This window comes from Neodiprion lecontei, chromosome 3, assembly GCF_021901455.1.
Source record: "Neodiprion lecontei isolate iyNeoLeco1 chromosome 3, iyNeoLeco1.1, whole genome shotgun sequence".
Classification (NCBI taxonomy): Eukaryota; Metazoa; Arthropoda; class Insecta; order Hymenoptera; family Diprionidae; genus Neodiprion; species Neodiprion lecontei.
In genome coordinates this window covers 35,280,896-35,568,182 of record NC_060262.1, presented here as the reverse complement: position 1 = coordinate 35,568,182, position 287,287 = coordinate 35,280,896, and the positions used below count along the sequence as shown (strand labels likewise).

The window sequence follows — 287,287 nt, the reverse complement described above, 5'->3', positions numbered from 1 at the left end:
GTGATAAAGAATTAGGTTCAATTTCGGCGCTGCGAGTCACATTTTCCGAACGCGAGTACGTTGAGTGTACCAGTTGTTGTATTCTATCTTTTTGGTTGTATCTGTTCGATCCTTGGTTCTAAAATTACCAAACAATAAATTTGTTCAGTGGTTATCGAGAAGTTTAATTTTGTAAAATAAAAGGGTCAATAATTGGATCTAAGAGTATCAATAAACGGTAGACTTGCCTCACCTGTAGGTATGACGAAGCTGCACAGCCGTTTACAAACAACCTTTGCCGCGTCTACTCGTTTCGGTGTTTATTCACTTTTCATTCGTATACAGCAGTTCCCGGTTGATCGGCTTTTGCGGTACTCTCGGTGAGCTGAGCGCAAAACCGATTCAAACGGCCATTCAGGTCAGAAGGCGGGTCGTTTTCCTCAACGAGCCAGACTGCAGAGAGCAGGTATAGGTGCCCGAAGTGCCGGGAGACTCATGATACGTTATCGAAGTTCGTTATCGCGGTAAAGCATCGCGTAAACGGACAGCGCAGGGGGAGGATGAGTGGCGACATCGAGTCGGAAATAATGATGTACTGCAGGAGCTTTGGCCGGTGTATATGTATACGTGTATGTATGTATATATGTATGTACGTACTCTGCAAGCGCTCGTAAAACGTGTCCGGGTGTGTACGTGTACAGTCCCACGTGGATGCTTCCACGAGCCAGTGATTTTCCGCTACTTTATAACGAGCCGGAGCCTCTTCAAATTTGAGTAATTAATGAATTGATGAATACTGTAGTTGAGCCGGGGGGCAATCATCAATTATACATCAGAAAAAACAAAACACAAAAAAGACTCCTCCTCGTCCTCGACCCTGAGCGTGATGATAAAATTTACCTTCAAGCATCGTGACCTGTGAACGTGCGGGGGAGTGCCTGTGCATGTGCTTGCGACGGTAGAAAATAAGCCGACTGACTGAACTGACGGAGAAAAGTGTTTCCCCGTTAAACCTGTGTGTGCAGGGGAATAAAAAATTGAAGGGAGTCGGGAGTGGATACGAAGAAGGCTGGGGACAGCTATCGCGTTATAAGTCTCTTTTCGAAGCGAGCGGTATCCGAGTGTGAAAGTATGAAAGGAAGTGTCTACTTCGTCACGTGACGTTCAACCTTGCGTTGACCTCGCCCCTCAACCCCTCTCAAGATGCTTTTAACTTCCGTTGAGTCTTCCGCCGGATAAATAATACACTGAAACCTAAGGTGGAATCAGTTTTCGCGACGGTGCCGAGCCGATGAGAATCCAAGAAGTTACGTCGACAATACCGCGGCCGTGCCGGTGACTGAGTTCTCATTTTTCATTCAACGATTTTTCTAGTTTCTCGGAAAAAAAAAATTGAACATCGCGGCTTCACGCGCGCCATGAAAATGATTTGCCTCGAAACTCTACCGTCATTCGTGTCGATAACCCGCGCAACAAATTTTTTCTTTATTACATGCATTGGACGGGGTAGTTTATTTGTTATTTTCCGGTTGACCAGATATTTCATATTTCCCCGTCTACCTTATACCGCAGTGCAACGTATTGTACCGGTTTCAAGTCAGAGAGTTGAGATACATACTCGAAGCGGGGGCGAACTCCGGTCGGTTTCATAACTGAAAGTCGTACGATTTACATCAATATTTTCCACTCGATAATCCCGCGGCGGTGGAGTCTTGAAGTCAAAGAAATGCGACGTATACGAATGAAGTTCAGCTCCTTGCGTGAAGGAGCTTTGTCGGTTGGTCGGTCGGTCAGGTAGCCCCCCTCGATACCGGCAGATATCGCGGGGTATCGGTACAAGGATTTTTCGATCGTTCTCCACGTATCCGGGATTCGACGTCGGCTTCGTATTCAGAGTGCGCGTGTCGCCGGGTCCCGAGTCTCCTTGGATGACAAGTCGGACGACAGCCAGAAATAACATCCAGAGATACTTACGCGCTTCTTCCTCTTTCTCTTCCATCCTCCGTCCTCCTCCTCCTCTTCCTCGGTAACGTGATTTATCATAACCCATCGAGCCACGAAGAACTGTCACGGATATCCACGACGTTTGACGTAGATGCCTTTCTCCCTTCGTATAGCTAATGCACCCAGTCTTCCTTTATTTTTCGCTTCTCGTCAGAACGTGTGCGGGAGCTGGCCGAGGGAGGAAAAGGAAGGACGCGTTCCTCATCCATCGTTACGCGAACTTTTCTCGTTGAATATACATACCGTCGCACCGTTACAAAACACAACAGCCAGTCAGTCGGGTGCCAGTTTCGCCCTGGGTTTATACCGGCCTTATCAGCCGATATTACGGGAAATTAATTCCCAAGTGTTTCTTACCGCCGTTTCTCCGTCGACTAGCGCGATCGTTACAAACTTTATGCCGTTTAACGCTACGATTCACCCCTCGGAACCGCGATCAGTCACCTCTCTATTATACAGCGTTATATCACACATACAAGTATAACCGCGCTGCATCGCGGGCGTCAATTTCCGCAACGATTCCAAGCTATAGGTACCGCGGCCACTTCGCTTCCTGCACCCTCTTTCGCCGTTTCATGCGGATAGGGGTTGAAGCCGCGGGGCTGGATTATTAGTCCGGCGATATTCCGCCCGCGGTACCGGATTTCTTCCCCCCTCCGGATCGCGCATCGTACACACAGACGTATCGGAAGCCCTCCTCCACCCTCTCGCAGGTCAAAATGCGAAACGGACGAGGATGGTCGCGCGATCATGCCGGCGCCCTGCAGCCCTGGCTTTGAAGTCGAGTGCAGCGATATCCGAAACGCACCGAGGCGTGAGCCTTTCGAACGTCGCGTCGCCCAGACCGTGTGTGAGTTGGTACGCGATACGACGTGTGAGGGTGAATCTGCGGGGCGAATACTCCTATCGAACGCGTCTTGTACAGGTTCAATCGCAACCTTCAGACTTTTTTGTTGCTACGTGTACACGCGCACCGTAAAAAATGAAAACAAAAAATAAAAACGGGAAAGAGAATGAAAAAACGGACGGGAAAAAAGTGAAGAATATCATGTACCACGTACCTACGTACGGAGGAATGATTGGCGGGATAGATTTTTCAAACTGCATCTCATTCGCGAATGATTGATCGCTGGTGGGGGGCTTTTCTTTTTCAAACTTTTCTTTTTCGACGTTGTATACATATATTTATACGATACATGTGGGTATGTTACACGTACACTGTACGGGGGTGTGGGTTTCTGCACCAAAAATGTAAAGTAGATCGAGCTGAATCCAGTGTTACATGATAAAGTATCCTTCCGATCAGCTAACCGTGAGTTATTCCCATCCACCGAGTACAAGAACGCGGACGCTACTCACTAGGTGCTAAGAAGCTCATTCGTTCACGCGGTTTCCTCTTGACCGAACTCTCCCGCTTACCCGACTCCCGATTCCTTACGGTTCGCTGCTCGAACAACACTTCAATTGGCAGTCGTTGAATATATAATAGGGGCGAAAAACCTCACATTTCACCAAGTTTTATTATAATAATTGATGGCGATGTGCACGTAGAAGTAAAGAAGCCAAAGAAAGCTGCGACTCTTCGACATATTTTTTGCTGTGAGCTGGAAAGGTAACTCGTTCTGTTACCCCGCTCCTAGGCTGCCGTGTATCCGAGAGGGAGGAGCGAACAGACGAGTGAAAAAGAAAATAATAGCAACGATAATACGAGAATGTAAGGATGCGTCGTGGAAAATTGCACTGTGTTTGGCGTGCGTCTGTCTCTGATTGCGAGTTTGTAGGCTGCTGCAAGCTCTGTACTTTGCGAGAAACATTTTTCCGTATCTCGGAGATATGTTGTACGTATAGAGTAAAAGGTAAAAATTCCTACTTCCGTGCAGCTGTGAAAAAGTCACGTCGTCGTACAGCGGGTATTCGCAAGCTCTCTTACACGCCAATTAACGGATCTCTGTATTATCGTCCTAGTCGCCATGCTTCTCGGTTAGTTTGCTCAGGATGATCGCCGCCCTGGAGCCTCCCCGGGGCCTGACTTGCGGGTTGTAGCCATGTCAGGGAATTGCGGCGGCCCCGGAGGACACGGTTCAGGAAGGACATCTGCTGATTTTACCATAGTTAATAGGTGTGTGCATTTAGACACTATCTAAACGTCGTCTTGGTTTATGGAGAAAGTTTTTGGATCATCGATGCAGCTATATCAGTTTTCGCGCATCGAAATATGAATAGAATAATCAATTTTTCTGTTCAAAACCATTTAGATAGACATACTCGACGAGTCTTAACAGCTAACAGTATCAAATTATAAAACACCGTGGATGTAGTTAGATTTAAATTAAGAATGAAAAAGCGTATATTTTTTAATACGAAACTGCTGAGTAACTGGGAATTGTTTTTCTCTCTCTCTCTCTCTCTCTCTCTCTTTTTCTCGCTCTCTCTCTACACACACAGTGATGTAAATTTTTTCCTACCTCGTACAAGCTAGTCTGAAATATGCATTCGAGTGGAACAAATTCGCTGTTTACTCAACAACGCCTGCCACGGTTAGTTGCAGAGCGATATCTGGATCATTACTCAAGTCTGGCCACGGTCAAAGAACCAGCCGTAAATGCAGTTTTTGGCTTTCACGGATCGCATGAGCCTGTCAGGTTCGTTCAACCGTTATTTTTGAGTTCTCGGTCTCGGGATACGCCGCGTTCGCAGTTTATCGTGAATTCATAAAAACAAATGATGTTTTTCAAGCACGTTTTCTCTCTCTATAATTATAATTCATGAAAAAGTAACAAAAAATACGATAATAACGTGAGCCGTTATTGAACGTGTTCGAGTTACAAGTGAACCGTCAAAAGTGAATCGTCATCACCGGTTTGCTCCGAGAAAAAGCTCTCTACAGCCGCGAAAAAGATATTACGAATCCAAGCAGACCTTAAATCTCGGCTTGAAAATCTTAGCACACGAATTGGGACGCCGATACGGAAAAAAAAATGGCCGCTTTTGGTACGCCTGAGACTTTATTTCCGCCATTGGATCATTTCGTTTGTACGCCAATTATCGAGCTTAACTTGAGGGTAAACAAGAAGACGGCAAGAACATTTTATCCGTGATTCCACCTTTGGGAAAATCTCGAAAAGTCGACAAGTCATAATTAAGCTGAGCAAATTGTCTTCGCGCCACGTTACTGGTAATTTACTCGTAATTGGCGAGGGTGATGATTCTTGGAACTCGCTGTATACACACCAGGCGAGGTCTCGATACCCCCTCTCAGCGAGGCGAACTCGCCTCGGCGAAGCTCTGTTTGTCCGGAGGTACTTCTCCGTTGGGTTATTGCCATATCGCCCGGTGAGGCAACGTCAACCTGGTTGCAGCGGTTCCTACCCACCTCCGTTTCGGCCGGATGATGCTTCGCCCGCTGCTCGACGCTTCGTAATAAAATCAAATCCACGCACATCCCGGACGAGCTGTGGTCAGCCCGGTTTCGTTTACAGAACGAATATTATGCCCTGGCTCTGTGATTATTAGTAGCAAACACGGAAACGGAAGTTAACGATGAGTTTGCCTGGTCAGGTACGCGTAACGCAGCCCGAGGCGGAAGTTACGAACGACCGTGGAGATATTTGGGGTTTTAACACGCGTTTATATCACTGCCTTAGAAGTGGTGATTTTCCTGCAATTATGATCAATCCCTGACACTACACACAGTCGAATCCGGGAAAAATAACCACCAACCGAATAAGCTACGGCCCAAATCGTACACTTGATTAATTTCTAAATTGCCGATACATAACGTACGTAGCGTATAATCAAACTCACATCAGACGCGAAGACCCCTTTGTTGAAACCGATGGTAAATATGATACACGATTACTATCAATCGTTGTATATTTAACGCAGCCCATCTTTTTCTCGTACAGGATCGATTAGAAGTATTGTGTTTTAGAAAATGTATCGCTTGCGATTACAGAGTGTATCAGTTTCAATAAAATTACACCGATCCGATGGATTGATGAAACGTGTTCAGAGATGTGCCATTATCCTAGAATAATTTTGACAAATATCGTCTGATCGTCAGTTCGGCTTACAATCCCTAATCCCCGAACTGATATTCGAGTTTCGAACTCGTATATAATAAAGAGGCGAAAACCGATCGAACATTGCCGTGTAACAAAGAAGAAAGCTCTGAAACTCGAGGGGGCGCAGTTTCTACCACCTCGGCAATCTTCACTTGTTTAACGAGTACGGCGATCCGAGATTCGTAGAAGGGTGCGGGGCGAGGTTTGCAGGGCGCTCTCTGCAAACCCTTCGGCGAGCCGAACCCCCGACGAAACATTCGCAGCATCAGCCCTCGGTAAACAGCTCAACGCTTCATCTCGCCGAAGGCTTGTACAAGTATACGCGAGACTAGGCAGGCCTGCGCTGTCTAAACCGGTTAGCGGAGAATACGCCGGCGATTTACCATGGAAATATAAAAGCGGGACAAAATTGCATAATATTAGAGGCGTGTTTGCGGGGCGAGAGACGACGCCGTCGATAAACAAGTTGATATTAATCGTCGTACGGTGCCGCAATCGAGGCGAACTTGCAGGCGTGTATGTGTGACCGGGTAATTAATCAAGTAACGTGCCGGGCAGAGCGAGAGCTCATTTTATTATATATATTGTGACCGACCCTTAACTCTTTCGTTTATCTTCAAACCTCTACCATACTCGGTGTGTTATAATTATCGTTTTTACGTAGGCTTTGCGGGCAGCCGGTACACAGGCCTGTGAATACCATACACTGTAATACCCCAACTACTCACACATACCCTTGTTTTAACACCGCAGACGTTAAGCTATTTTACTACCGTTATTCCCATAAAACGAAACTCTCACTCTGATACGAATCTCAACGTTCTTTTTTTCACGCTATTTTTACAACTTGTCTCTTTCTCTCTCTCTCTCTCTCTCTATTTATCTCTCTCGCATAGGTATAACAGTTATGTTCCCTAATCTTTGTCGGCGTGTTTTTACATTTTACAATTCTTTACCGCGACGGTACCGGCTGTACGTCATACGCATTATTACACGCAACAGCGCCGTCTGCACCCGATCGATAGATGGATAAATACTTTACTTGTCTGATTTATTAAAATTTTACAAAGGAGTAAGGCAGCTTACAGTTGATCGATGTTTGAAATGCGTAAGCGTAAACGTACCAATCAACGATGTAATTAGGCGCATTGTGTCATATGATATCTCGCCCTTTCTGCAGCTAATTGCTTCGACGAATTGAAATATTTCTGTAACCATCGCTCGCATAAGCGTTCAATTAACAACTCAATTACCAGACTCGAACAATATATATTGGACCAGTAATCACTGTCGTTTACACCCCCGAGGATGATCCATGTATTTTCCTGTTTACCAACCCGACTCCATGGGTATATGAGTTATAATTTCTCGGCTATTTTCGTAAAGCTCGACGCAACTGGATTATATTACACTCGTTTCAGCATCGTCGTCACGTGTCACTGCAGGTACACGGCAACGTACTCCAAACTCGGGCTTACCTTATACCCGTAACATCCTACCCAAAGTTTCCTAATTATTTATACGAACAGGAGATGCGAAGCCAGGTTATCAAAGGTATACGTAACATTTGTGTTACGTGCAGATTTTGGCTTACAAATTAACGTTGCAAAGACAGCTACAATGGACCTTTTGATCCTTATCCGAATTACCTAGACTTTAATTTTTTTAATAATTTTGATATCCTATTAAAAGTTTCTTCGTCACTTTTACCTCATCATCCTTGTATCATATTTAAATAATAAAAATCAGGAACATTTCACTTCACCAGGATCATAGAACATCTTTACTGTCGTGTTTGGGTAAAAGGCAGTAAAGTGTAAAAAGCAATGACAGAGAAAACTGGAATCCAAGTTTATGATATTTCTAAACTGAATTAATAATGTTAGTTTGTCACAGTAACGATTGAGCGAATAATAATATGTCACACGACTCCGTTAAAAGTCATTTAGGTGGGACCTTAGATTACAATGAATCAGAATGCCTGAAATAAGTGTCGTACTCTCTTTTAGTTTTGTAAATCTAAAAGCAGCAACATTTGATTTACTACCTTTCTACTCTGTAAAACGGAATTACTGCTTTTTCCAGGCTCGAAATAATCAATTTCAATTACTTGGGCAAACATACACTTACCTCGGATATAATTTTCTGGACAAACGTGAACAAAATAGACCCATGGTCACAACGACCGTTTAATTGTGAAATATCAACGATCCAAAATGAGAAAGAGGTTAAATTACCGCTACTGTATTTTCCCGCGGTCAATACAGATAAAAATATAATCTTAACGGACAATAAAGAGTAAAAAATCAGTACAGTTTGAAAAACTCCTGTTTTATTGTTTTGGAAAATAAATTTATGTAATCAATTTGAAATATTTGATAGATTAAAAAAATGGTTATCGATTCGTAGAAAATCATTGAAAAAATGCATTGGCGTCAAAATTAATAAAAGAAGTTTACCGCCATTCACCTAAGAACGGTATACGAGCGGCATACGTCACGTGACTTAAATCCACATTTGTGTATAATGAGGATATCCTCCCGATATCGAGCGTATCTTCGCATGGCGTGGCGGGACGAAGATACCTATGTACCTACCTACCTATATTATATGGTGCAGCATCAGCAGCGTTCCGGCTATCTCCGGGTTTATGCTGTTTTATGGATGTCTGGTGGTTGCACGAGACTGCAGCAGGGCCTGCCTGACGCGATCCTTACAGATGTTTACACCCCAGCCCCGTGTTACGAGCTTCACGAACAAGCACATGCACGGTGTACACACGGATAGTTTCCGGCCGCACGGACGATGCAAACGTAACCGTGGCGTTCATCCATCCGTGCACGCATCCGTCATCGCGTATTGCGCTCAGACTCGCAAAAGACAAAGAAGGGAATTCCGCGTTTAGGCGGAATTTGAAGCGAGCTTCTTTAGCGATCGAGACGCAGCTGGGTATAGCTGCCGTTACGGCTCTTGGGACTTAAGTTTGAAGTTTGCACGGAGGTGGAAATTCGCCGGCGGATAGCTGTTAATCCGCGTAAGTGCAGACCGAGCAAATGAACTATGGGCTCGAGATGCTGCGGGGCGTCCTTGATCTGTGAACTGCGCATCAACGGTGTCGGGAACACGCGTTTGCCCCAACTTTACCTTGATTAAATTGCATCTGCAATGGGTGCAGACGTGTATGCGCTCCTTTGCCGAGGCACATACATCGCGCCAACCGGTACAGTCGAGGGTGATCGCCCTCTACGTCAACGGGGTTTCACGATCAATCGGACCACCTACGCGGAGCTCCCATCTCGTCATTAGCGTCGGGTATACGTACCTTCAAAACTCGTAAACGTTAGGGTAGTTCTTGAAAACGTCAGTATCTCCAAATCGGCTCCGGATCGTTCGAGAATAACCACCTAATTATGTCAGATTTTTATGTCAACTTTTTCAGGGATACATAAAATCTACAGAAGAGATTTAGATGAAATTTGGCACAGCGAAGTTTCTTGGGTCACTGATTACGAAGCTGAAGTCAAAATTTAAAGTGGCGGATGCAATATGATGGAATAAAATGCCAAAAGTCACTTGATATTGCTATACGGGATCCACTATTTCGAATTTTGTAACATTGAGTTCACATTCGTAATCAGCGACACAAGAAATCCCCATATACCAAATTTCAAGTAAATCCAAAAGGTTGAATGGAATCCACCCTCTTTGGGGCACGCGTTAGAGGTGAGGTAAAAATCTGAAAGAAGTAGGGCGTTATTTTTTAATTATCCGGAGCCGGTTAGGGGGGAGAGCCGGTCAAATGTCAAAAATGACCTTTTTTAAGAAGCACCCTAAAGTATACACATACGGATTCTTCTTATTTTCTTCTAATTGGCAGCAGTGAGCCAGTTGTTGTAATAAAGCTCTATTTTTCTCGCTACCGGTTTTGAATGCACGCAAGACTAAAGATGGATGAATTACTAGTCTGCTGCAGTAAGTTATATATTATACAGGTAGGCACGTGTAATGTATATTATTTGTCGATGTTTCTTATCCACCGTCTATAATTCTTCCGTGGATATTTATTTTACTAAATAATGACCTTTGTTTGGAATTGAAACGATAGAACGAAGTAATTTTCATGTCAATCCAACGACAAAAACTTTGTTTATTATCTACGCTTGCATGGCTTACAAAAGCGGTCCGTGAATTACAACCGCTGTCATTTTTCCACGTCGCGTCGGGACGAGCGGCGCCGCTCTAAAGCTTCACGTTCTATATTGTATCTGTATAGATGTGTATACATAGGTATATTATACATCTATTTGCGTAGATTACATGTGTGTTTGTGTGTGTATACGTGTTTGCAAACGCGTATATATGTGCAACGGAAAAAGCTTCGCTGCACAGTGAAAACTGCGGTGAAAAATATTTACGTTTTAAAAATTAAACGGAAGAGGAAACAAAGCGGGCGCTTTAGCGTACCGACCCCTTCATCTCCTAACTCTCTCTCTCTCTCTTTCTCTCTGTCAATTTCGGCGAGGCAAGGGATGTAAAAATGCTATTTGGCCAAGTGAGTTGCAGAGGAAAGAGACACGCATACGTGACCTGCTTTGACGTTGTCCTTTGCCAATTTTTGACATTCGTGTATATTACGCACACATACGTGCGACTCCGCGCACGCACGGATGTACGTATAACATATATAGAGATGTATCGAAGTGCGCTGTATTCGCGAAGAAGAAACGCGCTCGCCGTTTCGCCGCCGTCAGTCTTGCCAGGCTATGTCTTAGGATTTGAATATCGCGTCTTCGTTGCAGCGGAAGGATCCTCCGCCGGCGCCAGACAGACACTCGTAATCGCGATCCTAGTAAAACCGAGTTTCAGACGTCATCGCGCTCGTCTAAGAACGAGGCTTTGCACGCTGCCGTGCCGCGGCTGCCGGTATCAAAAACGTCAACTGTCGTACGAACGGTGAATCCGAAACGCGGATCAAGCCGAGCGTGGATTTAATATAGAAGACGTCGATTGCGAAGCGTATTCCGTCTGAAAATATAAAAGCTGAAAATCCGATCGTATCGCCAAGGAAGAAACTGGAAGGCGAAACGCCTTCCCTTGATTTTTTAAAAACCAATCAATTCCTGACTCACAGACGCAGTCTGAGAGCGTGCGATTATTACCGGTATAAATACTTGAAATTCAGATATACGTATAACGACGCGATGCCCGTTCCGTCGTAATTGATTATGACTAATTATGACGTGAGAATGCAGCCGGTATAATAATAGGAAGTGAAATGGCGCAGAGAATCTACATCGAGACGTTTCGTATAGCTGATCGTGAGTCGAGGTGCGAGTAAAAGATGTCTGGGAGTCCCGCGATGCTGTCACGGTCTCAGGTATTAAATTAAAATTGATGCCGCGGTTATAACGATGAAGAATTATCATTTAGAATTTACTTCTGCATCTCGTCGCCTCGACACCGTCGTTCCTCTGCGCTCGTATACACGTATGGGTATAGGTATACCTGTTCGTCGGGTCGCGGCGACAAACTGTAATAATAATTTCTGAAAGAAGTCTCATCCTTCGCGGGTCTGCAAGAACGGTGAGAATAGGAGGACGGCGTCTATGAGGATCAACCCAGAAAGCTTAGTCTGGCGTTGAAGGAAATTGTAGGATGAAAGACTGCCTTACCTAAGCTGGTCCAGATGAATTGAGACAAAAAGATGTGGGATCGGATAAGCCACCTGGTGATTCTCGCCCCGCTTCCAACCTTTCGCAAAATCAGTCGTGATCCTGTTATACCGTGCCATGTACATATAACACACGGTATTTCCTCCCTTCGCAAAACTTCACACTTCTGTATACGTATACATGTGCTCTATATATGTATATATATATACACACGTGTATCTATATACGCATATCGATACGCTTACCGTTCGTACACCGTGCAATTTTTCTATTCTTGGTAAAGATACGAGGAATTTTTCATCTCGGAAAGACTGTACGCGTATTCAAGTATTTTATTCAGAGAATTGAAATTCGTATCGACCCCCTGATACGGTCCTACAGCGTATAACACTCGGGTGTCGTAGAGAAACGAAAAATATTTACCTCCTGCGTACGGTGTGTACATATGTACGTAATACATTGTTGAACGGACAGAATTTCATCATCTTCGATATCGGAATCTCATACAGCTCGATACGTTTTTCGAGATTTATCCAAGTTTTCTTAGCGGATACGCGATCGTTGCGAATGAAATAGGTATGCGAAAAGTGCGCTGAGAGGGACGGGAAATTTGCAATAACACAATTCGTACAATCGCAAGAGAAAAGTTGCTTTTCGCTAAACTCGTTGAGAAAATGAGGGTGAATGGTTATCGAAGAAGTTGCAAATACCGCTGGCAAGTACGTTCGCATACGTATACAACAGGTATATTCACCTATATTGCAAATTACAGGTACCTGTATTTCCGCAAGGATTAGACGAAATTAATGGGATAAGCAAATTTCCTGCGGTGAGCTCGCAATCAGTGGTGGTTAAGTAGGCAGGGCACCACCGCATCAAGTTATATAGATGCAGCAGCGTCTAATAATTTGCCGCTTGTAGTTGGTTATGCAGAATAACCTAATCTATTCTTAGTAGTGCGGCTGGGTGGATAGTGAAGAGAGGTGGTTAGTCTCGGTGATGAAGGGAGAGGGGGAGGGGGGGGGGGGGAGAGGGAGGTGGAAGATAGAGCTTATATACAGCTATATAATGGTAACGGCGTCAGCATTAGGTAGCAACTGATAAGGGTAGCAAACGACCCCCCTCAGCCGACTTCCACTTCACACTTCACCCTCCGCCCTTCGTTCGTCTCTCGTCTACGTACACCAAACAATGTATGCGTACGTGCACAGTCCTCCTTCAGCTTTCTATGCAGATGCACACACACACACACACACACACACACTCACATATCGTTACATAATTCAGAGACCATAGACCTCCGCAAGGTACGGAGTCAAGTTTGCACAAGGTGCACGCTTTATTTCGGCCAACTCCGCGGGTCTCTGATGTCTCGTGTCTCTGATGGATTCGCACCCCGGGGTGTCTCGTCGATGAAAGAAACTGTTGCGCTGCTTAACGAATGTATACGGTTCCGTCGTAGACTGCAAGGAAGAAATTGAGCAATTTTCAAATTCCAATTCCGATTCCGATTCCGTTTCCGTCTCCCGGATGTCTGTATACGTATAGTTTATAAAGGCATCCCGCATGCTTGTAGTGTAACCGCTGTCCCCCACTCTACACGAACCTCTGCATTAAACGCGGGGTGGAAAAATCGTTTAATAGTAAGACTGGTCGGGATCGCGTGCTTGCACATACCTGCGCATAGTCGGAGGAGTTTCTCTGTACGATATGTGTGCGTGAAAATGAAGCAAAACCAAGAAGCTTGTGGGCGGTAGGTACTAGCGGTGTGGGTAGCGAACCTGCACGCATACACGTACAGTAAAAACTGCAAACGAACCGTTCCTCTTCCTGATGCATAGCTAAATAGCACCTGTACACATTTCAACGTATACATTTTGTACATGCAGAAAAAATAAACGAACAGCAATATAATCACGCAAGCTACGAGTGACAATTTATTCCCGACTAAATATATATATTGGGGTTGGTTTTTTTTTAAATTTTTATTTATTTTTTTTTTCTTACGTATACTTCGAAAAGTTAGTTTTTAGCTTCAAACGTAGCTTCGTGAAACCGGAACTCGGTAGCAAAATTCTAAAAGGTGACTCATCCGGTTTGAATTTTTCAAACACTCCAACCGATATATCTCGAAAATTATACAAGTTGAGAAGCTGTTTTTGATTTAATTTTGTAGATAATCAAATTTTCTATAAACAAAGTCAAGGCTACACCTACACCTAAACGTTTCAAGCAACACGAACGTGCATAAGCATCTTCATTCACTTATTCAATTCACTCAACTGTAAATGTTGGTATCGAATAAGAGATCGAGAATACGAGAGTAGTCTTTAAACTTTTTCATAGAAAACTTGACTTTCTACAAAATGAAACCAAAAACAGCTTCCCAACTTGGGTAGTTTTCGAGATATTTCGGTTAGAGTGTTTGAAAAATTCGAACCGGATGAGTCACCTTTTAGAATTGTGCTACCGAGTTCCGGTTTCAGGAGGCTTTGTTTCAGGCTAAACACCAACTCTTCGAAGGGTACGTAAAGAGAAAAAGGAATCTGTTTAAAAAACCATCCTAATACTTCGTCATTCCACAAACGAATTCGTTGCGTTGCAGCGTTGGTCATGGTACACCTTATACGTATACCTAGCCAGTTTGTAGGAAATGTTTGCTAATTATAACCAAAAGCCAACCATGAATCATAATTTCGGCATCAACATGCAACTCTCATTCCTTCAGCTCGTCCACCGGTGGGCGGAGTTTAAGGTGCAGTTCCTCACAGTCAGGGATCATATTTATTTCAGGGATTACGGCGTGACGTCTGTGTGCTTTGAACCGCGGGTTGCGGACCTACAAATGCACTTACCGTGCAAAGTTATAGGTATAGGCAGGGTGGGTATGTACGTACATACATACCGATACGTACGAGGGTTGCACGAAACCGGATATTCTCATTTTTACGGGGTTGTTTTGTAGCGCAGCCAGCGACCGTATACGTTTAAATACGCTCCACCCTCGTGTACACATGTATGGATTCTATACATATTCCGTCCTACACCCAGCCAACTTTTACAGTTTGCACGCGGTAATCGCGATGAATTCCTAACGCTTTGTTACAATCCAATGTTCCGACGTCGGTTAATAACGCCAACTGCGGCACAACCGCGACGCGGTTGGTAATTAGAAAGTAATTCGATTATCAAAGCTACGTAGAAGAGGCGAGCACGAAGTATAGGAAACGGCGTCGAGGCGGGTGTCTGCGACTCGAGCGAGAAGAGCTTTCATCCTAATAAGCTGAATTAATCCCATGCATTTCGCATCGGTTTTTCCGCCGAACTATAAATATGTTACGACAATGCAGCGTTGCGCCTGCAGCGAGTCACGCGGCTTGTCTATCACCTCAATCTCTCCTTCCTCCCAGCCGCTGGAGTTTCAAGACACGCTATCGCGTAAAGAATTCACGTCGGAGATGAAAAATGAATGGAGTCATTAGACGGCTGGCTGAATTCACTCCGACAAACAGCCATGCGCGCTTCGCGCTGCGCGTTCCAACCCTGCACGAATGTCCTGTAGGATCCAAGGAAGCTTCCCGGTAACGCTCAGCGTAATCTCAAAGCAGCTTTTGCCCCCAGGTATAACCCGGAGCCCGACCACCTCCGTAGCAGCGGCTTCTCTTCCGTTCAACCAAGCCTGGCTGGCCTCAGATGCAGCAGCGCAGCAGAAGCAGCAGAAGCAGCAGAAGCAGCAGCCGACTTGAAAGACCCCCTTTGATTCCTCCAGCGGGTAGGGGCGAATATCCCGGTCCGGTGCAACGCCGAGGAAGACGGTGGTGGTTTACGATATAGATTGGTCAAGTTTACGGGTGGGTATCGCGGCTGGCGGACAGACATCGACGCTTCTCTCCTCAGCCTCCTCCGCTGGGCAAGGGACGCTTTTACGAGGACCCCGAGTGGTCGCCGCACCTGCCGACACTGCAGGGCTGTATAAATATTCCCCCGGTGTTGGTGAGCACACCGACGCTCCTCTTCCTCCGTCCTCCTCCACCGGGAGACGCGAATCGCCGCCGCCGTCGCCGCCGTCGCGCAACCAGTGCCAACCGAAGCAAATTGGACGGAATCGTTTCTTTCCGATGTTCCGGGTCCGGCTATTCCACGGTACGGGTTTTGCACCAGGGAGAGTGCGAGTTTGCTGGTAAATTTGCTTCGACGCATCCGAAGGAAGGGAGGAAGCTTTCGGAATTTGTTTTACCGTTCTACTTATGTACACGTGTTCACGTCTGTACCTGCATCGCCGTTTCTCCGTCCTTCTGTGGTATATGTATACGCTCGCTACGTACCTGCACAGCTAACACGATTTCCGGCCGAACGAAGCCGGAAATTCCATGGCGATGTTATAGGTCAGCGAATTTCATCAAATATATATATCCGACAGCTTTGGAAATCCTAACAATGTTTTTCAAAGATTCGCGTATACGTATTATCGTTGGATCCAAAATTGGACGGACTGACGTGGCGTCGGAACATGATCGACTTTTCGTTATTGGATGAGTGTAATAACAGTTTTTTCTCTCATTCGACAAGAGAGAGAGAAGTGAGAAGAGAAAAACTTACTTTACTTAAAAATATGACGATTTCTCACACGCTTTGACGATTTATGTGTCCGATACATTCGTCGCACCAACGCAACTACGCTTACAATTCTTTACTTCATAGGTGAAGCACACCGCGAGTCCAATTCAACTCAACTCGTTGCAAGAACAGGCAACTAAAATTCCGTTAAGCTTTAATTGAAACTGCGTTCCTCGCAGACGTAATGAAGATTCGAATGAATCTAATTTACCAATGTTACACTTCGTTACACCGTGTACAACACGGTACGCAATTCGGAAGTTGTAAAACGGTTCGAACAAGTTTGAGAAAGTTTATCAAGCTTAGTCGACAACCCAGTTGATAAGCCAGCGGTATGTGATCGGTAAAACGACTATCGTTTTAGCTGGAATTGAATCTTAGGATCTTCGCGTCTGACCACTAAGCGACCCTTTTCACTTTGCGCGATGCGTGAATATCGCCGATACGGTAAAGAACAAAGAGTTTGGAAAAATACAGAGTTTAATACGGCCGAGTCGGCGAGCCGGTGATGAAATTCTTTAGTTGGAAATAATTTTATCTTTGATATTTTATATCGCCACTGCAGCGGATATGCATAACATATTATACGTGGAGTTGAGCGAAAAGTTTTAACTCGGTCGAGCGTACCAGTCGGAAGATAATATTATTTTACGTTCCTTAGTAGCTGCAAAGTGAAAATAACCGTAATATACTTACGCGAGTGGATTTTGGCAGTAAGCCGACGATATGGGGAGCTCCGAGCGCTTCATGCACCGTCGATAAAGATATGGGGACCATTCAAATTCTAAATAAAAAGACTCGCCCTCCGATTTCCGCTGGTCTCATGGCTCCGTGGATTTACAGCCTCAAAAATAATCCCCGCTGCAGCTCCGCCGTCCTCTCGTTCAAATCATACGTCAGTCGCGGCCGAGTATGTAAGGTTTGAAGAAAATCTTGGATCTAATCGCGAACCAAAGAAGAATTCCAAACTAATTTAGAGAAATTAAAATTTTCGCTTCTACTCTGGAACGACCATCTTCGTGGAAGTGGGTCAAACCTGCAGGGCCAAGAATCTGTCCGTGTACCCTCGATTAGTTCCGGAGAATCGTGCAGGTATACCGCAGGTGCCGTAGGTTCGGAGCATTCCCGGGTTTCTACCGGGGATAAAAAGGAGCTAGGTATGCACGTTGTAATTTATCGTTGTTGGAGAGAAGCACGCCGAAGCTCGTCATTCCCGGTTCTAAGTTATAGGAGGGCGTGCAGCGAGCATGCAGGCATTCCTCTGGCAAGTCGCGTGCGTAGCGACAGGTTTAGAGTCTTTGGAGGAACGAGTTTAACGCATCGGAAGAGGCAATTTAATCAGAAAGTTTAGCTGTTAGCCGTAGTACTAAAGCAGTCAGTCCGTGCTAGTCACTCGACTGTCTGGTGGTGCCATACCTACGTATGTCACCGGAGTAGCCGTCGGGGGAATAAACACGGGAGGAGCTGCGGAATGGCCGCAGTGAACGCCACGCCGCTAAATTCATAGCCTTCGAAGCCCCCGTGTCTCTCTGTTTTACGGCCTCGGGGTGTAATTGTTCAATTAGAATGTGCGCTATTTATGCCCGGCCGTTAAATTAATGCATATACCCACCCACTCTCTCCGCCCATCCGCGAACCATCGCCCCATCTCGTCTCCTCGGCAGACGTCGTATCCCCGGACCAGCGACGCTCCGCATCCACCACGTAAGGTCACAGTCCTACACCCGGATATTTAGCGGGGCCATTTCGCCCTCTGATTCGCATATTGCGAGCCGTTGCGAAACGGCTCTTCATTACCGCTGCACCTGCGGCTCGCCTATCGATTTATACTCAAGGACAGTTAAATTAAAGGAGTTGGCTAATTTCTCTTCCGAGTTTATATATTTTTATATTTCCACTTGGGATACTATGAGGTTTCACGAGGTTCTAGGAGCGGATAAACTTTGATGTCGCTTCTTTTTGTTACAGGTAGGAATAGGGAAAACAGTGCGAGTAACACTCGGAAGCTTTTGAATTAACACGTGCCTTTGATTACAGAAAATCGGTATTGTTTATTTGGTGGTTTTAAATTTTGCTAAATTGAAGCAAGGAACTTTATATATAATACATCGTGAATCTCCGAACCGTTTTTGCAACGAATTTAGCCCAAAATTTTCGTTCGTCGCATTATGTTATAAATTATAGAAAACCCGTCTTGCTAACGTCGTACCATTGAAAAAACTATAATCATTCTGCAGTTGTAACTGAATATATCAATACTAAAGATAATCAGAAGTTTGAATTCTTAAATAAACACAATAATTTTATAGTCAAACACTCTATGAAGGTAATCTAACAAGTTCTGATATCGGCCGAATGAAATCTGGTTTTCCCTTTACGAGTGAACAGAATGTTGGTAGGCAAAAAGATTCGATACCTTTCATAATTTTATTACGAGATCGTAAAAGTTGTACATCGGGTAATCATGAGATTATTGTATTCGTACCGAAGCTACGAAGATCCGTTTAAATAATAACGTACCTCACGAATATAACACTTATCTTGTAATATTGATAACAATAAGCTAACAAAATAACGACCACTCGATTACGACGTTATACCAATTAATGAACCATCACATGTCAATAAATACCTACGATCATTAAAATGGGTGAAAAAGCGCAAAAATAACAAAAGTAAAAAAATAAAAAATGTAAAACATTAAATAAATAAAACTAAAAAATTGAATAAAAGGAAGGAAGAGAAAAGACAAACTCCACCATATCCCCATCCCGTTACATTACCTCGTTTAGTCTTTCTTGCGCAAGATAGATGACCCGGTGTGCAAGGGCGTAAGGCGTCAGGGCGAAGGGATGCGGGGGGGCGAGAAGCTTAGCCGTAACACCCGGCAATAACCCAGTAATAACCAGACTGCCGGTAAAACGGGGATACTCGAGGAGCGAGGAGGGAGAGACTGGACGGAACAAGGTGTATCGATCACGTATCACGTAACGGGGACAAATATCAGATGCGTACGTACGTAATCTGTATTTTATGCGCATACACAGGGTGGCACGAATTTTAATTGTTTCTGAACGGTTTCACCCTCTGATATAACGGCGGATCACGTCAGGGTGGGTAAAATGTTTCTAACAAAAGTTTAGCCTATGTTATTGTCAGGTATTATGTATACCTCGCGCGCAGAGCGTTTCGAGAAGGGTAACAAGCGACGAGCTATACCCTGTGTATAAACAATTTGCTAAATTGGCTTTGCTTTCAAATAAATTAAGGCAAAAAGCTGCTTTCAACACTTTTGGTAATACACATCGAACGAAGGATTTTTACTCGCCCGTTGCCCGTTTCATTCTATGTTACCGCGTGCAACGCGTGATCGATGTTTTTTTTATTCCACCTCTTTATCGCAATATGTACGTTATTGGACGGTTTTTAGGGTTACCGGTATACTTACTACTACTTTATAAACTGTGTAGCACTTTAATCATAATTTTCTCGATGTCACTCCCCTCAGCGAAACAATGTACAGCAGTCCATTTATTTGTACAGCTACTTCAAATGCTAAGTGCTTTAACTTATTGCAGTTTCCGCGTGTCTCCGTGCTTTGTACTCGGTGCAGACTCCTCCTAGAGCGCATAATAAATACTTATTCCATTATTCTATTACTCCGTTCTCTCTCTCTCTCTCTCACGCTCCGTCTTTCCCCGTTTGCATATTTGCCCAAGTTGTTCGTCGAGAGGAAGGTTGGTAGATGCGCTGGTGGATACGTACGAATCTACGTAGTTATAGAAGAGTTACCAGCCGGCAGTGAAAGAGGAAACGGTCTGAGTCGCGACTCGCAGACTGCTACCGGTGTACCCTTCTACCCGCGAGAAGAGAGAGAGAGAGAGAAAAAGGAAGAGCAGACGATAATTTCGTCGAAACGAAAGAAAAATCGTCGCTAGGAGATTTACAGGAAACTAGCACTTTGCTCGACCGATTTCCACCGTCTTCCCCGACGACGTTACAAATCACCTCAGCGTCAAACCTTATACCGAAAGCTTCGGCTCTTCTCGCAGCCCTGGAAGAACTCACTACGCGAAAGCTCGTAAGTCCAGCGTCCATTCCGCAAGCATCATCCGAGCATACGGGTATTAAGGTAACGGTCAGTATTATGGGTGCCCACGAGTGTTGGTTAGTCGATGCGAGGGAAGTCTGGCGTTGTCAAGCACCACCGTGCAGTCTACTTCTCTGCGCCATATAGCTCGGATTATACCCATAAGACTCTGACCGAAGTTGCCGGCTGGGTTTGGCGTAACGGTGCTCGGTCAGGCAAAGTTTCCTTCTTCCTTGCGGCTTCCGGCCCACCCTCGACTACCAGAGTGAACGGCATCCCTTCGGTGGCGAGAACTTGCTCAACGAGGCACGTAACAATCCAATCAATGAGTCGACATTAATTGTATCGAGTAGCGTGCAGCCGACACTGACACCGCAGACCTCCGTTCGCGCTGTCTGGCCCGAGGGTTATGCGAGCTGTCAATCTCACAGCCCCTCGCCTACGGATTACCATGGCCTCGCGTAATAATATTGTTATGCTAATAACAATCGCTGCAACAATAACGGACGGACAATAGTGATGGTTTTAATGATAATGGCGTATAACCGTTGCATTCACCGGGATATAATGACCGAGACACAACGGAGATATGCTGCCCGACTCGAATTCCGCGGCTTCGCACTCTGACGATCCTAACGTCTCGGCTGGAATTCATTTTACAGGAAGTGGCCGTTCGGGGGGCGGGGGGGATCCAGGCTTTCCAACCTGCTCGGGTGAAAACGGACCCCCATCCACCCGTAAATGCGGAGAGAATTGGTATTGGTTTTGGGAAGGAGCTACAGACTCCACCGGATATTGTAGGCGTGATTGCCTATCAGCGACTACACGCCTGATATACGCTAACGTCAGCCTATAACTCTGCGACACCCTGTATGTATATGATCCACACCGCCAGCGGTGCGGGATTCACATTTGGACTGCAGAAAATTTAACTTTAAACTATATCGCCCGAATCAAAACTGAATTCAGACAACAAAGACTGCAAGAAATGACGGTGCTAAAAGAGACCAGAACTTGAACGTTGGATGGTGTTAGATTGACATCGGTGTTGGATTGACACCGAACAATATTCTACAGAAGTTCACACAGCTTCTTTTTTTTTTTGTTTTTTTTTACAGTGCACCTACTTCGCAGCGGTCCAACCAGTCGCAAAACTTTAACAATTAATCCGAATTTACGTCCGAGACAAGAGAATGAATTAATCACGGTAACGAGCGTGCGGTTTAATAGAAAATACACAGATGTTGCACACCTCTCGTGAGAGATGAACGTGAGCTGAGAAGTTGAACTGGCGGTAGAAACAGAGTCGGGGAGATAGCTAGAGCAAATAGGTAACCGTGACGTTGAAGGAGATCCTGCAGCGTTTTTGAAAGCTCAACGGAATTGCTGTATATCAAGGATGTGGCTCTTGGAAGAAAAGTTAACTTTTCATTCGTTCACTTTCAAACGAGCATATTCCCCCTGCCTCGCGAAATTCCGCAAGCTTAACGTTAGACTTCCGCAGCCGTCGGAGTAACAAATTGAAACAGTAGCGACTTACGTTGCATGTATATACCTACAACGCAACACGGTTTTCTGAAAGCCCAAAAACCGTTGGAGCAAATATTTTTAAGTGATGGTGAAAAAGCCGGGCAGACAGCTGGAAGAAAGCTCGTCGTAGCTATTATACGTCGTACACGCTTACTCCTCGAATTTCCACCTCCTATTCATCTTCTTCAATCTCCACAGGAGACCAGATTACGGCATAGAACGAGTTCGGGGAATCCGCCGAGGAGACGGCGAAACTTCTTTGACGATGTCCGAATAGACAACTAGACGCAATTTGTAGACATTTCCACGGTTCTTGATCCGTAAAAACTTCCAAGCCATTCACTCGGCTTCGTCCGTCCTTCTCCACTCACACCACGCGACTGAATTCCCGATGATTCGACAGCCGTGTGTTTTACCGTCTCGTTTCGATCTCTCGTGCAACTTGTCACTTCTTGTGTTTAACAATCGTTTGGCAAAAGCGTAGCGAGCGATCGTTTGTGCTCCCCTTGTTCATCCGACGTCGCCTCTCTTCTCTTTCTGTAATTACATTCATCGAAACCGCAGGAGCGAATCGGTATGCAGGCGAGCCGCCGTGTAGCTACCATATTCGCGTTTAATGATTCCCCCATAAGTCACGCAAGGTGTTCATATTTGGCGCTCCAGGTCGGCCACCTCATCGCCGATACGATAACCACGTACAGGTGCGCACATTGTGAAACCGGCATTATAATTACACGCGACCAAACAAAGGGATTGCGCGAATCGGACTCGACCCCGAGGAGAGTTTTTCCTCGAACTGATTAACCGCTGTATTAATGCGCCAAAGGTGAGCGCTAATTATCATGTATACGACGGCACATGTCCACGTCCTCTTCGCTCCTCTCCGAGCAGTCTCTTCTCTTCTTCCTTCCTTCCCTCCGGATGGTTCTTCCGAGGATTCTCCGCGAATCGATGAAATTGAGTCAACCATCGTCGACGGCACCCTGACGTTCCTTACGCGGGCATCAGGTGTCTCCGTTGTGCGACTGCGACGTACGCCCCATGGAAACGTAAATAAGTTCCCGGGGAGGAGAACCAGGCTCGCCCCATTCAGCATCCCTCGTCCCACCCAAAGGTCCATAGAAAAGGCGGCCCCGAACGCCTCGACAATAACGACCATAAATTTTCCGAGTTTCTTCCATTCCTGGCTCCACTGCACACGCCTCGGCGCAATTACGCAACTCCTCCTTTGATCATGCCTGGCATTCGTATACAGTTGTATTATCACTCTTGTTGCTGTTGTTGTTGTTGCTGTTGCCGCTGGTGGTGCAGGTGGCGTTATTACTTCTATTGCTGCTGTTATCGTTGTTATTTTTATTATTATGGAGATCATTTGGCTCTCGCGTGGTCTGCCGTCGAACTGTAGACGACCCATGGCGAATCCTCTGCACCAGCCACCGTTCCACGCCGTGCTCGTACCGCACACGGTGCTAATAACAAGATGACTTGCTGCTGCACTTTATTACGCCAGATGGATTCGCCGGGAGGTCTGCAAAGGGGTTCAATTCTCCCCGCCGCGCCGGGTCACCGGTTAGGTATTCCTGAAACGTGCTTCGCCAAATGTCTCTTAAAACACGCCCGGCTATTACATCCTCGCACCGGTTATTATACTTCCTCGGTACACCCGAACTGCATTATACACCGCCCTGGGTTACGGCCGGTTTGCGAATTACCAGCCAAACTGCAAGCCCACGTTATCGTCATTTCTGTGTCATCAAGTCTGCACTCGTCGGTTGGATATGCGGGATGTTAGAAACTTGACGGCACAAACTCCGGCAGATTTCCGCGCTTCGTCTTCTTCCGCGATCCGTCTGCGGTATATTGCGAATGTCAACACATTAAAGACAACCTATTTCTGCGAGAATTGAAATCCCGCGCCGCGATGGAAGTTGAGCTACATTTATAGCTGATTAAAAATACTGGTTTTCTAGGTAACACACTCATGCTATTGCGTGTATCCTTTAATCGTCGTGGAAAGAATCGATATGGAATGTAATGTAACGAGTCGATGATTAAATTGTCGGAAAAACTGAACTACTCCTGATTTCCGGTAAACCTATGGTATACACCTTTATTCGGCTCGCTTAACATATGTATGTACATATTACATAAGTGCGGTTATAAAGCGAGGCGCTGAGGCAATGAAACACTAAAAATTCATAATTACAGGACCAAGGTCGTAACTCTACCGGATTTACGGCCGTCTGTAATAACATACATTACTATACTATGCCAAAAGACGTCATCAGTGTAATTCAATCCATCAGTAATTCCCCTATTTTCTCAGGTAAAGATCATTCGCAGAATCGAAGGAAAGCGCGGAGCGATGTTATACCAACGAAGAAAATATTTTTCGCAAAATTGAAATTATACGTACCTTATATACCCTAAGTGGGAATAGAAATCTCGCGTGCATAGTTATCCCGCTATTATGTATGCATAACGCTATGACACACATGCGACATTATGCATTGTTTCTTCACTCGGCATGCACATAGTGTCGCACGAAAGCGCCAGATGTTTGGCAATACTCGCCGTTTTACTTGACAGTCGCAAATTCAGTTCGCCATTAAATTCCGTATATAGATACGGTATATATATATAATATGTGTATATGCACATGTACATGTACGTGTATATGTATATATATACGTAGCCGCACCCTCTGATATAGGTATGTATACCTGATGTTACGACCGTTTCGAACAGCTTCCGGGATATGGGTGACCGTATTCACACGTATCGTCACCTGGCACAACTGCACTGTGAATCCAATATTATTCTTAGTGAGCCGCATGCAGATAATCGTAAATGGCCAAACTAAACAGACTTGTCTAATATGGTCTAGACTAGCAGAGGCCCGATTGCAAATCGCCACGTTACACACCGCTGCGAGGTATAACGGACAATCGTTCGAGTTCATTACGGAGGTTTCCCAGGTAAGAGCAATAGAAAATGATCATTTATTTAATGATTTATTGTGACTAGACCAATAGATGGAAAAGAGTGAACCAAAACGAATTTGAAAGCAGCGGATATTTGCTTTAAAACACAAAAAAGTTTTTCACATTATTTAAAAAATTGACTCATGCGCGTCCGTTTAAGCGGAGCTCTGCAGAAAACGATTGGCAAGACAGTAATTACGTTTGTAGGCGAACGGAATATCTGATATACAAAATCCAAAGCATTTTAGAATCGTCGATATATCCTCTAAGCTTCTAGGGAACGGATTTTTGTTCAATTAAAATTTGGTTTGGTTGCAATTTTTTTCATCAGACTTCGTGTTCTTTTTTCTGAGACTTTCGGGAACGTTTTTATTAACTTCTCAAAAACAATAGGTTGAATGAAAAATCCGTTCCATTCAAGCTTGGAGGATGTATTGACGAATATAAAAAGTGTTGGTTTTTGTATTTCGGATATTTCGTTTGCCTGCGAACGTAATTACCGTTTTGCCAATTGTTTGCTGCGGAGTTCCAATTGAACCGACGCCGCGACGCCACGTAAAGGAGTCAATTTTTAAGACAATTGTAAAAATTTCTTATGGTTTCAAAACGGAAATACGTAGCTTTCGAATGCATTTCATTCTATAATATTCCTTCCATTAATCTAGCCACAATGAAACAATAAAATTATCATTTTCTGCTGCTCTTACCTGGCAGACACCGTCGATTACACAAATGCATTAATCATATCCGATTTAAGGCAAAGCTCGATAAATATGCTGCGAGAAATCCAGCGAGAGAGGTAAAGCGCGGAGCTTTTCGCGGCCGGATAACAAATCAAACAAGAAGAATGTTGGGACAGCATGGCTCTAGATACCACCACTGGTTACGTCGCATCCCCTCTGTGATCTACGTACCTTGCCAAACGAAATGCAAACAAAAATGCTACTCAGCTGTATCGGCAATTCTGTTTGAATTCTTCGATTTATTCAACAGACGTGTATACGATTTTTGCTGACAAATACCAGACGAATCTCCTTGCGGTTTGCTTTGAGATAGCAGTCGTTGCTTTTGCATTCCCCCTCGAAGTTGGAACCTAAAGTTAAAATAAATACAACGCATCAAATTTTCATCAATATTAGGGTATAAATTACTGTATAATTGTACGTGTCTGTTTTCTGTAATAACATGACTCATCACTGTATGGAAATTCATTGCAGTAACGGATAACTCGTAACTGTAGACAAACTTGAAGTGAAAACAAAAGTTAGAGAAACCTCAATTGAAGACTGCGGATATTCGAGACTTCCACGTTACGACTTTGCTCGTTTTGCAATTTTTTTGCCGAATTAACATCCCGGATATCGCGTGTTCGCAGACAGGTCATACCCTACGCGGAATTGCAATTGTGTCACAAGTTGAAGGGTGGATACTTCACTCCCTTTCCGCAGCAATGCTGCCGCCAGTGAACTTTTGATGATCATAATTGAACGAGTATCTTTTTGAAAAAGTAGTTAAAATGTACTTTTTTGCTGTCATTACGCGGTAAGTTAGTTACCTGCGGTGTTTCCGCCGTGTAATGCATGCGTTCATGCACTTTATGGTATGAAATTTATGTAATGGCGAGTTGGCATGTCGATTCAACGTCAGTTTTCTAATATCGGTCCCTTAGATTCCCTCGGCATAGTCCCGGGTCTGATATTAAAGGTCGGACATTTTGTCCACCTCCCTTTTTTCCACTGCGAATTCCAAGACCTCGGCGAGTGGGTAGCAGAATATTTCAAATAAATATTCGAAAAGCTATCCGCCGGTTATTATAATATCATAACTCCGTCCAGGGAATGGAATAAGTTGCCATAAATCCACGGGAACCAGAAATTCCTACTATCTAGAAAATAAAAATAAAAAAAAAAAATTCATTCAAACAATCCGTCATTTCCATGCATACAGTTTCCGAACTAAACAAACATCGGCCACATGCGCTCGGCGAACAAGCTAAAAAAATCCACCAGTCACCGGGGTATTGCACATTTTGCGATGATGCAGTGGCGGTGTGGGTAGAAAATAACCGAAGGGCGAAGAGGGGGCGAGCAAACAGCCGAGTAATATATTTCGAGCGTGGATCGTTAGCGGGTTATAGCTGCGTGCAAATTAGTGTGAAAACACGCGTAGGTACCCAGGTGGCTATATTCACGTGGCACTGAACACACATTGATGCAAACGCACGCGCTGACTGCAGCAGCACCACACGATGCACACACTCGCAGACACGGGGAGGTCCGAATAATGGGTGCGTGTCGTCGTAGTCGAGCTTGGAAACACTGCAGGCACTCCAAGTCGGTGAGAGCGCGTCGACGAGTCGAATACTCTACTGGAATACCTACTTCCAGGTCTCGCCCCATGCTCGATACGCGGACACGCCGAGGAGGAACAGTCCAGGGTTGAGATTCTGTAATTTCACTTTTCACGTTCCAAAGTTCAGTCAGCCAATCGGAATGCTTGAAAGGTGGGAAATGTGAAAAGTGAGATTACGAAGTCGACCCCCGGGACAGCAGGGTGACAGTCAATGCTTTAGTATGGAACTCTTGTTCGGCAACACATTGCAAAACACTACCATCAGGGGGTCGATTATGTAATTCTACTCCTCACGTTTCAGCATCGATGCGTTGGTTTGCGAAGCTTAGGCAACCAATCAAAATCCTTGGATGGTGGCAGACGTGAAAATTGAATTGATATAAACCGAACCCTTGAATCGAGCTGGGTGATGAAGTATAACCAAGGGTTAGTAGAACTTTTCAGTTTTCTCCCAAATTTTTTGGTAACGCAATTATATCACAGCCTTCTCAAGATAGAAGAGCAACCGAATTTCCATTGTTCGTTATTATTACAATCAACGCAACCACCACTGCAAGTCAATTTTTTTTCAGCATTTATTTTTCTGGCTGAGGTAGTAGATTGTCACAAGTTCTCAAATAAGAAAATGGAAGGGGAAACTTGTGTGACCCCGCTGGTCCAGGACTTGTCCGGTCTGCGTGGTCGGCACTACGTCGGCCACCGTCATCCTCCCCAATCACATCCACGCAACGATTGGTCGGTAGGACACCCTGTCTATTATTCATCCTCCACCGACCTTTTTGCGCCCGTGCATTCGCTCGCTGCATTATACAGTACAGGTGCAGGATGATCACGGGCGCAATTTAGCAGATTTTCACCATATTCCACTACGGGGGGATTCGACTTTTGTTGGTATACTTTGGTACCATGTATCAGCTAAACCGTTTGTACATTCAAATGCGCGTTGCATGTCGCGAAGGAAAAATCTTGGCCGCATACACCTTTGAAAGAATATAGCAACGATAAGCTGTGCACGTTTTGAGTAAAGAGTCTAGGTATATGTATGAATTTGAAATTCATGAACGTGGGTGAGATTTTTGTCTATTTTTATTCTTATTATTCGCATTGTTATTATGATTATTCTTGCAGGGATATTCACGTTTGATGGCGAAAATTCGCTCGCTGGAGTCTCTTGCCGGTCGGTATAGGTGGGGAGATACGTGAAAACGCAATGGTAACCGGATCGCGTACCCAGAAGCCTGAACTGGCAGGTGACTGGTCAAGATTTTTCTAGCAGATAACTCAAATAACTTGAAACGCTTCAGTCTTGAGAACTGTATCAATTCTTCGTTGTCTCTTCCGTTCTGCTTTTTATTTCTCTTCTTCTTCTTCTTCTTCTTCTTCTTCGTTCGCGAAAAAGAGAGTACTTCTTCGTTTCAATTCCTCGCCGGTGGAAATACACAGTGACGGGTTTGTTTTAAGGTTTTCCTACACGTACATGGGAGGATACTTCTGCGCCGGGACTGGGAGTAACTAACTTTAGAACGAGTAACAGCAACGCCTTGGGACACGTCAACGACGAGGCCGAGAGTCGCCCGAAGCTCGATCAAGATACATCACGTCTACTCCGACGGTATTATTAAATTTGGAGTCGACCGACGAGTAGCACCTGGGCAATACTCGTCTTTCCTCAAGTCCTTCGGAAGATTATGAGCGGTGCCGTGTAGCCGGACTGAAGAGGCCGACGAAAGAAGAATTAGAAGAAGAAGAAGAAGAAGAAGAAGAAGAAGAAGAAGAAGAAGAAGAAGAAGAAGAAGAAGAAGAAGATCTCGACGGTGACGAAAAATGGAGAAACAATGAGATCGATATCGGCAACGCGGATCCACGTGACTTGAACAGTATCGAATTCTACAAAGTGCTACGGTGCGAATGACAAAAGGAAGGGAAGACGATACCTTGTATATACCTTATACTTGCGATGAGAAAAAGTGATGAAAAAATAAAAGAAAGGAGAAGAAAAGACGGCGGTGAAGATAGCGATGTTGAAACAGGGCGAAGATGGGGGCGGCGGGCAACGAACTACGTTCAGCAGAGACGAAGTAATCTTCGCACTGTCTCCAGGATCTGCTTTGTTAACAATCCCGCTGCAAATACACATTTCGCGACGCTGGACATTGTCAGGGCGTCGCGACGCCGCAGACTTGGAACAGTACGTTGGTATACGTTCCCAATTACGTCATTATGAAGAATAGAAGCGGAACAGCCAGCTACGTAGATCTTGCTTACGTACTCGGCTAGGTCGTCCGGAAAATAGGACCGTTTGTTTCACTCGAGTAACCGAGAAATGCATTGTACACACACTGCCGTGCATTCCGGCGTCGCGAGTGCGGCATACGTATGCGAAATCGCAATTTATACACGAGTCGAGTGTATATATGCAGTATCTTATTCATACATGCAGCGCGGTAAGTATAGAGGGCTGCACGCTGTAGGGTAAAAAATTGCCAACATTTTTTTTTTACATTGATCGTTTCAAGTTCCTCTTGCATTGTAACCTTCGACTAATTTTGATGGATGTAGACTGTTGGAAAGATATCGAACGGGGGTGGGTTAATTATGAAATATCTGCAGAACACCGTTTAACTTGCAGAAGATTTTATTGGTCTTTAGTAAGACGGAACAGAGTCAAATGTAGAAATTGCGATGCTAACAAGACGTTTCCGCACCGTGTAGGTGAGAAGGAACCAACTTTCATTGATTTAAGACAGCGTCTCTTTATTGAACCGGTGCTGGAGGATATATTATACGAAAAACTGTATCGTAAGTAGAAATATCAACATTTTGGATAAAGTCTCTGGTCTGGTACTAGAAGCACACGTTAATTTCAAGTATCATTGAAATAATCAATAACATCTAATTTTGAAAGTTACGATAGGCATAAAAACACTTTCCATCCATCATACAATTTGAAGACAAAAGTAAAAACGGGGAAAAAAATTGTGAAATAAAAGCAAGTCTTCGATAAGAGGTTTTCTATTTTTACTATCGGAAATGAAAACTATATCGCTCATTAGTGATGTATTGCTTGTTTTGGAACCTGAATATCGGCATGGTTTGATACATATGAATTCCTACCTTCTCAGGATGTAAACACACGATGATCGTTGTTGGTGACAGACCTCGCAGCCGGGTACTACAAGTACCCAAATTTCCTTTCGTACTAACCAGCCCGCGCGGCTACACCAATTTTTTATTTATTTGCAAGTGTTCATGATCCGCGTTGGTTTCTCAACGTGTCAACCACCCCGGGCCCAAACCTCAATCATGAGACCCCGGGAAGGCCAGCGCGAGGATCCCCAACCGGCTGTACCCAGTTCTGCTTACGCATCTAATTACTCGATCACAAGTACATTAGAAACACTATCCAACGTCATTTAATAATCAAATTGATCGTTATGAGCCTCGATTCGTCGAGTTGATAGTCCCACGTTCACACGGTTCACTGTATCACTCTCGCACACATAACGAGCTACTGTAAACAAGACTCGCGTGTTGTCTTTTCCGAGTTTCGACCAATACTGATCTGGTTTTGGATTCTTCTCTATATTCTCGTCTCGCTTGCTCTCACGGGGATTTTGAGAACTTTGGACTGTATCGTCTTGTTGACCACTCGCTGTAGTGTGCGTGAGATTAGCGTACTTGGATTCATTCACACACACATCGTAGTATTACGATACATTCTGTCCCTTTACTAATAATCTCTGGCTGATCTATAGTGGTTGTTTACCCCCTCGCCTTACCATACCTCTCTGTTATTACGTATGGTTTCAAATAATGCTGGTCCAAACTGTAGTGCTATTGAGTACAATTCTTAATTTTTTACATATTCTCAGGTTGAGATCGCGTTAAACATCGAATTATAACTTAATAATCACACGGGGCAATAATGGTCTGTGGTAACGGCCGATTACGAAATTATAGGTCATAAAGTAACTAGTTTCAGCTGTTATTTTCTGTCTATGTATTGGCATACGTCGCCAACAATCGTAACAGAAACGTAATGGCATGGACGGAGATTCAAATTTTTACGCGAGATGCTGCGGGTTATAAATTCCTTTCTACACTGATTGAAACTTGCAGAAGTTAAAAACAACAATTCGAATACTACAAGGTTAACTGTTGAGAAAATGAGAAACGATTTCTACGCTTTTCAGCTCCGACTTTTCCATGCGTGGTACGATAAAATGATTGTTTACCTCCGACTGTATGTGATTTAAAATCAGCGTGGATTTTAGAACCACGAAAAGTAATGTTAGACATTGGATTTTTTGCCAACTACTCACCAATTGCAATTTGTTGATCCTGGTCGTTCGGTTTTTTTTCCGATTCAAAATGTTATCTAACGCATGCATATTAGTTTGATAGTACAAAACATGACGTTTTCAATAATCAAACTTGAAAACTTGAAAATTAGCCCGAAAGGTCAAAAGTCATCGGGTCAAGGACCTGGACAGCCAGAACTACGGAGCGCTTGTTCTGGAAGTCGAGTTTCATCAGGTAGCGGACCTGGAGCGCAGTATCCAGGAGATAAAGAACCCGGTACTCGAAATCTGCGGATCGCGATTCTCACCATCCGCTCTACCGCGCGGTTGTTTCCAGACTGAGGAATTCGGCTAGCTAATTTTGGTCGTTACGATTACTGTAGATCAATGACGTCAAGAGAGAAAAAATTTTGGGTGATGTCACTTTCGGACTCTCAAGCAAGCAGACATGCATTTTGGCACACAGAATAAACGGCTCAATGACTCGATCGATCAATCCCTATTTTCAAGCGACCTCTTCGGCTCAGATGTGCTCCTGGTACTAGGATTAATTTTATCCTAAAGTTTCTCCGATTTCTTTCATTTTAAGTAGAAGCGGTATGTAGGCCAGGGATCGCATGCTCCGTCAAGCAAGCAGGCATGCATCCAGGTGTACAGCATCGACGTCACAAGCAATCCATCATTCAGTCTCTGTTTTCGAACGACTTCCTGGATTTAAATGTTCTCCTGATACCAGGGATAATCGTACGCTAAGATTTCATCGATTCACTCAATTTCAACTGAGAGTCATACGTAACCAGCATTATGGAAAGTCGATCAAATTTCCACCGGAAATCCAAAGGGGTTAGCTTTACTTGTTTACTGAGCAATAAATCGTTCGTCTGGGAATAAATTTGTATGCCCCTTTCTTGACTAATTGGATTCCCAGGAACGCGTAGGACTATGTGCTAAGGCAATACGGAGAAATTTCTACGATTTTGGCTGTGACTAATGTTTGACAAAGTGTAAAGTTGTAAGATTGCATAGTCAGGTAAAAGAAGTAAGAGTCTAGAACACTGCAGAACGTAACATCGTTATTCAATTTGAACATCTTCAAATTCCGTATGGGTCCCTGCAAAAACAAAAATAAACCCTTGCTTTTGCTTGTTTCAGGCGTATAACAAATTCCATGTCTCTGCTTTTCCGTATTACACAGACAAGCTTCAAAAGTAGAAGGTTACAGTGCTTGTGTACGGTTTTTCTTGTTACAGGTAAAAAGAATTTCATTATTAGAAGCGTTTATTTTCAGATTCCGGTACTGGTAATGAAGAATGCACTGCCTCTCTAATTGTGCTCTGATTGGTTAAAATCACTCCTGATACCCTTCTCATTAAAGTTGTAATAAAAAATAAAAGAATTCAGTCAATTTCAGGAACCATCCTGATAATACATCAAGTCCCCGACTGGGATTATAATAATATCGTAAATTTACAAGGCTTTATTTTCTTCAGAATCCTAATAAGTAAGTGTGATAAGGTGATATTTTAATTTTTAAATTTATAACCGATTCGCAAAAAATACATTTGATTTGTTTTAAGCTATCCTGTAATTCCCCTCCATTATAGCATTCCCTATTCCACAACATGAATGTCTTCTTCTGGCAACTTCGTTATTATACGTTCTACCCAGTCACCAACGAAATCATGTACAGGGAAGTTCTCGAAAACTTTGACTTGCACAAAAGCTACAAACCAAGATCATAAAAACAAGATCAACCCACCACCCAAATTTTCACCTCCGAAATTTGATATTCCAACGAATCACTTACCTTGATTTCTGTTCTATTCATTCATCGCTCTTAATCGTATCATGTGCCTACTTGTTCATCTCTGTCTTTTGAAATAATGTTAGAATTATTCATTTGATAATTTTGCAACCATCGCAGTTACCTTTCTATAAATACATAAAAATATATTCTACCTGTGACATGCGTGTAAATAATCCTCGAGTTCATCGCGCTTTATACACATACCGCATGTACGTGTAGCATGCGTAAGTGGAAACAGTAGGTGTGATACATATCTTAAATGAAAGAAAATAGGTCGTTTTACTATAGGAGGCTGCAAGATACGGTACGTGTGTGAGCATCGTTGATAAACATTGCAGTTTGTAAAGCATTGTATCCACCGTTGCGATAATGCCGCCTCTGCATAGCGCGCCGTTATCTCTGGACATCTTTCTATCTCGATCCTCAGCCGAGTGTATAAAATTGAATACAAACATGACCAAGGCGGAGAAGAGAGCTTTGCCCTGCGGGAGTTGTTCAATCTTCCGGACGGAGTTGCACCTCGGTTGATTTCAAGCAAAACGAGCAAGAAGCGTGGTGTAGACTCTCCGAGTGATTGAAACGTGGGATTTCATGCCAAAGATAGGATGCCCTGCGCTCGCCCCGCGCGTAATGGATGCTCGTATAAATAGCAGAGGTAAATGATACAGAGATTATGCTAGGAGGCGTAAGCCAGCCGAGGTTCGATACCCGATCTCATTTATAGTCTTCTTCGTAGCCTTCTTCGTTTCGAACCGAATTGCAATTAGAGATTATACGCTTCTTGCAGCTCTTTTATACAGCGAGTCGTTTGCGCCGCGAATGAAATTACTTAATTTCTGAGAGTATAACGAGTACTAAATCTGCAGCGGCTGATCGTAAGAAGTCGTTAAAAAGTATCGGTACGGTGAACCGCTATATTCTACTAATGGATATAAACCGATTTAACAGTTCTGGGAAATGGTTTGCGAACCGAGTAAACAACAAGTTTTTGGGCCGAAGTGCGAAAAGAAGGGAAAGATTTTTCGCAAAGCATACAGCTTGACGGTGGAAACAAGGGTTGAAAAAAGGAGAACAAAAGAGGGAAAGAAACAAAAACAAAGAAAAAAAAAATAAGAAAAACCGTTTCCGCTCTCCGTTACCGTCGTATCTCGTTCGCCGGAAACATGTTTGCCATACCCTTCGACTTACGTTGGACTCTTGAACACGCTTCGTTTCTTTCTCTATATCCACAAGCTTGTACTCGCAGCGACGAAGTATCGGTGATAGGTACGCCTTACACGCGATTCGGTATTCGAAAACTCGTATCGATGCAGAAATATGCCCCGATACCACACAACCTGCGACTCGTTCGACCCTCGGGAGGCTTCGCAGGTTTTTACAACCGACCCGAAATGGCAAGTAGGTGGGTATTACGTATATACCGATTGGCGATCGGCGAACACTCGTTCCCCGGATGCCCGAGGTGGAGGCGAAATGGCAGGATGATGGCAATAACACTCGATCAAAGTCACTAACAATCGAGTTATAAATTAAAGGTAGTCTGCTTTTTCTGTACCGCACTGCCGGCCCTCCCCTGCCACTCGCTGTTTCTGCACTTTTCCTCTGTGCATACAACATCACACTGACTCGCCGCTCATCCATCGCCTGCACGTATTCACACGCACACCGACTTACCGCCGTTTTTACAACCCTGGTGCTCGAACAGTTTCGAATACCGCGAATCACGCGGATCTATATATCCAGGTCCGTGCCGAGTGCTTTCGAAGGGTCAATATCGCGCTACGCTCGTCCCGAGGGTCTGAATTTTCGATCATCGAGCAATTTCACACAAGTAGGTACGATTGTTTCGGATCTTCTATTTCCAGCAATGCTGGCGGACTCGACGGTGCTCCGGAAAGTGACGATTTCAAATTTCCACGTAATTCAGTGACAAATCGCTGTCAATTTTTACCAGAAAAACTACACCCGCCCGCACAGTTGTCATTTTCATCCTCTTATTTGGCCCGGCAAAATCTGACGTCGCGTCGCCGGATCCACTTAGTCGAACCGGGTGGCCTCAGTCTGTGAACTGAGGGTAACTGTTATACCCGAAGGTTGATGGAAGAAGATTCAGCGAATCGGAACGAGAAAGATAGCCATGGGTTCTCCTTCCTCGTACTGGCTTTTACGAGCTTGTTTGTTTCGAAGCTCAAAACAGTCAACATTCGTTGATTTACTAATACAAAGCCGTCACTCCGGGCTGATGATAAATTCACAGAGCTATCCGCGAAACTTTGTCAATATACATATTATGTATGTAGGTATACCTGTACATGCGTGAGATTGCGGGCCACAAGTCTGACTAATAATTGAGCGCTACTACTTCGCCCTTTGAGTCTGGCTTTCTCGACGGTGAAATAAATCTCCGAAAAATTGGAAATATCCATTCAGGCTTTCTTTGTACATCACAATATTTCGTACATGAATTCACAGAGTTCGAATCACCGATCAGTCAGTCCGGAGACGACGTGGAATTAGGAACAGCTTGCGGGGAGAGGAGGCAAAATCAGGGATGGTAGCAAGTGGCGACTCTCGCTTTTTGGCATGTTCGTTAGCTCAGCATGGAAAAGATCGCGTGGTGAAACAGCTTGCGAACAAGTTGGCTAGAGGTGGAGGATAATGATTTTTCGTCACTTTACCGATTGCGAGAGAAACTGCCTGCTACCAAACCGGCGAAATAATTAATAGCGAGTCCATCACATGTTTTATATTCCAGAAAACAAGGACTCATCGATGTCAGATTCGATCAGTATGTAACGTTTATTCTTTATGTCAGTACTACAACAGAGTGATGGCATCAATGTTAATTGTTATTATGTACATTCACTGGCGGACTGAATAGACTGGCGACAGGATCGGTACACAGGATAATGCGACATATATAATTATACAGGTCGTCGGAAGTATGGGGTGTCAGCGTGACGTGATCAGGATGAATGAAATTATTGTTACATTAGATTGGGGTTTCGGTTTCGTGTTAATTTTTTTATTTTTTTTTTAATTTCCGTTCGGTAATTTTAAACGAACCGTTAAAGTTGCGTCGTTAAATCGGGGTCGGTATATCGTTTAAAACTATTGCCTTACCTATTGCTATGCGTGTATACAATTATAATGACTCGTCGCTCAAAAATCAGTGGTGAGAATTACACAGTAGGTATGTGAAGTAATGTTATTTTAATTTTAGGTAAATAGAGTAGTTAGTATAGTAGTGTTGTAGCTGTAATAGTAATTAGTTAATAGTAGTAAAATAGTACGGGGGTGTCTGCAGCTTGCACAATATATCCAGTGATGCACTCATACCCTTAGTAAGTACGTATTGTAAGTATATAAGAATGCAGGTATGTATATTTCGTGTACAGTGGTCCATATTTTTAATTTTTTTTTTTTTAATCTTTTTGTATATTTTTATATTTATTCTCTCCTTTTATTTTCACTAGTTCTTTTTCTTTTCATTCGTTAATTTCTTCGGTTCTTCTTCATCGTTTCATAAAATTCAACGGATAAGTGGGGCGAGTTGAATTTTTCGTCGAGAGTTACGACGAGAGCTTGGAGACGATATAAACCGCTGCAGACTATCGAGACTGAATTCGGAAATTATTGCGGGTTATTCAATCAAACGGATTCGGATTGATAGACGTATGATTAGACCGCGTAATCATACTCTATCGGCGATCATACTGTATGATAATAATTGCACAGGTATATTGTCCCATATTGGCTTTGTACAAAAGCGCGTGATGAACCCGGGATAATTGTGAAAATTGAAAACTATTCACGTGCGCATAAATATTCTCTCTTATTTCTTCACTTTGAACGAAAAATTAATTACATTCGAATAGAATCTGCAGCGCTCCTCAGTTCTTATTATCAAATTTGTTTTCTTTCTCATATCTAATTATACATGAGGCAGTTTTTCTCGCGGAGGACAGTGGCGAATATTTCTTTTCACTATTCGTATATTTATAGAAGAAGGGTCAACACATATTATCACCCGTAACAAAGACAACAGATAGGTAGATAGTTGAGTAGATATTATAGAGTTTTGCAAACATCGGTACAGCTAGCTTCAAAATATACTCGTACAATATACTTCTTGCCTAGGATTATTATTTGCGAAATTTCGAAGAGAAAGAAAGGAAGTCACCAACTTTTGCGCCGTCATTTTATTTCTTTGTCTTTTTGGTTAAATTTGATTTCGTTGTCGTTTTCTTGGTTTTTTTTTTTCCAATCTTATTTAAATATAATTTGCTTTGTTATTTATTATTACTTAAATATTATTATTTATAACTTTACTCGAGTACTTTGCTGCCAGCTGTACTCATCTCGGCTTCAAATTAAATATAAATTACAGTATTTATGGATAACGGCAGTTATACCAAACTATTGATATTTCATTCGACTACGCAAGTTATACAATTAATAATATAATATTATAGACTTTATGAAAAATTACAATATTGTATATTACACACAAGAAATCCCATTTTTCTTTGTTCCTTTGTTCTCAAACGATCACACATACTAAATTAAGCAAAGGTATTACAGTAATAATAATTTACAGATATTCACAAGGGAGAAAGTTGAAGAGAGACTGACAACAAACAGAACGAGAGTGAAGGAAACGGGAGGCGGTGGCAAAAAGGAAAAAAAAAAACGAAAACCTTCCGTGTTTATAACTGAGTGAGTGTATGCGTGAGTGTGTGTGTATACCTTTTTTCAATTTTCTTTTTCTTTCGTTACTTATTCACTTTGTAAAAACTCGTAGAAGCGTTCGAGTGGGCATCATCGGAGTAAAGATATTATAAAATTCGCGTTATACAACGTACGTGACCTCACAACATTTTTTCATTTAAAAATCTCGCCGCAGTTTGTCTAATTGTTAATGACAAATTTTATCATCATCACGATCATCATTGCCATCGCCATCGTCGTCGTTACCATCATCAGCACCATTCAGCATCATCGACTGTTTATCCTTATTCACGTGATTATATTTATCCCTATTACTCATTATTATTCAATGTTTTGTGTATCGTTTATCATTATTACAATTAATATTCATTTATTCATTATCAATCGATAATAATATTATCATTGTTATCCACGATAAATATTACTCATTACAACGTTGCAGATTTACTGTATATATAATATAATTATACATATGCATATACATATATATATATATGTATATATTATACGTGTATATACCGGTGTGAAGTGAAGTGTGTACGCAAACGAATCGAGGAACAGGATCAATACGGGGACGTGATGTTGCCTCGCGGTTAAAAATGCTTTTTTCCCCTCCTCTATTTCCTTCTCGTGGCTATTAGAATTATCATGATTATTCGTTGAAGGGGATTGAAATTTATTGAAAATGAAAGAAAAAGGAAGTATTCGACACGTTATACACGTGAAATCGAAACGGTCGTGATGAAAACTAAACAGTATTACACCAGTAAATCAGACTTTGGTTCAAACCGATATTCAGAATTCCGCATTATCATTGATTCGTTGCTGTTATAGATATCATAAACACGACTCGCTCACTTCGTGCGTATTTGCTAACGCTTCTATGCTTCGTTCGCTTCGTTAATCCGCGCATATTATACACGCCGGCGTTTGATATTTCGCACAGAATCAACGCAATTAGAATCAAGTACCGGAGTAGCCGTACACTTATAAATAATTGATCTCCGTGTGTAAAATTTTTTTCAATACCGCTTCGTTGCCAACATATACCCTGTGTTGCGATAATGCACGCGTTACGCGACGAATCGTACGAATAAACGATGACTCGGTATGTGCTTAGGTAAACATGCATAAATACGTATTGGTGTAAGGACACGTAGACGATTTAGACATCACATAAAAGGGAATATCGAGGGTGTAATTTATATCTATGTTATAAGGGGCGGGGGTTGGGTCACAGAGGCTGGGTCTGGGGTATATATTTTGTCCCCGAATATTCCTTCCTTAGTTTTCACCTTAATTATTAATTACACCGCTTATTAAACCGTATATAAGTAGAGTATAATCTATTATCGGTACAACGACGATTTATCACTTTAGTTATTAATACCTACGGAATCTTTTATACATGCATATCGTTAGGGGTAAATGTATGTTATATGTATAGTATAAACGGACAAGTATCAGTAGTTGCATCGGTATCAGCAGCATCGGTGGTCACGTAGAGCCGCAAGCAACGCGCGACGCGCGAGTCAGTCTATATAGTAGAAACGGGGTCGGGTCGTCGTTTACAAATTTCATTGATTTACACACCTTTGGAATATCCTTACGGGGGTGGGGGGACCGATCGTGCAGGGTCACAGTCAATGAAACTGGCCGAGCAGCCAGCCGGCCGGCCGTCCGGCTATTAGGTATTCAGAATATTAATTAGAAAAATCTAAAAATTATTAGCCTTATCACAGTGGGTGATGAGACTGGTTGTGCCCTAGAGTCCATGTCTAGTCACAGTCAGTAAAGACTCGATATTACAAGGAATAGTAAATTTTTTTTTTTTTTTTTTTATTCTTCTCTCTTTTCTTTTATATCCATTACACGGTTGGAAAATTAGGACAAAAATATTGTAAATCCATATCTACGGTACAAAACATATTTATTCTTTTTTATCTTTCTCCTAAGATCTCTCTCACCTTCGCTACGTACCTTAATTAATTTCCTCGCCATTTTCAATCTTTTCCTTCGTTTAATACATCAAGTATGCCTTTTATTCACTCGCAATTTCTACACGCTACGATCTATATCGTTACTCCGGGGACAGGATTCGGTTATATATGGTATATATATGCGTTATATATATGTACATTTTTAAATTGGATGCATGCTGTGCAAAAATTCGCGAATAAAAATGAAAACGAAAGTACACTAGGCAAGAAGGAAAATTAAAAGGGAAAAGATAAATATTTCACCCGGTATAGCGGTGTATTTTCACAAATTGAGAATTTCATCACGTTTACTACAGCTTATAGACACAGATGTATTTACATATAGGTACATGATCGTAATACTATAGGATTAACTCGCGGTTACCGAAGGGCGGGGTCAACCCTTGAGGAAATTATTCAGCCAAGTTTAAATGCATTTAATGGTATGTAATTTCAAGTACGTCCCTGCAAAGTACTAAATCTCTGGCGAACGGGCAACTCTGTTGAATTATTTATTTAACCAGCGCTCCTATTAGGAAGCGGAATACGTAAAAACCGCAACGGAAGAATGCTGAGGCTAATAATGGCAACAAAAAAAAAAAAAACGCATACTTTTTACCGCGTACGTAAAATCGTCACTTACGATGAAACCGATTACTCTATCTGAAAAAAAAAATTTCTCTGTTGTCTGGTTGGCCTGGACAATTATATCTTACTGATTTGTTATAAATTCCTCATCTATCTCTTGTGAGGGTGAATTTTCTCACTTTCCGATCAATCCGGCATGAGACTTTGTTTGTAGAATGAATCCATGCACAGAAATAAGTTTTCTAAACTGCGTTGTTACGCTGTTCTTCAAGTTGTTGCTTCGAATATTTGGAGTAAATCAAATGTTGTCGAATCAGGTTCGACTAATTCGTGTTGTAAGATCATTAACCGGCAAAAAATTTACTTTAACAAACCTCGTATTTGAAAAGAAGTTTCAGCAGTTTCTGTGCATTTATTCATTGTACATACTAATATAATATGCAAAATCATATCCAAATACAAACGCTGCTTCTCTTTCTCGATATTTAGATCTGACGCGAACAAAAATAAAATGTTACAAATATGCGTGGAATTAATTTTAGTCAAGTGAGCTTTGATTCAGTTGCATTCATTGCTAAATTTATAGTTCCAAAAAACATGACAGTGCATAAGAATTAGATAAAGTGTCTTATTGCAAGATTTTTTTCAAATTATTTCTGGTTATGGAAATAATGTTTAAAACGAAAACTGACACTGATTGCGTCTGTTCGGTTACAATCAGTTCTTTGTCTGTGTTTAAAGCGTGTTTTAAAAAATTATTGAACAATTCGCAATGATCGTGTAAAGATGTACGACAATATTACTGCGAAAATTACAGTAAACATCAAAGTTCGGCGGATTTTAATTGATACAAGACTTCTTTTTTCTCGGAATAAGAGATTCTATACGAAAGCACGTTAATATTGTAAAAGAATATCCGTGAGAAAATAATACTCTGATTTAAAAATTTTTCACTTTAAGAATAAGATAGAAATGTACCATGTTTGGGAGCGAACTCTTTCAGGATCGAATCTCACCGTTAGAGGCAAATAAACGATTCAAACGACACGGGCATCGTATCTCCTTCCTGTTTCACGATAGTTGTTACATCCTCTCATTGAAGCAAGTGCCAATAAACGTTCAGCCCCGTTATCGCAGGTTGTTGCGAAGTTCTTGAAAGCAACCGCGAGAATTTATCTTACAAATTGAAAAACGTTCTGTGCAGATTCATTGGAGATGAGCAATCTTCCATCAACTTTCGATCTTGATGTTTGAAGCGATCGAGGTTCGCGTCACGCGATAACGCAGAAAAATAAAAATAAATAAAAAAATAAGTATACCTAACTATACAAGGATCGATCGCGCGAACACCATGTAACCTTAAGCTTTACTCATAGGTACGTACCTACAACCCTAGTCCTACCGGTACGTATAATATAATATCGACATCAAAAGCGTAGTTGAAGTGTTTCGTTCTGTTGCGATTGATTAAACGGAATCTCGTCTGACGACGAAGCACTATTACTATTATCATCGCTACAATTACTATTATCAGTATTATTGTTATTGTTGTTAATAATATTATCATTACAACGAGGTTATCTATCTATAATAATTATTATCATTATTATCGTCGTTATCATACGTATTGTATAATAAAATATATATGCAAATGTACGCACTCATGTGCCCCGCACGCTGCTGACGATTATAATGTGAGAATGACTCGCGGGCTTGAATACTCATGAGCGGACATGAAACTTTATACGCTCGAAAATTTCGTGTTACAATTAATTTCCAATACAATTAATTTTTTATGATTCGCCCGTTTGTTACGTGTATTACCAGTACGCATGTAATATAAAGGTGCATACATATAGACGACGAATTTATAATACAGACGAGAAGAAGAACAACGACGACGACGACGACGACGACGAGTGTATAGCGCTATGTTATTACCTCTTACTGTTAACACTCTTACGATAGTTTGTTAACCTTTTAATTGGCGTTACGTGCACAAGCCTGGCCATCGAAAATATTTTTACGGACTGCGAGTGTACAGCGGACAGAATCTTTCTATTTTCTTCCTCGTGGTAAATGGTAACAGATTCGCAGTTGTCGAGTAAGATGTTTCCCCTCTCTCCATCCTTTTATCGCTCCCTCCTCCTCGTTCCCTCTTTCTCTTTTTTGACCTTTCATTCCGGCGAAGGAAGCATAGAAGATCGTTTTCAATACATTCGATTACAATAATTTCGACTTGTCTCTTCGCAATTCTTTAATCATGCAAATAAAGAAACAAAGGATGAAAAATCCTGCTCGATTGAGCATAAGGCAAGTAAATATTCACGGTTTAATTTTAATGTCGAATAATGTGTAACGGGTGATAGAATAATTATAAATAACGCGCGTCGATTCGGAAGGAAAAGAAAAAAAAAAAAATAAATAAATAAAAAAACAAGCAAAAAGACATTGTTTAGCAAAAAATATACCAAGCGAATTTTTCAGATTTTTCCTCGTGCGATTTGAGGCCCGAAAATAAAACTGTCCGGCTTTCGAATAGGCGATATACCGACTGAGCTAATTCAAGTATGTCTCTTACGTTCCTCGGTTTCTGCAGTATAAATGCGAAAGATTGCCATTAATATGCTGAGAGGATAAAACGTAAAAATAAAAAATAGAATCGTACATTTCAAAGTTCGAAATAACTAAGAATTTTTTGCTTGCGCAGGGCAGCAATCTTTGTCGACGCGTTTGCCAAGGGGACGAAGTCTTTTTACAGAATTTAATATCAAGCATAATGATATATTCTATCACGTGTTCATTTAGTTTTCAGCGGAAAAAAAAAAACAGTGCAGGAGTGATTTTTTCTTTTTTGTACCTATTATGGTTGAAAGAAAGAAAAAGAAATACGCATGTATTTTTAAAACGAACAATCACGTAGATAAGTATTACAATTTCGGTATTATGCGAATAATAATATATCAACGACCATTTCACTTTCATCGCAATATTCTTTTGGTTTAGTTGCATCTGCAATACACATATTAAGATATCTATCAGCTTGTTCGTTTGTTTGTTTCATTTTGTTGTATTTTATGTTTCTGTACCGATGTGCTAATGCGATAGATTTTCTTTTTCTTTTTTCTTCTTTTTTTGCTAATGCTTCTCTCAGTTTCTTTTCTCTGTTTTCGAGTTATATAATATAGGATTTAAGATTTTCATACATAATACTTTCTACGACGCATGCTTTTCATTATGCATTATGGAAACCGACGATGGTAGTTATTAAAATTTTCTTACATATGTTTAGCGTTTCATTCTTTATTAAATTGTGTCGCCGTATTTTGTAAGCGCAGATACGCGCACGCGTGTGTAAATATATATATATATATATATACATATATATATATAAATGTATGCACCGTATAATATATAATATGATACATACATGTATATAGATATACGTACATACATAGCAATCGTACGATTAATATGTTTCATGTATTCCAATTATATATAATAATTCAATTTGTTCTTGTCCATGTATTACATATATATATATATGTGTGTGTGTGTGTGTGTGTCTGTGGGTATGTATGTATGTATGTATGTATGTAGTTTTATATACGCATGTGTGCCTGCGAGTGTGTATATTTATATATATATATATATATATATATATATATATATATATATATATATATATATATATATATATATATATATATATATATATATATATTGTACATATATCTATATCTATATATATATACACACATATACATATATTTATAATATTTATTCTTTATAGTTCATTACTTAATGACATATACGCTATTCACTTAACTCATATTACTCATATATATAATATATATGTCGCTATTCATTATCGTTAATATTATTGTTATTATTTATTATTTATTATTATTATTGAATTTAAAAAATGTTTGCCGTACGAATCGACGACCCACATCAATTCACGTCGACTGACTAACACATCTCGCCATACGTGCATTTCCGCTTCCGCCATTTTATATAATACGCTACTTTCGTTCCCAGGTAAAAAATTACAAAAAAGAAAAGTCTATCTTTTCCCCCACATTCAACAGTATTCCCAGTTTCGTTTTCTTCCCCAACGTTTCGGTGCTTTGAGAAATATATCTTACATATCAAACGTATATAATATGTTTCTTCATTTTTCGTGTGTTTGTATTTTCGCAGTATTTCTTTTTCCCCATCTTCTCTTCATCCTCTTCGTCCGTTCCATCGTGCCTCTTGAGATTTAGCAGATTCAGTAATTCAGTAATTCAGTAATTCAGTAATTCAGTAATTCTCTCATTCTCCCACTCGTTGCACGTCTCTTCGCGCAACTTCGCTTCCTTCTCTCCTTCTATCCCCTTCCTCCTCCGCGGCTTTGTCGCCCGTTTCCTTCACCTTCTCCTTCTTATTCTTATTCTCCTCCTCTTCCTCCTCGACCTTATCGTATCATCCCCTCCGGTTTATCCCGCATCGCAACGACGTTCACCCTCGTTCTCGCGGCATTCTTCGCTGTGCGGCAGACGGAGTTTGCGAGGATGTGATCGGCGTGAGCTCGGAAGATAGAGGCTCCCGTTCAGCAAAAGAGCTAGAACACCGACTGCCACTGGCATGTGGCGTTAGATTAAGCGAGGGAGTCCTGAAACCGTGAAACCTTGAAAACCTTCAGAGCGACAGGATCAAGGCTCAGGGATCGCGGAAAATCTGACGGCCATCGGGGCACGTGGACAAAGGCGACCGATTGGTGCCCCGTTGCGCATCCCCAGCCAAGTTTCATCAGCACGGTACCGACGTCTCGTTTTTAGTTTCATCGGCGGATGTCTCCTCGTTCATCGCCTTCGCCTTCGACTGTAACACAAAAATACCATCGATTTATTATCAGTCCGACGGCCGCACTGCCGACGAGATTCGACACTGTAACATAATATATATATGTGCATATATATGTATATATATATAATAAATAATAATACGACGACCCATCGGGTTTCCCGATTGTTTGCTCAATCCCCTTCAACCTTATATCCCCTCCAATTGCGCACGTATCTCGTGTTACGCACCTATCGATTATGCATAAATGCGCGTGCGGGTTTTCGTTTGCCACGAGTAAACTAAACATCCGTCAACGTATGTAAACGTAACGCGATAACTGCGTTGTGAGTCTGTCGCGAACAAGGGTGGTTTTTAAAAACGTTGGTGAATTTTCTCCTGCGGGAGGCAGTGAAAAGAACCTGCAGGGATAAGGAAGGAAGGAAGGAAGGAAGGAAGGAAGGAAGGAAGGAAGGTGTCGTGACCAAGGGACGAAGAGTTTGCACTTGGAAGGGATGCAAAGGACGAGGGCGAGTGAAAGGGAAAAAATATGTAAGACGAGCCAATGCTGCTTGCTGCTTGCTGCTGCTGTTGAAAGCCATTGGGGTACAAAGCCGCAGGAAACACGATCCTGCTAAAAGCCCAGCGCGTCGTTCAACCCCACGTGCTTTACTCGGCCCCGTTAGCATATTGCAGCTCAACATTATATAGAGTTGAATATATATATATATATATATGTATGTATGTATGTATGTATGTATGTATGTATGTATGTATATACATAGAGAGCCCTACCTGTATAGGATTAAGAATTGTATGCAATCGTCTACAAACAAGTAACTATATCGTATGCTCATATATGTATACGTATGTGTAAAGTATCCAACATGGATAACTGTCCAGACTTGTTCGAGAATAAACAAACTCATGCAGTTTTCTTCTCGTATTATACGTAGACTATAGAGAGACTGAGGCTTTTCGATGAAGGTCACGTTTCCAGAGATGTGAGACAAGATTTTTTAAATATTTCTATTCTATTTTTAGAATGCGAGAGACGGAGAAAAGGAATTTATGTCTGGTATTTCAGGTAAAAAGAAAAGAAGAAAAAGACAATCTTTGTCCGTAATTTCCCGGGAAACAATTAGATCTGCAAACACGGCGGAAGTCGGGATATCTAAGAACGATGAAGGTAGAAGAGACGGCGAGCTAGCCGGAGATGAAGAAAATTGCACTTGTATGACATATTGTAGAGAGGAAGGTATATATAATAAAGGTGGTCGTAGAAGTGGATGGCCGCAGCAATTTAGTAATAATACGAATAATTAATTTAGACGCCCTAGGATACTTAGCGGGACTTGGTAGAGAAATTTCCCTCTGTACAGGCGCATAGTTAGGTGGAACTGAGCGAATATGTATTGCCTTAGACGACTTTGGTGCACCAGGAAGCGCCGCCTGCTTGCCGCCTTCGGGCAGTCGGCAACTTGGTTGGCCAACAATAATAGGAGAACTTGAAATTAATGTAATTGCGAGTTAATTGGATTTGTTCTTTAAACAAACCATTCTGACGCGGCTACGTCACAGCGGGTTTATACTCGCGTTTATACCCTCACAACTAGTTTTATGCACATTGCGCACGTATTTCGTTATGAAAGGAATCGCGGCGGAAGAAATACCCGCAGCGCTATACTACCCGCATACATACGTAATATTATACCTGTACGTGCATTACACATACACGTGACCGCCTTTGTAAAATCCATTGTTTCTATCAAGACTCCGTTCTTTCCTTTTATTAATTAACCCAATAGACTCGCGCACAGCGACCATTCAGCTCCGCGTGTATTATAAGGTTAATTTCGATTGTCTTTATTCCCGCATTTCATTCAACTTTAGTTCTTGAATTGATTAAAACACCGCGCCTCTATCGGTCGTCAACGAGCCAGACCGATAATTGGTGATAGAGTCTTATGACTCGAGTATCCCCCTCCACCACCACCACCCCCGTTCATTAGCGTTTAATTAATACACCATTCCGGGAATCCCGTCGAGGGTAAAACGGCGGCAGCCACCCTTCGCTTCTTTCCTTGTTCGTGTTTGCGGCGCGGGGATGTTTTTCGTCTTCTTGCATCGCGACTTCGCCGAGCCTTCGTTGTCACAAGCAAGGGTGGGAAAAAAAAGTTGGAGTTGAAAAAAATTTTTACGACTTCTTTAATTTCAGAAGAGAGAAACTGAAAAAGTCCAGACGATTTTTTGTACGACCTTTCATCGAATAATACGCGAGGCCGACGTCAACTACGCGTCTCACGATGACTTACCAATGACCGATTATACGCTTATAGTTTATATTTTCTCCAATCTCTGAACGCGTATACTCCGTGAGAAAAATATTTTCCATCAACACCCGCGCTTCCATGCCGCGATGGAATTCGTACGGAAATTATCAGCCCGATAACGCGAAGCGATAGCCCGTGAATTAATAACCAACAATAATCAGCGTATCACTGGCAACGCGTGCGGTGCAGTGATCAATAATCACTCCGCAAGCTCAAACGTGTATCCAGGTTACCTCTGCATGCAGACGTTACTATTATTTTTCTGGATGCACACGATTCTTCGGTGTTACGCAAGAGTTTCGATAACGCCGGAGAGCTTTTTTTCGTCCGAGTAGCCGAGCTTTCGTTTCGATTGACACAAATCCATCCAGTCAAATTTCGAACACGTTTTTTTATTTTTTTTTTTTATTCAAACTAGCCGATTGCAATATTTTTGATTCGTCATTCCGAAAGAAGTGAAAAATGGTGAAAATCAATTAATTACGGCGGATGAATAGGGCGCGTTCACTCCCTCTATGAAACGGATAAAACCATTCATGTGTATGTAACATATACACAAAGCTTACGCGGAATCGAACAGAGCTTGCACGTGCCGTTCGAATTGACGTTGATCCGTATGTACTTCATTTGACGTACTGACGTTTGATGTATAATTGATAATCGCACCGGTCAGGCAAAGCCAGTCGTAACAAATGACGATCATTAGCCTTTGACGTGCTGCATGCCACGGAAATAATACCACAGTTAGTCAATCGCCACTGACACGCGATATAAATACATACATATACGTACATCGCACGAAGTATAATTCGCTCGTGTGTAACAATTTCGAAATTGAACGTTAAAAATCTTTTCCGACTTCCAAACTTTTTCTTCGTAACTTTTTTCAGTATCAGGATTTTGCACGCATCTTGCGTGGGATTGATCGATCGAATTCCACTCGTGCCTCAGTCACACGGCAATTTATACGTAATGACAAATGAAATCGGCAGCACGCCTGCTCTTACCTGGATGAAAATTTACCTTGTTAAAAGAAGGGTGAAACGGAGAAAAAAAAAATACGTCGAACGTCATCCTGTGAAAGCACAGCATCGTTTCGGCTGGTCCAGTTGGATATACACGTATGTATATATATATATATACATACACACGTATATGGACTATGCATGATGCAGGTCGCTTGCAAGCCCAAGCTATTCAACCTTTTGGGATGCTCGTTAGCGAGCGTGAAAAAAGTCGAGAGGACGATGAAAGGTGGAAAGCGTCTGCGACTGTACGCACGGAGTATGTCAATTGAAAACGATTCAACCGAAGCTGAATCGGGGGTTAAAATTCGGCGATTTGATCCGCGCTACAGACCTTGGGGAATTCAAAAGCTTCGGTCATTTTATGAATGTAGTAATTATTCGCGCAATGTGTACGACCAGGAACGAAGTTTCTTGAACTCCCGGTGTATAGAGGGTGTCGGTTTAAGATAAGAGAATTTCTAAACTACCTGCAGTGAAGGAACAATTTCTGGTCCGCGCGGTTCTTCTCTGCAACATGCATGCATTAGAACGTACATGGTAAAACTTTTTCTCCAGCATGACGGAGTTTTATGAAGCGCAACGCGATGAGGAAAGGCACATAACGTTGGGTTGCAGGAAAGAAGGGAGAGGATGAAGGACGGAAGGACCGCAGCGGCCTAATTAAGTCGGCAAACACGGCCGAGGTCGAGCATTTCGTCAAGAGAGTCGACCCCTGCAACGGTGCGGGGGCAAAGGAAATGGCGAAAGATTTAATCACCTTTCGAAAATTTAACTTCACTCCACGCACAAAAGACCGGGACGTGTTACCGACATTGCCGGAGCTAGACCGCGGTAAGATTTTGCCAAAGGACACCAGACGCAAATTGCTTGATAAGCAAACCATGGATACGACTGAAAGCCTGAGCCCTGTGTCTCGAACATAAGATGACGTCTAGCTTAAACCGTGGGTCTAACCACTTACGCACCAAGTTACAAACGATTTCGAACAGTTTCAAACGATGTCTAAATAATTTCAACTGGTTTCAAACGATTTAAAATGGTTTCAGATCGATTTAAAAAAGTTTCAAAATGAATATAAAGTAATTTCGAACGGTTTCAAATTAATTCAAAGTGCTTTCGACCTATTCCAAAACGTACGAGACCGTTTCTTTTTTTTTTATCGATTTCTAAATGATTTCAAACGAATTCGACGACTTGAATTGCGGGGGAAGAAATTGATTGAAAAAGACGGCGAACGCGTATGGATAATGCGATCTGACACACAGGGTGAATGATATATTTATATTGCTGCAAAGCGACAGAGTCAGTCGCGACGATAACCGATTACCATGGGTGAGGTAGCCAGACGTAACAATCCATACGCCATCCTCGAATCCCCCATTCTTACTTTGGGGCTAATACGCACCCTCCTGTTTTGGAGGCTGAGACGAGAACCCGAGGACCCGAGGCGCGTGTGTTTTCATCTTCGACACGCGTTGAAACTCGACGAACGTGAAAGCAGAAAAAGGTAGACGGCGGCACCAAGTATATAAGAAAAGAAGAAGCGGAAGGTTTCGGAGCGTTTCCAACAATTGCAGATCGTCGGTTAGGCACAGGAGTTTCGTTTTGTTCGCAATTTCGATACGTTATCGAGTGTACTGAGATATGAATATTACAACAAACTTCTTTCTTAGTGAAAAAATATATATCTCTGGCTGTTGCTGAAAATATACCTATGTGCAAATGAACCTCGCGTTTAGAAAGGCCAGTCTTTTTTTACACCAAGAATACTTACTACATAAATCACATTTTCCGCATGAAAGTAAGTGGCAGAAATTTGAAGACAAAAATTAGCTTGAAAAAAAAAAATTGTTCAGTGTATTTCACGTAAGCAGTTTATAAACCTAAAAGTTTTAATTTTGGGGTACATTTGTATACCTCGAGTACATCTGACAAAGTATCAAAATTGCAGCTAAATCCAAATTTTTGTACCTGATCGCTTACGTACAATTGTTGGAGTTGCAGCCATTGTTCTTCGTGTACTCCGAGTAAAATGAAAGCTCGTGATGATCGCGACAAAAATTGTCATATTTCGGATAGCGTTGAATGGTGTCCACCAGAAAAAAAACAACACATGGCGAACCGTTCGCACGCAGTTTCAGAAGCCGGTACAGATTGCATCGCGTATTCCGGGTAATTCTCATTTCTGTCGAGGACGACGTTTGTGAAAAGTCGGAACGGGCGTCCTTTGATTAGTCAAGCAGACGGCCAATCGGTAAAATCCACACGCCGCACAATCAGCGAGTTTTCGGTACGCGTACTTTTAGCGCGAAAAGCAATTCGAGAAGCGAGTAGAGTCAGTGTCTGTGCGTGTGTGTTTGCGAGTGTATGTGCGATGTGCGTAGGCTGTGTGCAGGGCACACATATATGCCGAAATCCTGCGGGATGCAAAGGCGATGATATTCCCCGGCGAATAGGAAGGGGATAGGTACGAAGTACAATGGAATACGTGAAAGACGATTTGAGGATGCGAAAAAAAAAGAAGAAGACGAAGAAGGAGAAAAAGGAAAAGAAGGTACAGGAAAGTTGGACAACCAATGTACGTCGCCAGTTTCATTCTTGACTTTATATGAAAGCGCGACAAGGGCTTCTGGGGTTCCGGATTTTCCAGGAGAGATTCAGGGTCCCCGGGATCGGGGATCGGGGATGTCGCCCTGGCATCCTTGGGCGGAGAAACTTTACGGTCGTCCGCTCCACTAAAGTATTAATTCGATCAAAGTTGACGCCGAGGCGCCTGGCGGGGGCGTCGGCGTCGGTGGCTGTGGCGTCTTGGCAACTCCGGTTATACCCATCGGCCCGGGAGTAAATCGGATTATGGTAAAATATGCGTGGCATCCGAACCCGCACAATTAAGTAGGTACAGGAGGTGACGCCTATCTCATACCGTCGACGGTTCAGCCTGCGGTGCATAACGGATCACCGAGTCGTAACCCGGATACCTGCACCAATGACGTCGCGACGTCTCTCTGCAACACGTGGTGCATATTCCACCCCGACGCAATATCACCCAGCCAGATATCACGCTTTGTTCAAATATACGCGGACCATTTCATACGTTGCATCGAATTTCCATCATTCATTCGAATTTTCACTCTTCGGATTTCGACGTGCTTTTCATACGTCTAAGAAAGTTTTTTAATCACAGATTAAAATTATTCAACATTTTCTATGTAAAAAGATAATCTCGCAACATTGGGATTGTTATATTCGTCAAATATCACCGTGCGCCCGTCATTTGTACCGTGAGTTTTTCTAACAGCAATATGATCCGTGCGCCTGATTCGGGCAACCGGAGTTACAACTCGTGTTCAGGATGATTCACCGTATCCCGCCACAGCCGTTCCGAACGTCAAAGATTATCGGTCGAAATAACCCGAATATTAAGAATTCTGGCAAATGATGAAAAATCGAATTCGGACAATCAACTAAGGCGATAATAACGAGGTAAACCATATTAGGACTGTCGTGAAATTCAATTTGACGTTCGGAACGGCCGTGGCGCGATACGGTGCTCAACCTGAACTTGAGACGTAACTCCGGTTGCCCGCTTCAGGCGGACGCATCGTTTCACCGTTAGAAAAACTCACGGTACACACACAGCTGCGATACTTGTGCAAGTTCATTCACCGAATGACATTGGCCTTATACCAGAGTGTATCAAGGCGCAGCGAAGCGAGCGATTCGCTATGAAGAAAAATCTCTCAGGGAGAGAAGACCGCGGTATACATACCTACAATACGTAACAGAGCATTATCCGCAAGGAAATTGAGAGTACAAAAACTTGACGATATAATACATGCAGAGAGGATGATCGGATCTGGGAAAAGAACTATAAGGGGGATGCGGGATGCTGTTGCACAACGGAGGAGAATGGGGAAAAGGATGAAGAGCCTGCGGTGGTGGGGTCCGGTAAAGATGCGGGAGATAGAAAAGACGGGGGGAAAACGTTCTTCGGTTTCAAAGCCCCGGTGCAGGGTACAAGGATCGTTCGACAGGTGGATGCCGAAGTTCGAACACAGTCGGAGCTCCGAGTCACTCAAGTTGACAAGTTGGCCTAGAACCCGCAAGCGAATACGTTCAAGTCGGTAAGGTTAGTTGATATTATCTCTATCCAAGTCAGTCATCAAAACGGATGACATCCGAAGTGTTCAGGTTCACGTTGAGCTAACTCAATCAAACTGTCGGTCCTGTCGTATCTCGGGAGACGATATTAACAATGCACGGTTAAATTGTCAGTTTTCAAATTGATACGTGACCTTCAGAAAGTGAAATAGAGCACAACTGCAGATATCGAGAACCTAATTGCAATCGGAGATCAACGGGGGAGCTTAAAAATTGACACCTGACCAATCAGCGGACGAATAAAATTGACGATTCATGCGAGCTTCTTCGACTTAATACAGACCTGCCAAGATTGGATTCCCGTGGACCTTTAGAACCAAATTACTTATGAAACGAGCCAAACGAGGAAAAGCAAGAAAAATTTTCCTCTTAGCGCACGCGTATAGAATCGTAGGTTACAATGACGTGGAAATAAATTCAAAATGAACAAATTATTACAGAGCTCGTAGCTACAGCTTTGTCTTTCACGCACGGGTAAAATATCCGGATACCTTTCAAGAAGCGATGAAATTCAAGCACAATATTACCGGGACTTTCGGAACACGCTATTATCGTATTAGGAATAACCGAATGCATGGAATCTCCGCAGAGCCGAATTCGCGGAGTTGTTTACGACTGTGGTACGGTAACGAACCTCGTCTGGCGTATGAATGAAAAGCTCGGGGGGTTAATCCGGCAGTGATTTTGGTAATTTTCGTGTAATTTTCATCCGGGCTCCTTTCGTTCGAATTTAATTGCCTGCAGCAGGTCGCTCACGCGTTGGGGGGATAATCGTAAGCCGGCTGATTTAAGGGGCTAGACTCGACAGAGCTTTCGCGTCTTGCCGGCGGCGTCGAGATGAGACGGACGCGTGCGTTGCACGGACTGACGTATTGATTTGCATAGGCGGTATTCGCCGATCCGAAAGCGACAAAATTTCTGGATGCACGGTCACGCGGTTCCGAGCTAATATTAGCACCCTGGGACGATCAATGGCCGGCGAATCCCGGCTTCTCTCCTCGTCCTTTCCCGAGAGGAAAAAAAGGCGACGAGACCGTAACGAGGTGTAATCACGTTCCGGCGAGGCGGCGACCGTTCGACCGTCAAACGGGCCTTTCTCTACCCCTGCAGGGCGAAAAATCCCTCGGAAGGAAGAAGTAGGTGGGCATAAAATTCGCGCGTGGCTACCTCTACGCGCCGCGTTCTTATTGATTTTCACTCTCTTCGGTATTACAATTCCACCGCGGAACTACGGGGAGCTTTTTACCGCCATTCACGAATCCCCTGCACCGAACAGGCTTCGGGGGCGAGGCGAAGATAGAGGAGACTGATGTTAATTTTCTTCACGACGGAAGCGTTCCTTCGTGTCATTCCGTACAACATGTACGTACGTACGTCTCTATACGGGATAAATTCCGTCGCGGGAATTGCAACGAATAAAAGCATGTGAGTACTTAATCGATATTACGTAGAAAAGAAGACCGTTTCAGCGATGACGCAAACTCTATATCTGATGACTATAATTCCGCTATGTTAAGGGATCATCTTGGTGTAACGGGTCTGACTTTCGCGATTTGTTATTTTAATGGTTAAAATACGCTAATCGATCTGTTTTTTTTTTCATGTCAAACCAAAGCACTTACGAAGAACAGAAAATAAACTTTTAAACGTTTACTTTTATTTTTTATATACATTTTTCAAACGGTTTTCTCGAAACGTGGTTTTTCAACAAGGTGGACACTCTCGAAGGAAGAGTTTCGAAGCTATCTGTCTCAAATTTAGACGCAACATTTTTCACCCCATTCTTTATCTTGCTATGGAAGCTTTATTTTCTTGGAAATTTTCATGTTTTTCTCAACGCAAAACTGTCGAAAAACTATGATAAATTCGATACTTTATTCCCAAACCACCGCCATTAGGTCAATTTTGAATTTGAAGAAAAGAAAAAACTGTATACCAAGATAGCGGCTTTCGCACTGATTAACAATCATTTTACAAACTTTGTTTCAGATAATATTTACGACCACCATCGTGTCCATCGTGAGGAGTCCTTTTTTTCGAAGTCATTTTCAACCTCATAAAATAATATGAGAAGACAAGAAAAAAAAAAAAATGTTTAAAAACCCATTTTCTATTCTTCGTGAGTGCTTTGATTTGAAATAAAAAAAAAGTCAGATTGATTGCGTATTTCAACCATCAAAATAAAAAAATCGCGTCAGCTATTTTTCAACCCCTTAACTTATACTCTGCCTCCTTTTTCTTATACTCGTGGAACCTCGTTATCCGTACACAGAAATTGCTCAACGGATGCAGATTGTCGGTAATAATTTCAATCTCTAAAATTGTTCGCCGCAAATCGGATGTTTGAACACTAAATTTGCTCATCCGTTGATACTTAACTTTTCCCTTATTTCCCGACGTCCAGTCGTCTTTTTCGTCCTTGAATTTACAAATTGAACATTTTTTCCACTCTCAATGCATTATACTTACATGCGTGTAGAAAAAGCATGAATCAAATGTAAGAAAAGACAAAAACAGAGATAGAGAGAGAGAGAGAGAGAGAGAGGCTCGATCAATGCATGGGCATAATCAAAGTTCGCGCATTGTTTCGCGTACAGGTATACGGTATGCCTTATAGAACAGGAGTAACTGTGCGAGAGGCGGCTTAGTAATTGATGCCGAAGACAGTAGGAGGGTGGAGGGACGAGGGGTTCGTTTTTCCGGGTTCCTTTTATCCACCCGGCTCGAGATTATACCTGGTTGGTTAACCGAAGTGTCTGGACCAATCCGAAAATAATTATCGACTTTTCCTTTATTCGAGTCCCTTCGCCGGCTCATCCCTTAAAGCTAAGGGCCGAGACCCAGCCCGGCCGAAACCTGCCGAGCTCAACCCCTCCGCCACGCAATCCCACCCTCTGTCTTCCCTTCTATTGGAAAACTGATCCTTCCTCTCTTCCCTTTTTCCACCCTCTCCCTTTTCTCTCCGTGTTTCAGCGCCTGTCCCCGTCCCCGTTCCCGATATCGATATTTCTTCTCGTCTGGCCCCTCCAGCCTGCGAAGTGTCTCGACTAAAAGTCAGCGGCCAACGGCGACGGCAGCGGGGGCGTCGGCAGTTTTAATTAACGCACGCAAATTATATACAGAATGTTCAAAGATAATTGCAGCCCGTGATTATCTCCCCCTCCTCAACGGCAGTAATTTTCTACACACAGATATACGCGAGGAGTACAACGATGCGGATAAATTTTTCACCTATACACACACGTTAGGTACGTGTACATGTAACATATATACACACCAGCAACGCCATAAAATCTTTCAAAAAGTGTAGATACACCCGTGTATTGGAGCCGCAAAACGGGGCGCAGTTTTTTCTTAAATTCAATTCCGGAACTAAGGTATAGTATTGCTGCGGTCCGATTTCAATTCCGTTAATTTATGTATTCGGATATTCCTTTGTAACGCAACTATGCGCGTAGGTACGAGGATTTGTGTAGAAGCGGGAAAGTAGAGTTTAAATCCAACGTTATACCGCAAGTATACATCATTTTAATGTCCTAATCGTGAGTTATGAAGGTTCCGGGGTTTACGAGAACGAATTCTTCGCCATCCCGGTTCAAACAACAAACGTTTTACCGTCGCGTATAACGCTCTTCCAAGATTGAAAAAAAGTAGGTATTAGTCGAGAGATCTCGTTCCTCGCCGCGTTTCCGGTTTAAACAAAAAAATATCGTTCTCAAAGTCGCGTAGAAAGCAGTGAACTCGTAGGAGAAGAAAAACCAAGGAAAAACGGAATCGCGCAATGCGGCAACAAAATTTACTGCACAAACTCGTGTGCAAGGACTGACATTTCTCACTTACGTACAAATTTTCGTAATATCGTTATTTCTGGACAAAGTTTCGGGTGAAAATTTCACCTCCTTTAAACTAATATAATATTACACGCGAGGAGTACGCTTTCTGATTTGTTTCGTTAATACGGTATTATTCGGTTCGAAATCACTTGTCGCCAAGATTCTGTGTAGTTTGATTTTATTCCCGGAGGAAGTGACAGGTATATTACACGACATCACGTAGAGGTACGAAACGTTGAGCATCCCTCAAATCGGTGTATAATATCCCCGGGTATGGGGAGGGCGTCCATAATGTATACATTAATCGTGAAAGTGCACCCCTAAAAGATAAGACAGGTATGGAAAGGTGGAATATCACATCATCGAGCTGCGGAGGGTGCACAGCGTACAGTCGAGTATATGTATATAAATACGTGCACACATGCGTGTAGGTAATATGAGCCGAGAATAGTCAGTCGTTTCGCGGGAGTCGAGAATCGCAGAACCATTACGCGGGTGAACCGCGGATAGGAATGGGAATTGGGGATGGGAATGGGGATGGCTGGGACATCGTAACGAGGGTTAAAACGATCAAGCTTCTTAAGAGGTTAAAAGCGTGCCTTCGTTAAGACCGATACAACGATACCTGTATTACGGGCGTATCGCCGTAGAAAATGGCACTTTCCTCTCTGATATCTAACCGATCGTCCGCTACGTTCTTTCTATGATCCCCGACATCATAGCTCGTGCAAAATCACCTCCTCTCAGACTCATTCTTAACCATAATTGGTGAAATTCATCCGAGAAGTGATATTTCGCTTCAAAAATGAGTTCTAAGAATCTTCGAAATATATCCAGATATTGTTCAAGGATTGCAGAAAAAGCTCTCTCAGTTTTCCTGTCCAAAATTGATTGTTTAAATATTGTGGAAAAAAAAAAAAACAGCAAAGTTGGAGAAAACGCCAAAAATGTCGAAAGGAAACCGTTTCGCACGAAGAATGACGCCAAGTGGTTCATTTTCACAACTCGAGGACTCTACGAGGGGTTTGAAAATTTCTTTCGAGTGAAATACAGCCAGAGTGACCAATTCGGGTTAATTCTGCATTTTCGGGGATTACGTGTGTTTCACGCCTACAGCATTGCCTAGCCTAACCGTTCCAAGATGCTATGCTGCATAGTGTTATAGGTGAGAAGAAGCAGCCGAGTTACAGTCGGAGTGACGAGGGGGAGGGGGTTAATAAAGAGTAATTAATTGATGAAACGAAGCGCAGGCTAATTAATTAGGAGCCCAGGACCGAGCAACTCTGCTTCCTTACGAATAAATATATATATATGTATATATATATATATATATAACGCAGGTATATACGTATACACGTTAACTTTAACAGCACTAGAATACTCCGCGTCAACTTAGCTTCACATTGATGAAATTCATTATGCAGAAATACCGTCAAAAGTTTGCTGGCTCAGTCGGTTAATATCGGAAAGACGACGGCGGCGGCGGCGGCGGCGGCTGCGGGAGGGTTGGAGAAAATGGAAGTGGGAGGAACACTTTGTAACACCGGCTTTCGGCGAATGCTAAATATATCCACGAGATCTATACCGTGTGCGTGTGTTCGTGCCTACGTAGTCTGTATAAATAAGTACCATACGCATGAGGGTGCAGATCCTCGCTTCCTCGAGAATAACGAGTATAATACCCTTAAACAAGTTGATACCGTACACCTTTGCAAGTACGGCTTTTCGAAATCGGCTGCTCTCGGGTAATTTACAGAGTGAAAGTCGTTGCTTTTTTTTTATCCTTGTCCTTTTTTTTTTCTCTCTCCAATATCAAGATTTTATTCTTCTTGTACTCCTCAGTTTTTCCAAATAATATTAAGAATTCAAAATCTTAATCTTACCTTCTACCTATTGTTACAAAATACATGTGACAAACGGAAGCGGGATTAGTAACAGGAAGAAAATGTAAAAACGTTACAGACTCTTGTAATAATCCCTATTCAAAGGCGAGTTAGAACCGTATTTATGAATTATACACGAATTCGTTTTTGTATAACCCGCTTCGCCTCGAACTTCCGTGCGGTACGGGTAAGGTATGTAATACAACGCGATTCCAAATGTAAACCAATTCAAGATGAATCGCTTAAAATGAAATATCTTTGATTGTAATATGCATGAAATTTTTTTTTCAACGAGTTGCCGCGCTGCTTTCTCGATCAATTTTTAGCACAGGTGACTGATCTGTTAGCCGAAAATACGAAAGAGTATACAGAATAACAGGAAGATAATACCTGGCTCCGCCAGCTGACCTGTCCCTAATCCTCTTCCTGTTTCCTAACTCTATTCCGGTCCTCCCTTTGCCCGTAACTAATCTTTCTTCAACAGGCATCGAAGACACTGAGATCGACGCAGTGACTGGACCATCTGAAGAAGGATAAAGGCCTGAAATTCGAAGCAACGAAGAGCTTTGGCAATCTCAGTCTCTTCGACACGGTGCAAAACACTGGTAGAAAAGGGCTCCCAATACGAATTTCTCTTTTTGCGTTCTACCTGTTGGACGGAACACTTAGAGAACCCTGCGTGCAGTTAAAGCGCAGACAACAATCTTGTCGTAAAGGTAAAAGAGTAAATAGGTTTCTGTGCTAAGCTAGTTACAAAGTGCCAAAGCTGCAGGTATAAAATGGGAGAAAGCTGTATGGTCCGAGCCCGCGATACAAAGACGCAGTAAAAAGACTACCATTCGAATTGAACAGGCGCTAGGCGTGTAGTTGACGTGATGCTCGGCGTCGTAATTTCTGGGCCACGTAATTATGGAAAAACATAAGACAAGTCGAAAATTATAACAGATAAAAATTCAGCCAATTCGGACGATTGTTTAAACGATTTAGACGACTCTAGTTTCAAAATTATTTCCACAAATTTTAAGTCTATGGTAGCAAAGGTGTTTCTTGTCAAAGAATGTCAGTATTTTACACGATGAAGCCTAATGCGCAACGAATGTTTATAGTAGAAATTTGCTTATAGAAAATTACTCACAGCGTTCAAATTGCTTGACCTTTATGGGTTCTAAACAAACAATACATATTTCAGAAATATTGATCCTGCAGCAAAAAGATCGCAGGTTAAAATGATCGGAGAGGTATACGCAATCGAGACAGAGAGCTAAAATAAAGGAAACAATGTCAAAGGCTTTGCATCGAGAAAATCACTCCTTCAGGTGTATGTATGTATGTATGTATGTATGTATGTATGTATAAACACACACACACACATGTATACACCTTTTGAAAGAGTGGCAGGAGAAAATTCCTCTGCGTCAGACGTCAGTCACCCTCAATTTTCTCGATGCCTTTGACATTGTTTCTCTTATTTTTCCTAAACATACATACACAGTGTATACATGTGTTATTGGATTTACACCAAGAAAAAAAAGTTTATTTACTGTTAACAAACGTATATTTGTATATGACGAAATAAATGTTTCGTTATTATTATCAAATTTTCATTGAGCTGGATACGATTTGTCAACTACCGACACATTTTTATCGATCATTATTCGGCTCAACTAAAATTTCACAATAACAACGAAACATTTCTTTCGCCATATCCAAATATACTTTCGTTAGCTATTAACCAACCTCTTTCCTCGGTGTACTGTGTATGTATATCGGTGTTCACAGGTGTATATATATCTAGAAATACGCATTATAGGTACAGGCGTGTAACATCCAGAATCCGCGAACGGACAAACGTTGCTAGTTCGAAAAGTCGAGGATCGCATAAATACCTGCTGCAACGACGCCGTTACATAATGCAGGGCGACGACTTCCCGTATAATGTATATTATATATACACATATATATTTAAGAGTGTGTGTGCCCGTGTGTGTATGTCTTTATATATATATATCAAGTCTTCTCCGTGCACACGCGGTGGGTGTGAGGCAGTTATCTCGGGAACGAATCGCTTTCCAGAAAGCGTATACGTCTACACACACATACGCAAACACGGCCAGGCGCATATCTACAGAGTGTTAACAAGGCCGTTAGAATTCCTAGCGCGAATTCCAGAGTCCTGTGGAATTGAAAGGTTTAATCGGCGCACATTTTTACACTGCGCGTACAATAAGTGTATAAGACGACAGTGCAGAGCATCGTATATCTCGCAGGAGAAAGGATGCGTCGTATGAATTGCATGTACGTATATGTATACGTATTTTAGGTATACACATATAATATGTACGGCTCTGGAAAATATAAATAAATAATAAATTCGTTGCGGATCAGAGGGGATTGCGTATAGTGCAATACATATTGTATGTACGTGTACTTTGTGCACGTAAGGCCTTAAATTTTCCACGCGTCGTTGGTTAAAAGGATGAGCCTTTTATTTGATTTTTCGCTTTTCCCCTATGCTGAAAAAAGGAGGAGAGGAAAAGCCTCCGCGGTACGGAAACGGAGATGACCGTTGGTATACGTGCGGAAAATTCTACCGTTGACCGGAAGTACAGAGATATCGTTCTAGCCACCCGGAAGTTGGCTCTGATTTACGAACCGAGTAGTTCGTAGCTTTCCACTCTCCTTCTCTTCCCCATCCCCTTTCATCATTCTCCGCGGAGGTATAAGATGAAATCAGATTCGTCCATCCCGACACTCGATGTACAAATCCAGCAACCTTCGCTCGGTTTTTTGGAATACAAATACAATTTGGATGTGTTATTAATGCGCGCTATATGATACGGAAATCCTCCAATTTTCACTTCGAGCTATTTTATCACATTTTCGTATCGAACTTCCGCCTTCGAACTTTCAGCGTTTCCTGTTGGACAGCAAAAAATATATAATTAAAAAAAAAGTTTGATGTTTCCGAATATGAAATCCATTATTAGAAATATTCAAAGAACCAAAGGATAAATAGGGTTTGATTCAGTTTATTGATTTATTTTATTTACTAATTTTTTTTTTTTTGTTTTGGGGGGGGGGAGCAGACTTTCCGGAGTATATCTGGATATTTTTAGCGTTGCAGATATGAAAATTGGATCATAATTTAATCTGTAAAAATAGTCCAGCGATCTCGGATTCTCTGACAATGAATATATTTTACACTCCTGGATTATTGATACGAATTTGATTATGATCCCGTTTTCACCGCACTCTAAAAATTTAACGATACGGGCAAAAATGTTTGCTTCACGAGGCAAAAAATATTAAAAGAATTTATCATCATCCCTTTCGTATGTGCTGAATTATAAATGTTGACGAAATGTGTTTTTAAGAGTTCCCGCAGAGGATGAATCATAATTATTTTTTTTTGTTTTTTTACTCAAACAAATACGTTGGGTCGATTTTACTTCCGCCGTCAAAAAGTGCCAGAGCTTCATATTGATATAATAATCAGATTGCAACTGGATCGAATTATTCACTGTAAAAAGTTGACCGAAAGAACTTGTAATTTTTCTACATAAGTACAAATTTTACATTTTCGACGAATAAGAACTCCTTACAGATCTTGCAACGAAATTCCAACTGAGAATTAAGAGTACGTTACAACATGCGCAACCCCCACGGCTATTGAGCCCGCATGAATAAGCTCTGGTTTAGTGCTCAGACAGCGCGGCGTAAACGTGGGCAAATTCCTTACATGCATTATTGAGGAAGATGAAAGAAACTTCCTGCCCGAGGAGTCTATGCAGCCGGGGTAACGGCAGAAGGAAGATCAAGTGATGCTACAGCGTTCTAAACTGCGCGCAATATAAACTAGCCAAGCTGCAGACTCCAAAAGTTTAAGTGCGCCTTATTGCAGCGGAGAAAATTCTTTTTTATTTAATTTTTTTTTTTTTTGTTTCTCATTTTTTACACGTTTTATACATTACGAGCTGTAGGTACTTCCGGTGTAATTTTGATAAACTTTCGGCGCCTTTATATCGTAGGTATATAATTTTCACAAATTTTTTGGACGGTTATTTATTCATTGCATACTGTATGTTATAATACTAATATGATATTGTGTAATTATGAATGGTATATTTTACATATCCAATTAAAAACCCTGTGGAAAGATTTCAGATCTCTAATTCAAATGCAGTATAAATTTCTAATCCACATAGGATTTTTTACTCGATCGTAAGCGAAACTGCGTGGACGAGTCTATACAATGATTATTGCGAATATTTTACAGGCATAGATCGTGCACCCTGATCCCGTAGAATTTCCGCTTCGTGGAATTACATGTGAAATTATTTTACCAAGAATGATTGGTGGTGGGCGGGTTTGAATCAGATTGTCAAAATCAGTGCGATTCAAGAGGAACCGATTTACAATTTACCCAACTCCTCGGGTTGTTCGTGTCTTTTTTTTTCCTTCCTTCTTTTCGGCACGGCAAAATCAATCTCGATCATTTGCAAAGGAAATCGTCTTCTCCAACGTCGAAGTCTGTATAATCTCTCCCCGTACAGAAATATACTCTTCGCGCGATTGATTTGTTTCTTTTCGGTCTTTTTCTCCATCTCCATGGAAAAGTGAGTATAATCGATATTTCTTAACGAATGCTGGGTAAAAGAAAAGAAAAAAAAGCCGAAATCAGATCAGATCTATCTTACCATGCTATGAATATACATGGCAGGTTCTAATTTCATCAATGCATGTTCTATGACATTGTACCGATCTTTGTGGCGATTATAACATTTACACCTCATATTACGAGCAATTACGTATCATTGACTTGTTGTTAATCTAGAAATAGACTGTAGTAAACGCGATTCAAGTATAAATATAATTATAAGTATAGCAACCGATAACCCCATGGCTAGTGGTACTGGATTACCTCGACATATTCCCGTAGATATGTTGGAATGAAAAATAAAGACAAGTGGTGCCTATCACGCCTCGCCATCGAACCGCAGCACCTTTCATCTCCTCAAATTCTCAATTCGAGATCCTTTTCAACGCAATGAAAGCCGCACGATTAATAACGTCATTGACGGAAGCAGTCGGTCAGACAGGTAAGTCGATCATTTGTCAATACTTTTCGTATTCGTATTGCCGATTCCTCGGTCTGCCTGTTCCTACAATGCTTTATACGCTTTGTAATACGTGCCACGAATTGCAGCCAATTACTCGGATCGGTGCCACCGCCGTGTGAAAGAGGCCGATGAAAATAAAGATGAACGGTAATTCTATGCAGGTTTAAGAAAAAGGGATAGAAATATAAATGATGGCAAATAAAATGAAAGAAAGAAAATCCCGTGCGGCGGGGAAGAAATCACCGGGATGATAGCTGCCGACAGGCGACAGCTGAATGGAATTTTATAAATTGGTTTTACTGCCTATACATATATACAGATTTCCCGTTTGACGCGTATACCTAGGAATGAGGGGAAAAGTAGAATAAAATAAAAAGAGAAAAAAAAGAAATTCGAACGATTGGAAGTATTGTTGACGATAACGCAGGGTGTTATCTTCATCCCCTGTGTTAGAAGGGATGAGAGGCGTCCCGCAGCGTTTAACAATAAGTCAACAATTCGAGCGACAGTAGAATGAAAAAGAGAAAGAAAGAAAGAAAGAAAGAAAGAGGAAAAAAAAAGAACTCTTTCAAATTACTTTCATCATCGTTTGTATAAAAATCGCGAAGCAGGACGAGAGCGAGCTTTCATTTCCTTGGAAAATAAAAACAAAAGCAAATACAAAATAACTGTAAAGATGAAGAGGAAAAAAGGCGTCGTCTGTACTTGGTACTCGGCACTAATTAGACGGACCGCAACTTTTGTCGTTTGTTTTACGGGTATTCCTGGGTTTCTATGTATATACGTTAGACATAGTATACATATATACAAGTATACATATTATTATACTTGCGCTCGGGGAATGATGTGCAAACGGTATAGCCGAATAAGGCTGACTGAAGAAAAGTAACGAGGCTAGTTACAGCCCTGAGATAAGTCGCTTATCGTTAGCTTTATTGCGTCGGCTTCCTCCCGCAGGTTCAGTTTCTTATATTCGTTGCCCGAAGCGTTCCGCTGCCACCCCGGAACTTATAGACGAGCAAACCGCGTCGTTGTGAAATTGGAAGAAATAGTATTCGACGCAGGTAGATCAGAGAGATAGGGCAGAGTAAATTATAACGGTTGGTTAATTTTCTCCCCTGTAGCAGGAATTAGTATTCGGTAAGTGTGAAATAATCGACCATAGCGCAGTTTTCGTATAATAGGATGAAAATTAACAGCAATGCTTTTACCCTCGTATAATTGAACCTGGAACAGGTAATTGAATTCTTCGCGTGGAAAAATATCGTTAGCAATTAGGTGAACGATGCAATCGTTTGCAAAAAAATAAATAAAAATAAATACATAAAAACTAAATAAATAAGAAAACAAAGGTAGGATGAAGAGAGAGAGAGAGAGAGAGAGAGAGAGAGAGAGAGAGAGAGAGAGAGAGACAGAGAAGGGAAACGAAGATATAAGCATAAGCACGAAGAGATTTTAAAAACTAATGAAACACGTTTTTCGTGTATATACAAACACGCGGCCTTCGAGTCATTTAGTTCCTTTTAATACCGCACAAGCCATTGTTCGTTGCTACCTTAATTACTTCGTTGAACAATATTAAAGACAGTAGATGTATAGCTTTCAAGTATTATGCAAGTGAAAAGATTAAAATATAGCAACATTGTATAACGTACAGGTGTAGAGAAGTCTTTTTTGTTTCCTTTTTTTTTTTGCTCCCCCCACCCCCCTTTCCCTCCTCCTTTTCTTTTCAATTTCCGTTATCTCTCGCCCGGCGACCAATATCCTTCAGCATTAACTTCCGTCATACCAAACCAAACACGCGTCGCCTTCGATATATCAAATTCGTTCTTTCCGCACCGGCTATGACAGATCAGCACTCGAACTCCATGTTTTTGCTCTTTCAAACCGATGGGAATTTAGCTGCGACGCGCGAGTCGAGCTGTGGGATAAAGTACCGTATACCGGAGTATTGTAAAATGAATACCAGAAGAACAAGTTCGCATTCCAAACACTTCGACTGCAGGTCAGGTGTCATCAAGCTCAACTTGACTTACAATGACCAGTAAAGTCATCGAGGAGGATAGAAATGAATATTTTTAATTCGTTTAGAATCTCTGAAAAGCATGTCAAGTCGGGTATTAAAAATCTTTACAATCCGCACCACACTTGAAGTGCACGTAGGAGATGAAATCAACTGTAAAACCATTAACCATACGTATAATGGGATTCTTCGTGAGCAGTCTGCAAAAATGCAGCTCGTTACCCGTGGAAATTGTTTATCTACAGAGTGCAAGTACTTTGGGGAGAATGAAAGGGCGCGATTCATCCCCAGGCATAGCTACTAGAATACTCAGCACCCCGTGAGATCGGATGCATGAACCTGCACCGACCATGGGGGAGGTAGAAAAATCCGTTATTTGAACTCCAGTGTCTTTCTTGGCTGCGGGAACAAACGATGAAGCAATCGCGTTGCGAGTTCATTCCAAAGGTTAAAAATTGTTAACTCGCCCTTTGGCTGAGGCTGGACGGGTACGTGTATAATGCAATAACAACTCGACAACGTTCACATGTCCAACGGCACGAAATCTCCTCCTCTCCATTGTACATGTAGGAACACGGCGCACGATAAAACGCGTTTATTTTCACCAGGTTTTTCAAACGAACTTGAGGGCTCGATAGATGTAGAGAGGTTGGTAGGTGCTCGTAGTTCAATAACGAACGAACGAACGAACGAACGAACGAACGAACGAACGAACGAACGAACGAACCCACCAACCATCCAACCCACGCTCCATTCTCTATGTGTAGACTATGTACTGGGTGTCCAACTTTGGGAGAAATTGGATTCAAGTTACACGAGTTGCAAAAAATGAGAACAGCGTAGTGTCACATTTGGAAAATTTTCGTGGTGACCGTTTGGTACGGTGGGCCAAATGATCGACCTGACGTAAGTCGTTCCATACGTAAAACGATTGTTCAGAACATCAGGGTACAACACCAGAGTATCCGATACACATTGTTATACGACCGTTCAATTAAAAAAAGCAGCACACCCGGTACGACCGGCGCTGCATGTGTACCCTGGACTGGTACAGCTATAAGGTGTGTACAACACACGTGTTCGTTATAGCAGTGAGTGCAGATCATGCGAACAACAATCAATAAGAGTGAAGAGCTTGTGCAATAACGTGAGAGGCGGGCTTTGGGAGGCGGTAAAAGGGAAGAGGAAAGAGGAAAGAGGAAAGAGGAAAGTGGAAAGAGGAGGTGCGGAAAGCCGGTGCTAGCCGCAGGAGAATTGGAGGGAATTGGAGGAGGAGTTGGAGGAGGAGGAGGAGGAGGAGGAGGAGGACGAGGAGGAGAGAAATGGTGAACCGAGAAAATAATAATGGCTCGTTATCTTGGGCAAGGGTAGGACCGACGTATGTACCTGCTACTCACATGCGCCAGCATTCACGAGGGAGAGAGAGAGAACCGTTTCCTTTAACAACAACCCGCGCTCTTCTGGACGACGGGCAAAATGGGCTCAGCTATACGCGCAAGTATCCATCTTCTACTCTGTCTATTTATCTCTCTCTCCAGCGCCATCAAAATCATGACAATCACTACTAATGTCATCATTCATTTTCTGTCATTTATCTTTTCTTAAGTTGGTCTTTTCATTCCTTTCTACTTCTTGTAATTTTGTATCTCTGGGACTCCAAGTGCTTATTTTTCTATTCGTTGTCCTTAGAGGAGGCCATCAATAAAATCTATTCCCTCCTTTTCTCTTTATTCGATGGCTAGTTACAGTTTCGAGAAGACGACAATTCAAAAGATGACAAAAGATGATTTTACGCTGATCATCGAGCTTGCCATCGTGCTTATAATGTAACAGGGTACATATTTCTCGCCAAGTTTCAGTATCTTCACGCACACGTGTGGCGTGTGGGTGAATTCACATGTCGCGTGTTTGGCCTCAGCACACGCCACCGAGATACAAGGACAGAATAGAAGTGGGAAGTGCGAAACTTTAGGAGGGTGTACAACGTTTCGATTCCCCAGAAACTCCGGGTCGGTGTTGAAACAGGTTCGCAGTTATACTTGTTACAGAACGCGCGTCCTGACCTTGGTTAAAGTTGGGCACAACTTTTGAGGAATATATCTATCTACACGTGCGCGTACGTTACAACCGGTGCGCATATGCATGCCCAAGCACCGTTAAAGACTCCGAAGGGGATTCGATCGCCGGAGGGTCTGTTTGGACGTATCGTCGCGTACCCCAACATGACGGAAGAGTGTCGAGACGGGAATTGCAATGGGGTTGATTACATCACAGCCCTGCAGAGTTGTCCTCCTCGTGTACGCGGACGAGGATGATGCGAGGAAAGAGGAAAGAGGAAAGAGGAAAGAGGAGAGAGGAGAGTGCGTGTGCTGCGCAATAGTGAGCGTTGATTCGTGCGGAAGAAACGACCCTGGTGTAGTATGGTGGTTGGGGTATGAGGGAGTAGAAGGAGTGAGAGAGAGAGAGAGAGAGAGAGAGAGAGAGAGAGAGAGAGAGAGAGAGCGAGAGAGAAAGGACGGAAACTCAGCTTGGTCCGGCAGAGAAAATTGAAGCGAATGTTTTTTACGACCAATCACAAAAGTTCGCCAAAGCCAGGCCCAGTCGCGCAGCGTTTCGCGTGCCAGCGCGTTTACGAGCGGAATTATCACGAAAACAAAGCATAAATAATCTCGCGACACTCCTACGTCTGTGGTGCCTATACTTTCTACTCTACGCCGTTATACATATCCACCCCAAGTTGATTCGCTCTTCCCTGCAGCATACACGCTGTTGGCAAACACTTTTTACCCGTGATAGAATTTAATATCACAAGTTTCAAGCTCTATCGGTTTCATTGTTTCAAAGGGTACGCGAACACCTTTAGTTTACCAATTTTTTTCCACATTGATTAAACACAAGCCCGTCAAACAAATTTTCGCCTGCTAGTTTTACGCAACTCCTGATCGTAAAGTCGTCCATTTATAAAAAAAAAAAAAAAAAGTGGAATCGTTCGCCGATGACTTTGAGCATTTAGGGAATACTTTTCCAGTAACGGGTATATAAAAACGTATGAGAATGGAACGTCCATACTTTATCTCGAAGAGGCCGCACAGTCTACTTCTAAATACGGATCGTTTCGCGTCGATTGATTCTCAATTGAGTTCTTGTTTCCCAACTTTCTGCTGAGAAGCTGGCAAGCAATGCCAAAAGCGTATAGATTTGCAGCAAGCGTGACAGGTATTCGTATGTGTGCAAGGTCGATCTCGGCAGAGAATATCGCGTGGCAAAGAAGTGCGTGAAGAGTAAAATAAAGCAAAATGAGAGGATGGTTGTGGGAGAATGCAACGATCAGCGCAGGTAAACACTCGAGCGAGAAGTGCGGGCGACGTATGCGGCTGGACATACGGTCGTAGGTGGTCCCACTTATGCCTCGATAGGTAGATTTATCGGTGCGATCGTAGATTTACGATGCCTTTATGGAGGAGGCATGGATCGTAAAGCCAGGGGCTCTAGCCGGTTCCCCGTTCGTTGCTTTCTGATCTATTCAAACGGAAGCCCTTGGGAACGAGGCGTATATCGACGGCGTGACGCCATCTTGAATCGGGTCGTTTGTCTTCGTTCCTTCTCGCCCGCGTGAGTATACGTACGTATACCGTGCCCACCTATGGCCGTGGCCATGGACGAGCCACGTCCAGAGAGTGATTCCACCGAAAATAAATTGAATCTTTGAGGTAGCCATCTGACAATAGCATTCGCCGGTATAGTATATGCGGAACAAAAGTGTTACATTGGAAACGAAGATTGAATTTTTACACTTATTGTAAGTGCCTGCCGAGTGAGAAAAAGAAAATTTACATTTTTACATCCATGTGCGTTCGGTTTTTCATTTTTATCTTCAGTGTGGTCCAAAGACACGGAAGAAGTTATTCCAGTCCGAAGATCTCGGAGGTCGTAAGACAGCGTGTAGACCGGTTGAAGATCACGGATACGATGAAGGGTTTGGCATAAATCTTTGCGGGTAGGCAAAACCATCGATCATCGTTTAAATGCTCATTTTCAAGTGCGCGTGTAAGGCGATGATCGGAGGAATACATGGTGCATTAAATATCGTACTCTGGAGATAGTTTATATATATTACCCTGGGGTTTAATGGCTTGTATCGAGCCGCGATGCGGCAGAGTGAAATGTGTGAAAAAGCGAAACGATTTCACGGGCAATTAGACATCCGGCCCATATACCGAGGCCGCTTCGCCCCGTCGTATTTAGCTTTAATTAATGGCCTGGCTAAGTTTCATAAGGTGCGTAAAGCGTAGCACGCAGCGGTAGCCACAGCCGCAAAAGCATGGCAGCAGCAGGACGCAGAAGTAGTAGAAGAGAAACGGAGGAAGAGGATGAGAAGGAGGAGGAGACGGAGAAGCGGCGGCCGAGTACTTCATCGACCCCAGAGATCCCCGGGCGCGAAACTCTCCCATGAACTTGTAATCTACGAGTCAAACTTTCCAAGTCTGTTTGTGATTTTTAAAACAGCCCTCGAGCCTCCGACAGAGCAAACTCTCCGTAATAACAAATCTAGATAGAGCCGCTGGCGCCGCCGCCGCCGCCGACCGGCATACATGTATATACGATATACATACGCATCTTTATGCTCATTAATTACCTTTAGAAATGACAATCGTTGCTGCCTCACACGTTCTCACATGCCTGCATACCAACGTTAAATGTTTCGTTTTCGCTCCTCCGAAAGTTCGCGACGGTAAAATTAAACGCCTTTTATCGTACGCTTCGAGTTACAGTTACTGTGCAGCTGCTGCTCGGTAGAATTGAAAGACCTACAGTGGTGGCGTGTCTCAAAAGTTCAGCAAGAACGGTGATTTCATTCGCTTCGAAAATCAGCCGGACGCTGAAAGCGTCGTGCACATTTCAGTAGCGTCTGACAAGAGGCCTGTTTAGAAGTCTAAATAATTTCGTCCCAAAATTACGGCATTCTGACCCGAAAACTCACGCAGCATTAAGAATTAAACTTTTCATCAACGGAACATGAAAGGCCGAGTTTCAAATTCAAACAGCGTCTTCAGCGTTGGCAAGACTCCCTTTGGGGTAATTTGCGTTGAAACTTTAGTTATTCAGATTTTGTAAGATAAACACCCTCGTGAATTTTCAACAATCAATAACCTGTGCCCTCCGCGATGCGATTCAACTTCACGAACAAAGCAAAGCCCTTGTTCATCTCGCCGGTTGTATATGCTGAAACATCGAACTCGAAAGTCTTTTGCAACCCAACTTGCAATTGGTCGGATTGTAATCATAAAAGAAAGGACAAAGAGCAATTGTAGATAGAGAGTGAACATATCTCCGGCCAAATGGATGCAAAAAAGTAGTCAGACGTCAAATGCAAAATCAAACGTCAATAAAATTCGACGTCTGGTTAATTAAGCAGTTGAGATGAGAAAAAATAAAAAATAAAGAAATAAAACAAAGGATATCACTTGAAAAGATAAAGGCTCGTCGTCGGATGTTGCGCGAGAAAATCCTCACCATAAGAACATACCGAAACGCGTAAGGGCCAAATACTCATCCAAATAGGGACAAGAACACACGTGCGTGTGAATGGTTGTCGATATAGTACATGGAGTAGTAGAATCCTCGTGTCCCTTCCCCCGCTCCCACCCCCACCCTACGCCCCCTTTACTGTCCGACCGCAGTTCACTATATACCGTAGCATAGTGGCACTTTCCACCGTTACGCGAGTTACGTTCTCCGTCTATAGTATTGTAGTAGTAGTAGTAGTAGTAGTAGTAATAGTAGTGTAGTAGTGTGCTGAGTAATGTGGGATATAGTATAGTAAAATAGTATAGTAGTAGCAATGGTGATGGTGGTGGTGGTGGTGGTGGTGGTGGCAGCCGGCGGCCGGTCTACGGTATAAGCTCGCTGCGTCATACTATCTCCCCCCCCTCCCCCCCCCCCCCCACATTACGTCCCTTACCCTTCTCTGCTCCTCTCCTCCGCGCTTTTTCGGCTACTCGTTCGATAGCACTCGCACTCTCTAGCCGGCTCGCCGACGCGGCGTACTACAGGCGAGGTAGTAACAGCAGTAGTAGTAGTAGTAGTAGTAGTAGTAGTAGTAGTAGTAGAGGCGAAGCATGACCTATACTACAGAGGAAGCGCAGTTTACATAATCCAAGATGGCCGACGGCGAGTGGGCGTTGCCAAGCTTTCGGTATGTCGGGGAAAAAGGTAGGGGAACCGAGAGGGAGATCGACGAGCTCGGGAGCTTTCGAAGGGGAAATCTCTACCGCCGCGGGAGGGAAAGAGGCGCCATTCAGCGAGCAGGGAACTGGGAGCGGAAGAGGGGGAGACGAGGAGGAGGGGGGGGGGGGGGGGGGGGGGATACTACGGATACTACAGATACTACGAGAGCGTACTATGAGTTGTACGCGAGCACCAACACCACGCGGCCAGCCGGCAGGCAGGCGGCACCATAGCGTCACTCCACGCCGTAGAAGAGAGAGATGGAGAGAAGGTATCGGAGGAAGGGAGTAAGCGGGAGAGAAGAGGAGGGAAGGGGACGAGGGGGGCATTGAAGGAACGTGCAGGAGAGAAGTAAAGTTTCCGCGTGCGTGCGGAGAGAGCCGGGGATATAGCTGCGAGAGTTGGCGCTCGACGTTCGACTAATGTACCCATTTATGCTTCCGACTGTCGAGTGCCGAGTGCCGATTAGTCGACTTTCCGGAAGAAAGCTTTCGCCCCAAGTTGGAATTCCTTCTTCTCGGTACGCCTTCTCTCCAGACCCCTTAGGCCCCTCTAGTTTTAAACACCGTCGAAACGCTTAGAAGCATCGGTACAGTTACGGACTCTGCCTTCTTATACTCAAGTTATTATACGTATACACCGGTCTATCCGACCAGCAAGTATTTTATGTTCAATTGGTATTCGGTACGAGGCTTTCAAGGTACACGAGAAATTCATCACTATTCGAGGATACCTCGGGAAATAGCCGGGACAACGCGTCTTGGTCTTGTTTTTTCTTTTTTTTTATTCATCAACTATGTATAAGTATACCGAGCCGGAACAGCAGCGAAAGAGCTGGCTTTCGTGTGACAAAAATTTCTCGAGAAACTCAGTCTTTTCTGTGTCCTCCGCATCTCTCTTTCCTTTTCCCTCTCGCTTCTGACACCCTGGGGAGAGTGGAAAATGCGACCTCGAGTTCTCCTAAAGCCGTTCTAGCTTTGTCTACTCGTGTCTATATGTATACCCACTATGCGAAGAGGCGTTGTTAGCTTGTATATGGCCACGCTATGGGTTCGAGGAAAAAATACGCTCTGTGATCTTCGGTGTTCAAAGTGGTACACAGTGCGTGAGGAAAAAAGTTCCTGATCGCAATCCTGTTTGACGGTGTTCAATAAATTTTCCGTCTTTGAGAAGGACGAACAAGCACATTCGAAATTCAGGATATGCTCGGTGACTCGGCGATGGTAAATATATCACGAGAATTCTAGGTTTTCTTGAATACCGTTTACCTCCTCTAATTACGTACAACAAAGCGACGCTATCTTTTAAGCTTGTACTTGCAACAAATTAAGTCGGTTGATTCTTGCATCGACTGCAGTTTTTTCCGCTAGTCCGAAGTGTCGAGCAACGATAATGGGGATTTACATGATTCATCACATTCCTACCAAATGAGAATTTCCGTCTTGGTTACTCTGTGCAAGCGACGATATTCACGATTCTCGTCTTGGTCCGTTGACTTCATTACTTAAAACGGTCCGCTCGGTTTTCGTCCAAAAGAGCCCGGTTGGTAACGCGAAGCATATCGAAGGGCCCAGAGCTTCGTTTAATCGTGAAACTTTCTCTCTCTCTCTCCTCCTTCTTTCTCTATCTTTCTCTCCTCTCACGCTCGACCACCACGACGAAAGCCAAGCCGTTTGGAAGGCGTTAAGCGAAAACCTCGTCTTAATCACGAGCGAAAAACCGTGCAGAGGGTTCGAGACAAAGAAGAACTCCGAGAAGCATAGCCGTTGCCTACAGAGAGAAACGTGGGCTGAGCGCTTAAGCAACGCGAAACGATTCTTTGACGCTCCGTACCAAAAACGACGCCGTCCGCAGCTCTTTGGAGCGAAAGATTTGGTCGGTAGATTGAGCTCTTTTTTACTGCTTTCATTTCATTTTTTTTTTTTTTTTTCCCCCACCTTTTTACACGCCCTTTTTATCAGCGGGTTTTTCGTCGAAACGGTTTCCTAAAGACGGATCCACAAGATAAAGAAAAACTGTACGTACACGTGTCCTTAGATCTGTGCTTGTATACTGAAACTTTGATGAAAACAATTCCACTCAAATCACCCCTCACCTTGATTTCGCCCTAAAATACGAGCCATCATCAGCTGGTTCTGGCAATTGCCTGAACATGATCTCAAAATGCCACGCGCTACTTTGATCATCCATATTCGCAAGTTAGTACATATCAACATTAATACTTTGCAAACGTCGATTCGTATTTTCTGAAACTAAGTACTAAGTGAGTGTTCTTCGGTGGTTGCCAGTGATTGCGTAGAAATGACCAAAGGATCGTTGTTCAAGACGACGACCAAGATAGTCACATATTTTTTTAAATCCTTAGAATTTTCATACCTTACGGTTGTTTGTCAACTACAAGCATCTCTAGCCTGACTTTAAGAAGATTTAAATCTCCGGTACCTAAGTCACTTTCCCCACTTATTTGGAAATTCAGCCTACGTAGATACCGACTATCCTCAAAGAGAGCATCTAACCAAAGAACCCTCTTCGCACGCTCGGGCGAAAACATGAGAAGAGAGTTTACGGTACTTTACGTAACACAACGTGCACGTAGGTAACACACATCGCGCCCGGTGATAAGATTTATTAGTTTACCAGCACGAGCATAGTGAATTTAGTGGGACTATCAGGAGCGTTCGAACGAAACATTTCGAGAACAACTCCGAAGTTGGCGGCTCTGCGAGTCGCGTGTATGTATCATGTGTATGTATGTATGCATAGATACATAGACCGCTTACACGGTCTTACACACACTTCGAACAAACGAGCTTACCAGTGCGTGTTCTACTCGCATATGGATGGATCTTTAGGTTGCAGCAGCACCACCATCCACGGTACGTCTAGCCGAGTCTGACCTCCGACCTCTTGCACTCCTGCACTCTTACGGCCTCCTTGCCGCTCCAGGTGATTCATTGTCGCGATTGCGCTTTGTGCTCTAGACACTGCACTATACTGCACTCTACCCCACTGCCGGTACACCACGGTACACGTGTTACGTTACCGTTTCTGCATTTCCAACACCGCGAAATGGTAACGCGTATAAACCACAGCTTGCAGTAGCAGCGTGCACGCGGTGATCTATCCAAAGTCGCGTTCGTGCACTCAACTTTGATACGCGTGCGTTACTGCGGCGCATACCTGTATCTCATCCGCACGAGGAAAAGTTGTTGTAAAAACAATGGCCATGAGTTACGCAAACATAACGAGAATTGCACGCGGTACGTTATAGATAGACCGCAGTGTGATGATGCACGGTTAAATTATTGGGTCGAAACGGGATTTTCTTACAATTAGTTCGATCGTATCGTTAGGTGATCAGTGACTATTCGCGAACGGAGTCTTTGATATTAGAGAAGAAAACGTTTTATACGGCAAAATTTCAGAGCTAATTTAATCAGGCTATTAAGATGTTTCGAACAACTTTCAATACCTCGGTAAAGTTCGGGCAATCGTTATCGGTTACGATGAGAAATAAGGACACGATATTTCCGTTTATAAAGACCGTAGAACGAAGAGAAATATAATTGCATAAAAACTTCGTCTCGTTTCAACAAGGAATACGACAATGAGTTCGGGGCGTGGAACTCGATTGGGACAAATCCGTATTTTATATAATGATATTCGGTTGCGTTTCATAATCGATGATACTTCTTTGATCGGATCGAAGGTTGATTTCGCGTAGGGTGGAAGGTGGAAGGACCCTTTGTAACGAAGGGACGAAGAAAGAGGGATAATAACGGTAGGAATTAGGTAAGGATCTAATCTGTTCGTTTTATCGTCGTACCCCGAGATGGGAAAAAACAAGCCAAGGTGTTTCTGGGTTGTGTAATCTCGGACGAGCAAACTCCTCGCTATATATGTAACTAGCCAGAGATGCTATTGGCGCGAGATGAGAGATACGAGAGTATACCTCTCGCAGGTAGACGTGGTCACCCACCTCCACCCTCGCGCTTACACATATGCACACGTACACGCACGCAGATACGGGCGTACGGTCTCTGTGCAAGCCGTGTTAAACGCGCACCGAGAAGACGTCTGATACAGGAAGTTGCATCAGCGTTAATTACGTTAATTCTTGCTAACGTTTGTCGTAAATATGCAGATATACATGCATGCAGATGCCTTCCACGTGAACTCGGTAAGCGATTGACCGTGAAAATTTTCTCATTTCATTCTAAGATTTTTTCATATGTTAGTACGACCGCTGAAAACCTTCTCTACAAATTTTCAAATTTTTTAAATCACTCGTCTTTGACCTACGAATTTTTAAACCCATCTCCAAAACGCGAGAATCATTTTTTTTTTTTTTTTTAACGAAAACGGTGTTTCTAAAAAAACCGAAATCTCCTCCTAAATGTACCCTCTAGTATTCAATCTGCTCCTAAAACTCCCCCGTATTTTTGCCGGTCAGTGTGAAGCCTTCATTATTATCATCGCGAGATACGCGATATTCAGATTTAAATGACGACTCGTTTCGTTATGTTTTTCTAATACTACCGTTGCAATGCTGCGCTGCTGATAAAGAATTTTTTAATTGTTTGTGTCTGGTCGTGTTTTACCCTATCATACGTTACACGTGTATTGATCCGTCTGTTTGTTCACCGTATGCGTATATACAGACCATACATATATACGACACGTGGGTATAGGTATACCGGAGACTATAAAAATCTGAGCAAATACGAAGGTAGAGAATACGATTCGAGAGAGGGTAAATACAAGGGTAGCTTTCGTCACGCAGGATATGAGATTGTTCCTTCAATGCTGATTGATATTGGATAAAGCAAGTTTAACCGAATGAAAATGTACAGCAACAACGATTGAAAGCTTGGCAAAAATTGCAGAATTTAAAACAAAAAAGCATCACCTTCCAAAGCCGAAGACCATCACGTTTTTCTTTAATTTAACATTAACGATTACCTGCACAGCTTAGCTGCGTTAAAATTCCAAATAAAAACTTGTTGGAAAAAATGCGCTACGTCTTTGTTTTTTTGCATCTCGTAGCTTGGAAAGAAAAAAAAAGACTGTGACTGGTTATATTTTTAACGGACTGCAATCGTGGAGACAAATCTTTTCGTTTGAATATGAAAGTCGGATAGAGTGAAAGGTGATTCTGATCGGATCGCGACAAGAGAAACCCGTGTGTCAAATTAGATTTGTGGCGAAGTTGGGGGGGAATTCCAAATAGAATTTAAGAAGAAATGTAATCGATACAGAAGAAGTCAAAAATACACTTTCTAGGCGACTCTCTTTCCCCTCATCAAATTCCGAAATTTCAGTTAGGGTTTTATCAAAATCATTTTTTTACCAAGCAAAACATTAATTATCGCAGAAATCCAAAGTTTTACCGAATAAGGCTGATTTAAAAGTAGAGTTATTTAAGTCATAAAAATTTTTAAGTCTTCCATATTTTTGTTTGTAGCATAAGTATAGAAAAATGAGTTTAAAATAATTATAAAATAAGGAAAAACTTGAAATGATTTTATCTTGCGGGACATATGTTTAAAATAGATTATCCGTTTTATGTATTCGCTGTAATACAGCTTTGACATACAATTAACACTCGTTGTCGAATATTTTAGCAATATTTAATCAATAAGCATATTGTTCTATTTGAGATGAGCAGCTTTTCTTATTATTGCCAGGGCTCGGGAATTACTTTTAGAGCAACAAATTGACCAAATTTTTTTTACTGTGACGATATCTCGGTTTTTGTTCTTAACAATCATAACGTCAATAACTTGCATGTAAATATAAATGTTACATCGATAATAAATTCACGGGACTCGTCGCTAATGACTCGAGACTTAAATTTCGGAATTCGATGAGAAATAAAAAAAAAAAAAAATGAAATAAGGTATCTTTTTGGATTCTTTTGTATTTACCATTTTTTCTCGAATACGTGTGCATATATAAGTCGGGGTATACGGGTGTGTGTGTGTGTGTTTGTGTCGTGTGTTATATAATACAGGTAGAGGAACCAGCAGACACGAAGGTATTGTCCAAGCGCGCGTGTCTTATCGTTCTTCTAGGTTTCCAGTATCTCGCGTCGGTCGAGGGACGAAAACCGAGTAAAATCAGAAAGAGAGAAGGAGAGAGAAGGAGAGAGAAAGAACGCCGCGCGTGCCTCGGCGCAATTCAGTCCGAGTAGAGAAGTTGGGTGGGTATGGTGTAAACTATAAGGCGTTGAACTCGTAGATGGTAAATAGGAGACAAGAGGGCATGCGAAGTACCGGCCATTTGAATATTAGTTGTACAAGTCAGGTAAAGAAGGGCACGAAAGGCCACGTCGACGCTTAAACCGGGTCAGGCTCAACCCGCAAGCTGCTGCTGCTGCTTTTACTAGCAGTGGTGGTAGTGGTGGTGGTGCAGACTCCCGGAGTAAGAATGTAAATTACAGCGCCACGCCCGCGCTTTTATAGGATAGCCAAGTTGCAGGAATAAGAGAGTAATTGGAGAAAGGGACCTGCAGAAAGGGGGAGGAATAGAGAAGCCGAGGGGAGGGAAAACGTAATTTAGTAGAAATACCTGACACCGTGGATCGCCTAAGGAGCGCAATCCAAAATTCCGGCAATTTACCGACAAACAAAATTACATGTATATGCTCGTATATATACATATATAATATATATATTATATATATATATATAGGTATACGTACATACGTGCGTTATACCGCGGTATAGCCGAGCTCGAAGATAATTGACGCTAGAAAATAAAAAAAAAGAAAAGGATAAAATTAGTATACCTATATAGGGATAGTTAACAGCGAACGATGTCTGTATAGCATCTCTTTGAAGTTGCAAAGCTACGCTAATGACAGCCGGAGATATAATATAACATTATTAATATCTGGTTACCGATCGGTTGATTTTCAACGGTTAAATTACCCTGTCCTCGCGATCAGAGAGACTCAAAGGAATATCTCTTTCACGTTACAGACATCTGCTTCGTTTATACCCGACACAAAGCGGAAATGAGCAAATTTCTCGCTCTCTCGCTCTCTCTCTCTCTCTCTCTCTTTCTCTTCTTTTACTTTCTTGCGGAGAATTTAATCTATGTGCTCAAGAATAAGTGAGTACATATACCTTAGCTATACATATGTGTATATACGTATACATTTATCGAGCAACGGGTCTCTGCAGAGGCGAACGTTAGCCGGTTGCATCTGAGACATATTCAATTATTACATTATTATCGTATTATCGTATTGTCGTGTCGCCGCTGGGGTTTGAGAAAAAATTGCATTGAATATTTTTCCCCATCGTATGTATATTAATGAAATCTTGTTTCAATGAATCTATGATGGTATTATTACTGTATACCGATAATCGCGTTACGACTTTCCGGCATCTCCACATACACAAACACTCACGCAAAGCCGTAAGTCGGAAGCTCGTTCGAGATTCCCTCAAAGTCGTACGAATACAGGCGACATACCCGACCGCGAGAATCTCGCGCATTACCAGAGCAAGAAGTTCAAACCCAAGAGCTGTATAATATCGACTGATAGGAGCACTGAGCTTGGCGGTTCGGTTCGCCTTGGGTATGTTAGGGGAGGTAAAAGAGAGAGAGAGAGAGAGAGAGAGAGAGAGGGGGGGGGGATGTGGCAGAGAAGGAGGAGGAGGAGGAGAACGAGGTTTAGAAGGGAAGTGCGGGAGGACTTGAAGGAAATTGGCTTGCAAAACTGGAAAATTCAATTTTGGCGTTAAATTTAATTTTTATACTTCACCGTAGAATACGTCGGCGGTGGCGATGGCGAAAGAGGAACGAAGGGAGGGAGGGAGGGAGGGAGGTGGATAGGTGGCTTCTCCTGCGAAGGATCCGTTATACAGACGATAGGCGAGTAAGTATAAGTGTGTATACCTGTACTCTGAACGTATAACGCAAGAAGGATGCGCGCACGCGCATCTTGTGTATGGTTCCATGTGTGTATTTGCGTACGTGTGTGTCTGCCTGCCCCGAGTGATATTGCCGAAACGTTAAACCGATTTCCGCGTCACGGTTGACGTCAGCGCAATCTCTTGAAGTTTGAACGGTTTTAAAATTGTTATGTACACCCACACGTACGCCTCAGCTCCGTTCGCCTTGTATAGGCGAGAGAAGAGAAGAGAAGAGAAAGGAAGGGAGGATAAGAGGCAAAAATGAGAATAGCACATGGCTTATTACACCGTGTACTCGTACAGAAAGGATCTACCCTTAAATTGACAAAATTATTTGCCTCTGGTGTTTCTTTTTCCAATCAAACAGACGTCACGATTTCGATTGAAGCCGGAAAACACGAGTTTCGTACATTTAATTTGTGAAAAAACATTCCCGTCATTGTTGGAAATATTTTACATTTTCTATTTTTTTTTTTTTTTTCTTTCATTTTCAAAATAACGTCTCACGTCTTTCAATTTTTTCTTTTCTTCTTTCCCAGATCTAAATATTCGCTACCGTGATCAATGAAGTATTGCCAACAATCGCTAGTTTGACAATTTCGATTCGATTTTATTTTTAACTTATTTTGATTTTCATACGTTAGGCTTGAAAAGAAACGACGACTCGACTCCCTTTCGAAAATGGCAATAATCAGCAGTGAATATTTGATCCTTTTTTCTTTTCTTTCTTTTTTTTTTTTTAATCTTCCTTTTCGGGAAAAACAGAAATACGCAAATCGGAGCAGATTCTCAGGTTTCCAATTCTCGGGTTCGGTCGATCAATTGATACGCCGAGCCCCCCATCCCCACTTCGCCAGCGATACACGAGCCGAATATACGAGTCAAACGTGATCGTAAAAAATCAATTTTCACAGATCGCATTACTGATTCATGAAATGGCTTCAGAATCAGCCTCCTGCCCCTCCTTCCATCCCTTCGTTCGTTGCAGGTTTTGCAATTCTGCTGCTGCTACTCTCGCGGCTCTTCGAATCTATTATATATATATATATATATATAGTCGCTGCGCTGTATATCCGAACGGAACTGAAAAACCGTTTCAATCCTACAGTGCACGGCGTAGACGAGAAGAAATTTTTCATACGAGCTTATGGTATTCGGCTAATTATATCGTATGGTGAAAAATTAAAGCTTTTTTTTTAAATAACCCACTTTCGATATTTCATCATTCGTTGGAGAGGCTTGACAAATTTTTAATACATTTTTCAAACCTAATTACTTCATCTGTATTTTTCAGAAATTATAAAGCCGAAAAACTGTTATTGAATAATTGTAAATTGATGGTAAAAAAAATTTTTTTTAAATCGTAATCGTAATTCATGTGAAAATGTTACTTTACCTTGACGCGACTTTTAGGGTATTGGATAATTGAAACGACGGACCTCAGCTTTCCGAACAACAACAACCAGTCCTGTGTCATGCTAAGTGGAGATCCGCAGAGCCGTGTGCAATGGATAACATGAGAATTTATGTAGAGAATATTCCAACATTCCAACCAATTGATTCAACTTCCCAACTTCGTATAGCCATGATATACGCGCGAGCGTCGAGAAACCGGTTGATAATTAATCTGGATGACATCCCTGCTTATTTACGAGCTCATTCAGCGAAATGGGTTGGCTAAGGGCGGCGATAGCGACGGGCGAACGACTTGTCACAATTCTCCAAAGTTATATAGACGATATATATAATAATATTACCGAAAGCGAACGGGTAGAGAATACGAGAATCGGGCACGGACAATATCGCCCTTCGAAAGCTCGTCAAAACGTCGTTTACTTCCTGATTTTCATTTTAGTTCCAACCTGCAGTTTAGCCCAAGTTCTTTTGCAAAACTTTTCGCAACTCGCGGGACGTGAAAAAGGAACTGCGAGCCCCAAAGTTTTCTCCGTGTTATATATATATATATATAATATATATATGTATATATGTATGTATACCTAACGTCTAGCTTTTAGCTTCGGCTACCGGTTGGTCAAACAACGTGTGTTACACTCCCTCCCCACCCATCCCATCGCCGTCGAATGGATTCTTTCCGGCTTGCCAAATAACGCCCCGAGAATCTGGATATTTCAACGATTCCGAAGCAAAATTTACATGCAAATTTCCTTCGATCAACTAAAATCTCTGATAAATTGCAAAATTGCGACAAACTTAACGGTCATTTCCTCGAAAGGGCATATTCGAATGAAGACATGTCAGATGTAGAAAGAAATTTCAAAAGTTTCAACAGTCAATTTCTCTCCCATCGGCAATAACTGATTTTATTTACTACTAGCTTCGTCCGACGAGAGTCACCAACTAACCAGCGAATTCCGTAAAAGAGAAAAGCGTCGTTGATAGAGAATTAAACTCATAGTTGGATAATCGGATTCCCCCACTTCAATTCGAGCTTTACAAAACACGCCCCATTAGTCCAGCTTGAATAATAACGAAGGTAGTAATAATCCTTTAGCCGATAGACCGGAGTGTAAAGAGGAAGATTAAGGAAGCGAGAAAACTGCTACCATCACTACTAGCCCAAATATAAGGCATACAATTAATTAACAATCTCGGGGTAGATTCCGCGCTTCTACACACGACATACATACGCATGTATATTTACACACGACACGTATACCTGTACCGTATATTCCGGCATATTCCAGCGTGTAACGGAAGCTATGTCGAGCTGCGGTAAACTTTCGTACATCACTGACAAGTTCCACCGGCAGCTGGTACATCGAAGTAGTCTGGGGGAGAGAGAGAGAGAGAGAGAGAGAGAGCTATGCTCAGAGAGTAGTAGAAGCAGCAGCAGCAGCAACGGCAAAGTCTTGCATCGTCGGTTTAGCGTCTATGCATAGCTTAGTAATAGACGGTCGGTTTGTCTCAGCTTTGCTCCAGCGTTGTTACACCCTTTCGCTTTCTCCGTCTCGCTCCTTCATCACCCTTCGCCTCCCTTTTGAACATTTCCCTATGCTACTGATAGTCGGTGTTATACGTACGGGGCATTCCGCGTCAAATTTCCCACCCATGTACCTCACTCTCTACGATTTTCATAGTTTTCTAGTACGATGCTGAAACCCTTCTATCCAAAAAGGTATCGGAATTTTTTTCAGATTTTTTTAGCAAACCAATAAAATTTTAACAATATTTAAAAACCAATTCCGAAAATGCCATTTTTAAAAATTTGAAAGATCTCACACTAATTTTATTATTTAAATTGTGATTTTTAAGCATGACACGATAATAGGAACCCAAAATTTAGTTTTTTTTTTTTTTTTTTGCAAGTTTTTGGTCTTTTTCACGTAGGAATTGGAGTTTTTTAGTTTTATATTCCCTGATCTAAATAGATTGCAGAGTCACAAGGTTAAAAATAACATTTCACATCATGAAATCAGCGTGATTTTTTCTCAGGTTTTTAAAAATGGCGTTTTGGGAAACGCGTTTCCATTTTTTTAAAATTTCATCGACGGGTGAAAAAATCTGACAAAAATTCCAAGACCCTTTTGGGTCGGTTGCAATATCATACTGAAAAGATTATAAAAATCGAATGGAGTGAAGTGCATTGGTCGCAAATTTGACGTGGAATGCCCCGTACACAAATTACACACCGAGTGCCCTACGTGTGGTTACTGCTAATGGCGGATCTCGAATACCTAACTGACTAGGCGAGCTTGCAACGAGGAGGTTTGGGTGGTTTATATTCCCGCGCTGCTGCCTCTGCATGAGTGACACGAGAATTTCCCACCACGACGGCCCATCGGGCAAAACAGTCTGCTGCCACGTCGTCGCGCATACGGAGTACTGGAAATAGTTGCCAGCTCGCAAACGCTGGACTAGTTCTCTATTCGTATTAGAAAATCTTCGCTCGATGCACCGGCAGCAAAGCGTCCGAAATCGAACTTGGATCGTCGCATCGACCGCCGCTTTTAGCACCGCGATAAGCGAGTACTTACGTACGTACGACAAAGTACGCACTGGGAGTAACTACTAATGGTGTCGATAAAAGAAAGCAGCGGCTTGTTAAGGGGAGAAACAAAGTTGCCACTTTCGAGTAAGAAACGAGTTTCCATATCTGAATATCATTTTCAAGAACGATAATTAATCGAAACGAGATATTTCGATCCGTACCACGGATTCCCGCACGTCGGATAAAAGGATTGATTTATTTTTTCTCTCGCCTAAGGCAACGTCCACCCAGTCAGCGAGATGATGAGTATTTCATACGTGCAGCGTTATTACAGTGTTCGAGTTACTCGCAGAGCGGCAGGTTATACCGTGATGCGGGTACTTGTTCGTTTAAAGCCTTCCCCGTCCATAAATTCCCTCTGAATCCTGAGACAATACGACCGCCGTGCCTCGGCAGTGTACAAAGCTCGAATTTATACGTGACCTATTCCGCAGTTATACATATAATACCCACCCCTGCTTTGGTACCTTTTCACGTGTAACACGTAAGCAGGTGAATGCTGGTAAAAGATACTACCTGCATAAATGTACATTATATGTATATTGTATATAATACGTAGATATAAAAAGTGAAAATGAAACAAAATCTGTGCCCTTTGTTCTTCGTCTTGTTCGAATCTATCGGGGTGAAAATCTGTCGTTCCTGCAGTTGTCCCTCAGAGTGAGAAAGAAACCTCTCGGAAACCGAACGATGGTAAAAAGTTTGTCAAGAGATATGACGCGATCGACTTATCTCCCCCATCCCATTTAAATAATATACCCCGCACCTATACGTGAAACGACGTGATTTTCCCCGAGCTATTCCATAGGTTACTTTGCGGGGCGAATGAAAAGATAATAAAAGAAAAGAAGAGAGACGAACGTCGGAGGGGCGTTCGGTAGCTAAAAGCATCAAAGAGATCTGCAGGGAATCAGATGCTTATTGATCTCGAAAATTTCACATCTATAATGTATACGAAAAATATCATATGCCATCTGATAAATCGTTGTGGCTCGAAGGATGGACTTTTTTTTTATTTTTTTACCTTCTGTCTCGAACCCGTACGCTACGTACACCTTCGGTGGGTATCATATCATGAATCACGAGCGAACAGTCAAAGGTATTTTCAAATCTACGTACCTAGACAGGCGGTCTAAGATTCTTTTCAGCATACCATTGCTTTTTCCTTTTCAACGTACCTACTATACTCCTCAAAAACACCATTGAACCATACGCTTACGCATACTTTCGCTTACTTTTTTCCTGCCTCTCTTTCCTTTCGTTCTATACAAAGGTACTTTGACTTGAAAATACGATCCCCAAACTTCCAAGCTCACTTGGGAAACTCGGATAGCCTTATTTTCGGAACCAAAAATGGAAGGAAGAAAAACTAAAAACACACAAATACGTGAAATTGTGCAAGGGATGAAAGAGCGATTCGGGTGCGGATCGTCTGATCGTCACTCGACGTCACGAGGTCTCACAAATCTCGGCTAAATCCTCGAAGGCTATTTTCCGCACCCTGTCGTCCACACCGCGTACACGTAGGTATAAAATATATACAATTACAGCCAACATTGGCAGAGCGCTGTATCCATGCTGTACGTACCTTATCTACCCTGCTTAATTAGCAAACGTATCAACCGGTGCATAGAACCACGGATGTGTAGTCATTGTTGGCTCGAACTCCGTACACAAATAGATACGATAGTAACACACGTAGTTCACCGTCTAACACGCGCACGCACACACACAAACACAAATATCCGACACACGTACGGTACGAAGATTAAGCAGCAGCCGCAACTATAACCGCGAATGACGATTCATTTCCCGAATGGCACTGGCAAGAGGTTCTGAATGCCTGAGCATGATCGCGAAACTCTGCGATACGAGGAGGAAATGAGGCAGGCACGTGAAAAGGTTACGAAATAAGAAGGAATGAAAAAAAAAAGAAAGAAAAAAAAGGAAAAAAAAAAAGAAGAGCGAAACGGAGAGTAGAGAAGCAGATATAATCGCTGCGTTGCCCGAACCGTGCAATTACGTTTCCTGATAAACTACTCCGTTCCACGACTGGGCTCTCTAAAAATAATCGCGCGCGAATTGAGCGCGTACATAGGTATACAGGTATATAATTATAGGTGCTATTGATGAAGGTTGCACTTCGACGGCTGTAACGTCGTCTTATTCCGAGCGGCAAACTTCTATTGCCCACTCATTTCTATTAGGAACCCGCCGCGGCGCGTCGGAGAAAACCAAAGGCGCAAGCACAAGTACCCCGGCAGCTATACGACGACGGTTCGCCTCGTAAAGTAATAATAATAGATCACCGAGATGTTCACTGATCTATGACATAATGGCTGCCTCCTACCCCTCTGCCGTAAAAAATAACACGAAGAAATCGTCGGAGAGACGACGACGACGACGATATTTACGATCGTTATAAGAAAAAGAGTTTAACTCGGATCTCTTAGTATCGCCACTACTTACTCTCATCAATTGACCGGCTCATGGCCCACCTGCCATTCGATCGCCTTGCTTTGTCGAACAATCACTGACCGACTGATATTTATATTACAGAGTCACGCGCCACGTCCGTTGAGTAAACGAGACAAGACGACGGAAGACGCGAAAGCTATAAATAATCTTACGATACCGTGTATACTGTGTTGTAAGGGGTAAACGATGAAATTACGTACGAAAATAAAACCCCTCATACGGATATATTCCGCAACGGTAACCCGTCGACGAGTCCTCGAGAAAGGACGAGAGAGGGTATAATAAACAAGACCATCTTGACCTCGTTCGAATAAATTAATAATAATTTTACTCGGAAGCGGAGTTGTCACTCACACAATCAGCGAAAACGATGACTAATGAAACATTCCTCGTATAATTTGAGGCGGGTATACGTACAATACACGCAATACAGTCACAGTCGGATCCTTCGAGTAGAATTACGAAGTTGGAAATTACAGGCGTATCTCCGTTCTTATATGAACCGAATAAAACGCGGGCACCGACATAAAACCGAGGAGAATAATGGGTGTACGCGTCGTAAGGTAAGACGTCCGCCGCCCTCAACTCGCGTCAAATTACATATTTAGTTCAAGCTCTGTGTGAGTGTTGAGTGCGTGTGTGTGTGTGTCCTGGACTGCGGAAATGAGGGAAAAGCATTTGGGACAGGTACGATTGACGCGTCGTCGGCAACGAATTCGCAACGAATGCTGTTTCCCTTAATCATACCCTCGCGTATCTTCGTGGATAGGTTCTTGCACGCGGAGAAACCGTGTAACCGAGTAGCAAAGAGGACTGGATATTTGCATACTATATCGGAGAGTGCCGGCAAGGTGCCTACGAAAACTCGCAAACACCAGAGGTAAGCTGGCTATGATTACGCTTCATTACTCTCTCTCTCTCTCTCTCTCTGCCTCATCTCATACGCTACGAGAGTTACCTATGGGACCTAATCAACAGGCCTACTACAGCGTGCGGTAATCAAATACCGTGAAAAAATGACGAGGTTACCTTCAAAGGATCACGCTGGTTGTCTTGCCAATAAAACGTACAGCAATGAAAAGTAATTATAGCTGACGCGATTCTTCGAAGTGGACGATAGTCATTCGATACGGTCCGAGAACGAGATCCGTTGGTACTCGAGTGACTGCAGCTTCGGGCTCACTACCAACGAGTCGATTTCACTTGTACCTCGATTTACACCGACAGAGCTTGCAACGTTAATTACCGAAGATACATTGTGACTCGGTGATCGGTAGCACCTTGTAAATACCTAGACGGCACGCGTTTCTGCGAATGACGATAAAGGACACGGGGGATTCGGTATCATCCGACGAGCCGTGTCTGAGAAAAGGTGCACGATGAGAATGGCAGCAAACACAGTTGGTAAAAACGATCCCCTAAGGCTGTTGAATGGGAGAAGATAGTCGAGAGACGAGGAAAGGCGAGACGAGGCTTGAGAGTTTCGGATAGGAAAACGTTCTCAATGTTTACACTGACTTCGACTGTAGAGTTTAAAATAAACATCTGCTAATTGGCAATTACGGATCAGAGCCAAGTTTATAACAGGCGCTTGCACTTAGCAGATATTCATTATTCGAAAGCAAGACTCTCGACTGCCTTCTCCGTGCCCTCGAGCAGGGCGGATTACTTTAACGTCGTTCCTCGTCCGCCTGGGGTGCAGGCTCTTCTGGTAGATATACACACACGGAGCGGTACCGAACCTCGACGAACATGTGACTCGAACTGCAGAGCCGCCTGTGTAACACACAATTCCGAACGATGCAGAGATTGAGCCATCCACACACAATTACCACCCGGAGTGTTCCCGGATGTACGGGGATATTAAAACCGGGCTGCATTCGCTACGAGGGAGGAAAACATGGCGGCCAGGACGGCGGCAGCCGTTAGAAAGTGTAAGTTGAAACGGCCTTAAAGCCCGAATGCTCGAAAGCTCGAAAGCTTAAATCCCCGCGGCAGTGGCTAATTGGCGCGTTGTCGGAGAGTATTATTGAGTTCTATACTTCCATTTCCACTTCCACTTCCACTTCCATTCCGATGCTGGTTACACCGGAGGGTTCGCTCAGCGAGAGGCGAAGGACTCGAGGACCGGGGGTTGGTTGGATCGGCGAAAGCTTGCCCAACTACCAGCCGTACGTGTACGTGTATCGGTGGCTTAGCTTTTTGCCAAAGTGTCGGAGCCTGATGTAGGCGGCTCTGTATACGTTGGCTTACGCGGCGTAGTTTCAGGGACTTACGTATGTAGATGATTCGGTGCATTTGTGTGCGAGATGCATGAGGAAGCTCGCGTGAGGGAGGCGGATAAAGAAGCTGAGCTTTTAGAGGGTCTCATTAAACGCTAATTAGAAGGAGCTAATTAGTCGTCGGCGAGCGTCGGCTAACGCAGTATGGGATGGATACGACGAGGGTTGCTTTTCGAAATTCGAATTTCAAGTTCGCCTTCGTTCCGCCGGTTGGATTGAACGAACGATGAATCGCCGGACTAAGGTTGACCGGCTTCGAAACTTGCAAGCATTTTCAAACTCCCCTGTAAAACTGGTTTGTTTTTTTTTTTTTTTTTGTTTTTTTTTTTACCACATTTATAAATACACGATGAAATGAAACTTTGTACATCGAGAATGAAACACGACATTATTTCCTATCCTTCTATCTTTTTCAAGTAATATCTTAACAATTTCGAGCTTTGATCTCACCGTCCTAGCCGTGTTTCTTCAATCGTCCTGTGAAATTTACAGAACTAACAAAGTGAATTGAACTCGGCGGTAATAATTCTCCACACCGAAGAGGGATGTAAGAAGAAACTGTTGTCATTCTGTTTATATGCACCCTAAGAAAATAATCTCGTCGAAACCATGATCGAAGAGAGAAACGAGGAAAAATACTGTAAAACGCCCATCTAATTTTACTCCTCGATATGGTTTTTCGCGTGTACGTAGGACCCATATTTAGCATACAGAAGCGCTTCGAAGCGTGTCGTCATGACGACGGATCTCCCGAACTCGGATCGTTATTCAATATATAACATCCCCAGGACCGACTTGTACTAAACGACCCTTTTTTCCCCGGAGGCGTTTCTCTCTTCCGTCTTTCATTCAACCTTCCAAAGTTTTCTTTCACATCGCGCGGAAAGAAGTAAGAAATAAGAACAAAAAAAAGAAAAAAGAAGGATAGGAGAAAAAGACCACTCGACGAAGGAAAGAAGAGGAAGGAGAAAAATACAGACAATCAAGGTATACGGTCGTCCAATTTCAGTTAATTGGACTAAACTGGGACAAGACACTTAGGGTTTGATTTCGCACTGAATTTCCACATTCGATCGGTTATTCTTTGACAAAATATTGAAGTTTTTTCATTGTATCAATTAAACTATTTAAAACGATCGCAGTTTTCGATACTGGAATCTTTCATATTTTTCATATCGAATCTGTCTGTTCGGTTCACTAAATTTTTTGAGTACAACGAGTTCCTGACGTCGCTTTACTGTTGTACCAAAATGAAATCATCGTTATAATTACAAGTAGACACGACGCAACTAACTGTGTCGGTAAAGAATAGTTGAAAAAAACACGCAAGATTTTCTGGTCAAGTTACAGCTGGGAAAATCCATTAACATTTTTCACCCAAAACAATGTCTCTCGTTTGCAACGATACGGTAAAAGCGTACATAAAACCGAATAAGAAGAAACGCAACGCGGCGTTTGAAAATTCATTCGCTGTACAGCGAAAACGGTAAGATCCTAAAAACGCACGAACATCGTCCGTGCCAACAACAACCGCAAAGACATCGCTGAATGATGAATAGATGGAGTTGTCGAGGAATACCGAGTACACAAGGAATTTACAGGATATCTAGCCTGGTACTAGGTACCTACGTCTAGGATATCCGAAGGATAAAAAAGGAAAGACGAAAGGAGGAAGGAAAGAGGTGGTACCTACCGGTTAAGGGAATTGGTTTCCTTTCTCAGTCGGCCATAAATCACTCGGCACCGTATAGACGCCGGGCAATGTACTGATTAGCGAGACCTGTACCTCTGTCTACGTACACAACAATCCTCCGATGCACAAGAGCCGAGGCTTGCATACCGATACGTCTATAACCTTACATACCCAGGTCCTATAGTTGTCGGCAATATCGTTTTTGCCTTTGACTAAGGGCGGCGCGGCGGCAGAGGGCGCGGAGGTCTAGGAGGGCCGGCTGGCCAAGGTACGGGCTTGGTATCTGCGAAGGTAGGTAGGTGGGTAGGTACCCAATTTCACGCACAGTCAAGTGGAATATAATCAGGTTTGGCTAATCGCGTAATTCCATCGGCAAGTTGTGCTCGGTGGACTAGCGACTAGATCAACCTCACGCACCAAGGCGTTCGATATTCAAATTTCAAATTCCGAACAATAAGCTTGACTTTGGGTAGATATGCACTGTTGAAATCGCACCGAAACGTCGATTTTTGTCGTTTATCAAGGTGACGCGGACTTCTTGAAGGGATTTGCTCACCATTTTTTTATTATTTTTTTTTTCCCCCACCCTCTGTCTTTTGATTTTTTATGCTCCTTGTTCAAGGAAACGTCTCATTACACCGGTTTGCCGCTCTTCTGAGATATGGTCCACAGGTTCGAGTGAGCGAAACATGATGTATATTGCCTGCCTCTCGTATACCTGCAGGCAACTGGGCGGGCGAACATTCATTGTCGTGTATAGGGTAGAGAGCAGAAACCTCGAAATTTGTCATTTCGGGGTAAACCGACAACGTCGGGTTCTCTCTTCGGAAACTTCCAATTACCCTTGTAACTTACGAACCCCGTGTACGAGGAAAGGAAATATAATAAAACAACGCTGTCGTGTGTCTTTACTCTTCGTATCAGATCTATTACGATTATTGAAAGTTTCACTCAATTACAAGTACAAGAAATCAGCCTGCTGAAAAGATATTCTCGCATGAATTTCTTTCGAAAAAATAAAAAAAAAAAAAAAACCTGACCGAATTGCAAATAGATTAGCCATAGAAAAACTCTCACCCCATTTCCGCATGCCAATGCACCATAGGATCTCCAAGATTAGATTAGACCGAAGATAATTTCCTACAGCAATTTCGAGTAACGGGAAGAAAATTGAAATACCGTACTCGCATAGTCTGCATGTAACAGCTACACGTGTAGCAGGTAGGTACACAGGCAAGGAAGAAAATAGAAATAAACGTTGAATAAAGACGGTAGAAGGAAAAGGAAGAAAAAGAAAAGAAGAAAAAAAGAAACAACACCACCCACCCACGACACACGCACAAACACAAAAGAAGGAACAAGGTGAGAAAAACCCCGAGTCTTTGAAGTGCTTCGCACACTGCGACGCTAAAATAACGCCGATGTGCACAGGTAGGTTGAACGTAGTATCGTCGTAGTATCTGATGTATATATCGCGCATACCGCATACGAACGGAACGTACGTACACCTAGGACGGGAATGTCGCGATCCACGAAAGGGCGATGGGGTGGATGGGATGGATGTGGGGGTGAGGGGGACTTAAGCTTAAGGTTAATTTATTCATTGGATGCACCCGTGGTTCACTCGTGGCCGAGCATAGCTCTCGACGTGCCTATTCCAACCTATACGGCAAGCAAGCATCCCCGGATACCGGGGTACCGAGTCTAGCCACCGTCTGGTAAAACTATACGATCCGAATCCCTGCCTGCCTGCCTGCCGGGCCATCCACCTATCTATGTAACGTACCGAGATAGACGTTATAGAAAGCGCATACAGTTCCCGTCGTCCCGAGGGATTACGGAGCTTACCCGTAGCTGGCTGTCCAACCCTATACAACGAACGTCACCATAACCGCGTCACATATCCTGCTGCAAGGCTCGTCGCATAAAGGTGCGGCATTCGCGTTTAAGGATATTGTGTTTATCCGTCGGTCGTGGAGTCGAGGGAAATATTGGCGAATAGGGAAAGACAGAAGTTGTAAAACGACGGATTAGAAGTTGAAGCTGACGTTCGTTTCAACGTCTATCCGTGGACATTAAGAAAGATTGAAATTTAACGTCACCAATTTTTTCCTTTCATTTTAATCGTGCCAAATTTTTAATCGTTGATTTCTTTTTTTTCTTTTATTTTTAGGAGAAGACGCCGTATCGCAACTTGAGGATTTTCCGAGATACGGTCAACTGTGATAACGAAGCAAAACAAAATTCTGCTTTACACGCTCGACTCCTCAAAAGTCGTTTCAAGATACTAAAATTGCAAAGTTTTTTCAAATCAATTTTTGATAATACGTTCATGTTTCTCAATGCACTTTTCATTTACTCGTCGTAAGCAGCTAAGAAAATAGTTCTCCGTACGAAAACATTAGCGTACATAATTAATACAATCACGGACAAAATTACAGCTATCACCAAGAATACATCAAACTATAAACTTAACAAGATAGATTTTAGCTTTTAGAAAAAAGTTGTACAATAATCTAATTGTTCTAAATTGTATAAATAATCGTGCTGTGTCGATAAGAATTCACGAATAAAAATATGCTTTCAATTAAATTCGACTGAATTAACCTCAGCCACAGCTTTCGAACTTCTGTTTTACCGCATTTCTTTGACGTCTTACAAGAAAGGTATCCCAGGTCGATCTCTCCGATTTACTGATACTTCTATTCGTTAATAAGTCACTTCAGCCTTGCTTTCGTTCAAACAAATCAAGCCAATAACAAAATCACCCCATTGGGTGTCCACGTTTGGGGGTCGTTTTCACCCCCTTGAAGAGTTTAATGGCAAAAAAAAAAAAAAAGATACGTACCACTCAGTTTTCAGTCTACCGGAACGTATTACAAAAGAAATCCAATCGAAGAAATCGACCTGTAATACCTTCCACGTTACTCGGGGGAGTGAGTCTTTTTTCTTCCTACCGTATTCTACGTCCGTTTGCGAACGAACGAACATCGGACGCCTTGTATGCACGAACACACCGTACACGGGGGTTTAAGCCACAGGGATTTCCGAACCGGGTTCGAAAGTGAGCCTTGGGGGATGGATGCGGGTGTGCATCACTTGCCGAGTATCACGGTCACAGGGGACATCGGAAGGTGGATGGAAAGATACGCGACATAGGAAATATTTTCCCATGCAATGTAAATCCCGATTGCCTATGGGGTGAGGGGGCCTTGCGAGATATTTTAATCAGAGGATGGACACGGGGGGGAGTGAAAATACGGTTTCGCTTCCGGTTCCGGTTATCAGAAGCATACAAACGTATACCTGTAGGTAGACCCTAGCCGATTCCGCAGCTCTATCGATGGTGTCGGTAACACGGTTCGATTTCAATTCTCATCAATAGTTTATGCGGATAAAACTTTCGGCGAATATAGATACGTGGGGAAAAAGGATTCCAATAACAAGGCTGCGCGGGTTATAAAGGACACCGGTTTATTCGGCAAATAGAGAAATCTCAACGATCGCGTAGAATATTATTCCAAAGAGGATATCGCGTCTGGTAGAGTTTTGTAGACGAAATTAGTCGAATCGTACACCTAGTCGCACTTTTTCTTCACCCGAGAGCTCCTGAAATTCCTTCAAAGTCCGCCAAGTCGCAGGAATTATAATCGCGTTAGGGCGCAGGTAACTAACGGTAAGAAAATTTTTAAAACATTTAAGGGGGGACAAAGAAAATGCAAAAGTGTATAATTTATAATCTATCCTCGTCGATTTTTTACACAACTATTCGTTAAAATTATTCGGTACCGTCCGAATCAATCAATGGATTCTAACCAAGCACAGTTGTAAACTCTATAGTTTTCCCAAATTCGTAAAGTTTTCACTATTTGAAAGATTAAACTAGCGTGACTGCAGGTTTTTCGGATTACACTTTAAACCGAACGATGAAATAAATGTCGTTTTGCCGTTCCCGTACTACACGGATATCCCATGAAATTAAAATTTTCTTCAAAGTTTACATTACAATATTCAGTTATTTCCCCAAATTTCGATCAGCCGTTACTATTAATTTATACAACGCGCATACGGTTTTCGCATCTCTCTTACTACCGGAAAGCGCTATTTTTCGTACTCTCCCCAAAAAAAAAAAAAAAAAAAAAAAACAACTTACAAACCATAGTATTGTTACGCAAAGTATCGTTTGCGCCAATGCGGAGACCAAAGTCTTAACCCTTTCGTCTATTTGTAATATTCGATGAATACTTTTGCAAACTTGCGCAAACGAGATCTCAAAAATGTATGTATGTACATATATATATATATATATCAAAGCTCAAGAGGTATTGACCGATCGGAACGAGTTCTTCGGCGAGTAATGATGAAATAAAAATTTCATAAAAAAAGAAAGAAAAAAAGAAAAACTTACGTGCCGCATTTTCTCGAAATCGAGACAAGGCCGTGGCACATCTTCGTGAGGTGGCCGATGACGTTTCCTGGGACTGCAGGCGCTGAGGGCGTCCGTATCGGCGTTGAGGTAATTGATGAGGGGATGAGGCCTCGGCCGTGATCTGGGACGAGATGTCCGAGGCTCCTCCATCAATGCGTGAAACAATTTCTGCGGTGGGGAAAGGGATCGACCGGGTTTGCACGCGTCGACCGGAGGCGACGTGCAGAATTGAACCGGCTGCGACATTGAATTTTTCAGAAGACTCTGCACCTGCGAAACAGAACGCCATTCGCGTTTAGAGAGAGAACTGATTTCATACTAGACCTTAAATTGCACGCGTACCGTTCACGTCGAACGTCAGCCTCTGAGCTTCGACAACTTTGCGCGAATCTCCTCGCCGTAGGTTATTATACCTCTGTACCTCTACCTATATTCCTATACCTAAAGTCTAAACCTAGACGAGAACGTGACGTAAGTCGTAAGCCTTTGCCGCTTACCGTTTCGACCGAGCAAGTCGCTTAACAGGCGTAAGTACCCGTGCGGTAAGTGACCTGGTGTATGTGGTGGTGGATGTGCCGAGAGACTGTTACTTCTCTGCCAGGGTGGCCAAAAATTTTTTTTGGGAAAAAATTCCATGACATTTCCAAGTTATCCAGAACCTAAAACCTAGTTTTTCCGGACGTTTTCCCAGTTCCAGTGAGTCACTAAAACCTAAATCGTTCGGCTTGTTAATTCTGTGTTCGATTCAAATTAAATTCGAATTGAAGAAAAATGTAATGTACAACAAAGTCAATTTAAGTCGGTCTGTTGTCGCAACAAAACAAAAGAAAAAAAAAATGATTTCTAATTCCCAAGATATAAAATTGAACTTATCAGTTTTTTCACAAGCAAATTAAAAATCCCCTGACAATTCCAGGTTTTCCATTACCCCTTTCAAATACTCTGACATTTCCAAGTTTTTCAGATTTTCCATGCGTCTGGCCACCCTGTCCGTTACCGGGGAACCAGCTAATGTCGACCGAAGTTTATCGAACCATGTTTCGCAAGGTTCGAAGTAAGAGACTTGTATTAAAATCTCCGGGTGTACAACTTTTAGTAATCCGAATCATCTATGATTCTTATAACCACAAGGATCGCGACCTTTTTCGCAAACGGAATATGCTTCTCGAAATATTGATGCTCGTGGTCTTGTACTTTGTTGAAAAACCAAAAATGAATGTCAGCTGACCTTTCGACGAATTAGCGCGTGAAAAATGTTCGCCATTACATGGTTCGATAAATTTCGATCAATGACTCGCGTCGTATCGTCGAGAGTAAAGTCCAAACTTCACAAAAGTGTGAAGCGCGAGTGAACCGAACCCTCGATACGATATACTTATGCATAAGTATACGAAACTAAAAATTCAACGTAACTTTAGCGATGATGGAGTAATAAAACTGGTATAATATATACGTATATACACACATATATATATATATACACACATACACGATATGTAGGTACCTTCGAACTTTCTGCATAAGATATGGAACGAACGGAGAAATGGAATGAGTGGCAACACCTATAACTGCGAATTCCACGGACATTTATTGCCAAAGAATTGTACGAAATTACCCCGAGTAGAACGTCAACTGCGTACAACGATGATCGTGTATTATGAAAAATTGTACCTGATATTATCCCGGCGCGCATACCGTCGGACAATGAAAGCTCCAGTTGTCAACAGAGATTCAGCATCGGCGTGGATACGCGGCTGTAACGAATAGTCGGAACAGCCGACATTCCAGGTTCAATTTTTCACAATTCACGTTTGACCGTTATACGCGACGCAGTAACTCCGAAAGAATTTTTGCAATAAATGTCAGAGTTGTAGAAGAAGGCAGCAAGCAGCAGCTGAGTGCAGATCGTCTCTTTCCGTAACGCTTTTTCGCGTTCCAAATTTTATGTACAATGTACAGAGTCGAGGAAAGTTTCAATCGAGTGCTGCGTGTAATATTTACATATACATGTATGTAATATACGGTTTCTCTCTACCTCTCTTGTTTATTACATACACGTGCTGCGTTACAACGAAAATTTGTACAGATTTGTACTTTCCGACCTCAAAGTTTGATAAAAGCATGTAAGACATTGATATTAGTATATTTCCAAAATGAAATTGAAACAAGCAAAGAAAGAAGAGAAGAGAAGAGAGAAAAAATAAAGGATAGACAGGTTCGTTTAAATTTGCTTTACACAGTAACAGCACAATCATCCGAAAGTTGTTTCATTTACAAAGTTCCTTGAAATTGATTTGCCAACACCTCGCAGCAGCGCGGTAAACGCTCAAAGCTGAAAGAGAAATTGAAGCGGTCTCTCCTTCCAAGCTTCCGTTCGCTAATCGTTTTGTAACGACGATACGTCTTGCAGACGTCGTCTCAACGTAGGTACGCGAGCTCGTTTCACCGTCTCTATGTAACATATACCCTAGAAATCCGGGACGTCGATGGCGCTGCAGCGAAAAGCTGGGTTTGATTTTGAATCGAAAAACAGTCGGAACTGAACGTCGCTCTGCAGCTCCGTGAAATTTTTTACATGACATTTCTATACAACCTCACGGATAAGAAGTGCAGCACGGCGGAAGATGGAAAATGGAAATTAAGTTAAAAGCGTTCGTCCATTATCCGCGAGCGCGACTTCGGTGTGTGTGTGTATATATATATATAATATACGTATGTATGGGTCGCTGCATAGTTTTTAGTGCCAAGTGCGGTAAGCTTCTTTTTTCGAAAAACCCATTTTCTTTTGAAGAGAAATGGAAATCGGTCATTACCTAGCATCGAATCGCGTGCGCTTAGCTATATACATATTTATTCCAGACACGCGCGACGTCAACTTTATTACACACTTTTTCCTCTAAATTCGTAAACTTTCACGATTTTCCATATTATGCACGTGTAAAACTGACTCGACAAATCTTTATCTACATTATATAGAGAGTAACAACTAATATTTCATTATTAATTATTTATTTTCTTCGTTGTGTAAAAAAAGAAGGAAAATAATCCCAAAGGTTTGAATCAATATTCACGCAACGCGAACGGTACGAAACAAGAGTCTTCAACTTTTTCAAACTCCGTGTAGTACTTTATTATACATATAGATATCTCTCTCTCTCACACACACACACACACTACCACAAAAACGGGTCGCGGGTAATCGAGAATTTATGGTAGTTGAAATTAAAAAATTTCTAATTAACAATGATGATAACACCAAGCCGTGAAAAAAGAACCAGAAGATGGAGGAGAAAAAAAACAACAACTAATATTGTCAGACTTTAAGCTCGACCACAACATATTATTATATAAGTATATGTACAACATTGTTTCCATCTGGTGCGAAACGTAATTGAAGCTGAACAACGCGAAGCGACGACGCAACGATCCCAATTTTCTTTTCGTTATAAATCCATCTAACCGCCAACGACACCGTGATATTACATTTTGATTGTAAAGAATGTGAAAATCATCCAACTTTACAAAGAAACCATCGAACAAACGCTTGTGTTAAATTAATCACATGATAATATGTTGAATTATACGGTTGAGAATGTTGAAAAATAATGAGGTTGAAATTCGTAACGTTATTGTAACGATGCCTGTCCATAATATGAAGAAAAAAATATCGTTACTTCGGAACTTCATTATTATCTGAAGTTCGGTATTAATTATAATAAAAGGAAATACATGCTGATTCATCCTTAACAGCAATAGCAGCTTAAATTCGTCGAAGGGAGTTACTTCGAAATTGAAGAATAGTAATTTTCTTCTCGGATCTTTCGTTGCGTCAACGTTGCTAACTTAAATCTCGTATCAAAGAGGTTGGTTCGCCAAAAATCAATACTTTTACCAATTTCACTACGGGATAGTCGTAGATCGTGCCTACCTACCATCGCAAGCTACTAATTTCAATTTGCAAATACAAAAATAAGAACTACTGGAATCGTAGACGAAAGCTAAGACATCGATGCTTTGTATAAAATCGTTTCAAAATTTTTAAAAATCTATTAAAAGCGTTCAATTTCATTCAAGCAAGTGGTTCATTTTATTCAGAAGAATATCTTCCACAAAGTCACTGAAACGAATCGTCATTTCTTCAAGTAGTTATTTCAACGATGCCATTCGTTGATCATAATCAATATCCATGCGATGTTGTAAAATACCGTACAATATACACATACATCAAAAATTGTTTCAGCGTGTATAAAATATGTAAAAAATTGTTTTCAGAATTAATTAAACCACCGTAGAATGAAATCGAACGAAACCCGATAAATTTCGATGTCCGACGATCAAACAAATCTCCGTGCATAAAATTCAACAATTAAACAAATTCGTAAAGCACACCCGATACGTGTGGTTAACCTAAGATCTAACCCCACCAAAACGCGTGTACAGATCAAAATAATTGGCACCATCTGACCAAAAAGTAGCAAAATAAAATCATCGCTTGTTGTTGCGTTTGTTTTACTTTCGACCCAGCCGAGACGTGGTCTTAAATAAATGATCGATTCCTCCTCTTTCCGTTACCGAGCCTCCTCGAGCGTCATCGAAACCACGCAACGATAAGTTATAAAAATTGTTGTTAAATTACCTCTTCGTCGCTGGATCCCCAGCCGACAAATTCCCTGCCCGTTATGCTGTTCGGGGCAGAGAAAATGGCATCACCGATTTCCGTCAGGGTCTGAGAACGATGAATCTGTAGCTGACTCTGCAAGGAAGGACTCCAGCCGTGGTTCGACTCGCAACTGACCTGGGACCATTTCCTCTTCTCGGGTACGGTAACAGGCCTGCACAACTGACTCGCCGGTGTTCTGGGCCTGTTTATCACCTCGAGTTCCTCCTCGGAGCTGTGCTGATCGTTGTAGTTTAGGAGGAGTAGGAGATTCGCTCTCCTCGATTGCCCGTTGCCCGTTCCCCCGTTTCTCGACGGCTGATTACTCTGCTTAGGTTGCGGACGCTGCTGATGCCGATGCTGCTCTAGGTTCTGGGCCTGGGCTAAAACGGCGCCCGTGAAACAGTCGCCGTTTACCCGTTCGTCGACCTTATCTCGGGACGCGAAACAGGGCCGAAATCCAACCGGACACGGCGCCCCGAGGTCGCTGTCGGATGGCACAGCGCTGTCAGGTGGTCCAGGACTCTCCATACCCTCCATAACTGCAACAACAAATTCAACCGCACCTTGGATTATACAATTCTCCGAGGGTCGGGATATTCGCTCAATGAAGTCGTCGTAAGTATAAGAGGTCAGTCTCGCGTCGCGATGACTTTTTTCTTTTTTCTTTTTCTCTCGTCGTAGTGAAATTCATTTTCAAAATTTCTAATTTTTTTTTACCGAAAAACGAGGAAGTTGCAAAGTAATACGGACAATTTTTTTCTTCGTTTTTTACGGTAAATCTCGCTGATACGGCCGCGATATCTCAATTTTTCTGCGTTCCAAGAGAAAACAAATAAAGAGATTATCAAAACGTACACTTGTCGCTACCAAATCATTGGAATCGTTGGAGTGAAACGTTTTCAGCAGTTGTCATTTCGTTGGCATTCTATCGTCTTGTACAATCTTGTCAATCGATTTCAATTCATATACGTGATAACTTGGACAGCGTTCTAGGTGATTTTCAGACATGACAGGTGATTCTATCCACTCCAGAAATCACTGAAAAATGCCTAGAATACTCGGTAATCGTTGGAAATCAACGGTGACATTAGAAATCCACGATAATCGTTCGATATCAAAATGTTAACGAATTGAAATCATTTGCTTGATTTTCCTGTGAATAATCTCGGCGATCCCGGTTTTCGCAAATTCGCTAAAATATTGCTTCAAGTCTTCGTGAATATTATAACAACGGACCAACGATGCAGCAGCTTTTCTCATGTATCGTATACTACGTCGTATAGTGTTACGAGTGACCGAAATCAAAGTGCGTAAATAAAAGTCGAGCAACCGACGATTATCTCGACAGTAGGAATATTAACTTAATTCACAGTCACTTGAACATCAATTCATTCCGCACCTCAAGCATACCTGTACACTATTTCTTATCCTCGATCCGTTAAACGATCAAACTAAGCTAGACTTAATTGAGATTGATAAAGTGCCGAAGTTGCCTGGCAAGGTGGCAATTAAAACGACATTTTTTAAACCTGTATAGTATAACTGTTTAATGCGTATAAGACAAGGTTTACCGATACCGGATACCTTCATTTATGTATCTTCTCCCGCGTATCTCTGTAATTCATCTTATTCGCGAGATGTTAATTAATTAGATAAAAAATACTCTGCACAAATTTCCAAGACGATTTTTATATCTCGAATCGTTCGTAAATTTGGCATTTAATCGTGCAAGTAAATTGCACGCGCTATGTTCAAAGTTCGTTATTCAATTTCTAACAACAATTTCAGTTAATCCAGACACGCCAGATCATTTTCCGAAGACCCGTATCAAACGCAAGCATATGACTTTCGTCGAACGATTCGGTAAAAAGGTACAAAGAAAAATGCCCAACATCGACGAGTTGTTTTCCACCGTTTCGATACCCACGAAAGGTTGCGTTGTGTGTGTATAAAGAAGGTGTACGGTGGGGAGGAGGAGGAGGTCAAATCGAGAGCTCGGGAAAAGCTATTGACTCGCTAAAGCGATAATCAATGGAGGCAATTCACCGTGGCGAGAAGAGAAGAGAAGAGAAGAGAAGAGGTGAGAGTCTCGTTCCCACGTACGACTGCAGTACTGCAGATGGGCAACTCCCTTTTGTCCTATGGAATTCCCAGAATGCACTTGTACCGCTCCGAGAAAAGCAATGCTTTCTGCACAATTTTACCTTTTCGCTCAGCTCTTGAACAGAGAAAATCGACTCGTTACCGAACAGTTTCCACCACTTCTGCTTTTAACTTTAATTTCGCATCATCCCGCGACGCTCCATATTATTCTATACACCGCGGTAAGATCCCCGAGTTCACGGTATTAATGTTGTGAGAGAAAACCGCGAAGAAGGCGAATAAGAAACGTACTGAGAATAGTTGCTTCTAGGCACACTGTACGATGTACGGATGGTATGTACTGAGAAATATACAGTCGAGGTTATCAATCGATGTTACACAATTGCCTGACGTGAAAGAAAACGGCAAAAAAATCACGACGATAACTGATAATTTTTCATCGTTTATCGTATTAAAACGAGTTTTCGATTAATTTCACGTCTACAAAACAAAAACTCAAACTCGACTGACACGACAGCGCTATAGTCGCTTGATGATATATTTTCAGTTTAATTAGAAACAATTAAATAATAAAAACATAAGTTTGCAGGAATTATTCCGAGATAATCTCTGTCTGCAATATTGCCAGTCGAGTAGAAGCGAGACTAGAGGGATATCAAATTGCAGGTACATAGAACGAGAAGTGAAGAAGAGATGTTTTCAGGATAACCATCATTGCCCCGCACATCGGTAACGGAGAGCCTGCCGGCTGGCTTTATCGTAATGGCTACGTTTACGTGGAAGGAAGGAAAAAAGGAAGGAAGGGCGGTGGGTCTGCTCAGTGTATATCCCTCGAGTTGTTAGCAAGGCACGCTGTAAATGGTCCTTATTACCGGGGCACCACCACCGTTGCAGCACGTAACAGCACCGCGGAGTGCATCGGAAGCAGAAGGCTTGCGGGAAGTTAGATGCGGAGGAACGCGGGAGGTACAAAGGAGTGAAAAACCAGAGACAATAAAGTATACACATACGTTTGGGTGTGGCAAAATAGAAAGGGATTGTTTTCTTTTTTTTATTAAACGCGCATAAAAATTTCGGTAGTGCACTTCAAGTGGTACATGTATCTCATCCATATATGAGCTCTTAGTACTTATATTTAGAGGTGCCTGGTTTTTTTTTTTTTTTCATTTTCCATTTGAACAACACGCGAAGAAAATTGGAAAATTTTGATTTTTTTTTTTTTTTTTGCGCGTACCTAAATGACTCGATTTATAAACTATCTAAATACAGATTCGTACAGGAAATTTGACGATCTATTTAAAAAAAAATGTACAGAAATAAAATTTTCCTATCTCTAACCGATTACGGGATATTCGCCTATAAGTATTGAGTCGTATACGAATATCTCTTAATCGGTTAGAGTTAGGAAAATTCTATCTCGGTACTTTTTTTTATAAAGCGTGAAATTGCCTACAAGAATCTGTATTCGGATAGTTTATAAGTCAAACCACTTACGAGATACGAAAAATTGGAAAATTTTACAATTTTCTCTACGCGTTATTTAATTGTAAATAATGGAAAAAACAAAATAGGCACCACTAAATATCAATAATTAAGACATCATATTTGGATGAGACATAGTATTTGAGATGCTATACCTAAAATTTGATGCGAGTTTGAAAACAAAACAAAATTTTTATTTTATTTTGGTACACCTAAATATATATACATATATTGTATATGTATACGAGTGACTGAAAAGTAGAAGAATAAAAAAATCCATCCTCCGTAATGCTGCGGCCGGTCCACCGAGTAGAGGAGAGGAGAGGAGAGGAGAGGAGAGGAGAGGAGAGGAGAGAGGAGAGTCCCACCGAATCCAGACGATTCTCGTGAGTAATTCCGGTAGTTAGTACCTCTGCATACCAGGATTAAAACGGCGGTTCACTTTGTCTTATGCGTCATTTCACGTCCTCGAGAACTAATTATTGTCACCGCGACGTTCCGCAGAATCGTTACGTACAGACAAAGTCCTCGTCTCGAGGGTTGGTAACTGCTGAATTGATTCTCCTCAGCTTTGATAAATAACGGGTTAGCACGAAACCCCTTTCGGGTTGGCTGAATGCGATTCCGATATATACCAAATTGCACGGAATTCAGAAGAACAAACAGACATACGAGAAATAACAAATACTTGAAACTGAGATGAAAATTGTAGTGAAGCGAGAAATATTTACACTCGGTAAACAATCCCCGTTATACTCGATTTCAGTTTCTTTCATTCTCTGTGGACACTGTGCAAGGAAAAATAGCTAGTTGAATCTACGTTGTTTCACCAGAGTGAGAAAAGACCCGAGTTACGTTACATATTCTCTCAATATCCACGCAATTTTTATTTATATTCGTCGGAAAAATTGATTCTGGTACATGTTAGTACACGTAGCTGAACATCGGAGTAAGCAAATCAAAATTTGTTATTCTACAAGGCACTGGTTAATTTTTTTTAAATTCTTTTACGTAAAACTTTTTATATATATAATACTAATAATTATTATAATAATACATTTTGTTGTGCCACTGGAACAAGTTTCTTATCCACATTGATCGCTATATATACTAACGTAATAAAAATGTAGTTGATGAGAGGGCTGATGTGAAAATTGCATAGCATATTTATGTTGTCAAAAAAAAAAAAAAAAAAGAAATGTACCGAGTTACTGAGTTTTTCATCTGGATTTATGCTTTTCAAAGAGGAAATTACGCCCACCCTGTTTTCCGCACACGAGATGAAATACGGATTCCAGGAACAAATCGCGTTCCAAAAAGCTCGCAATCAGTGAGCGCCGTCAGAGTGGCATCGACTCGTTAATTATAGAATTTTGAAAATACAATTCTACAACGTAATAAAAACGTGTCGAACAAACTTTTGCTTGTCATTTTTACTTTTGAAGTCATTTCACCATCCCAGACAAGGACAGTTTAGACATACTGACACAAAATCTACGTACCCAAGTAAAGTGCACGATACGGTACAATCGTGAAAACGATCGATGCATTCGCCACGGTGGTGCAGGTGGTATTACAAGCCAGCCGGCCATTTGCGTATATGTTACATAAATAAAATATACCTACAATAATGCGACAAGAAAGCTTGAAAAAGTTTTCAGATTGCTTCGTCCCAACGGTTCTACAACCGCGCAGATGCGAACTTGGAGGTATACAGGGGCGAAGTTGAGATTCTGAATTTGAAAAGTTCCGAAAGCGCCAAATTTCGAAGTTGTTTGGTGTCAAAACTTGAAGCGAAGAAATCAAACTTTGACGAATCGTTCGAAACCCGACGCTCAAAGTTCCGAAAGTGCGAAAATGAGAAAATTTCAAAATCTGAACCATCGAAATTCCGAACGTTCGAAGATTTTCAGTTGTGTCAATTTCTGGCTTTGGTGAAATTGCAGCTCTTCGATATTTCTTCGTTTTGGATTTTCCATACTTTTACGTTCGGAGTCCTCGTCATTGCGATTTTCGGTTTTCCTGATTTTTCACACCCATTCTCGTCGAGTAAACTACGCTGTGTGATTACATTTTAATTTCCGTAATTCCACGCGCATCGTAACTTGAATTATCGGAATCTTGCATTTCGGAACTTTGAGCCGTCGGGTTTCCGACCATTCGAAGCTTCGTTGTTTCGTAATAGTTTGATTCCATAACTTCAAGTTTCGTCGCCAAATAATTCGGAATTAGGCGCTTTCGAAACTTTTCTAATTCAAAACTACAACCACCCCGCTCCGGTAAACATTTATCCATACATGCATACATCCGAATCATAACACAGTACACGTTATATCTGTAGAGAGAAGTATTTTTCATCAAAACTATAACTTGTAATTAGTAAACACTGCACCGGGTGTTCACCGTTGGTATTTATCGGAAAGCTCAGTGATGCCACGGACGACGACAACGACGACGGCGAACCGGATCGAAACTTTGTAATTATAGTTTCTCAATTGCTCGAACGATGAGTTACGGTTGATACGAACGTTGTACCAACAACGTGATAAACAATTTGGTATCCACACGTCGGTGTTAATTAAATGCTTGTAAAACTAACGGAGTGTGAAATCCACTCGTCTCTCGCCCTACGCGCAAGCTGCACCGAACCTTGGTACAAGTAAGTGAATAAGTAAGCAAGCAAGCAAGAAAGAAAGAAAGTAAGTAAGTACCTCTAACTGCGGAAGCAAACAACCTGCACGGCACTCTTCTTGGGTTACGATAACTTCGAAATTTCCTAGCACCGACCACGAGAAGCCGTTAATCTTTACCACCGTCCGAATTACGTACAATCTCATATCCTGTATACAAGTTACACACGCACCCTGAATTCCCACAAGCGCTTGATAAAATACCGCCATTATATTATACCTGGTACAAATACCGCTTACATATGTATATAGCTTCGGTACTGATTGATTGCAGACCGATTGATTTGAAGATCGATCGGAATTAAAGTGCCGATTCGATTTGCGTGTTTGAAAAAGAAACGTAAGAGGACAGGTTTCCCGTACTAGATATGAATAATAAATTTTAACGAGCTTAAGACGTTCGATATTTGCACGATTGTGCTGATTGAGGGAAATGAAACGGCCGAAACGTCCGTAAATTCAAAAGTTTGGCATAATTTATCGACGTGCGGAAGAGGGGGAGGATGGGTGAAAGAGGGGGAAACTATTCGCACAGGTCACCGATGATCAATTCAATAGCACGAGATCCGGCGAAATTTCTTCCGGATCAGAAGGGTTCGGTAAAATGAACCGAGCGAATAGTAGTGGGTGTTTACGTACAGAGAGGTAAGGGGACTTGATAACCTAGACTTTCCTGCATTTACTCGTATCATGGCTCGGGGAAACGAGGCTAAAAAAGCTGGCCGCTTTCCAGGGACGAATAATCAAGGTCAGGGGTATCGGAATAGAAAATTTTTCACTCGAAACACGTCGAAAAAAGTGTTTAAATAGAAGAAGTAAAACGCCCAGATACCAAAGTGTTCAACGATTTCGATAGAATTAGAAAATTCATCTAAAAAAAGTTCCCAGATAACACGTGGAATAAAGTTTATTTTTACTACGCGCAGGATCTGATTCGTTGTTAAAACAACTACGGCTATTATACGCTGTAACAATTCCAGAACCTCCCGACTCTGCGATTCGTCGGTGAAAAAATCGGGAAACTTCAGCGTCATTGGTTCGGGATCCGGTGGTTAACGATCGGCTAGAGGGCTACAAGGGTCAAACTCCCGAGGATTGATTTTTCCCTCTACGCGTCTATAAAAAGCACGCGTGAAACTGACGCGACTGTACGTATAATACACAATACCCGCAAACATATCGGAATACATAGGTAAAATAATATACATAGGTATAATATAACGCAACGTACGCGCCAAGAATTTCACCGTCGACGAGTGAAATTGACTTTTTAAATTGACAGGTTTTCCGTACGTTGTATACGTGTGTATAATCTATAACGTACTGCAATCTATACACAACGTAGGGGAGACAAGGGCTAGTTGTCACACTTTTTACTCTCTGATTTTCAGAATTCCGCTTTTTTTTTTTTTTTCAAATAAAAATTTCGTTCAATTCGAATACAGGCACTGTAGATGCACCCTTTGCACACCTAGACAATGTTCGTAGTTGTTCCGAAGCAAGTCTGAATAGGGTTGATCGAAATTTAAAGAAAAAAAAAAATTCTCATTCAAATATTTTAAATGACGAAAACTGGTTAAAAAGAAAATGTCGAATAACTTTTTCTCGCACCTTTGTTATCTTGTTTTTGTTTTTAAGTGATGAAACTCTGGTTATCAATTTATATTTTGAGGCGATAATTCGTTTCTCCGTTGTATCTTTTCCTGGAAGCCACGGAACGATAGACGTAGATCCCGAAAATCCCTAAACCCATGAAAAATTCGCCACGGACTCTGAAAATCCCGCAAAACTTGACCCGGACTCCAAAAACCATGAAAAAGTCGAAATGAGACAAGTTGTCGGGAAATTCTTTTCACATGTGACGACTTGCCCCAACCCACGATTTTGTTTAAAAAATCGTGCATATCTTGCCGACCCGATATTCAAATATCGAAAACATATGTATCAAATGAAAGCGAAAAGAATCACCTTTCCGATTATCTTATAGCTGAAATATTCCAATGCGGCCGAGAAAATGTGAAAAACATATTTCGAATATAGAAAATAATTACCTACTCATTAAGCCCAATTTCAGTTTTTCAATCACAACGAGGTCGCATGTCATGCGATATTCCAATTAACAATATTCATTTGTTTCAAACTCGCTCGTTCCAATATCTAGCGGCGGGATATCAGCCTTGTGACAACGAGGACCCGTCTCCCTGTCTAATATTGTTGTGTAAAAAATTGGCAAGAGCGAATATATACGACAAGCGTTGCTTTGAGAAATAAAGGTTTAAAAATTGTATACGTTTCACCGTGTATTTACGTATAAACGTACATATATGTATAAAGTATATATGTACATATACGGTACACACGTGTTAGATCGGCAAAATGTTTCGGCGAAATTGAGGCAATAAAATTTCAGTCGATGAAACGAGCCAAATAGGAATCATCGCGAGATGGAAAATTGGAAAAAATATATCGTGGCGTTGTGCCTGCGAGAAACTTGATCCCGAGGATCATCCGCGAAAATTGAATGACGGCAAAAAAAAAGAGGCAACGTCGCGAAATCTCGGCGAAAAATGACATCAAACTTCCGGCACGCGTATAAACGGCGTTGCAAAATTTTATTGGACACACGGTGGAAAATATAATTGACGGTGAAAACGAAAGCTACAAAGACTTTCCAATCGTTTTGCGAATCGGTTTATGAAATATCCGTTAAGCATCTGCGGATTTTTGCAATTTCGTGACGACCTCAGCGCACCTGGAATGGAATTGCGAACGATTTATACAACTAAAGAGAGAAATATAAGTCCTCCTTTTCCGCTATGCCGGGTCGTTTCATCGAGCTTTGGCCAATCTCCCGCATCAACAGACCGTAAATGGCTGTATACAAGGTGTGTCCGAATGTTACGCAGAGCCTATAACTCATTTTGCAGATATAACCAAGAGAAGAGGAAAACAGCATTTATCTCTGACGTTACAGTTCGCTCTTTAACGCAGCCAAACTATACGAACGAGCTCTGCACAAATCCCCGGAACGTATCGCATGACAATAAAATGACCACTGATTGACTAGATATATTTTCCGTACGGTAAATATATATATATCTATGTATACATATAAAAGAAGGGCAAAAACCCCACATTTTTATACCGTATTCAAGATCCAAACATATCCCGGGGAAATTGCTCGCAAAATAGAAACGAAAAAAAAAGAGAGAAAAAGGATCAAGAAAAAAAGAAAACTACCGGGACAATAAACTCCGCATTGCACGGAGGCTCGAGGTGATCAACTATGTAAGTAAAATAATAAAACAGGAATACGAGACATTAGTTATATGAAGAATGATAAAAGAAGAGCTTGCGGTGCCGCGTTTATATATGCGTGTATATATACGTATATACCCACCAAAAGACAGGGTGAAAAAAATTGCCAAACTTTATCCGCCGGTACAATTTGACCGCGATATCGCAGATATTTCATTTCTTATATCGCTATCTGCACGCAATACTCAATCCGCGGTAAAGGAGGATATTTGAACGGACGGGCTGAAGTTTTTTTTCATTTTTTTTTTTCTTTTTTTAAAGCCCTCGAAAAGAAATTCGAATTTTTCTTCAAGTTACGTGCGTACCTCCGTCCGCGGTAATAACGCAAAGGGCTAAGAATGAAAAAAAAAAAAAAAAAACCGTCAAAGTTTTCCATTCACCCAGAAAACCGTTCCATAATACAAGGCGCATACATATATCCAAGATGGCTTCCGCATCGTCGTCGTCTCGGAGAGCCGTTCTATTATTCAGTACGGAGTTGAAGCATGGCAAGTACACGTTGCCCAACGGTGCAGTTATACGAAGGGTAAAACCGGCAACGATATGAGACTGCAGTTCTATACCAACATATCTCTGCGGTACACACGTGATTCGTACCACGTATGCATCTTTATACGCCGACGATGACGTCATGCGGTAGAGACAACGAGAAAGTCGCGTCACAGTCTTTTGGTTTCCAGCCAAGTATTTAATTACAATGCGGGGGGTGTAGCAGAATTTTTGTTTCCCTTTTGTTACATTGTCGTTCGTTATTTTTTTCTTCGCAAAATGGAAGGGAGGTGAAAAACAAGACGGAAGGAGAAAACATCGCGTGACGGGGACAAGAAGAAAGAGGGCGGTGATGCGGGATGAATGACGAAAAGGGGTGGACGAAGAAACACATCATCGCACTGACACGGTGATGCGAGGTATCGTACAGCGCAATCGGGTTGAGAGCCGGTCGACGACGGATTAACTAATCAATGTGAAAGCACCCTTAGGAGAGAGAAAGAGAGGGAGAGGGAGAGCGAGGACTTGCACGAACGGTGTTCGCCCATCGCATTTCGAGGGAATAGCGCTGATCCCTCGCGCTTTACAGCTGAGCCAGTCATTCGCAGGGACAAGTTGTTTTTGGCCCTATCCTGCATTTTATTTTTTATTTTTTATTTTTTTTTCCATTTTCAGATTAAAAAAATATTCAAGTCTTCGCATGATTATGATTTTTTGGGAATTCGTAATTGTTTGTAATTATTGTAAATAAACAAATGCAAAGAAAAAAACCGTATTTTCGCTAATGTAATTCGTTGGCGGAGAAATTTTATAATTAAACGAATATTAAAAACGCTTGGAATTCATTGGTTGACAAACAGAGATCACAGAATGGCCATTGGATTTACAAAATTCAATGCCTAGGGGTAATATTCACCCTCCTTAGGGGTGCATACGGATAGTATTGAGGTTCGAACCTATTCTCGGCCTAATATCTTACTGTCTCAAAATAAATATATTCATATAAATCTCATTCAAGACCACTGTCTAAAATAACTTTGACAATTCACCCTGTTTTCGCTCACAATTTCAGGGGTTCTTATTGATTGTATTCAATTTTGACATCAGATTCGCATTCAGCGTCGAAAAGTAAACAGGAAACGTATAGGTGCACTTCCGTGACAAAAAAAAAGAAAAAAAAAAAGAAAACTGAATTGGGTAACTGAAAGGGTTAACGTCAAATTGAAGGATTTGAATTTCAAGCGAACGAAGGACGGTGAAAAGTGCAGAGACACAGTCAGACATTTCGTCTCAAGAGTTTACAAACCTTTCTTTATACAATATTGAAATAGTAAAATAGGTATGTAATATCAGACGAAAAAAAATGAAACTAATGGAAGAATTGAATCGGACGGAAGTAGTTATTACAGTCAGCGATGTGAGTGAGAAGGAAGCGGAGGAGGAGGAAAATGGAAGGCACGGAGAAACGTACATATATTATGGACACAAGGGTATAAGAGTAGAAGCGAACGCTGCTCTTTCCAATCGCGTAGCATCGAGAAAGCGGGGGAGACAAATATTTGCAGACACGACATCGACGTGACACGCGCCGCCAACCTGCCTCTACTTTCTTCCTTTCTTTCCTTCCTTCCTTCTTTCCTTCCTTCCTCCTTCCCTTCTCTCTTCAGGTTCGGTAGAGAAACTCTGGAGAGACGATACGACCCAAGTCTAGAGTCCAGAGTGGTTTAAAGGAGTCTTAGAGTCACTTTTACACCGGCTGCAGTCTATGTTCTCCTGTACGGGAATATCTATCTAGAACTTACTAACGCACAAGAGCTAGATAAAGAAAGAGAGAAAGAGAGAGAGAGAGAGAGAGAGAGAGAGAGAGAGAGAGAGAGAGAGAGAGAGAGAGAGAGAGAGAGAGAGAGACGGGCAGAGGCAGGCAGCCGCTAACGTCACGGACGTCTATTCAACGTGTTACGAAGTGTATAACATAACCCCGGCAGCAGAACTTTGCCCAACAGTTGAACCCTTTTTATGCCGAGAAGGGATTCCTTTGTTCGTTCGTGACGAGGGACTGCGCTCGAAGGTTCAAGGGACGTGAACGCTGTGAAGATGGGAAAACGGGAGCCGACGTAACGGAGTACAGAGGGTGAAGGATAGGGCCTGGGGAGTAGGGTATGGTAGAGTGGGTGAATGTATGAGGCAGTGGTAACGATGATTGTCACGGAGAAGTAAGACGCACCCCCTTCTCCCTCCCTACCTCCCTCCCTCCCTCTCTCACTCTCTCTCTATCTATCTCTATCTCCCTATCCGAGAGAATTCCGCTCCGGTGCGAAATTTCAAGATAATCCCGCGACCGCTGTATTATGCAATTAGCATATTAGCCGTTCCGTTCCATTCCGTTCCGTATCCAAATAGGCTGGCTGGTTGGTTGGCTGACTGTCGGTCCCCAGGTGACGTCGAGCCGGGGTGAAGTACGGGGGCGCAACGAAATGGCAGAGAGAAGCCGGGTGGTAACTGGAGAGCAACTAATGTGACAGGTGATTTGATTTAACCAGCAATGCCGCTAGTTTCTCGCTAACCCCCGTTTATTATGCAGCTGTTTGTCTGACATTTCCAGCGTCGACCTGACTCTCTCTTTCTCTCCTTTCCCTACCTCTCGACGATCGTCCGGAATTAACACGCCAACGAAAGGAATCAACCAATTACTTTACACCCGTCATCCATCCGCCAAAGTACGCGCCAACCGCGCGTATATACCTGATACAGACACATATATGTGTATACGTACATGTATCTTATAACATAACACCAGCTCAAGTGTCGCGGCGGCTTTCTCACCCTTGGAAAATTATGATCCAATTCCAAGCCAAGGGGTTAACATTGACACTGGATATAGACATTAGCGGTTGTTCACCTCGCCGGATACATTTTCTGATATTGGCAGAGTCATGTTCGAAAACCCCTCGATGAGGAATAGCGTAATTATCGGTAGTTGTTCGTTAACGTTTTGCAAATAAAACAATTTCATTGCAAGTACATGGCGTTGTTGATGACGTGATGACACGGCAACAGTGCACTGTTGGGAATCTATGAAACAAGGGTGGTTTCAGAAATTGGCTGCTTTTTAGATTCTAATTAAAGATTAACGATCAGTACTCTGTACCAAACTAATACGTAACCCAATTATTCGTCTCCCGTTTCTTTAGTGTTTTCAACAAACTTCACGTTTCGTCCTCGGTGATGAATAAAAAAAAAAAAAAAATTCGTAGGTACTATTTTCTTGAAACAATTCGAAACCGCAAATCAGGAGAACGATGTAAATAAACGAAGTTATTTTTAAATCACATAAAATAATCGAGCGCGTTCATATTTAATACGATACACCTAATTAACACTCAAATAGCGATGCAACTCCAGTCTTGATTGAATTCCACGATACGCTTATCGTTCGGTCACTAATTAACATTTGCTCTAATACCATAACGTGCCGTTATCAGAGTATTGTAAGAAAAAAAAGGCAGTTTTCTTATGAATTTCGATTCGTACACCAACGTGCACCCACAGAGATTACGCCACTACTCGTGGTAATGTTTTTTCGATACCCTCCCGACCGGCATCATCGCCGTGTCCAATCTGCACGGTATTTCATAATTTTTCCATGATGTAGGTACACACCTATAACAAGGTAATACGATACATGGATGAAAACGTCACGCAGGTTATGTCATTAGCCGTACTGCCGTACGTAGGAGGCGGCGATGCGAGTACCTCGTGGGTGTTCGTGCTTGTCCCAGACGTCCGCGAGGAGGTGTCGTCGCGTACCTTGTGTGCATTACCCAGCAGCAACCTGCGTCGTATACACGCATGGACGCAGATACAGCGGTAAAGGCGGTAGGTATACGATATACGATATACGGTATACGGTATACGGTATACGGTAGTCCGGTAGTCCGGTAGTGGCGCGGAACAATGGTCAATGTTTGTTCGGTTCGTCCCTTCAATTTCCGGAGGCGGCGGCGTACCTCCAGTGGTGTTCCCGAACCGGGAGGAGGATGAGGAGGATGAGGAGGAGGTGAGGCGAGACGGACGTCACCCTCCCGAAACGGTGCTGACGCGAATGACAACGTAAATACGACACGACTACGTCAACGACGACGACGACGTCTCCCTCGACGCCAGCAGCCAGCCAGCCAGCCAGCCACGCGTCAAGGATATATAAATTCCATATTCATACATTCAACCCGGAGAGAATCGCTCGACCAACAATTTCATCCAACCTAGGTATAATACGGGCGCTTTACCCTGAAATCCGTAATTCGTGTACATGGATCAAGTGTGCTTTGGTTATACAACGAAAGCGTCTGTTGTCGAAATACATGGCATAGATTGTTTCCAACAAATCGGTACCAGCTGCACTCTCGCGTGTGGTTACTCTTGAAAAACAGCGTCATTGGTGAATGGTCTCACGGTTCAAGACTGGCTTCGAATGACAGTAGTCTCTTTTTTAAGGCCGAATGGGCCTCGCCGTTTGAATCGAAAGACGGTAAACCAGAAAACATTCCTGAGTTACTCGATTTTCTTTATAATTATTCCTGCCACGTAATAGGAAGGTTGTTTCTTTCGTGTTTCCAATCATTCAAGTCGACGGTATTGCGGGATATTTTTAAAACGATTTCCTCTCTCTTTCCCCAACTTTCGATTCAACCAGCGGGGCTCGTTCATCTTTGTAATAAGACATCCTTCTCCGATATACAATACCATATGATCAAACCCCCGCGTGATGACATGCATAATAAATCCAAGCACGCATTCGAAGAGGAACGCCGATACCTACAACCTACGCACAGGTCATACAATACGTTATATCCGTACAACTCGAGTGTGGAAGAACGGTGTAAATTTTTCTTTTTCTTCCCCCCGCAGAACAGGTAGAAAGGAAGTCACGTTATGAAACTATAACACAGCATGAGGAGAAGGGAGTCAGGATATAAAATGAGTTAAGAGGTAAAAGGTCGCATATACGCTTTCATTAATATAAATTGAACTGCCACTCAAGCCCGCTAGGTTTCACCGTTCGTTACGCAGCAGCAGCAGCAGCAGCAGCAGCAGCTTTGCAGACCCTCGCCTCGTCATCGTCGTCATCGTGGTCGTGGTCGTGGTCGTGGTTACCGTAGAACATGCGATCCCATACCCAATGGGTAGGGGAGGAGGAGGTCCGTCCCTCGCGGCTATAACTTAGCTTACAAATATTTGTGTTCCTTTCGTTTTACTACGTCCGCGACTTCTTACGCGTGTGTGTCTACGCGGTAGTGGTTCGGAGGTACAGAAGCAGACCCCGAATACGTTCATCGTCGACAAAACACTCGGGCTAATGCGAGTGCTCGGGTATTATATTATCGTAACGGGGTAGCTGAATGGTTATGCCTTTTGCTGGTAATAAGGGAAAGTATTAATAGAGAAGAAAGACCCAAGGAATGGAAAACACGCCGGGAGTATCCGAAGCTCTGCGTACAACACGTTCCTCCGACCAACGCTGCAACGGTAGAATAAACACATTCTTCCAAAGCAGCTACCGCCTAGCCACCACCTCTGTTCGTAAATTACGCACGGTGACACGCAAGCAGCCATCCAACCGAGCAAATACGGTGACAAATACTAAGTAGACAGTGTAGCGTGACCGTATTTGTACAAGCGTTTGAATGTCGGAATGATTTTCGTCCGACAGGGTTACCATGAATTTCGTGTGAAGCCCGTGAAACACGCGAGAAGTGCTAGCGGTAGCTCATTCGTGCCTGGATAGGTATACAACGTGACGTGCGGCAAACGCACACACCTCCGACACCATCGTTGAACGAGTCTCCGGGTCTCCGTACAGGTGTTGTTAACGCAAAATCTTCAAGCACGGAAAAGTCTGCGACAATTTTCCACCATCAAAGTTAAATATATTGTACACACAGTGTCGTCGGGCACTTGAACTGATTCATATGTCGCAGCGCAGCACAAGGGCGCAAATAGATGAGGTAACCGTCGTGTCTCTTCTTTTTCTTTTTCTTTTTCTTTTTCTTTTCCTTTTTCTCACTCTTATTCTTCTCTCGCCTTTTCATTCTCATCGCTGCAGGGTGGCTACAGTAGCAACAAGACTGGAGAGATAGCACGTTGAAGACGGCCGTTTGGTGTTGACTAATGAGGTGGATAAATTCATCCCTGAAACGGAGACTGGAATTGGTGCCTGATTGGCGGTGCAAGTTACAAACTGCAGCAGGATTTTTTCGATTCAACTAGTTTGTTACAGTACTCGTTGTAAGATTACATAGAAATCGCTTGGAAATTGGAACTCAGCGTCCATGACACGTTGTACAATGAACGTACGTTGTTCGTTCGAAAACTGTGTAATAAGCCAGTGCCGAACATAGTCAAATGTTAAAATCCATATAAAGTCGCAACGAGTGTGTGGTGGAATGAAAAGCCAAGAGAAGGAAAGAGGATTATTCGAATACCCGGGTATGAAGGCGAAAGACATAAGGAGAGGGGGAAAATTGAGGTGAAAACGCGACACTCGAAAGCTTTTCAAGCTCACGTATGGAGGAGTATGTGCGTGATATCGACGTACGTAAGGTGCATACGTATAAAAAGAAATGCGTGACGGTGACGCGATTTCCGTAACACGCTCCTCCTCCTCCTTGACGACAGCGTCTCCTTCACTTCAGACGACGACGATGACGAGGACGAGGATGTAAAACCCACCTATGCAAGATCCTATACTACTATAGTTACGTGTGCAATGTGCATATAGGTACTATGGATACGCACACGGCTCAGGGTCGCGTTAACTGTACTTCAATGAAACGGTAGGTACAGCAGGTAAAAGGAACGAAGCTGGGCGACGAGAAAAGAGGGCGAAAAGAGCAAAGAGCTTCCTTCTCATTTACGACATTACGCAACACGACCTCGCTGTACTTTAAACGTATACGTGTAAGAACGTTAAACTTTTCCCATGCGCTCTCCTGCGGGAATTTATATCCAGGGTTATACCGTAGTATAATTTTTTTTATCTCTCTCTCTCTCTCTCTCTCTCTTTCTCTCTCTTCATAATCGATAATCGTACAACTCTCGAGAAATATTATCAAACAAATTATACGAGAAGTGGGTGATAAAAAGCGGATAAATCCATTGATTATATGGTTCAATAAACAATTAAATATACACTTATTTGATTTCATTTGCTAAAAGCGAAATAAAATTAAATCACACACTAATGGGTTTCCAGTGCTGTATAATTCATAACCACAATTTATTGATCATAATTAATAATTTTTTCTAACCTTTAGTAACTTAAAAAAATTCTTTTTTTTGAATAAAAAAAAGTCATGGCCTCAACTTGGCTACTCATTCTATAAATATAAAGAAAAAATTTCTTCACCGGCCAGTCGTTTGTATTACGGATACATTATTAGATTGTCAAACGAAGGGACAAATTCATGTAAGGTTTAATTAAAACCAGATAAATCCAAAATTATTTTAAAAATCATTTCAAACACAGTGATAAAAAATGTATAAAATTATCGTTACTCATTTATTTTTCTGGACAAACTTGAAAAAAAAAAAAAAAAAACAATTTTCGAACCGTCAGTTTTTGTTCCTCCACTTCTCAAATAAATTCTCAATTCCAATTGTAAATCCCGCCGAATATCAGATTACCTATAGACGTACTTGATTCTGAAGAGAGGCATCGAATCGAATTGTCACAGGACGAAAGACGGATGAGATTTTGTCAATAGGGCACACCTATGTATAATGTTACATGCACATATATATATATATATATATATACATTTGCACCGAATAGAAATAGAAACTCGTTGTCATCGGGTCACGTTTTCGGTGAATAAGGCAACTGTGACTTGCAAGAGGTAGAATCACCGGGTCCCTCGACTCTCCCCGGCAGATTCGACAATTCGCCTTTTCTCTGCAGAAACGTCGTCGTCGTCGTCGTCGTCGTCTTCGTCTTCGTCGTCTTCGTCTTCGTCGTCGTACGGGTTCAATTCCAAGTTTCTATACATATATACTCGGTTCACCCTCAACTCCATCGCGATATATCGCTCCAATTCTATTCATGCAGATATCATCTCTCTCGCAGACCCTGAATTTATCCGCACGGAACGGTGTTTATTATAATATAGATTGATAGCGAGAGATTAGATTCTCGTATTGAAACTGCGCCCTCCGCAACATTCCGTAAAGTTGTAAGAATATCGCGAATTAAATAGACAGGTGTAACTGTCATACCTATACGCGTCGACAAACAGAGAGCCTGCGAAGTTTAAAGACGATTTCACGATCACCCGTTGACTGTGAAATTTACTTACAATCAGGCACGAGGTTCAGAGGCGAAACAAATCCGTATAGAAAGATAATTACGTCGTCATTCCGGAAAAGAAAAATGGCAAGCGAAAATTGAAACTTTACATTATACATGTGATAAATTTACATGGACAATTTATACGTACATAATATAATATAAGGGTGAACCCGCCTACCATTTATACAATTCGAGGTACGTACCTAAATGAAATGATAATATACCTAAGTAGTATGTAATACTTTGTAGAAAAGCAGCAAAGGCTGAATATTGATATTCTTTGGAAACTTGTCGTATCGAGTTAGTAAGCGAACAACGGAAAATAGTTAAAAGGATCGTGAACATGCGGCGGAGTTACAGGAGTGAAAACTTTTTACCGGAAATAGAATATCTCCCGGGCATGCCTGTCATCTGCGGGAGTTCGTTTTTATAGCTCTAAGAAGAAAAAACAAAAAAAAAACCAAAAGTATAAGTTACATATGCATAATTGCACGTACGTTGTTGTATACGGTATTCATGCGTTTTATCGTCAATCGTATTAAATATTATCATAATATATTTGGTTCCCTCTAACTCTCTGAATAAACATTTGCCAGCCCATATTATATTATAATGTGCTTTGATATATGCTCATTCTCACGTCAAAAAATGCAATCCAATAACAATAGTAATTATTTTATTTTTCTTAATTCATCTTTTGAACTCACGAAATCTCCATCTTCTGGTAGATTTCAAAAATTTTGTTACATTCTACAAGATTTTTCTGAATATTTTTAGATTTTTAAAAGTTGGTTTTTTTCCAAGTTTTATAAATCATATTTCAGATACGCTGGGTCGAAAAATTCGGAGAATAAAAAATTGCAACAGCGTTTTTAGTCATGTACTTTCGTAGTGAAAATTATAAAGCCAATCTGCGACATCGATTTAGAAACTTGACGGAGATTTCATCGAATCCCATTCTCGTATGCAAAGACGTAAAGTGCTTGCCTTTGCCTAACTCTTGTAATTTCTGTTCTCTGAGGTAAACAAATTGAAATAAAAATACTGCCAAAGCAATCGTGAACGGTATAAATTAGGTTACATTCAATATATCGTCTCCAAAAAATGCAAACTTTGTTTAAAGGTCAATAAATATAATGTGAAAATTACGATAAATTGTATTTCAGTGATTCGTCTTAAAAGAAATGCACCAAAAAACCTTAAAAAAAAAAAACAGCCTTCACACTGGACGACCTTCTTAAACCGATTAGACATCCTGAAAAATAAAAGGAATTTTCCCCCTCCACGTAAGAGATTTTTGCCTCTTTTTCTCCCTCTTTTTTTCCCCCGTCAACAATGAAAAATAATTTGTTTCAACAAATTTGAGAAATATGGATTACAAGAAATACGCGGTATATAATAATAATATTATAATAATGATAATAATAATGACGACAATGACGATGACGATGATAATAACATAATAGGTTAAATCGGGCATTACGAGTTGTAATACGAATACGTTATACAGACGCTCCGCTAATAGGATTCCTTTTGTTAGCCCTCGTTCGATCCTCTGGCACGACAATGATACTTCAGCGATGTAATTACACCGTTTCTAATCTGACACACACACAGTTTGCATTGATAACAATCACAAATCTTACCATAATCTTTATTTCTCTGTCCATTTCTAGTTTCTTTCTTTGTTTTTTTTTTTTTTGCGCAAGTCGCGGTGTGGGCGAATAATATTTTTTCACATTCTTTATATTACTCTTCTTTCTCCCTGCTGCATTTTGACAAAATAATATTGACATAAGATAGGAAGATATATATATATATATTCACCGCAGAGAACGAATTTGCAAAAATCGTTCTAACCGCGAGGTTTGGAATTCCAATGAAATACCTACACATCTTACATCTCTCGTCGCGATTCCTGTTATATCATCTAAGAATTACAATGCACATATCAATAAATGACGTAGATGTATAATACGCAGCAATATTTCTACTACGCGTGGAAATTTGTCTTATTTCAGTGATATGATTGAGAATTTTCGGTCTTCTCGCCGGTTATTAAAAAAGAACTCGTAAAAAATATCTCTCATTCAGCTATACATATTATATATCTATATCGTGTACGTACTTGTTGCGTATAATACGTATATTATTAAAAAAAAAAAAAAGGAAATCAAATAAAAATGATGTGTGGTCTTCCGTGTTATTCCTTTCTTCTTCGCTTATTTCAAAGATCAATGTAACGTAATGAATTAACTATGCCAAAATGTATTTCCAAACGAGATAATCATTATTCTGTAATAAATTATAATACTTTTAGGCAATTTTATATAATATTTTCAACAAACATTAATTAAGAAGAAAAAAAGAACACTTTTTGTTTATACTTCTAAACTTATTCTTCCCTTCGAATTATTGTCTATTCCATAATACACCATGATTTAACAGGGGAAATAAAAATGACGAAGAAGAATAAGAAACCTGTTGATATATACCGTACGCGTGTAACGAACATCACTATTTTGTGCTCAAAGAGAAATTTCTCTGTAAGTAGTTGGCCGTACTCTATTCGGCGCTAAACTAAAATAGACAAAAAGAAAAACGAAAAAAAAAAAAGACTCCAAAATTATACGTCACTGTTCGGAACATACTTTTTTCGTATTTTACTTACCGCGTACTTTCGTACGTTTGTACGAATCCAGACTTTTTACCGTACAAAAATCTTACACTACCACACCGGTTTTCCTCTCCGACGAGACCTTTACAACCGTAAACGATGCGATTGGGTGAAATATAAGAAGAGGAGAAAAAAAAATATGGAAAAAAGAATTAATAAATATTTTGAAGATCAAAATTGAAAGGATAAAACGAGAATAGTCTGAGAACGCTGGTCGAGAACGGGGCATACACAGGATGCCTACTACTTACTTATATTACATCAAAGTAGCAGGGCATTGCAAACGTTACGCGTATCAAAAAGGTATTACGAGAGAAACCTCTGTCGTCCTCCTCATCCTCCTCATCCTCCTCATCCTCGTCCACCATTTCCTCCTCTTTCTTTGCCGGTACCATTGAGCAAAAAAGATATATGTACGCGTATAAGGGATCTCGGCGTACAAGGGGATTGAAGATAAATCGTACATCGTAAATTATTAATCACAGAAGGAGGAATGAAAATAAAAATACATCGGTACGTACGTGCGGTATACCTACACGCATGTACATCCAAGCGACTAAGCGTACAAAAATGTCGAGTAACAAGAAGACACCGACGGAACTCGCGACGCGTCGGTATGTAAATACATTTCTCAAAATAGTAACAACAAATTGTGCAGCTTTGTTTCCGTGTCTCTGTCTATTATATTCTATTCTCTCTCTCTCTTTCTCTCTCTCTCCGAGCTAACGGGGCTAAATTTTAATTTAATTAACATTGCAGACGTTTACCCGAAACGATAATTTTTGCCCGTGGTATAGAAAAAAAAAAAAAAAACCAGACATGTTCGCGTCGTTTTAAAGTTAAATACACCGACCCTTCTACTATTCTGCGATGGTCCCAAGATTTGATGTGCACTGGCACCCGTATTACAGATCACGCGCTATAAAAAAGATGCGACGAGTGAAGAGACAGACAAGAAATAGACGGAAAAGTAGAGAGAAAAAACGATTAGAGCAGAGTAGAGAGTAATTTATTAAGTTCTGGAGCAACCTTCCCGATAACCACAGTCAATATTATAAGACATACAATGCTTAGAGAACTAAATGGTGAGAAAAAAAAAAAAAGTTAAAAAGAAACAAATAATAAAAAAAAAAAAAGAAGTAAGCAGTTTTTTTCTATTTAGTAAATACAACAATTTTTTAAAAAATACAACAAGAGAGAGAGAGCACAACTCATCGTCAGCTGTAAGGGAGTAAATGGCGACCTACGTAAGAGCGGCGGATCGAAGGTCGAAGGTCGAAGGTTCGGGAAGGTGGAAGGCAAGGTTTCACGCGACAGCTCGACGGTTTGTCAAAAGCTCGCCGACTATCGAGGCCTCCTCACGTGACTCGGGGCCTTCAATTTCACTGTCATCTTGACGTATCGATCCCTGTCAAGCCACCCCTTATAAACGCTGCACCACGAGCCGAAAGGAAAGGAAACCCATCGATTCTCTCTCTTTTTTTTTTCGGCCATCGAATATACGCAGGGGCGCTTTGCCTCTGATGATCAGAATCACTTTACTCGGAGCTTCAAAAGTCAATTTTTCATCGCATTCCGGACGCAGCTTTCTTTCTTTTTTTTTTTTTTCCTCATCATCATTTGTTTTGTTTCGAATTGGACGATGTGCGGTATGAATATGAATGAAGCGAAAATTCATCGCGTATATACTTGGATTGAATCGCACATTTATACACCCATAATGCAATTACTTAAACTTCGCTTAAAATTAAGCTAACATGTAGTTCAAGATCAATCACTCGACGTTACCTGCGAAGTCACGTACCTCTGTATACAAGCACGATGAGAAAAGCAAATTCGTAAAATTCACGCAATTTCTTTAAATCTGCATTAAATAAAAATGAATTGAAGTATTTTCGTTTATAAATGCGTATAAAATGGAGCTGTTCAGCCTTCTTTGGTGTTTGATACAACTGAACTACGATATTTGCAGATACACACATACATTTGACAACGTCGAAGTCAGCCAGTGCAACCCCTTAGATAAGTGAAAATTTCTAATAAACAGTTGAAAATTGTGTTTTTTTTTTCACCTATATTAAAGTAAATATTATTTTTTATAACTTAAATTTAAATTTACTCTAAACTTTGTTTCTCAATGTAAAGCGGGGACCCAAAAACCTCCAAAAAATTCAACGAATTATATCTGTCAACAGTTTATCGCTATAATTCTGTACCCGTATGAAAATCGTTTTTAGCCTACACATTTTTAAATATTAGTTTATGCATAGAGAATAAGTTTTGTTGTAACATTGTTTTAACAGAACCAGAGATGGCTGGCCACGACCTTGCCGAAACGTTTTGTTTATAAAAATAAAATTTTTTCTTGCGGACACCTGACCTTCGTACCCAATAGAACCAATCTATCCTGTCAACTACAAAGGTCAAGAAAATTCTTCTAAATTAAACAAGTTACTCCGATTCCACGATACTATATAAGCATTGCTAGACGAAGCAATTATCGACGGACGGATAAAATTGAATATCAATTATTTTCATCGTCGATGCATTAGAAAACAGTTTTCTTCCACACCTTGTAAATATCACTCGAAAATGAACAAGTATCGAGACGATTACACTTGTAATCCAAATGATAAAAAAGAAGAAAAAAGAAAAAAAAACCGTCACACCATATTAGCTTGTACCTACAATAAAAATCCCCCGTACTAAATATTATAAACAACCGAACAACAATACAACGATCGTGTTCCTTTCCCTCATCGTACCCTTCTGCAGATCCCCCCCCCCCCCCCCCCCCCCCTTCGGTACAGTATATTTGCATTTGTTGTAAAACGCGCGAGCGTTTTTGACTCGATCCGCTGCAAGTATCGTATTCTCGGCACGAAGGCAGCGAGGAGCAAGGGACGAGAATGCAACAAAATTGAGGAATCTCGACTTCCCCGAAGTAACAAAGACTATAGCTGCTCCTCCGCGTAATGCGAGATCTCTCCTAACTCAAGCTAAGCCGACGATGAGCTCTCGTCTAATCCGAAAACGCCCTGCAAGACACCGTCGACTTGTGTAATCGCATCTAGGCGTCTAGGCGTCTCTGTGCATCGCTGTTTCTACTGCATAGGACACCGGCTCATCCTGTCTGCTGCTGCTGCAAGAGGAGTAGCCAATTTTTCTTGCACGATGCGATTTTCGATGTTAAATTGTCTTGTTTCTTTTCGGTCGGAGGCTTTGGTTACCCGAAAATTTATCATTTTTAAAAATCTGATAAGTACGAGACGGTCTTGCGTTGAGTATAATTATTTCTGACGATCCACTGAGAAAAATTTCATTTGTTACGGTAGCTAGAAAAATTCAGTAAAAAAGGTATCGTTAAAAAACGCAACGTAACAAAAATGTATCGTAACCATTTTTGCGTTATTGTCGATCCTTGTTTGATAATTGCAACGCAAAATCAGTTTCTGAGGTTTACGCTACTTTTTTAGTCAAACAAGGCTTTGACGTCAATTTATCGTTGCACGAGCGTTGAATTTTCGCAACCGTTGCAAGAAAATATAGTAACAGTAACGGATAGAAAACTAATTTTCATTTTCTACCTAGAACTACATTTTTCGATTGTGGTAAAAAATGAAAACAGTTAAGGACTGAGCGGTAACGGGAACTAAAAATTTCTCTCACAATCAGTGCGATCTCGTCTCGAGATGATAAAAATTTTTATAACGTATAGATTCTCAACCAATCAAAGTTCCTTAAATTTTAATCGCCAAATATACTGAGGTAGCTAATTTCTGCACGGTATTGTAACGAGCATTAATCCGTGATAAGTTTCTGCAAAGATTTCTCTAAGTAACTCGTGAGACAATAAATATAAATGAAAGACGGTGAAATACCTCGATATATATTTATACGTCCATAATCATAGAAAAGAGGAAAAAATAAATAAAAACGTCCTCAAGCTTCCATTGTACGTACGAAAGCATTTACGGCCATTAGTCGATAAGCGTGAGCGGTTATGCATATTTATACATGCGTGAGTGTGTGTGGAAATAGTTTTCACCTACGCGTATGTCCGTTTCATTTCGGTTTCTCTGAATTAATTTATTTTTTTTTTAAATTCTTTTCTTTTTTTCTTTCGCCTTTTTTTCACCCCGCCTTCTATAATATTAATCATTTTCCCGTTTAATTCAATGCTCGCGCTAAGAAACGATGAAAACCATATCGATTTGGCAAAATGGTTTCACGTTTGTTCCACGGTGCGTCCGATATGTCGAAAAGCTAAGCTAAGCAACACATACACGACGTGTTCGAACGAGCCGAATTGAAAATTCGGCACAAATCGCCGTTTTTCACGTTCCGCGGGAGTATAATATTCCCACACTCCTCATAATCCATTTTTCATCTCGATACTTCTTACATTACACACAGAAAAAACGGGACCTGGGCAAACGTTGAATTAGAAAATAAATAACAACGAACCCACCTTTTTGCATAACAGCTTGTCACGCCTACCTTGACAAGAATGCCCAACGCCAAGATTAGCTTTTATCGAAAAATTTGTTCTCGATTGAAAATACGCGCATTCGGTGAAGCGAGTTGACATAATTATGACGTATTTTTTTTTTTTTAATTTCAAATGGAATTAATATAATCCTAACCATTTTACTGTGAAACATTCGATTAAATAAGAGGAAAATATAAGAACCTTCCGGCGATGGTGAAAAAAAATTTAAAAAAATGAGTATTAGATCTGATTTGTCTAAGGCTTAAAAAAAAAAAAAAAAAATTGCGAGACGTATTCGTAGGAAAAAACAACGTGGTTAACGATTCCCTGACTCATCTCAAAAGCCCTCGAGATTTTCCCTGACTTTACAATAATTTCCGAATTCCGTAACGTTTCCAGGTTTTCCACAATTCCCTGACCATTTTGCCACCCTGCTCGAACCCCGCCACGTAACGGTAACGCTCTCATAGTCGGCGTACACGGAACCTCGAGGCTCCGCTTCGTGACCCAGCCATCAGCTGATCGATACAAGTCACCCCCGAGGTACTGCCCTTGCTAAAAACAGCGGACCGCGAAATTCTGCAACGACGAGCACCGCCGATCGCCTCGAGCTTTTCCCTTTTCCGTCGTTTTTTTTTTTTTTTTTTATCGTTTGTAAGAATTTTGGCATTTAATACAAATCATCAAAAAAAAAAACCACCGATCATCCTTGCAATACATGTGCGATCCATTTTTTCACAACAAACAACGAGGAAATAATTTTACTGTAATAAAGATTACGATGAGAATCAAACATGTGCGATAATTCTGAACACAACGGTGTCGTATAATACAGTGTGTATTTGTGTTTTCGTACAGTAATCAATGAAGTCGTTGAGAGGAAACAAAATGTCTACGTGGCGACGGAGGAACCGAAAAAAAGAAAAAAGATAAAAAAAAAATTTTCAACGTAAAGTAAAAATAAAAACCATCTGTGTAATTACTGGAGAAAAAAGGGGGAAAAACAAGCGAGTGAAAAAAAAAAAAAAAAAAATTACGACGTAATTAACAAAATCCAATTACTTCTTCGTATAACTATACATATTGTGTATAATATGGCCGAATAGCTCTCCCGAGCTCTGGAGAACGTTGTTGTCGTGGAAAATGTTTTTCTGTTTTTCTGTCCTTCTTTCTTCTTCCTCCTCTTTTTTTCTTTCCCCCTCTTCGTTGTTTTTCTTCATCTTTTACTTCTATTTCGCGCTTGTATCGTTTCATTTTTTCGCCAGACTTTTCAACTGCAATATAGATGTTTCCACAACGCGTAAAGAACCTTGTATAATTAATTGTACGCTTGGTACAACCCGCGTTTTGTGTAATGCACAGCTTCTCTCACAGCAAGTAACGCGCAACCTAATCACATAAGAGTAGTAGCCTAAACTATATAACAAAGGAAACAACTTTGTCGGACTGATTTTCTTGCGCACAATTTTACAAATTTCCCCAAGCATTGTAAGAAATATTTGACGTACCTACGGTAAATTATGAAAGCTGACGTACGTAGGTATTTGAATCCTTAAAGAAAACTTGTGAATATTCAGTTGAGTTTATTATTTTTTTTTTTTTTTTTTGTCTTTCAGTTTTTGACGTTTACTTTAAAACGCGATTTACACAGCCAAATTCACACAGCCAAAAAAAAGAAAATGATAATTGCACATCAGTTCTGCAATGTGAAAGAAAAAGATTCGCAAGCTTACTATAAATATAACAATTATTTCAGGTAACAGTTAAATCAACTTTTTCATTTCGATGAATAATTGATTGCCCTGAAAAATTGAAGAGAATTTCCATGTAAGAAAAAACTAAAATGTTTAATTCGCAACTCGATCTGATCATATACGTATGGCACATAAATGCGATATCGAGAGACTTTCTCTTCTCGGAACACGTCAAAAAGCGGTCTCAACAATTGAAATTGGACCAAGAATCAGCTTCGCGAATACTTGCGACAACCCGAACTCCTATACATATGTATATATATGTACATACGTACACATATAATATCGAATATCGCTGGAAAATTTCCATACCTCGAATTTCTCGTGACAACGCAGAAGGTATTCCATTGTTGTTTAATATAATCGATGGTCTAAAATAAGCTCCATTGAGTCTGAATCTTCGTTCGTTTCACAATGTTTCTTGCTTTTTTTTTTGTTTTACGTCCTTCCGTTACTTTTTTCTCTCTTTTTTTATGTTTCTTTCGCGTGGCAAATCGAATTTCGCGATATGAGATGAAAGAGAAAAAAAAAAAACGATCGAAATTGAAGAGAAGAAAAAAAAAATTATCGAACGCAACTGAAATAACGTGACTGTTTATTGTTGTACAGTAGAACGCAACCCGCACAATCAGAGCCAGCATATTCGTAATGACGTTAGAAATTGGAAGCGTTAGAGTTTTGAAAATAATCGAAGCATAATAACTGTTCGAAAGAAGAAGCAAGTGTACAAAAACATAATTTTTAAATACAAGAATTCAAGGAATAAACTTTGCACATATTACATAACGAATTCAAAATTTTTATAAGAACGTAATTTGAAAAATTCCTTTGCAAATATGAAATCACCATCGAAATTCATTGGTGTTTTAAAACAGAAATTAAAACAACAACAACAACAACGACAACAACAACAACAACAGCGTTTAATGAAAACACTCCGTAAACATTCTGAACAAAATTGTAAAGCCCGAGTCCAAATTCTGCTGGGGGTTTTTTTTATTTATTTTTTTTTCTTTTTTTTTAATTATCGAATAATATAATAAGAAGCTGACGACGATTCTATAATTGATAAGGGGTAGTATTGCAAGGGTCGGCAAGGTAGTTTCCATAACTATCGGCGATATTATCCCCGGGTTCCTCTTCGATTTCCTTTTATTCCAATCTCTTTCCCCCGTGTCCCATTGTCCTCGGCTTCTTCCTCCCCATCATGCTTCTTCCCGTTCGCCCCCCCCCCCTCCCGCCCCATCCGTCCGACTTTTTGTCGTCTTCTTCTTCCTCGGAGTTGTCACCGCGGGGCTGAAAACCCCCGTATATACAACCGGTAGCAGGCATAGGCCATTTACCACCGCCCTCAACCCTCGCTCTTTTTTTCCTCCCCCCACCCATCCTTACCCTCTCTCTCTCTCTCTCTCTCTCTCCACTCCTCTCCTCAGGCGAAAGAGCCGCTTCTTTGTGTCAGCCTTTCGCTTCACCTTCGCCGAAACTCCGGCCCGTCGCTATTCTTCCTTCCATCCATCGTCTCTTCCTCCTCCCCTATTTCCCCTCGCAAGCTTTCGTAGTATCTCGAACGTTCCTCCATCCCCTTCCATTTCTCCGTCGGCGTGTACACATTATACTCCAAGGTATACAATACAGATTCATACATGCATACATACGTACGTACGTGTGTGTGTGTGTGTGTATATATATATATATATATATCGGGTATACTGTATTACGGTTGCCCTACAACCGTATGTATAACTAAGTATACATGCACGTATAATAATGTATTGTGTATATGGGACATTAGACGTCAAATTAGCAGCCCACGTACCACACCGCCTTCGATTTTTGATCATTTTTGAGTAAGATGTTCTTACCGAGCCAGAAATGGGTCTCGGCTATTTCTTAAGACTTTCTTCAACCACTGGTGAAATTTATAAAAAAAAAAAAAATCACCAAATCAATTCCGTAAACCGTCATAATACTTGCCATTATTTTCGTAAGTTTTTAATTTTTCCATAGCGGAATTGTTATTCTTTTTATTTGTTTTTCTTTTTTTTTTTATTTATTTATTTTTTATTTGACGTCGAATGCTCCATATGTATAGAGTATACTCCTGCATTCACGTTCCGCGTGCATTTTGCTGGCGTTTCTTATTCTCTGAGATCTAAGAACAATAATTCACGACAGTTGCAAGTCGTTATTTTCAATAACCGTTTAGAAAAAAAAAACTGCAAATCAATCTTCGACGACCATACTATACGAGTATTTTCTCTCGGTGGATGTGAAACAGATAGTTTATGGCCCGAAAGCAAAAAAAAAAAAAAAAAAAATAGAAAAATTCATTCTAAACGTGTGCAAAGATCGACATTTCGGTTTCTTCATTTCAAAAATCAAAACGGCTCGGCCTTAGACACGAGCTAAAATTCCCATACTTTTCGATGTTTTTTTTTTTTTTTTCAAACTGTAACAAGTATTTTCCTCATCACCTCGTAGAAAAAGGGAAATTTTTTTTTCCGTTTGAAACACCCTAACGTACGTATTTATATCCCGAGAACGAGACGCAGCCTCAACGATGCGAAGGTTGAAATTCATTTTTCTACTGGCAAAAATCTCGGCTCGAGCAAAAACAAGACGAGTGGAGGTATCGGGAGGCATCAACGGCAGGGGTGGTTATCGGAGACGATGGAAACTAAACCGGGGTGGGATATGAAGGGTGGGCACAGGGTGGGTTTACTGTTTCACGATTTCTCGGTATCATCGAAAATTCTCATTTGACGTGACTCTTCTCCTTCTTTCGCCGGCTGATAGGTAGGTATATACGTATAATTACTCGACTCTTCTCCCGAGAATTTATACCCTGTAGTCGCTCTTTCTCTCTCTCTCTCTCTTACTCTAAGCTTTGCTCTAAAATGCCTTACAATAATCTCAACTTCTCCGTCGGTATCTACACTCCCTACAGCAGGCATCCCAGGCGTTTAATTCAACATTGGAACATTGTAATTGAGTGAATTTTCCCCTCGAACCGTTTTATACAGTGCTCATACGTACGTTGCTGTGAATTATACCTTGGCTTGGTTACATTGTCCCTGTACTCGGAACTTTTCCACCGCCACGAAATATTTCAATCCGCGTTACAATTTTAGCACACGATTAAAATCGTGTTAAAAATAACGCGGTTGTGTAATTCAGCACCGCGGAAACAACGTGGCGTATTAATTAAAAAATAAATCAATGAAATATCTAGGCAAATTACACGCGTAAGAATATTTGATAAAAAGTAAGTATTAAATATTCGGTATTATTGCGTTGCAACTCGTACGTACGTACACTATTTCTCCAATTATTCCACCGAACAAAGAATTAAATTTTATATACCGTCGAAGAAACTTAAAAAAAAAAAAAAAGAAAACGAAGTATCCTCGCATTGATGAAAATTAAGCTTTACACTGAGTTTCCGAAATCGATTACCGACCTATCTTTGTCCGTCCGTAAATTTCAAGTCTTCCGTCGGTTCGTTTTCAATCATTAATTAACATACTAACGAAACTTGACGAATCTTCGAGAGTCCGACTGCGCATGCGCGAGCTTCCTCGTCTTTCAATACGCAGGCTTGCCACCTCAAGCTTCGACCGCTGCGCTATCGAATGCCGCTTATGGAGTTTACGTAGGTGATTCGAATTTCTCGAGGTTGATTCAACGGACGGCTTGGCAAACTTTATTATCGTCATCAACTTCAGACCGACGGCTGTTTATACGAGTCATCGTAACGACACGAACTCGAATTCGTTAATCTACGCGTGAGAGTTTTACATTTAATGCCCCGTTAAAGTCAAGTTGGCTTCCCTGTCTTGCAGACGAAAATATAATCGCGATACGTTATCTCGTAGACCAATAAAGTTCGATTATTTCGCGCATGCGCGACGAATAAGTACAAATATTCGACTTGTCGGAAAAGAAAAATACTTTCTTTCCCGGCGTATCGTTTCATTGTAATACGCGATATATAAAGTTGCCGAATGTAGATGATACGTATTTAAAATACATCTGTCGAAACATATTGATTTGTATATATATATATATATATATATATATATATATATATATATATATATATATATATATATATATATACATATATATAAAAAACGTTTCGTTCCTTTATCCAGCATGAATACATTATGGTTGTACAAATGTCATAAATTAAAATCTGTAACGTTATTGAACACGACAAGAATACAAGATACAGTTATTACCTCAACTATGACTAGGGGAGAAAAAAAAAGCAGAATAAATTCAAACAAGGAGAAAAAACAAAAAAAAAAAAAAAACGAAGTCAAAAGAAAAATTAGTACATCAGCAGTAGAGATGGTAATAAAGAAAAATAAAAATTCTATTTAAAAGGACAAGGGACAACGAACAAACGAAACGAAACGTATGAATGAAACGTCGATAATCTGCAGTGATAAGATTTAAAGAGGGAAAACCATACATGACGCGGGATCCGGACGATACTAATATAAATATAAATATATATGTAACGTTATACGTATACACAAAATTAACGACGTTGGCCAGCAGCAGGAAAAGTGGCGGGTAGGCGGCGCGGCGACGGCGTGCATCGCGGGCGTCCCGACGTCCCAGGGCCGAGGGCGAGGCTACGCGAGCAAGGTTAAGGCCACGCCGTGGCGGCGGATGGCGGGATAGGAAGACGGATAGAGTGACGCCAGCCAAGAAGCTAACTCACCTTACGTAACCATCTCTCTCCCTCTCCGTTCCTCTTTCTCTCTCTCTCTCTCTCTCTGCCTCCATATTTTCGCCTCTTCCTACTCCTCCTCCCACACCATGTGTTTCGAATCCTCGGGCAGCGACGCCGGCGTCGCTACGTATATTATATTATATATATATATATATATACACACACACGTATATATGTATATACATACAGCCAGTATACCGCGGGCGAGGGCGTTTCCTCTTTTAAACCGGAAATACCGGTATACCGGGGTACCCCACGAAGAAGAATCGTCGGCAAACGACCTCGCGATTTACGCTCGCCGACGTCCGATAAACGCGCTAGGTGATAAGGAGGGGGGGGAGGAGGGGAATATCGAAAAACGATGGGTAAAGTTTATCGATTTTTTTTATGTATAATGTTAATATGCATGTATGCGTGTAGGTTATAATCCAAATATGTGAAACCGAACGTATAGTTTCGTTTTTTGTGCCATTTTTTTACGTTCATTCCTCATTCAAAATTACGAAGAAGATAATAAAAATCACAACGCAGGTACATGCAAGTTTCATAGCTAATGATTATATAATCACCAGCCTTTGAAGAACAAAAAAAAGCCGGCTCGCATTTTTATTATCATGTCATCATAAAAATTCGATGATCGGTTCAAATTTCTTTATTATTGTTGTTGTCTTTTTTTTTCCTCTCTTCCGAATTCATGCCAACCGTTCGACTGGACAGACGAATATATAATACCGCTGAAAGTGAGGACGTCAATTGAAAAATTTTGACTAATAATGTGAGATAAAAAAAAAAAAAATACGAAAGTGGATGTTAAACTTGTTTATAATACAATAGGCCTACAAATTATTTTTTTTTTTCAATCCGCTATTCTCCACGAATACCGATTATACCTTATAAACAAACGATCAAAACGTATTACAGATGACGCGTTAATTTTTCGTCCCTCTGGTATTAAAATTAAATAAAACAATAATTATCAACACCGCTAATGACCACGCCGTGCACGTGTCGGCGTTTGACGCCATGCAGCTGCGTAATCGGCCTAACTACGTATATAATTAATTTATTCCTACATGTGTAGTACGGAAAGCGCGTGTTATTCTTCGAATAGTCATCCGGACACTACACGCCTAGTTCGAAACACGAAGAGAGAAGAGGACGAGTTTGTTTTACGGCAGTTAATGGCGGAACTCCTCTCTTTTCATCGCACGATTTCAAAGTGAGAACTGATTTCGAGACTTGTGAGACGAAGGCGAAGAGACAAGGAGAATGAGGAGAAGAAGAGAAGAAGATTGATGCAATTTTATACCAGGTTATACCGCGTTTGTGATTTTTCTTACAGTGTATATTAAATTCCCCCCGAGCAACGCTCTCCGAGATGATGGTAGATGGGGAAAAAAATAAGAAAAGAACAAGGAGAAATAAAAAAAAAAAAAAAAGAAGCAAATGATTTACATATCACCAGTGCGGAGACCGTATGTTGTAAAGTTAAGATTAAAACAAATACTTGGAATACCTTCAATACAGATATTACGTATATGTATATACATACATATGTATATACCGACACATACGATAAGATAGAAAATGAAAATTCAATTTCCACACTTAAACCTAGAGTATAGAAAAATTTTACTATTATATAAATGTAATAATATCTTGCCCAAGACCCAAAAAGAGCGTGACGATCAAAGTAGCTATTTACTCATTATACGGTGAGAGGAAAAAAAAAAAGAAAAATGCGACGAAGCTTATTCATTAAAAGCCACATTGAAATGTTACCATATAAATATATATACATATATATACATTATATATATATAACAGAAATTGCTCTTGAATTCTATTTCCCAAAGCTAACAAGTTCCCTTGGCTGTGCCGTCTCCGCCACCCGAATAAAACATGATCGATGATACCAACTTTTCCAATTTTCCATCCCCGTTCTTTACATCTTTAATTTTCTATTTTTTATTTTTCATATTCGCTTAAATTCTGTGCAAGTGTATAACCGATAACTTATCTCACTTATACCGATTCCGCCTTGCCAGCTTTCCGGTAGTTTTTTCTCTCTCTCTCTCTCTCTCTCTCTCTTTAATACAAGTTTGAAATTACAAAGCTAAAAACGACGAGAGTCCATCATCAAACAGCTCTTATGTTATAATAAGGTATAGACGAGGGTGTGATCTGTAACGAAGCGGTTTGTCTAACGTCCACTTTATCCTACATACATTATACATATTCGCATACCCGTGTCTCTGGCACTAATATCTACAAATAGAACAATAGACCAGGGAGAGAGCAGATAGGAGCAGCAGTGGATTGGTGCAGCAGCGGCAGCAGCGCTGCGAAGGAGCCAAAATTATAATAATAGTTCGCTAAACATTCCCCATTCAAGAAGCGATTATACACACGCGGTTCAAACCGCCGAACGGAACTGTTCAGGGAGCCTCGTAACTCCGGGTACTTGCAATGTTGGTAAGTCCGTGTACAACAAGCGTTATGATTGTGTGCGAAAAATGAGAATGGAACGTACGTACGTGCATGGCGAAATTCTCCTCCGTACCGAAATCGTACGATTGTCGAATTTTACGCATAATACAACAAAGCTGAATACAACAAAATTTGCCAATTCGAAATTGTGAATGTGGAATTATGAAAAGTGGTATAACTTAATTTGGAGGAAACTCTCGGTCCTCGCGGGATTTTCGAGAATGCGTTGATTATGTTAAACGCATCTCACCTCACGGTGCTAAAATTCAAAATGACAGATTCCATCGGGCGGACTGAAAAATCATTCATTCCGAATTCCTTAATTTCGACTTCAGACTCACAATCGGCGACATTACATAAGTCCTCGGTTTATAGGTACACAAGTTTCATCCAAATCAAGTAAAAACCCGCGTTAACATCCGCCGTATTCAATCTAGCATTTTGAATTCAGGGTTGCGACAATTTTGATCAGATAAAATTCCCCGACTTTTCCCTAATATATATATATATATATATATTTCCCTATATAATAAAAAATCCAAATTCCCTAATTTTTTTCTACAAAACTTAGGGTAACGTTGGGTGGATTTTATGACCAAAAGCTCCAGTAATTCCAAAAGTTAGCCGAACTGACGAAGCATAATTGAAGTTTGAAAACAATTCCTCGTGGTTCGTCATAACTCCCTAGTTATTCCCGATTTTCCTCGATTTTCCCGATCTGTTACCATCCTATGAATGACCGAATCACAACTTCTGATTCGAAATCAGCAACCTTAGAAATCCACCGATTGTGAAATTTCGAATAAATAATAGATAAGATAAAACGTACGCGACAAATTATTACAACAATAGTATGAAACCGAATGATAAGCTCTGTATCAATATACATCGTAGAAGCTTCGTCGATATTCTTCCTCGGGAAATATCACTACATTACTTTACAATACTGTACACACATAAAACACCCTTGTCCAGAAAGCAATCAGGCAATAAAACCCATATACGAGTGCGTGCAGAGCGTCAGAAATGTAAATGTATAGGGACTTTTTTTTTGTCAAATTAGTCTCTATCCACGGGAGCTACACTAACGTTGACGAGTGGTCTGGCGATTATATATCATCATTTTTCCGAAACAACAAATAGTTGTACGAAAAAAAAAAAAAAAAAAATACCTCCTCCCATTGTAAGAATATCGAAGATTAATTGTTGCGCCATCAATTGTTATATCGGATTCAGGAATATCGAGTAAACCGTTATTTACCGTCCCCGCGCGACAGAGTGGTTAAAAACGATTGGTTAATTTCGTGCCGTGGCGTAGCCACGGAAGTTCATTAATGGCCGACTCATTGGCGTAGACAGGGGAAAAACGCCCGTCGGTTGGGGAAAAAAACACGGTCGATTCGGGGCGCTGTCGTCAATTTCTCACCGTATTGAAACACCGAAATTCGCTTCTTCCATGCATGTGCATACCTATACGTACGTACGAACGCCGGTCTCTTTATTAGAGGTTGAGGTTATGGTTACGGTTTATCAGGTTAGAGTCGGAGTTAGGTTAGGTAGTTAGCTGCAGGCCGGTCGGACAGAGCCCTACAGTACCCCTAACTAGGACCGGGTGGACGGTGTATTCGCGTTTCGCGTTCGCTCGTACCGCGCGTTCATAATTCATGCAACACTTAGGACGGATCCTGATTTCCCCCGAGGTGCCGATCCTATTCCATATTCCGTATGCAAGCGCATATCTGTACTCCTCTCGCTATGCCTTCCTCGTCCACCTCGACCTGCCTATTTTATAACCTTATTTCGAAGGCCCGTTATACGTACGTATAACGTATCGCCTTTTACTTTTTCTACAACTTTTCATTTCTCCATAACCGAAACGTGCGGATTGCGCCAAAGTTGACGTATGAGAATATTATTTATCACGGTAGAAATGTATGCTTGTACGATATACATGTACGTGCGTATCGACGGTTGCAAAAATGTACATACGCGAGGCGTTTCCACCTGAAACCGACCTACGCCTCACCCTCACCCCATCGGCGATTTTCTTTATTTTCAAAGCCCTAATCGATTGGCTTTCGATTTTTCTCATCAGTTCTTTGTTAGAAAATAAAATTTTTTATACCAAGGTGGAAGTGGGTAAACATTTGTTTGAGAAGCTACGAGCGAAAAAAGTAATTAAAAAGTGAGAAAAATCAAATGGGATATAAATTTCAAAAATGCAAAATTATATTTCATACGTTCTTTTCTCACTTTTCAATTACTTGTTGCCATTGTGGCCAAAACGGATGCCATTGGTTTTTGTTATTTCCATTCCTTTTTTTTTTTTTTTTGTCGAATATCCGTGTAATTAAACAAGTTTGCAAAACGATATCCGATTCGGTTAGAACTCTGTCTTCACCTGCAAATTTGTAGAAGATTTTCTACCATAGCCTCTAGCTTCCGAACCAAAAACTTACCCACTTCCACCTTAGTCTAAAAATTTTCGTTTTCCAACAAAGAATTGACGAGGAAAATTTAAAGCCCTAACAGATCGGGGCTATTCATTTGAAAATTAGATTTTCATCATTTTAGGAGCAGCAACAATCAAACCGGTGTTCTGAAAAATCTATAACTCCGTGAAAGATGATTTTTTTTCTACACTTTAATACCATACTTGGAAATAAATAAAATCACAGATGGTGACGGTTTTGTCTGGAATGTCTCATACACCTTATACCGTACGGTATACGGATATCGGTAGCTAGACTGTATCGGCGGTTGCAAGCTTTAAAACGATTCACTAGAGATATTATATACATTATATTCCCAACGGCATGACAGACCGTTGTCAAAACTTTCCTCTTCTCCGTAACTTTTTCCTCACACATTTATACCTATACGATCGAAAGCATCATAGCCTCTGAAACTCCCAGCGGTTGCTTCGTCTACTCTCTGTATTCCCATTTCCATCATCGAATAATATAACCTACACCTTCCAAACCAAACTGAAGAAGTAGAAGAAGAAGAAGAAGAAGAAGAAGCTTTTGGTTTTTCGTTTTCTTCTTCTTCTCCACTCCATTTCTGTTCATCGATGGATATGAGCGATCGTTTTTATCCGGCCAAAAATACAAGGGCCTGTAAACTCTTCTCTATGAACTCTATAAACTCGAAATTAATTTTCATAGGATCGCTGCAACGCACGATTGATTTAAATCGTTTGAAGTACGAGTTGTTGGTTGATTAATCGCCATTTCGTTCATTTTTCACTACCAACTACAACAAGTCGCAAATCATGATCCAAAATCCGATGCCATTTGAACTGAAAGCTCTGCTTCAAAGATTATTCGTTCTTTCGATTAATCGACAAATCCACGGTTTCGATTAATATGCCAATCGACCTTCATTAATTGAAAAAACGGTTAATCGATTAATTGGAAAACAGATTAAACGATTAATCGATCAGTCGCGCTGCACCAGTTAAAACTAGTTCCCGTAACTCGTTTCCACTGCAACTTTTCTACTTAGGATTAATTTACCGTAAACGCCGTAACACGTTCATACTGTGCATACCTTGTATTACAACTGTATTTTAACGTACCGAGAGGATAATTACGAAACGCTGCGATATCATACCCTGCACATACGATACATTCCTGCCCTACATACGTATGTATGTACAATGTGTGCAGATACATAGGCGCATGTGGAAAAGGAGAGTCACCGGTTTCGCGCAGCTAATGAAATGCACCGGTAGCGATACAGCAGGTGTTTAATCGTCGCGCCGATGCAACGCGGCAATGACAAAAATTTACCCGTTTCCGATCGATATCAAAGCCAAAGGTAACCGAATCGGTGATATGTTAATCAGCAAAAAATCAAACTTATCGATATACGCGAGTTCGTCAATTTTCAAAGGCTTTTCCCTTCAACTTTTTTTTAATAATCGGCACATTTCGAAATACACAACACGTGCAAAGACGTGTTGACACGACTTGATAAAAAAGAACAAGTATAGAAGAAGGGGGTAAAAATAAATAAATAAATAAATAAATAAATAAATAAATAATATTCACCACCGACCGGATATTTCCGCTATGCAGTCGTTTTCCCATTCAAGAACCGAACGTGCAAACGGGCAATAAATTTTCCGTTTATAAAAGGGACGGATAAACTGAAGAAATATACGAGTGTCAAAAGAAATAAAAAGAAAAAAAAAAGAAAAAGAAAAAACGGAGCTGCAGCTGCAGTTGTAAAAGGTGAAAGCTAGTGTATAAATTATAATACATAATAACACATTATAAATTCACTCGTCCAAAAAGAATGCAGAATACATTAATTGAATCGAGACGGTTATTGATCCTCGTTAAAAATATTCAGAGCTTGGTATAGGAGTACGTACGTGTATTTGGCACATAAATATCACGTACGTGTGTATAATACAAGTAAAGGTCTTATGCAAGTTGAACTGTAATGTTAAAAATAATATAAGTAGTGGTTATAGAAATTTAACACTCCGATAACAAGTGTGACTCTACGATAATAGCTAGGATCATAATTGAATAATTATCTTCATTATAGCTGATTATCTCGTGCACTTGGTCAGAATACGAGGAAACATACCGCTTATTACTACTCGGTCATACAAACGGAACAGAATACTTACGCATACTTATTGTACGTATAAGTTGAACCTCGGTGAAATTGATTACACACACGCACGGACTTTGTTGGAGGCAAAGGTTTTGTTTGCCGAGGTAGGAAATTGCTTGAAATGTGTGTGTGTTGTATATTTAGGGTGTTTCGAAAAAAATAATTTACGATTTTCCATCACGGTACCATCTAAAAAGTTTGTTTAGGTTAAAAGATAGATTCTGTGGAAAGATGAGCGTTCTGCGTCGTGTGAAAGATCGCGCTCGGTTATATATACAAAGATATATATATAATTATATATACATCGTATGCAGCATTGTGCATCGCAACGAGCGATACACTTTCAAGTTAGATACAACGCATGCACGTTATAATTTAATTGACAATACCGAGAGCTGATCATCGCGTATTTACTGCTGCATAATAGTAATCGAATAAAAAGTGTATACACGTATATTGTACATACGTAACGATAATGTGATAAACGTATCGTTCTGTGTAACTAATGTATTCCCGATATTGAAACTTTTTTTTTTTTTATCAATCGTATTGCAATCAACCCTGCACACAACGGCCAATAATAATAACAACGATTAATAATAATCGCTATATTTATATACCACGGTCAAAAAATTATTATTAATCTTTCACTCTACGGTACAATACTACGTGGGTATAACACACGCATAGCCGCAATTAGATACAATATCAGCGTAATTTATACGTATACGGTATAAACGTGGCATGCATCGTGTACTTGGTCGCTGCATCCCCGATGCCCGTATCGATAATGATATATTACATATTGTTGGACAGCTATACTCTTGACGATGTACCACCGGCCACATGGACGATGATTACATTGATTAATTTATTATACTTGATCCGACATTAGCTGTTTTTTTTTTTTTTTTTTTTTCTCTCTCTCACACTTCAAGCCAACAATTACGCGTCAAGAAATAAGCCAAGGTATGCGTACAATATACGTATCTCTTACAGTGTATAAAGAGAAAAAAAGAAAATAAGGTTTGACTTTCTGTAAAATATTTCTCTATCTTTTAACGGCAGTTTAATATTATCTGACATTCAACCTTTGAAATCGATCACTAAAATTGTTCGATAATTAACAGTTTACACCGGTCACTTTTGGTCAGTTTTTTTTTTTTTTTTTTAGAGTATTTATACATACCACTGAATAATACCGTAGTAAATCTGGCAGTGAATACAAGATACGGAATAACTTTGCAATATTCTACAGCAAAGTTTTCTCTAACCTAAAGTTAAATAAAATCTAAGAATAAAAGATAAGAGACACGTGTAGCTGTGACTCTCGCGAGGAATGCAGGAATATTTTCCGTACCATGTACTCTCCGAATGATTCCTATCAGCGTTAAACAATAAACGAAGGTATTTTTGCGACAAATATCTTGTCATCGGTAAATCGCAACGGAGATACGAATAAGAAGAAAAAAGCGAATAGCTATTCGCGTTGAAATAAGAAATCCCCGGTTACGATTCACACAGAGATAAATGGACTACGTACGTAACCCTGAATCGCGGTTCGTTAGATACGTACAATGACCGCGAATTAATTACTAACAAACGGAATCGCGGACGGCTGTTTAAACCGTAACCTATTCACAGAATCGTAGAGCTTTCGAGCAAGCAGCGGGATAAGTTGTGTAACACAGAGATTATTGTACATGCATGCACGTGCGTATACATGTATATATAAGACTTGGAAATGAATTTTCACAAACGGCATTACGCGAGCGAATCCGATCATTGCGTCTGTATATGTACGCGCAAACAATATTACGGTGTTTATACGGAGTGATAACGAACCCCTGAACCCATTTACAACTTAATTATACCGTCCGAGACTTTGTTCGTTCGTCGACGAACGAACCGAACGCAACATCCGGTGAACCATTAATCCCGCGCGTGCTCGGATTGAACATTTACGCCACCGGCAAAATTTTCCGTGACGCAAGCAAAGTGTGAATAGTAGATCGGTCAAGTCACGTGTTTGATAGTCGCAGGGAGAGGAAATAAGATACCCGTTTTGATTTCAGCCCTTAATATTTAATATTTAGTGCTTCCTGAACGCGATTCTACATTTTCCATTTCCATTAACATTGGAAAATAATTTCTATTTTTTCTGAATCTTCCAATTCGGTAACGAGGCAATGTACATAAATTTCCGCAACATGTTTTTGTAGGGAATTTAACCCTCTACATAAAAAAAAAAAAAAAAAAGAAAACTGTTTTAAATTTGCGCTAACTAAACACTTGCAAAAGTTATTCAAGGTTAAAATTGAAATCGTGTAAAAATTTACTTTTTTTCCAGATTAACAGCGAAAATATTGGACTTGTCACAAAATATTGTCAACTTTTTTTTTGTAAAGCATTTCAACCGCTATGAAATTATGTTATTCAATCAATTTTCAACTTCAGCAAATTTATTTTGTAATTATTACAAGTAATACTATATAATGTATGTAATTCCACTTTGAAAGCACCTTTTTTTAGTAAAAAAAAATAAATTGTCTCAAGTTGAAAATTAATTGAATAACATGATTTCATAGCGGTTGAAATGCTTTACAAAAAAAGATCCCACAATATTTTACGATAAGTCCATAATTTTTGCTGTTAATCTCGAAAAAAAAGTGAATATTTATCCGTGAATAACTTTTGAAAGAGTTCAGTTATAAAAAAAAATTAAAACAGACCTTTTTCGTAGAGCATTCAATTCCCAGCAAAAACATGTATCGGAAATTTATGTACATTGCCTCGTCACTGAGCTAGAAAATTCAGAAAAAGCTAAAATTATTTTCCAATGTTAATCAAATAAAAAATATAAAATGTAAAATTAAATTTTTTTCGTCAATTCTTTTCCTTTATATTTTACATTTATATTTAATTTACAGAAATTATTTTTTGTACAAGTTATACTCCAGGTGAACAGATTCTCCGACCGAAGTAAAATAGCGTCGTGAACAGCGGGTGTTAATATTTCAAGTTTTACCCATAAGGGATTTGAAAGCTTCGGCTAAAAAAATTACCGCGATATCGATGATGGTATGAAAAGTCATTGAAATCGTCTGAAATAATTTTAACGAAGAGTAAAGTGTCCTCTGTACATATATTTTTTTAAATAATTCAACAATTTCGGTTGTTTCTATTTTCTACGTATAATGCGTACAATTCAAATGGGCAAATTTTCAAGGTACCATGTACGAGCTTCGAAAAAATTTCAAAACTCTAATTTTACCAAGTAGCTGCGCGTGATAATTAAACGAGTTAAAAATTCGTCTAAAAACGATCATGAAGCACTCTGTACGACGATATGATTAAAAACTTTAGCTCTATAATATTACGTAGCGAACTTACATAATTAAGGAGAATCGAATCACGTCCAAAGTTAAATCCTGAACATTCTTCACTGTGCACATATATTCAACCGCGAATATAATGGGGATATATGTAATCGATAGTTGGCTAGATTTGAAACGATTCTCGATGGTCGTCTAGAATTAAATTCATGTTAGATATACGAATTTAAATATCTAATACTTTTTTCATACCTCAAAGTATAGAATAAGTAGAAAGAAAAAAACATAAAAATTAAGCAAGTAAATTGAAATATACATATATTAGGATTGTCCTTGTTTGGGGGTTGGAAAATTTTGTAACCAGTCGTTTCGTTTCGTATGACTTTGGTATAAATTAAGGGACCGATTTGAAACTTGGCAAATTTGTTATTTATAATGATCGAAACAAACCCTAAAAATTTCAAAATTACATCATAATTTTATAACATATTTCTTTTTACACACAAGCCTAATATCATCACTTTTATTAGGCTTGTATACGAGGGAACAATGATAATAAAATTCAGAAATTTTCAGGGATGTTTCTATCATTATAAGCAACAACTTTGCCAAGTTTCAAATCGGTCCCTCAACGTATACCCTCAAGTCATACAAAACGAAATAACTGGTTATAAAAATTACATGTATTTTACATTTAAAACTTTCAGAGCTTATAGGCACGTGTTCCAGTTGACGCAGAGGCTTGAAAGTTTGCAAAGAATTGTTTTTTTTTTTAATCATTTGGAACAGATCTGGGCGGCGTCCCAATGATAATATTTCCGACCCCCAAATAAGGACCACCCTAACGTATACATGTATATACATATACATTGTACAAAATATTTTTAAAATATCCAGTGACATAAAATTCATCGGGGCAGTTTCCTTGTCTCGCCCGGAGCGATTAGTTGTATAATTTTTCGGCCGAAATTTTACCCGGCACTCGTTTTTAACTTGAACGGCAAACTTTGAGAGAAAAAAAAAAAATACATGCTACACGAGGCATGATCTCGCGTTGCGGCGTCGTGGTTTCTATATACATACATAAATAATATAAATATAGATACAACGTCTACCTATATGTACAGTTATGTAATCTTTACAACGAAACACGACGACGACGAAGACGTGACGCTGCAGCTCGTTCTGCTTCGTGTATTATACATAAAACTTATAAAAGTTACAAGCTAACCCGCTGCGCAACTTCGCGGGGTTAATGAAAATTTCAATGGATATTTTTTTATTGTGGTTTTTTTTCTTATTTCTTTATTTTTTTTTATTTTTTCAATTCCCTTGATTCATTCAATCTCACTTCTCGTTCCGCCGCATTCGCTGAAAGTCAAGTACTATACCTATATATATATATAAGTATTCTGCATTCGTATGTACATTATACAAGAGTTTCAAAATTCTAATAGCAGTTTGATCGGCGAAATTATAGTCTCGAAAATTGTTGTTGAAAAAAGTTATTAGAAAAATTTTCTACCCGATTGGATTTACCGTTAACGCACGCATCAATCGCGAAAATAAACCGTGTTTTTCTTTTCAATGTATCAAACAAACATCGAGGTATAATAATTTCGACAGAACAATTTAAAAACACGAATCTTTTCATCGACTGATTTTAACCAAGATTCACTGTCGCAGCGAATATCAAAAGTCAAGCTTTATATTAGACACGGTACATCTGTATTCGCATATTTCTTACAGTATCCGTACGACAATGCGAAAAAAGAAAACATATGACGGAAACGGCGTATGGTTGCCGAAAAATGGAGTGGGTAAAAAGGTGCAAAAACAAATCGTTGTAAACGTATACGTATACCTATGGCATGGAAATCGTGGAGAGTCCATAAACTCCATGATACACCTACCCATATATAGAGATAAAGAGAGAATGTATAAGTATGTACATGTAACGTGAAGGAATAGATCATGCAGAAGAAACGGAGATTGCGGCGCTTTCGATCGTCGAAGAGAGAAAACCGGTTGGTCGGTTGGTTGGTTGGTTGGTTGTTGTACCTGTAACTCCGCTGCCGGAGCAAGGAGACAGTGAATCGGTTCGTTCGGCGGTCACAACCACAACCACAACCACAACCATAACCACAACCACCACAACCATACCGCGTGGTACGTACACCTAAAGTACGAGAAGTGATGTAAAACTCGTCAAATATAACCTTAAATCGAAACACCGTCCTCCACTCTCCTCTCGCTATCGCTTCATCAGACGTTACGAATTAAGCCGAAGGCCTGAAAATTGTCGCGTTTTTTTTTTTGCACCCTTGCACTGTGACCGTACGTACGTTATCAAGTGTATATTATACATGTACAGTGAGAATGAAAACGCGGGAGAGAGGAATAAGAATACGAAAAACTAACCTGGCAAACCCAGCAAGCAGTGTTTAAGCATGTTCTCGATCGCTACGTCACAAATTCACGTTACACGATAATAGACTGTATAAATTAAGATCGTAGCCACTCTGGACACAGAGAGGAAAACGTTTCTTACTTTGGTCAATACATAGACAGGCATACATATACTGTAAAATAACCAAAAGCACGATTGTCGATCCAGCAACGTGAGCAGCAGCAGGAGCAGCACATCTAGCCGTTGCTTCGTTCTCTCGTTCCCTCTTACGTTCGAACAAAAAAAAAAATAATGGTGAAAAGGGTAAATATGTATTAGGAGTAACAAGAGGGCGGTACACGTCACACCGGGATCACGTGGCGATTCTGCTGCATCCTCTTCCACGAGTAGCGAAAGAAGAAGTAAACGAACGAACGAACGAACGAACGAACGAACGAACACACTAACAACGGCTGCACGTTTTCTCCTTCTTCCATCCCCCCCCCCCCCCCCTCTCTCCTCTTCCTCCCCATTTCCCTCTCCACGGCAAGCAGTCGTCCCATTGTCTCTGCAGCCTTTGCTCCGTGCATAGTTGAGTGTGTGTACACATCGTATAAGTATAGACACACACACACACACACAGAGGGAGCAGGGAGACGATGTACCCTGAAGTCTGGCTTGTTCCTCCTGAGGGCATGGGCGAAAATTCTCTTCCACCTCCACCTCCTCGTCCTCGTCCTCATCCTCATCATCCTGCTTCTCCCCCGCGGCTCGAATGAGCGTTAATACAGCGCGGTGCTCTACCGCGCACCGAATATCATTCATTTAGCCTTTTACTGCAGCTATTTCACGTGCAAATACACCGCCGCGCAAAAAGGTATTACGTTGCGGATACGTATTTCGCAAATTCGCACGATTATACGTATACGACACACCGACTTCCTCGTTACGGCCAACGAAAAACTACGTTACAGAAATACTAGGTACCTTGGCAATGGGATATGGTGCGGGAAAAAAGAAAGGAAAAGAGAAAAAAAAAAAGAAAAGAAAAGAAAAAGAAAAAAAAAACCGTTAAAATCGAATGGTACGAGCGAAACTCGACCGCATTTTCAAACTGTAACTGGTAAAATGCAGATATCGCCGCAGGTGTGTCGGTCCGTGTTACCTATGCGTATGAAGATATGCGTTACCATGCATATGCATTTTTGTACAGAGGAATGATCGCGAGTGCGCTGCTGCTGCCGCTGCTGCGGTGAAAATAAAATGTGATAGGTACTGGGTGTAGGGAATAATGTTATCACGGCACGTGTGCACATGTGAATCTATGCGTGTAAATGTATAAATGTACACACGCATACTCGGCTGGTTGTGTAATCAATATTATACGTATACCGATTAATTATTCGCTTGAGAGGCATTTGACGTGAATTCCCTATACATTGCACAATATACTGTCCAGACATGTGAATGGGTGATTTTTATTCCCCCTCCCATCTCTCGCGATCAATCGTAACATGGATCACGTTAGCTGCTGCATAATTTAGCGTGGTACGAAGTACGAAACTGACGCGTTTGTAAATTGGTGAAAATATTTTATTATTTAATAAATCATAAATAATACGCGATGCGGCATCGGCACTGTCAATATCGTTCCTGATGAATTGGATGGCAAAGGATCTCTGTTTAAAGTGAGGAATTTCGTTATGCGTGTGTGTGTGTGTGTGTCGTCACCTTTACAGGGGATTGATTTATACCGTTCAGGCAAGGATCGTCCGGAAACTCTTTGATCCCGGGATTTTCCCAGTTTCCTATCTATGATACCGAGCAGCAGAGATGGGTACACGGTTGACGAGGATGAGTGAAATCTAGTGAATTCCGTTACTACCAACGTCTATATACATATTATATAACATACAAACTAACCCGTTTAATACCGGGGGGATTAAACTGTCATAGTCATTTCTACAATATCTGTCTGCACGTAAATCCGTAATATATAAAGTTAGAGAAGTTTGAAATTAAACGGTTTGTAATAAATGAAATAAACACGCAAAGTATCCATTTATCTAACCGTCTTGTCCGATTCTGCTCTATATAAGCCTTCACGATGTAGCCATCGTCATAATTATCAAGTCCAGGAAGGAATCTGAGAATCATGCAGCAAGATCCGACAATTATGCACATCGTAAAAATATATAGCGGCACCACGGTATATATACGCATAACGTACAACGTGCAAACTCCGTAATTATAAATCTATAATTTGTTCAGCGTCGTCTAATTGATACAATTACATATATATGTATATATTTGGTAATTGGGTAAAGAAAATTGTGCTATACGTATATTATATGTATAACATTTGGTTTTACAAATTTTTGCGGAATTCGTAGATAAGACTGTGAAATATAGAGATATTTAAACGAGAAATAATAACGGTGCCACCCTATACATTATATATAGTCGAAACTGCACAAACCGCACCGCTGCTGCTGGTGGTGCACTGCCGTCAGTGAATCCCAGGCATTGCATTGCAGGCAAGCTCTTGTTTGCTTAAAGCAATCAATAGAAGACCGCTGCCGACATGTAGAGGTGTAATGATATACGCGAAACGGTGTAAGAGAGAGGAAGAGAGAGATGAAAAAATTGAATCCACTTTATTAACCCCGAGCCAAGAACTGTCTTACCGAAATCGTTATTCGTTGCAAACGTAAAAATTTTTCATCCAAGCTGTTTAAATATTTATAATACCTATTTTACATTCTTTCTTCGGCAATTTTATACGTACCTGTATGGTATATAACGTGAGAAAATTGAGAGAAGAAAAACAATGGATAATTTTTCCACCGAAATGTATACGAAATGATATTTCGAATTGTTAATTCTAATAAATAAATATACATATTATATATATGCATACGGAGAAAGACAGAAGCACAACTCGCAATTCCTCCGTATCCACTTGATCAATTTTAAAAAACGAAACGTCCATTCAAACGTACAAGTATAATATAACGTGTACAAATATATTCCGGTCTTTCGAAAACGAGTGTTTTAACCCCCCGGTTTTTATTTTTCGCCTACATTTTTGAAATGTAATTTTGAAAGGATTGGACGGAGCAGGAAAAAATGAATGTGTCATTTTTATACAAATTTAATTGATGAAGGAAATGCAAAACGGCAAAACTAGAAAGAGAAAACAAAGAAAAAATAGAAAAGAAGTGAAAGGCGGGAAAAAAAAATTTCATCGTCATCACGGACGCTGTTTCGAGATTCCGATTCCTACAATGTCACGTGTATAATTATACCCGATATTCGTCGAGAGGTTTCGAGGTTTCGAGGCTGCAGCGAGCCGCGCGAAATCATCGCGGGATTATCTTTTCGCATTTAAATTTCAGATCCGCGCACAGGCTTCGCCGGGTCCATGCAGACGAGATGCTGGAAGTGTACCCTTTATGCATACTCTACACGTGATCGAGCGCATATCCGTCTAGAAATATGATAATATCTCAGCGATCGTCCCGACGAACCGAACACTATCCTACGCGTGTGTGTGTGAGTCGGCAGATAATGTACATACTTTGATTGATAGACGACACATGTAACACATAGACGACATATGCGAACGTACATACATGTATGTATTTCGGGAGAATATAAAAATAGTACAACGTTGTACGAAGAAGAAATCGCAGAAAATATTTACGATGATAGTGACAAGTGGGTTTGCGGATAAAACTTGAGCAATCTTTGGCACATTTTTTTAGTAACATCGCTCAATTCAACGCGAGAATTGAGCATAATGAATTTTGGCTTCGTTTACATGCTTAACCAACCTCTTTACACTTCAAATTCTTACAAAATAGACTTTCAAGTTTTTCAATATTCGATGTTTTAACCCTTTCATTTTCTCATCCTTCTACATTTTCCCCCCTCCCTATATGTATTTCCAAAAACACATATTTTCGTTCGTTATCCGTATGAAACTTTTCAATTTACTTGTGTAATGTCTTTCTATATTAGTCACAGTATCACAAACTGACAGTGAATAGAAACTCAACTTTTCTTTTACATTAAACTTAATCGGTTCAATCGATTTAAGAAATTAATAACGGTAAAAAAAAAACAAAGTTTCAAAGGCTGTTGCCGCAGCAGTAAAATTTTGAAAATAAAAGTCACTAAATAATCAAATCTGTAACACATCATAAAATCATTCGAATACAAATGGGAAATTATAATTTTTCAATATAATTCCAGCATCGAATCATACTTTTGTACAATATACGATTACAATATTAATCGTATTTGTTCGACATGTAATTTTTTTTACATCTCATCCATTCCGCAACGAACACACACGTAGCAAATTCGAATTCAGCGTGGGATGCAATGAGTTTCATTTTACTTTTCCTTTGTTTCGTTTTTCCTAATATAAAATCGTCAGCGCGAAGTTGCGGTAGCAAGAAGAAATAACAACGAGAAGTAACCGCGGTAAGCAAACAAGCGAGCAAGAACGAGAAACCGCACGTAGTTGCGACGATGAAGGTTTCTTGCACGGGAGTAGGAAAAGTCAGGAGAAAAACGACGAAAATTTACCCCGAATCAATATTTCCAACGATCGCGGGCGTTCGGAAAAAAAGGGGCTGAGGGTGAGGGTGAGGGTGAAAGGCAAGGGAGGGGAAAAAAGTTGGGAAAACGCCATTGTGACAGTCTTCGCTCCTCTTTCTCCTCCTTCTCCTCTCTCTCGTCTCTCGTTTGAAACACACTCCTCTCCTTTGTCGAGCTCTCGTCTTACTAATTTGCATACCTCGGTGTTTCCCGACTGTTTGACACCGCCGCCGCCTGCTGCAGCAAAATCTCGTCGAACCAGGAGAAGAAAGAGTAAGAAAAAAAGGCGGAATACATAGCAAAAGGAAGGGAACTTCCGATCAAGTTGTTTAACCGCGACTGTCTGCTCTGATTATTATTATTATTATTATTATTGTTGTTGTTGTTGTTGTTGTTGTTGTTGTTGTTGTCGTTATCGTTATTATTGTTATAGATGTTAACTTCACGTTACTTGTTTCGGAATCGATGCCTTGCACATAATACATAGTATTTTTATACATATTGATTGTTGACTTTTTTTTTCTTTCACCCGTTGCATTTATTGAATATTAATCGATATTCTTGCGATGACGTTCATCATCGATGATTATAATCATTGCCACATTCATTGTCTTTCGTAAATAATAAACGCAGCGTTTACGATGCATAATTAAGTATCGTTATACATGTAACATAATGCATATGCGTATTACCAAGAAAAGGAGAAAATTTTCTCCTTTGCCGTATAAGTTAGGTAGCATAGGTATACATGTATAATAACTTTCGTAATTTCCGGTCAACTATCCTGCAAGCGATTTGGCGTCTATGCATGCATACATATGTATGTCGAGTATCTACGTACATATGTAACGCATAGGTATATAAAATGTAATTCAGCAAGTTGGACAATTTAAAGCAAACTCGCGTGTTTAGATAACTCTGCAACTTTTTTTCCTCTCTCTCTCTCTCTCTCTCACTATTCTATTTCTTTTTTATGTACATATTCCAACGATAGGGAATAATGAGAAGAAACAAAATTCCCAAATATAAAGCTGCTGAGAATTTGCAACGTTGCAAAAATTTCTACTCATCGGAATGAAGAAAAGAAAGGAACATACATATTTTTGTATGTCGTACATTATGTACGAAAAATTTGTATTATCCTGACGTAAAATGAGAGGTAGGCGACTGTATGAGAATATATTTCAACAAACCGCGTGACATAAATCAAAGTTTTATCGCTGGATCGGTATCGCGTTTTGTATTTTCATGTATCAAAGATGGACAATAACGACGATGAGTTGATCAGATTTTTTGGTTAATTTTTTTTTACAAGGAGATATTTCCAACAAAAGAAAATAGAAAACTATGATGTGAGGCGGTATAACGAAATAATTATCGATAATGGAAACTGAGAATAACGATACAGTTAAAGAAGATCGTGATTTTCGTAATTCACTGCATACATATGTCCGGGATTTTAGCAATAAATTATACAAGGATAGACAGATCTGAAAATAATTTTCATACAACCAAAGCATACTGATTGGGAGTGAATTCTCTTCGAGAATTTATAACCACACAACGTACGATCTGTTATAATCTCATGAACGTTTTTTAATAATCTTGTGAAAAAAATCTGAAAATTTATATACTCAAACTCTGATCTTCCGCAGCAAGATTTTACACGTGTGTGTATACACACACACGCACACACTCATGTATATGTATATATGGGTATATATGAGAATAAACTTCACAACCTCAGCGTGCATAATAAATGATAGATGTACGTAAACTCGGCAGAAAATTGCCATAATTATTTACACGGAAAAATTTTTCTTCCTTATTCATTCGTCGGAAAACTTTCATAGGAACAAACGAGTAAGACCTCACAAAATGAATCGCAATTTGTTCAAGTACCGCAAAACACAAAAAATTAAATTCAATTTTAGCAGTGAAAAATAAAAGAAAATTGACTAAAATAAATTATTATACTGCAGCTTGTTGTTCGAATAAATAATACGTATAACTACATACCTCGCGTACGAAGCTGGTAAAAATATAAATAAATAAATTTAAAAAAAATAACGTCACAACGTTTGAATAATTATTGACTTGAACAATAATAATAATAATAATGATAATGATGATGATGATGAAAACCGTAGGAAAGCGTAGAATAATAACAGTAATTGAATGGGAGGGAAAAAAAGATGCGTTTTCGCGACATCAATTTTTGTTTTCCTCCAAATGCAATGCCTGCCTACTTGTGTAACACCATGTTGAATCTCAAGTGCCGGGTATGATATATATATATGTATATATGTATACTATAGGTACGTACAAGGTTAATACGAAGTACACACCAAGTACATATACTTTATACGGACATACGTGTATGTATAATGTGCGTGGAGAAGATGAGTGCGATGTATTATAAAAGTGAAACGCGATATGCGATGAGGAAAAAAAATTACATAACCTGACCCACCAACGTAACATAGTGCGGGAAGGAGAATACGTAGGTAGTAAAGGAACGAACAAGGCGAAGACGGGAGAAAGGAGAACGGAGGAAGGAGAAACGAGCGTCACGGATACCGAGGAGTGTAAGGTGGAAACGAGGAACCTGAGTAGGAGGAGGAGAAGTGTAAGGCATGCAACCGCCCTTGACCCCGGGTGCGGCAATTGCCGTATCCTTCCCTCGCAACCTGCGCCAGGATTCCATCCGTCTGCAGAGTCCTGGATCGAAACGGCGCGGCGTGGAGTTACACGGTACAATCAATAAGGGTTTTTACCCTGCAAAAAAGTGGCGCAGTAATGATTTTCGATGAAAAATCCAAGTATTCGGCCTTCGGGGCGGGGGGGGGGCGCCATCTTGGATTGAACGTACAAAAAATTGATTTTTTCAACTTGATTCTACGACAAAAATGTCTGATACAAATTTGAATAAGACTAAATTCCCCAAATTTTTCCTCGTACGCGCATCGTTACAGTGACGTTGTAACGTCGTGCTCGTGAAACTAGACGACTTCGTCTCCCTTTGCAACGTCGTGTTTGTCAACAATTCTGGGCGAGATAATATGCAATTAGGTAGATATTCCATAGCGCGTACAGTGTCTAGGTAACCTGACGTTGTACGAGTCGCAAAACGCGTTATAACTATTTAGCAACTTGATTTATAGTTTCTAACACGCGTTAAAGCGTTATAATACGTATTATACCGAGTAGGATAGTAACAACTGGAGTACACATACCATATATATATATATATATATATATATATATATATATATATATATATATATATATATATACGCACACCTCTCTGGTACATATTATAATTGTTATTACTACGCGTGTAACAATAAAACCAGAACTATCCCTGCAGTGAAAAAGAGCGCGCTATTATGATAATTGCGTGCACATCGTCATCATCCAGTCACTAATCGACTACTTAATTTTCTCAATTTTATTACAATACACTTATATTTATCATCGAAATAATCGCGACCGCGTCCAGCATTTAATTCGTATTGAATTCCGATCAAAACTCAAAATACTTCGACATAATCATACATACGGGTATAAACGCCATATGTATGCAAAGTGTATTTCTTTAATTTGAATTTTCCCGCGCTCCGTGCAAGTAGACTAACGATAAGAATCGCTTTACACGGCAGTCGGGAGAATCACGCGTCAATTAACGATATCATCTATGATGAAAATTTAAGTAATAAACATTGAGTAAAAAAAGAATTTACAATTTAAATAAAACAAAAAAAAAATAAAAATTAAACGCAATTAATAAAATAGGTCTTTGTTTTCAAAGTAAGACAATTGGGTTGGGCGTAATTTGTCAATCGTAATCAATAATAAAGGGAAGGACCATTACATATGCATATATACACGAATATTCTACATTCGCGTTGGAAATTCGGCTGGGATCAATGATATAATGATAATAATAATCCTGGGAAATATACATATTATATATAATTACATATATATAATAATATATATAGATGTATGATGTATATATATAAAAATTGTGAAAAACAGAGATTCCTGGAATCGGGAGTAAATAAAAGAAAGAGAAAAATGATAGCCGGAAATGAGAGTTTGTAACGTGAGTAATACAGGAACACATAATTTCCGCGGGTTTACGCGTATACGTAAACACGAATCGCCTGAAGCGTTATACTACAATTACAATTTTGTACTGCCAGGGAAACTTATCGTTGTTGAATATAATAACGGAATAAAATCTGCAGCCTGTAAATTCCGAATGATCAGAATAATCGTAAAACGAACGACGATAAAGTTGAATACATGTTTCGTCAAAAAAGAGATAAATCTCTACGCGATATGATTTATGAATTATTTGCAATGTTTTTGTTACAAGATATGAAAAAAATAAAAAGAAATTAATAAATAAATAACAATTCAATCAATAATCACCGCATCGATACTTTTCTATTTGCCAAATATTCGTTTAAAAATAATCTCAATCGTTTTCCCGATATTTTTTATACAACGGGATAAAATTGCAAAATTATTATTATTTTTTGTTTTTATTTTTTTTTTTTTTTACGGCGCATACTACACACGTATCGTCGAGTTATTTCACGTAAATTATATCTTTTTTTTTCAACCTTACTTTATGCTTCCTTATTTTTCCATTTTATCGTTTCAAACGGTACACGAGATAAGATTATATTATTAGCAGTTGGCTCGTGTCACTTGTAATCTCGCACTCTACACCGTATACGATACGTAGATAGGCGATTCTAAATTTACTTAATTATTTTTTTAATGTCCTTTTTTCATATCTTTGCGAATAACTCACGTTGTTATATGTATATTTATACAGTACGAATGGATTGTGGATAGTATATACTAACGTGAAACAAAGAAAATCACATTCCAAAGACGCGAATCGATTAATTATTATTAAATTGTACAGAGTGCAAGACAATTATGTGTCGCCATTTTACCGAAAATTCTCCAGATCGATGTCGGTGAAGATCCTGAAAGATATGCCCCCATAAAATTGATCTTGACTATCAAGCTCAAATTGGGTCAAAAAATTTAATGATCCTGAAAAATTCTGCTCGTCGGGAGGAAAAAAAAGTCTTTTAGAGTAATCATGGATCGCGAGTATGTTGTTGAGCGTGTTAAAAAAAATCGATAAAAATAGGAAATAATTACAAATCGATATTACACCCGATTGCGCGATTATTTAGTGAATTCTCATCATCTGTCAGACGCATGCACGCAATTGATCAATTTTTTCGTCCGAAGATATTTCGAGAACGAGTTACCGGATTTCAATGATTTTGATCTCAGTCAAATAGAATTAGTAGAGTTTAGAGTTAGTAGAATTCCAAAATTCGTAACGGTGAATTCGTAGTGGTTAAAAATAAAAAAATTAAAAAACCGATCCATTTTCCGAGGGCATGTCTTTCAGGTCATTACCGATAGTTACCCGGAGAATCATCTTGTTAACCGGTGACTGATAATTTTATTTACACCCTGTACAGGTACATCTGGTGCTGCGGTATAAAGTTCAAAAATAAAAAAATTTTCATTGAGAATATAAATATACTATATCGCTGTTCGTTAGTGACGGTACGGTTTTTTTTTTTTTTTTAGTTTATTCAGCTTCGCCATTGGGTTCAGCGAAAGTCCGTTTCGTTGCTTGAAAGATCGTTGAAACGAGGTCAAGTTCGAATGTAACAAGGTTGTAATATAATTATGTATGTACAGAAAACGGAGACGAGAACGGAGCGAAACGTCGTATGAAAATAAATATCGCGTCGGAAATGAAAGATAACAAGAGAGCGTAGCGAGAGTTGGAAGGTGGAGGGAGAGAAAGTCGTGGTGATCCCTGTAATATTTTGAAAAGAACAACAGCAGCAGCAGCATCACGTTGCAGTAAAGTGCATCGGAGCAGCCATGGCAAAACTTTACAGTTGTAGTTACCTACTTAGAACCTCGTGCCGACATGACAGAGCGAAAGATAAAAGAAAAGGGATCGTGTATATTTTAGGTACAGTGCACGTTTCTGTCGCAGAGCAATCTCTCACGATGAAGGGAAACGAGTAATTAGTAGATTTCTTTTTTAATTGTAATTTTTTTTGCTATTTTTTAAAAAATGTTTTACTTTTATTCCCAGTGTTTTAATTTCATCCGTTCGTTTGCGTCTCTTATTTCAACCAACGCCGAACCGGAGTATGAAGACAAAAGCTTGTCAACGGTATTATATTATATGAATCACGCCGTTCGTACAACAAGTATGCGGAGAGAAATAAAAAGTATAAAAGAAAGAACCGAGATTGGGTAATAAGAAAAAGATTGGAAGAAAACAAAAAAAGAAAAAGAAAAAAATATATATCCTTCAACGTAAAGTCGTTACGCGAGAACGTCCTTGACATTAAGTTGAAAGTGAATATTTACACGTGTATAATGAGGTACACTGTGAATACATTACAGCGAAACGTGAACGTACAATAACAAGAGAGATCTTGTAACACGCCAAAAGTAGGAAAGTACATATTCGATGTCAGTCACGTGCCGACTCACAATGTTAAATTGCCAGCTAATGAAATATTTTTCCTCAAAGTTTTCGCGACATTGAATTTCGTACGATTTCGTTGATAACGATTCCTTCTTCCTTTATAAACTTTACACATTGTATGTACCTGAATCCAAATTTCTATTGTGTATCAATTCTTTGTTCCCTCTGACATACAAAAGGATGAAAAACTTTGAAAATCTCTCACATATATAATATTTAAATTTACCCGATTAGCAAAGATCACTACGTATAATACTAATAATAATCCATCGTAGAGTTCGATTGGAAGGAATACATGACAAACACACACACACACACACATTATCATACTGTATTACACAAGTATAGAAAGAATTGAAGTACGCGGTATAATGTACGTATAATAAATAAATTCGACAGTCGAATTAAAATTGTAGACTTACAGCTGGAAGGTTCCTCGATCCCGACCTGCAGCTCATCGTCGGACTCAGTTCCCGAGTCGTGATCATCGTCGCTCTGAAAATATATTCACACGAATTAATAATCAATCTGATAATCATGCAACGAGCGATAACGAGATAACAAAAAATCACCGTTATATCATTCACGCGTGTAATATCGATGTTGCGCATCGGCGTTGTCTAATACCCTCCCTCCCCCCCCCCCCTCGCCGCTCGTCATCCCCTCCGAGTAGCGTGAAAATTGGCAAACCCACTAGCGTTGTTGTATGCATAACCAGTAACCACCCGCTAACTCACTCACGACGGCGTAACGTTATTATAATGCGGCACCGGTAGCAGCCATTTTGGCACGAGTCACCGGTAGTGACCTTCGCAAGGCAAAGGTTACCACACACTCTCTCTCTCTCTCTCTCTCTCTCGAATCTTGTCGCGCGCACGCGCTATCGTATCTTTTGTCATACACATAGACCGTATGTACTCTATTCACACGTACGTATAACGTACTCGCATAGATTAAAGGACGTATCGCGTATGTAAGATTAATGCACATGCCTGCAGATTCAACATGGAATATGAAAGAGTCGTAGAGTAATGAGGGTCGCCGAGCTTATCTTCTTGTGATGTCATGTTTATTGACGACAATGAGAGGGAAATTTCACGCGCAACGACAAGAGCGGAGGAGGAAGGCAAGTGTACCCCGGTTACTGACCCTTCTATTTTTCAAAATTACATATCGACGGCAGAAATTGTGAACTTCTCGATGATTAAAGCCAATTTATGAAGGGTTATACACGACAAATTAATTTTTTTTGTCATTTTAGGACCAAGGATTAAAGAGATACAATGAAAAAAGGTCAATAACTGGTACGCTTACCCTATCTTGGTAGGTTTAACGTATTATTAATGACGTTTCTAAATCTAACTCACCTTCTCCTGGTTCGGGTCCTCGTTCAGCGAGTGAGTTCGTAGCTTGTGCGTTAAAAACTTCAGCATAATTCACTAATTTTAATTCAATACACTGCCACCACAATTGATATTTATATATTTTTATATACGTATATGGGAGTATGTTTGCGTTTGTTTGTATGTATGTATAGATAAATCTTTTTCTTTTGTTCTTTTATTAACGATTGATTTTTCCTTTACACCCTTCACGTGTGTATTTACGGTGCCAAATATTAATTATTATCTACGTGTTTAAAGTTTATTCCATTTCGCATCGCGTATATTATTACATCCGGTCAACGGTTTCTCTCGTTTATTTTTTCTTTCCGTTTTCGATTTTACTTCATCACAATTTTCAATAGATTACAGATACTTTATATCGTACGTGTAGGTATATTAAACGTGTATATAGATAAGTCGATAGATAGATAAATAGATAGGTATACACATGAGTGTACAATCGATTAACCAATCAATCAATCAATCGGTCGATCAATCAATCGGTCAATCAGTCAATCCTCTTCAGCAGCTTTGTAACAACATGTATACACAACGTATCATAACATAATACGTCGGAAGTTCATACATCCGATCATCATATTAGGTTCGTACTAATTTTCACCGATAATAATTATCTTTTCCTTGTCCCGTCTATCTTTAGTTCAGTTACATATATATAAATATACATATATATATATATACATATATATGTATCTATATATATTTCAATCTGATTCTATGATCCAATTATTATCGTGCAGCAAAGATACGGGCGTCCGAGTAGAAGTAACAGTGGCGAGCGAGATAAAAAGAAAAACTGTTACTCGGCTCGGCTGAGGCTCGACGTGGAGAAGAAGGGAGAAAAATGGAAGAAAAAAGATCGAAGGGGGGGAGGGAGGGGGGAGAGGGGAGAGAGAAAAAATCGCCCGAACACCGACAAAAGTTACGGAATAACCATTGCTCTCTCTCTCTCTCTCTCTCTCTCTCTCTCTCTCTCTCTCTCTCTCTCTCTCTCTCTTTCTCTCTCTCTCTCTCTCTCTCTCTCTCTCTTTCTCTCTGCGTTTGCGTTTGCGTGACTCTCGGGCGTAACGAAGACGACAAAGATATTAGGATGTGGCAAGGGAATTGCTGCGCGGTCAGCTGCTCGCTAATAATCCTCTTACATTAAACAAGTGTGCAAGTAAATAAGGAACCAACCGGCTTCGCCTTCGTAACGATTGATACTCGGTATTATTATTATGCGGCACAGGCACCCAACTTTTACACGAATTATATTATATCGCGAGCACAAGCCACCCACCACGCACATTCACCGAAAAAAAACCTGACCCTGTGTTGTATAGTTTTCGCGTGATTTCACCCGCGTAGCGAAATTGTGCAGTTTTCATTTAATTTTTTATTCCCTCATTTTTCCAGACATTACGTAGAGATCAGTCTTTCAGCTTTACGTTACTCTGGCGCACACTGTTTGTTGATTTTTACTTGTTACTTCTTTGTCGTTTTTCAAACTTTCTATCGTCAAAATAACTATTATTCGATCGTTATTTTGTATCCAACGTCGGACAAAATACGCGTCAGATTGCAACTTCTGGCTGTATCGTTTATCATCGTGTTCATCGTTCGAGGAGCGTTGATGCAGTAACCGCGATGTATCATCGTTTTCATGGGGCGTCCTTTGCGTATCGTTTATTGTTAAACAGGGTGGATCGATTGCCGACGTGTTACACGGATTAGATTGTAATTATCGCCCTGTTTCGAGGGTGGCCGGGGTATGTCTTCTTTTTTTTGTTTTTTGTGCCTGTTCCTGTTCTGCCGTTTGTTTCTCATCGTTTTTTCGACGCCCAGTGTCGTCGCCGATGGGAAGAAAAATTACGGAACAAAGCCAGAGGAGCAACAGGACTTTACTTCCATCTCGAACGGACGTGTTCGTCGTCGTATGACGCGTGTAACAAAATACGTCACAGCTTGTCGTTTGTTTCTTCTTACTTTTTCCCCTTTCTTTCCGAAACGAAACCGTAGGAGCGAGGCGTCGTTGATCCCAGCCTCTAACGGTTCAGAGTCGGCTTACAATATCGCATCGTCGCGTCGCTGCCGCCGTTGCGTTAAACACTGGTAGATACGACGAAGCCATCGTTTGACGGGAATAATGAGAACAAGCACAAAGAAGCTGCTTACTGTCGATGATGCCGACGGTGACGATGATTCTTCGTCGTCTGGGAATTAACAATATTTTACCGTAACGAACAATCACGCGCACACACACGCGCACAAGCGTTACGTTACGTTGTAAAAGTGAAAACGCCCCTGTTTCTCGGACGAAATTTTAATCCCGATTAATTAAATGTGCAGTGGAGACGACTTCGCTGTCGTTCGTTGACCGAGCTTCCCTCTCCCTCTCCGCCGATCGGATCACTTTTTTCTTTATTTATTTATTTTTCGTATTACATCTTCGTATCGTTACCATGTATTATAAATATTATTATTTTCATTAGTTTATTCACCTCGAAACGTTTCACCTGTTTGTAAAAACAGCGCGTACGTATAACGTAACGTACTTGTAATCAAGAGCCTTTGTAGCGCACAATCGAACGACACTTTATCGTACGCGTATACATAATATTACAACAATCTACCACCGCACAAAATATTACTCACTACGGTCGTCCTTCTCCCCCCACCCACCCCACCCCCGCCCCAGACCCCACCGCCTCGCCCCCCGTCCCCCGTCTATCTAGCTATCTCCTTCGACACACGTTAATAACCTCCGTACGGTCAGGTAGGTGGATGGATGGATGGATGGATGGAAGGATGGATACGTGAGAATGCGGAACGGTGAATAGTGGGAGTGAAAAAGTAAAGAAGGGAAAGAAAATGACGACAACACCGCGACGAGGGGCCGAGTCAATAGGAGGATAAACCGGGTCCGGGGGGCATGCTTAGAAGAGGCATACCATCCTCGGGAACGCGCGCGAAGAACGCCCGCCCGTTCTTCCAGCCATCCTTTCGTCGTCTGCCCGTTGTCGCATCGTCCGGTATTACCGAACCGCCTCGCCACCGGCACTTCCTCTATGCGACTGACTGACTGACTGACTGACTGGCCCAAGTATAGCCGAGCGAGCCTCCCTGCCGCCTGCCTGCGCCAACCGATGCGAACCTAGCGTCGAACGGCGCGTCGTCCCGTCCCCACTCCTTCGGGACCAGCCGATCTGCTCCCTCTCACCCTCCCTGCCTGCCGAAAAACGAGGAGCGGCGTAAACACGCCGAGAGAGCGACGGTCGCGTCGCGTTCCGTCGGTCCGACGAGAGATGCGTATGTACCTGCAGGAAGGAAATCTGACGAACGTTACGCGGAAAACTTCTGCGAAGGACGCCTTCGAACCTTTGGCTCCTCGCGTTGTAGAGAGATTTTGATCTTGAGGAGATGCGCGTTTTGTCTTTCGAAGACCTTTACCTCTCCCGCTGGCGGTCGTGATTTAATAACGATTGTTGAGAAATCATGGGAATTTTAAGTTTTATTTCGTAGCGATCGAATTAATGAACGGAGGTACGTAACGTACGTGACTTCGCGATATGATGATTCTTGCTTTTCGATATACGGCATGTTGGATTCACGGTTACGAATTTTCACGTCTCAACTTTAGGTTGGACAATGTCCTGCTAAACCTCGGTACGCTTAGCGGTACGGAAATTGAACCGAATCGAATATATTTTTTCATATTTCGCAACGAGTCGCAGGATTGTTACCTCGCTCCGTGACGTTCGATCGTACGGATCGATACTCTCGACACAATACTGTTTTAAAACGTACGGAAAACAAGTTTTTAGAACAATCTACCGGTTCGAGTAAAACATTGACGATAAATAGGTGTTTGACAAAGTGGCAACAAAATCCGCGAACAAAAGATTATGTTTGAAATAATTCTAATCGTCAAGTACTTGTGTACGTTCGAACGGATGACCGGTACAACAAAGCTGGCCTCGGTTTAATACCGTGGAATATTTATACAACTTGTGATTTCGGTGAGAAAAGATAACGCGAACAAAGAACGAGAGGAAATAGAGAATAACCATTGATTTATCCCGCGGTATATATAAGCGTGTGCGTACGCGTCGACTGGTAGGTAGGTTGGCTATAAGTACATTAAAGGGAACGTAAAACCAAGACACGTATCCCATTCACAAAGAGGAGACTCGAGGGGTTGCGTCGTAGTGATAAGACGAGACGTAGGGGATGCCTGCCCCCAGCTTTTCCTACCCCAAAAGTACGAATGGCTCGAGGTTCCAGCCCCTTTTTCGCGCGACTCGGGATACCTCGGTGCGTGGCGGGACGGCTCGGCCGACTTCGGCTGATTTCGGTTCTCGTCGGCCCGACTGAACCGTAACTAACCTTGTGACTCGCGTAGGCGCGAGTATGGTAGTTCACTTTGCTCAATGGACTGGCTCGACGTGCACACATCTAGGTTATGGCTAGCCGTATCGCACCCGCCACCACACCTCGACAATTTTCATACAATTTCCCGACGAAACGAACCCACCGAGATATGTATTTATCCGGCAAACTGAGCCCGTCCCGAAACCGTCCGAGGCTTTTTTACTTTTTGTAAACGTATCGAGCGACGCGACCGGCGGAATGGGTCTATGTCAGGGCAGGGGGGAAGGCAGCAGCAGCAGCAGCGGACGATCGAGCCGCGTATTCATTCGGCTCGCAGCCTCTCTCCCTGTCTCTCGCGAGAATCCACTTCGCCACGCAAGGAGAAGAGACGGAGAGGGAGCGAGAAAGAGGGAGAGAGAGAGAGAGAGAGAAAAGAAGAGAGAGACAGTACAGCGGCTCGGGGGTTAAGACGGGCTGCATGCGCGCAGCTCGGCCGAAAATGGTCTCGCCCGCACTTGCTGGAAGGGTCGGGAGCAGGGGGGGGGCCCGGGGAGGGGGAGGCACTCGTCGTTACTCACTTGGTGCACTTCCTAGCTTTCTGATGATGGAGAAAAAAAAAACAAACGAACGCGTTTTCACGCGCTGTGACATTTCCCGGCGTATCCCTTCGGCGATAACACTCGGTCTGTTTTGAATCTCACACATTCTTTAAGTCGCGTCATCGCGTCGACCGCGTCCTTTCGAGACACTCGCGCAGCGACGCGGTCTCCCCTTCGGATATCCTCTACCTACGTGCATGGCTGCCAATGGCACACCGACTTTTACTCTCTCTCGCAAGCCGAGCTGCCTCTCTACGCGGCCCTCCTTTCCATTCCAAAACGCATGCGTGCGCCACCCGCGACTCAGCTGCGATCCCAGTACGACGCCATGACACCACCTGCCGAAACCGCCGCAGAACGACAAATATTTGCATCCTTGCAATGCGAGTTACTCGCCTCTAGGCGCATCCGCACTCTCACGCTTACGCTTGACGACTGATAAATAACGCTTAATCGTATTATCGACGGTTCGCCGGCGACCTCGAGACACGCGAAGGCTTCCTACAAATTCCGGAAATTGAATCGTTAACAGATATTTCTATTTTAAAATTCGAGATCTCTAGGTTACAAAAGACATTGAGATTTGTGAAGCTCCATTTGCATGTCGATAATATCTCGAAATGACACGAGATTTAGATTTTAGTTGACCACTACTCGCAGCGATGTATGATAATATATTCGTATTTGGAATTAGACGCGTGCAAAATTTTCACCTTGCAATACAATTTTGAAAGTGCAATAAAAATCAGGATTTTGCATGGAGTATAAAAAACTTACTAGAAAAAAAAGGAAAGAAAGATTGCCAATATAGTGGCTTCTGCGACTGAAAGGGTTAAGACATCGCGATCACGGAATATGTATATGCGATGTAAGATCATCGCGTAAGATAAAATTTCAACGGTCGATATGGGGTAATTCTTGCAAGGGTAGGAGAAAAAAGGTATTTTCACTTATATCCTGACTCAACGTAGATCTCCAGAAGCTTTCTAGAAGGATCTTGATAGCGTTATCGCTATCACATGCAACGAGAGTATCAAAACCAAATCAATATTCAGGCGGTAAACGGTATAGGTATATCAGAAACGGTCTTTACCATTGCACTCCGATTCGAGTACAGATCTAGTTTCAAATAACGTACAGTTACCGAGGGATAATAACGATTACATAAAATTACGGATACCTGTACTATTAAGAGTTACGGTTAGGCCGATTGACGCTTAGCCAAGAGAAAAGCCGCGTGTAAATAAAACTCGAAATTTAAGAGAGTGTAAATGTTACATTTGGTGTTTCGTAAGAGATATGAAAGGAAAGATAAGCAGAGATTATATATTGTGAGAAATGGTTAAGCCACTTTTATTATCACAGCAGCTTATATTATTACGGTGAAAATATAGAGGGTGTATCAATTTTTAAATCAATCTAGCGTCTTCCAGGGATTGCGTTACTCGGAAACTACAAGATTTTACCCATTTGATCCTTAGAGCGATTGTTGGAGCTTTGTGTAATAATATAACTCCACAAAAAATGTAATTCTAATTGCCAAATAATGAAATTAAATTAAAAAAGTACGTCATTCGAAACAAGGTTTACTGATTCTCAGTGACATCCATATATCGAAACTAAGATATTACTACCCCAGTTCATATTCCTATACTTCCATCTTGTACTTTAGGAATATTACAATGGACCCATTGACATAGGACACCCTGTATAGGGTACATGTACCCAAGGATGATTTACCTATGAATTTAAATGCCTTTTCAGCAGAGAGAACTTCTTTACTTCCCTATTTATTTATTTCTCCCTAGTGTAACACCACCAATTTACCTTCGCTGCGCGTTGCAGTTTGCATATTGCACCTCCAGGGAATTCAGTTTATAATTGTGGAACGTTGTATAAATTTTTTTTATATTTTTTTTCAATACTTTCTCTTTTTTTACAGTATCATGCGCAGAAAGAAATAAAGCTCAAACGAAAATCTACACTGACCTGTCAAAGCTGTGGATACAAATGGCCGATTATATAACTGCGTGTCAATGACTGTCGTATGTAGTTTGCAATTATAATAGTGTTATATAACTATGTGTAACACGGATGAATGCAGATGCCTATCTACTGTAAAGTACAGCATTGGTGCAATGATTATTCTGTATTCGTGTACCTATTCGTCGGTCGACACATTACGCTAGAGTGAATAATGTTACGCGCGATACGGTCTGGTTCTCAAACCTTCCGTACAATTTATTAATCTTTGCTGCCTTGCGCTCTCTTTGTACCGGTCAAGAATTTAGGGTTAAACTCGACTCGAGTTCGCTTCGTATACCTACGTATACGTGAATCGCATTATTCATGAGACTTATGAGAAATTTCGCAGTCAAAGGTATCGAAGATCAAGTTTTCGAATCCTCAGTCTACAAAAAGGATACAACATCCGCGGAGAACGACAAGGATAAGATTAATACTGTGTACAGTCAATAGGAAAAAAGATTTAACATGTATTTATATATTATTAATACTGTCGTTGTTGTTGTTGTTGTTATTATTATCTCACCGTCTCGTAAACCTTGCTAAAGTAATCGATGACAAATATTCTACGGCTTTCCAGGAAATACAGTTTGAGTTATTACATATCTATAACATTTTCACAATATCATCTGCTACTGTATTAATTAATCAATCGCATGTATATTTTAGTTTTTACGTACAATAAACAACTACGAGGTACATATAAGATAAATGAGAATGATTACAAACGGCGGTGTATTCTGGAATACATCGTACATCGTTTCGCTTTGATGTATTGGGAGTAATATTTATGTATTTATTTTTATCAGTTTTATCGTTACGTCAGTCAAATATATATTTCATATACATTTCGCGAGCGCGTCTACGCGAGCTCATAGAGTGACGTGGAAAAATAGTCAGATGTTCGTCATAACTTTTCTCTGCCCTATCAATTATAACGGTAGAATAAATCCCACGACGAGATAACAAAAAAAAAAAAAAAAGAAAATGAATAAAAATGCGAGATAACTGCAGCATGACTGACTACCCTCGGCAGGGATCGATTATTTCTCCATGAATTGCGTTACGCGTAGGCCAAAATGAAATCCGTCTAAAAATATAGAAGGATTGCATTGCCACTGCATTAGACACACTATATGATAAGTCAGAAGTTAATACGTTACGTAATACACATCGTTAGATGATGTTACACACGGTTACAATTATACCCAACATATTATACTGGTCAGACTAAAATCAATTTCGTAAACATACAAAAACTAATACGTGCATGCGATGGCAAAAAATGAAAATGAAAATAACAGACGGTAAATTTGTCGCTGCGGTTGACTGACGGATGATAAAATGCCATAAAGTCACATTGGGCTTTTACATCGTAGTTTATGGCCGTAATCTTTGGCCAATAATCTGGTATGTTTGGTTATATTTACCTAACAATCAACGGGCACAAAAAAGATCTAGGAAATAATGTAAAAACAATGTATGCACATTCCTTTAAAGTGAGTACTTTTTGGATATTACGTAAGCAGGTATATTGTGTATGAATGATCTGTCCGCAAACAGTGGAAACTAGCGTAAATGGGATTGAATCATTTGTTAACATGTAAAACGTTTAGAGCTAAGACTGCGAAGAGGAAAAAAAATATTACTAATGGAAACGGTATTCCTTCAACTTGTGTCCTGATAAATAGCCAGCGATTTAGTCGATGGAAGATAATGTCGTAAAATTCTTTCAATCACGTATTCGAGAAATCGTGACAATCAATTTCTACTTTTTATGGTCTACTTTTCGATCCACTAGTAAAAGCACGACTCACCGAACTTTCATTCGTAATTCATATAATGTATCTTCACTTGGAATTCGTCTACCGCAGTTTTCCTTCATTCTAGAGCTCTTGTTTCATTGTATCAATTTTCCGAGAGACTTCTTTTCGATAACCGTCGGAAATTTGTGTGAAAACAAAAAATTATATGCAAGTCAGGAATGCCTGAAAAAAACAATACGGAAATGTAGTACCATGTAGGAAAATAATAATATTATATTGGGTCAATATAAGGCAAGGAATACCGTAAAGCATTACTGTTGTAATTGTATAATAATATGATCGTCACGAAGTGCATTGATAAGTTACTAAAAAAATTCTAAAAAAATAAAATATAAAGCATTATTATTAGCATCACGTGAAAGTCTTTGAGGACGTGTAAAATTCGAATGTTAGGCACAATGGTCTCGTGCTCCTGACAAAGGCGAGTGGGATGTCCTCACCCGATTGCCTATAAATCTCGTTTAAGCCCTGCACCCCAAGATTGGTCTCGAGCCGGATTCTAACCAATAGTCAATATTCAGTAGTCAATGGTCGGAGCATGTGTAGGGATTCCACACCGCAACCAGGGAGAACTTAGCTATATGTGTGTAGGCAGATGGGAAGATATCTACCCTATCGACGTTTTCCATTTCCTACTAAATTACACGTGACGTTTTACTTGAGCTCCTTTACAAAGAGAATGAATTCGGATCGATCTTATCGATTCTGAGGCCTCGATCGAGCCACTGAATTCCGCGTGATTGCTCTGCATGTGTTAGATTCAATCCTATGCCTTTCAAGCGGTAACGTTCGTCATAAAAGAAAAATACAATCGACCTTCATTTATCTGCACCTACAATGCACGGGCCGGATAAAGGCGCATCAATGAGATTATCTCTCTCAAGTGAATCCCGCATCGATGCCACTTCTTTTCTCCTATCTTTAACTTGAAATATATATACAATCATTAGGTAACGGCCAACATAGTCGTTGTTCTTTTTACTTTTTCACTGCTAATCGTAAGACTTACAGTCATTATAAATGTACAACTGAAATCATTTTCTTACTCAGATACTAACTAATAAGTAGAATATATTTACAAAGATACGCATTTATGCGTATTTCTTCAATTAAATAATAGAATGTTAAAGTACGTAATATGAAAAAAATGTTATCTAGAAAAATAAGATTGGTAAGATGTTTTTTGGGTAAGCGAAATTAAAGCGAAAGAAAACCAAATGAAACTAGATTGTTTTTGAATTTCGAAACAGGCCAATGTTTTGTACCAGCCTTAAAATGAAATTTTTGGTCAGTACACTCAAAGAGATAAAATAAATGGAGTCACAAGTATTTGATATATTATAATTTGTAAACATTCAAACAGACACTTGCACACCAAAAACGATGGTTTTTACAAAACAATTTCACGAAAATAAATTTTTTTACCATAACTCCTGAAAGGTAGGGTATTGAAAATGGAATTTTATGAAGTGAACTACCAACAGACCATCATTCCAAACCTGCTCTGTGGAACGTCGATTCTCCAATTCCAGGCTTGGTCAAATCAATCGGAAATTTTTCCATCTCGACGAAATGTATTCTAGCCAGGGCAGATATTTAAATCAAGAATATCTAGAGAGTTTTTCTTAATACACACTCTGTGAACTCATTGTGCAAAAAAGTATCGTTAAAAACTCAACTCCGTATTACTATTGAAAGAGATTGATCGTTTTGATGATTCTGTAATTAACAGTCATGCCCGCTCATCAGTTTTATTGTTAGTAAGACACTGGGTTACGATATTTGTTAACACCGATTGGTGCCTGTCTTGTATATATAATATTATTTAAATATTTTGTAAAATTCTATAATTTACAACTTAGTTTCGTGCTTAACTTTCGCTCTGAGTAGTTGATTTGGTCTAAGGGCACCGTATGTGCTGCTCAAATAACAAGAACTTGTTAAAGTAATCGCAGGAACTGGAGTCGGGGGTTCCACGGTATTATTTCTATTAGACTGAAAACGTAGTTGATGATTATTGTTGTGAGCATGATTGTTATTACTATGTATTCGCAACTCAGAGTCTGTTTCTTCTTCATTATCCGCGCTATCCACGTCGCCTGCGAACAATACGACATGATTTCAATTGGCGATTCCACCTCGCAATTAAATTGGCTCTTGATACTGAAAATGTGATAGCATAATTTTAATTTACCATCGTCTGAGCTGTTGGTCGAGGGAAGATAATAACGAGATGGCGGTGGTTTATTGCTGCCTCTGTACTCTCGCTGTCCTCGAGCCTTGACAATACCGAGCCCATTACTATACTTAAATTCCTTAGGAAGTGTGTAACTTCTTGGCAGCGATACCTGACTGCCTTCCACATCACTGTCACATTTACTCTCAATAGAAAACTCGCCATTTTCATTACAAGTTTTATCCTCTTCGTTCTGATTTGAACCCAACCTACCAAATATATGGAACAGTACATCAGTGACTTGTTGATACGACTTCAACTCTATTTTCAAGAAGAAATTTGGATTAGAAGCTAACCTGAAGTGGCATATCCTTGAATTTACCTGAGACTAAGATGTCCTGGTGGTGTCCAATGCGGATAACATGGTAGGCATTGAGGAGCGAGTAAAATCTCTGGGGTAACAGCTCTCTCTCGTTGTGGAGCTTTCCAGGGATTGGGCGGATAATGTATAGATGCGGCTGGCAGAGGAAGTGAGAGGCAATCCATTTTGATCGGTGGCCAAGAGGATAGCGTCATGCTTTCGTTCATGTCAGATGGGGATTTTGATGAAGGAGGTCTGGTAGATGAGTGCAGCTTAGCATTTGGCGGTGGTTGTTGATTTGTTGCTAAAGGAGATGACGCAGATGTAGATGCTGAAGCTGACGGCGGTGGTACCAGCTTTCCTGATTTAATCTCTTCCTGAATCGCTCTCAATTCCCGTAGCTGTTGTTGCTTCTTTTCCTGCAATTTCTCTTTGATGTCATTCGCGCTCACTGATCCTCCTAAACTGACACCAGCATCTACGTCATATGTGTCAATAGCTGGCCAGTCCTACACCAAATTCAGCAGTTAGTAATACAATCGTGTACAAATAAGTAATCTAAGAAATCTAATTTGTGATTTGAGTACTGAACTTTACTGATGGTACCTGGTCATTGTGTGTCTGCGTTACAGCTATGGTCAGCGGTCGTCTCCAAAAAGGAATTGATTGCCGAGGTCCGGCATTACTATTTATCCTAGGACATGGCTCACCCATACCGTTTGTCAACAAAGACAATGGTTGTGGCGGAGGCACAAAAGAAGTTGGTTTTTTTTTTTTTCGATTTAGATTAGACACAGTTGGATTTGCAAAACGGCAATTGAATACTCCCGGAATTCCACCGTTGCTCAATTTCACTCCTCTCATCCCTATTTCAATGCCATTTGTTTTCTCTTCCAAGAAATTCATCTGTTTTCCATCATTATCTTCCTGTAAATATCATGTGAACAAATCAATCAATGACCAAGCAGGGTGGCTTCAGAATCTTTTTTCTATGTATCTTGTGGTACAGACCTGCTTGCAAAAAGTGGCCATACCATTTGTTGAATTCATGCGGCCCCCAGCCTCATACCTCAGTCTGCGTACATGAAAAAACCTGCAAATGAATTTGGAAAACCATTAAATGCACAACTTGTATATTTTCGAAGTAAAAACGGTAAAACAACAATAACTAATTCAATCGTTGTCATTCGAAGGGTATGATATATTTCAAAACAGTGATGTCCCAGATGTCGCACCTGTAATAGAGCGCCATAAAAAAGAGACCTCCAAAAAAGAGAGCAAAAAGTGTGAAGGCCAAGGTAATCGGATTGGGGTGAAGACTACTTCGATGGAAACCGGCAGCCCATACCCCTACCAGTAGGCTGTTTTCCAAGAACATAACCGTGTAAAATATCCCCTAGACAGGAGAGAAATGATATAATTAGCAATTGAACTAACAAAGCAAAAGAAAACCACGTCAATTCACTTAAATATTCGTTGACAGAAGCATTAGTTTTAGAATGATGATAACAATACATACCATTTTTTGTCGGTGATTTGTTTCGTGCAGGTTGACATAGGCAAAAACATATACAAATGCTAGTAGGGTAGCGAGAAAGGCTTTTCGTGGTAGCGGCAAACGCTCTCCACCATGAAACAGACCGTCAGGAGTAAGCAGCAACCAAGTGAGCATTGACAACCAATGAAGGGCAAGAACAACCAAGAGCCACTGTCCTCCGTAAAGCGATGCATATGCGACAAGTGCTCCGACACGTGCACTAACAGTTCCAAGCCGCCAGGCTAACTGTGCTAAAACCCCCAGCCATGTAAGTACAAGTCGTTCCAAGTTCCGTAAGCGGGCTGCCCCTTTACTGAAACTAGCAACTGCCCAACAAACACTCCACAAAGACATTCCTGCTGAGACTGCTGTTAGTTTAGCCAATTTTCCCCCGTTTTCTTCTTCCTCTTCTTCTTTTGCATCATTTTCTCCAGTTATTCCTGTCGATAGTAGATACAATTGTAACAACAGCATTGGCGCTGCCTCGCAGAACGCATGGATCAGACGTAGTACACAGAGCTCCCGAACCTGTGTACAAAATGATTATTAAAAGGACTGCATTCAGAGGCTAACCATGTACCTCAAATGAGTTTTCCAAGAGCTCATTTGTAAAGCTCAGCCTCTGTGAAAGGCATTTTATATTCAGATGCAGTCAAACTAGAAGGAATTTTTGTGAGATTGTGTAAATCTTCTTAAAAATCTTGCAAGGTAGCTGTAGAAAATAGTTGAAAACTAAATGAATGAATAATGCACCTCATGCTTGACGTATACGAGATCGACTGGAATAAAAAGCTTGAAGTAGCGCCAAAGGACTCCGACTTGCATAGAATGTAATACCAAAACACAGCCAACTATCAAACCACCTTTCTTCTGAATACCATGATCGTCAGGGGTCCCAGTACTGGCAGCAGTTAGCTTACCTCGAGCACCCCAAAGGTACCATCGAATACTAATAATCTGTAAAATGATGAATTGAACAATGATTAGTTCATTTTACCAAATAATACAATGAGCAGGTAAAATGTTGGTCTGAATGAAAACAGCTTTATAACATTAAACAAACTGGACAGGTGATTGAAAGAAGTGGACTTGAATCTTGAAAAGCATAAATATGTTTAAACCCACCTGAGACACAACAAGTGATGTAATGACAAAAGTAATACTGAGAGGAAAAAAACAGTCTGGTGCAGCAGCGTGATGGGCCAAAGCATAGCCCATTGCTAGGTCAAAGACAACATCACAGAAGTAAGAGGCCAGTGAGATTATGTTAAACAGCACGTCACATAGTGGCAAAAACTCGTGCTGATGTTGTTGCTGCTGCTGGGCCATAATCGGCCTTCCCTGCCCATTTGTAACCCTCGGTACCTCTTTCACGATTCAATTTCTTGACTATTCATTGGCTGTTGCAAAATAAGAGAAAGTGATGTATCATTTAGTAATGGGTATGTTTAAAATAAAAATATATTGTTGAAACTTTCTTGTATTCCTTGCTATTTTTGTTACAGTCGTTTGCAGATGTTATCCCTTCAGATACATTTTACTGTGATAAAATATATATTAAAGTATTTTATTTGATGAGGTTGAAGCTAGAGAAATAATACAGGTAAACAATACTGAACTATATAAGATGCGCATTGATATAATTAAACATGTAAAACAGAAAAAGATAATCAGAAACAATAGGAATGAATTGAATTTTACTTGTGTATTTCATCGAAAATAACAGAAATAGAATTTTTCAAGAATACAAATTCATATTTCTCTATCACCATTACTCATCAATCCATCAGTTTTAACAATATAAACACTTGGGTATTAAAGCTAAAAGAAGTTCAGATTTGTAGGGATGTTGAGCTTAATTTTGAGCTTATTTTCATAAATAAACAACTCACCATGTTCTTCAAGTATCATTTGCAACTGAGCGGAAAAATATCATTTTTAATGTGGTAGATGGTTAACCTGGTCCAGCTTTGGAATGCGTGGAATTTCTTCTTCTATCTTCGTCCTGATTTCCAGTTATCTCTATGCTCACATCTATTTCATATTAAACTTCAACTCAGCGCGATTGTTTTCACATTTTTCGATTGTTAATTGATTCCAGTGTGTTTGACGGGTAATTTATTTTCCTACGATAGCGGCCGAATAATGAAAATCGAAAAAGAAATCACTTGAGAACTACCTGTGGAGCGCATCCCTGTTGATTCACAAATCAAAAGTAACAGGCTCTACTACTGCAGCGCTAGTTACGAGGAATGTGAATACTTTTCTTACTAAACACGCAGAGCCCACTGATAAAATGGCCTACAGCCTACACCGATCCTCGGATTGACAAAAGAGCATCGGGAATCGGTCGGTACATAACAATCGGTCGATCGGTAAGAGCAGCATTAGGCAATGATGTGGACGGCTCTCAGTTAAGCCGATCGCCGAAAATGTTGTCATTTGAATCGCACGGTACTTGAAAAATCAAAGCCAATTTCTCAGTGTTACATGAACATGAACTTTGATGCAATTTAATGGTACGAATAAAAGCATAATATGCTACGACTTGTAATTTTTTTAAACTGTCAGACAAAATCGTTTCCACTGTTTCGAGTTTTCGCGAATACCAAGTTTTTTTTTAGCTAAATATTACCCTCTTTTCCAGTGTAAACCACAGTGGCAATACATGTATATTTATGTACATGTATATATATACATGTATACATTAAACATATACTCTATATAGGTATATATACATCACAAATTACAGATTTAATCTAAACCTAATTCTTTTTTAATTTGAATAAAAATATTGTGCGTAATTGACAAAAGTTCAATGTAAATTCAAAAAATATGTATCAAAGATTGGTGTATAAAACTTTGTACGAATTGAAATTCAATTTTGGAATGCCTCAAAGCAAATTTACAACAATAGTGTTGAACATCTTAGTCAATATAGAAAGTTAACAATTCTTATTGCACTTAACAAAATGTTTGCAGGCATTACAAGATGATTTCATTCTTGAAACTTCTTGTAAGATTCTTGTGAGGTAAAACGACCGAGTTCAGTAGTATTTTCTCAGCTGTTAATGACACGCAGGTACCTAAAACGAAAACAAATGCTTGCGTCATGTAACCAAATCTGGATCCTAACTCGAATTTTTCATATGTTGTACACTAGGTACAAGTTTTGTTTTTGCATGATTCTTTTTTAATATAAAATAATTTTCATCGATTATACCAAAAAATTAATGTTTGCAATTGTCATTGTTTCGGAAGCAAACAGTATGGAAGTTTATATCTTTATAATTCAGTAATGCAAGATTTGAGGCCTATACAATTAGATACACACATATCATTTTATATCATTTTTCACGTGGAATAGCAATCTGAACCAAGATATGACTGCTATAATTTTTAGGACAAAAATAATTTGTATAAAGTACTATCAGACCCTTACCAAGTATAGTGATAGACGGGTTGAGTTTGCCATTCGTGTTGAACAGTGGTGGATTTTCCATTTTTGCAAAAGGTTTGTCAGGATTAGGATCACACGGAGTGCCTTCAACTCTAGCCCACTCTCCTACTCTGCTGCCTCGACCCACTATACTATGTAAGATGATAGAGTGCGCTTGGATTTGTGCCTCAGCTAATACAATTGACTCTCGAATTCGTACGCCTGGTCCGACCATGGCATTTGCGCCAACACTGACATTTGGACCCAACTAAATTGATCATCGTAATGTAACCATCAATCACTTAAGCATTCTTCAACTGAATGTGACATGAACAGATTAACTGCGTAATATATAGAAGGAATATAGCGGCTTACCACAGCTGTGGGGTGAACAGTCGCTGTGGGGTGAATATAGACATCACCGATGATATGACACTTGCCATGTACAGCTGCGCACAGTCTGGCAGGTTGACTTTGGCGATACAGAGCTAAGTAATGTCTGTTCGCATAGATTGCCGAGCCTGCACTTTTCAATTGGGACCACCAAGTTGTTACGGGTAAAGCAAATAGACGATCGCTCCCTGCTAGTCTCATTAATACATCTTGCTCAAATGACATATATGCGGGGTCTTTTCCATTCCCGTTCAATTGCCTGCAATCCCAATACAAAACGTGTTTGATTATATCGCTAGTTTGAAAGTCCTACTTCCTACTGCAACTTAACAATTCTACCCTGATAAACTGGTGATAGAAAGTTGAGTTAGAGAAGTATACAAATAATCATTGAACAGTATATTTTAAAAGGGGCTATTTCCCAGATGTGAATTTTTTCTTATAAAGTATTACGCACAAGAGCTTTTCCTGTTGTTGATTAGCATAAAACGTGTCAGCCATAGTTTGAAATATATCTGAGGAGGCGATGTAGACACCGCAGTTGATCAATGTAGAAACAAAGGTGGATGGTTTTTCAACATAATGGTCGACTTCGCCTCCTTTTTTTAAAACCATGCAGCCATAGTTCAAAGATTGTTGCCGAGTGGCTTCTGTCGCCATAACAGTAACCAAAGAGTGTTTGGAAATGTGAAACTTTGCCATATCTTGCAGCGGAAAGTCGGCGCATACGTCACCATTCATAATAAAAAAACATTCAGGGCTGCCAGAGCGAATTTGATCACGGAAATGATACATTCCTCCAGCTGTGCCCAGCGCTGTGAACTCTTGCAGGTATCGGATGCTGAGCCCATACATTTGGGTCATGTCTTGCACGAATTGATGTAAATCAGAAGTTGGGTACGAGCCAATGATTAGAATTTCCCCTAGGTTGGGTACTCTGGTACATGCTTCAATGTGATGTTGGATCATTGGCAACCCAGCAACTGGGAATAAGGGCTTTGGAATGTCCAGCGAGAGGGGCCGAAACCTGGTCCCTGCAAAGAAATAAAATTCCTATTATTTTTGTAGGTTTCTATAGTGAAATATTGGAACAATTGAGATCAAATATTACAGAATACATGAAACAATCTTACACGAAGATTAAGAAAAAATAAATAACCAAATAAACAGAGCTTACAATTGGCCTGAGTAGCATGTTATCAATGGAAACATAGTATTCGTGTTGAAATAAAACAACAAAAGTAGCTAACCTTTTAAGGGACCACCAATCAGTATCACTGCTTTCAACATTTTTCACTATAATTTAATGATATCTTCTATTATTACGTCGTTCTATCGTCTCCGGCTCAGCCTATTCAACTTGAATTGAGAGGTTACGTGTACTTTGACACGTAGAATCAATTTGACACGTCGAACAATTTTCGCAATTGTAGGTGACTCTCGTGAATATATTGTTTAAATACTAGATGCGCGCAGTCTCGAGTGTCATCGAAAATTGTATGTTTTTCTCATACTGCGACAATCAACCTCAACCGATTGGCGAATGAGACGTTTTTTGACATTTTTGTGTACTCGCCGTACAAGCGGCGTTTTCGCTCGTGTCGGTTCTGCACTGAACCATCAGGGAACCATCAGAAACCATTTACCGATTCAACCGTGCCGCTGAAGTTATCCTGTTTTCATTGGACTAAACAAGTTGTATAATTTTACTGATGATACATAATTTTCAACAAGTAATTCTGTGATAAAACGATTGCGTACGTTCATATTATCGAATTCACTATTTGACTACAGAATACCAGAATCAAAGGAAAATTCTTATGCTATATTCAGGTTTAGATATTTTAGGTTATGACACTTCGCCGAGTAACGCTGATACTTTAATTATCCTTGTAGATTGAAGTTTTATTCCATTTTCAGTGTTGGACTTCGAAGATGTTCAATCAAGCCGGGGCTCTCGGGGGAGGCGGTGCAACCGTAAATCCTATGAAAGATTTTGAGGTTGTTTCACCACCCGATGATTCGGTGTCGAGTCTAGCATTCAGTCCTGCGACAATTCCGCAAAATTTCTTAGTGGCTGGTTCATGGGACTGCAATGTTAGATGTTGGGAGGTCGAACAGTCTGGTAAAACAGTACCTAAATCTATGCAGACAATGGCGGGACCTGTTCTTGATGTCTGTTGGAGTGATGTGCGTTAATTTTAAAGTTTCATCGATGACGTGCAGCCTTATATATCATTCTTACGTTTTTAAACATGTGCCTCTCTTTCAGGATGGTACGAAGGTTTTTATGGCTGCGTGTGACAAAATGGCAAAGTGCTGGGACCTTGGTTCTAATCAATGTATTCAAGTCGCAGCTCACGATGCTCCGATCAAGACTTGCCACTGGATAAAAGGCTCCAATTACAGTTGCCTTATGACTGGTTCTTGGGACAAAACTCTCAAGGTAAACTTTGTACTTTCCTCTTTTCATTACTGATATGATATGCCGCGATACATGATGCTCATAATTTATTTCATTCCAGTTTTGGGATACTCGAAGTCCCAAGCCACTGATGACCATCAACCTGCCTGAGAGGTGTTATTGTGCTGATGTGGTATGTATGAGAACCATTCAGAAGTCCTATTTGGTTTCTGTTTTTCATTATCTTAGAAGCCTTATGGAACAATTTTGTTTAAAGCCAAAGTTCCTCTGAAGGAGATTTAATCCAAAATGTACTAAAATTGGAAATTTATAATGATCCTAAGTAAGCAAAAATGAATTGTACTTAGGATTATCCCATGGCTGTTGTTGGAACTGCTGGACGAGGTCTGATCGTTTATCAACTGGAGGGAACGCCTCATGAATATAAGCGGATCGAATCACCGCTAAAGTATCAACATCGATGCCTGGCAATATTTAGGGACAAGAAAAAAGTGCCAACTGGATATGCCCTTGGCAGTGTTGAAGGCCGTGTGGCTATCCAATACGTAAACCCTGCCAATCCGAAGGACAATTTTACTTTCAAATGCCATAGATCTAATGGCGCTTCTAGTGGGTTTCAAGATATCTATGCGGTGTGTTTAAATAATAAAAAATGTTCAACTTCACAACCGTTTTATGAAAAAACAGTGAATCATGCTATGCTAATCCCGCTAAATTATATTCACAGGTGAATGATATAGCATTCCATCCAATTCATGGCACATTGGCTACAGTGGGAAGTGATGGAACTTTCAGTTTTTGGGATAAAGATGCACGGACCAAGTTGAAGCCTTCAGAACCAATGGAACAAGCTATCACACGGTGTTGCTTCAACCATAATGGTCAAATCTTTGCCTATGCTGTTTCTTACGATTGGGCTAAGGTGTGCAAGCCTTGATTATTTGAAGTAATTAATTATTGTAAGTTTGATATCGATACAAATTGTTGTGTTGCATATTTTAGGGCCACGAGTTCTATAATCCGATGAAGAAGAATCACATCTTCCTGAGATCGTGCTACGATGAACTTAAGCCAAGGAATCCTTCCTGATTAAGATGAAGAATCAAGTAACATTATACACATTACTGTCTCCGACTTGCTGCATAATCACATCTTTTAAAGATGTTGCTGTTCCACATGTAACAAATACTACCAATACGTTTTATATGTATACCATTTACTATTTATTTTCATACACCTTTAATATTAATTTCAATTGTCACTGCTGCAAAGACGAAGCTTCAATATGTTGTGAATAAATCACATAATCGTCATGTACATCCATATTTTTACACATAGCCAGTAGGGTGATCCTTATGTAGGGTGTTGACGAATTTTTGTCCGGGCCAATCCCTAGATCGACTCCAAATAAATTTAAAATAATCCCCCTAATTGTAAGACTGCAACTTTCTATATCAACCCTCCTGCAGAGACCGTGAATGTTCACTGATACATTCCTCAGTCAATGCTGTGAACTTCGCCGTTTGAAATGCAAACATTTTTACTGTACGTTTGGTATTACTGTACATTTTGTCGCGGAATTACTGTTTTGTAAAAGAATCTGTAAGTGTGAGAAATGAACGGATTTCATGCTACTACTTGGTGAAAAATATGACTATACGCTCTGTCCGCTGTGACTCACGACCATAGACTTATTGGAGATGGACTGCGCGGTCAGTGTACTGAGCTGGTGCCGTAACACGAAAAAGACTGCACAGCTAAAGCCGGGCCTCTCTTGGCTGGTATACACATACACTTTAAGTGGGGGTTGTTTAAATCTGTGGGATAAAGTTTATACTCAGCTACAATTAGGTTTCTCTCTGTCAGCTACACACAGTACTTTAATGACAAAAATTTATTTCGTGTTGGTAAGCCTGCAACTGTGTTGGGTTTAAAATGACAACCGTATGGCACTTGAATGTAGAAAGCCTTGTAGCCATCAAACGGAGTAACGAGAAGAACTTAAGAACTGTCAGTTACTGTTTATAACCTCAGTAATACAATATATGAAGCAATATAATGCAATGTTCTCCGTAATTTTATTCATTGATTAATAATCACCTATCCATCTTTTATTTTCCATTTTTTGAATAGCTTATAATTAACATATCTCTCATCTGTAATTCGAAACGTATTTTTTTTTGTTACACACCCTGGTGATACTTCAACATGGATTATGTTTTCATATCAATAATTGTTCAAGTAATAAATAGGTATATTATAAGCCCATCGACATTCTACGTTTCTTCCAATTATGAGTGCATTATTCCTTATCTGCAAGTAAATATCAATTTTGGCGTTCTATAAAAGATTTCACTTTCTGTTGCACTGCGTTAAAAAGATTTCGTCAAGTTTCCCGTTTTAGACGCTCGTGTATTTTTCCAATAGTTTCATCCAATTCTTCTCTTACCATTGGTGTCATTGAGAGAAAATTGCTCAGCTTCGTCTCCATGTCCATCTCGTACCCGTTCGATTTACGATAATTCGCATCCTCGAAACTCGTATTTCTTCGTCAATCTCGGTCGCTACAGCTGATTTCAGACGCACTGCGCAGACATGTTGCGCATATGCAGTGCGCACACACAATGCGCACACCGGAAGTGCTCTAATCCTAGGGGAAATCGCAAATTGAATAATTATTTAATATCAATTAAAATATTAACTCTCTAACAGTTTTTTTCTACTCTCAAATCCTCTCAAACGATTCTCAAACGATGAAAAAGAAAAATTAAACGTCTAAGTCCATTTTTTGAGGAGATAGAAAATATGGGGGCCAACTTCACACCCAAAATTAAAATCAATTTTCCGGAAAACCTACTAACTCTCAAACGATTTTTCTGTACTCTCAAACCCTCTCAAACGATTCTCAAACGAATTGCATTAATTAGATTTAAAAATAACAACTTCGGGGGGCCAACTTCACGGAGGTGAAACCACCGGCATTCATTCCGCATGAACCTACCATTACTTCATCGATAACCGCATCAGATTATTATTGAAAACAGAATAAATCATGATATAGCTACGTCTTTTGTAAAATAATAACTAACTCAAATTTTTTTCACAAACAATACTCTTGCCGAATTGAGTTGCGCGTGCAGGGAAGGACGCAGAGGGCGCTTGATAATGAATTTATCTTGTCCATTTTCGATTACGAGAAGTCCTATGAGGCTAGCAGTCTTTATATATCTTCAGTCAACGCGACAATGAGTGGAACTCGATATTTTTTGGTAGTATCTGAGTCACGGTCTTACATACAGGTCTTGCAACGAACGTGGTGGGGGGTAGTCAGTTCACGTCCGAAACAAAAGTACAACTTATGGCCACAAGAGCGACGCTACGAGTTATTCATAAGCTTATTATTATTCTTTGGCGGAACCCTAACCAATCTTTTTGATACTTGTACACAGATAACCTTACGTTGGTAATGTCAGTCATATGTCCTATGAATAACTGACAGCGCTGCGTAGTGGTCAGTAGTGGCAAAAAAATTTGGACAAAACGCGGCTATCCCCACCACTCAAATTTCAGTTCGTTGCAAGACCTGTATGTAAGACCGTGATCTGAGACAAGTAGTTTATTGTTTTGACGCGCACAGACATGGCGGATGTTATATTTATCACGCATTTTGTGCTTTTGTTGACGTTCAAATTATGTCCAGGTACGAGCCTTAATGCACGCATACAGGATTATTCTACTTTGTGTTTACCGAAGAAAATTTTTTAAGGATACGAGCATCAGCTGAGTAACGCAATATTAATAGCCCTTATCAGTGCCACAAACGGCAACGAAATGACTAAATTTCTTCTTTTACATCTCGCTCAAAAAAGGGGTAGTTCATGTGTTAACGGAAGAAATACGAACAGTGCCGTAAGAGATTCAACGGCTGTTTTCACGAAATTTTAAAACAATTATGATTTTCCGAGTACGAACTTGGCGTGCATAATTTTGCATCCCTATGTCAGTGTGTATCAAATTATTTCATGTCGTTTTGGATTTAACAGGAGAAAAACAAAGTATAGGATTGAGGGAGGTTGACGTTTCCATGGACAATGAAGAACCACCTGATCCTCTTGAACCGATAGATCGTCAGATTACGGGCGGTATTTCAACCCAAAAACGTTACAAGTGCCTCTCTTGTGATCCTCCAGATTGTTCGTCTGAAGAAACCTGCAACGATGCAATCACAGTAGGTTCAAAACCTTTCCAGAGAGATTTTTCTACATATCATTTATCACTTGCACTAGTTTTATTAAATCATTCATTTATTTGTTATTAATCAGCTAGATCCAGTTTTCTTCTCTCTCAATTTCAGTTTTGTACCAATAAGACAGAATCAACCACATAACTTTTCATTACATAAATGGATTCAAGTTGACTATTGAGTAAAAATAATACCTGCGCTGCTTGTTATCATTCATGTCATTAAAATATTTATTTTTCCAACAAGTAACTGGTCTACTCAGTTTTAGGAAGACAATATCTATTAGTTCAATAAAGATAGCTTCAGCGCTCACTCCATTTTTGATTTATGTCAATATGAATACCGTTTGAAATGCAATTTTTCAACGCACAGCTGGAACTGAAAGCAAATTTAATAAAGTAGTAGAAGCTTTTCAAAGTTCAGAGTTCTTGCTTTGTCTTCAGTGCAATTTTCCTATATCATCTTATAAATTCAAATTGCATTTATATTTTTCGTACAATCAGATCTGATGCGGATAAATCATACATTAAATTTAAAATAGTGTCAATTGAAGTGAAACTTCGTACAGTGATGAAACCATACAGTATTTTTACAATAAAAGATTATCGTTCATCATGTGTATAAATTGGAAGAAACATATGGCTGATTTGTTAAGTGATCATCTGAGCCTTAACACACAAAAGTGGTAGTGTAATACCAATTTAATTTTCTTCCCCATCAGTGCTGGAAGTCCAAAGTGCAGGAAGCAGATGGGACACAGCAACTGAGTAGAGGGTGTACCATAAAACCTGAACAGATGCCGCTGATATGTAGCAAACAACAACCAGTTGGAAATGGTAGTGGAAAAAAGAGACAAGCAAGCAGTTCAACTAGAGGTGGACAATTCAGCGTTGTATGCTGCCAGGGTGATTTATGTAATAACGGACCTTTTCCTGACCTGCCCTCGCACTATTCCCCGGAGCAATCGAACGGTGAATAGAAGTTGAAAGATAGAAGAAAAATAAATATAAATTATTGACGTTTCATTCATACTGAAGTTCATGAAAATTTGATGGTTTAGCTATAACAATAGTTTTTCCTTTACAGGAGTGGAAGATTATGCACTAAAACTGACTCTGGCAATCCTGGGTCCGATGGTTGGACTTGGAGTAGTCGGAAGCGGCATACTCGCTTGTATACTCATTCGTAGGACACGTCGCAAGCGCCCATTGGTCCCTCGACGAAACAAACTTCTAGTTGACTCAGAACTAGAGCCTTCCTCACTTCATTTTTCCTCATCTCCCTCCACAACTTCCACCTATCATACGCATGAGCTCAGAGCAACTGCTGCTGGTGATAGCACCCTCAAGGTATCAAATTGTAATCATTAGCAGGCCAGATGTGATATTTCGATGACATCACGTTTGGCCTGAGTACTGCAGTATATTTGCAAATACGTAAAATTACTTGCAAATTAGTGAAATCATTGGCAAGTGCATACTTATTGGTATAATCATTGTGATTTGTTTATCTACTAAACAGGAATATCTGGATGGACGGAGTCTGACTAGCGGTTCAGGATCAGGATTACCATTACTTGTTCAACGTACACTAGCAAAACAGGTAGCATTAGTTGAATGCTTGGGAAGTGGAAGTGGTGGAGGTGGCGGATTTGGTGGCGAAGTATGGCGTGGTGTCTGGCACGGGGAGTGCGTAGCTGTAAAAATATACTTCTCAAGAGATGAAGCCGCATGGACTCGTGAAACGGAGGTATATTCTAGACTTTTACCATCACGTCACGACAATATTCTCGGATATGTCGGCACCGATATGACAAGCAGAGGAAGCTGCACTCAATTGTGGCTAGTGACACACTACCATCCACTTGGCTCTCTTTATAATCATTTAAATCGTTCGCCCCATCCCCTGACACACCACCAAACGCTGAACATCTGCCTGAGTGTGGCAAACGGACTACTTTATTTACACACTGAAATTAATGGAACCCGAGGAAAACCAGCAATGTCGCACCGCGACTTGAAAACCAAAAATATACTTGTCAAAGCAAATGGTGCCTGCGCAATATCAGATTTCGCACTTGCTGTAACTCAGGAACGTCTCACCATGGATCGAGTTGATCTTCGTCAAGGTACCAAGCGGTACATGAGTCCAGAAGTCCTCGATCAAACGTATGCACAATGTTATGTTTGTTGAGTTTTTACATCTTAACTTTTATCTTAACTCAAATCTAACAAGATACTATTAAATTTCTGATTACAGAATAAACATAGAGTGTTTAGAGAGTTTTCGTCGTGCAGATATTTACAGTTTAGCACTGGTTATGTGGGAGGTAAGTCGGAGATGCGTGAGTAGTGGTGTGGCTTTGGATTATGCTGCTCCTTATTCTGAGTGGCTTTCGGGTAGCAACCAAGAACCCTCTTTTGAAGAAATGCGAAAATTGGTGTCGCTGAATCAGCGAAGACCACCTCTTCCAAACCGATGGCACTCAGATCCTGTAAGTTTGTTTATATAATGTATTTTTATTGACTGCAATAGAAAAACAAAATCAATTTACTACATTCATGTTGTTTCTTAGACTCTCGCTGGAATGGGAAAATTGATTCGCGAGTGTTGGCATGGGAAACCTGCTGCACGTCTCCCGGTACTCAGAGTGAAGAAAACGCTTGTGAAGCTGGCATCAAATGACCCTCATGTTCATTTGCCCCTAGACTGACTGGTAACTTCACCTACCAGTTCTCACACACGTATTTATTATTACTATAATTTCATCAAATCATCATTTTATTCATGTCAAATTTTTTCAACCAGTATGAAACTTTGTGTCATTACCTCTGAGAGTATAGAAAATATCGTCTGTCCACATATTAAGGCGATGCTTGCAAGTCTTCTAGTACTATCTCATGAATTTTATTTCACATTACATCATTGAACCGCAGTTAAAACTATCAGTACAGCTACTCAGAAATAGCATCAATTAGAATCTTAAGTTTGTGATGTAATAATGTATAAATCATGTCTATAAATCAGTTACAAGCTGCTGCAACGTTATGGAAGAATTTTTTAACTGTACGTAGTTGCGAAAGACAAGCTTAAGGTTTCCAACCAGAGCTATACCTTGGTTCCAGCTAAGAAAACAGTATGAATGAAACTAGTTGTGAGATAGATGTCTGCTGAGAATGACCTGTTTCTTCAAATGTCACTGGGTCTGCTGTGCGTAATCAATTTCAGGGTGGCCACTCATCTGGAAAACCTGGAAAAATGGGATATATTAGAGGATTTTGTTTTTTCAAATATTATTGATGATTTAAATTGGAAGATTGTCAATTTTCTTGTCTGCTATATGCGCTCGAGTTTTTGGTTTATCTTTTGAATTCCTGCACTTGATCAATTATTATGATTTATCTGTATAGATCAGAATGATGATACGCATACAACATGTATGCTGCAGACCAAAACTTTGACGTTCTATTAATGAAGTAAATATTTACTTCAAACATTTTCGAAAATACAGGAAAAGTGTTTCCAAATGCGATAAACCCAAGCAAGAAGTCAGAGGAAAAGCGTAATTTCGGTCAGGGAAACAGAATTTCCAAATTCAAATTGTGTGACCACCCTGAGTTTTCACAGCTACTTGGAAGTCAATAATAAACTTGCACGATGAAGAACGAATTTTTCGAACATCATTCAGTTGCTGTTCAATATAGTTATTCTGTAAAATTGCCATAGCTTGTACCTGAATTTGAATTCGTCAATACAAACGCATTTTGTAGGTACTCTTTGTATGTACAAATTGATTTCACGTAGGTAATCAATGAAAGGCAGTCCGAACGTTTTTCGGACAGTCTTTAACTGTATTTTATATGTTACCTTGTGGTTGTTTTTATATTTTTATTGCTACAACACGTGTACATAATGCCCTATTGTTGTGCGCATCACTTACATAGTTTATATTATTGGAAACGTCGATGATCTATTGAGAGTCGTTGTAAATAGTATCTTTGTATTAATATTAACTTTTATTATGTTTATCATAAAAAAATGTACGAAAATAAGTAATATACAAGTATATAATGTGTAATCGAATAATTAGCGAATTTCCCATTTTCATCAACAACACATGTCAAAATATGAGGCATTCATTTAATTGCGCTAATTCCGTAATTTTTTGACGTGGTAAAGCGTTATTTTCCACAAACAATTACTTCTAATTCAGATACCGGAAAACACTTATATGGCATGATATGTTATTCTCATATTCTTGTAATACCTAATTGTTCTAAATGATTCAAGTTTATAGCGTTAACTGTCAAACTCAATTGACATGGAGTCAGTTTCTTTTATTTGAGCGGGAAGTGCTAATACCACATTTAGAAAATCTGAACTTTGGGTACGCACAGACATTTCGAGGAAATGATTAAGCATTGCCAAATTACCTTTGGTACCGTACAATATTTGTATAATCAGATACCTCCACATGAGTGGCTCTGTTTCTGAATGCCCTCTTAACAAGAGTGGTAAGAGTTCGGTTATATGAGCCCAGTCATGTCTCATTAGGCATTTTCTCATTTCAGTGGCTATTAAGGCATGAGAAAATCCTGACGAAGCCACTTTCTTTGTCTTACGATTGCGCCTGTTGTGCATTTTACTACTACAACAATGAAACTTAGTTCTGTCATCTATGCTGTTTAAAATCTTTCTGTGCTTCTTCGCAGCTTGACTCTCCTGCCTGGATCTAAGTAAGTCCAATGCCTTGTTCTGTAAAAATGCAACAAATTATATTCAATATTTTTAGTCATTCAAATATTTCGAGATTAGCCTGGATGCAAAGAGAAATAACGCGTAGTTCAAATGACGGTAGGCATTACCAGATATGTACGACTGTATAACCATCACAATAGGCAACATATACTAACCACACTCTGAACTTTGGCAGATAACATTTGTTTTTGCATCGTACAGTAATTGCGTTACTTGGTCAGAATTACGTCTGATTTGGTTGTCCTTTATTCTGGTTCCTTCAGTTCCTAAAAATATTACAGTATTGCAAAAAATATATGAGCAATTATTTTTATTATTTTGGAGCCAAAGGTTAATGTAATGCTGAAGTAATTCGTAACATGCAATCTCAAGCTTCAGAGTACTTGCGTTCAACTTAGACAAACAATATTCGTTCATAAAAAAAAGTGTACAGATAATCATTATTTCCTCGATGTGGACATAGCGTGACCAGGAAAAATAACGTCCTAAATATATTTAGATAATACACACGTCCATGCCCTCGTCGATTTAGATGTGACGTATATATCGAAGTCCACGTATCTCAATCGCGAAAAAGTGCTTAACAGCCACATTCTACATGCAAAATGTGAACGAAAACACTCAAATTCATTTTCATTGCACGCAGAAATATGTTGGAGTGTTTTCGTTCAGACGTATATACAATGGGGCTGTACTGATTTACGTATACACCTGTATACATCTATCAAGATGGAGCCGCACGCCGAGATAATTGTTTCTTTTGTGCCTGTCGATCGGGCCCGAACTACGATGGATTACACGATTAGATTCGGAGAAATTCAATCGGATGATTATAAATACTGACCAATTAGATGGTTATTTGTATTCTTTCATCCTACGATCCTGCCAAGCTATGATCATCATAGACAAGCGCCCAGTGATGGTCCTAGCCTTGTTTTCACCACATATGTCGTAAAAACTGTATTTTCTGTTTCAAATAATTCTTCCTCTTCTTCTTCTTTTTCTTGCGGCTATTCCTCTCTAACGAGGATGCGCCAAAAGTAATTCTAGCTTCGGCTTTATTTACACTTAGGCTAGATTTTTACGGGTAGTCATGTTCTGCCATGGAATTTTTGACCAATAGGTTTGCCAATGAAGCAAGGAAAGCGCCACCAGGTGCGTTTTAATACCGGGTCGCCTAGAGTCACGTATTTTGTTCGCATTGCCGACTGCAGTATTTTTCTGCCCCTCAAAATCCAGACCAAAGTGGCGTGCGAAACTTTCAAGTACGCTTGCCACACACTCGCGTGCAACAGGTACGATTATAGAGCGAAGACTAGGTTCTTTCGATTTATCATTCAAGTCGTGCGTGAAGTGTAAAACAATAAAAATCCCCCAACGTAATTGATAATCTTCACTCGTATATTATTATTACCTCCCACCATTGACAAATAGATACACCAACTTCTTAGTTGATGCCAGGAAAATATAACGTTCAGCCAGTGTTTGAATTTGCAGTGAATAATGAGGGAGAGAAATTTGACTGTTTCCATCTGGATTTGTTGGATAATTCTCCGTGTGTGTGCTGATGTAGGGTATAGCAAGGAAACTGGACATAATAATGTATTATTTACATTTAAATTTTTAAATTCTATTCTCTAAATTTATGTAAAATAATTGTATGACAAAATAACAATTTTTAGACGCAGTATAATTCTGTTACAATTTTTTTTGTCCGACTGCAATCTTTTACGATATACAGGCTTAAAAAAAAAAAACGTTTCCGAAACGAGTAAATTGAAAAATCTGAAAAAATTCATAGAGAGTACTTTTAAGTAGTACTGCAATATAACCAATTATGAATCAGGTCCGAGAGGATAAAAAAAAAGTGAAGAATGCCTCATATATATTATAATCAAACTAATTTGATACTGCATCAGGTGGTCAGAGTTGTGAAATATTTTTCCTTAATTCGTTTTTGCCAAAAGCTGTAACTGTCAAATTTATAACTATCTCTACCCAGACGTGATTACTCGTTTTAGACTTGGCGAGAGTGGAACTTCAGTCCGCCACAGCGTACGTGTGTAAAGTTTAAATTCGACAGTCAGTCCAGTTCGGCAAATTTGAACCAAAATAATCAGTGTGACTATGAACCCAAGTCGTCTGAGCCACCCAGTTGGCTTCAACACCAACAGTCTACACAATACACAGATTTTGCTGGTTTTAGCGGTATGACATTTTTTTTAATAGATATACATATTGTTGGAATGTAATTGCCAATCGCACTTGTGCATATACTAATTATATCTTGATTAATGATTCAGTATTGAAATATTTCATTTCACATAGTGATTAAATTCATTGTTTTTATATTTGTCTTAAGGAATTGATTGGAATGTAACAAGTCCACGAGAAAATTTCAATCTTACTCTACTAGCGAAACCACATGTGAAGAATAAGAAGGAATGTCCTTGTGACCCTACAAAAGATATTAATCTGCTCCAAAATACGCCTAAAGCAGAGGATTCATCATTGTCTATAAAAGTGGGTAATTTAGGATGTGTAGCTGTATATGTAACAGTCGATATTAATTTAAACGCTCATTGTAGACAACAAGTCATTAATACAAGATCTTAGGTTCTTCAGTTTGTATTTTGATTTTGTTTTTCTTTCAACTTATCTTTTTATTTCAGAAAGGTGTGCCTGCTAATGGTACATTTATCGACATATTTACTGGCTGTTATTATTTTGTCATGACAAATAGAGAAGAAAAAAGTTGGTTGTGGGGTCCATATTTTTACAATACCACATATCCTCTCTATGATACAACCTTGAAATGCCATTTTGAAAATATTTCGCAATCGGCTGCTTTAACGTGAGTTTTAATTGATTTACACAATGTGCAGTGTTGGTTGCATTGTTGACTGTCATCTGTTCTGGATAAATTCACGTAAATTTTGAAAAATAATATACCGACCTTAAGAAACTATGGGCATCAATTTTGCAAAGCCTAACATAATTACCTGCAAGTGATGTCGACTTTCTAATATGCGATGAAGCCTACACCTGTTTAGTGTACCAATTGTGTCTATCCAAGTTGCGTTTGGTAATTACCTTTGGTATTTATTGACACAAATTTCAAACAACAATTTTCTTATATGAAAAAAAATTACTCCTGGCACACTTCCCGTTTTGTAGTAGAAGTGTAGAAGTATACTTCACATTTTCGATTTTTGTTTCTGATTGCACTGAAGAACCTACAATTTTACAAAAGCTGCTATATTAGTTCTTTTTCCAATTTATTGAAACTTTTGAATTTGCGCGTCTTCACTATGTGCAAAAAGAGTCCACTTCATCAATACTAGGAATAAAATTTTTATTTCTTTTGGATTGAGGACTTAAACAATACATCATTATAACGACAATGAAGAATGTTGCTTGGCTAAATATTCCATAACAAACCCGCATAGTTCCTTGATAAAATATTATTAGATTACTATTTAATAGTTTTGATTTTCATATTTATCAACGTCAATGATGATACAAAATATTAGATACAAGAAGGAACCGTGTAATGTTATTTTCAGGAGTCGAGCGTTACCTTTTCATATGACCATACGAACAACCTGTTTGCAATTGAATCTTGAGTTGTGGGAAATTGATAAAGAAAAGTTCGCAACTGAAAGTGATTTGAATGCCATCACATCACCGGCAACACAGATCTGCCATGTGCGCATGGTAACGTACGACTACTCTGATATTCATTGTATAGATCCTTAAATTGATTCTGAAACATTGAAGGGCACTGCTGTAGTCTGCTGCCACTTGTTTGAAATGGGAAACAGGTGCCATAGGTGGCCTTCAATGTATCAAAATCAATCTGAGAGTCCGTACATGTGTAGAATGTTACATTACGCACAGGGACAATTGATTAGGTCATAATTGTATACGATGTCTATTCTTTGTTGTAAATGAAATAAGGAATGGACGTGTGTATCCGACACTTTTTACGACATGATATAATGTATGGCTAACTTAACTCTTCGTATTCACAGAATGAAAAAAAAGAATTGAATAAACCAATATGCAAGAAAAGTGACACAAACCTTAGTCTTTCATGGCCAGTAAGTGTTATATTCCTCAAAAAATATTCTTATCTGAACCAGTTTCCCCCATCATTTTCCGCGATTCTAAAATCAAAATCAAACAATTGATGCACACAGTTGGACCATGAGAATCTAACGAATGGTGCCTGGAGCATTAAGGTCGAATGGGAAGGACTGAAACAAGGTGATGTCCGTTACTTTGCACAATTCTCACAAACCGTGATACAAAAACAATGTAGGGATCTATGGCTTAAGGTGGGACAATGGAGGAATTATGCCCTGATTGGGAGGTTCTATCTAAGTGAGATATTCGTGTTATTATGCTGACCAGGAATTGATACAATTAATGAATCTGATTGTCTTAATTGCAGCTGATTTTGAGAAGCCTGGAAAGCCTAAAGATGAATGGAATCTTGATGAGCTTTCATTAATTTCAGTTGGCGTTCTCCTGGCAGTAATATTGCTCTTTTGGATGATCAAATTTTTCAGAATCCAACATGCAAGAAGCCATACGGGGAATGATGTACCCTTCAACACAATAAGTCCGTTACTGTACAAAGAAAAGCCCAACAGAATTTTAATAATTTACACAAAGGGTCCGGATTCGTTCATGGAAGAAATGAGATCTTTCAGAGATAATTTAAAAGAAAGATGCGGTTGTTCGGTAAGTTTCATCCCTACTTTGTTCTAAAATTCTTCTATTTCAAAATAATACAGTTCTCTGTGTGGTGTTGAAAACATTTGAATAAAAACAATTTTATTTGTATTCCCTCGCATTGTAAAGGATTTTGTTGTAAGTAAATAATGAGTCAGGTTTCCAAATAAGTATTTCGATATTAAAGCCAGATTACAGCATGTTCAATGCTACGCATTGCGACATAATATACCTCAATGCTTTTACCATGGTTCTAGGTTTATGACTTGCAATCAGATGACGACAATGATCTGAATGTTGAATTTGGTTCTAATGAGTGGATTGACCGCTTACTAAAACATGGCTGTAGGGTCATTTGGGTTGATACTCCACAGTTCCGTTCGCTCGTGGAAAATGATAAGTCGTATGTAGAGCCAGACGAGGACTATATAGATGACTTTCGTGATACTTCAATACCATTTGCTCTTGCTACATCCAAAACTTTATATCAGGACCCAATCACACAATATCGAGACCACTTTATTGTCCGGTTAGTGTCTGTCACAAATCATATTTTCAATAATAACATGTCGATCAGTATGAATAATATCGGTTGAAAATATGCACCAGATGGAATGGTTTCGAAGTGACTGATGGACCTGATGACCCACTTGCCGTGATCTCGCCGCATACGCGTTTTCTGTTACCTGAGCATTTTGATGAATTGTGTTCACATCTGTGAGTTGATGCTAATTGTGATTTTATTCCGTAATATGGTAACACACGACATTTACGAACACGTTTTTTTGCTTATCACATGGTGGTCATTGGTCAGGGGAAACCGGAAAGTTGAGGAAAAGTCAGGGAATTTTTCAATTAGTCAAGGATTGTGGAGGTGTGGAAAGAGAAAGAATAACGGTTTTCTCATGAGAAAGCAAAATTCTCAGGACAATTGTTACAGATCCGAAATGTATTTTTGATGACCAATGGATGAAGCCTTATTATTAGATTCGCAAATTGGCACTATTTTTAAATTATAGTTTGGTCTTAGAAACGTAAAATAACATCCAATATTCAAATTTTCATTAATGAATATCTGTGGAAACAAAATTGTTGCCTCTTGAATATTATTTCTAATATCTTTTCAACCGATCTGATCTCTAAGGTACATTGTAAAAAACCATGCAAGCTACAGAGTTAGGAAAAAATGATATTGAGATACTTTTCACATAATAATTATTACAATGCTAGCAACGTAATCTTGTGGTAGATTCTAATCAGCTTGCACTGGACTCTCATGACTCCAATCAATTGTTAAAAGATTAAAATTGAATAACGAAGATGAATCAGACAACATATAATTCCAAAAAGAAAAATTAAACTGACTGATTTTTTTTTTTCCAACGTAGGAAGCCGTGAAGTAAGTATATGAAGAAGAATAATTGGCCTGGACACAGAATTGCAATACGTGTATGTAATTTAACATCCAGAAATATACACATATAACGTGTAACGTTTTCAGTGTCATGTGAGACACCAAAGAACTCTAAATCTGACGGGGCATATCTGGTCTAACAGCATATGCGGTTAGCCACGAATCGCGACATCATTCAACCTCTAATTTACGTATGTTGAAAATGTTCCAGGAATTTATGGTTATCAAAGATCAAGGGTCGATCATTGTACATAATACGGTATCTAATCTACATTCATACTATGGGTCAGTGATGTCATGTGAACATTTACTTTTTATTCATCACAAAGAATAATCTTCCACAATTACTGAATACTGCAGTTTTCTGAACTCCATGTCTAATTAAGTAATTAGGGCTTTTACCAACATTAAAGGTTTTCCAACTTGTACTTACCTGAAATCATTTTAGTTTTGAAGCATTTCAATTTTTATTCTATTGTTCTTTGGAACAGAATTACACCTCGTAATAATAAATGTTCTTGTGTAATTTTTTTGCATCAAATATTCATAATAACTATTATACGTACATGAAATTTGTACGGTATAAATGTCAAACTGCCAAATGTTTATACTTTACTGAATCTAATCCAAGTCCCACGATCACGTCATCTGGACCATGAAGACTAGAGCCCGGTAAATATGTGTTTGAAATTAAAAAATATGTACATAGACTATAGGCTTAAAAAACTAAAATATGGTACACAGAAACTGCATTTTCTGGCTCCAAACATCATACTTTATGTACAAAACCAAATAAGGAATGAAAATGATTTAAATGAAAAATATGTATTTGCGTATTAATCCAGGCCCTAGTGATGATCTAATTTATTTTGTTCAGGAAATATTTATTGAAAAGGATTGTTCACCATAAGTTTATAGTCGTTGACCCAATAATTCTTAGGACTAACTTACTGAGTAATTGACACTTCAGACATTGATTGTTGAAAACAGAATGTGTAATTCCATGAAGTTATTTTAATAATTCTGTGTAATAAATTAAATAAACTGATTATTCAGATATTTATAGTAAACATTCTGGCAATTATTTTGGCTGGTTGAATTCGCGATAATATGAAAAAGTTATTTAGTAAACTTGGCAGAGCCCTAGAAAAGTGTTTTGTAGTAGCCGGTTTTGTCTAGAGCAATTCCGTGGAGTTAAAGCGTCAAAGGTTTCAGATTGCAGTAGTGAATACGCTTGCTGTATATGAAATAGCTCCGTGGATCAAAATTTCCTCCTAAAATTTTGAACTGACATAACGATCTTGAATTAAGTTTCTACAATATGACGTATATAATTGGCATGTAGAAATAAAATCCACCTTTCAGAATAAGCTGTCACTGTATCTGAAATATCAGTACTTGTCGCATAGAAAGATAACAGACAAAGGCAGTACAAACTGCAAAGTTGGCGAGCAAAGCGTAAACTCCTCAAATTCCTGCTGAAAAAACGCCTAGATATTTTTTCCTCCCAATTTTTCTTTGGAAACTTCCAATTCCTCCTAAATTTAGGAAGAATTCTCCTAATCTGGCAACACTGTTAGTTCCGCCGATCGGCAAACAATCGAGCGCATGGGGTAAAACAGCGCTCTGTTGGACCACGGAGCAATATATACCACGGCTGACAGAGCCAAGCTTCTCTCCATCTCCGTCACGCGGCACCGACTCACTTGCTACCCTCCCAAAACAAATTAACACCTTATTATAAATAAATACGGCCATGTCCGTGTGACAGAATCAGATCTGCTTATAACCTGGTAGGGTGACGCACCTCGTATCGTACTGCGGTCTTTCTGCCTGTCAAAATCGTTTGAATTTACTCTAAACGTTACGTTTCGATGTCATCGATATAAGCAAAACTCAGGAGTACACTTGTAGTATATAAGTTTACTGTAGACACATACGGGTTACGGTAGCGTTCGCTATCGTTTATGCCATTGAGTCCAGGCAGACTAATTGGAGATGAGCAATTAGGGGGTCACCCTACATAATTTTAAAACAACAGATCATCAGTAGTTAATTCACGTCTTAGATTCATATTATTCGCCCAGTAGAGTCAACATATAATTTTCGAGAATAGCGAAAAATTGTTACGGTGTATCTAACCGAGAGTCAATATAAGCGTCACTTTACCTCCAGGTTTTCAAGCTAACATATACCGTTTGTCAGGAGGCCGTTGTAAAAAATAATAGGAACCATCCGATAAAGTGGCATTACCCTACACTGCACTATCCTCTCCCAGATACACTTAAAATTGTGGCTAACTCTTAAAAACCCAACATCATAGCTCCTACAATTACATGTATATCTATACATATAATCTGCTCACTTCCCGAATAAATGATTATTTTTCTATCACATATAATTGTATGACTTGTCTTACCGCCTCATTGCCTAACGTTCTTCCAGCTAGTTTAAAATATTTGGGCAACCCATGGTTTATTCCCAGCGTCCTGAGAAAGACTGTGTTACTCTCCGTATTTCGTATTTCTGCTTCGTTCTTTCATTACTATTGCTGTGCACGTGGCCGGAGTGTCGCAATGGGAACAGTCAGGAGGAACAGTAGAGGAAAGACAAACGAATACTGTTCATGATGCTGATGAGATACTGTTTTCCTTTTCACGATAGATCGGAACCGTTGATTCATACGTCAATCACTAAACTTGTGCGAAATAACTTATTCATATTTCGATTTTCAAGAAGAAAAAGTTTATTATATTGTATTCTACCATACAAATTCGCCAGCTTCGTAGTTTCTGAATCCGTATTTCGTGCTATTAAAATGACTATGGATTAAATGATTTTTTTCTTTTTTTTTTTTTTTTTGTAAATTATACTCGAGGTGAATTAATATAATGTTGGAAATTCGAGAAACTTGACTTTTTTTCGATGGCATGGAATAAACGAAACCGAAATTGTATCGCAATGAAGTTGGTTTAAGACCCGTAACGCAACCGCACGTCCGGGAGCATTGCTGCGTCCGCCGGAAGTTGATCCGCTTCGAGCAAAAATATCTGCACTTGTAGATAAGCATAATGTAAGCTTGGCGATAGGAATAGCTGTTGACCACATTTAGCGTCGATTTGTGTGTTTCCATTTTTTTTATGGTGTGATAAATACATGAAGAAATGTACGTAGTTCAGTTGTAGACTAAACTGTTTCAGGGATAAAAATCACCCAAAAATTACAGTAAAACTATTGTCTATAGATGACTTTATACAGGGTGAGAAAACAGAGCGAGAATAATGTCGCTGAGGTGACATTACATTTGTCTTGTAGGTACCTATATTTCAAGAATTGCCCTTGTAGGTCTGTTTCACGTAGAGATTGAAGCTCACGCTACATGCATGAGCTAATGAACGAAACATGATTTATACAATAATTAGGTAATCTGCAGGTGATACACTAATGATGGTTTTCGGTTTAAAGACCGTGTATTCCGAAGTAATATGGTTTTAAACAAAGAAACAGTAGTAACTGTAGTTGTCTCAAATTTTAAGAGGGCCTTGTAAGCCATAATATTGCAGATAATTATAATTTTTTATCAGTCGAATTGCTTAAAAACAAGTACTTCGCAGCTAATTGAAGCTACTATAGTACTACGCTAATATTGTGACTTCGGTGACTGAAGTAGACCGAAATTAATCGCGTTATTAGCAAATTAAATACACGCCTCACTATTACTTTGAAACGGATTCGTGAGTTCTTTTTTTAACCATGACCGCATTGATGTTGCATCGTGTTTTACAATTAGTTGGAAATTTTCAAACGACGCACCTAAAGCAGGGTCCCTGTGATCCGCCGTAGTTAACTGCGGATGAACCGTTGAACACCCTTCAGCTTTATTTATTGTGGGAGAAAGTAGTGTCAGCCAATATCCGGAGGCCGCTTTCGGCACAACAGAACTGATTAATTATATCTAACTCCTGATTGTGTGCTCTCAAAAGTTTAAGTCGTAATTCACAGTGAAACGAACTATTTATCGCCGATAACCGTAAATTTATGTTCTGTACTCATTAGGGTAGTCTTTATTGTACTGACGAATTTTTTCCGTGCCGCCTTCTAAATCAAATCAAGAACAATTTAAACCGGATACCGCGGCTTGACTTGGAAATCTTTGTATTAAAAGTATTCAAGCAACTTATAGAACCAATATCTAAATATTATCCAAAGCCCCCTTCTCCTAAAATATCATCGTGCCGTTCGAGTGGGGAGTGCAGACATACCTACTTATACATACGAAATCGTAAACTATATGAGACTGTTAGTGCTATGAAAATGGACAACGTAAACAGTTGAATTGGTGGAATTTAAATGTTATTTTGCAAACATGTTAAAAAAAAGGCAATAGTGTCAAACTTGTGATATCTTTGGATACTCCATCAAGTGCAGTTTATGATAAACAAAAATTATATCTCACCTCTGCTTTGACATGCAGCATCTCAGCTTAATTCGTCAATGATAAAAATCACATATAGTTCAACACAGTTTACACTTAACTCATCTAAACAGTTACTATATAGTCTGCGAAGCATCAAACTGTGATTGAAATGTGGCATTTCACCGCAAGTGTGTCCACGTTAGTTGTCCTTTGCATTTACTGCATCGTATACACTAGTGCACTCTCTTTTAGTAAAGAATATACATGCACTAAACACATCGTACGTAACTATGTTTTAATGTTCACTTACATGATTTTCATAATGTGTAAACTAATGCGCGCAGGAGAATAAAATGAGCACCACAACTCTTACCGTTCGTATAATATCACTCGCTAGTTTTCTGGGCATAGTCAAGATTAGGCCTACGCGATAAATATTTCGACATATTTGGTGCGCATCATTACCGCGCTCAATGTGATAATTAGTGGCAGAAAAAAAGCACAACTTTGCGATCATTAGGGGCATGCACTGGTTTTGGCATTGCAAGGGAACAAAGGAGAATGATTTCGGCTGCTATCGAACCGCACTACACCGCGCGGAATTTTGTCTAAACTAACAACTTTAGTTACGTTCGTGATGATTATTCATAAACGATGCAGATGAAGCTATTCAAATTTTTTATGCGACTTTCCAAATATAATCTCTGTAGTTCCGGTACTTCATTTTTCGAATTACTACTTTTCAACCAATTATTTTCAATTAAAAATTCATTACTTCGTTGCGTCTTTCAAATAAGCGTCCGCGCATAAGAATTTGAATTTTACATTTTATCGTGATCGAACGGCGTAGACGAAAATTCTCCAATAATTCATGTATATCTCTCCAATCTTGGGGAGGCTGTTGAAAAAAAATTTTAACTTTCTTTGAATTTTCATAAAACTAGCAAAACTCTACAGAGTTCCAACGATTCCGTCGCGCATTCTGTCCAGATTGACTTGGCGAAGTTGGGCCATTTACAACTGACTTTACAAGTATTCTTGCGCACGCAACACTCTTGACAGTTCGCTGATCTTGTATCTAGAATGAAAGATGTTACTGCTCACCCAATGCCGCGTACTAATTTGACCGTTTTTCCGGTCACGAACATTCGTGCCGTAGACATTTTTGTCGATTTTGAAAATTCTCGGTGACTCCTAGTGTAAGCTAAGGTTAAAACGAATTTTAACTAATTAAATCTTGAATGAGCGCCCGCAATCCTGCTTGATCGACTTATTTCGGATATATTGAGTTTCAATCGCTCATGCTACTTGCTACATCTTTTTTTTTCTGTGTCTTATCATAGAAATTTATCTTTCCGGGCAATGAATCAGCCGTAAAATAGTTCAAAAAACATTATTTGAAGAGGAATTTTGATAGATGAACGATACCAGGGTGGTAAAAAAGGAATTTCTCTCGATGGTTGCATACGATGGAATTTTAACTCAAAAACTTAAATATATAGACATCTGCGTGATTAGTCGTATAAACATTTTAAATACTTCCCACAGAAGGCCATTCCGTTGGAAAAAACTGATCCGCCAGTTGTTGTCACGCAACGTATGAACTCAACTGTTCCAGACCGTAAGATTCTTAGGAATAATTTTATGAAAAGAAGTTGGTTGGACTGTGTTAAATTTCTCAAGCGATATTTCTTTTTATTTCTTTTTATAATTAGTTCCTACTCAACACTCTCTATAAATGTAATAATCATGGAATCTTTGGGGTGTTCAATTTTAGAACTTGAAGTGACGTTTGAAAGTATACAAGAAGATCTCAACGTCTCGATATTTGCCTACCCGTATATTGATAATGAAGCGGATTGTCCGGCAGATAAACCAAATTCAAGTTTTTCTAACACTGTCAAATACCACTGCGTGAACCAGACGATTTACTTTCAGAATGAAAGCCAGCATCAGAATCTATCGTATTCAAACTTATTTACTGGCTGTTATTACATTCAACTGTCAAACAAAGAATGTAAAACTTGGGTAAAAGGCCCTACCTTTTACAAGACGATGACTCCTTACATTGATACAAAAATCAAGCACAGTAATGGCGTATTCTTACCCGAGGATTCCACAACGTAAGGCGTAAAGTATTTAATAATGATAATATGGAATGCACACTAGATTAGTTATATCGCTTATTGATGTATAGACTAATAACACTTTGTATGATAATAAGGATCACCTCACAATCTGTGTACAGTAAAATATTTTTTCCGCATTATTTTAGGAGCAGAACGTATCGTGTCAAGCTATCAATACCGTTTAAATGTTACGAAGTAAACGTTAATCTATGGGAGTGTTCGACTGGAGCCCTACCCAGTGAAATGTGCGCGGAACGTAAAGACCACCCAACCCAATCGTGCACCTTTTCAATTTACGTGCGTAAATATTCAAGAAAGTATACCTATACGAATGATATAGTTCGTGCTACATTACTGTCAACACTTCCATGGTTTCGGTTTTTTTTTCTATTGCTACTGGAAAAATTAATTTCTGCAGATTAAGTCAATCGAATTTTGAACGAAAAATATAATTTAGCAAAGTAAAGCAGTTTTATGATTTTTCAGGATAAACCCCGATGTGACTATCCATTCCCAGCTCCTAAACTCAAGATTCGAGTAAGTTTTACATTTCCTCAGAATATAACGGCTCGTATGTGAAGTACATTAGAAATGAGGGTAATTTGGACATTAATTTGATACCTTTATCCTTAATGGGACACGTCGGTAAGACTAAAAATTCTTTCGACTTTCGTGAAGTATTATCTGTCAGTAAAGTTTCATGGAACAAGTACTTTTCTACCTATTTTTGAATTGAATATTTTCACCAAGTTCTTAGACGTGGGTTCAAATAACGTCAAAAATTAATGTTCTTCAGAAAACTTTACTGCGACATATTTTTGTACAAAAAATTTTGATATTATTCCACAGGCATACTACAGGTATAGCATAGAGAATAAAAGTTGGCATCCGATTTGCAATCTGAGAATTAAATATCAAACTGTACGACTCAACCATACTTATGAGATTATTATCACACATACCACCGCGTTTACCGTATAACCGACACGTATGTATGTTAATATCTATAATAACTGAATACATGTTTCTAGGACTGTAATTCTACATCTGGCAGCGAAAGATGGACAGCAGATATTGAATGGACTGGTCTGAAACGAGGAAGTGCTTCGTATTACTCCATGTACGCACGGAGTAATAGCAATTGCTCATACGAAATAATCAGTTACACAAATTGCTGGAAACCTGCATACAAATCTGGTGTGATTTCTCACGGTGGGAAATGCAAACGACAAAACGATTACCGTTAGATCTGGAGTAATCGATATAAAACTGCATGATTCATAATTTGCAGGTATTCAGGACGCGAATAGCACTCCTCCTGAGGATGTCCTGGCTTCCTCGAGTACGATTCTTCCGATTATTGGTTACGTAGCACTGGGTGTCATTATAATATTGATACTATTTTACTGGATATGGAAATGTGGAGTCATTACATGTGCAAAGAAATCGACGACACATATATTACCTCAGATATCAGGAGTAATGATAAACCTAGACTACGTAAAAAAATCAAGACAAATTCTATTAATGTACGCGAAGGGTTCACCTGATTTCATGGCTAAAATGAATACTTTTCGAGATGAGATACAGCGGAAGTGTCAGTGTCACGTAAGTTCTCATCGCGCAATAACCCAACGCGGGGTACACACTAACATTATACCAGGAATTTTCAGTGAAGGCTCCCGACGTGAAACGATGTCTCGCCGGCAGATGGGTTACCAAAGTGACATCAGATATACTTACGGCGGGTAAGATGTAACTTCGGTTTCCTAACTGCGGACACAATATCGTTAGCATCGGGGCCTTTCACCGAAAACCCCGGTATGTTTATTATTTCCAGTAATAGAAACGTACGTATGTCTTTAAAGTTCCTCGAAACGAAATCACCATCCAAATAACGTGTATATGCTTCAACTGCGTGGATTACAGGTTTATGACTTGCAGTCGGAAGAAGATGCTAATACAATTGCGGATATGGGCCCTATTAGATGGACTGAGCAGATTCTAAGGGAAGGTAGTAAAGTAATTTGGATCGATACCCCGCAACTCCGTTCTCTTTTGAAAAATTCTAAATCTGACGAAGAGGAAGAAGAGTATGCACGTGACTTTCGTAACCCTGCATTCTTATTCGCTCTGGATCATATTATAAGTATATCTGAAAATGTAATCGCCCAATATCAACGCTACTTTGTTGTCCGGTTAGTAACAGCATATAACTTAAGTCGTTAGTATTATTAAAATTAACCGTATATCGCTCGATCCGTAAACGATTGTACTGACAGGTGCAAGGAATTCAAAGTTGACAATGACTGTGATGATGATCCATTACTAGCGGTCTCGCCACAAGCTCGCTATCCCATTCCCGACTGTTTTGAAGACCTGTGCAAGGATATGTAAGATATTTCAATTTGAATTTTCGTTGTCGCCGATGCATAAAGTAATGTAGTGATCAGTGTCTATGTAAACCAGGATATCACGATTCTTCTGCTTCATTATTCATCAGTTTTCAATGTAAACCAACCAGCAAGTCAATTTACATCACTCCCATTCAGGGAAACGATAATAATAATCGGTTTCTCTGTTACAGCTGTGATTCGATGCCTCCAGTGAAATGACTGTACAATTTTGTATCGTAGAGAAATGCTACAACGGGCATAAAACACATATTTAATTCATCTATGAACGATATACATAAGTTTAGAAATAATCTATTTTTCATTAGTTTATTATAACTGGTAGATAATTGTGAAGTACTACTGCGTATAAAATATTGATTGAAGTTATACTATACGTATATTGGTAAATTATAAAGTTAAGGAGCTTCGTGGGGAAAATTAAAATGTAGTCATGAAACTCAAGTTTTTACATAATATTGACTGATATTAATTACGTTAAGCGACGCAAAACCTCAGATGAATAGTCTACATAGATTCCGAGTAATTAATAGTTGACGTTGTACTTCTTATACATGGGCGCTTATGGCGGTACGTAACAGGCATCAGGTATGCGGCGAAATGTCGCTTACTGTCAAAACCACAGACAAAAAATGTAGACACCTCAATGAAAAACTATCTACGTGGTAAACGGTGCTCTTAAGAAGATGGTCGTAAAATATGAAGATCTTTATCTGTATCTTTTGCGAATAACAGTAAAAACTGTGATGTGTTTTGCACGATGTTTTACACATGATCCTCAAGCGAATGCTCATCAAATACTTTTTTGGAATTGTATAATAGCGAAGTTCAATTCACTTCATTTGGAAAAAGAGATTAGATGACAAACGATGCATATTACATTAGTAATTTGTCCAAAACCTTTACTCTGAAATTTAAAAAAAAATATATTAGTGAGAACGACGTTGAGAACCATTGGTCGGGCTCGCTTACCCATCACACCGCTTGTCCCGGAGAACCGATAAGTTTTAAGAATCGCAATTTCGTGTATCGTCGCTATTGTAAACATGAAAAACGTGGTGTAAATAAACCCTTTGATACAATCGAACTAGTTTCTCGCATGTTTATTGGAGCATACTAATTCATGATAGATTTTCGGGTAGGGAGAAAGAGAGAAGAGGTAGTATTAGAAACAGAGAAAGTATGCTACTCAACCGATACTAGCTACTCTTGCGGCAAGTGTGTCATCTAAATTTTATCAACGTTTGGGCACATGCGCCACCCGCCTAGTTGTCAGATCTGTGTCAAGGCACGGACATGTTAGCATATAGGTGTATCAGTGAGTACGTTTGCACGGCGCGGTTATTCCGGATTTACTATGGCCAACGTACTATAACCGGAATCAAAAATGCAAGTAAATAGCGCATTACACCGGGTTAAGTAGTTATACCGCTGTAATGCGCTATTTACGCGCATTTTTAAATCCGGTATTACTATGTCAGCCATAGTAAAACCGGAATAACATCGCCGTTTAAACCACGGTCTTACACACGACCGTGGTTTAAACGTACTCAGTTGAAAAACGTCTTATGGTCTTTGGCACTTTGCTTGAGGGGCAAGGGCATGGTGTGGGGTGCTAAGGGCTGGGGGAAAATTGTAGTGTTCTGCTATGCCGATTCGATTTAATATCCCACAGAAAGGTCGGTAAGTGCAGAGTAATAGAATTACCCACAGCGTCCGAGAGCTAGTGACGAATTTGGCGAAGGTATTTTAGGCGCTTCGAAATTAAAAAAGGGTGACTATATCAATGACTATATCAATGTTATTGAATCTGGAGGCAAGAGTGTGGAGGGGCGTTTTTGGCTATTTTGCTACTGCGCAGCATATGAGATTAATAAAAAAATTAATCCCAAAAAATATTCTTTGGGCACTTTGGAATTTTTTAAATTTTCTAATCTCGCATTTGTAGAATCCAGAAATAAAAATCTCAAACTATTTGGACGGATTTAAAGTATGACCAGACTGCCCCGAATTAGTTTTATTTGTATACGCAAAAAATATACTTCAGGCTCTCTAATTTTTATAGCAGATTCATTCACTAACATTGAAAATACTTGCAAAAAGCTAGACGAATACGACGGTTTTAAGTAATTACCTGACACGAACAAATATTTTAATTGCGAAGAAAAGTCTTATGCGTAGATGTAGGTACGAGAGAGAAAGTTTACCTGCACCTGCCGGCAGCTGTTGAGACCCTCGCTCGCCGAGTTATGATTGGTTGCTGAGAGATCACGTGACTCAAGACAGCATGTATGCATGTATGCATGTATGAATGCATGTATGCATGTATGAATGCATGTATGGACGTGCATACCTCGGGAGGTGCAGAATATTTTGGGGCAGTTTGTTCTTTCAAGCAACAATAATGTGTAACGTAACTATAATAAAGTAATAAAGTTTAGTTAATTTATAAACTTCATCCTTTTTTTCCAAATACACTTTAAATATGCTAATGAAAATCATTCAAAAAATTTATATTTCTAAACAAAGCAATTTGTTTCTGTTCATCTTAAATTACTCAAATGATCTTTTTTTTTTATGTAACTTTAATTCAGCCAACATTAATTCACATGGATGAAGTAAATTTTTTATATTAATTGACATCAGATTCATACAGAATACCTAAACAGACATATTAGCTCCATAGCAAGTAAACCCGTTGTTGAAGAAAAGATTTGCTTGAGGATCAATTTTTTTAAATAAATTCACTTCACTATAAATCACGCGTATATGTTAACACTCAAAATGTAAATAACAAAAACTAGATCGGAAAACCTCAAAAACAGTTTAAAAAAAATTCAAAACAATTTTCCACGTGGTTACATTGCTCACAAAGAATAAACTGCTCTTCTGTAAACAGCCCAAGATATGGATGTATGCACATACATACATACATACATACATACATACATGCATACATACAGTACATGATGCTCGAGTCAAGTGATCTTTCAGCAACCAATCAACAAGCCAACTGCTCGGCGAGCAAGGGCTCCAACAGCTACCGGCAAGTGCCGATAAACTTTCTCTCTCGTACCTATGTCTACGCACAAGACTTTTTTTTCACACTCATTTAAAATATTTATTCGTGTCAGGCAATTATTTAAAACCTTCATACTCATCTGGCTTTGTGCAAATGTTTATAAATACATAACATTTCTTATAAATAGGGCTGTCGGTCTTTAGATACCTTCAATCAACGTACTGAAAGTTAAAAACTTTTAAACTTTCGAACAAAAGCTGCCACTTGATTGATAAGAAGACTTCGTATCATCGCGTTAGCATTCCAGGTTCGCGTAATCGTTTACTGCAGATACAATAGCGCACTGCGCAATGCTCCTCTCGATACTTACAAATCTGTTTTTCATAACGCTCATAGCTGACGCCACGCGTTTACTTGGTTTTCTTGGCATCGAGCCGTTGATACCGAGTCTGGGTACTGAGTTATCTATGGACGCACCGGCCAATGACCATCTCATCGTCGTCCTCTACCGCGTAGTTTTTACCCGCGCAAACATCGTGCGGCAAAAAAAAAAATTAGCCGTGTTTAATCACGATTGTATCTACTGATTTGGCGTGAAATTTGGTAAGATACTACAAACTTTTATTCACCGTAATTTACACGACTTACTATACAATCTGCCGTATGAAGAACTTCGATAATTACTCGCAATCAAGTCAGGCTTCGTTAATGACTGTAAACATCCATTAAGCATTATTATTTACCTTGTAACAGTGTGCGTTTTCATTCAAGACTTCAAGGCCGTTGATTACCTTTCAATACGACTTCAGTCTGGTTTTAACAACATGCATCGTGGATCAAATTACGCGCAGCGGAGTGCAGCACTTGTCATAATTATTCCCGTACTCCATGAAACTGAACCGCGTGTATTGTATCTATGTTCACACACATGTATCTATTATACCTAACTTATCCATCCATATAAACGTACAACTTACACGTAGGGATAAGCATGGCTGCAGTTCTGACATGTGTATTTTCGCTGCCCCCTAATTTTTAGTTCAATTACACACTGCAATTATTTTCCAACTTAATTACTACTCAAATGCTATATCATTTTTGGGTTCATCTTGCAGCATGAATTAACCGAAGATGATGGATTCTGACAAAAGTGATAACGGCGAAAGTCAGGCAACTGGGAAAAGAATGCGTGACGATAATTCTGGGGATGAAAAATGCGACCTTCCAAGTAAACGACCACGTAGTGAGTCAGTTGAACCTTCAGAGCCTGTTGACAGTAAAAAAGATGCAATTGCTCAGGTAACAAATGGTGATACGTCACCTTCAAAAGAACATACAGATACCAACAAGGTATATGACGAACATAAGAATGGTGAAACTGATGAAACCGATGATCACATCAAACCAATCATAGACGATGAAGTTCCCGTAAAGTCGCCAGAGGTAATAACATATAATGGTCATTCTCGGAAAAATGTAATAATATAACATTTAAAATTTCGTTCATTTAGTTTTTATGGAAGAATAAATTGGGGTAGGGTTTAAGTTTTGCAAACGTTTTAACCTAGCATTTACCAATTTTGTCTTCATCATAATTTGTTTTACTGCAATTTAATAACAAATTGAATAGCAAAATTGTATTATTTATCGTGGTTGTATCAATTGGAAGAAAATCTTGTTGAACTATATTTAATATTGTTTGTTTTTGATCAGCCAGTTGAGGCAATTGACAAAAATAACGAAGATATGATGAAAGAAGAAGATATCAAAATCGATAAAAAAACAGAAAATGAACCGGTGAAGGAGAAAAGTATCGATTCAGAAGTAGTAGATGGGCTGGAACTTTCAGTTGAATGTGCAAGTGACAAAGAAGCCTCCAGTTCCGAAAACGATGAAGAAAAAGCTTCTAAACCAAGACCAAAAACAATAATTGTCACAGCAGAACCAAATGATTCCGAGCTAGAAGTTGGCTCATCTGAAGCAGAAAAGTCAGACAGCAATCAGAAAGTTACGGAGAACGACGTGAAAACTAAAAAACGTACAGGAAAGAGAAAATCATTTACGAAAGTTACCAGTTCACGATCGGAAGATAGTCTGGATAGCAATTCAGATGACGAAGATTACAGTCCACAGAATAAAAAAAAGTTGAAGAAGGCTGCGACTCTTAAAAAGGTAACGCCTCGAAAAACGAAGCCTAAGAAAAACCGAAAAAGTGTTGAGAAATCTGTCACAGAGACTGATTCTGATTCTGAAAAATCTAAATCGGAAGATGAAGACATGAATCTAGCAGATAGAGCAAAGAAAAGGTCTGCAAAGAATGTAAACAAGATATCTCAGAAAGATGAAAGTAATTCAGAAAGCTCAAATGAAGCTGATGATATGAATGACAGTGATGATAAGAATAAGAAAAATGGAAAACGGAAGAGTAAAGATCAGGTAAGCAGTTTGTATCTACAATTCGGTCTTTGCATGAAAAAAAATTGCATTAATAATCAGGTCGTATATTTTCTTTCTCATTGAAAAACCTGATTTTTTATGGTACATGCAATTGATTGTGGTTGATTTTTTAATGCATAAATATATCTAAAGATCAGAAAATATCAGCCAAGTTCATATAGCATAGTGGCAGCTGTGTCAGATGGATATTCTTTAAAGAATAACAGTAAAATACGGTATGAATGTTGTGGAAAAAAGAGATTTGCAACTTATACATTTGTTATATATGAAAACTTATACCACAAGAGATGCTGTGAGCGATAACACAAGGACCAAATTGTTAGCAAATGATTATCAAGATGCTGCGAGAACATGACTCCCACAAACAGTGGTAGAGATATAGTAACAAAAAATCGAATTAAAATCATTGAGCTGATAGCGAAACGAAGGAAAACATTACTGAGTGAAAAAGTCGAGACACTAGAAAACTGGCTGGACAAAAGTACTAGGAGAGGTGTGTCAATGCCAGGACACAGCAAAAGGACATAAAAGTAATATAAAAAAAAAAAGTACCCAAAATTACGGTACATGAAATGACAAGACTTATTGAGTTACATAACCTCAAAAGACAAAATACCGATTTAATAATATTTATGAGAATCCATTCTATTTTGTCATGAAACATCCGTTTGATGTGAAACTTTTCGTGATATGATCGTACTCATTATAAGAAGTGCGCTGTGGTAACTACTATCGTTAAATGAATTAATAATTGAATAATTTACCGAACATAACCTCAAAGCCCGCATCACAGTTAGATTAAAAGTCTGTACAATATTTATTCAGCCCTAGCTAACCACCGCGCATTTTCTGACTACCAAATTAAAGACGGTTGCAAACTTACGAGTTGAAGCAGTTGAGGTAATTTGTAACAGCAAAGAAGAGGTAAATAAAGGTATGAGAACAAGTTTTCGGGTTATAACAAAAATTTTAGCACTACCTGAAACAAAAATGTTAGGAATACCATATAAGTGAGTGAGGCGGAAATATAGCTGATGGTAGTAAGATGTAATAAATTAAAAACCAGAGGACTATTAGAGTAACATGTGTTCAAGCAATAGTTGGCGCAAAACATAAGATCTTACAAGTCGTGGTAGTCAAAGCTATAATGTTTATGCACAAGTCAGTCCTAACATCTTCCAGAAGTTGACCAATGCCGAAATAGTGTACCTGAGGTGGGACATTCACTCAGTGTACGAAAAGTTCAATCTAATAAGATGTTACAACTGCTGCAGATACTGCTACATAGTCAAATACTGCCGAAGACTGCATGTATTGTACCAGAGACCACGATATGAAAGACTGCAACAAAAGCAATGCAAAATGCATAATCTGTATTAAAGCTAATGAAATAGCTAAAACAAAGCGCGTAGAAAACTACTTGGGCGACGTCATAATTGTTGTAGCTTTCAATCTGGTGTATTTGCTTCAATATATGTATGATTACAAAGAAAAGACCTGATTATTTTAGGGTTTTCTGCTCAATATATATATATATAAAAATTCGTCATGCAAGACCTAGTTCAGTATTTTTCTGCTTTCAGCTTTATGTTTTATATCTATATGCATGTATGTATCTGTATATCAAGCTACTACATAATACTAATGAATAAGATTCATGATTAACAGGAGGTTGTTATTAAGAATAAGCTGATGCCTATATAAATTTCTAAATTACTATAGGATCCTAACAGCGACAAGAAGATAAAAGGGCTGAAGAAATATATAATAACAGCTGGTATACGTGTTAAATATCAAGATCTGTGGTCGGGTTGCACATCTAACAGGCAACGGATAATACGTATGCAGAAACTATTACAAGACAACGGAATACAAGGAAGGCCAACTTTGGAGAAGTGTAAAAAGTTGAAAATTAAAAATGCGGCGAAAAAGGAAGTTGCTGAACTAGACAAAAGCAATATTATAAGCGAAGGTTTGTAAGGCACAAATTATTCCCTGATTATTAATAGTTAATGCTGAAGACGCATATACTTTAATTTAATAATCTTCCTCTAACTACTGTAATCCAAAAGCAATGAACTATGTTATCATTTGTGAGGATTGTTATGTTTTACTGAAACTTATCTTCTCGTAGTCAAAAAAAGTTCCAATCAGAATCAATATATTCAATTGTAGAATATTCATTATATTCTTTTCCAACTACTAATAATGTATTACATCGACTGACATGCACTTTGCGTGCATTTATCTTATTATATCTCAATCATTTTCGTTTACGTCATTTGTAGGGCGTGTTACTCGATCTAGAAGATCTGAGGGCAATAAAGAGGGCACTCCCACGCCTACTAAACACCGTGAAGTTCGCAAGATTTTAAAGCGCATCCAGCCTGTCTGTGACAGTGATACCGAATAGAATAGAATTTAAAAATTGTTATCTTTTATAAAAAAAAAAGAAACGGAAAAAAAAATATATCTGGCTAAGTTCATTGTCGTTATTTGCATTTACAGTGGATCTTAGAATAGTCTATTATATCAACAATGGAAAGTAAAAGTTCGAAATGCATATTTCTAGCAAGTAAATAATTTTTGGACTATTTCAACGTCAAGTATAATACTGCACTAATCTAAGATCTATTGTAAAAGCTTATAGAGTTACAATCGTGTTTTGTTAAATTTAAAATCGTCATTGACAATTAAAAAACTACACCCCATATTACATATTCTGTATTTACGTACTATTTTAATGTCATTTAAAAGGTACTTTAAATAAGTTAATTTTAAGCAAATTGTGAAATTATATTTGTATCAAAATATTATGAATTATAACAATACGTGACAACGTATAACATGTTTCTGTTCACTTTATCAATTATTAGAAAATAAATTCTTTAAAACTATACTTGGCACTTGTATAACCTTCTCCTCAGTTACTATATCTGTATTGTTGAACATACGTCATAATATCGTTTAGAATATCAATAATACCTTTTGCTGGAACTACATCTGTGATGGATGTAGCTCATGTAATAAAGTTTTCACCTCAGCTTCGCAGTTGAAGTCAATATAACATTGATCAATCATTTCACTGCATCTACAGAATATACAAGGACAATTTTTTTTTTTATAATAAAGTACTGATTCACCGATCCATATTCTTACAAAGATGTAGAATGTAGTTGAAGCAATATTTAGCCAGCAATATTTGGCAACAAAGAGTGATATCAAAAATCTTCGAGGTACTTTCATTCTTGCTCAGAAAGATTTCTAGAAATGATTAACATTTTTCATTCTAGAGGCAAATACGGCTTCGCATATGACGTAACAATGAAGCATATGAGCATTAACTCTAGCTAAAAATATTTCAGATTTAATCAGCCTTAATTAAAAACTAGAATCCGTCATCAGTTGTAACCCTACTGTAAAAGCAATACTGTTACGATACATTACTGGTCTGCAGTAGGTAATGAAAATGTAATTCATTTTTCAAGCCTTATTATTCATGAACTCAGTGATGCACTCCTTACTACAGAAAGGTCTGTCTTCTTTGATAGCCATTCGACCACTGAGCAAACTTTTCTTACAAGTGAAACAAGAGAAACATGTATCATTTGCATGAAAATCTAAATTCTTCACTGCCACTCCTTGTTGATCAGCGGCAATCACTTTGTTACAAGTTTGACATGTTTTGGCATAAGTTTTCTGATAACAAGGTAGACAAAGCGGTCGATCGTTCTCAGATATATACTGCTGCCCAGCCAATGGCATGTCGCAATCCCAGCAACAGAAATGCTTCACATGGTAGTTATGTCCCTCCGCGACAGTGTACTCGCGCACAAATATTAACTGCAAAGAAAGATTGAAGATACACAATTGATGTATATTGGCTTAAATATGAAATGTAGACAGGTAACAGAGGTAGTCATTAGAAGCTGAACAGTACATTATGCATGTTGAATAATACGGTAAAGTAACGTATAAATAAAAGTAGTTTGAACAACGTACCTCGTCACAAGCAAAGCATCTTGGAATGTTCAATAGTGTAGCAAGATCTCTTCCACAATACAGTTTCCCTTTATGATAAAAGTAGACTAGATCCACAAGAAGTTCATTGCACGTAGAGCAGATAAAACAACCAGGATGCCAGACAGCGTCTTTAGCCCTTTCAGCAGTAACAACAATATCACCCGAATGAATTTCTTCTTCACATTGCGTGCATTTTTGCAACTGAATCGATCCAATTGAAAGTTCTTCTAGGGCGCCCCTCAATTGATCAACACTAGCAGGGTTCTGTCTCAAAGCTGGGGAATCAATAATACCTTCTGGGAATACTGGGTTTCCTAAAGACTCTGAATGAATTACATGTGAATCGATTGGCTGATGGCTCAATTCAGCTTGGAGCCGTTCCGTATTTGACAATGAAGATGGGTTACCTAAGCTCTTGTCATTGTCAAAGCCTAACGTTCCTTGATATGCGCTACTACCATGCAAGGGCCGCAAGTATTGATCTAGCTTAGCTGAGTCCGGTGGAAGTTGATGATTAGCTTTCAATGAATATTGCTGTTGGTCTGGAATAGCTGACAATAAATTCTTAGATGAAGATAGAGCACCTGGGTACTGATGTGACATTGGTTGGTGTACAAACTGATTGTCCATTGGCATACCATGTTCAATATCTAATGGTACTATAGAATCTGAAGGCACCAAATTACTTCCTTGCCAACTTTCTTTTGGAACTGTTGAATCAGTATTCAGTATTAGATTAGCGTTTGGTATTCTCATAGGCACACCAGAAACCTCATTCATTGATGCAGTTGAACTGGTGTATTTATTTTGGCCAACTTGTTCCAAAGCATTTGCATATTGTGGTCCAGTTTTTTCCAATATTTGATTATCTGCCAAAAACCCTGATGGATTCCGCATCGCAGCTATTAAGGCAATTCTCTGTGCCTCTTTATCTAATAATGGATCTTGCATCTGTGGATTTTTATGTTTAGCAATGTCCTGTCCAAAATGTGGATGAAGTTCATCGATGCGTTGAGATTTCAAAATATGTTGAGAAGGTGAATCGTCCTTACTATATTTTGCACTGAGTTGTTCTTGAATATACTTCAATTTATTTCTATCCAGGGTACTACCAATAATTTCATTGGCATGTACTGCGCTTGGAGGTAGTAATGCATCAGATAACATCTGTTCAGCTAATTGTGCATTTACTGAGCAAATATCATCTGAATATGTATCACTTTGTGGTACTCGATTATGATCCCAAAGTTTCTCGCTATGTGATGCACCAGTTTCTAATTCGCTTGCGCTTCCCATGTGCAATGAATTTGCATGATCTCTAAAATGTCTGTTATGGCCAGAAAGAGCTTGCTTTACTATTTCTGGACTGTCGCTTTTCACGCTCGCCTCCAAAGTATTTGATATGGGAATGCTGGTGTTATGATATTGCCCTGATTGAATTGGAGAACTATGGCTGGCATTCCATGCGGTTGGAAGATTTGAAGAATTCACAATTTGCTGGTTTGGTACATGAAGACTTTTGTCCAATCTAGCATTATTCTTAATATTTGAGTTATCATGAGGTAAAATTTTTTTTGGAGAAGTGCTAGGGACAAACTGTTCTCCAATCTGTGAATATTCAGTTTGAAAATGAACTTTACCAAAATTAGGTATATACTGAACGTTTTCTGGATTTTTTAAAGTTAAAACTTTGTTTTGTTGGTTATCTGTAATATGAGACATGTTCGCAAATTGCTGAGCTGGATGTCTGTTACTATTTACCACTTCTGAATTAACAATTTGCCCAGTATTAGAGATGTTATCCAATGCAGGGTGATATTGACCTAAATGAATGGCAGTACTGACAGCATTTTCAGAAATCTGGGCTTGTATAGCTTTTATATTTGCTGCTAGCCAAGCTTGTTGCTTTTGTGAGCCTTGCAAATTAGGTAAGCCTTGAACTTTTGAAATGAAGCTACTAGGCGTACGAAGATTGCTGGAGTCATTTGTCGATACATAAACTTGAGGTTTGCGCTGTGGGCTCATTGGTTGCATATCAGCTGCATTTGCTGGTGTCATCAGAGATTTATTGAATGGTCTTGCTCCCATGACCTGAAGGAATCACATAAAGTTAACAGTGATAGATAAAAGTATAACGCTAGAATAAATAAGACCACCCACATTTGAAAAAAATAAAGATTTAATTAATGATTGCATTTATAAAATACCTTAGATACTCTGCCCTGGCCAACATATTTTTTCAAATTCTCCAAGTACTTTTCAAACTGTTGTTTCTCATCTTCACTCAATTTATCGCAAGCTTTATGGTCCATATCATGAAGTGGTAATTGTTTCTGAAGTTGCTGTTTTCTTAAGGCCGCTCCAACGGATCCTTGAATTGGCAATTTGTTTTCTGGCAGCGCTTTCATATAATCTGCAGCTATTTCTGTGGTAACATCTGGTGGTATCCATTCAAATGCATTCTCTTTGTCTGGTTGTTTTTTAATGGCAACGGGCAGGACTAGAGTATAAAAATTAACGAATTATCCAAGCAGTCAGTTTTAAATTAGTTAAATTTGAATTTGAAGTATGAAAATAGTAGAATATTCTCAGAAATGAATCGTTTCATAAAAGTTTTAAACATTTTTTTTCCACTCACAAGTAGCTTTTCTCCTTGGTTTCCCAGAGGGGCCGAGTAATAAATCAAATTGTGGGAAATCATCATCAACCACGTCATGTTCATCGCGACCACATTTACAATTTTTGCAGATTTTGCGCCAAAAGTGTAAGTCCAAACCTGGACAAGCTTCTTTGCAGCTCAAGCATGGTGAACCTGCACCAGCTTCGTGAGCCAAACGAGGCTGAAAAAGTGGAGAAGTTTAACGATTATGCAAGAAACATTATGTCTGTCAAATGAACGACATACTTTCATTGAGAATATCATATAATTACAAGGGTAGTTAATATAATTTTGATTTGTTTATGTAAGTATTTCTGTAAAGCATAGCGCTAGATCTCAAATTTACTGGATAGATAATAATTACTACTAATCCGTGAAGCGATCTTCAGTTATCGGTGCAATCAAGTCACACCCAAGTAAAGAAAAAATTATAACGATTGAAATGGTAGTATGAAAATACAAAGAGGCACATTGTTTAATGATAACATAGTCAAAAGTCATTGAAGTTTACCTTTCTCTTTCTGTTTTCCAACTCGATCATCCATTCTGGACGATTATCCTCCGCTTCAGTCATATTATTTTTTGTTTGTACAATGGCAATTGTTGCACCTTTTAGTGGCTGCTTATCACCGAGCAGGAAACTTATCTATTGAAGGTGACGACAAACTCACAGAAGTAAATGAATGCCATGGCATTGGCATCCCAACTGATTGCGAGAAGTATGAGCTCAGCTGTGGTTGCTGTGCTCTGGCTGTGTGACTCATCAGAATTTACCACTTCCTCACCACTTGCCTACCCATTCTGTGAATTCATGAAACCTGTCTCTGTATTCGTGACGGTTTTCTGGAGGGGATTGAACTCTCGATAGTGGGGGGTCCCCACCATTTCAGGGCCCCATTAAACGGGCCTGTATCATTTCTTTCCAGCTACTGTGCATATGATGATTTTTCAACTAACATTTGAAACAATGGCAGCTCACACTAAGTGAGATTATTCAGGAAATCAACATGTACTTTGGTCTTTTGTAACTTTACTTTTAACCTATACGAGTCCATATTTTACATAAAATAAAAATTTTTACTTTTCATCGCTCGCACAATTTGTACCAAGTACTTTAAATAGTAAAGACATGTTCAAAATGTTGCTTCAAACAATAATTACATTTTTTATTGTTCACTTAAAATTAAAAACCTTACAATTAGTATCAAATTAAAGGTCAAATTTTTTCAGACAAGTATTAATAATCGCTATTTATAAGCTATCAATTTTTGACTAAGGCTTCATGCATCAAAGAATTCCACGCGCAATAACGATTCAATTGCCTGTTGTACCTTGTCTAAAATGTTTTTCAATTGACTCCGAAAGCTGAATCAAATTGTTCTTGTGAGATCTGAAAATTAAATTTTTTTTTATACCTTTTTTTTTTAACTATTATAATAAATACACTAACAATTATAATATTCACGTACAAGTGGATATAGAACATCATTTGGTAAACAGAGGATCATTTGATTTTTAGAATCCACCGTTCTACCAAACTAATATCTAGATAAAGACAAGAAATTTTCATAAAAAAACTCATGGAATCACCTGAATTACCTTTTTCTTTTTTAATTTCTTCATCAATGCTATATCTTTTGCCAATTCTTCTATATCTTCTTGGCATACTTTTTTGCGTTTTTTCTTGACTGGTCCAGTAAGAGCTTTTTTTTCTTTACGCTTATTACGTTTGTCCTTTGTATCTAATTTTTTCTTCTTAGTTTCAGACCAGGGTTCAGTTTGCTTGGCAGGACGCTTATTCTTTGTTGGCCAAATACCTGTTTGTCGGAAGATTTTTAATTTCTCCAATCTTTTAGATTCGCGCTGCTTGTCTTTGTAAGCAATTGAATTTACGTCAACTGCAGGATCTTGAAACAATGACGTGTCCTGTTTTTTAAGTTCTGGCATTCGGGGCATTTTCAATAACCCAAAACCCATAGCAACTTTTCCTAAGTTGAGATCCTTTAACCTGAGTATAAGACTGCATTCATGTTTTTGGTAAGCTTGTATATATGATACAAATGCCCTGTTAGCTTTATCAAATATAAGTCTATCACTTTGCTGTATACTTCTCATGACTTTTAAACACTTCACCACACTTGTAGGTAGTTCTAATTCGATTTTATTTAAATCTACTTTCTGATTCCTCCTGATGAAATCTATGTAAGCATCTTCGGACTCCAACAGAAATAATAGAGCATTTCCCTCGTTACCGATTCTGGCTGTGCGGCCGCATCTATAGGGTTAAAAATGGTTTTATTTTTCAACATGTCTGGCACACATAAAGTATACATTATCTGATTAATGAAATGATCAAACCTGTAAGCAAAGTTTCTATAAATGATGAAGCTTTTGTTATTACCTGTGTACAAAGCTACTGGCATTCGATGGCGGATCATATTGTAAAACCCAATCAACTTCTGGTATATCAACTCCACGTGCCATAACATCGGTACATAATAATAAACCATTATCGGAGCTTCGAAACTGTTCGAAAATTTTATATCGTTTATCTTTCATTTTCCCATGAAGTGCAAATATATTTGAAGATTGAAAGAGCCTGAAAATAATGTTTTCACAAATCAATTATGTAGTTCACTTGGATTGAAAAATTGATAGCAAGTCCAAGTACTAGTTCATTTCATAATAATTCTATATGCGTTCAACTCACATTTTAAGAACATGACTAAAATAATCGACACAGGCGCATGTCGAAAAAAATATCATGTACTTCAGATCAGTTCCTTTCTTTTTGATAAAGTTGTACATGGTAGCAAGTTTATTTTCTGCGGTGACAATCACGCAACTGTTAATCAACATCGAAGGGGTAGAAGTACTAGCTTTTTCTTTGACTGACACTACAACTGGATTACGTAAGCCAGCTCTTATCAATTGCTGTAATTCTTTTGTTTGAGTCGCTGAGAACAACCCAGTTCTCCGTAATCTAGGTAAATAGCTCAAAATTGTATTTATCGTCGCTGTAAATCCCAAATCTAGAAGTCTATCAGCTTCATCTAGTACCAGTAATTCCTGAAATGTAATTTTTAATGGAATGTGCGACTTTGCTTATAGACAATGAACCGGTACAAACATTCAGAAAGATATGGATAATCTTCTTACTCAAGATAATACTTGTCGCAAATTAAGTCTTTAATGATGGAACTGAAATAATGCAATTAACTGACTTGGGAATATTTGCCAAAAATAAATCTGTAGAATGCTACTCACTATTAAAGATTGACCTCATTATACATATTACTGATTTGCACCAAAATCATGTTATAAAATACATCAAATTTTTTACGAGTCTGATACAGTGTGTATCTCATAAAAACTACCTTCTCTTTCGATGTTATGAGTGCTGAGTGAACTGTGACAAATCAAAATTTTGACACTATAATACATTGAAAGAACAGTAATATAAAATAAGTGTCTTCTGTGAAAATATCCATCATGAGTCTAATAGTGATTTTTCAAAGACCATTGTTGTTGCAAGATTGACATAAGTACAGAGTTTGTACTCTTGTAAAAAATTAAAGTAAATTTTTCTACTTTAAGGATTTTCAAAATAATTGTTGAATGTATTTACCAAAGCTTTCACGCTTGAGGCTAAATTGATATCTTTGCAGTTCGACAGAATATCTTCCAATCTTCCAGGGGTGGCTACAATAATATTAGCACCATTCTTGAGCTTTATTACATCTTCATCAACAGTTGTCCCACCGACTAGCAACACTTGTTTTAAAGTTGGAATGCGGATCAGAAAGTTGGCAAGGACTTCGTTTATCTGTGTAGCTAATTCCCGTGTTGGTGATACAATAATGCTACCAATTTCCAACTTTTTCCAACCGTCCTCACGTCTCTACAGATTAGAAAAAAAAGTTGGCATTTCATGTTAAAGTCGCTGTTTTCAAGTCTTCTTATAATATAGGTCAAAATTCATACCTGTAACATTTCTAGCATTGGAATTAAGAATGCCAGTGTTTTGCCACTGCCCGTTACAGCCTCTGCAGCAACATCCTTTCCTTTTAGTAGCAACGGTATGCAAGCAGTCTGCCAGAATGTTAAAAAAATATTAGTCAATTACCAGCAAGAGAGAACCAGTTTCGTTTGTTTATTTCATTATGAGACGTAAGTGCATACTTTCAGAAAAACAATTATTTATAGTCATGTGATAAATATGTCATACCTGGACAGGTGTCATCGTTTGAAAGTTTTGTACTTTCAGAGTTTCCAGAATAGGTTTGCTTAGTGGGACTTCCAAGTCTTCCCATTTTTGAGACTTCATCTTCAAAAGATAAAACCAATAAAATCATGGACACTTTTCGCCCACGTGGACTTGGTTAGGTAGACACTTGGGCGAATGAGGTTATGTTTGACATTTGCAAAAGCTGAGCCAATGAAATTAATTAATCAACACGTTCAATCATATCCTATATATATGTATGACTTGTTGCCAACTGCTGAGTGTTTTTGACATTCTAATTTCGGAATACTTAGAACAACTTGATTTAAATAAATAATTTTACATCTAACTTCAACTTTTGTTTGTTCCAATGCCATCTTCTCACTGTTTGGCGTCAAGTACTTTTGGTACATATCATAGTACAAACAAGCGTTTTTTGTTTTAGCACAGTTGGTCTTATACTTCTAACATATCAAACAAAACCAGTCAATTAAAGTATGAAAATTCTATTGCTGCTTATTATATTAAAAAATTAAATCTACTCATATCATGCGTAATTTATACTGATGTAAAATCATTTCGCTCCAATGCATTGATTAATGAAGTGAACAAAACAGAATGTATTGTGCAGGAGATCGAAAATAACTTATGATAAGTTTTGGAAATGGTAGAATGAATAGGATGGGAAAGAATCGGATGTTTGAGCTATCAGAAATGAACAAAATAAGAACACCACTTATAAGGCACAGGCAGTTTTTAATTTATTGATTTTATTATGATTTTTATTTTCTATTTTTTCAATATAAAATTTTTTTTATCTAATGATGCCACACAGTGAACCATTTTTTTCATACGTTTCCATTTTCGTTCTTTTTTTAAATCGTTTTTTATACATAAACAATGATTACTCCTCTGTCTGTTTGTTTTTTTCATATTTACACGACTAGGGTGTAGTTGTTCTGTTCTTCTGAAATCCTTATCATCACCGGCACAAGTGGTTCCGTTTTGTTTTTTTCAATATTATGAAATAAAAATTGCAGTTTCTTTCATATTGGGAGATTTCATATGGTGCCAGACATACACTGATTTGCATAAACATTTTGATGATGTAATATGAATCATGATAATAATCCAATCTTAATAATAGAATTAAAGATTCAGATTTGCATACACAATTGTTAGGCGTATTTTGGTTCTTCAACACTTTGGCAGCTAGAATTTCATTTTTGAATACCAAGTAGTGATCTCAGATTACATTCGACATACATCGAAAGGTGAAATTATGTTAAAGAATTCAAATATTGTAACAACAGTGTACCACTTGTGACAGACTCTCTCTCGCCATATCACATGAAAAATTATGTAATTACACATCTCAAGAATGGGTCCAGAGATAATTGGATATCCCGTCGTTTCAAAGTCCTTCTCATAAAAAGTATTTAATAACAAAAATTAGCGTAACAAACTACAGAGTTTAAAAAACTCTTTGCTTAGCCATTTTGTGTACACCAATGTGCAGAGCTGTTCAATATTGCAATATAGAAGATTCATTTGAGGGTTTAGGCAATTTTTCAAAATTTACTATTATTCAGGCTCTGCTCTCATGTTGTATTTCTAGTAAATATTGTATTTTGAGTCTAAGCATGAGCACAAAAATATAGCTTATTTGAAAAATTTAGGTTTACCATCTTTCCAGAAGATACTTTAAAATAAAAGGCCTCCCTCCTTCCCCCCTGTAACAAATTTTTTTAAAATATCCAGTTCAAGTGAATATATATTAGATTCTCCAAAGTTATCATTTTATCCGTACTGTACGTCTATTCTCATTGCAGTTGTGTTTTTGATATACCAAAGATTTTTTTGTAACACGATATAAACATTACTCAAGAAAATTCAAGGAATTTTAATTATTTCAAGTCAATATCATTGTTCAATTAGCCTCGATCTACTAAGATGATGATGGTGCAACTTAAGCTTATTAACGAGGCTATAAACTCCCAATTTTGCCTCTATTTTAGATTCTAGCGTCTGCCATTACGGACAAAGTTATTTTTACAGTCACGTACGTCGGTCCTGTCTATCCGTGCATAAAACATCTTAAAAAATGTAACTCTATTTAGGACATAATGACTAATTTATTGCCATACAATATCCAACAACTCACATGATACGCATGACAATGTTATGTAGAGGGATGCGTTACGGGCCTCTTGCAGAAATGTTCTTATTTGTCTTAGCCACCTTCAAAACAGCATTAGTTTCTAGTCATTCAAGTGCAAGACAAGTTTTCTATTACCACAGAGTGCTTGAAAATTGTATATATATATATATATTTAAAAAAAAAAAAACAAAAGAAAAAACAACTATTTCACTCCTTAAAGATTCCTTATTTGACCGATGAAAGACCGTGTTTAAGACTTCTGTGGATAGGTTCATCTGTTCCTTAACCTTTCAAATTCTAAAACAACTGGTGTTTAACTCTACTACTGAAAGTCCATTTGTTTTTTCTCATACTGTAATACATACGCGTAATTGTGCAGGCAGGAACGGATACAAACATATATTCCCTCCTAACGCGAGATCTGGCATACTGATATATTTTAATTTTAACACTGATTGAAGAAATTAAAAAAAAATTTAACACAATAATGTTAACAGATAATACAAATGGCACGTACGCATCAGGACTCTGTGGCTTTGATAAGTTAATTTTTGCATTGGCAGCTAAGCAGGAGGCGAAAATCCAACGCTATTATGAAAGTAACTTAAAATTTAAAACACTTTACATTTTTTCTTAGAATAACGATTCTCTGTTTGTGTATTTGCAAAACTACTGATTGTGAGGCAGAATGACAGGTATAGTAGTTTGAGTTCCTGGCGGAGGCTGAGGAGGCAAATATTGCATGTGCTGTGGGGGTATCATGTGAGGAGGAATTAATGGACACATTATTGGATAGCTTGGCGCATGGCCTTGTGGTGGAGGCTGAGGATAGGCAGGCTGTGGTGTGCCTGGAGGATTGTAAGCTCCAGGGGTGTGAGGAGGATTAGGATTAGCAGGCGAGGGTGTCTGGCTAGGCTGTTGTTGTGTTACATGCGGGTGGTGTGGATGTGGACCCATGTATTGTATTCCTTGTGGTTGTGGACCCGAAGATTCGTGGTGATGATGATACGGTGACGTCATATGCGGTGGTGGAGGGGGAGCTTGAACCATCCGCACCATTTGTTGATAGGCTGGTTGACCAGGGTATTGGACTTGAAAAGGTGGGTGCAGCGGGGCAGGTGCGAGTAACGGTTGACCAGTGGCAGCTGCAACCTGCATCTGTGATGCAATATCTGGACCACGATGTGGTATCATTGGGACTGAAACATGGCAAATAGCACATACGAAGAATGCATTAGAATTTGATTTCAGTTGAAAACTTCGCCAGTATTTGGAATTACCAAGTACTCAAAAGAAAATATTTTTACGTTACCTAAGAATATTGTATTAAAAGTCATCACATAATTTCTGGCGACTTCTAGTATATTTTTAAGACATCAAATTCATGTTAACGCTTTTATACCTGAGTTGGTCATTGACTGATGCTGGAACATAATTTTTATTTGACTTAACACAAATTTGACCTAATAGTTATGAAGTTAGAATAGAAATAGGAAGCATCAATTTTCATAAAATTTTTACAGGCTGCAGGATATCAATCACGTGTAGTTGACTTCTTGCAGTCTATAAACTCGTGTCTTAGATAAGCAAGGGTACCAGTTATTTTATTTTCAATCGTCATTTTGGTAATTCCAACATATTTACTGACTAATAATGTATAAATGTAGAAGTTTGGTCGACACGTTTGGTACCTAGATACTGACCCTTCCGGAATCTAGCCGCAGGTTGAGCTTGTTGCTGAGTGAATGCAGTTGGGGGTTGACTAGTCATAACATATGCTGTTGCAGGCATGACGACTGTTTGCATTGTAGCACCAGTATACTGAGGAGTTTGAGGTGTATGTGGTCGGCTAGGTGTAGGAGTACTTGGCGAGCGCTAAAAAAATTTGAAACAAATTTTCATACTTTGTCAGAGAATACAGTAATGATAAACATATGCATAGACATTATGGAAGCATGAATTAGCAAAGTATTTAATGGCTTAAAAACTTTGCATAACCAAGAATCGATTATGATGATTTGATTTTTATACTTACAGGTGTAAACGGTTTTGCATTTGGATTAAATTCTTTAGCGTTTGGATTTAATGTAGATTTCTTGAAGGCTGTAGTGATTTTTTCAACTGCAGGTTCTGGTTGTTGCGTGGGAGATGTAGTTTGTTGTTGGATTTGTTGTGGTGGCTGCAGTTGCAGAGGAGGAGGACTATTTGATCGCACAGGTTGTGGTCCCGGAGGTGGTTTACTGGTAACAACGGGTTCCTCTGTTGGTTGTTGATGTTGTGGATGTGGTAATGAATGTTGCTGCTGCTGTTGCTGTTGCTGTTGTGGCTGCTGATGAGGAGATTGAGAGTGCGATTGCTGATGACTTTGTTGATGATGCTGTGCTTGAGCTGGTTGTTGCTGTATTTGCTCCTGCTGATGTTGCTTCCTAGAATGAGGTGATGGCTCTTGGACAGAGGGTTCGGGCAATTTAAAGTCTGTTGCAAATTGTCTCAGCTCCGAGTGTTGTTCTTCTCTCCCACGAGGAGTAGGTACCTTGATCAAAAATGACAAAACTAATAAAAACGCTAGGTCTTAGCATATCTCAATCTATTTTTAGTTAATTTACTGAAAAATCACGGGTGTTCAATAACTACATTTATCCCCTTTTGGCTGGTAGAAAACACGGAAAAACTAGGATCATACCTTTCTATGTTCTGATTTTTGTTGCAGTATTTCACAACGCTGACCTTCGACCGAGTTCTGTTGTGTTAGTGGTGAATGCTGTGGATGTGAAAGGGTAATGTTAGGTTGTGGAAATGGAGCTGGAGGAGCTTTATCAGCCTGATAAACTTGTTGTCTTCCAGGTCTGTCACGTTTCTCTGAGTTTATCTTATTTGAAGGTTGCTGCTGCTGCTGCTGCTGCTGCTGTTGCTGCTGCTGCTGCTGTTGTTGTTGTTGCTGTTGCTGTTGTTGTTGTTGTTGTTGTTGTTGTTGTTGTTGTTGTTGTTGTTGTTGTTGTTGTTGTTGCTGCTGCTGCTGCTGCTGCTGCTGCTGCTGCTGCTGCTGCTGCTGCTGCTGCTGCTGCTGCTGCTGCTGCTGCTGCTGCTGCTGCTGCTGCTGCTGCTGCTGCTGCTGCTGAGTAATAGCCACTTGCTGAGGAATGGCAGGCACAACGGACGGCTGCGGTTGTGCTGGTGGCATCACTGTATCAAAAACAGATTTGTAATCACATTTTGATCAGGCAAAAAGGCTTTCATTCTTGGCGTACCAGCTGATTGCTCAATCGAGTCGATTGTGTAACAGCTAATTACCTCGAAATTCATTTTGCCCAATTTACTTGCAGAATGGAACGAATGCAATGGCTTCAATGTTTTTAGTAAAATGCATGAAAATATAATAAGTACCTACCTTGAACAGCAGCGACTGGCGGTAAAGTCTGCGTTGTAGGAGGTGGTACAAATGGTGGTGGAGTATTGTATGTGACAACAATCCTACTAGTTGGTATGGCCATATTTATAGGAACCGGATGTGGTACTTGAGTGTGGGTCGTTTGGATTCCCACTGGAATGTTTGTTGTTTGAGCAATGTTCACACCAACGGCTGTAGGCGGTGGTTGCGTATATACAGTTTTGTTAGTTGCAGCCCCTGGCGACGGGGGCGGTGGTGTAGAACGCATGAGCTTTCCTGCGTTTCCATTTTTCCTCTTTGGAGGCGGTACGTATTTGCCTTCGTTGGGCCTTACCTAAAGTGAATGATATTGAAATTGATTAATTTAAAGAATATACGACACTGACATTTGTTAAGTACAGGAGCACAACTGTACTGATTTACATGCATGAAAAAATCATTTCCAGTACTGTTCCAATTTAATTTACAGGTCAAATAATGTTACATGTTTGCGAAAAAATTAATGACACGTATAGAGTTCGTCTAAATTTCTTTAACCAGTGGTACCAGACTCGGGGAAATTTTCTGCCAATAGTTCTTCACGTTTACATTTTCATCGCAGAAAATAAAAAAAAAATGCAGTATATATACTCATCATAATCAAAATCTCGTTGAGAGGAATTTTTTATTAGACCTTTCTCTTGCATTTAAAAAATTAGAATCTTGGTACTATCAAAATTTCACCAGTATCTCCTCTTAAAATTCCATGATTTCGGAACTTCTATAATAACTCAATTAGACTGGGCCAAAAAAATTGACCATTTTTTTTTTTGAAAAATATATTGAGAATATCATGAAAAAAACTTGAAATTTCAATTGAGAATAACTTTTGAAAAATTAAATTGAGGCAAAAATATTAAGAGATCTTTTTTGTAGAACATTAAATTTCCTTTAAGAATCTGTCACGATCTTTTTTATACATTCACTGATTCGTTAGTCACGAAATTCCAAATTAAAAAAGTCAAATCGAGAAATTTTATATCAATTTATTAAGCATAATTACTCGGAAACGGCTTGTTTGACAAAAATCTATAATCAGACCTTTTTTGTAGGGAATTTAATTTTATGAAGGGATAAGTGAACATAAATTTTTTCACTTCAATATTTCGACAGTTCTGACGTAAAACATCAAATTATTACTAAAAATCAAAAATAGCGATGATAGACCTCTTAAAGTTAATATTAAGGGCTTAAAATTTCATGAAATTTTTTTTTTGCCACACTGAATGATATTCTCAATATATTTTTCAAAAAAAAAAATAGTCAATTTTTTTGGCCCAGTCTAAACTCAATACTCTGACAAATGGAAAATTCTTTTCGATTGCATTGAGATTCATTAAGCAAAATTTGCTTTGCGATGAAATTTGAAATTATCGATTTTAACGAAGATATGAAAATAATATGCTGTGAATAACCACAAGTTTTCTAAGGTCACCTTGTACTTATTAACTTAATATTCAAACTTACCACGGATGCAAATCTTTCCTCTTCATCGCCGTTTTCAAGATCTAATCGAGCTTTATGGTTTGGTTGAGCTTCGATTTCATTAGCAATCTCAGCTGCCTTTTGCTCCTGATCCTTGAATTCTTTGGTATCTTTGCGTTGCAGTTGGAGAGTATAACCTGCCAGCGACGGTTCAAATGTTGATTGCACACCGTATATCTGCTCATTTTTACGAAACATTTCATCGACATCCCATCCATTCTACAAATGATCAAGAAACAATTAATTGTAAAATAATATTTCATTCATGGAAGGATTTATAAATGATTTATGAATATGCATTGATAGAAATTTTTTTTTTTTGTTGACTGTTAGAATGTGGTGAACATCTGATGCAAAGAAATGACAAGTTAGTTTAATTCAGTATTGCTTACCGCAGCCCCATCTAATTCTAAGTCATCTCCGTTTATGGCAGAAGGTGCTTCCCAGGGTTCCAACTCTTTTTCGCCTATCATGCCGTTGAATTTGCTAATGGCAGTATCTGTTTGGAAAGTATCCCTAATTGCATAATCCAAGTCCACATCCTTAGCAGACATGGTAATAATGTCTTGAGGTTTAAAAATCAATTTCTCCACTACACTGTCTACTATAATTTTTCCACCAATATCAATGCGATGTGCCATTTCTAAAACAACATCAAACTGACTGGAGAATGTGCGGAATACACCTTCGTACACGGAGCCATTTTGAGTTTGAACCTGGACATAAAATGAATGTGTTTCAATTATAAAATCGCACTTTATATCTGCACAATAGGTATTTTTTAAATGAGCTCTTTGTAAAAAATCACGTAGCATGAAAATATTACTATTAGTTACAAAAAAAAAAAGAAATTGGAAAGTCGATTAATATAAGATTAAATTACGAGTCTAATAATTGATTGAAGTGCTTAATAATGTTTGAGCTAATAGTAAATATTAATTGTCGAATGAATTTTAAATTATAGTTTACATACAAAGACATTTGCAGCATGATTCGTCAAGGTAAAATCAGAGTGTATTATATTGTTTCTCTCACCTGTACAATGTTACCAACATGGCTAGTTATGGCATGCATAAAGTGAGCATTGTTGTATACCCCTTCCGCAGTAATGGATCTCTCAGGCGGGCCCCGAGCCCGCGGGGACCTGTAAGAAAAAATGTCAGGAATTAGGTTAAAAAAGAAAGACAAACACTTGCAAATAACATAGCAAATCAGATGCATATCTATCTAAGGCTAGTATGGAAAAGAGGTGCATTGAAAGGTTGTGGTGAAGAAGGAAAAAATTGAGGAGACGGTGATGCATAAAGGAGATGCTACTCACCTGGTTGGATTTGTACGGTTCTTTCTCTTATTATTCATTTTGCTAGCCGACGATGGTTCTTCGTCAGTAGGTTGGTTCCTGCCGCCTGTGTGCTGGGCGCCTTCTCGTTTTCTTGTGGGGACCGGAATTTTGGCTAATTTTTAGTACACACCTCGACGTCGAAATAGGAACGACTCCAGGGAGTAGCTAAGTTGAAACCTGCGCGTCTTGACGAAGGGAGGTTGACAACAGGCTGTTGCGTCGACGATAATTCGATATAAAACTTCTAGGTTATACTTTATGCGTAGAATTCGTTGAGCTAGAGTTAATACCAGCCGCCGCGTACGTTACGTTTAATGTGCATAAAGTACACGAGGCAAATACGGTGGTGCAAGGTGTTAAAGAATAAACAGGCGACAGAGAAATGCAGGACGATACACGGTCGCGACAAGCCGTGACGTAACTCGGGATCTTGCCTACAGCAGCCCGTTCATTTATATTTCAGCAGATCCAGGATTATCTGCTCACGAAAATACCTTCGATTAGCGATTTTAATAATGATAACGCTATTTTTAATTAATTAACATGTGGTAAACGGTAAAACTCAGCGCAAGTCGCCCGATCGCCCGATCCCGGTGACTGATTCGATTCAGTCGACGTCTAGCGGATTTCTACAGCAAACTAAGTCACGTCAACCCTACGACCGCCATACGTCCAATATTCCTGCTTAAATTCTTCCCGTATTTCCGAGCCACTCCTACGCCACTGGAATATTGATCCAAAAGCGGGAGAAATCAATATGGACTTAAACTCTGACGAGGCTGGCGCATGCCGCATGACCCCAAACTCTGAACTTCCTTCTCCCTTACTCGATACCATTCTTCCTATCCTTCGAGTTCGCTGACCATCTCCAGGGAGACTTTCTTTGGTTAATAATAGTACACAATATTCTTCATTCTGCGAAAAGAGACACGCATAAAACATGTCTGGTAGCAAGTGTGTTAAACCACCGAGGAAGGCTTATGCCAAGGAACCACACGAAATGAGCCACGCAGAAAAGCTTAGGCTTATCGATGATGACCTGAACTCATTTTATAAGTAAGCCCACATTAATGTACTGTTATATTTTCACCAATCCGTATATACATACCCTCTGTCCATTGATGCAGGGTTAATACTGAATCGTCTAGGTGCAATCTATATGTTGCCCTGTTAGATTGCACTTTATTCCACCTGCAGCGATTATTAATACAATTGCTCAATTCTCACAACAAGAAAAGTGCAAACACAATGCTTTGTCCACAAAGTTTTGCTTTCAAAATTTTACCTTGCTACAGATACAATTCGTAATTATGTGTACAGAGTATCTCAGCTAATTGAGGTCAATAGGTGGTATATGATGTTGGTATAATAGAATAATTTTTGTGTCTTCATGGCTTTCAATTTCATTGCAAAAAAAGATTCATTGTATAAATTCAATTCTGTTTCTTCTGGTAAGCTTTTCTTTCATCTCGATTTAAGTGGTCAAACTTGTTCTTAAAATATTAGCGGAACAGCTTTTATTTTTAACCTTCAAGTAAAATCCATGGAATAATAATCAATTGAGCCGAATATATATTTTTTACATTCTGAGAGGAGTATCAGAAAAAATTGTTATAGCCTGTGCCTCTCTTATTAAAGTTTATCTTAACAAATGTTTACAACTTTAACATAAGTTCAGTCCAACAAAGTATTATTTTCATTTTTGAATTGTCACCTTTGCTCCAGATATTGCCAACAAGCTGGCTTTACCGAAGAAGAGATGGATATAATTTGCCAGCCATTAGTGGCAGCTATGCGTCGGTCCTGGTTACAGCTGGCATTTCGAGCTGCATTGGTTCTCATTGTAGTTGGAACTATAGCGTGTCTTGCAGCTCAACTGGATTTTGTTGGAACTCACTTTTCGGCCATAGGTCGCCTACTGCTCATAAAAATCCTGCCAATTTGGAATTGGCAGCCACTGTATTATGAGAATTGTATGATCAACAATCCTTTTTACAACGACTATACCATCACTGAAGAAGATTGTGTGGTAAAGAAATAGATTGAAATGAACCATGAAAAAGATAAATATCGGTTTTTATTTTCACCATTTTTTGTGTCTGATTCTGCATCTTCCTATTGCCTGAATACTCGAGTTCTTTCTTGTTAACGTACTTTTCGTCTTTCATTCCAGACTTGCGAGGCTTTAGAGACTATCGATCGCTTATCTGACGTCCGATATCGTCAATTGGTTGATAATTATTTAAGTCGAGATGCTCCTGCTATTATAACAGATGCTATGAATTCTTGGCCAGTTATGAACACTGATTATTTCTGGTTCGATAACATTACTCATGTAAGTATACAATCTTACTCTTCCTGAGACATCAGACAATTGAGTATGAGGTGTACCAGATGCGTTTGTTGACTCTACCTGAAATGGGTTGTTGTGATGAATTATTTTGAATATGGTGAGTAGCTACTGACAATACTCACCAACCATTATTCAAAGGGTCTGAAACATAACATCACAAGGCAATGAAAACCTGTTTTGGCATTACTTTGAAACAAATTCTATAAGTGTTTAGTGCCCTTATATGTACTGGAGAAAAATATTTGTGTTGGAGTTTTTCAATCTTTTGTCAAGGTACCAATGGAAAATGATTGTACAGACGTCGAATGCATTATTAGAGTAATTGAAAAGTTGACTGCAATCAGAGCACAGTGCTGAAACTCAAAATTTCCAGGAGTTGCATTAATGAAGTAATCCAATTAGGCATCTAATGTAATATACGGACACATCATATGAGAGAAAAAGGAAAAGATGTGTGGTTCACAATTTATGTCCTCAAAAGAACAGAAGTGTATTTTTTTCAGTTATCACGAAACACTATATGCACTATTGCATCAGGCTCATCAATAATGAGCAAATGGCTTTGTATTACAGCTTTATTTGGAAAATGAACGTCTAATGGAAACAGTCCCCTGCGCATTGACCTCAAATCTTCGTACAGGTTCATCTGACCTAGCAGCTTTTTTGCGCAGAGTCCATTCTCCAGAAGTGGCCAAATGGTTTGTCCATTGGCAAAATTGCGACATTAATGCAGTTAAAGTCCTTCGAAAGTATTATCAGCGACCATATTTTCTATCAAGTACAGTATCTCCCGCACACTTTAACTGGGTCCTCATGTCCTCGGACTATAATAGTCCTAGCTACAAAAAGGTCGAGTTGGATTCTGGTCTGATAGCCCTAGCTCAATTGAGAGGGGCTACGCAGCTTAGATTAACCCCAATCAATCCATGCAACAGTTCATGCCCAGAATTAGTTGCTGATCTTCACCAGGGTGAGATGTGTGAGTATTACTTGTATTCTTATGTATGGACGCACATTTTAAATGTATACTTCTATTTTGATTAAATATCTATATTCCTCACAAAGAATAGACCGGGTTTGATCACAAATATCAATCTCTTGTTACTCTATTCGTAATACGTGTATATTACCGATAATATTTAAGATTTGTATATCTGAATAATGAAGTTTTTTTTTTTTATTAATAAATTCCAGTGGTGTTTACCAATATTATGTGGACGTTAGAATATGCTCCAATGCGAGGGCTGGACAACATTGCAATTCTCACGGAAACTGTGTGGGAAGATGACATCTAGAATGAGATTGAAATAATTATTATCAAAAAATTATAAATAATAAACATTGATATACTGTAAGAAGCATAATACTGTATTAGCATGAGAACAATTTGTGTACTGATTCATCAAGGAAATTATATGTATCTCTTGAACAATAATAAATGATTTGGTCCCATCAGAACACAAACATTAACAGTGCGAAAATAATTTCTTGCAATCTTCCAAAATCTTATACTTATACTTGACAATAAGCTAGCCAGTATAATTTCATAAATTCTATTTGTAAGATAAGTTTGTTCAGTTGAAACAAACTAAGTAATAACTATATGATAAAACCCGAAGAAATAGTTGGAAAACAAAATTTCACCATCCAACATAAGTTTGAAAAACAAATTGATTTATAAATCTTAGTATAAAACACCTGCAGGTCTGGGATGAACTCAGGATGATAAACTTGACGACATATAGTAACTTATTTTATTATTGTTTGATCGTATTTTCAGTTTTTCTTTGTAACTCAATTCTCACTTAATAATATACATTCTAGATCAATCATAGCAAAGATTGCAAATAAAGGAAAATCTTATTATATTGTCCTTTGCCATTGTTATTTAAACGTCAAATGAAATTAACTACATAGTTTCAGATTGTGCTATTAGAAGTAACTCTTGTTCATGAATTTATAATAAAACAGGGCCGAAGAAATGTGGCGATTAAATTTCTAGAGGACTAAGTAAGATAGGGACGCATGTTGGGTATAATGCAATCAATCAACTTTTATTATAGTATTCGAATTGCAACAGATTGTTGCATGAAATTTTCAAATTGAAATGTATTCACTTCCATTTCAGATGAGGCGATTGTAGCTATGCTCATTGCTTTTGTGCACTGTCTACGCTTCTGCCAAAGACTTATAGTTTGATGGAGCGTTATTTTTACTGTCTGATTAAATCCCACATTTCTCGTAAATGTGTAGAACAGTAATTATAAACCCTTATTGAGATGACACAATTTTCAAAACGTAGATACAATTGATTAATTGCACTGCATCAAGACACTTTTATCCCATAACATATTACAATATTTTCAGTTTCAACAATTTTATATCTTTTTAGATGAAAAATGCAATAAGTGATGGAAACATCATAGAAACTGTCATAAAATTTGTTTCTCAGATCGTTAACATAAACGTATAAAGCATGATATACGAGGTGTCTCGCAAGTAACAACAAACAACTTTCTTTTATTAAGTTGTTGTTTATAATAACATTGTATTCTTGTTATCAATTTTTTTCTTTTCATTTCTTATTTGGCTAACAAGGATTCGATTCTCATTTGTTGATCCATAGAAAACTAAGCGCAAGGTCAAATATCAAACATAGCTGGCGTTGGCATCCTCGTTATTGTTGAATAATGCTATAGCTTTCTATGGTTTTTAGTGTTAATACTAGAGAATGGTAACTAATATTACGTATTCGAATCCTACAGAGAGTCTAAGTTTCGTAGATTGTATTTTTAGAAGAAATCTATGATATGAATCATAATTCTGTCGACACAAACGTAAAAATTATTGGACGTTGCATTTAATTTTGATAGATAATTTATTTCTATCATTAAATGAAGCACGCGTTTCTTTGAATCAAAATTTTTACGGGGAGTCAACAAAACAACAGTCTGCAACAACACGTTTCCATTGGATACCGTAGAATACACGAGCCAATGAATATCGCTGCTAGATTTAGTATAAATTAGAAATCGGGTTATCACAATTTGTACTCAAAGTGATCACTTGAGCTGTGAAAGTTTAAAAACATGTTTTCAAAATCAACACTTTTGAAAGTACTTTAATACAAGGTGTTGTGAATACATGATTTGCAGTACTAAAAGGTAATTAGATTAGATCCCACTGAAAATAAACGAAATATATTATTCACTCCCGATTATCTGATTCAACTGGATTTGGCTCTTGAATAATACTTTGTCAACGAATACCTAACCATGGTAGAATCAGTATGATCACCACAAACGCTACTAATTTGGTAACATGTTGCTCATTATAAACTGGTCTTTGCTTGGATGAAGTTACTCAATAGTGGAAAAAAAATTCTACCTATGTATTCACACTAAAAACACATTTTTTATGTCAACGTCAAGACCAGACCACTGGAGAAGTCATTGGCTTAATCTTTTCTTAGAGTAGTGGCAAAATGATTTTTTTGCCGTCAATTAACACTACCTTGACCAACTGTATACGATTTAGTTGGAGAAAGTATATGATGTTTTCCAGGATGAACATTCATCAAGAAGTCTAAACGATCTCATAATAATAAAGAGCGAAGATAGATTTTCAAATTTAGAACGACGCAGATATATGCTCACATTATGTCACTACTCCAATTTGACAAAATGAATTCTTTCGAGCATAGTGTCACGTGCATACAGATCAATCCACGGATCTAAAACCGTCAATATTTGGTAATACAATGATCGTTTTTAGATATAATTAATAACATTATCATATTACATTACAAGTTAACTTCATTCTCGTCATCTTATGATTCATTCACTTTTTTTTTGGCAAAAAAATAAAATAAAAATCGGATACTTTGTACAAAATACACTCAAGTAGCGATGTAACAACAATTTGCGATAGTTAAATATAATATATTATTATGTATATGCACGTGTAATCGTTTCCATTATTTTATTAATATTATTATTCATTAATCAGTAATAATAATATTATTTAATTCATTACAATTATAATATAATTGGTATGCATTTTTTTTGGTATTGATCATTAATTGATTTAATTAATAGCTGGCAAATTGTGGATGGAAAAATGTCTCCTATCCACAGAACAGCTGAATGCCACAGCAAGCTAATTCTGTTATCAGTGGGACATGAAAAGGTTTCTAGTCAGAAAATTTAGCATCTTTATAAATAAATTGCATCACAATAGCTATAAAACATCAAAGCATAGATCGGCATACACTCGAGGATCTCGTGCCAAGATATTTTTTAGCTAATGTGACTTAGTTAGAATAACAAATGAATACTCGTAATGCCCGACAATGAAATGTCACGTTTGGAGTACAATCTATAAATTTGTATACAAATTGCATACCGACAAGATTTTTATGTCTTTGTAATGGTATTTAGAATCTTTAGAATTTATTTAACAAGATTCAAGATTTTCAAAGAGCTAGGACCATTCTTCTGCAGTCGCACTGTTTTTATTTATAATTACTTAATAAATTAATTATTAATTTTATTATTTATAGATATGATTATTGTTTGTGTCAGAGTGAGGCATCTCAAGGCACGCCCACCCACGCGCGACTTTGGACAATGCGTTCGTCCAATCGTCTATATCTACCCTACCCCGAACTACGTAAGCGCCGGCCATTTGCTAATTTCAATCAATTTCGTTTTTATCACTTCAATTTATCGCTCTGCGAACAATGCTAAATAAATCCCTACGCTCACTCCTAGTCCATCATGAAAAAGGTAACACGAGGCTACTTCACATTACCATATGTTGTTTCAATTGCATTCATATATCATATATATATAACTAAACCGAATTAATGCACTCTTCTATAACGTATGTTAAATGACTTTGCTCTCGTGTCTGCTTAATTGGTTCATTTGATTGAAACTGAGGTATTTATCAGAGAATCACAGCAGTTGAAGATGAGTACTGGCATACACGTGTCACAAAAATTTAATTATTTAGGTATCAGTGATAACTAGGAGTTGCGTAACACGAGTTATTGATTTTGTTGAGTCAAATCACGAATTACATTTACCTGAGTACTCATATCAAAATACTACAAAGTTGTATTGCTTTTAGTAAAATAAAATTATTATGAAACTTTCAAAATCAAAAGGTATTTTGTGACGAGCATCTGGTAGTTAAGAAAAAGTACCACACAACAATATACTAGGACAATGGTGTGTGCGTGTGTGTGTGTGTGTGTGTGCGCGTGTGTGTGTATGTGGGCACGTGCGTGCGCGCGTGTATGTGTTTGTGTAATGTAAACTGCATCTTCGTATGCTATGGTACCTGGAACACTAGACATTGACCAAAAAAAAATATGCTTGTACTAAAACTTATGGACTCTCATTTCCTCTCATCAACCAGAAAATGCAAGTGCTGATTAAATATACGTAACACACACCTGCCACAAAACCTACTACCCGTTACTGCGATGCCAACTGGTACTTTTCAAAAACATTAGTTTACGAGGCAAGGGATTGATTTGACTTGAATGTGCGAAAATTATTACTACACTATTCCCTTTGGAATTAAAAAAAAAAAATAAACAAAATACCGGTAGTAGAAAAATACCGGCAAGAAACTATTAAATTTCAAGTTCCTAACAGTTTTTTCCAGCTACGAAGGGTTTTTTATAACATGACGTGACATTGAAAATACAATTGTCTAATCACTCAGACAATTGATATAATTTACAGATTTGTAGTTGCTAATGGTGGTACAGTGTTTATTCAATAACTAGCTTTTAAGGACAAATCTATCAATTTCATCAAAGAACCCTATTTTACAATTTCTTCAAGTGAGAGTTCAGAATACATAGCGGTCTGAGCCAAATGACACAGTCAGCATAATGTAGAAATGGGAATAAATAAATCTAATAAAAACTGATAGACTTCACTTCCCCAACCCGAACTTCATGAAGATAAGTTCCTTGCCTTTCGACAATATATCTCCACCTGCACTAGCCCCTGCCATTTCTGTGAATTTTTGCATTAGATTTGGTCCAGCAGCTGGGGCTGGTTGTTGAGCTTGACCATCAGCCTGAGTCTTACTTTGGGCAGTAGGTATAACGGTTGGTATACCTCGCATAGGTTTACTAGTGCCTTGAGGTCCTGAGATGGACGAGCTCTGGTTTTGTTGCGAATACTGTTGGTTCATTTGCCCGTATCCCTGATTTTGTTGGTATCCTTGGTTTGGCTGTGGAAATTGTTGATTCTGTGGATTGAAGTTTTGGTTCTGTTGGCTGTAGCCTTGGTTTTGTTGATAGCCTTGATTTGGTTGACTGTAGTTTTGGTTTTGTGGATTTTGTTGGGAATACTGTTGACTAGGTCCTTGTTGTTGCTGTTGCTGTTGTTGGTGTTGCTGTTGCTGTTGCTGCTGTGTCGGATATTCATTTTGCTGCAAGTGCGGTGGTGGACCTTGAAGAACCCCCGCTGCATTACTACCAACGACTCGATTGCCCACGCCTCTCCCCCTCCCCTGAAAATAAACCGAATATTGTTTTTCAACATCGCTCAAATACGCACAATTTATATACACAACATTTCTTTTTTCATACTTCACAATTTGAATACGCTACTTGCATCTAAAATAACAACTTCAACGTCACAATTTGTGTGTCCAAAAATTTTATGCAAAGAATATTTCTCTACTGTCCTTCACTGGTAAAATGGCCAATTTTTGCATTCTAAAATACGAATAAACTCTGGCAGGTACATGAAATAATCGAAGTAGTTCATTCTTTCACGTACATCATTTAGCACCATGTCCTTGAAAGACATTCAAATAGCTGCTAGGTAAAAAGTATTTGTATTTTCAAAAATATCAGTAGTGTGCGTACAGAGACTGAGAAACAAGCCAATAGCAGGGTTGCAGAAACATTTAAATTAATTACTAGATATTCCATAACTACAACACAGGTAAAAATGCAAGGCCTGATACAGAACAAAGGTATTGCAATATATTACAGTAATACATTTCAGAAGTTGTACAATACTTTGTTCAATGGATTTTTCTAAATATATTAAAGCTGTGGCCATTGGATTGTATGGAAAATTTTATCAAAACTAACCAATTCTTCAAATAAGGTTAATCTAAAGTATTATACTGGGAAGTACTTGAAACCAAATCTTACAAGGCTGTAGAGCTGTGTGAAAAACATTGGATGCAACATGCTATGCTGTCTAGTGTGAAAAAACCAGTTCATACACATCATCAATTTATGGTTTTCAGCTTTGTAGATAATTGAATATCCTTTTATTTCTATCATTCTTGATTTATACATGCTTGACTAGAAAATTCTATATTCTGTCATCACTTGTGCACCCCATTGGAACTTCTTATTTTATATAAGAAAAACATTCACAATGAATCACAATTGACTCTTCGTCACCGTTTTAACTAACCTGTGCAAGGGATATTCAGAATTAACATGCGATCAGAGGATTTCTATAAGACCATTGCAAAAGATTGAAAATTCAACTTGACAAAGTCCAAAGCTTGATAGATATTGGTGCAAGCATTACAACGCTGAAGGTTTTGAAATTGATATTCAATGACATCGGTCAACATTATCAAAAATTTAAATGCTGACCGGATTCACCTACATATTTTTCTGTCGCCCAACCAAACACATCAGGATTTTAATTACTTATAAAATTGTCACAATAATTACTTTCAAACAAAACAGATTTCCTTTGAGAAAAGTAACCATAATAAAACTGATATGCCGCCATTATAAAGCAATTACAGTCTCATATGGTTTGCACGTTATTCCTATGATTTGGTCCCCTTCTAACAATACTTGGATTTTGTCTTTTGTTTAGGATAGCGTGCACTCACCTGCTGCTGAAGGTGGGGTGGGACAGACCCTTGGCCCACCTGATGGGGGTTATGGGAGCCCATGACACCCCCAGGGGGTGGGTGATTAGGTCCGTGCTGATTAGACGTGGTTACAGTCGTGTAGCTGTGGTTGTTCGCTTGTTGATAGGCTAGATGCGGTGGTGGATTGTTTTGTTGGTGTTGGTTGTTCATTAGTGATGGTAGTTGTTGTTGTTGTTGTTGTCTAGAGTCTAAGTGACAGACAGGGACAGACACAGGCACAATGCAGGCAGACGCATCTAGCAACAGAGAAGAGAACAGAGTCGTGTTGTCATTTGTGGCGCAAATTTCAAAGTGACTATACCATACCATTCACGATTTTCATAGAATTCACAACTATGAAAGTTATTTATATATTTTACTAATTGATTATATGAAATGTCTTATTAACATGAACTTTCAGAGATATTGTTTCAACCATCAGTCACAACATGAACGCCATGAAAGTCTTATGAATGATTAAAAATCTGGGATTATCAAAAGTACCCTATGACAACTTTTTGTAAATTGTAAAAGTTTCGAGAAAAGTTGCAGGTTAGACTCAATTGGAAAACTATTTATGAATGTAATGCGAATTGGACTGTGTTATTAAACTATTTATGAAGTCTATGAGAACGTTTGCAAAAAGCAGTTATTGAAGAGCTCATACATACATGTATATGGATTTGAGTGAGTTATAAAGTGAATTTAATTTGTGATATTTTTGTATAGGATTATGACCAAGGATACTTCAACAGAAGTAAAAAGAATAATCTAAAACAAAACTATTCCCAAGAATAAGGTGTTACAACAGATCGCTTCCAATCTTGGAGATACTTAGAAAACATTATATCTCCATCCAATATTTCAATATATCATTTCTTAAGGAAATAATTGCTACTTGGAAAAATCATCAATTCATCACAAGTGAGAAGGCATCATTGATGATAAATAGTACATTATGGTATTTAAAAAACAATGCACTGTTGCTAATATTGGATAACTTGAATAATATAATTATATTGCACATTTCATTGAAAGCAAGCTTTGTAAGGAATATCTATGCCTTGAGCATTCATACTCTGCAGTACATAAAATTTGAGTACTCTAATACATAATTTGACAACTGCAAGAAATTTACGTATACATTTGATTTGTTAATTTTGACAGCTAAAGAAATGCCTTCGAAAATTTATATACAACGTGTCATAAAATTCAAATAATGGTAGTTTATCAAAAACTTCCGAGCTATTATGAATATGTTACAGAACTATTGAGTTAGGATGATGTCCCCTAGGTAATTAGTAGATGAATATATAGGAGAATGTTGACCAACGCTTTGCTAGTAGTTGAATAAAAATGTGATATTTATCATGAATTTGGATAAAAAAAAATCAAGTGTCAAAGTCAGAAGAGAGTAATGCTAATAACTAAATGATATGATATGGCACCAGCATGACAACACGACACGAACGACAATCATGTGACACGACGACCACTGACCAGTCCAGGCACACAGACAGATCATGTTAATACGACATGATCGTAATAATCAGTCAATAAATAAATATAATTTATCTATATTAATATACATATATACATGTATATCACATATATAATATATTAATATATATATATATATATACATATATATATGTATATATCTGTGTCAGTTAATATATAAATATATACGTGTATGTATAGACAAAGATAGTAGGACAGATATAGAGAAGTGATAGAGCTGAATAGAGCCCGGAGAGAAAATACATAGTATATAAGAGAACACATTGAAAGCAGCATGGTGTTTTTGCATTTGTCATGTGTTTGTATATCAGTACGTGTCTAGCAGTACTCAAGGTATTTCATCAAGTATGTATTATACTGACTGGATTATGGATAGATGGGGTATTATTCGTTTACATTCGATAATAACACATTTAATTAATACATCTCTTCTTAATTTAAACGATTTTGAAATACTATGGCATCTTTTGTAATTATTTTATTATTCATTTTAAAGCCTTTGTGATCAAAATATAACGTGCCATCACGTGATTGTATTCTTGATATTATAGCTTTCCTGGGTTACAATCCTTGTATCACTAAAATACCACATATTTTTGTGAACTGCGCCTTGATCTTCTTTTTTAAAAATTCTACTTATTTTTAAACATTATTTTCTCTCTTGAATTTTATTACGTTCCGGTTATATTCTGCATAAAATAAAGATAATCTTATGCAATAACTACTTGATGTGAATACTCAATCTTTAGCAAGAATGAAATCTAATATCAAATAACTTGTATCCAATTATTCTTCAACTTTGGGTACCCCCAGCTTTTTAATATGTCTCAAATGAAGTCTCATCAGTTTATTTACAGTGTATTTATAGTCGTGTGCAAATTAGACACTGCAATTTCTGTGTACACGTGTATAACAAGTATGTACCTTCGATACATACTGAGCACGTAGATTGTAGGGCAAGCAATAGTATAGATTTCTACGACATCGGTACATCACCCAACATCAATTAGCAGTTAGTTAATTAGTCTAAGGTGTATGTATTTGAAATATTTATAATTGGGTCTCTAGAGGAATAAAATATCCAAATGCCATTATAATTAACTATCTATGATGATCTCAACACTTTGATTTCTTATTTGGCTTAACCAGTTACAAATATTCTTAGCAAAGAATTTATGGTTGTGTTATTTGGCCATATTTTAATAGTATAGTTTAATATCAATTGGACAATAATTAATATATTGGTACACGCTGACCGTATGTTTTCTCGTAACCCTCCTGCCTGTCGTCTGGCACATCAAGTCTCGTGTCTTGTGTTGCTTGCTGTTCCTATACTCCGTTTACGCTTTTTTGTAAGGTTTGTATTGATGCATTGTTAATAGAAAGAAAATCATCATCACTTATACTTTCCATACTACGAGTTAAATGATGTTTTGTTGAACGTATTTTTCTTGTTCATCAAAATATCCATATTAGCAGGAAATTGTGATGTTATTAAGAAACGATATTGTTAATTCAGGTTACCCAATAGAATTAAAATAAACTATTACTATGCACAGTAATATGCAAAGTGCAAGTAGCATTGTCGGTTGAAAACAATGATTTAGTAATTATTTTGTGAGTATGATTGTAACCCGAAACCCCTTCAATATTTAGAAATGAATGGGACATAAGGATATACAGTTGGCCTAAACGGAGATAGTTATACACAATAGCGTCCATAATTGTTGAAAATAGAAATGAAGGAAAGTGACTGTCAATCTTACCTTTTGGGCGACGATGGCCAGGTGGAGGAGGTTCCCTAGGAGGAGGTGGCGGACCTCGTGCACCTGGACCTTGACCTTGCCCGGGAGCTCTTCTACTGCCAGGAGGCTGTTGACCCTGGCCTTGGCCTTGGGTTTGTGCTTGACCAGGTGCTTCTGTGAGGAAGTTACTGGGAACTAGTCCACGTACTCCATCCAGTTCGCCCATATAGAATCCATCATCATCCATTTCCCCATAGACATAGATCTCATTGCCAGTTTGAAAGCTCAGTTCCACTTGCTAATGTTTAAAAAATGATTATAAACATTTTGTTTCATTAACAAACTCAAACTATAGGCATTGATTGCGGACAAAAATTTACCTCAGCGTCAACATTTGGCGAAAGTTCTTGAGGGTCATAGTCATAAAGGGCGATCATCTTCTTTACAGGCATATTGGCGTATATATCACCCCACCTGTCTCCCTGACCACAACCTTGGCCAGTTCGCCGAACAGCAACGCCTGAATTTGGACCTTGATCCTTCAATTCTTCGACCATATTGTGGGGTACATAACCTCTTCGGCCTCTACACTCACCCCAATAAAATCCATCACCATCTTTTTCCCCATAAACCTTCAAAAAAAAGGTAAATTGATTCAGTTTGAACATGACATAAGTTCTTTGCGTTGGGACAATGTGTGTAAATGATTCTCGTTCCATGTTACAAATGTCATTTAAAAAGTGAACACTGACGATACTTAAATATTTAATTTGCAAAAACCTTGATTGTTTCACCCTCGCTGAAAGGTAACTCTTCTTCGCAGGCATCAGGGTTTGGCGACATTGTAGTAGGATCATAGTCAAATAGAGCTACAAACCACCTGGTCCGTTTGTTAATTTGCTGAGCCCCAGTAGGCGCGTGATGTGGTCCACCAGCACCTCCACCTTGAGCCTGACTTGCTCCTCGTCCACTTCGATACACTGGACCCCTTCCCCTTTGGTTACCTGCTAACCGTGAAAGTCTGTAGTTAGAATCGAATGGTATATGAAAACTGTGTTACAGTTTGCATAAACAAATGAAGTGGTAAGAAAGGTTCTAAATCGAAGCAGAGATTCTGAATAAAAATATACCTGATTGATCGTAGTATGGATCCTGAGGTCTAGGGCCTCCGGTAGGTCTACCCCCTCTGTGAGTTGGTCCAGCAGGAATCCCTGGATTATTGTATCTGTGATGGCCGTGATGTGGAGGCATATTTCTTCCTCTTCGAGACGGATCTTCTTCCTCGCTATAATTTGCTTCACTAGCTGAATCTTTTGTGATTTCTGGAACACCTGATAATCAATGATAGTTGAAAAACGTTTATAAGTCTCTATTGGTCAGTAAAGATTATATGTAGAAAATTTATGAGAATAGGAATAGATACGATAAGATAGATGGGGTTTTTGTACATCGATTTCTTTTAATGATAATTGCTCACATTCATATGAGAAAATTAAGTTATAACTTTCAATATGCATGAAGTAGTTGAAAATAATTTGATGCTTTGAAATCTTGAAATGAATTAGGAAATCTTACCTATCTGCGGTATACTCTGCCCAGGATATATTTCTTTATCCGAGAGATTTTCGTCAGTCTCGATAACTACTTGACCATGTGAATCCACCCTGGTTGTGCCGTGCCTCCTCATATGTGGAGGTACAGGTGCACTCGGATAACGTTGATTCATATTTGTAACTCTACGGTTAGGGTCTTCTTGGTTGGCTATTTGTTGCTGGTTGAGGTCAGGCCCGTGAGGGCCATGCAAATGGGGGCCTCCTCTGAGAACGCTACACGGAATCGCAGTTGCACAACTGTCTCCAGACTGACTTTCTCTACTTTTTGTTCTCACTGTTACATGTTTAGGGTTGAGACCCATCAATTTGTGTATGTCAATCAAAGCGTGATCTCCAGTTGGACTGTCAACGTCTGTAACTTTTTTACCATCCGCGTAAACCGCATAACCGGTGACGGCCGAACCGTTTAGGGCAACAGGCTGCCAGGTCACTAGCAAAGTGCCGTCCTGCGGTCCTGCCTCCACCTTTAAAAAAACACAATAAAAAAACTAATAGCGCAAGAACAGTTTTCCATCAATTAACGTTTTTCTTGAGTCAGTTATGGAAATTGTATATTGTAGTTCACAATTATCACCTGTATATCGACCGGAGGATCAGGCAGTCCCTTAGGCAGAGTCTTGAAGTGGACGTGACAGGCCAATGCATTAGCTGACTGTGTATTCTGATCTTCAAAGTGTGTAGCCCTCAAGTTCTTTGCCTTAACAGTTACTCTGTATATTGTGGATGGAGCTAGGCCAGTTATTGTGTGACGGTAGACTCCAGGTTTCACAGTTCTAACTTCAACATTATTGACGCAAACGACATGCTGATGATTACTGTTGCTTGGTAACCATGAAATGACGGCACTAGTTGCAGTAACGTTTGACGCCTTAACTGCAGTCGGTCCCATAGCAACGTCTTTACCAATCACCATAGTACATGCAGCATCCCGCGACGTCCGCCGAGAGTGTGTTACAGATCGAACACTTATCCTGTGTGGCTGTATGATTAGAATATGATTTTATTATTAATTCGAAGGTACTACAAATCCAAAATTCATACTTAAAAATTCTTTGAGAATGGATATTTACACTATGAAACCGTTTATGTCGATGAAAATGTCGCTTCTGTTCTTATCCAGCAAAATTTGTGAATTAAAAAAAAAATTATTAAAGGAATGTACATTGATGAGCGCTAGATGTAAGAATTCTATAAAAAATACTGTCATCTCTCAGGTTCAACATATATTTTTAACCTTCGATATTTCAAACTACTAACAAATATTAGGGATAACAAGGATAGAAAGGATATCAAATTTCTAAAAAAAAACTGCCCAACAGGATAATTTGTTACACTTATGACTACTTTTTACAATGTGAAAACAAAGAAAAAACTGACCCTTGTGGAATCAACTCCTTCGACCAATGCTCTAGTTCTCTCAGTAGCTTTGACAGTGACCTTAAGGACTCCATCTACGTAGACATGGTATGACTCGAGGTGATGAGAATTCTCTTGCGGCGCAGTCCAACCAATCAGCACACTCTTGTTCAGCTGACGTTCAAGGGTGAGGTGTTGTGGCGCCGGTACTAGGTCCGAAAACAGGTAGACTTCTTCAGGAGGAAAAACACAAGACAACCCTAGCTGTAGGTACTCTCTCTCTCGGCGAGCCTAACCCCATTCAATATTGTATTTTATACAATCAACAGCCAAACACTGTTCGTTCCATTCAGATAATCAAAAGTAGCTGTTTTTGCGATGCTGCTCAACAGAGAGTGTCATCAAATAACTTGTCATAATAACTGTCGAATAAATATTTCCCACAGTCCTTATTTATGTCTATGCTACAATACCAGCAGTGTTCATTGTGTTGCTTCACCGCAAGCAGCTAATAAAATAAATTTTTTACTTGGCCTATGGCTCGGAGTTACAGCAAAGATTGTAGACAAAATAAAAGTGAACACCATTCTGAATAATAAAATACCCTATGAATATTTATATTGTCTGCTCATTTAAAATGATACATAACAACTTCATCGTACATGTATGTATATACCTATGTACTGTTATACTTATCTGAATTGAATGAACAGACAAATAAATATTGTAAAAGAAATAAAAGCAATCTATACAGCGTGCAACATGCACACTCTATTTTACTTCAGTTTTGATACTGCCATATTTCTTGGAAAAGTAGAAGGAAAAAAAAAATAAATAAATACAAAAAAAGGAAGAAAGAAAGAAAGAAAAAAAAAGAAAGAAAAAATGGCAACTAAGAGTAAATCAAGTCTTCACTTTTACTTCGCTTTTACCGCAGTAGACTAGATCACTTGGTTAGTATAAAAATATTATCGATACAATCCCAAAAATAATTTCAAAATTCTCACTCCCGTGATATACCTAAAGCTACCCAAACTGATCAGAGTAATCTACGACTGAGTAAAATTCAATAGCGTATTACATTCGAAGCAGATTGATTACAAGATTTCATATTCTTCAAAATAGTTGGATATCACGATCATCGATTCGCGCAAGAAACAAATAATATACAACGATATATATCACATTCGCATCGATATAAATGATAGAGAAATTATCAGCTCATAACTATACAGAAAATATAAAACACTGGAAAAGATCTCACATTCGAAGTTCCAATCTATGTTTCATTATTATAAAACCATATAGCAAGTAAACACTTAACTAATACCGTTTGAAAAAAACATGCAATATCAAGATATTAACCTGGTGGCTCTTGTTCATCTTCATCAGCAATGTTGTCCAGCTCTGCATAGGCAGATAATTCTGCTTGACGGTTACGGTTGCCCTCTTCTAGTGCTGCTAACTCCAAGTCAATGTCCTGCAGGTAACACTGTGATCCCATTCAGGATTAAAATGAAGTATCAGAGCAATCGGACTTTGTATAATAATACGAACTGTGAACACGAGCTGACTGAAACTGTAACTTTGTTTTTCACCACTGTTATTAATGGAAAAGTGGCATATAAGTGTCGGTAAAAACATATTCTCTACGACATGGAAATATACGATTAATGATGCAACTGCTTACTGATTTTTTTGTTTCATAACTGGAGTAAAAGTCATTAATGTTACCAGGTATAGATTCGAACTAAAAATTAAGGTGCAGTCAGTATAATCACAGCGGAGAACAATCTAGTTGTTAGTCAAGAAAACGTATATCATTAATGTTATACTGACTTGCGGTATATTAGTGGAAGCGGCATCATCAACATCTCTGAGTCCCAGAACAGCTTGATGAAATTCTAAGAGATCATCTCCTACCAATTTTTGAACGAAATTTGCTGGTACGAGGCCTCGTCGACCATCTAGCGTCTCTGCATCAAGAAAACCATCGTCGTCAGGCTGTCCCCATACCAAAAGATAATCTCCGCCTTGTACAGGCAACTCAGCTTCAGGGTTTTCATTAGGCGAATGCTGGAAAGGTTCGTAGCTGAACCGTGCGATGTAAACATAACACCTGCCTTTTCCAGGAATATCTAACATGTCCACTTGTCCTTCAGACACCATATTGTCATTAGTCAGACGATCCATTGGATTGGATAAAATGCCTGTTGGGATTTTTGGCATTTGTCTCGGTCCCAAAAAGTGGTGACCAGTTGATCCAGTGGCGGTTGGCGAGCTGGCTCGCAAGCTCTGTTGAATTTGATGTATAATAGCTTGTTGTTGGAGTTGGCTAGCTTGTGACTGCGCCGACAACTGTTGCATAGCTTGGAGGGGATCTCCTATAGCTTGTAATAAGCCACTTGAAGTAGGACCTAATTTGTAATAAAAACAAGTTATGAACTTGTATGATACAAATAAGTTGTATGCTGTGTGAAAAATTGGTAGGAGAATTTTTTTAATCAGTGGTACATCATTTATACCTGTGTTCACTCCTGACGTGCCGTATGCATTTGTTCCAACTGTAGAGTAGTTAGAACCAGCAGTCGAAAACGTGCTCTGCCCAGTTGAAAAAGGAAGCATATTTTGTGAGGAGCTAGTCAAGGTACCCAATGTTGAGTGATAGGCAGGTGTTGTTGTCGAATATGGTGGAAGAGAAGAAAGTGTTGTCTGGGGGATACTTGTATGTGGTCCAGAATAGTTGTGATGAGTCAGTTGCGATGCATAACTGGTTGTTACAGAGTTGTAAGTTCCATTGGGATGAGAAGTCATGGACAGCGTTGGGTATGTTGTCTGCTAATGAGATAAAAAATAATCCATTGACATGATAAAATTAGAGGATGTAAGTCATTTTTATGAAATCTACATATTTTCACTGTTCATCATGTACATTTTGCCTGGGTCTTCTTTACCATGAATCTTAACTTGCTAGTATATTACAATATTTTATAATGACTATGTTTTCCAATTTTTTATTCACCAGGTATTCGCGTGTAATAAAAAGCAAAGAAACATGCTTGGAAAAATTCTTGACCAATGTTCGTATTATTGTTGCTGGAAAAACCTACCTGTTGAGTACCGTTGAGTTGATAGCCTTGATTTGTCTGACTCGGTTGCGTATAATGAGGCATGACATTCTGACCTCCGGTAGCAGAAGTTAAGTACGAAGTTGAAACAGGATGTTGTTGTTGCTGTATTGGTTGTTGGTACGTTTGTGTATGTGGATAACTTTCTTGATATTGACTGCCGGAAAACTGCGTGTGTGTTTGTAGTTGTTTCTGTTGAGACGGTAGGGTGCCTTGTGAGTGCGAGCTTGATAGTTCGTGCTGCTGTTGCTGTTGTTGTTGCTGATATTGTTGTAGCTTCTGCTGAAACGCAGGCTGTGATTGGCTAGTTGAAAGAGATGGTGCAGGTGGAATCGGCTCGCTGTAGTGGTACGGTGGACCATTTGGTGTTAACGGTGGACAGCCAGGCATCATTGGTGTTAATGGCATCGGAGAGCCAGCGTACTATTAATTACAGATATCAGCATGAGTAACTTACTATATTGTCAAATATTTTTTCAGATAAGTTAGTACAATAATGTTACCATACAAAGAAAGCTGTGCAGGTATTAGAAACTAGTGTTGAAAGAGTCATTCTATATATTCTATAGAGCAATAAAATCGTAGCTTATTTATCAATGACAACTCACGTGTGATGTTTGTGACGGTAGACCAAGGTTTAATGCATGCGGATGTGGAGGGTGCTGATGTTGCCCCAAGTTGGGAAGATTTTCTGAACTTGAACGTAATATACTTTGGGAACCAGAAGGCTGTTGAGTTGTCACGTTGCTCCTCGAATGATCCAACTCGTGCAGAATCCTACTGGCACTGGTTTTACTTAAGCTGAGTGTGTGTAATCGAAATTAAAAGACAGAAAGAATTAGATGGAATGAATGTAGGTGGTACAAGGTTTCTAAGGCATTTTCAAATAACACCCTCTACTTATTACGTTACTAGCATTCTGACTATTTATATCACACAAACTGGATATTTTTGGTCGACCAGTGTATTGCAATTGAATTTTCGATGCGTCATTTGAGCCACATCAGTTTATATTTACATTACAAGAACCACTGGACACATTGATTACTTTTAGTAATAAGGTGTCATATCTAATTTTACATGGTACAATATATTTCCCTGGTTTATGTGGGTGATTCTATTAGCAAAATCTGGTAAGTATGTAGCGTTATGAAGCTGAATGAAATGCTTAATGAAGCACATAGATTTGTATTACACCATGACTATCACCTGTTGTCCTGTTCAATTTTGGCAATAATTCGATCAATTTCAGAACCAGCAGGGGGCCACGTGGACATAGGGACTGTTGAAGTCACGTTGCTAGCAACCGGTCCTCTGCTACGTGCCCGTCTCAAGCTGGTCAGCTCTAGGGACAGTTCTTCGTGTCTAACCATCTGGAGTTCTGTTTTCTTTTCGAGTTCCCTAATCTTCGATTGCAGTGCTTCAACAGACTCTGGTCCTGGATACCGGCCAGCTAACTTGTCACGTAACTGCGCCTGCGTCTCCGCATGTTGCCTCTCCAATTCTGCTCTGCGGGCCTCGGCCTCTCGCATTTGCTACAGAATGAAACGAACGAATTGCTACGTTAGATTATTTCATTTTAAGATAGAGATATATAATTGCTGAGAGTGTTGGGTTATATTTCGGATATTCATCCGAACCTCATGGTAGAATTACGGTTATTCGCAGAGTTATTTGAGGGTCTTGTATTGTAGTTCAAAAAATAGTTGCATAGACATGCCTGTGGATTTCATTGCTGTGGCCGGCTGTGCTAAGCTGTCAAATTCGAAGTCGAGTAGGATAGCTGAATATCTAACTAAAGCTGGAGGAGTATATGTACGATAAGCGAAAATCGAATTAAGGAGATTTGCGTATTATTGAAGCGTCAACGCTGTCTAAAGCTCAACATTCGGAAACGACGGTTTAGCAGTGAAGTAAGACATGCGCTAGAAAATCGCCGCCACCGTAAGAACGCGCAACGCCATCATGAAATTGGAAAGGAATCAGCCCAGAAAAGGCCCTTTGAGCCTGCGGAGCTACATGGTATTAAGTTGTGTTGAAAATCCAATACGGTAGCGTGTAGCCTCATAAAGGTTATTAAAATTACGTTAGGCAACTGAACGCATATCAAACATTCCTCGGTATTTTTCGCTCAGCTTAACAGGCCGGCAATACGTACACGTTGGTACACATACCGTGTGCGGTGTGAGCGGGTTTGAAACGCGACCCTACGGGAGTGTCGTGAAAGTGCATTATAACATATTATACTATCAACTCTTGCATAATATTTACGTAAAGTTATTAGAAGCTGATACCGGGCAAGTACGGTAGATTTAAACTTTTCTAAATTCCGTTCGTTATACCCAGCATATGAATAATAATTCTGCATAGTCAGATAAATTAGTTACTTGAATTTATTGCATTAATTAAAGGTGCGGCGTACTTTTGTTTCTCTATCATGCAATTCGATACACACTAAAGTATAAGGGTAACATTCCATAAAAGGTCTATTCTGCTGCGTACTTTCAAATTTGACCGGTCTTTCAGCCAATCGGAATCATTGCTTGACCAATCAGTGAACTCGGATTAAAAATTCGAAAATTGAAAGATACAATATAAGCCCTCGGGACCACCCGTCGAGTCGAATCAGTTCATCCTGAGTTACTCACCTCGAGGATAGTTTCAAGGACGGGGTCTTGCATGATGGTGGTTCTTGTGTTGGTCCCCTGCAGTTGTGGCGGCTGGGGCCCCGTCGATGCCCCTCCACCTCCAACGCCGCAGCACTGTAACATATCCAGTTATCTGATCACTGCTTAAACCCGACAATCAATTCAGAGGATGTAATTTCCGACACTAGAATCTCTATCTCGTTGGAGAAATAGTATACTGTACATTGCGGTCAAGACAGTGGCTACTCTGATGAAAGGGTAGAGAAAAAAAGGGGTCGAGGTGTTTATCAAGAAAAAAGTGACCCTTCGTTCTGAGGTCGTCTCGTATTATTCGTCATCATTCTTCAGCCACGGGTATGACGGAAGATGAAGGTACAGGCGATAAAAAGTATGCAGAAAAAGCGAGGAACAAAAAAATCGGGTTCAACCCAAATCCCGACTATCTTTCGGACGTGTAACGTACAGTTCGAGTGACCAAGGGTCGGCCCACCGTTTGCTGGAACCCGCCACCGTCACTGACGGAACGCCGCGACGGCGGGCGTCGGAGGACGACGAAAACCGACGGAGAAAACCACCCCCCACTCGTCTACAGTGGCGTAACTCGAGCGAGCGGCACCACCTTTATCGTCGTCTCCGCGCCTAGATGACTACCGAATTCCGGAACGGGGGTCGCAATGAAAATTTACTATGGAACGATAATGGAAACGAGACGAAATCGGCAGAACGATCGATGATTCTTATAATTGTCTACCAGCTGTAGCATTGCATCATGATTATTGAACCTTTACCTGCTACTGTTGTTTTTTATTTCAATCTTTTGCAACAATTTCGCAATAACAGCACTATATATTGTTACCGTTAATAATATACAGAGCCACATTCATGCACACGGATGCATGTCTTACAAATTTACGAAATACCGTGATGAACTACACTTTGTACCTGATCACTGAGCGTAAGTTGAAACTGACAATAACGAGTCTTCATACTTTGGAACGCTTAACGTTGACGGGACTTATCAAGCTTCTCTCATAAAACTTGAAATATTTCCGTATTTATTATGAAATCACCTCGATATACTGGTAAAATAACGCGTTTTATGCGGAAGAAGCGAGACCGATAATTCCGTAACTGCAGATATCGCAATCAAGTGGGACAGAAATTCGGACAAGTTGAACTTTCGAGAGAGAAATTGTAACGAGATATACACTTTGGACCAGGGTGTCGGGTGAAGATGGCTGAAGGCAACAACCGTTCAGATATCATCAGATAACGCCGAACAGCACCCAGAATTGATACGACACTGCTTATTGATCACCAACCGCGTACCGGGCGCGCACAAACCACTGAACCGCTACAACCACGACCACTACAATGCTCCTGCACAACCATTACCATCATCACGATAGACGATGTAGCCATAGCCGAATGTTCGTAGCATCATTTTCTCTCGAATGACAAGACCGCCATCGAGGGTAATATCGGGGCCCGTAACAAAGCCGACACGACACTGGATGTAAAAATGATAATGAGAGGGCGAATGAGGATCAGCGAAGATCCTTATACGGTGCCTTATACCGTCATGATAATAATGAAGAAATAAAGACTTAAGTTTGAAACTTACGATGACCGAATTGAAGGGATTTTGGCAGGCCAGGGCTGCTGTTGCAGGTGGAGTTCGTCGCGGAGTGAGTTTCACTGGATTATCATCCCGAACCCGCGAAGATCTGCTCGTTGGCAGCAGGCAGGGCTGCTGCGAGAGGCACAAGGGGAAAAAAGGCGAGCGGGGTGGGTTGGGGGTGGCGGGAGGTGGGAGCTGGGAGGTGGGAGGAGTGGCAACGGATATGGGTCACTCGCGGATCGATGACGCGCTCCGCTCCTAGAGAAAGAGAGCTAGACAGGAGGTGTAGTGGCTGCTTTCGCACAAAAGACCAATCAATATAGCCGACAATCTCCGATATCTGCAACCCTCTGGCATATCCCCCCCGAGTGATAATTCCACGTATAACGGTTATCGCAGGCCCAAGGTCACCTTGACGATCCGCGAGCAGCAAGGGCCGTGATCCGCGCTGCCCCGAAATCCTTTTTGAAACCACCCCGCTCGACGCCCGAAACCCCGAAATCACGGCCGGCGACGCTCGCGCATATGCCCTCGGCGTCGGCGCTACCGGCCGCCTACATGACGTCACGTTCTATTCGAGGAACACCCCGCACCCGACCGTCCGGAGTACGCGCTTATCAATGAACGTACGTCGTCGGTACGCGATTGGTCGTCGGGCTCGTCTCGGTGTGGTACCGAACGGAAACGTCGTCCACCGTCGGCCTTTCCACTGCGCCCCTACCCAGCAGCGGGGATTACTATAAGGTCTTTGCTGCACGCAATTTCCGTATTCGGTTTGCCCGATTGCTCACACCCGAAGGCCCTGCCGTTTCTATGTTTTACAAACCCCTGTATAGGTAGATCTCCAAGCGTGATTCACGCGACTATGATACCAATCGGGGGGCTTAATCGTAGATCACGGATCATGATTATCCGGTACGTTTCTTTACATGTGTATAGATTTTCGTGCCAAACGGAAAACTTTTTTACATTGTGGTCGTACAAGTATAAATGGATTTTTCACCGATCGAACGAACTATACGTATTATACTGATTCGAGAAAACGTTCTCCGTGAATTCTGTGATGGAATGTTTCTTATGCTAGTCCAAACATAGTTCTCGATTATACATGGCGGATAAATTGGCAGCCGATAGACGATCCGATCTCGGGATGTTTGGTACCGCTCAGATTAAGTTTGAGGGCCTTGCTCCATTCCGAGATGGATGAAAAATGAATACCCAATATCTTGTTCGAAAATCTGCAGTGTGGCTTGAATCAGAATATGAGTACACGTGACGCAATGGATGCAGAACTGCTGCTGTTAATTTGACAATTAAATTAATTAATGGCATAGCTAATGCGTTGATGTTTACCTCCATAGGCTGAAGTATATAATTTGACACTGCGGTATTACAGCAAAATATGTTAATAGTGCGTATGAAGAGGAACACCGCAACAAGTTCATACGTGAATGCTAGTTCTAGTACCTGCGTTATACGAAAAAGGTACGAAGTATCACTATAAACCGCGATAACTGGACCATGCTACCACACTGGAAACTACAGATATGGTTCAAGGATTAAGATGTTCGTATCGTTGGCATGAACTAACATCTTGGAAATATGGCAAACTAACGAAGAATATGTAATTGTAAGTATTACGGGGTAAAAATCAAAATACGGAAACACAGCGGAATGGAAAACGAACTAATTGTAAATCGTAATCGGGTCATTCATTCTTCTGTCTGTATGTTGAACTGAAACTTCGTTACGTCTGTTGAACTGACGACCACGATCATGTAGTCGATGAAATCCAGTAGATCGTCTAATTACAAGTTTTGAGGTTTGTGTCAAAGCGTGACATCGCGAATCGCTGCTAGGCTGTACTCGAAAATATAAATATACAGCTCGTTCACGCACGACGTATGATGTGGCAAAGGAATGTGCAAATTTCATGTGCTCCAAGTAAAAAAAAAAGAAACATATTTATATAACGCGAGCATGTTTTACGCGTTTTTCCACGTGTGTTTTTCGTACAGAAAATACCCGTTTTTAAGACGGCTGGGTTAGTCTATGAATGCGCCTGCGCGGAGTACTGAAAAGACCACATTTAAATCCTAGGAGTTGAAAGTGGTCTTTTCAGTACTGCGCGCATGCGCTGTCGCGAACAAATCTGACATCACGCGACCCGAACTTCGAATTCGAGCTTTGTGAAAAAACGTGTAACATACTCTTGTTTATACATATAGAATCGCTTGCAACAAGAAGGCAACGGTCTTTTCTGGCCTCGTGTACTTGTTCGCCGAGTTTGCCTCCTTGTTATACAATATCCTACTTATTTAGTTTTGAACAATTTTATTGCGGCTCAAACAGACTTATACGGTTTCCGAGCGTATAAATGATGTTTACGATTACTGCGCGGCCTACTGCATTTTAAATTCGGAATAATTCACCTACGTCCGCGAAACTGAGCAACTGGGAATAATTCGTATGTTATATACGCTGTACGGTCACATGCAAAACACGTGAGACATATAAATACCGGGACATTATGGAAATAGTTACGCATAGTAATGAATGAGAAGTGACGCATGGAATTAAATCAAAGGCGCAGACAATGCTTAATTAAATGAAGAGAAGAAGTTGCCACCCTGCTCAGGGAATATAGGCTGGATTACGATACTCGTACGTCGAAACCGCATGCATGTACTGTGGTCAGTCTCTGATCGTAACTGCTCGAGCGATACCACGAACCGTTTTATCGTACTGCGTTTTGCGTACATTGCTTTCCGCAATTGTGAAGTCCATTATACTAGATAAGGATCAAAACGCAAGCGAGTCTAAAATTATAACATGACAATACGACGTTAGTTGGTGGCTGTCATTTTATATCATTAAGGATAAAAAAAAATTTTCTCCAATCACCGTAGGTATCATTTTTCTCCCATCACTTGTGTTGTAGCGTGAGGTGAATGCTCATCGTCAGGTCAAACAGCCAACATAAACTAACAGTTGTTCAAGCTGCTTCGTCATGATGCATTTGGGACATACGATTCAAGACTCTCGTGCCAAGTACCCGGAACTCACCGATGAGGTCTTGGATGATCTGCAAAAGTGGACGGAAGCCAGAGGCATCCCGGGTGTTCCTGTCGAACAATTGGCTCTGTTCACCCATAGCTGCTATTACGACAGGGAAGCCACCCTTCGCTGCATGAGTGTTTACTACAGGATGAGGGCGACAATTCCCGAGTTTTTTGCCAACCGTGATCCCAAGATGGAATGTCTGCAGCATTCATTGCGAGCACTGTACGTTTGACAAATTAATTATATTCGTAACTGTTATCCCGCATAGCAGATGATTTACCTAAGATTTTACAGTACGCTCTAATTCATTTAAATAGATAATTTTATATGATCTACCACAGTATCTTTTCCCGCGTAGAGTAACAGTCAGGAGTAATGAATAAGTGAAAGTTTTCCATGGTAATATTCCAGAATTGCAGACGTAATAGCTTTTTTCGTGAATCGGCAATTAATACTTCTACAGTGCAATTTACACAGCTGCCAATAACAGGACTCTAAGGTTACAAACATACCGTATACCTATACTGCGATCCAATCAATTTCTCCTCCCGTCTACTATACTCCAGATTCTTATAATATACCGCTGCACTCCGATAAACAATTCCATTCATACACGGTGAGCCGTTCATATTTTGCTTACTCGCGGGATTCGTACATCAGTCTTCAGCTTCAGCTAGTAAAATACCGATAATAGGTGTCTTGATACCCTTTAATGGGAAATGTCTGTGCTCTGAAACTTCCTGTAGCTACGTGGCTGTGAAAGTCGTCAAACATCTTTTCCGTTTAATTTCTTAATCGATATGAGACACAAACAACGTTGTACCCTGACGCAATGATATGTTTCTATACGTAATCCAGCAAGGAGTATCATTAATCTGCCTTCCATTTGAACTATGATATGTAAATGATATCTAAATGAAATTTCGAACGTCTCCTTTAAACGTCACGTGCATCGTCTGGATGTGCATTCACCTTCACATGTAAGTTTAATAAAATTGAACGCTCGATGAAAAACTGTTTCCACTTTTAAAGCTCAGGTATGTGTATTGACCAACGTATTGAACAAGCTGTGTTTTTCGCAAATTGTTACGACATTCCTTTGGCTGCGGTTGAACTGTTACACACACATTCCGTTATGCAATTGAGGCATGTAACCGAACAGTCTTGTAATTCAGGTTTTACCTACATATGTATAAATGTGCATTTGCGGGCGTGGTTACTTTCCATACAGCTTGAATTTAGCTTTTTCACGTCTATATGCAGATTACGTTTCGTGGGAGTATTCAACGGAATTTTCCGAGCTGAAGAATCTTGCGTTTCAGACAATTTGTCGGCCTTCCGGTACCAGATCCACAGGGAAACAGGATAATTTTTCATCGACTGGCGGACTCTCGACCCAGCCAGTACATATTCAATGATGGAATAAAGCTCCTGGCAATGGCAGTTGATGCTAGTCTATACTCGGATGGCTGTTCACCGGGATACATATTTTTATTTGACATGCAAGGAGTCAGATTGGGCCACTTGACCAGACTTTCGGTGTCCAGTATTCGAAAATTCTTCGAGTATATACAAGAGGGACTTCCGGTTAGACTGAAGGGAATTCACGTTTTGAACGCTGTCTGGTTTATGGATAAGGTCCTTTCGCTGATCAGGCCGTTCATGAAGCGAGAATTGTTTGATATGGTAAGTAAAACTGGCTCGTCGTGTTGCCAGATAGGCGTTGATATTTTTATGAAGATCTCAGTAACTTTTGAAATGATACGTCTTGACTTAGTATGCGTTGAGTGAGTTGTGAGATGAAAAAAATTGGTCTCCAATCTCAAAACTCTATTCAAGTTTCACAACCAAGTTTTTCAAAATTGTCATTATTACGATCGTATAATTGTACACAGAGGAAACAAAAAATACATACATGCAAGTTGCGTATTATTATGTGTTATTCGGATTTAAAAATAAGAATAAAAAAATTTCCTCGACACCCTGATTGTGCGCGATTGCGTGCCATTTCCATTGTAATTATACCTGCGTGCGCTGCATTTTGTGTTTTCAAAGTTTCGAAGGAGTTGCGTCACCTCAGGCGCTCCTCGAAGCAAGGCAAGTATGACAAGCAAATTATAATCGCCGGCTTAAAATTCCTTGCTCAATTTGAGACGAGAATTTGTAGAGTTCTAATCAAGCGATTTGTATTGATTCAATTTTCGAACATATAATGAAATATCAGTTTGTCGTTCTATAGGTTGCCATAACTAGCAGAAGAGGCATAAATTTTTGTTCTTTCCGTTACAGCTTCATCTTTACACTGGAGACGTTTCTGAAGTATACGACCATATACCACAAAAGTGTTTACCAAAAGATTTTGGAGGAGATCTTGCTATGGTGGAAGATCTTCACGGTATGTAAAAAATAAGATGGGTCTTTCTTTCCGAAATTCTTGTGATATTCTCATGTAGTTGCTTATAATATGTAACACATGCCGCACCGCACGGGCAAAGAGTTATCACTACTACCTTCTTTGAAACGCCACTGTAAATGTGAAGCTGCCAAAATTACTTTTCCAGTTATTAATCACCGCCATATAGTTATAGTTAGGTATGCGAGTGAAAATGCATTGTGCACCGCAATTTGACGCTCCGAATTGCGATCTCAAGAGCGTGGAATCTCGAATAGCAAAATTCTTTGTGATCTTTTTTTTGAAATCCTTCTTCTTTCAACAACGAAGAGGTCGATATGCGATCTAAGGATGGTTCAAAAAGCTATCTCGTTCAAAGTTGTGAAAACTGCTTACTGATTATTATTAAAGAAGTATGATTGTCACAGTCTCTGTGAAAATAATTTCGGGATACGCTTATCGTTTATTCTTATAATATGGTTATTTTAAAGTTTTTTTTCCCCAATTTCGCCACGTTTTTATCATTTTATTAATTGAATTAGAATCTTTCGCACAATTTACATCATTTTCAGAGGCACATACCTTGAAATTGCTGGAATTGCGAGATTATTTTCTTGAAGAGGAAAGACTGTTCCGTGGTGGATGCAGTGCCGGTGACTCTAAAATATCCTCGTCTAGCTCTGCACTTTCTGAAGATCTTCGTTCCTCATCAAAATCCAAGGATGGATGCACTGCTTCCGCTCCAGACACCTGACCTCTCATCAGCGAGCCAAAAGCCTGTATTACAATACGTATGTGTATGTGCATTAACCACACGATATCATGTTGTAATTCAGTCATTTACGTCCTCAAGAATAAAATATTCATTCATAGTGACTTTGGGCTTGAATTACCAAAATCCCAAACCGCCAATTAACCGTTACTTGATGAAATACCTAGATGAGGTAATTCATCACATTTTCTTCACCTCTCGGATCTTATTTTATGTAAAACAATAGCTTTGTTTACGTGCAATAAAAGCAAGATGCACAGCAACAGAGTGTCTGCAAATATATTGTTCATGAAAAAAATTAAACCCTTATCAAGGATTAGACTTTCAACTAATTCTCTTGAAAATCGTACATAATTTATCAAATTGTAGTGTGAATTTTCAATTAACACATTGCAGCATCGGATGTTCAGAAGCGCGAGTTCATTGTCAGTTGTGTGCTATTTTTACTTACTTTAAAATGAGATCAAGGAAAATTGTGGAATAATAATTATCTAATTAGATAAGTCTTTTTAAACGCAGTGGCACACGATGCGGTATGATATAGGTAGACGTAGTACGCAGGTGTATAAATATAATATTTATGTCTTACGACTTATGATATCGCGATTTATAAGTTGTTACCTATAATTATACGTAGACGATAAAATCTACGAACGTAATTCTTCAGCGTGCAGTGTGAACGGCACGAATGCACTGCACTAGTATACAGTGCATTCAAATTGCTCCTATGATGTATTCACCGATGTATACGGCTACGTATACAGATATAGAAAAGATATTCTATGCAGTTTTTGAGGAATAATTTACTACGCATACTATACAAAGACTCGAACGGTACGTCCTGTTTCATGCAAAGTGCAAACTTCTCATTTATGCATTACTTTTGTGAAATAAATTTAGCTCGCTGGACGACAGCAATGAATAATTTTCCTCACTATAGCATCGCATCATTTTAAGCGACAACAAACCATCGGGATTAAATATATCATGTGGATTACCGACCGATTAAATTATTTGTAATTACTTGATAGGTATGTACATTTGTATTACATTTAACAAAAAAATCATCTTTGTTTTGCATTTTTTCCGTTATCTTTACCAAACGGTAAAAAGATTTCGCCAATCGAGTATAATTTTGATAACGAATATGATTAGTTTACCCAAAAATTTCTATTGCTGACGATATAACAATAGGAATGAAATTGGATTAGTCACAGAATGTCCGAGCCTAAAATACTTCGTTCCAATCGTCAAATTTTTTCCTTCCTCTGGGATATAAATTATTATTTTTTTTTCTTATCCATATGAAAAAAGCCAACAGAATTGAACTATTCACGGTATATTCCCCACGTGTCAGTCACCCCGCGTTACGTACGTTTTACCTGCCAGAGGTAGGCAACTACCTATTAATTAATTGTAAGTGTGACAATTTGCATTGTTTAGCAGCGGTTCGGCGAGCGGCGCGCGTCTCGTCGGCGCATCGTGGATACTCGCAAGGCATAGGCGTACATCCGTGGCCGTTTCTGATTCGACATTTCAACCGCATATCACAAGTAAGCGGTGGCTCGTGTACATTCGGCAGCGTGACAGCGTAGCAACGAAGACGGGAGAGCCAGAGGAAAGCAGGTGTTAAATGTCAAAAGTAAACAACAAGTAGATTCCAGAGAGTAAAGAGAACCCGACACGCCAGACGCCGGCTTGCAGAGCGCGGAAAAGACCGGGAAGAAGAAGACGGAGAGCGAACCGTATAACTAGTCTAGCTGAATAACAATGCTCCTGTATTATGCAGTTTTCGTACTTGCCGTCGCGGGGTTGGGTCAATCCAGTGACGAGGATTGCAAGGGATGCGTACCCCTCGACTCTCACTCATTTGATAAGGTAATTTCAGATCGTTTTACTTCTTTTATTTGGAAGATGTCGATAAAATTTCACTACTTAATTATGCGTAAAGGTAATACTTTTTCTTCGCATTCTCACGGATCGAATAATTCGAGATTTTTTGTTGTGACCTAGTAGTAGATGAACAGATTGATTACAAGCATTATTTTTAGTCAACTTCATTGAATGTATTATTTTGCGAATGGATTGATTATAATCAATCGATAAGACGACGATTTCCATTTCTACTCAATGTCGTTGTTATGTCTATTACCCAAATAGCGACGAAAAATAATAATCTTTTTCTTTCCACTATACGTTTAGCAATTAATTATTGTTTCAGGTAATTCCGAAATTTAAAGTAGCTCTAGTTAAATTTGACGTGGCTTTTCCCTATGGTGAAAAACACGAGGAGTTTGCCAAAGTTGCTGCAGCAACAAAAGATTCTGCAGATCTTTTGGTAGCAGAAGTTGGCATCAAAGATTATGGGAAAAAAGAAAATTCCGACTTGGCACAGCGCTATGGTATAACTAAGGACGATTTTCCTGCTGTTCGTTTGTTCTTGCAAGGAAAATCCGAACCTATACCATTTGTTCAGAAATTAGATTCTGATTTTACTGCTGAAAATTTAAAAAGATTTATTAGAGCACGATCAGATGTCTATTTGGGATTGCCAGGATGTGTTGAACAGCTCGATAGGTTGGCGGAAGAATTTAAAAGTAGTCAGGATAAGGAGAGACAGGTATAATGGAAATTTCTTAGTAGCATAAGTTAATCAAGAGTACAATGTCATCAAGTGTTTCATGAAACTTTATTCATGGAATACTGAATGAGCTGATTAAAAAAAAATTAATGTTTATTCCCACAGGAAATACTGAGTAAAGCGAAAATTTTTGAAGAAACATTGCCCGAAGAACATCGAAAGGCGGCTCAAGTTTATGTAAAGACGATGGAGCGAATAATGGAAAGAGGCGATGTGTTTGTACAGTTGGAACAATCGAGACTAGAGGGATTATTGAAAGGAAAGATATCCAAGGACAAGAAACGCAATATGGAAGAAAGGCGTAACATCTTACAATCATTCGCACACAGAGATGAACTTTAATTTTTTGATTAATAATTGATTATTCATTGAGAGCATTTATGAAACTAGTTGAGACTTTAAAGAGCCTTACTTGAATGAATCGAACTATTGATGATTCTGCACTGTGATAATTCGAACGAACCTCTTCAGCCAAATTGAAGTCTTGTCTTTGTGAATATGTACATTCCTATGAGAACTCCTTATCAACAGTCAGAAGATCCATAAGTTTGTTACTCTTCTCTACGCATCTTTGTAAACAAAACTAAGTTTCCCCAAAGATATTTTGGTCCTCTTTGGCTGTTTCGAACAATGAGACATGAAAGTTTCCGTAATACCCGATTCCTGTATGCCATATGAGATGTAAATTTTCCTATAAGAGCTCAAGACTGCCATCAATTTGTAGAGATTACATCAATCTAATGGAAAAAAATATATACCACAACTGAAGTATCAAGTCATTTTGTGACTTAGTAGCCCTCTTCAGTTAGCTACATGTGGCGCAAGGTCAAAACAGGTGAATTTGCAAATAGTTAAACTATGATATAAATATATGTAGATATATCTTGCAGAAATTGATCAGTACATTAAATGAAAGTACCGGTACGATAATATTTTCAAGTCTCTGTACAATATGCCGAATAAATAAAAACGAGGAAACATATCATGCAATACCCAACTGTTTGTGATGTAGTAACAAAACCCTTTACATTGTAATTTCTCTATTTCATGTAGCTGTTAAAATACGTATACCAGTGGATTAATTATATTATTCGCCGGAGATAGAGAAACAAATAATAAAATACCGAATGTGTGTAAAATCCCGAAGTTACTAGGCATTGGAGTTCTCAATCAATTTGATAGTAATTAGAATGCAGTAAATAGAACAAAACTTTTTCAAGGGCACACATTTTATGTTAATATAAATATACAACGATATGTCGTTTATATTATATAATATGATTACAAATTTTATCACTAAATTCTAAATACATTCATGTTGCGTCAGTAAAAACTTTCAACTAACCCATTCGGTTGGATCAGTAATTATATTAATCATTTAAAAAAATGCTCACATATACCAAATATTAAAGTCAGTGACTAATAAGTTTGGTTATACGTGTATACATAACATATCTTTTTAAAATCAGATCCCACCCATTGTAGATTTGAAAACTTCATTCCAGAGCTTGCCAAGGCTTGCTCCAAGTCACTGCTCAGATCAGTTTTATAATATGTTTTATTCAGTTGATTATTGCGTTGTTCTAGAAAGCCTAACAAGTATTTCAAACAGATCCCTGCGTGAACTGTGACTTGTTTTTCTCATTTTCATTGAGAAAGAAAGAACCAAGCAGAGAATAAAATGCAAATACAAGAATCACAAACGTTTATATGTATAACATCTGTATAAATATCGTTTCAATTAACAAACCGAAAATTTGTTCAACGCTTGTATTGAATTGCCAATAATGTTCATATTTTCACGATGTATGATCGTTCTTAATTTTAACATGCATCTCGGAATGTTCGTTCCAGCTTTTCTAATTTCAAAGTTTAGTTTTATTCGTTACTTGTCTTGGTCGATATTCTTCACAGACAGCTTTGCCAGCTGGCCCTCTACTTCCTTTGCCTCCTCCTCAGACTTGGCCTCGTTAGATACTTTTTCTACATGATCTTCCTTCTCAGCTACCTCCGGTTTATCCTTTTTATCTTCTTGCACTTCTTTGGATTCCCTTGTCTGATTCTCATTATCACTACTTTCACAGTAGCTAACATCACTGTAGCTAGCTTCACTTGAACTGTCATCCTTTTGTTCATCGACACCAGTTTTACCGGCATAAATTTCACATTCTGAGCCCACTATTTTCTTGGCTTTTTCAAACGCATCTTTCCACATTGTAGCATCTTGGAGAAAAGTCTAACATTAATAATATGCATCTAATAGTAATTATAACTAATGATATAGAATTGCCAGAGGTGTTTGCAGATATCCTATTTAACAGGCCCATCAAATGAAAAGACGGAAACTTACTTTCAGCATTGGCAAAGCGAATAGCGAGTAGCTCTGGCTTTAATTCTTCGTCAGCAAAATCGGCTAGGACACTCCAAACCCAAGCCCGATCACTTCCGCAATTTGGTTTGAGCTCCATCCACGGTGTAACAAAATGGTTTGCGCATATCTTCAGAGTTTTGTCTCTGCGCATGACTACCCTCACAGTACTTTTTGTTTTGTGTCTCAAGAGTTTGACTTCCCCTGTACCTCTCTCCTTCCATTTTGATAAACCATCGCTCGAGTCGTAACGATACAGTTTGGCTCTCCTAATACAATTGAAAGATAACACAAAATTTCAGAGACTGTGGCACTTCGAATCAATTTTTGTCCCCTCGACATCCTGCAGTCGCTGCAGTTTGCAAATCAATGCGACTACTTGGCAAAAAGAAGCAACGAAAACTCACAGTTTTATCAGCTCAACTTCGTCCTCCTCGTTGTTTGAGACTTCGATAATTGGTAGTGAAATAATAGGTTCAAAGTGCACGTCATTTTCGACATTCTCTTCCTCGTTGTCATGCGGCACTCCACCGTCAACGACGTGGTCCCCGTTCAACTAGAAGTCGGAAAACAAAGAGAGCGTAGAATCGTTAACAGCGTGATTTAGCTTTGTCTATGAGAAAAACAGTGTTGGCAGAGTGAAAAACACACTTACTCCGTTTTCAGGCATTATATTCCGTTTCTAATACGTTTACCTCCCAGGATATATCGCGAATATATAGATCGCTGGTAGTTATATATCAATGAAATAGGTACGCACGCGATTCGCGCCAACCAACAACCCTCGAATGGCGAAAATTCGTTGCGATATATACTTATTTCAACGAGACTGAAATGTTTTAATGTTGGTGGTGTTGCGGGGGTGTGTGTGGTGCGATCCTGAAATACGATTGGTAGTTGGACACCCTAAAAGAACCGGAGGGCCAATTGGAGACAAGGTCAGCCCGTCGAATAAACCACAGGCAACTTTGACGGCTATTTTTTTTTTCTACTTTCTACGCCGCACCAAATTTTCAATTTTCTCGTTATCTCGCTATTGTATGGGAATTTCACCCTAGTGTTTATTTTTCACGCTGAATAAATATTCTGTCATTTTAGTCATTGTAGCAGTTCATTCAACGTAAGGTGACCAAAAATTTTAATTAATTAATTGCTTTCTTAATATGCGCGTCTGCTTTGATGTGACAGTCTGGTGATTCAAAATCTCATACCATAGGAAAATTTATCAAAGAAAACCTGGGTTTCTGCTTAAAGAATATCGAGCTCGGCGCGAGGCTCGGATCAACCGAATGGTTGGAAATAATTACTGAACGTTTAAAATACCCCCAATTCTTAATCATGAAACGAAAATCGGGCACTGTTCGGTTAGTTCGTAGATCTGAGAACACAATTGCGATTATACTACGGACGCGTATGTAGTGCTTTTTTTTGGCCCCCTGCTGACGAACTACAGACGCCAATCATGGCTGCCAACAGTTGGAGAAGAAAATACCTTCTGACCGGAACGATTGAATGGATCTTCGATAAAGTTGATAAAGTTTGAGCCGGCTAGAAGCAAATTCTGTACTTTGCCCGAGGAAATATCGCTTCGGTACAAAGTTTGCACCAATCGTTCCAGGATTTGGTATCAGAAATCGTCAAGCTTGTGCGGCAGCATAGGCAACGTGACGTAAACGATCGCCCGGCACTTGGCAATCTTGGCTGTGTCGAGACTCGAAGAGGTTGGTCGCCGTCGCCGCCGTAGAGCCGAGAGAAGGGAAGGGGGATCGTGCGCTTGTCCGGGCGGCCATTGCGAGTACCTTGTATAATCCGCGAACGCGAGTGAGTGCCCGGTGAAATCCAGGAAAATCAGTGACCATCCTTAGCGCAAGGTGCTCCGTGTGAAGCCCGGGACTCGCCCGAAACCCCAGGCCGATGGCTGAGACTGATAAATTGAACATCGACAGCATCATAGCCCGGCTCTTAGAAGGTAAACCTAATCGATGCCCCGTAGGTGTATGCGTTGCGAAACTCTCCTATCCTGCCCGACCTACAGATCAAATTTTCGTCAGTCGAATAACGTGTTTGAATCAATGAAAGCGGGACGCTGAGGAGGTGTGCTTTTTTGCTATTTAACGATTACGCAACGGGGATTAAAATTAGGTACATGAAGCGGGAGCGCCGGAATAGTTTGTTTACAAAAAACGGCGTTGACAACCGCGGTGAATCCGCTAGCTTTGGGCGAGGTCCCGAAACGCGATTACGCTCGATCATTATTCTAATTCTAATATCTTACTTGTCCTCTCTTTTACCTTCTAGTGCGGGGAGCTCGACCTGGTAAAAATGTCCAGCTGACCGAGGGCGAAATTCGAGGCCTCTGCCTCAAATCTCGTGAAATATTTCTATCCCAGCCCATCTTACTCGAATTGGAGGCTCCCTTGAAAATTTGTGGTAAGTTTTCGTGTTACCAACCTCTGCTCTACCTACTTGTCCTACATATTCACCTTGTTTATCTTACAACATAAACTTCTATTTTTGTACACAGAATCAACAACTTTACAGACTCCTGATTTGTGACTTTGTTTATTTTTATTTTGACATTAATATGACCCAAATCAAACGTAACTTGTCAATGTTTTCTTTTATTACTTATTGGGATTAATAATCTGTGTAACCACCTACCAATTTACTATTGTTTATTTCCTCTCTTATCACTTTCAGAAATAAGACTTATGTGTCATCAAAATTGCCGACACGTTATTCAACTACATATTTTCATTGCTCTAACAAAACTACTTTTTATCTACATTATCACTGTTATACTGCAAATAAATTATCTAGAAACTTGAGTACGCTTCAAATGTGAAGGAAAATTAAAATTTAGGGTATTGTGGATTTTACGTAAATGTTTACAGGTATTGCACGGATGCAAAGAGATGACATTCAGGAAACAGATGTTGTTTCAGTGTATGCAAATATTATTCATTACTTGGAAAAAGAGCAAAAAAAAAATTAATTTTGTATCTTATCGCTTGTGTTAAGCAAACGTTGCCAAGGTGATTGGATAAAACCTAAAATACGCATGTTACGTTGTTTTTACATGACGATTTTGTATCTACTGATTTCAATACTACATGTATCACATAATTAAATCATATGCATTATTCCTATCGAAAATACTACAATATTACTTATCAGTTCTGGTTTCTGTAGATTTTTGATTGACATATTTTTTCATTGTAATTGACAGATTAACATTCGGAAGGCTTTAATAATTCATTTTCCTTCATTAACCATATATTCAATTTGCGCATTGGCTAATATCTGTCAAATACCTTCACACCTAAATTTATACACATTTTTCTTTGTGTGAGGTTTATTTTAAGTAAGTGTGCCAGTATATAAATGCTGCATGTATTAACTATTACTCATAGCATTAAGACATGCCAATGCGCATCATCAGATGCGTAGATAGATATTTTGATGGTCAAACGTGCCATATGATTCAATTTAATTTCATTATGATCCACACAGTGGATCATCAAAACCAGTCGTATTTCTTTCAGCTTAATTTCCATGTTGTCTGTCGGAGCGTTTCTATAGCTTATGAGCTTCATCTAAATATAACATATAAATTTAAACATATTGGCAATAAAAATAAATATGCGTACTACTCTTAGACAGTAGCAAATTATTGTGGTAAAACCAGTTGAACAAATATGTTTCACCAGAAAGAGAATACAAATCTTGGTAATTCATTCAACTTTTTTTTCTCAGGGGATATTCATGGACAGTACTATGACTTGCTGCGGCTTTTCGAATACGGAGGTTTTCCACCAGAGAGTAACTACTTATTTCTGGGCGACTATGTAGACAGAGGGAAACAATCTTTGGAGACAATCTGTCTTCTGCTCGCCTACAAGATCAAGTATCCTGAAAATTTCTTTTTGCTTAGAGGAAATCACGAATGTGCATCAATCAACAGGATATATGGCTTTTACGATGAGTGTGAGTCTTTTTGTCATATAATATTTGTTTTCTTTGTTCTTTATTTCGTTTTGAGGAAATTTATTCCTCGCCGAAATTACTCAACTACCTCCCATCGAAACCCCTGTGTTTCATTTCTCACAAACAGGATAAAGAAGTAGTTTCACTGCTTTCTCGTATCCCTCATCTGTTGGGCACACATGCATTTAGTAAAATATATCAGCTTCGTGATAAATAGAAGAGATTGAGTGAGATTAAAAAAATGTAAAAAAAAAATTCAGTATATCGCATTTATTTTTGTCTGTCAGAAAATAAGCAAGGTTGCGGTGTTGGAATGTGGTTTGATTTTCATTTTTTCCACTGCGTTGGAAATATACTTTTTAACTAAGAATTGTTTACCAAGATAACATGTTTTGAAAGTAATTACTTGCAATTTTTGTTAAAATATGTCTGTTTGAAAAACACACTTCTGAGTTATCTCATGATTTTACGTACATGGGTAATTTTACTATGTATCATTTGGTTTTGCTTGCAGTAATTTTGATAGTTATTTTAATTGTAGATCCAATTTAGTTATCTTTTGAGTAAATCATCAAATTCAACTGATATTTGCGAGTTTTGATTACAAGAAGCAATCGCTTCTGACAACTGATAAGAGATAATGCAATCCTACTTCTATCTTGTAATTAGTGAAGGATAAACTCGTTTGACATTATCGCTCGTGTTCTATACCCGTTTTTTTTTTTTTTTTTTTTCAATTGTTTATCAAATTATTCAGCCTTATATTTCATATTCTTTTAATCCCAATTTAATGTGTCTGCATAGAAAGTAAATGAATATGATGCAGCATAGGAAGCTTACAGCTTTGACACACAAAGTAAATAAAGACTGGATTCAATTCACAATGCTTCATTCTTTTAATTTGTCTTTGACACTTAAAATTATACTTTGTAAGAACTGCAATTTGTTATCTCCTCCTCTAAAGGTTCATTATGTTTATCAAATTATTATTGATTATTAGTAGCTTGCATTGTTCCGCTAAAGAACAAATTAATAAAATTTTATTCAATTTATGATTGTTTGTCTTGCAGGTAAGCGTCGGTACAACATTAAACTATGGAAAACATTTACCGATTGTTTTAACTGCTTGCCAGTCGCAGCAATTGTTGACGAAAAAATCTTCTGCTGTCACGGAGGCTTAAGTCCGGATCTCCAGAGCATGGAGCAAATAAGACGTATTATGCGACCCACCGATGTACCTGATCAAGGCTTATTGTGCGATCTGCTATGGTCGGATCCGGACAAAGATACAATGGGTTGGGGTGAAAACGATCGTGGTGTTTCATTTACTTTTGGTGCAGAAGTCGTTGCCAAATTTTTACATAAACATGATTTTGATCTCATCTGTCGAGCTCATCAGGTAAATAACCTCGCGACATTCATTGCAGTTAAATTATCACAGCAGAATATTGTTCACTTAATATCTTGCGTCATTTTTTTTTTTTTTGTTCATAACCATTATTTTCTTTTTCAATCAACAATATACAAGGAATTAACATTTTCTGGTCCTTGACTAAAAAGTTAACATTGTCAGATTTTTAGTTTCATAATTTTAAGTAGCCTCTAATTGTAAGATATATTTAATTCTGTTTTGAACTGAGAGCATTTAATCTTAGTCATAAAAACTAGTGTGTTCAGTAAAGATGTCGAAAATGTCATGCAGTATTCAATTTAGAGTCTAATAATAGCCAGTTATTGTAGCGTTACGTAACCCCAAGAAATTAGTGCCTAGGGAATGAAAACTTCGTTCCTGATTATGCAAAAAAAAATGTACCAAATCTTCAGACTCTTGTTTACTTTTTGCCATTTATCTGTTATATTATTAACACCATACATGTAGATTGACTCACGAAATTTTTCATGTAAATACTTGATCCACTAAAGTCTCACATAAAATAGCATGACGTTCATTTCAAAAGCATCGAATAAGTTAGTTACTTTGCGTTCATGTTGACTGCAAAAACAGAGTGACATACTGAAGGCAGCTTAATTCCACACTAAACAGAAAAATTATTTCTCTTGCGGTTCTTTTTAATATCAGTATATCAAAGAATAAATTTGGACAAGTCTATCCAAAATTAAGTCTGTAATAAAAAGGTTACTCAAAAGTGCTGCATGCACTGCTGTGAACATTTCAATGTGATGAAATTTGCTATTCTACAAGCATTACGGTAAACATTTCCAGGATTTAATATTTTTTCTCCTGAATTCAGTTTCTACTTTTATTTTTTTAAACATTTTCCTATTCAGATGATAAGCCAATGTACAAAATGTCATTCTGAAGCAATAATTAACACACTACATCAGCAACAACAGCGAACCGCTTTTAAGAATTCCACGTCTAATCTAGGATCATGAATTTGAAAATACATGTTCTGCTTAAACTGAAAATATTGATAATTGTAATTATTGTTTTTCATTCTAGGTTGTTGAAGATGGCTACGAGTTCTTCGCTAAACGTCAATTGGTTACATTATTTTCTGCGCCAAACTATTGCGGTGAATTTGACAATGCGGGCGCTATGATGTCCGTGGATGAGACTCTGATGTGCAGCTTTCAGATTCTCAAGCCCGCTGATAAACGAAAGTTTACTTACGGTGGTTTAAACGCTGGACGACCCGTCACACCACCACGAGGTGCCAACAACAAAAACAAAAAGAAGTGAATTCCCTAATGTTCATTAGAACAATATTTAGGACCTTAAGACCTTCCCCCCAGATCCCTAACCCTATCCCCAGCCACCCTATAAGACATTAAGTCCTTGTAAGAAAGAATTCTATTATTATGAATACATAAACCTGCGGAGCCATCCACAATCGATAATACAAGTGAGGACAACTTGGAATAACGTTGCAAGCTGGTATCTTTGTTTCCGAATAAAAGAAAGAAAAAAAAATATATCAGAGAACATCAGTCGGTGCAATTGATGAATAATTTTTCTGCCGTGTATTCATGACTGAGGCAGATATAGGTAGATTCATTTTTAGTGTTATTTTCTTTTTCGAATATTCACCGGAGATTAAGTAACGCCCTAAGCCTTGTTATAAAGTATGACGTTTAGGTACGTGTGACAAATGACAATTAGATACTTATATTGACTATCGATGCGAAATTACATCTGCATAACGCTTACTGTTTTTACTGTCACTTTTTTTGTTCGAGTAAGACTTTTTTTTTGTACCACAATCTGTACCGCAGAATATATTTTTAGTCATTATTATAGTACACGCCGTTTTATAACCCATCCTTATTATCAGTTGTTTATGTTTACTACGGAAACTAATATTGAACCTCATGATTTTCGTGTTACAAAAAAACACGTGTATATACCTATAAATGTATACACATTCATACATACATACATACATACATACATGTGTAAATCAATTTGGTGCCAATTTCTCAAGTTCAACCGTGCATGGGAATGAAACTGAGTACTGACAAGGTGGATTGAATAATTGGGCTCTAACGACTTTGAAATGTATTTTAGATGTTATTCGCATATGTATGTATGAGAACTCTTGCAACATCTAATAAGTTGCGATGTAACCGATTTGTTACTGTAATAGGCAAGTTTTCTTTCCATTCTTCTCTCCGCGAACTTCGTTAATAACTTCCATACATGACTTCCAAATGAAACTGAAACCGTTGATCGAATGGTAAGATTGGGCCGTAGTATATGCCAGATGAATATCTAATGAATACAGATTTAGGGAAACAATGTTTACATCCGTTATCGGCCTTGCAACGTCCTTTTAAGCTAGTTTCCGATTCTTTGTAGCTAGCAATTTAGGAGGGGATAATAATAAGAATATTAATAATAATAATAATAAATAACGCAAACAGAAGTACACACATAATTAAAAGTAAGCAAGCCAAACGCGCATTGCAAGATTTTGCGTGGTCTCATTTCATCGTACGTGTGAGTTTTATCATTTTAAAATCATCCTTCATTCAAATCATTGCCATTCTCATTACCGTGTCCCCCGACAATTGGCACGTCCTTATGTCCACATTGTTTCCTTGTAGAAAATTAGGTCTATTCGGATGACACTGTTTGAAACAAGCATTAGTGTTTATAATAATTTGTCAACCGAGGATTGGCTAACAGCGCTCCCTTAATTACTGTACATTAATTTTTTATAAATAAAGGTCACCGAAAAAACAAAATCGCATTATATCTCATTATTTAAGTAACATACTTATAACTAAACCTCATCAGTTTACCCCGTATATGCGAGCGTCTGGCCAAGTAATATCCTTTACCAATGTAATTAGCTCATTGATTGGCCGATAGAAAAATAGTACCGTTTATTTAAATGCTATTCAGGTAAATTATTGTTCTTTGTTCTAGAAAATTATTCTATTTATTGCTGACTTGTGTGTCTAGAAATAGATTACATTGATGCTTATGCCGTCGGGTAACAACCATGATAATTCGACAGTGCTATTCTTTGGAAAGTTTCTAAACTTTATCATCCGAAAAGGCCGTACAATTAAACGTAGCGTAATTTTCATAACGTTTACTCGTGTGATGTTTAAATTTGAGATATAAAACTGTTGTGCAAAACTGTTGAGTATCGTGAATGACGAGATCTGTGGCAATAGACATCAAGTAATTCTTGACCGTCAGCATAATCGTGTTGACAAAAAATAAGGAAATACAAATTATCCAGTGTTAGTCTTTGGTTAAGACATTTTGTAAATATATTGATTCTTCATCAGTACTACTTACCATTACTGCTACAATTATTGCTACTCCTACGATTACTACTGCTATCACTAATAATACTAATAACGATAATAACAGTAATGATAATAATAATAATACAACTACAAAGTAATAAATAAATACCTAAAAATTCAGTGTCACCGCAGTCTTTGATCATTTTTATCCGCGGCAATTCCTCATTTTGAAATTGTCTTTCCGATTGGTGTAGAGTGTTTCGAGAAGCTGTGTAAAAGATCCGTAACGTGGTGCGTTTATACGGCGTGCGTGTGTGTGTGCGTGCTGCACTGATATTAATTATGTTCGTTGGCGTATACTTTTGAAAGTATTCTAAATGTAAAAGCAAAGATTTCAACTAAAATTACTTTATTTTTAGAAAATAGTTGCATCTGAAATGAAAAAGAATTCTCCAGATCTATAGCGGCAAGATAATTACAAATTAGATTGCATACATGGAATGGTCTAATTGGAGACTTAATCTGCTACCGGGGATGTATGATGTAGAATAGGTCCACTTGTTTCGAGCATAGAATTATTTAGTCGACGGAACGTAAATACTTTGTACCGTTATCAGCGATTTTCAACTTTTCTTTGTAACTACTTACTACCCCCATTCCGGTAATATTTTAGTTTTTGACGAGTTTATTTATCTTTAACGTTCACGTGAGTAGGTATTACGAGCACGCCTATTACGGTAGGTGTTACGATGCGGACTTGCCGCGTTGAAATACATACTCGAGGTATACTCAAGGCTCAAAAAGGTTTCCCTCAAGGCTCGCCGGACCGAAGTAACCGAATAGAAAATTGTCATAACGCGTCTGTACGCCCGAAATTTACGGCAGAGATTTGAAAATTGTATACACTTTTTACAAATTTGACAAGTTGAAGAAGTGAGAAGAGTTCATTGCGGGAAATTGATTGTGAGTAATGATGAAACCAGGGCATAAATACAAAGATACTTTTAGGCAAGTGGAAAGTGAGCACGGCTATTGCAGTTTGCGTAATACGTACATAGATATGCATATTCTTATAGGTATACGATTCGAGGTCCAACTATAATCCCAGAAGCGTACGCTTGCAAATTCCTTGGCCGTGTGTACGATGAGCATGGCGCACGAGTTACATCTATAAACTGGCGAAGGAATTACGCTTTGGTACTCATTGCGGGCACTCAAACGTTGCAATTTTTCATTCGAACATTGCATTATACCATTTTTTTTCTAATTTCGGAAACTAATCTTACGGAAGTGGATGGCCATAAATATCTCTAATGTCCTCTTGTCAGTCGCGTAACACGCGACGTAATTCTTGTGTCAAACTCAGCTTATAGGTATGCCTGTACACACTGCACGTCTGCAGTTAACCCGTACGACACATATGACATATTATACCGGGATGTCATTTTTATTATTTGTATTTACAAATTATTATACGTACTATACGTACATTACATATATTTATATATATATACATATATCGTGCATTGTCTCATAAATATAATTCTTCGGTCATTAGCGGTGCACATTGCCCATGGTCGTGAATGTAAGTCATTGTTTCTGGCAAGGTGAAGCCCAAGGCTCTTGTGCTGGACGTAAAATTCAATGATTAACACGGAGCTTGCGGTTATGTAGGAAAAACTTCGAAAACGACAGCCACCGCAGTAGCTGAGAGACTTCGGTCCAGATTTCATTTAGTGTAAATATATAGTCCGTATTGTTATAATATCGGATTAACTTTTCGGATTAACTTATCGGATTAACTTTTATACACGTGCATAAATGCATTTTGTACTGTGCCTTATCCGTGGAATTAATTGACCGGAGTTCGCGGACAATGAAAACCAAATCGTGCTTTCCAATATATTGGATGTGACGGTTTTTTAATACAAGATTTCGAAAGTTTTTCTTCAATGTTTCATGAAGTGTGAAAGAGTACAATTATGATTGACTTGTATTCGTTTTAAAAAGTAAGATTACAAACCGTTTGTGACTTCGTCCGTAAGGTTTTCGTATTGTCTTATTTCAAGTGTGGCAATGGTTTTCAATTCTCGAGAAGGGGTACCTTGTGAAAACGAAAACGCACGATATAATTGGTCATTTGAAATATTTCTGTAGCAGTAAAGTTGTTTGCCGTGCAACTTTTCCGTACTAAACAGTCTATCAATCTTTCTTGAATGAAATTGAAACGGAACGATCACTTATAACGAGTGTAAACTTTTAAATTTCTTACAATTAACTGAACTCAGCAAATTACCAACTAATTTTCATCTTTTCTCACACGTATAATATATACTGAAAGTAGTAGGTCAGCTGCTGTAATGTTATCGTGCGGCAATATTATTTGACAAGTATAGTCAGCTCATCATTGCAGGCTGTTTCTGCGATAATTATACACAACGTCGTTATATTTTTTGCACGTATGTGCAGGTGTATGGTTGTCGAGTAAAGAAACAACCGTCCGTCGCTTCAGCATATTCTTGCATTCTCTAATTTATATTCGTGCGTACCTTGGTATTGGCATGAAAAAAATAATTAATCTAATAACGGAAAAGTGTTCGAAAACGATCAAATAAATTAAACATGTCCGCGGCTTCTTCTAAATACCTACAACGGAGCCTTTAAATTCTACTGTAGTGGTCGCCTTTTGTTTTGAAGAAGCTCACGTACTTGCGGGACGAACACGTGCGTGAACGTCAGTGGTGCTTAGTTGCATTTGGAAGACGAATATATTCAACGGGAATTGAAGCGTAATTGTTTATCTCGATACATATTTATAAGTACTCCGGTGTTATCAGAACATGGTACATATTATATGTGTATCTTTTTCAGTTTAGTTAATTAGCATTTACTCTCAAGGGAGACATCGTGCATTTATTTTTCTACTTTGTGTACGATGATTCAGGTGTAATGTATTGATCTGTTTTGTCGGTACACATTATCGTACATACTCACTATGGGAACATGATAACTATGTCGTTAAGAAACTGTACGTTTCTATAACGTATACAATTCTTTCGCATATCTCTGAGCATGAATTTCTTATTATTAATATGACATTGAATGCTATTTGAAAATTTACAAGCAAATATCAATGCGATAACAAGTGGCAGACACCAAAATCTGGGTTCAATTCAGAATGATTTGTGTCTTTGTGTTTCGATTTGTTCGTATTTGTCTTTCGTTTAGAAATATAAATGAGTTGAATTAGTCAGAACCGTCGAGACCGCTCGGATCGCCCGGACCGCGTGGGCCGCGGAAAATACGACAGGAAAGAAATACAATAAAAAAAAAAACTAAAAAAAAAACAAACGACAAAGAAGGGAGAGGAAAAAAAATGAAGTCTGTCGCGAAGCGGGTCCGAAAGATGCCGACTAATTTGTTGGGCAGGCTGTAGCATCCGACTAACTCCGCCTTCTCGTCTGGCTCTTGGCTACAAAGCCAAAACGCTAAATAGCTCCGGCGTAGCACTGCAGAAGCTGTATAACTATATAACCTCGTGACTCACGGCTAACCGCGGTCAGCAGCTATACTGTAGTATGAACTACTAGTCAAGTGACATTAAAAAGGTTAAACTTTTTACAAGTTTTCATCGTCACGTTGGAAAACCTGCCCGCATTGGAGATTCGTCGCGGCTAACTTCATGCTGCAATTCTCAATTTATGTCAAACACGTAATATATCACCCGCCATTTTGAATTTTTCTGTCATCACTTTTTGTCTCGGTACACGACGCAGCCGAGGTTGTCATATTGCCAATATCAAACATCTTTTCAGATACGAGCGTTTATAATTTTCGTTTGAAAGGCGTGGCCATTTTGTACAGAAGGTATGTACCTCACGCTTTGACCGTTTGGTTGTATGAGACCTACCGCATCACGGCCCAAATGTAAGACCGAACATCGCGGGGTATTTTCCGCAATTACATACCTATACTCATTTTTAATGTGTAACAGTGCAGAGATATATTCTTTCAACTCTTGTACAATTAGGATTTGACGCTTAGTTCCACAGATCCGCGGATATATGTATATGTTATCGTAGTGGCGTCATCGTGTAGAACAAATTTCTATTAACAATTATATAATGTGAGCCGAATTAAAGTGCAGATTTTGAAGCAACTCGCACAACGGATAGATAATTGCACCTACCTATTTTATGTTTCTAGTGTTTTGTTTCTTTGGAGTCGTACACGATGGCTGTATAGGGATCTTTTTTTTATTCCGTTGTCACTGCACTTCTGTTTCAGACAATTTATGTAACCGATCAGATATTCCATTTTTCCTAATGTCATATTTATTTTGGATAAGACATTTTATATCCTCTATACAGTTCTCGCCTATTAACTGATAACATCGATTACGAGTTGGTAGATAGAAAATGTAGTTCACAAGTTAAGAATACTCCGATAGCTTACATAATCCTAATACTGTATACAGTATCATCACGAATCGAACGTTACACCTTCCTATCAGATGCTAAACAATTCTCAAGAAAGTTACGTCAGTTTTTGATCTATAACACGGTTATCGTCAATTCGACGTTTAACGATTGCACGCAGGAAACATTGGTCCCAATGATCCTGACGCGAATATATAGCGACAATAACACCAAGGTATTACAAATCCCGCAGACAATGACCCAGCCCGCATCCTGACCTCCGAACGGGATCGTCGAAATTAAGCGGAAAGATGAAAGTGCAACTGGGACGGGTACCTTCCTCGATCGGCCAGCGCGGTCATCTTCTTCGTGCTGCTCGTGAGGCAGACAAGGTACGAGCAAGTCTTCGTCGGCCGGTGCTCCCCAACAAGTTCCCCGGCTATCGTCCGCAGGCTCCGCCCTCGAAGGCTTCGAAGCACCCGAAACCAGGACGGTTCGGCGGCTCTGCGTGCCGTCGGCGCACGACGCCCGGGCGTGGGTGGCCGGCCGATGAGAGGAGGAACCTCCCGAGACCCCTCCTCGTCCTAAGAATTCGGAATACGCACACCGAGAAAGGCACGCACGCACTCATTGACGCTTCGGGGCCGGCTAGCAGCGACTACCTACCTCTGTGGGTTCTGCACTCGAGTTGCTCGAGAGCCTGGACCGGGCCGAGGATCACCGGGGAGAATGATGAGCCGTTGATAAGCTCGGTAGTCTGGCACGGTTCTTTGGCCCGTCGGTTTGTCGGTGTGTTCCCTCCACCACGCCGGGGGTGTACCGGGAGTCGCTTTAGGTCGAGTTCGACTAGCTCTTGTCAGCATCCGATCCCGAAGTGAGAACATATCCTGTTAGCGGTGCGCCTGACCCCCGATGACGCTCGGGATTGTCAGATCTTTGGTCAAGATCGCGGGGGGGATCAGAGCCATTCATATTGGCCGTGAATTATTTCGAATGAATTCTCCCGTTTTACATCTGTCCATGCGTTGAATCCGTTCGACGACGTATCTATATCCGCGTTGCGTCCGTCCGCTGCTTCTTCTTTCTCGTTAAATAACCACCTATCCGAGGATTTCAATTATCTTGTACCCTCGTTTAACGCCGTTTATACTCACGCTATGCGAAACTGGTGTCGGATGATATTGTTGTGATAACCGCGACAACGGGCACGCGACTGACGACGAGACCGGAATTTATAGTGCGTGGATTTATCTCAAGTCTGTGATTATTCTTTCAACGATTTCTTTCTCACTTGTGCAACGATTTATACTTATATATGTATAAATATGTATATTTTACACTTATAAATACACACACACACACACACACACACATATATAATATACAAAATACATGTATAAAGTCGAGTGTGCGAACTTGTTATAAGTGGTGCCTATTGCATACAGGTATACAGTTGGAGTAGAGAGATTATATATACATGTGAAAACTTTTATGTGCAATTGTGGAAATTACGTTATTACCAGTATTGAAGTATCTTCGTTTAGTGTGAAGGGTATTCTATTCTTCGTTTAGGTATTCTAAGTGCCTTTGAAAGTGATAGCTGTCATAATTGTTGTTGTGGATGAATTATTCGACGTATCGGAGTATAATTCAACAAGTTCATTGACCGTCACCGTAGTGCACAAGTGGAGATTTCACTGCAGAGACGGTTATTTAACTCGGGTCAGTTTAAATCGTTTGCTAGTTAAACCGAGCAAGGCTTCGATAAAAATAACATGAAAATCTGGCACACAGAGTTTTAGCTCGATGCTGTCGAAAAGGAAAATGTTGCACTTTTGGTGAGAAATGTATGTATATATATATATATATACCTATATATATATATACAGTGACGCAGGCGAAGGGTCGAAGAGAATATAAATCTCGACGAAGCATGCAACAGCAACATGAACAACAGCACGAAGTTGCTGCGGACTGTTGTTATCAACAGTGGGCGACGCACCACCACCACCATCACCATCATCATCAGCAGCATCAACATCAGCAGCAGCAGCAGCAGCAGCAACAACAGCACCACCACCATCACCAACATCAGCACCATCATTCGCAACTGCCGCCGGTACCGTCGCCGATGCAACAAATGGAAGGTGAGAGAGTCGAGCCGACGCGTCGATAAATTCGACCATATATATATATACACTGACATACAACGTTAATGTATGAGAGAGTGGCGGCAACTCGTGTATTTGTTATTCGAATTCCATTTATTTATTATTTTGATTATCGCCATACACCTACTTTATGAATTTTCATCAACAATCGGCGCGCGCCGAAAGCCAGACAAACACTTGTCTGTAATAATATTGGCGCGTACAAGAACTGCCAAGTACGAGATAAAAGTTAACAATAATTTCACGCTACCGGCGTCTTGAAGAAGAAAATAAGTGACACGTATAAAATCGCAATGAGAGATCCTTTACACGATCCATTCTCCGATACCCCTCTGTTGAATGTTCAAGTTTCTCTCTCTCTCTCTCTCTCTCTCTTTGTTATAACTGTTTTCTTCTTATTCGGGTTGTCCGACGTAGAAGAATTCGTGTCGATCTTCCCTGGCATTCGGCTATACTTGACTTTTCCATTGCATTCTGCCATCGTGTTCCCTGGCCATAAACGAATTTAGATTCACGCGAACCCGACGCAGGCTCGACTTTGAATCGGAATCTCCTTCGAACTACACGTTCCGATTGTCGCGGCGTAATTAAATTGTCTCAAGGTAGTGTTAAAACAGTTTAACAATGTGCGGTTACATACTTTACATCAAGTAATTATCATCTTCAAATATTGCGCACGACTCGGTATCATATTTACTTTCTCGTATGTATTATATCTTCTTTGTGAGTCTTTCGTAGCGTTTCCATATATACAATGCAATCGTTGACTGTTAGAAATGTAAAATATTCTGTACAAGTCCACACCATTTTGATTGAACGATTTTACACCGGTCATGTTTATTTTTCCACTAATCGGCGTGGACTTTTATTGACACCGTGAAATTTCCGACAGTGTCCGAGAGTCGGTTGGCTAAAGTTTGGCTTCGTCTGTGCAACGATCATCGTTGATTTGGAAGAAAGTAAATCGGCGATTCCTCGCGTTACGTGTTAATTGTATTACAATGTAGTATCTTCGCATGTAATCGCAGGTCGAGTGCGCGATTTAAATTGAGATCAGAGTATAATTGTCATATTACGACCCGGTCGCATCGGTCGAATAACAAAGGTCCTTGATTTTGATAAAAAGGCTCAACGATATCTGAATTGCATACCATAGGTGCATCGATAGTAACGATCAAGGCGTTGTCCACAGCGTGTCTGCAAACCGCCGGAAGAGTGAAACGCTCCCGCAGTCCAACGTTGGAAACGACGCTGGCCCAGGCATCCTCGGCAGTATCGCCGTCCTCGTCGATCGAGTCCTCGCGAAATGACAACAACAACAACAACAACGACACCGCAACGCCGAACACACCATCCGACGAAACACCGCCGAAGAGACCACTTCATCCGGCTCTTTCGGCCGTCGGAATCGCCCTCGAGGCTCGTCCGCTTTGGGAGGAGTTTCACCAGCTCGGGACCGAGATGATCGTGACCAAGGCCGGGCGCAGGATGTTCCCCACGTTCCAGGTGCGTTTGCACGAGAAACGTTTCGTTCCACGATTCCGGTAAAAACCGCGCAGTGAAACTCAATCTCTCGCGTTTGTCGTTCCAGTGTCGAATTTTCGGGCTGGACCCAAACACCGACTACCTACTGGTCATGGACTTTGTACCCTGCGACGACAAGAGGTACAGATACGCCTTCCACAGCAGCGCCTGGGTCGTAGCCGGACGAGCTGACCCCGTTTCACCCCCAAGAATTCACGTTCATCCCGACAGTCCGGCGAGCGGCGCTCACTGGATGAAGCAGCCCGTCTCTTTCGACAAACTCAAACTCACCAACAACCAGCTGGACGACAACGGTCACGTGAGTATGATATTATCGCTTAACGAAAGTAACGAATTCTTTATCGCGAGCCGGGAGGAACGTTCGTAAACCGCGTGGTTCATTTAGTAGTTGACACTCTTGAAAATAAAGCAATATACATAATTAATCTTATTCAATTTGATATTTTGAATAACGCGTCGAAATGCGATGTCGATGGGTTAATTTTTTAGGCTTTTGAAACTTGGTATTTTGTTTCTCTAACGTACAAACGTACATGTAAGTAAAATGTAGAAAATATTTGTTAATATAATAAATCGAAAATAGAACCACGTGGCTTACGAACCTTCCCGAAGGAATCTGAACACCGTTTCATCGAGCATCGGTGCATCTGCAACGTTCCTCGCTCACAATCGGTCGTGCAAGTGAGTTTCTGCTAATTATAATACACGTTGCACGATTTTGATAATCAGAGCGCGCGTAACAGAAAATAAATCGGTTTTAATTACCGGCTTTGGCCGCGGGTCCCGCGGGAATCCGTGGCTCGATTTGATATTAATATTCCTGTAGCCGCGGCGCGCGTCGCGTGTTCACAGCAGTCGTAAAGCGAGAGAGGCGAGGACTCGTGTCAGGGCGCGGTGGCCGGTCGTGTAGTTTAGGCGTTACATAAAGAACCGTGAAGGATGCGACACCGGCACGAGAGAGAGACGGTAGCTCGGGTCCAGCCCCACGTGTTTGTCGTTTCGGAAGCGTTCTTCTTAATTGACCTGAGATACGACTGGCACGGCACCGCGGCTCTCCAAAAATTCAAAAAGTTAAATCTGAACGCTTGATGGCGCAATGCTTCGTTTAGAATCATCGAAGCTTGAAGTCGCCCCCCTTGATCAGTTTAATTTATATACCTGTATACGCTCGCGCGTTGCACAAAATTACTCACTAAATAATGCCGCTAAGTGGATTCGAATAACTTTGCAAGAACCCCGGACTGCGGATGGACGGGTTTTTGCCCTTCTCGCATTTGTTATTCCGAATACACCCCAGCGACGGAAATTATTATTTATCGCATAACAGCCGACGGGGAACCGTGCGGCTTGTAAAACGACCTCCGGAGATCGGTGGGTGGCATAAATTTTTTTCAAATTCTTAGCGCAGATTTATAAAACAAACATCGAACAACTTTTTGACAGGGTGCCTAACTATCCTTGGCGTCAAAAATTATACTTCCGTATTCTAGCACTGATCGGGTTGGATTCCGTTCGGATAAATTTGCTTTTCCGGATGGATATTCAAATGCCACTATAATCTACTTAGACCTGTTTCAATAAATTATTACGTCTACATTTGCCGTTACAAATGCCTGTACAAGTTGGATTTTGCACCAATTTGCTCGAATTCATACACTTAATTCACACTAAAGATTATATGCAAATTAAATTTTCAGGTCACGTACGATTATCTAATTTTATTTTTTTATCGCAGTTGCAGTAAAGTACTGACAATAGATTTTCATGTTCAATTATTCATATTCAAAATATTCAAACTGAGAGCTGCAGGTTCTGCAAAGGTTTCTTTTTAATTCTTATCTCTTTTCACACCCGTTTCTGGAAATAATTTGATACTGAATTTTAATTGGCGATTCATACAGGCGTATGAATACAGTCCGAGGGTCTCGGGCCGTCAAAAATGTAGGCGAGGAAAGTCAGGAACATAGACACCTCATCAAACTTGTATACGTACCGCATTTCACATCTTCACATAATTATCACTGCAATAAAATTCAATTATACAGATACTTGTGTAGCAGGCTGTGGGGATTCTTTCGCTGCCGATAAACTCTCTAAAGTAAACAAGCTTTCTTTATACTTTGGAAATTTGAATAATCACCCTTTATTATTATCAATCGTACGCGGAATGAATAGCAAATATCCTCATTCGTTGTCGTGCCTACGTTTTTCTTTTCTTTCGACTCGAGTCACGGGGTCCGGTACGGATGAAATGTGAATTTAAGTTTTCTTTAATAATCCACGATCGTTAAGTATGTCTCAACATCTACGACCTGCGATTCTTTTCTATAATTACTGCAAAACGGGATCTCTGTAAAGATATTTCGCAGAAATCAAAGGTAATTGATAGAAAAATTAGACAGAGATCGGTGTCATAAAAATGATGAGTTTACATGAGATCGGAAAGAAAAGAATCCTGCACACAACCAAGTTTACGCCCAACGAAAGTTCGAATAACAAATACTTTACATTTATGGATTCGTTCGATTTGATCGCGAGTGATTTAGCAGCGTCTGGCACCGAGATCCATAAGTTAGTTTTTGGGGGAGGCATAAGGTTTGCCACGATTCGGACTGCAGTTAGAATCTCGGCTGAGAGGCCAGCCACGTCTCTTCAAACCAAATGTTTGTATCGTTTGTAAAATAACATAAACAGAGGTTAAGCAGACCTTAAGAGCCTGGGAGACAGGCTCGGCAGCGCGTCACATGCCTTAAGCCGAGTTGGATGTAGCGTACGTGCACATTACAGAGGAATGAGCTGTAGTCAGCAGTTCGTTTAAAAGTCCGGCTTACGGTGCAGAAAAATGACGAAACATTAATAATTCAGGTTCGTAGCCGTTATAGCCGTGGACGTAAACAAGGCGAGAAAGGGGGAATTTCCGGCGATTCGAAACGACCGCTTCGGAGGGGGATCGTCTATAGATATTAGGAGGATGCAGCGGAGACGCAATAATTCCCTTAGCGATAAACGCTGCAAATGATCCACGCGATTTTTCTAATCGGCGAAATGTTTTGACACGTGATAAATGCTCTTTTTCCTAATTCAAAACACGCTACGACGTATATCATTGTGCCGAGTTTGCTTACGCTGTCCTACGTCAAACAAAGCTTCGTTATAAAGTGGCGAGAACCCAAACATCTTTATATACGCGGAGCTTTTTCTTATGGACCTACGTTATCTTTTCCCTGCAAGCCTCAAGCCGTATCCTTCATTTTCTTTTTTCCCTCCTCGTTTCCTTTTCGTTTTCTTTTTCACCCTTCCTTCTTCCTCCAAGTCTTACCTCTCGCAAAGCGTAGCGTATAATATCGCCTGTCCGACGACGGCGATGAGATCGCCGTTTGCACTTTAACGTGTAACTTACGCACGCCACGTGAATAATTTGGAAAACGAGACGAATGCGCTCGCGACGTCTATTCCTACGTCTCGATTTCCTCTTTTTGTTCCAGCTGCATTTCCAGCGAGGTTACCCGGCGTTTTTTCTTGCATACCGCTTGCAGGCGTCGGCTGCGAAGGATCGGATGTTGCTGTTATATACCTAACATATCCCTCGGGACGTAGAGGCGAGAGAAATTTGAACGCTAGTCAATTATAATTTCACGCTCACTTCGCGGATCGCGTACTTTTTTCTCTCCATTTTCCACGACGCCTCTTCGTAAACAGCTAATTGCTCTCGTCTTTCTCGTTCACGCACGTTTACGATCAAATTGATATCGCACCCGATTTCGCGTTTCTTCATTTTTCGAAACGAGGTGAACCAATTGCGTGCATGTTTTGATCCTCGTTAAATCCCCGCGACCTATTTAGGTTCGACTTTGGGACCGCGGCGCGGATAACTTTCTTCCTGCGGAGCTCGATGGGTGCACAATTGAGCCGGAGTCCAATCCTAAAATACACGTAGACCGCGATGAAGGAAACCTATGCAAGCCTGCAGCGACAGCAAGAGATAATATATATATACATATATATATATATACATATGTGCGCGATGCTTTGCCCGAGCGTAGAACGAGGAACAGATTCTAAAAACTGCGTATTGGGTATGAAAAAACAAAAGCTCTAGTGGAATACCCGAAGATACGCCGTCCCTTAATTGGCACTTTGTATCGCCTGGCGTTTCCGGATTACGCGCGCGCAGCTCCGACTCTGGGCAAAAAATGAAAAAGGGAAAATGGAAATTACGTCTATAAGGGAGGAGGTGGAGGCCAAAAAAAAAAAAAAAAATTCCAAATCTGGAAGAGAGAGGGCTGCACGATCGTTTCGCTCGGGCCACACGCACTTCGGAAGACGCCTCTGGTCCAAGGGTGTCCTCAACCCTCGGCATACCAACATATACGCTATATGTGACCATCGTATATGGTACATGCGCGGGGTAAATAGCAGAAACGGAGTAAGAGGGGGGAGAGGAGGAGGCACGGGGTCGACTTGCCGTTGGGTCGGGTCGGGGGTTACTTTTTACACTAATTAGTCACCGGGCTCTCGGAGCTGTCAAACATTCTACCCACCCCCCGCCGTGCGCCTTCCGACTTCTTCCCCGGCTCATGTGTATATCTTTCAAATATTATACCGGGTGGAAACGGGGGAATTATAGATGCACAATTCGAGTCAAGCTCGGGAGGGAACAAGAACTTACGATCCGCCGATTCGTGGGAATTTTTTTAGCACGCCCGTGTCGGTGGAGAATTTTTCTCATTTGACACGAGAGAATCGTTGCAAGTATAACACGCTTTGGCGATTCTAATTTACGCGAAAGTCACCCGTTATAGTCGTTACTCTTGCGGTCTTACCCTTGGATACACCGAGCTCTGGTACGCTGCAATGTTTACCCTGTATGAGAGCAGATGAATCTAAGGCATCCGTGATCCCCATGTGAAAGTGTGGAAAAAAATAAACAGCCTAATGATAGGAGCTGGGGTGCGCAAGGATGGGATGCACCGAGTGCACGGGGATTGCAACCCAGAGAGCCATTATACCTTGAAACGTATAATGTCTATTTGTTTGCTTGCGCTTCTGGAGAAAGTTGAACGTAACATTTTTTTTGTTTTTTTATTTATTTATTTTTTTTCATTTCGAGAAACCACTTTCTTAGAAATGACTCAATCAAAAATTACGCGCCAGTTTAAGCAAAATAAATCACCAACTGTATACAGACCCGCTATGCGTACACGTATATACAGAATCGCGTCAGGCTACTCTCACGTCATCATTTAATATCAATTCCATCGCTGAACCGTCTCGTAAAAAATATCATTTGTATAATCCGTAGGTTATTTATATTAGACGCTTGCGTCGTTCAGGACGGGAAATTTTTTTCACACAAGTTACTGGTGTATAGGCACGGCAAGTTGTATGGATTATGACAGTTTTCAATCCGGATGATCAAATTTTTTCTTTCGCGTATTTATCTAATGAGAAAAATTTTGTGGAGAGTTGTGTGAAATATGAAACTTTTAAATATAATCGCAAAATATTGCGGGATCAAGTTGATCGAGATGAGTTTAATAGTCACACCGAGTTAAATTTCTTACACACAGTTGTGATTCATTTACAGACCCTTACTGCAATTTTGATTTTTTGTTTTTTTCATAACCGACTCATGTATATGTCTGATGTGAGTACAACTTGAATATGAGTTTTGTGGTTGTAATCACAAAATCAGTACGTTATTATGTTCTTTTTGGTTACAGTCCGCACTTTTACTTGTTTTTTTTTTTTTTTGTACAACTATTGCGATAATTTGATGTTGATAGCGAAGCAATAAATTGATATCGAAACCTGCTTTGACTGAAAAAATTGAGAATATATAAATAACGTCACAATAAACGGAAAATGTGGTACTGGTAACTGTAACAACACCATAAAAAGTTGCGCAAGTATCGAATTTTCATGTGATTTAAAAAACATTTGTCGTTGTACACACGATACCCATTTTACTGTGGCGATTTCTTCTAAAAAGTTTTACAGTAACCGGATGAATGAATTTCTGAGCATTAAAAAAAATTCGTTCCGTAGTCCAGAAATATCGTCGTGTCGTATCTTAAAGACCACCTCCCTCTCCTTTTGTGTTCCAGATAATTTTAAATTCCATGCACCGTTACCAGCCCCGATGCCACGTAGTGGTGGCCCCATCACCCCCGGGTTCGGCGCCGGATCCAAGAACGGAGAACTTCAAAACGTTCACGTTCCCGGAGACGAGGTTCACGGCGGTCACGGCCTACCAGAACCATCGGATAACGCAGCTGAAAATCGCGAGCAATCCGTTCGCCAAGGGGTTCAGGGACTGCGAACCCGACGAGTGCGAGTCACCGACTTCCGGTTCCCAGAGCGTCCAGAACCCCGCGAAAAGGCCGGCGACCGGTTCCGGCAACGCGTTGCCGAGCTACGCCTCCGTGCCCGCGGTTCCGATCGCCTCGACCATCTCAGCGGGGATTTCCGGTATCCCGAATCCCGAGCATCAGTTTTACGGTGCGAGTCCCAGTCACTGGGGCTACCCTGGACATCAGCCGGCGCACATGACGTCGCCTCATCACTACCCGACGCATCCTCATCACGCGCATCCCGGATCGCATACGTCGTCTTTGTACGGACCACGGTAGCCCCGCGGATGATTCGAGATATCGTTTAATTTTATCGTCTCAGATTATTCGGGATACCGATTACATCCGATCACACTGCGGAACTTCCTGAGAAACAGCCATCGCTCCGGATATCGTTATTATACTTTTGTATATGTATATGGTCGTTGATCTGTGCCAAAGTTAAACTGCACTCGTATAGATATATGTATACATTTAGATAGTTGTATTGGATATAACAGAGCTTTCGAGGAGTTTGAGTATATTATTTTATCAAATCCATACCACAAGGTAATAGGTCATATTATATTATTATTACTATTAATAATATTATTATTATTATTACACAGTTTATTGTAGTAAATTATTGAAAACGCTTGGTAAACGTAACGTTTGTATGTGTATAGTGGTATGACGCCAAAGTAAATTAGTACCTATTCTACGTTATAACTTATAACATAAGTAAAAACGAAGAATGTATATCTCGTATTTTTGAAATTTTACCGCGGAAAACTCGAATCACTTCTCTGATTTATTCTATATTATTCTTTTCTTCTTTCACGTACAAGCGCACGGAGGATCGTTCAAAATATTATTCCGGTATAACGAGAAAAACGTGCGGTTGCATACGCCAGTTCGTTATACCTAAAGTATATATTCACAAAGTGTGCTTTGTGGAGACAAAGTGTCTATTTAAAAAAAAAAATACATGTGTACATTTATGTATGTATACACACATTTCCTATACTATCATGTATAGGGATCTCAAACGCCCCGTGACACCCTTGGCTTTGCCTAAACTTGAGCTTGACGGTTGAGTTGAGAGTTGAGACTATACCTTAAGTGCCCTAATAAATTATACTCAAGTATTTTACCGTTAGAGTTTAACTTAGACTCCAAGAGGACTAATAAGAATGCGAACCGAACTTTCTATATTATGCAATGTGTTATGCAACAAAGAATCAAATACATATAGTACACATAGAAATATATAACACTGAGATCCGTATTTTTGTCTTCATCTTTCTTTCCTGCATCATATAGTTCCAGATTTATAAATTGCAAATATTTGTTCAAAGTTGAAGAATCGTTGTCCTTCGTCGAAATTCGTATAATAAGTATAAACTTTGGGTCTCGTGGGAATCTGCGGAAGCGTTGGTACTTACGTATATTTCGTCCTATTTTCTCATCGTAAAACCGCGCGGTTGAAGTGAAGAAAATAAGAAGAAAATGAAAAAAGATACACGGAAAAAAGGAAAGAGAAACCGAGATAAGTTATAGTTTTGGATAGACTCGACAATTGGAAAGACACACGACACCCTGTCCCAAAAGACAAACTCGTTTTCCAACGGGCCAGAACGTAAACGACGTATGGACGGACGCACGGACGGACAGGACGTGATTGATGCTCGTGAGAGGACCGACGCTGTGTAAACATATTAGCGTCGCGACGCTACGCCGCCTTCCCCGACGCGCCGCTTAAGCGCCCTTAATGACTCTCCTAGGAAACTTGTGTTCAGATTGCGGTAAGTTGGTGACTCTAAGGTAGTCGCGGCTGCGTAGGTAGGAATATAGGAATATAGGAGCCAAAATCTAGGTCGTCGAATCTCGATCCGCTTATGCGATACCACTGTACGTGCCTTTATCTTCCTCGTTTGGAATTGTCACCGATCCGCAGAAAGAAAAATAATATATAAGTCGCTTTGTCCCAAGATATAAAGAAAAGTTTCGAAATAGTTTTTTTTTTTTTTTTCTTACGGTTGACTCGTTGCAGCTGCAGCCGATTTTATTCGTGTCGCTATTTATATTCCACATATTGTGCACAGTTTAATACCTATTTTGCAAAAATGACGAACAAAAACAGAGAAATTTCTTGCACGGAAATTTTTTTGCGAATTTTAACGCCGTGTGAGTAAATTCTGCTGTGTATAATGCTTCGTTGCAGACATTAGATATTGAACACGATACTGAAACTGGTATTACTCTAATTACCTTCGAGAAACAAGTTTCATCTATTTTAAACCGATTCGTATCGAATTATTGCTGGCCGAGGCTTCTACGACCACACAAATTCCATTCGATTCGTCAAATAGCAAATGCCTGATTGAATATCAGTAACGATGACCGAAGTCGCCGGGATCGCGTCTATGAAAATGATCGGAAATTGGAAACACTCTCTGAAATACATTTTACAATTTTATTTATTTAGATCTGCGCTTGCCGCGTAAGGATATCCGAGAGAAATATCTACCGAATATAACTATCGTAAGGAGAAAAGATATTTTGACAATTCTATTTATTTCTAAGTAACAAGCGTCGTCTTACAGAGAAGCTTATACAGAGACGCCAAGCGTCCCGGCGGCGCGTGACGGTGCCGGTACTAAACCCCGCAGTCCTGTAAGTTATTCTTTCATCTTTGCACCCTGGTGAACTTTCCTGGAGATGGAACCTGCGACACGCTGCGTTTCGCCGGAACAGTTACACCAAGCTCTCAAGACGTGTGGTCTGCAGATCTATCGGATTTCAATTACTCACACATTGTCAAACTCGCTTTGTGTGATAGATTTGAAAGTCGGTCTAGATATTCCGGAAAATTGATGAAATTGGGACAAGCTTGATGCCGAGAATTGTAGAATTAACGACAAAAAATATCTAACTCAAGTTTCGCACAACAACGTTTCAAAAATGGATTTATTAGGATTATGCGTTATTTCCAACGACCTTTATTAACTTTGTTCTCATTTCTGTCCAATTTTCACAACCGAGAATCGTTTACTCACAAGCTTGCAGACGATTTTTCTTTTTACTACTGGCAAAGAGCATCGGTATTATAGGTATAATCGTACTCTTTTGAGTACAAGTTAGTGTTAGCGGCCGCGGCGTGTCAATTCGAGATATTTCGCGGTTGCAAGAAGATCAAGCGTGAATCCCTCGCCCCTTTGTTTGCATCTCCGAAGAGCAGATTGAGCAGCTTGTCTCGCTCGTAAACCTGCAGGGCGGGGAGAAAACGTAAGACAAGAAACATGAAACGCGAAACACGAAACATAAAAGGTTCCTCCTGTATATATACATATACGGGTCATGTGGCGCACCGCAGTTTTTTGGTTTTGGTTTCCAACTTCGCTTCCAGTCGTAACGTGCGCGTATTCCTCTTCTGGACCTTCGATCCCTCCCGGTCTGCACACTTGAGGATTGGGACCCGTGACACTCCCCCCTTCCTTTCGCCCTTTTGGTCTGTTCTTTTTCACCCTTAGTCATTAGGGCCCACACACGAATCCACGGAAAGAAGACGAGCACGAGCTCGGCGTGCCAACGACACTCGAGAATCTCTCCTCCACCGACGAGTCGCGTTTTTGGGGCTTGACACGAAATTGTTCAGAAAATCTGCGCCCCGCTGATCTGCAACACGTGCGATAGCTTGCGGAGTCGTTTGTACATGTGGAGGTACGCTTCAGGAGTTGCCTCGTGGACCTCCGGGATCGAATTTTCAAAGTTCGCACGTGACCAGAGAGATTAGACA

The 287,287-nt window shown here is 39.6% G+C and overlaps 19 protein-coding genes and 1 long non-coding RNA gene across 56 annotated transcripts; 10 read left to right on the top strand and 10 right to left on the bottom strand.

Moving 5' to 3' along the window:
• Positions 1-44,449: 44,449 nt before the first annotated feature.
• Positions 44,450-160,234, bottom strand: LOC107224732. 6 transcript variants are annotated; one of them, XM_046735694.1, is made up of 6 exons: positions 160,053-160,234; positions 157,084-159,617; positions 156,139-156,211; positions 99,587-100,149; positions 94,930-95,220; positions 44,450-45,564 (listed from the first exon to the last, which is right to left on the bottom strand). In XM_046735694.1, exons 2-6 carry the CDS (start codon positions 157,147-157,149, stop codon positions 45,493-45,495), a joined length of 1,065 nt encoding a protein of 354 aa, XP_046591650.1. In that variant the 5' UTR covers positions 157,150-159,617; positions 160,053-160,234; the 3' UTR covers positions 44,450-45,492. The 6 variants fall into 6 exon arrangements, with proteins under 6 accessions (XP_046591650.1, XP_046591649.1, XP_046591651.1 ...); XM_046735693.1 differs by lacking the exon at positions 160,053-160,234 and having other exon boundaries at positions 157,084-157,756; positions 158,299-159,769; XM_046735695.1 differs by lacking the exon at positions 160,053-160,234 and having other exon boundaries at positions 157,084-157,752; positions 158,299-159,769.
• A 4,853-nt stretch (positions 160,235-165,087) lies between these two features.
• On the bottom strand, positions 165,088-172,603 carry LOC107224738. Of its 3 annotated transcripts, XM_046735677.1 has the most exons (11): positions 171,889-172,603; positions 171,122-171,396; positions 170,860-170,953; positions 170,750-170,775; positions 169,979-170,524; positions 169,695-169,855; positions 169,471-169,552; positions 169,066-169,386; positions 168,481-168,968; positions 168,117-168,367; positions 165,089-168,021 (listed from the first exon to the last, which is right to left on the bottom strand). In XM_046735677.1, the coding sequence occupies exons 2-11, from the start codon at positions 171,323-171,325 to the stop codon at positions 167,774-167,776; spliced, it is 2,421 nt and encodes an 806-aa protein (XP_046591633.1). In that variant the 5' UTR covers positions 171,326-171,396; positions 171,889-172,603; the 3' UTR covers positions 165,089-167,773. The 3 variants fall into 3 exon arrangements, with proteins under 3 accessions (XP_015520403.1, XP_046591633.1, XP_046591634.1); XM_015664917.2 differs by having other exon boundaries at positions 165,088-168,021; positions 170,750-170,953; XM_046735678.1 differs by lacking the exons at positions 170,750-170,775; positions 171,889-172,603 and having other exon boundaries at positions 165,090-168,021; positions 171,122-171,263.
• A 146-nt stretch (positions 172,604-172,749) lies between these two features.
• Positions 172,750-175,407, bottom strand: LOC107224733 (mannose-1-phosphate guanyltransferase alpha-A). The gene is made up of 5 exons (XM_015664911.2): positions 175,079-175,407; positions 174,286-174,862; positions 173,811-174,087; positions 173,439-173,703; positions 172,750-173,082 (listed from the first exon to the last, which is right to left on the bottom strand). The coding sequence occupies exons 1-5, from the start codon at positions 175,116-175,118 to the stop codon at positions 172,982-172,984; spliced, it is 1,260 nt and encodes a 419-aa protein (XP_015520397.1). The 5' UTR covers positions 175,119-175,407; the 3' UTR covers positions 172,750-172,981.
• A 26-nt stretch (positions 175,408-175,433) lies between these two features.
• On the top strand, positions 175,434-177,657 carry LOC107224734 (protein Rae1). 2 transcript variants are annotated; one of them, XM_015664912.2, is made up of 7 exons: positions 175,434-175,585; positions 175,749-176,018; positions 176,101-176,274; positions 176,354-176,425; positions 176,601-176,885; positions 176,981-177,175; positions 177,256-177,656. In XM_015664912.2, exons 2-7 carry the CDS (start codon positions 175,764-175,766, stop codon positions 177,340-177,342), a joined length of 1,068 nt encoding a protein of 355 aa, XP_015520398.1. In that variant the 5' UTR covers positions 175,434-175,585; positions 175,749-175,763; the 3' UTR covers positions 177,343-177,656. The 2 variants fall into 2 exon arrangements, with proteins under 2 accessions (XP_015520398.1, XP_046591648.1); XM_046735692.1 differs by lacking the exon at positions 175,434-175,585 and having other exon boundaries at positions 177,256-177,657.
• Positions 177,658-179,816: 2,159 nt separating this feature from the next.
• LOC107224737 (activin receptor type-1) lies at positions 179,817-184,569 on the top strand. 2 transcript variants are annotated; one of them, XM_015664916.2, is made up of 7 exons: positions 179,817-179,953; positions 180,297-180,481; positions 181,218-181,467; positions 181,583-181,845; positions 182,018-182,664; positions 182,756-182,990; positions 183,072-184,569. In XM_015664916.2, exons 1-7 carry the CDS (start codon positions 179,893-179,895, stop codon positions 183,207-183,209), a joined length of 1,779 nt encoding a protein of 592 aa, XP_015520402.1. In that variant the 5' UTR covers positions 179,817-179,892; the 3' UTR covers positions 183,210-184,569. The 2 variants fall into 2 exon arrangements, with proteins under 2 accessions (XP_015520402.1, XP_046591636.1); XM_046735680.1 differs by lacking the exon at positions 179,817-179,953 and adding an exon at positions 179,971-180,037.
• On the bottom strand, positions 183,307-207,126 carry LOC107224729. 7 transcript variants are annotated; one of them, XR_006903570.1, is made up of 5 exons: positions 203,030-203,279; positions 202,576-202,785; positions 189,340-189,423; positions 185,410-185,520; positions 183,307-185,251 (listed from the first exon to the last, which is right to left on the bottom strand). XR_006903570.1 is itself a non-coding variant. In XM_015664903.2 (4 exons), the coding sequence occupies exons 2-4, from the start codon at positions 185,446-185,448 to the stop codon at positions 183,721-183,723; spliced, it is 387 nt and encodes a 128-aa protein (XP_015520389.2). In that variant the 5' UTR covers positions 185,449-185,520; positions 186,099-186,236; the 3' UTR covers positions 183,307-183,720. The 7 variants fall into 7 exon arrangements, 2 of the variants coding, with proteins under 2 accessions (XP_015520389.2, XP_046591657.1); XR_006903572.1 differs by lacking the exons at positions 202,576-202,785; positions 203,030-203,279 and adding an exon at positions 206,731-207,126; XR_006903571.1 differs by lacking the exons at positions 202,576-202,785; positions 203,030-203,279 and adding an exon at positions 195,865-195,926.
• On the top strand, positions 186,444-192,692 carry LOC107224711. Of its 2 annotated transcripts, none has more exons than XM_046735681.1 (12): positions 186,444-186,549; positions 186,752-186,856; positions 187,276-187,462; positions 187,617-187,777; positions 187,927-188,108; positions 188,821-188,971; positions 189,289-189,357; positions 189,457-189,640; positions 189,711-190,003; positions 190,252-190,523; positions 190,604-190,711; positions 191,383-192,687. In XM_046735681.1, exons 2-12 carry the CDS (start codon positions 186,758-186,760, stop codon positions 191,390-191,392), a joined length of 1,716 nt encoding a protein of 571 aa, XP_046591637.1. In that variant the 5' UTR covers positions 186,444-186,549; positions 186,752-186,757; the 3' UTR covers positions 191,393-192,687. The 2 variants fall into 2 exon arrangements, with proteins under 2 accessions (XP_046591637.1, XP_046591638.1); XM_046735682.1 differs by lacking the exon at positions 186,444-186,549 and having other exon boundaries at positions 186,620-186,856; positions 191,383-191,393; positions 191,496-192,692.
• On the top strand, positions 195,886-201,455 carry LOC107224710. Of its 4 annotated transcripts, none has more exons than XM_046735683.1 (10): positions 195,886-196,023; positions 197,374-197,446; positions 197,603-197,948; positions 198,101-198,251; positions 198,441-198,491; positions 198,986-199,166; positions 199,246-199,562; positions 199,884-200,152; positions 200,237-200,347; positions 200,542-201,455. In XM_046735683.1, the coding sequence occupies exons 2-10, from the start codon at positions 197,425-197,427 to the stop codon at positions 200,567-200,569; spliced, it is 1,476 nt and encodes a 491-aa protein (XP_046591639.1). In that variant the 5' UTR covers positions 195,886-196,023; positions 197,374-197,424; the 3' UTR covers positions 200,570-201,455. The 4 variants fall into 4 exon arrangements, 3 of the variants coding, with proteins under 3 accessions (XP_046591639.1, XP_015520366.1, XP_046591640.1); XR_006903568.1 differs by having other exon boundaries at positions 195,990-196,105; positions 200,237-200,465; XM_015664880.2 differs by having other exon boundaries at positions 195,990-196,105.
• Positions 203,837-208,364, top strand: LOC107224709 (HIRA-interacting protein 3). 4 transcript variants are annotated; one of them, XM_046735689.1, is made up of 6 exons: positions 203,857-203,993; positions 204,144-204,295; positions 204,506-204,833; positions 205,104-205,826; positions 207,570-207,819; positions 208,136-208,364. In XM_046735689.1, exons 3-6 carry the CDS (start codon positions 204,522-204,524, stop codon positions 208,258-208,260), a joined length of 1,410 nt encoding a protein of 469 aa, XP_046591645.1. In that variant the 5' UTR covers positions 203,857-203,993; positions 204,144-204,295; positions 204,506-204,521; the 3' UTR covers positions 208,261-208,364. The 4 variants fall into 4 exon arrangements, with proteins under 4 accessions (XP_046591643.1, XP_046591645.1, XP_046591647.1 ...); XM_046735691.1 differs by having other exon boundaries at positions 204,144-204,300; XM_046735690.1 differs by having other exon boundaries at positions 204,144-204,320.
• An 81-nt stretch (positions 208,365-208,445) lies between these two features.
• Positions 208,446-213,553, bottom strand: LOC107224724. The gene is made up of 5 exons (XM_015664896.2): positions 213,041-213,553; positions 212,509-212,710; positions 212,078-212,370; positions 209,850-211,961; positions 208,446-209,690 (listed from the first exon to the last, which is right to left on the bottom strand). Exons 1-5 carry the CDS (start codon positions 213,101-213,103, stop codon positions 209,331-209,333), a joined length of 3,030 nt encoding a protein of 1,009 aa, XP_015520382.1. The 5' UTR covers positions 213,104-213,553; the 3' UTR covers positions 208,446-209,330.
• Positions 213,554-213,674: 121 nt separating this feature from the next.
• On the bottom strand, positions 213,675-217,234 carry LOC107224708 (probable ATP-dependent RNA helicase DDX55 homolog). Its single transcript, XM_015664877.2, has 7 exons — positions 216,758-217,234; positions 216,514-216,621; positions 216,158-216,430; positions 215,240-215,598; positions 214,931-215,128; positions 214,129-214,804; positions 213,675-213,919 (listed from the first exon to the last, which is right to left on the bottom strand). Exons 1-7 carry the CDS (start codon positions 216,854-216,856, stop codon positions 213,878-213,880), a joined length of 1,755 nt encoding a protein of 584 aa, XP_015520363.2. The 5' UTR covers positions 216,857-217,234; the 3' UTR covers positions 213,675-213,877.
• A 712-nt stretch (positions 217,235-217,946) lies between these two features.
• Positions 217,947-225,773, bottom strand: LOC107224731 (ataxin-2 homolog). 2 transcript variants are annotated; one of them, XM_046735676.1, is made up of 9 exons: positions 225,149-225,773; positions 224,863-224,971; positions 224,220-224,543; positions 223,810-224,046; positions 222,304-222,637; positions 221,599-222,098; positions 220,951-221,448; positions 220,619-220,790; positions 217,947-220,114 (listed from the first exon to the last, which is right to left on the bottom strand). In XM_046735676.1, exons 1-9 carry the CDS (start codon positions 225,184-225,186, stop codon positions 219,585-219,587), a joined length of 2,742 nt encoding a protein of 913 aa, XP_046591632.1. In that variant the 5' UTR covers positions 225,187-225,773; the 3' UTR covers positions 217,947-219,584. The 2 variants fall into 2 exon arrangements, with proteins under 2 accessions (XP_046591632.1, XP_046591631.1); XM_046735675.1 differs by having other exon boundaries at positions 220,607-220,790; positions 225,149-225,771.
• Positions 225,774-225,886: 113 nt separating this feature from the next.
• Positions 225,887-228,992, top strand: LOC107224712. Its single transcript, XM_015664882.2, has 5 exons — positions 225,887-226,225; positions 226,895-227,198; positions 227,343-227,504; positions 228,096-228,501; positions 228,717-228,992. The coding sequence occupies exons 1-5, from the start codon at positions 226,110-226,112 to the stop codon at positions 228,815-228,817; spliced, it is 1,089 nt and encodes a 362-aa protein (XP_015520368.1). The 5' UTR covers positions 225,887-226,109; the 3' UTR covers positions 228,818-228,992.
• On the bottom strand, positions 226,794-227,398 carry LOC124293692. Its single transcript, XR_006903574.1, has 2 exons — positions 227,257-227,398; positions 226,794-227,102 (listed from the first exon to the last, which is right to left on the bottom strand). It is a non-coding gene; the product is annotated as an uncharacterized LOC124293692 (long non-coding RNA).
• A 270-nt stretch (positions 228,993-229,262) lies between the features above and the next one.
• On the bottom strand, positions 229,263-249,645 carry LOC107224707 (RIMS-binding protein 2). 9 transcript variants are annotated; one of them, XM_046735671.1, is made up of 17 exons: positions 249,078-249,645; positions 247,454-247,567; positions 246,015-246,340; positions 245,414-245,606; positions 244,788-245,228; positions 244,203-244,515; positions 243,517-244,094; positions 243,043-243,169; positions 241,699-241,910; positions 240,896-241,300; positions 240,284-240,785; positions 239,839-240,039; positions 239,489-239,715; positions 239,089-239,340; positions 238,730-239,006; positions 235,422-235,699; positions 229,263-234,059 (listed from the first exon to the last, which is right to left on the bottom strand). In XM_046735671.1, exons 2-17 carry the CDS (start codon positions 247,484-247,486, stop codon positions 233,475-233,477), a joined length of 4,950 nt encoding a protein of 1,649 aa, XP_046591627.1. In that variant the 5' UTR covers positions 247,487-247,567; positions 249,078-249,645; the 3' UTR covers positions 229,263-233,474. The 9 variants fall into 9 exon arrangements, with proteins under 9 accessions (XP_046591627.1, XP_046591623.1, XP_046591624.1 ...); XM_046735667.1 differs by lacking the exon at positions 249,078-249,645 and adding an exon at positions 248,396-248,727 and having other exon boundaries at positions 239,489-239,712; XM_046735668.1 differs by lacking the exon at positions 249,078-249,645 and adding an exon at positions 248,396-248,727 and having other exon boundaries at positions 244,203-244,512.
• Positions 249,646-249,763: 118 nt separating this feature from the next.
• LOC107224713 (alpha-tocopherol transfer protein) lies at positions 249,764-255,405 on the top strand. 3 transcript variants are annotated; one of them, XM_015664885.2, is made up of 5 exons: positions 249,764-250,704; positions 252,016-252,359; positions 253,460-253,823; positions 254,427-254,532; positions 255,102-255,405. In XM_015664885.2, exons 2-5 carry the CDS (start codon positions 252,085-252,087, stop codon positions 255,281-255,283), a joined length of 927 nt encoding a protein of 308 aa, XP_015520371.1. In that variant the 5' UTR covers positions 249,764-250,704; positions 252,016-252,084; the 3' UTR covers positions 255,284-255,405. The 3 variants fall into 3 exon arrangements, with proteins under 3 accessions (XP_015520371.1, XP_046591654.1, XP_015520369.1); XM_046735698.1 differs by lacking the exon at positions 249,764-250,704 and adding an exon at positions 251,718-251,979 and having other exon boundaries at positions 252,066-252,359; XM_015664883.2 differs by lacking the exon at positions 249,764-250,704 and adding an exon at positions 251,720-251,919.
• Positions 255,406-256,832: 1,427 nt separating this feature from the next.
• On the top strand, positions 256,833-258,939 carry LOC107224741 (endoplasmic reticulum resident protein 29). Its single transcript, XM_015664919.2, has 3 exons — positions 256,833-257,179; positions 257,523-257,921; positions 258,048-258,939. The coding sequence occupies exons 1-3, from the start codon at positions 257,072-257,074 to the stop codon at positions 258,282-258,284; spliced, it is 744 nt and encodes a 247-aa protein (XP_015520405.1). The 5' UTR covers positions 256,833-257,071; the 3' UTR covers positions 258,285-258,939.
• Positions 258,300-261,747, bottom strand: LOC107224723 (ran-specific GTPase-activating protein). 2 transcript variants are annotated; one of them, XM_046735699.1, is made up of 5 exons: positions 261,634-261,747; positions 260,966-261,216; positions 260,718-260,866; positions 260,293-260,579; positions 258,300-260,165 (listed from the first exon to the last, which is right to left on the bottom strand). In XM_046735699.1, exons 2-5 carry the CDS (start codon positions 260,978-260,980, stop codon positions 259,828-259,830), a joined length of 789 nt encoding a protein of 262 aa, XP_046591655.1. In that variant the 5' UTR covers positions 260,981-261,216; positions 261,634-261,747; the 3' UTR covers positions 258,300-259,827. The 2 variants fall into 2 exon arrangements, with proteins under 2 accessions (XP_046591655.1, XP_046591656.1); XM_046735700.1 differs by having other exon boundaries at positions 260,966-261,189.
• Positions 261,748-261,896: 149 nt separating this feature from the next.
• LOC107224722 (serine/threonine-protein phosphatase alpha-2 isoform) lies at positions 261,897-268,506 on the top strand. The gene is made up of 5 exons (XM_015664894.2): positions 261,897-262,279; positions 262,609-262,740; positions 264,067-264,297; positions 265,368-265,696; positions 266,762-268,506. The coding sequence occupies exons 1-5, from the start codon at positions 262,225-262,227 to the stop codon at positions 266,999-267,001; spliced, it is 987 nt and encodes a 328-aa protein (XP_015520380.1). The 5' UTR covers positions 261,897-262,224; the 3' UTR covers positions 267,002-268,506.
• A 4,174-nt stretch (positions 268,507-272,680) lies between these two features.
• Positions 272,681-284,769, top strand: LOC107224746 (T-box transcription factor TBX10). Of its 3 annotated transcripts, none has more exons than XM_046735685.1 (5): positions 272,681-272,889; positions 273,694-275,587; positions 276,768-277,117; positions 277,203-277,454; positions 283,264-284,769. In XM_046735685.1, exons 2-5 carry the CDS (start codon positions 275,290-275,292, stop codon positions 283,786-283,788), a joined length of 1,425 nt encoding a protein of 474 aa, XP_046591641.1. In that variant the 5' UTR covers positions 272,681-272,889; positions 273,694-275,289; the 3' UTR covers positions 283,789-284,769. The 3 variants fall into 3 exon arrangements, with proteins under 3 accessions (XP_046591641.1, XP_046591642.1, XP_015520411.2); XM_046735686.1 differs by lacking the exon at positions 272,681-272,889 and having other exon boundaries at positions 273,560-274,696; positions 274,886-275,587; XM_015664925.2 differs by lacking the exon at positions 272,681-272,889 and having other exon boundaries at positions 273,560-275,587; positions 276,804-277,117.
• Positions 284,770-287,287: the final 2,518 nt, after the last annotated feature.

What these genes read in the sequence shown, in the direction of transcription:
- LOC107224732 (XM_046735694.1), bottom strand. Translation starts at nt 157,149, where the DNA reads ATGCTGAAGTTTTTAACGCACAAGCTACGAACTCACTCGCTGAACGAG. An exon ending in AGGACCCGAACCAGGAGAAG is followed by an intron (nt 156,212 to 157,083) that starts GTGAGTTAGATT and finishes ATATATTTTCAG; the next exon opens with AGCGACGATGATCACGACTC. An exon ending in ATTTCGAGAAAATGCGGCAC is followed by an intron (nt 45,565 to 94,929) that starts GTAAGTTTTTCT and finishes TTTGTGTTACAG; the next exon opens with TCGAAGGCGAAGGCGATGAA.
- LOC107224738 (XM_015664917.2), bottom strand. Translation starts at nt 171,325, where the DNA reads ATGGCCCAGCAGCAGCAACAACATCAGCACGAGTTTTTGCCACTATGT. An exon ending in CAAATCACCGACAAAAAATG is followed by an intron (nt 169,856 to 169,978) that starts GTATGTATTGTT and finishes TCTCCTGTCTAG; the next exon opens with GGGATATTTTACACGGTTAT. An exon ending in GACCAACAGCTCAGACGATG is followed by an intron (nt 168,022 to 168,116) that starts GTAAATTAAAAT and finishes TATTGTTCGCAG; the next exon opens with GCGACGTGGATAGCGCGGAT.
- LOC107224733 (XM_015664911.2), bottom strand. Translation starts at nt 175,118, where the DNA reads ATGTTGAAAGCAGTGATACTGATTGGTGGTCCCTTAAAAG. An exon ending in CAACAACAGGAAAAGCTCTT is followed by an intron (nt 174,088 to 174,285) that starts GTGCGTAATACT and finishes TTGGGATTGCAG; the next exon opens with GCAATTGAACGGGAATGGAA. An exon ending in CCCGTCTATCACTATACTTG is followed by an intron (nt 173,083 to 173,438) that starts GTAAGGGTCTGA and finishes TTTTCGTTTTAG; the next exon opens with GTACCTGCGTGTCATTAACA.
- LOC107224734 (XM_046735692.1), top strand. Translation starts at nt 175,764, where the DNA reads ATGTTCAATCAAGCCGGGGCTCTCGGGGGAGGCGGTGCAACCGTAAAT. An exon ending in CTTGGGACAAAACTCTCAAG is followed by an intron (nt 176,275 to 176,353) that starts GTAAACTTTGTA and finishes ATTTCATTCCAG; the next exon opens with TTTTGGGATACTCGAAGTCC. An exon ending in GGTGTTATTGTGCTGATGTG is followed by an intron (nt 176,426 to 176,600) that starts GTATGTATGAGA and finishes AATTGTACTTAG; the next exon opens with GATTATCCCATGGCTGTTGT.
- LOC107224737 (XM_015664916.2), top strand. Translation starts at nt 179,893, where the DNA reads ATGGCGGATGTTATATTTATCACGCATTTTGTGCTTTTGTTGACGTTC. An exon ending in CCTGCAACGATGCAATCACA is followed by an intron (nt 180,482 to 181,217) that starts GTAGGTTCAAAA and finishes CTTCCCCATCAG; the next exon opens with TGCTGGAAGTCCAAAGTGCA. An exon ending in TTCCCCGGAGCAATCGAACG is followed by an intron (nt 181,468 to 181,582) that starts GTGAATAGAAGT and finishes TTTCCTTTACAG; the next exon opens with GAGTGGAAGATTATGCACTA.
- LOC107224729 (XM_046735701.1), bottom strand. Translation starts at nt 185,448, where the DNA reads ATGCAAAAACAAATGTTATCTGCCAAAGTTCAGAGTGTG. An exon ending in CTGCCAAAGTTCAGAGTGTG is followed by an intron (nt 185,252 to 185,409) that starts GTTAGTATATGT and finishes GCATTTTTACAG; the next exon opens with AACAAGGCATTGGACTTACT.
- LOC107224711 (XM_046735682.1), top strand. Translation starts at nt 186,758, where the DNA reads ATGAGGGAGAGAAATTTGACTGTTTCCATCTGGATTTGTTGGATAATT. An exon ending in AGGAAACTGGACATAATAAT is followed by an intron (nt 186,857 to 187,275) that starts GTATTATTTACA and finishes TACTCGTTTTAG; the next exon opens with ACTTGGCGAGAGTGGAACTT. An exon ending in TCGCAATCGGCTGCTTTAAC is followed by an intron (nt 188,109 to 188,820) that starts GTGAGTTTTAAT and finishes TGTTATTTTCAG; the next exon opens with GAGTCGAGCGTTACCTTTTC.
- LOC107224710 (XM_015664880.2), top strand. Translation starts at nt 195,995, where the DNA reads ATGTGGCATTTCACCGCAAGTGTGTCCACGTTAGTTGTCCTTTGCATT. An exon ending in CGTGCACCTTTTCAATTTAC is followed by an intron (nt 198,252 to 198,440) that starts GTGCGTAAATAT and finishes ATGATTTTTCAG; the next exon opens with GATAAACCCCGATGTGACTA. An exon ending in AGCGGAAGTGTCAGTGTCAC is followed by an intron (nt 199,563 to 199,883) that starts GTAAGTTCTCAT and finishes CGTGGATTACAG; the next exon opens with GTTTATGACTTGCAGTCGGA.
- LOC107224709 (XM_046735687.1), top strand. Translation starts at nt 204,522, where the DNA reads ATGATGGATTCTGACAAAAGTGATAACGGCGAAAGTCAGGCAACTGGG. An exon ending in TTCCCGTAAAGTCGCCAGAG is followed by an intron (nt 204,834 to 205,103) that starts GTAATAACATAT and finishes GTTTTTGATCAG; the next exon opens with CCAGTTGAGGCAATTGACAA. An exon ending in AAGCAATATTATAAGCGAAG is followed by an intron (nt 207,820 to 208,135) that starts GTTTGTAAGGCA and finishes CGTCATTTGTAG; the next exon opens with GGCGTGTTACTCGATCTAGA.
- LOC107224724 (XM_015664896.2), bottom strand. Translation starts at nt 213,103, where the DNA reads ATGACTGAAGCGGAGGATAATCGTCCAGAATGGATGATCGAGTTGGAA. An exon ending in TGGAAAACAGAAAGAGAAAG is followed by an intron (nt 212,711 to 213,040) that starts GTAAACTTCAAT and finishes CCACTTTTTCAG; the next exon opens with CCTCGTTTGGCTCACGAAGC. An exon ending in GCCAGGGCAGAGTATCTAAG is followed by an intron (nt 211,962 to 212,077) that starts GTATTTTATAAA and finishes TGATTCCTTCAG; the next exon opens with GTCATGGGAGCAAGACCATT.
- LOC107224708 (XM_015664877.2), bottom strand. Translation starts at nt 216,856, where the DNA reads ATGAAGTCTCAAAAATGGGAAGACTTGGAAGTCCCACTAAGCAAACCT. An exon ending in CAATGCTAGAAATGTTACAG is followed by an intron (nt 216,431 to 216,513) that starts GTATGAATTTTG and finishes TCTAATCTGTAG; the next exon opens with AGACGTGAGGACGGTTGGAA. An exon ending in TTTAGTCATGTTCTTAAAAT is followed by an intron (nt 215,129 to 215,239) that starts GTGAGTTGAACG and finishes CATTATTTTCAG; the next exon opens with GCTCTTTCAATCTTCAAATA.
- LOC107224731 (XM_046735675.1), bottom strand. Translation starts at nt 225,186, where the DNA reads ATGAATAATAAGAGAAAGAACCGTACAAATCCAACCAG. An exon ending in TAGAATTAGATGGGGCTGCG is followed by an intron (nt 224,047 to 224,219) that starts GTAAGCAATACT and finishes GATCATTTGTAG; the next exon opens with AATGGATGGGATGTCGATGA. An exon ending in CCGGAAGGGTCAGTATCTAG is followed by an intron (nt 220,115 to 220,606) that starts GTACCAAACGTG and finishes GCCATGTTTCAG; the next exon opens with TCCCAATGATACCACATCGT.
- LOC107224712 (XM_015664882.2), top strand. Translation starts at nt 226,110, where the DNA reads ATGTCTGGTAGCAAGTGTGTTAAACCACCGAGGAAGGCTTATGCCAAG. An exon ending in TCACTGAAGAAGATTGTGTG is followed by an intron (nt 227,199 to 227,342) that starts GTAAAGAAATAG and finishes CTTTCATTCCAG; the next exon opens with ACTTGCGAGGCTTTAGAGAC. An exon ending in GGTTCGATAACATTACTCAT is followed by an intron (nt 227,505 to 228,095) that starts GTAAGTATACAA and finishes TTTGTATTACAG; the next exon opens with CTTTATTTGGAAAATGAACG.
- LOC107224707 (XM_046735666.1), bottom strand. Translation starts at nt 248,440, where the DNA reads ATGAAGACTCGTTATTGTCAGTTTCAACTTACGCTCAGTGATCAG. An exon ending in AACTTACGCTCAGTGATCAG is followed by an intron (nt 247,568 to 248,395) that starts GTACAAAGTGTA and finishes GATATGTTACAG; the next exon opens with TGCTGCGGCGTTGGAGGTGG. An exon ending in AAAATTGAACAGGACAACAG is followed by an intron (nt 245,607 to 246,014) that starts GTGATAGTCATG and finishes ACACACACTCAG; the next exon opens with CTTAAGTAAAACCAGTGCCA.
- LOC107224713 (XM_015664885.2), top strand. Translation starts at nt 252,085, where the DNA reads ATGATGCATTTGGGACATACGATTCAAGACTCTCGTGCCAAGTACCCG. An exon ending in CAGCATTCATTGCGAGCACT is followed by an intron (nt 252,360 to 253,459) that starts GTACGTTTGACA and finishes CTTGCGTTTCAG; the next exon opens with ACAATTTGTCGGCCTTCCGG. An exon ending in AGCGAGAATTGTTTGATATG is followed by an intron (nt 253,824 to 254,426) that starts GTAAGTAAAACT and finishes TTTCCGTTACAG; the next exon opens with CTTCATCTTTACACTGGAGA.
- LOC107224741 (XM_015664919.2), top strand. Translation starts at nt 257,072, where the DNA reads ATGCTCCTGTATTATGCAGTTTTCGTACTTGCCGTCGCGGGGTTGGGT. An exon ending in ACTCTCACTCATTTGATAAG is followed by an intron (nt 257,180 to 257,522) that starts GTAATTTCAGAT and finishes TTATTGTTTCAG; the next exon opens with GTAATTCCGAAATTTAAAGT. An exon ending in GTCAGGATAAGGAGAGACAG is followed by an intron (nt 257,922 to 258,047) that starts GTATAATGGAAA and finishes TTATTCCCACAG; the next exon opens with GAAATACTGAGTAAAGCGAA.
- LOC107224723 (XM_046735699.1), bottom strand. An exon ending in GAAGTTGAGCTGATAAAACT is followed by an intron (nt 260,580 to 260,717) that starts GTGAGTTTTCGT and finishes CAATTGTATTAG; the next exon opens with GAGAGCCAAACTGTATCGTT. An exon ending in TCGCTTTGCCAATGCTGAAA is followed by an intron (nt 260,166 to 260,292) that starts GTAAGTTTCCGT and finishes CTTTTCTCCAAG; the next exon opens with ATGCTACAATGTGGAAAGAT.
- LOC107224722 (XM_015664894.2), top strand. Translation starts at nt 262,225, where the DNA reads ATGGCTGAGACTGATAAATTGAACATCGACAGCATCATAGCCCGGCTC. An exon ending in CATAGCCCGGCTCTTAGAAG is followed by an intron (nt 262,280 to 262,608) that starts GTAAACCTAATC and finishes TTTACCTTCTAG; the next exon opens with TGCGGGGAGCTCGACCTGGT. An exon ending in ATATGGCTTTTACGATGAGT is followed by an intron (nt 264,298 to 265,367) that starts GTGAGTCTTTTT and finishes TTTGTCTTGCAG; the next exon opens with GTAAGCGTCGGTACAACATT.
- LOC107224746 (XM_046735685.1), top strand. Translation starts at nt 275,290, where the DNA reads ATGTATATATATATATATATACCTATATATATATATACAGTGACGCAG. An exon ending in GCCGATGCAACAAATGGAAG is followed by an intron (nt 275,588 to 276,767) that starts GTGAGAGAGTCG and finishes TGCATACCATAG; the next exon opens with GTGCATCGATAGTAACGATC. An exon ending in GGATGTTCCCCACGTTCCAG is followed by an intron (nt 277,118 to 277,202) that starts GTGCGTTTGCAC and finishes TTGTCGTTCCAG; the next exon opens with TGTCGAATTTTCGGGCTGGA.